Genomic DNA, 243793 nt, shown 5'->3' with positions numbered 1-243793 from the left:
TTGGAGACACTCAGGCCATCCTCTGGAAACTGGGTCCAGCAGTTTAAAGAACTAAGCCATTGGCTGCCACTTATCCCCCCCACTCCCGGGCGAATACTCCCAATGCTGCTCCCCGATCCACAGTAGAGAACAGATAAAAAGGCTTATTTAATGTGGGAAGAGCTAAGACTGGTGGTGTGATTAAGCTCTGCTTCAATTTTTTCTAATAACTCCTTTTCCTCTTCTGTCCATTCAAGTATATTAGACTCCTCCTCTAATAATTTAAGACACAACCCTTTTGTCTTCTGAGCATATGCTTCTATCAATTATCGACAATATCCCATTAACCCCAAAAACTTTCTCAGTTCTTTCTTAGTTTTGGGTAGGGGTAGCTCAACAGTTCCCTGAATCCTCTCTGGATTTATTCTTCATTTTCCCTCAGACACTAGATGGATGCCCTAAATACTTGACTTCTCTTTCCACATACTGCAATTTATTTTTTGATACTCTCAAGCCCTGTTTTCCCAGAAAGTTGAATAGCTTGTTAGTGGCTTCCTTCACAACTGTTTTCTCCTGTCCTGACAATAAAAGCTCATCTACATATTGTAACAGTAACACCCCTTCCGGCATATGGAATTGATCCAAAATCTGTCCTAGAACTTGCCCAAATAAATTCGGTGACTCTGTAAACCCCTGAGGTAATACTCTCCATCTGTATTTTTGCTTCTGCTCCATTTCAGGGTCTTCCCACTCAAAGGTGAACATATCTTTGCTCTCAGGATCTGAGGGCACCCCATTAATAACACCGATATTCCAGTCTAACAACTTACTATTCCAGTGGCCAATTTCATCATCAAATCCCTTCCAAAAAGTTAGTCCATTCCTTGGGTACATACAATAATTGCCCAGTGATCATTTTATCCCCTAGTCTCAGCTTGGTGTCCCCAAAAAGTAGCACTGTTATCCCAGTCCCTTCTACCCCCATCACCTTCAGGGCTTCATTAGTTAAATTAAGGCCTGATACTTTACGGGCCAGCAATGACCTAGCTGCCCCAGTGTATTAGGTTTATATGGCAAGGTTCTGGTAGCCGTGGGCTTGCAGCGGTGGCCTCTGTGAGAAGAATCCAGCAGCTGCCCCATGTTAGATAAGGGCCGGTTTCATCTGGGTCCAAAGCAACGCTGTTGGCATCTCTGTGAGAGCACACACAAGAAAAGCAAAACAAACAAACAAAAAAATGCTGTACAACAGCAGCTGGGAAAGTGAGGAGTGAGAAACAGCCCAGCAGAGACCAAGGTCAGTGAAGAAGGAGGGGGAGGAGGTGCTCCAGGCACCGGAGCTGAAGTTTCCCTGTGGCCTGTGGGGAGGCCCATGGTGGAGCAGGCCGTCCCCCTGCAGCCCATGGGTACAATGGTGGTGCAGATCTCCACACTGCAGCCCGTGGAGGAGCCCACGGTGGAGCAGGTGATCGGGGAGGGGGGGAATCTGCTGCCTGTGAGGGTCCTAAGCCGGAGCAACCCGCTCCTGACGGATGGACCCCACGGCACAGACCCACACCTGGAGCAGCTCTCAAAGAGCCGCTGCCTGTGGAGAAACCCACACAGGACCAGCCTAGGAAAGTCCGCAACCCGTGGGAGGGACCCCACGCCAGAGCAGGAGAGAGAGCGACCCTGAAGGAGTGGTGGAAATGAAGCACCACGGACCAACCACAGTCCCCACTCCGCCCCCCCGCCCCACTCAGGGCAGGGAAGATGTGGAAGAGAGTGGATGGGGGAAGGTGCCCTCAGCTTGTTTCTTTGTTTCTCACTGCTCCAGCCCATCAGCAGTAGGTAATAAATTTTATTAATCTTCCTATGCTAAGTCTGTTTTACCCATGACGATAATTGTAGAGTGATCTCCCTGTCCTTATCTCAACCCTTGAGACCTTTTAATTTATCAAGGGCTCTCAGTGGGACTAGCTTTCTGAGAAGCCCTGACTCCCCTATTCTGAATTTATAATAGCAAACAATTTCTCCTTCTTCTTCCACTCCGGATACTCCTGTGATACATGGAGTAATAATTCGTGTCAAGAAGATGGTTGATGTTAATAAAGAAGGGGGAGATGTGGGAGTGTGGCCATGGGGGTCGACAAGCCCATGGTTGGGGATAACATCAGACTCTTAACGATGAGGCCATCAGGAATGTAAAGAGTTTAGAGGGAACAAAGAAGGGTGATTCAGAAGACGCCATGCCGTCTCGGGTTGCTTGTTCTCCCACCGTTAAGGCGCGGAGGCTGCTGGGGGGTTGCCGGTTGCCGGGCGAAGTTGTTCGACCAATGAAGAGTGAGCGGGAAAGGACTGCTGTGGGGCGAGTGGTGTAAGAAGGGAGCCCGTCCTCAATATGGGATGTAACACATATATAATGAAGTTATGTCATTAATAAAGAAGTAGCAGTTACTGATCCTAAAAGAACCCTGGTGTCCGTGTGGTCGTTACGCCACAAATGGCACCCGAACAGGGACCTGAAGAAAACAAGAACAGGGACATGAACAACAGGAACAGGGACAGGCTAACAGAACAGGGACCAGGACAGGAACGGGGACATTGATCGCCTAATGAAGATGGGTTCGGCCAAACTCAGCAAACCGCTCAAAGGAGCTCGTATAGAAAGTCGCTGGAAATAGGCGCACCGGAGCTGGAAGGAAGCTCAAGCTGAGAGAAGCGGACCCGCGCACACAACTGCCCCTCGCTGGCCGAAGGTAAGCAGTTGCGCATTATGGGGAATCATACGTCCTTAGAAACAAAGACTGTCCTGGTAACCTTACAGCTTATTCCCTTTATTAACAATCAGACAGTTTATGATCCTGAAACATGGGACCAAACTGAGGTCAAGGTGTGGGACTCTGCTACTAAAAACGACAAGGTTGCGGTGGGATTGCTCGGCACCTGGCGAGCAATCTCTGAGGCCTTAAAGAGCCGTGTGCGACCACAATCAGAAACGTGTGGTTTGCCAGATAGTGAGGGAGCTGCGGGCTCGTCCACCGATCCTTCTGCTACACCATCGCCCCCCCCCGCCGCTACTGCCATCGCAGGCCTTTGCTGTTACGCCCCCTGGTGACCTGGACGTTCCTTTTGATCCAGGCCCTATAGGCCCTGAAAAGGAGCCGGATCTGTTTCCCTTCGATCCGGGAGGAATAGGATACATAAGGCCCGAAGGCCGAGTTGCTTAACAACTTAAAGCGAGACATATTGTTCCCACGACTAGCCCTGGAATTCTCTGGTGTTTGTAATCAAGAAAAGGAATGGAAAATGGAGACTGTTATATGATCTGAGAAAGATTAATGAAGTCACGGAAGATATGGGAGCACTTCAACCAGGATTACCAACTCCAACTATGTTCCCCCAGTCATGGACATTAATAGTAATAGACTTAAAGAAGTGTTTGTTAAACACTTGCCAGAATTCGGAAAACTTTGCCATGTTTATGTTTCAATGGATACCTTTTCTGATTGTACATATGTATAGGCGTACTCGGGTTTCTTATGAATACGTAAAAGCAATGTTCTATATATTTAGAAAGTTCGACGGTTGTGTGTGCGTGTTGGTAGTGACTTGCGGGAACTATGCTGCATGCTAGATGTCTCTGCGCGATTTACCAGCTGCCCCAGCCATGCGTACGACTTACAGGCCCTTCCTGTACTGTAAAACATACCGTTTGTCCGCAGCTTCAGGAGGTCCTTGTCTGCTCTTCGGGTGAGCGGCTGAGAGTGGAGGCTTCTCCGAGGAAAATACTAGGGGTGCACCTAGGTGCATCCGCTCCCCAGTCGATCCCGCAGCCGAGCAGAGCGTCTCCTGCCTGGCTCGCCAAACTGATGTGCGAAAAGCAAACTCCACAATCAGTAAGATTGTAAAGTAGGTATGTTTATTCAGCGCTGGGCAGCACGGGGGGGGTAGTCCCGCCAAAGTCGTGCGCGCCTGACGCGGCAACTTGCCTTGGTTATATGCAGTAAAGAGTTACATATGCATGAAGTTTCACAATACGCCTATACACATTCATAACCTGTCCCCGCTTCGTATTAAAATTAGTTCCAAGGAGTCATTTCCATAAACTCCTCCCATCTGCGCTTGCGCAGTGTATTCTGGTGGTGGTCGTCGGGGGTCGTGGGGATGAAGGTTGATGACGCTTCCTCGTCACCGCTAGTTGACCTCTTGTCTTTGCACAGACTCAGTTGCTCCTTGGCTCTTGTCCATCTGCAGGACCAGTTTCTACCAGTTTCTTAAGACAGGCTCACTCTCTTATTAGGAGACTGACCTTGGTAAGGGGCCCAAGGCTTCTTGCTTTAGTTAATTTGCACAATGCACCATAGTTAGCAAAGACACTAAGTAGCATCTTAGTTTAATGCCGTCAGCGCTCTCTACTTGATAAGATTCTCCTAACTCCCTCTCTCAGTAGAGCGTAGACTCCCTACGATCCCAGCGCTGTTTACTTGCCTTTTATAAATATTACTAAATTCAGATTGAGTTGTGTCTTCATTTATAAAACCAACAAGTTAGTCCCTGCCTCGGGTGCATACAATAATTGCCCAGTGATCATTCTATCCCTAGTCTCAGCTTGGTGTCCCCAAAAAGTGGCACTGTTATCCCAGTCCCTTCTACCCCCATCACATTTAGGGTTCCATTAGTTAATTTAAGCCTTAATACTTTACAGGCCAGTAATGACCTAGCTGCCTCAGTGTATTGGGTTCATATGGCAAGGTTCTGGTAGTGGAGGGGGCTGCAGTGGTAGCCCCTGTGAGAAGAATCCAGCAGCTGCCCCATGTTAGATAAGGGCCAGTTTCAGCTGGCTCCAAAGGGGCCCACCGCTGCCCAGAGCCAAGCCATGAGCAATGCAGTTTAAATCTCTATGAGAGCACATCCAAGAAAAGGAAAAAAAACTGCTGCACAACAGCAGCTGGGAGAGTGAGGAGTGAGAAACCTCCCTGCAGACACCAAGGTCAGTGCAGAGGAGGGGGAGTGCAGTGCATAGGTGCTCCAAGTGCCGGAGCCGAAGCCCCCCCGCGGCCCACAGAGTGGCCCCTGGTGGGGAAGGCTGACGCCCCCCCCACAGCAGAGCAGATTTCCATGCTGCAGCCCGTGGAGAGGAGCCCATGCAGGAGCAGGTGATCGGGGGGGGGGGGGGGGGGGGGGGGGGTTGGACCCCAGGGGGTCCCAAGCCAGACCAACCCGCTCCTGACGAATAGACCCGGTAGCACAGACCCACACCTGAAGCAGCTCCCAAAGACCCCGTTTTTCACTGCCCGTGGAGAAACCCACACAGGACCAGCCCAGGAAGGTCGGCACCCCACGAGAAGGACCCCACAACAGAGCAGGGGGAGGAACGATTGTGAAAGAGCAGTGGAAACAAAGCACCACGGACTGACGGCAGCCCCCGCTCCCAGCCCCCCCGCACCACTCAGGGCAGGGAAGAGGTGGAAGAGAGTGGATGGGGGAAGGCGCCCCCAGCTTGTTTCTTTGTTTCTCACCGCTCCAGCCCATCAGCAATAGGTAATAAAGTTTATTAATCTTCCTATGCTAAGTCTGTTTTGCCCGTAACAATAATTGTAGAGTGATCCCCACTGAGGTACACTTGAGGAGCCCTTGAGGTACACTTTTTCATTTACTAGGGAACTAGCTTTGTGCTGACTCCCCTATTCTGAATTTATAACAGCAATCTCTCCTCCTTCTTCCACTCCGGATATTCCTATTTGAAGTGGCTGGCCTGGCCACACTTAAAACATCTTCTCAAAGCCTGTCCCTGCTAGGATTTAGGCTGTAACACTGGTAGCTTTCCTTGCCTGCCATTCCTTCATCTCTCTTCCTCTCCTTTTGCATCCTGGGCCCAACTCCTCCCCAGAGTCCCTCTATCTCCAACCCTCTGCCTCACTACCCAGTATGCTGTGAATACCATTTGTTTCGCTCTCTTCTTTTCCTTCTCATCTCCCCTCCTGGTGTACACCTTCATACTACCTACACTGTTCACTCCATCCTCCCACCTTCTGGAGCTTTTTCTGTATATCTGGCCAGGCTTTAATAACAAAATGAACTTTAAAGAGCCTTTGGGCTACCAGGTCCTCAGGATTCATCCCCGAGTACTTTCTAATTCTGACCCCGAGTCTCATAGGATTTCTATGTTGTGGGTTGTTATTGCTTCAGTTGGATAAGCGGATATTTCTGCTCTATCAGAATTACTCTCGGTCCGGAGGGGTGTTAGTTCTTTCCCATTCTTGCATAGCTGCCTGCCGAATCATTCCCCTCCTAAACATTCTTCTCCAGTGAATAACATACTCAAGACTGACAATCCCCCCCCCCCCCCCCCCCCCCCCCCCCCGGAATCTAAATTAGGCCTTAGAAATGGATTTGACTGTTCTGCTAGGCCCTCAGTTAAAGACTTCATTTCCTTCTTAAAACTCCTAACCTCTCTGCTGGTAAGGGGGGAGTGGCACTGGCCCCGCGTCGGCCCTGCACAGCCCCGCTGAGACCCCCCCCCGCCTCCGCTCCTGCCGCTTCGCGCTCCCCGGCGCGACTTCTCCAGGGACAGCATCAACTGCAGTCCCTGTCACCCCTCCTGGAGCACCTGCCGCTGCCTCCGGTGCAATATTAGGATTATAGGGAGCATAACTTGATTCCTCCTCCTAAAACGGAACCTTATTGTTTACATATAAATTTCAAGCCTGAATTTTCATCAGACCCATATTTTGGCCAAAATACTGAAGTTCCTTTTATTAGCTTGTGGTGGTTTTACCGTGCTAGGCAGCTGAACACCACAACCGCTCTCTCACTCCCCCTCCTTAGATGAGGAGGGGAAGAAGTAAAGGAAAGAACAACTCACGGGTTGAGATAAGGATGATTTAATTAAAGGGAAGAAAAAAAATAATTATTAAGGAAAGATTATTATTAATTAAACAATTTAACTAAACAATTTAACTAAACAATTAACAATTTAACTAAAGGGGAAAAAAGGAAAAGGGAAAAGGGAGGGGGAATGGGAAACCTAAACAAAACAAGTAAAGGTTCTGTGGAAGTGCAGAGGAAAGAAATTACTCTCTACTTCCCACAAATGAGCGATGCTTGACCACGTCCTTGAAGCAGGGCCTCAACGCACGTAGCCGGTGTTCGGAAGGAGGACAGACGTTTTCACGAGAGCCCACCCCTCCCCTCTTCCTCCTTTTTCCACCTTTTATTGCTGAGTGTGACATCATATGGTATGGAATATCCCTTTGGTTGGTTTAGGTCAGCTGCCCTGGTGATGTTTCTTTTCTCACATCTTTGCCCACCCCTAGGGGGGTTAGAGAGAGTCCTGATGCTGTGCCAGCACTGCTCAGCAGCAGACACAACACTGGTGTGATACCATTGCTGTTTTAGCTACGAGTGCAGAGCACAGCACTGTATGGGCTGCTGCAGGGAAAGTTAACATCCCAGCCCGACCCAGTACATAGCTTTTTAGGCCAGACAATTACACAATATCAAACCATTTTTTAATTATATACTTTTTTAATCCTTTTCCCTAGTTTTTGGGTTGTTTTTCCAAATCCTTGTCATTCTCCCCAAAGGGCTATCTTTAGGCACAATCCCGGGGTCTCCACACACACACCGCTGACTCTTGGAACCCTTAATCCCCATCTCTTCCTGACGTGCTGCTGGGGACTTTACCACCCACAGGGTACCACACGCCTTCACCTAGGATTAGGACAGAGGTGGGGTGTACTGCCGAGCACCTCACTTCACCGTGCTCGGGGTACCGTACACCTAAGGGCCCAAACCCCCGAGACTCTCTTTCGCTCGTCTCTCTTTCGCTTCGTCCCTCTCCAGCCGAGGGGACTTCGTTCGTCCCCTCGCGGGACTACAGAACCTCGCTGATCGGGACTCCACACTCGCTTCGCACTAAAAGTGCGTCTCATTCACAGTCCACACAAGAGTCTCCCCGAACCCAACCCGAGGCAAGATACGGTAAAGTTTCCCTTACCTCGGTCCGTGCACGGCTTCCCGGTCCGGGTTATTGGCAGTAATCCCTGTGCCTGTTCCCAATCCGGGCTGGACTATGTCTGGGCTGTGTCTGTGTATGTCAGTGCTGGCCTCCCTTCTCCCCAGAGCTTCGCAGAGCCTGTCTTCAGATTAACAGTCTCGGTCCTTTGCCGGCCATACCAAGATGACTCACCACCCCCGACGGGACCGCTGAACTCAGCGGGGTGCACCTTCCTGTCTGTGGTGGCAAGAAATCTTCGGCAGGCGACAAGATCCCGGATGAGCCCCCAAATTGTGAGAAAAAAATCTCAAATAATTTTCTTCAGACAGGATCTTCTGTGAAGCTATTTTATTCGTGATTGCAATGGCGGGCATCCTGTCAATTAGGAGCGCATTATAGTAAACAAATCATAACCTTTTATTCCCTATTATCCGATGCCTGATCACCTCCCCTGTTTCCCCATTGGCTGAGTACTACAGGTTCACAAGCTACTTGACGCTCCTCTATACCATACATGTACAATTTTTCTTTTTTTTTTTCAACCCTTTAATTTCTCCTTTTTCCTTTTTTTTTCCCTTTCTTATGTTTTGAGAACTTGTGATCTTTGTTTTACTGTTCTCACACTGCTCATCCTGTTTTTCTCAAGCTTCCACCTTTTTTTGGAACAGTGAGGCCTTCCACTGTCCACTTATCTACTTAGCATTTCTCCTTATTGTGACTACACAACTACCTTAGAATACAGAAAATTAGTTCTCTACTGCAAAATAACAACTTAGTTTCTCACAGTCCCAGCACCAGGGCAGCCAGGTGACAAGGTACTCTTCTGGATGACGACTGAAATCTTTTCACATATCTCGTAGCTCACGCTGGTATAGGCCTAGGGTAGTCATTGATGCTCTTATGAGCATCATCTTCATCTTCCTGTTCCTCTGATGGCCTAGCCTCTTCGTAGTAGCCTGCCTCATCTTCTTCCTCCTCCCTAGTGCGAGTAGGAGTTCCTCTGCTTTCTAAATGTCCTGATTTTCTCATCCATTATTTCATATTAGATACAGGAGCAACTGACACTGGCACCATTTTCCTTGCCCAGCCTTGGGGCCTGCCACATGGGTTGGAGTGACCACAGTGCTTGGAGTGGCCACAGGGCCTGTTGCAGGGTTTGGAGTGTCTGCAGAGTTTGTCTCTGGGGTTATAGTGGCATTGATTGCGGATTGGTAAGCATAGGCCAAGTGGCAGCACGTTGCAGTGATTTGTGTCTCTTTAGAATTGCCAGGGTGATGACACACCTTTTTCAAGCATGCTGCCAGTTTTTTAGGATTTTGCACTTGTTCAGGGGTGAAGTTCCAAAGCATTGGAGCTGCCCACCGCTCTAGGTGCCTGCCCATATCCTCTCCATTCCCCTGTGTAAGAAAGAGAACAGGGAGGGCAGAAAACCGGGATGGTTGTGCAAGGACCTGCTGGTTAGACTGAGGAGCAAGAAGGAAAGGGCATGTGGCCTGGGAAAAGTACAGGGATGCTGTCCGGATGTGCAGGGATGGGATCAGGATAGCCAAGGCACAGATGGAACTGAGCTTGGCAAGGGATGCAAAGAATAACAAGAACGGATTCTACAGGTACATTGGACAGAAAGGAAAGGCCAAGGAGAGTGTACCCCCTCTGATGGACGAGAAGGGAGAACTGGTAACAACAGATGTGGAGAAGGCTGAGGTACTCAACAACTTCTTTGCCTCAGTCTCCACTGCCAGTCAGGCTTCCCACATCTCTCATTTCCCTGAATCTGTAGATGGAGGCTGGGGAAGCAAAGTCCCTCCCACTGTAAGCAAAGAACAGATTTGAAACCACCTGATGGAACTGAACAGGTACAAGTCTATGGGGCTCAATGACATGCATCCCAGGGTCCTGAGGGAACTGTCTGATGGCATTGCCAAAACTCTCTCCATCATATTTAAATGTCCTGGCAGTCAGGCGAAGTCCCTGGTGACTGGAAAAAGGGAAACATCACTCCCCTTTTTAAAAAGGGTAAAAAGGAGGACCCGGGGAACTACAGACCAGTGAGCCTCACCTCTGTGCCTGGGAAGATCATGGAAAAGATCCTCCTGGAAGCAATGTCAAGGCAGATGCAAGCCAAGGAGGTGATCCGAGACAGCCAGCATGGCTTCACCAAGGGCAAATTGTGTCTGACCAATCTGATGGCCTTCTTTGATGGAGTGACTGCATCAGCTGACAAAGGAAGACCGACTGATGTCATCTACCTGGACTTCTGGAAGGCCTTTGACACAGTCCCAAATGACATTCTGACCTCCAAATTGGAGAGAGATGGATTTGATAGGTGGACCATTCAGTGGATAATGAATTGGCTTGAAGGTCGCACCCAGAGAGTGGTGGTCAATGGCTGTATGTCCAGGTGGAGGCCTATTACGAGTGGTGTACTTCAGGTCTGTCCTGGGACCGGTATTGTTTAATATCTTCATCAATGACATAGACAATGGGATCAAGTGCACCCTCAGCATGTTTGCAGATGACACCAAGCTGAGTGGTGCAGTTGATACAACAGAAGGAAGGGATGCCATCCAAAGGGACCTGGACAAGCTAGAAATGTGAGCCCATGTGAACCTAATGAGGCTCAACAAGTCTAAGCGCAAGGTGCTGCACTGGGGTCGGGGCAATCCCAGACGTGAGGTGGTGAAGGTGGTGAATCCCAGACTGGGTGAAGAACTCGTTGAGAGCAGCCCAGCTGAGAAGGGAGGTGGTGGAGTCACTGTCCCTGGGGGTGTTTAAGGAAAGGTTGGACGTGGTACTTAGTGACATGGTTTAGTGGATAATATTGGTGGTAGAGGGATGGTTGGACCAGATGATCTTGGAGGTCTTTTCCAACCTTTATGATTCTATGATTCTGAAGTAAGTCTTCTGAAAAACAACAACAAAAAAGTGACCACTTTTGAATATGCAAGGTTAGTGGAATTTTCCACTGCAAAAACACAACTTTATTTCTGTTATTATTATTTTTATTTTTATTATTGTTATTGTTTTTTTATTATTTGTCTTCCCTTTCTGTCCTATTAAACTGTCTTTATCTCAACCCACAAGCTTTTTACTTTTTTTTTTTTTCCCGATTCTTTCCCCCATCCCACTGGGGTGGAGGGTGAGCGAACGTCTGTGTGGTGCTTAGCTGCCATCGAGTTTGAGACCGAGTCAAATGTTTGCCTGTTTCAGAGTCCTGCTAAGGGCTTTCACTGAGACAAAGTTAAAAGTATTTAGTAAGGTGACAGATATAATGGATTTGGAATTGCCATTGATAAATGCACTTACTGGAATAGGATTGATATATGATGATAGTGCTAGCAAAATGCTATCCCAGCTATTCCTCACCGAAGGGTGAAGGCACAGAGCTTAACAAGAAGGCTTCCCTGTCTTGGTGGAGGAGAAGGAGCACAGCCCATCGACTGCCTCTTCTAGGTTTCCCATTATTTCTTCCCCCCCCCCAGGTCTTTTTTTTTTCTTTCTTTTTTTTTTTTTTTCCCTAACACTAGCTCTTAACACTAACTCTTCTTTTATATCCTAACCTTATCTGTTGCTCCCCTTGGGTGATGTTCAGCATGATTTGAGTGGAGAGTCCTGTACTATAGTCATATATGTTTAGCATGTACTTCATTAAGCTCATTATCGTATCCAGGGGTGAACTTTAATATTCATTTTACAAGTAAGCAAAAGGTTTTGTTATGGGCACCATGGCCTTCAAGATTCTGTTCTGCTGTGAAAACAGGGCCATCCTTCTACTGCAAGACTCCCTCCTCCTTCTGCAACCTCTCACACAAAGCCTGTTGTTGTGGTTTAATCTGGCAGGCAGCTAAGCCCCATACAGCTGGTTGCTCACCCTCACCCCCCAGTAGGGTGAGGGAGAGAATCAGGAGGAAAAAAAAGTAAAAGCTCATGGGTTGAGATAAAGACAGTTTAATAGGACAGAAAAGGAAGAGAAATAATAACAATAATGATGATATTAATAATAATAATAGTAGAATGTACAAAGCAAGTGGTGCACAATGAAATTGCTCATCACCCGCTGACCAATGCCCATCCCAATCCCTGAGCAGTGGTCCCCCCACCCCAGCCAGCCAACCCTGTTTTATTGTTCATCATGACATCATATGGTAGAGAATATCCCTTTGGCCAGTTCAGGTCAGCTGTCCTGGTTCTGTCCCCTCCCAGCTTCTTCTGTACTCCCAGCCTCCTCACTGGCAGGTCAGTATGAAAAGATGAAAAGTCCTTGTCTTAGTGTAAGCACTGCTCAGCAACAACTAAAACATCAGAGTGTTATCAGCATTATTCTCATCCTAAATCCAAAACACAACACCATACCAGCTACTATGAATAAAATTAACTTTATCCCAGCCAAAACCAGGACAATATCCACCCCTTATTCTACACCATCTATGCCATGCTTATTATGGTACACCATACCAGCTACTAGGAGGAAAATTAACTCTATCCTAGCCGAAACCAGGACACCTGCGGACCACTATCTACACAGTTTGTATAAGAGAGAAACAAAAAGAAGCTGCTCAACTCCCCTTTGCCCAAGGCCAGTGTTTATCAGTGACGCTAACAAGTCTGTTCTCCAGAGTAGCTTAAATACATTATTTAAAAATAGAATTCACAATTTGTGTAATTGCCTACGTAACAGCAAAACTCATGATAATATCATCTCATCACTAAATTATTAATTCTAGCCTCAACCAGTTCCTTAAATGGCATGAAAAAATAATTTGAAGTTATCCCAGAAAAATAAGTTAGGTCTTCCCTGAGACAGGAAGAGGAGTAGAATTCCATAACTGAGGCTCTTTAAAGGAAACTGTCCTCTTGATATAGCCTTTTCTTGTTCAAATCAGTGGACTGTGGCCCAGGTGTGTTTCTTGCTAAGCAGTTACATTCATTAACTGCATACAGAGCTGGTCATTCAGATATCCAGATTCCAAACTGCTAGGTTGAAAATGCAACTTTTACAGCACAGCTTATAAAGTGATTTGCTTTCAGTACAGCAGCAGATCACTGATGTGTTTTTTGTGCAGAGCACTGCTCAATAAGGAAGTATCTTCACCTAGAGCAGAGGACACAGGTTAAAGTTAATAGTCTTTCTGACCATGTCACAGCCTTCAAGAGTATCTGAACTATTGAGTTACTTCAGTATCTTAAAATAAAAATACAATTTGTGTTTGTTGTTGGGTAATCAGACTTGCATCATCTTGAGAAATGATTGTTCTATGGAGTTGCCACCTGGAGTACTATATCCATTTCTGCCCCCTCCCAGCACAAGAAAGACCTAGACATACTAGGAAGGGTCTAACTGAGGGCTACCAAGATGATCAAGGGACTGGAGCACCATTCCTATGAGACGAGGATGAGGGAGTTGGGACTGTTCAACTTCACAGAATCACAGAATTGAAGGAGTTGGAAGGGACCTCGAGAGATCATTGGGTCCAACCCCCCTGCCAAAGCAGGTTCCTTAGAGCAGGCTGCCCAGGTAGGCGTCCAGGCAGGCCTTGAATATCTCCAGAGAAGGAGACTCCACAACCTCCCTGGGCAGCCTGTTCCAGTGCTCCGTCACCAACTTGGAGAAGAGGAGGCTCAGGGGGCATTGTATCAATGTGTATAAATATCTGAAGGAGGGTGCAAAGAAGATGGAGCCAAGCTCTTTTTAATGGTGCCCAGTGACAGGACAAGAGACAGAAACTGGAACACAAGAGGTTCCATCTAAAAAAATCAGGAAGCACTTCTTTACTGTGCGGGTGACAGAGCACTGGAAGAGGTTGCCCAGAGAGGTTGTGGAGTCTCCCTCCTTGGAGATGTTCAAAAAGCTGTCTGGACATGGTCCTGGGCAACCTGCTCTAGATGACCTTGCTTAAGCAGGGGGGTTGGACCAGATGATCTCCAGAGGTCCGTTCCAACCTTAAAAAATTCTGTGATTCTGCCACTACTTTCCAAGCACCATCCACAATCAGGTATAAATGCTTTCAGAATTAACGTGGTTAATGATGGTGCTTTGCACAGACTATGCTAGAGAGGGAACTACTTTCTCTTATATTTATCTTTCTTTCTTTCTGCACTGAGAGCAATGGCAACCTCTCCTGAACTGCATTTAGCACTGCCCTCAAACAGCCAACAGTTGTGGCATTAAAAACTCTCCAATAGATCTCACACAAAATATTTGCATTGGTACCTGAGCTGGAAATAGGTCAAAGTCACTGCTTCTGATGAGTGGTTGTTTTTTTTTTTGTCCCAAATATGTGCACTTTTGAAATCTGAAGTTTTATTCAGTCATCTGTGTAGTGTTCCTGTTTTGACCTAGTGGCCAGTTCAATAGCTTAGCCCTCTTAAGTTTATTTTCACCTTTGTAATGAGTTGTCCTTGTTTCTTCATTTTCCAACGGTAGGTTCTATTTTAGATTGTGAAGGAAGGTTCTTCAAAATGTTTTCTTTCAGTGGATCCACATTCCCTGCCTATGATTCTTTGCAGTTTTTTTGCTGGTTTCCTGATGTAGTGCAAGGAACTGAGCAGTGTCTGGGTCCAGAGTACCTTCTACCCAAAGAAAATTTATCAGAAGCTCTTGTTCTTTGAAGATATAAGTCTCTGGATTAACATTTAATCACTTTGCAAAGACAAGTTGAGGAGATTCTTTAGTTACTTGTAGGTCACACCCACCCCGTTTTTTTCTGACTGGCTTTTACATGGCAGTTACTGCTGCTTATTTTCTCTAAGAAATAGTGGCGGGGGGGGGGGGGGGGAATAGCTCTGATGAATTTGAGATGCTTTTGAGTGCTTCTAATGGTGCCTTGGAAGATTTAACATCTTAAGTTGAGAGCTCCCTCCTGGCTTTGCCCTAAAAGCACTAATTGAAGAGTGATACTCCAATGAGATTTTTTTATTTTTTAAGGAAAGGGATTACAGGTATTTGCATTCTTTCACAACTTCAGAGTAAAAAATAATTTTCTGGTATGTTATGTGAAAGCTTGTTTTCTATGCTATGTCATAAGTGTCCAAAGCCCTCATAACAGCTTACTTTATACACTTGTTTTTTTGGTGCAGATCCATCAAGGCACAGTCCCTGTCTCATACACAGTGACAACAGTGGCACAGCATGGAATTCCACTTTGTACAACCCAGCACATACCAGCCTGCAGCACACAGCAGGTCCCAGGTTGTTCTGTGGCATTCAGTGACCAGCACCTTCCTATCTGTAGTGTGCCTCCTCCAGTAAGTTTGGTTTAATTATATTGATTCTGGACTTAGGAGATGGGAAGCCCAGAGTTTCACTACCCATACAGCTTTCTCCGATGTAAAATAAAAACTATAATTTCCAGGGGTAGATTGTAATGGTCTAAGAGTGTAAGACAGAGCTAGTAAACGTATTGAGCTTTCCTGCACCCTTCATAAAGTTATACCATCTTCTCATGTTTTTTTTTGACTAAAAATGGATACTGGTTTATGATCTGGCCTCTTATCCTATCCATTAGCAGTTATACATTCAGATGCTTAGAGGAAAAGACTTTCAAAGATGATCAAATACTATCAGGAAGCTCACCTAGAGCTTTTATCTGGAAATGGTCTTATAAAATGTTAGCTTTTAAGAGTTTTTACAGGTAACAGCTCTTTATGAAAGACAAGCAAGGAAGCAGAGGGGATTGCCCTTTACATGAAGTGACAGCTCAAGCATATAGAGCTCTTTTATGGAATGGGTGACAGGCTGTTTGAGAACTTGTGTGTCAGGAAAAGAGGAGAGGCTAGTACGGGGTGATATCATGGTGGGAGCTTGTTGCAGACCACCTGATCATCGTGAAGAAGGGGACAAGGCCTTCTTTAAACAACCCAAGGGAGTTTCCAGATTACAGACCCTGGTTCTGTCCCTGGAGGACTTTAAACTCCCTGACATCTGCTGGAAGGGCAATACTGGGACAAAAACAGTCCAGGAGGCTTCTGGAGGGTGTTGCAGGGGTGATGATGATGAAAGCTTCTTAATACAGGTACTTGATGGGACAATTGGGGTGATGCTGGATCTGCTCCTTGTGAACAATGAATAACTGTTTGAGGATGTGGTAATCAGTGGCAGCCTTGACTGTAGTAGCCATGAAAAAGTGGAGCTCAAGATCCTGAGAGGAGTGAGGAAAGCAAGAAGCATAGTACAGACCTTGCATTTCAGGAAAGCAGACTTGAACTTTTTCAGGGGATTAGTGAATAGGATCTGGTGGGGAGTCAGCTCTGAAGTACATAGGAGTTTCAGAGAGCTTTCAGGTCTTCAAGGACTTCCTCCTTCAAACACAAGAACAGTCCATCTGAATACTTGTGAAAATGAATAGATGGATCTGGAGTCCATCTTGGCTAAGTAGGGAACTCATGAGTGAGCTCCAATGCAAAAAGGATGTATACAGGAGGTGGAAGCAAGGACAGGCAACAGAGGCAGAATATAGGAACATTGCCTGGCCATGTGAGGATAGGAACCAAAACTCAGGTATTGTTGATTCTTGTGATGGACATCAAGGGTAACAAGAGCTTGTACTGCTATGTTATTGGTAAAAGGGTGAACAAGGAAAATGTGGGTCCATTGCTGAATGTGGTGGTTGATTTAGTGACAGTGGAGGCAGATGAGGTTTAGATATTCAATGCTTTCTCTGCCTTGATCTTTACTAACAAGGTCTCCCAGGCCTTTGTGCCTAGAGACTTGGTTCAAGGAGGACAAGAGATACCAGTAGTGGAGGAGGATTGAGTCAGATCTCTTGAGAAATCCTTACAAGTCCATGAGATACATCTGTTTTGGTTTTAAACAAAGTGACAGTGTGTAGGCTAAATGGATTTGGATACCAAAGCACTTTAATCACAAATATATGTAATTTTACAAATTGCACAACTTCCCTGTGTCATGGAGGAGATGGTGCAGTGAGAAAGAGAAGTCAGGCAGGTCAGCATAGTGGTTTCTAACATGACCTCCTCCTTCTGCAGGAGAGGTGGTGTAGTCCTGAAGAGAGCTCAGGTAGGTCAGCATGTTGGTTCCTGTCATGCTGTGCTATAGTCCTGGCACAGAGTCATGAGGTTTCTCTAAGATCTTTTCCACTCCCTGGGTTCCTTGAAGTTGGAGAGATGGTTCTGCGTCCCAGTGTAAGGTCATGGGGCTTTCCTTCCTGGAGTCTTTTAAGAAACTCTTGGTCACTCCAGTGTTCTTGTACATCCTTAGTTATAGGACTGGGTAAAGAATACCTCATCAATTAGTCTGTCCAAATTGTGCTGTCATTTTCAGACTTGCTATCACAGTGATTGGCACTCACAATCTGCTCATTCTGGACACTTTGCACTTCTTGATGATTAACAAATTGTTTACATTAGTGTGGCTATCTATTTTCCTGAGCACACCAAAACTATTCTGTTTGTGATAGGTGGCAGATCATATTTTGTCTACTTCTACTACTGAGAAAAATCAATTAAAGTTCATGGGCTTATGCTAATAGCTATGCTAGCTAGGACTACCATGCTAACTGCTATAGCATCCAAGAATGCTGAGAGTTGGCTGATGTCACTGTGAGGCTGTTCATCATCGTTGAAACATTGTGGAAATGGTGTGTGTGTGTGTGTGTGTGTGTATGCGTGTCCCAATAATTGCAGAGCAGTTGCATCCATCTTCAAAAAGGGCAATAAGGGGGATCCAGGGAACTACAGCCTGGTCAGCTCCACTTCAGTCCCTGGGAAAATTATGGAATGTGTCTTCTTGGAATGCATTTCTGGGCACATGAAAGAGGAGGTCATTGGGAAGAGCCAGAATGGGTTTACCAAGAGTAAATCACACTTGACCAACCCGATTACCATCTATGATGAAATAACTGGCCTGGTAGACAAGGGAAGAGCAAAGGAGGTGATTTACCTTGACTTCAGAAAGGCTTTCGATGTCATCTCTCACAGCGTCCCCAAGTTGGGACATTATAGTCTAGGTGGGTGAAAATCTGACTGAATCTTCAGGCACAGAGGGTAGTAGTTAATGGCTGATGCTCTACATGGGGGACCCAGTAACAAGTAGAGTTGCCTGGGGTCTATCCTGGAACCATTTCTGTTCAATATTTTTCTCAGAGACCTGGAGGAGACAGATTGTGCCTCATCAATTTTGTGAACATTGCTGAACTAGGAGGTTCAGTTGATACAGTCAAGAGCAAGACTGCCATTAAATGGTCCAGACTGAGAAGTGGCTGGCTGGGGGAAAGCTCTGCTGAAAAGGTTCTGGGGATTCTGGTGAACTGTAAGCTAAATATGAGCCAGCAGTTTGCTCTGGAAGTGAGTCTAACAGTGTCCTGGGCTGTATCAACAGAAGTGTAACTAGTAGTCTGAGGGAAGTGATATTATTCCCTTTTAATCCGTACTTCTTAAACAGCATCTGGAATACTGTGTCCAGTTTTGGGCCTCTTAATAAAAGACATGTACAAATTGAAACAAGTCCATCAGAGAGACACCAGGTCTATGGACTGGAGCACATGCCCTATGAGGAGAAGCTGAGGGAGCTGGACTTGTTCAGCCTGGAAAAGAGAAGGCATTAAGAAGGAGAGGTGTGTAATAGCAGCCTTTCAGTAGCAAAGAAGAGGTTACTGAGGAGATGGAGCCAGGCTTGTGTTGCAGGTGAATGAGAGAAACAAGTGCTCATCATGAAGTTAATCAAAAGAATGTATTAAACAGAAATCAATAATTAAGCAGAGATAGCAGTCAAACACTCTATTATGGTTAACCAGCAGTCAAACCCTCTACTACTTACTACATGCCTACTGATTAAGCCAGCTCAATGTATATAAAGTGTCGCTTAAGCTCCATATAAAGAAATGTTGCATGCATATAGAAATGTCGCTCACCTTGCTGTAAACATCAGATGCTGGGTAAGCGATCTCTCAGCCTCGAGGAGTAACCTTGAAAGACATCCCTGCTCAAGGGGAGATCGTCATGCAGCCTGTTGCCATACAGGAGAGCTCAAAGGGCTCTGGTGGTTGCAAATATTTACAGCATAAAGTTGTTGACTTGTAGTCAAATTTCCTTTTATGGTTGTGCAGTAGGTACTGTTTTTCTCTCTTTCTCTTATCAGCAGTGTCTCAACTACATGAGCTCTGCACAGGAAATCATGTCCCTGGGCAATACAATTTACAATGTTTGTGTAACCCAGTTGGCTCCAGTTAGGCCTACTCATCAGCAGTGCCTGAAACAGGGTACTGCTAGAATGAAACTGTGTGTGTGTGTGATGCTCCTATCACAGCTTGTTACTGAGGTACATGGTGGAAGAGCAAGTGGTCATAAAGAAAAACGTGGAAGGTTCTGAATGGGTGTAAGGGGAGGGGGTGAGCATGTTTATTTTGAGGAAATTAAGCATTGAAACAGGGGCTCAGAGAGGTGGTAGTATATCTATCCTTGGAGGCTTTCAAGCCCCAGCTAGAGAAAGCCCAGAGAAATCTGGTCTGACCTTATTAGCTGACTGTTTTGAACAGGACTTTGGACTACAGACATCCTGAGACACCTTCCCTTCAATTTTTTCTTTAATAATGTTGTGTTACCACATTCTGCTAGGAGTTGGAATAAACAACTAGGTAATTTTTGCCAGTCTAGAACTTGAAAGAATGTGAATGCTTGGATGAGTCCCATGGGATGTTGTGGTTTAACCCGGTTGGCAGCTAAGCACCACACAGCCGTTTGCTCACCTTCCCCCCTCCCTCTCTGGGATGGGGGAAGAGAAACAGGAAAATGAAGCCTGTGGATTGAGATAGAGACAGTTTATTAGGACAGAAAAGAAAAGGAAAATAATAATAATAATGATAATGGTACTACTACTAATAATGTGTACAAAACAAGTGATGCACAATACAATTGCTCACCACCTGCTGACCGATGCCCAGCCTATCCCCGAGCAACCGGTTCCCCCACCCTGGCCAGCCCCCCCATATTAATTGTTCAGCATGACGTCAGATGGTATGGAATACCCCTTTGGCCAGTTTGGGTCAGCTGTCCTGGGTCTGTCCCCTCCCAGCTCCTGCTGCATCCCCAGCCTGCCCGCTGGCAGGACAGAGCGAGAAGCTGAAAAGTCCTTGGCTTGGTGTAAGCACTGCTCTGCAACAATTAAAACATCAGCGTGTTATCAACACTCTTCTCATCCTAAATCCCAAACACAGCACCCTACCAGCTACTAGGAGGAAAATTAACTCTATCCTAGCTGAAACCAGGACAGGGATAAGGCCCAGGAGGGAAGAGGGGCACAAGAAAGTTGGTTAATATTCAAGGATCACAGTATTGGGTTTGCATGGTAAGGGTTTGGTAGCAGGGGGCTGCAGGGGTGGCCTCTGTGAGACAGAAGCTGCCCCATGCTAGATAAGGGCCAGTTTCAGCTGTGTCCAAAAGGGACCAGAGCTGAGCCAATGAGAGACATTGGTTGTGAAGAAGTTTGACTCCTAGAGTCAGTCAGCCAGTGCCCAGCTCTCTTAGTCAATATCGTCTTAACCCGGTGTGGAGTAGTAACTATGAGACGACCCCCAAAGGTTAATTTCCTGCTTGCTTCCCCCAGAATAGCAGTTGCTGCTACAGCTTGGAGACACTCAGGCCATCCTCTGGAAACTGGGTCCAGCAGTTTAAAGAACTAAGCCATTGGCTGCCACTTATCCCCCCCACTCCCGGGCGAATACTCCCAATGCTGCTCCCCGATCCACAGTAGAGAACAGATAAAAAGGCTTATTTAATGTGGGAAGAGCTAAGACTGGTGGTGTGATTAAGCTCTGCTTCAATTTTTTCTAATAACTCCTTTTCCTCTTCTGTCCATTCAAGTATATTAGACTCCTCCTCTAATAATTTAAGACACAACCCTTTTGTCTTCTGAGCATATGCTTCTATCAATTATCGACAATATCCCATTAACCCCAAAAACTTTCTCAGTTCTTTCTTAGTTTTGGGTAGGGGTAGCTCAACAGTTCCCTGAATCCTCTCTGGATTTATTCTTCATTTTCCCTCAGACACTAGATGGATGCCCTAAATACTTGACTTCTCTTTCCACATACTGCAATTTATTTTTTGATACTCTCAAGCCCTGTTTTCCCAGAAAGTTGAATAGCTTGTTAGTGGCTTCCTTCACAACTGTTTTCTCCTGTCCTGACAATAAAAGCTCATCTACATATTGTAACAGTAACACCCCTTCCGGCATATGGAATTGATCCAAAATCTGTCCTAGAACTTGCCCAAATAAATTCGGTGACTCTGTAAACCCCTGAGGTAATACTCTCCATCTGTATTTTTGCTTCTGCTCCATTTCAGGGTCTTCCCACTCAAAGGTGAACATATCTTTGCTCTCAGGATCTGAGGGCACCCCATTAATAACACCGATATTCCAGTCTAACAACTTACTATTCCAGTGGCCAATTTCATCATCAAATCCCTTCCAAAAAGTTAGTCCATTCCTTGGGTACATACAATAATTGCCCAGTGATCATTTTATCCCCTAGTCTCAGCTTGGTGTCCCCAAAAAGTAGCACTGTTATCCCAGTCCCTTCTACCCCCATCACCTTCAGGGCTTCATTAGTTAAATTAAGGCCTGATACTTTACGGGCCAGCAATGACCTAGCTGCCCCAGTGTATTAGGTTTATATGGCAAGGTTCTGGTAGCCGTGGGCTTGCAGCGGTGGCCTCTGTGAGAAGAATCCAGCAGCTGCCCCATGTTAGATAAGGGCCGGTTTCATCTGGCTCCAAAGGGGCCCACTGCTGCCTTGAGCCAAGCCGTGAGCCACGCAATTTGTGCCTCTGTGAGAGCATATTTAAGAAAGGGAAAAAAACCTGCTGCACCAGAGCAGCTGGGAGGGAGAGGGGTGAGAAACAGCCCAGCAGAGACCAAGGTCAGTGAAGAAGGAGGGGGAGGAGGTGCTCCAGGCACCGGAGCTGAAGTTTCCCTGTGGCCTGTGGGGAGGCCCATGGTGGAGCAGGCCGTCCCCCTGCAGCCCATGGGTACAATGGTGGTGCAGATCTCCACACTGCAGCCCGTGGAGGAGCCCACAGGAGCAGACTGCAGGCCAGACCTGTAGCCCGTGGAGAGGAGACCACGCAGGAGCAGGTGATCTGGCAGGAGCTGCTGCCCGTGGGGACCCATGCTGGAGCAAACTGCTGCTGATGAATGGACCCTGTGGTACAGACCCATACTGGAGCAGTTCCTGAAGAGCTGCTGCCTGTGGGAAGCCCACGCAGGATCAGTTTGGGAAGGACTGTATTCCGTGGGAGGGACCCAACGTTGGAGCAGGGGAAGAAAGTGACTGAGAAGGAGCATCAGAGACAAGGCATTATAGACGGACCACAACCCCCATTCTTCATTCAGGGGGAGGATGTAGAAGACAGTGGATGAGAGGGGAAGGTGTTTTGAGTTTGCTTTTAGCTTCTCACTGTTCTAGTCTGTTAGTGATAGGCAATAAATTATATTAATCTCCCTATGCTGAGTCTTTTGCCTGTGATGGTAATTGGTGATTTATCTCCCTGACCTTATCTCAACCCTTGAGCCCTTTTCCATCGTATTTTCTCCCCCTGTTCCTTCGAGGAGGGGGAGTGAGAGAGCAACTATGGTGGAATTCAGCTGTGTAGCAGGGTAGAACCACCACAGTCGCCTCCTCCAAGCTCAAGAGCAATGCATCCCAACAAAGAGGAAGTCAGGCATAAATGCCTGCATGGATGTACAAGGAGCTCCTGGACAAATTCAAGGACAAAAAGGAAGCCTATAGAGAGTGGAAGCAAGGTTGGGTAACCTGGGAGGAATGCAGAGACATTGTCTGAGCATCTGAGCATCCAGGGTTGAAATTAGGAAAGTTAAAGCCCAAAAGGAAGCCTATAAGTACATAGGTGACAAAAGGAAGAGTAGAGTAACTGTGGGCCCACTGCTCAATGAAATGGGGGAGCTGGTTACACAAGACAGGGAAAAAGCCAGGGTACTGAATGCTTTCTTTGCCTCGGTCTTTATTAGCAAGAACGGCCTTCAGGAATCTGAGACTCCAGAGACCAGGGGGGAAGTCTGGAGCAAGGAAGATATACCTTAGGTGGAGGAGGACCAGCTCAGGGAAAATGTAAGCAAACTGGATATTCATAAGTCCACGGGCCCTAATGGGATGCACCCACAAGCACTGAGGAAGCTCATGCATCATTGCGAGGCCACTCTTGATAATCTTTGGTCAATCATGGCAACTAGAAGTACCTGAAGACTGGAGGAAAGCAAATGTCCCTCCTGTCTTCAAGAAAGGCAAGGAGGAGGACCTGGGGAACTGGCCAGTCAGTCTCACCTTGATCCCTGGGAAGGTGATGGAGCAGGTAATCCTGGAAAACAGGATTTCCAGGCACATGAAGGAGAAGAAAATCATCAGGAGCAGTCGGCATGGATTCACCAAGGGGAAGTCATGCTTGACCTACCTAATAATCTTCTACAATGAAATGACTGGCCGAGTAGATGGCACAGAGACACAAATGCACATGCATACATCTGGACATGCTCCTGTGCAACTTGCTCTATGTCGCCCTGCTTGAGCAGGTGGGGTTGGACCAGATGACATCCAGAGATCCCTTCCAACCTCAACCATTCTGTGATTCTGTGATTTTGTGAATATTTTTCCTAGGAATTTTCATGTATCAGCTGGTAGAAGATACTTTTCAGTCGTATTTTACTATACGACTTACTGTGAAAGTATCATCATTAAATGCTAACAGAGCACCAGGGCCACAAGAGTGAAGTGGGAACGCTCTGCTTCAAGAAGTTTAATTGATACAAATGGAGATTGCAAAGCAACCTTGGAAGAATCACAGCTACTTTTTTTGTTTGTTTTTGAATATAAATTAGGAGTTAATTAAACATGGTGTTCACAAGCCCAGTAACCATTTGCTTTACCAGTTATTTCTGTTGTGCGGGAATCTTTTTGTAATGAATGTAGTCTTGGATCATCCAAGTGTTTTTGTTCTTGGTACTGTCGGCTCTGTGCAGGCTGGGTTCTCATTGGTAGTATGTAACACAGCTTTTCCCATGCTACTGCTATGTTTATGTTCTCTAACCCAGAGATATGAAGAAAAAGTCTTTGACAGTGAAACAGAACTTTAGATGTGGCCACATGTTTCTGTGTGTACTGCTAATATTTTTTTTCCCTAACTGTGAAGCAGCTAAATTGAAGGGTGAGGGGCAGTACTTTGGATTCATGTTTTCCAGATGCCTTTGATTTCTCCATCAGAGATGACAGCTTCTCTCTGGCATGCTGCTTGTCAATCTGTTGATAGCATTTCCTCTTTGTTCCTTTGTTAACAAACTTGAGTCCTGTGTAAGGAGCAGAATCTTTAAAAAATCGTTCATATAATAGATTTTCATTAATGTTTTTATTTTTCCCTAAGATTGTTTCTTCCTCTCCCTTACATTTTGTATTTGGTGTTTCAGTTTAGAGACCTGAGTATTTACTGCTTGATATATTCCTGTACTCAAAGTAGTCTCAAAAGGAACTACCCACAGAGATGAAGTGATATTTGCAAAGTAAATTCAGCAGGGCAGAAATCTAACAGGTCCTAAGAAGTTCTGAGGAACAACAGAGGTAAATCTAAAAAGGTGTTTCAGGGCCTGAGGCAATGCAAACAACTGTTTGGATTATGATCCCTTCCTCTCCTTCTGGAAACTATTTAACTGATCAGTGCTATTTTAAAGTATTTAATAATTTTTTTAGTCTCTCTCTCTCTGTCTGTGTGCACATCTCTGTCTCTCGTCCTCTGTGTCTGTCTGTTCACGAGTGCATCTCTCTCTTCCTCCATATCTGTGCACACCTGTCTCTGTTGCTCTCTATTTCTCTGTGTCTATGTGCACCTGCAGCTCTATCAGTGTGTCTCTGTCCCTCTACACCTGTGTGCATGTGCGTCTCTTGGTCTCTCTTCCCCTGCATCTGTGTGTGTGCACGTGTCTCTCCCTGGCTCACTCACTCACTCTGCCTGTCTCTTTCTGCATCTGCATCTGTGTGCATCCATGTCTGTATGCACGCATCTCTCGGTTTCGCTTTCTCTGCATCTGTGTGAGCGCATTCTCTCTTCCTCAGTATCTGCACACACGTCTGTCTCTCCCTGCATCTGCACATACATATCTTGGTTTCTGTCTGCCTCTGTGTGCGTACACAAATTGCTCTCTGTGTGTGCATGTTTCTCTGTCTCTGCATCTGTGTATGTGTGCAAGTCTCTGTCTCGCTTCCTCTGAGTCTGTGCGTGCACATACATCTCACTCTACACGTGTGTGTACATCTCTCTTCCTTCTCGTCAATGTGCTGGCATGTCTCGCTGCATCTGCATACATGTATGGTGGTCTCTCCCCGCCCCCCTCTTGCCCCATGTGCACCTCTCTGGCTCTCCCACGACATTTGTGTGTGTGGTGCTCTGTCTCCTCTGCACCTGCATGTCTATCTGCCCCTTCCTCTGTGGCAGTAAGCACATGTCCCTCTCTGTATCTGCGTGCGTATTTCTCTCTCTCTCTTTCTGTGTCTCTCTGCACCTGTGTGCACACATGTGCCTCTGTTTCCTTTCCTCTGTGCCTGTTCATGTGCACCTGTCTCTCCCCCTCTGCATCTGTGTGCATCTCTGCTTCTCTCTGCATCTGTGCACGTGCGCACATCTCCTCCCACCACTCTGCATCTGTGCATGCACGCATCTGTCTCTCTCTCTGCCTGTCTCTGTCTCTTTCTGTGTATGTGCACATGCACCTCTGTCTCTTCTACTCTGCATGTGTATGCATCTCTCTACTCCTGTGTATGTTTTCAGCCATGTCACTCCAACTGTGTGTGTGTGCATGCCTGTCTCTCTCTGCATCTATGTGCACTTGTATTTCTTTGCTGTTCTTCCTCTGAACGAATCTGTGCAAGCCTCTCTTGGTTGCTCTTCCTCTGCATCTGTGTGTGCTCATGTCTGTCTCTGCACCTGCATGCATGCCCAACTGTATGTGCATGCCTCTGCCTCGCTCCCTCTGTATGTGCATGCCTCTGCCCCCCCCCCCTTGCCTGTGCACATCTCTCTCTCTCCTCCTCTGCCTCTAGCCACGTGTATGTTTCTGTCTGCACGTGCATCTCTCTTCCTCCCTGTCTCTGCAGGCATGTCTCTGCAAGCACATCTTCCCCCCATTTGAGCACATCTCTATCTTCCTCTGCATCGGTGTGTGTCTATCTCTGTGCTTGTGTGCATGCTCATTTGCATCTGTGTGCACGTGTCTGTGTGTGCATGTGAATCTGTGCATGCATGTTTCTGTGTGATCACATCTTACATCTTACTTCCTACATGTCTGTGTGCAGGCATGTTTCTCTGCATGTGTGCACATCTTTCTCTGTTCCTCCCTGCCTGTATTTGTGCATGTTTCTCTTCCTCTGCATCTCTGTCCACACATTTCTCTCTCTCTCTCCTCCTTTGCATCAGTGTGCATACATCTCTGTGTCTGTGTGCATGCATCTATGTATCTGTCTCTTGCTTCCTCTGTGCCAATGCACGTACATTCCTCTGTCTCTCAGCCTCTCTATGGCTCTATCTGCACCTGTGTGCCTACACCGCCCTGTCCCTCTTCTTCTGTGCTTGACTGCACAAACATTTATTGTTTGCTCTTCACTTGTGTGTGCGCCTATCTGTCCCTGTCTCTCTCTCTTTCTCTGTCGCTGCGTCTCTGTGTGTCTCTGCATATGCAGCTATCTCTCTTCCTCTGTGTATGTGCACATGCCTCTCTGTCTCTCGTCCTCTCTGTCTGAATCTGAGCACCTTTCTCTTTTCCTTAGCATCTGTATGCACATCTCTGCCTCTCTCTGCATTTGTGCACATGCCTGTCTTTTTCTGTGTGCACGCATCTCTTCCTCTGCATCTGTGGGCAGGTGTGTCCTGCTGCATCTTTGTGTGCCTGTCTCTGCATTTGTGTGTACCCGCCTGTCTCTCTTCCTCTGCCTCTGCACACATGCATGTGTCTGTGTGAACGTCCTCCCCCTCCTCTGTGTGCAGGTGTATCTTCCTGTGTCTGTGCGCGCGTCTCTCTCTCTCTCTCTCTCTCTCTGCCTCTTGGTGCCTGTGTACACACGTCTCTCTTTTCCTGCATGTGCATGTGCATCTCTGTCTTTTTGTCTCCCTCCACATCTGTGTGCACAGGCGTGTCCCCAGCCCCCACTTGCATGTATGTGCATGCCTGTCTCCCTGTACATGTGCACATGCATCTCTGTATCTTTCTCTTTCTCCATGTCTGCATGCCTGTTCATATCTGTCTCTTCCTCTGAACCTGTGCACACACCTGTATCTCTGCATCTCTGCACGTCTCTCTTCCCCCCCCCCCTTTGCACCTGTGTGTCTGCCTCAATGCCTCTCTTCTTCTACGTTCAAGTGCCCACGTCTCTGTATCCCTTTATCGGTGTCTGTGTGCATATCTCTGTGCACACACTCCTGTCTCAGACTCCCTGCGCTTGTGAGCATGTCGGTTTCAGTCTTGCTCTCTCTGTTATTCTCTGTGCCTGTGCACCCATGTGTCTGTCTCTCCCTCAGTGCCTCATCTCTGCCTCTCTTTTTGTGCCAATGCTCCTCTGTCTTCCTCTGCGTGCATGCACATCTCTGCCCCATTCTGTCTCTCATGCACAGTATTTGTGCATGCCTGTTTCTGTCCCTCTCTCTGTCACTGTGTGCCTGCTTGTGCCTCTTCTCTTTGTGTCTGTGCACACCTCTCTCTTCCTCTGCATCTTTGCACACGCACCTCTCTCTGCCCGTCCTCATTTGCATCTGTGCATGCACCGCTTTCTCTTCCTCTGTGCGCTGGTCTCTCTTGCTCTCTCTGTCTGTGACTGTGCACCTCTCTTTTGCTGAAACTGTACATGCGCTTTTGTTTTTTTTCCCCACACTCTGCATCTATATGCATGCACCTCTCTCTTTACCTCCCTTTGTACTTGCCTCTGTGTGTGTCTGTGTACCTCAGTCTCTTCCTCTGCGTCCATGTGTGCGTGTATCTGTGTTTATCCCTGTCTCTGTCTCTCTCAGCATCTGCGGACGTGCGTCTCACTTCCTCTGTAAACACAAGCATGCATGAGTACTGCCTGTTGTTATAAATGACTGAGTCCCAAATAGGATTGCAATCAAAGTTTACAATTTATTAATCGAATAGAGGCAAGCAAACAGCGCTGGGTGCACCGGGAGTCTCTGCTCCACCAAGACGCACACCCGTTACATAAAGCGGCTGGTTTTTATGCTCCTAGGCTAATACATATTCATTACTACTTCTAAAAGAGGTAGGGTCCCAGGCTTTGTCCTTCAGTTGTCCTTCAGCTCCTCCTTCCTCCTTAGTTGGTAACCTCTGTGCGGGATGTGCAACGTCCTGTGCAGAGTCAGCAGTTTTCTCTAAAAACCCCTTTGTTCTCTTATCACCTAGACCCGGGCCTCAATGTTAACCCTTCAAATCCCTTAGTGACACGAATTGCTGGACCATTCCTTACACTGTCTTCCTCTCTGTGCACACAACTCCCCGTGGCTCTCTTGTCCATGCTCGTCATTCTATGCCTCTCCACGCCTCCCTGCTGCTCTCTCTTTCTGCCATGCACGCCCTTTCTCGCTCTCTCTTGCCAGCCCCCTTCTGCTCCCTCTCTCTTGTGCACACTGCCTCTGTATCACCCTCCCCTGACTGCACTGAATGAGAGACAGTCTCTCATTCTTGCTCTTTCTCAGCTCCTCCCACACCCTTTCCTCAACCCTCTCTGTCTCTTCCTCGCAAGAGCTCTCACCCCCCTTCTCCCTTTCTCATCCATACTTGCCCTCTTTCTCCTTGTCTCTTGCTCTCCCTCCTCCGCTCCTGCTCTCCCCCCCTCTCCCCTTACTTATCTCCCTCTTGCTTTCACCCCTTTCTTTGCTCCTCTCTCACCCTCTCCCTGTCCCTCTCCCTGTCCCTGTCCCTCTCCCTGTCCCTCTCCCTGTCCCTGTCCCTCTCCCTCTCCCTCTCCCTCCTAATGATCTTGGTTTTTCCTTTTCATGTTTTCTTCCTCTCATTCTGTTTTTCTCATGTTTTCTCTTGCTCCCTCTGTCTCCCTTTGTGACATGGTCTGGAAAAATCAGTCTGTAAAATGAAAACTTTTCAATAAACTTCTGAAAAGATTTTCTATAATTACAATGGTTGCTTATTTTTTGTACTAGATATCAATGTACATTCTAGTTTTACATAAAAATAATGATTTTTTTTTTCAGAATATAACATAAAGTGGAGACTTGGTTGACAGGTCCTCTTATTGTAATATTGGTTGGGGAATAGATTCTGTTTCTTCGGTATTGAATAACTATGGATTAAGGCAATAGATTTGAAAGCCTGAAGGACCTTTAACATATACTCTAACCTCATGTATAACATGCATTATAGAATGTTGCTCGATAATCTTTATGCAATACCCTTAACTTATAGTTGAAACTATAATGATTTTTATTTAGTCTTGGTTTTTATATAAACTGATGAACTGTCTTTTAATATTTCCAAAAGTACCTCCTACGTGTTTTATAGAATGCTATGTTCCATTGTACCTGCATATTTATTATATATTTCAGAGGATCATTTGAGGTAAATTAGTATTTAGATCATCTGGGTGTAAAGATCAATTTGGGGTCATCACCACAGTAAATGAGGTTGGAAGTGGGGCAGTGAAGTTTAATGTTTAAAAACTGTCTAATAAACATCCTTGTTTACATAAGAGAACTGATGCTTATTTTTAAAAAGCCCATTTTGAGTTGTACTTTTAATGGTCAGAAACATAAAAGGAATGCCTGATTAAAAAGCAGTTGAAAGAATGCAAATTTGGGGTCTCGTTTCTGTATGTGTAGACCTGGAAGTGAAACTGAGTACTTTCATGAAGTCCCTACCAACACCTTGACTCCTGAGTTAAAACTTGAGTGATCCACAATATCTTTTGGATATGTAACTTCAGAAAGGAGAGAGGGTCTGCTTTTATTGGAAACTCCAGCTCTGGGTGGTGCCTTCATGAGTAAGAGGAAAGAATAGTCCTCTCAAAGCATGGAATCGAGCAGAATTTTTAAGGCTAGTTATAATTTCAGGCAATAGAGTTGTTTTAGGGCACAATCTGACATCTAAGAGTCCTTCAGTTCCAACTAGTGCTTAAAATAGTTCATGCTTGTTTTCTTGGTATGTGTCTATAAAAGTAATATATGGGAAGAATAGAAGCTACTATGGTAAGTAAACCTACTTCCCCCTTGGGAGTCTACGCCTGATAATGCAGAGTGAACACCCCCAACTCCTATTGACTTCATCTGAAGTAAAAGGCTTTTTGTATCTTAAAAGTGTAGCTGGTAGCAACACACTTTTAGACCCTGTCCTCTACTAGAGTCACTGTTCATTGAGTTTCTGAATGAATTATTGTTTGGGTTGTATTTGAAAGCCGGGGTAAGTGGTCTGCTTTCTTTTAATAATCTCCTTAATAAACAAAGAATGTTCTATAGGAATTTTCACAGTAGATGTAAAAACATTAATTTTCTTTCAGATGCTTCAGGCATGCTCAGTCCAACATCTACCAGTACCGTATGCAGCATTCCCACCTCTGATTTCTAATGATAATGATCCATTCCTTTTGCATCCTTCTCACCTCTCTCCACATCACCCATCTCATCTGACACTTCCAGGGCAATTTGTTCCCTTCCAAGCACAGCAGCCACGTTTGGTAAGTAATGCTTCTTATCGCCTCTCCTAAAAGAATTGGGTCTTGATCTGCAAATGATGCTCTTTTCCTTCTAATCAATGGCATTCTGGTTGAGAGAACAAATGGATCTGATTTAAAATAATAGGGTTTTGTAATAGTGCTACTTGAGCAAGACTTGTTTTGAAATTCATTTTGATTCTCTTAAGATTTCCTCAGCTGTTGTCCACTCAGTTTCCCTGGAGGCCTGTACTCCTGTCTGACGTAAGTTTGCTTCATGTACTACTCCTGCAAGTGGTGTTCTTCCAGGAAGTTAAAGAAAATATAGAGAAGACTGAAATGTAGTACAGCAGTAGTGTCAGAGAAAAAACTTTGTAGGGAACCCAGAAAGCACAAGGCATTATTCCTATTGCATGCTTTTATCACGTTATTCACAGTCGATCTAAAGTGACCATTATAACACCAACCAACCCAACCCAAGCCGCCACCACCACCACCACCACCCCCTCCCTGAACACCAGTGAGAAAAGTATTACTTAAACCTTCTATGGTCTATCTGGAACCTTTTTTTTCTCCCCTACTTATGCAAGTTATTGACTCTTTTCACTTAACGAAACTTGGCTGAAAAGCTAATGGCTCCATAATAGAGCATATGCAAACATAGGAGGAGATGCTATTTTGGACATGAGGGAAAAAATTACATTTTGTAATTTCTGCTTACTGATCTTCTGCCAGAGGTTACCTACACCCTTCTGCCTGTTTCTTCGGAGCTCTAGCAATATTTCATTAATATATAATTACAAAATAACTTCAGTATTAACAAATACTCCTCAGACTGATCAGTAACAAATGCTGCGTGTCAAATTTCATGTGCTGGCACTATTGCAATAATTTCATTATAGTCATTGGGGGAACAGTTCTGCGTAGTCTCTGGCAATCAGGATAAGTCTTTCCCCCAGAAAATGTCAGAGCTTCTTTCTTAACTTATATTGCTAATTTAACTTAAGGACCAGACTTCCTTTTTTAACTTTTAGCTTGATTTTTTGCTGTCAAATCTTACTAGAATTATTGCCTTAAAAATGCTGACTATGTAGTTTGTTCAGCAGAATGGGGAAACAATTTTCCTTTTCCTTTGCTTCCACAAGATGACTTTTATATCTGAATGTTTTAAAGCACGTGGAATTCAGTACCAGGAAAAGGTGAATAAGTGAAATGGTAGAGTTTATTTTTTTGTGAAAAATGATCGCCTCTCACTGAAGCGATCAGCTCCGGGCGGGTACATTCTGCAGCAAAGCGGGGGATCACGATGTACAGGGACCTTTCCTGAACCGGGGAAGCCCCAGAGGAGCGCAGAGACCCGACAGGGGCCGGCAGCTCGTGCGAGAGCGTCTGACGAGGCGTGGGCAGGGCCAGCAGTAACGACGCCCCCCCCGCCCCCCCCTCCTCCCGCGCTCCTGTATAAGCAGCCTCTACGGAGCGCGGCAAACAGAGCATGGCGCAGCAGTTAGCAGCAGTTAGCGCAGCAAATAGTGCGGGAGGGCGCACAGGGGGGCGCCCCTTTGAGGGGGGCTGTTCCACTGGCCAAGTGGGAGGTGTCGGTACACCTTGACCCCCATACCCGGATCTGTACGGGCCAAGGGCACAGCTAACAAAGGCAGCAAACAGACGCAGCAGTGTGGTGGTTTTACTCGGGTGGGCGGCCGAGCTCCACCACAACCGCTCTCTCACTCCCCCTCCTCAAAGAGGAACGGGGAGAAAATACAATGAAAAGGGCTCAAGGGTTGAGATAAGGACGAGGAGATCGCACGGTAATTATTGTGACGGGCAAAACAGACTCAGCATAGGGAGATAGTAAGATTTATTGCTAATTACTAACAAGCTGGAGAAGTGAGAAACAAAGGAAAGAAACTGAAAGCACCTTCCCCCCCATCCACCCTCTTCCACCTCCTCCCCCTGAGCGGCGCAGGGGAACGGGGGAATGGGGGTTATGGTCAGTCTATAGCGCTTCTTCGCCGCCGCTCCTTCTCAGTCACTCTTGTCCCCTGTGCTGTGGGGTCCCTCCCACGGGATGCAGTCCTTGCTGAACTGATCCGGCGTGGGCTTCCCACAGGCAGCAGCTCTTCAAGAACTGCTCCAGATATGGGTCCGTACCATGGGGTCCATCCCTCAGGAGCAAACTCCTCCAACCTGGATCCCCCACGGGCAGCAGCTCCTGCCAGGTCACCTACTCCTGCGTGGTCTCCTCTCCACGGGCTACAGGTCCAGCCCAGAATCTGCTCCGGTAGGGGTCTTCCACAGGCCGCAGTCTGCATTGGTGTAGGTCCACCTGCTCCACCGTGGTCTCCTCCACGGACTGCAGCGTGGAACCCTGCTCCACTGTGGTACTCCATGGGCTGCAGGGGGACAGCCTGCTTCACCATGGTCCTCACCACAGGCCGCAGGGGACTTCTGCTCCGACACCTGGAGCACCTCTCCCCCTCCTTCTTCACTGACCTTGGCGCCTGCAAGGCTGTTCCTCACTCCTCTCACTCTCCCAGCTGCTGTGTGGCGCAGCGTTTTTTTTCCCCTGTCTTGAATAAGCTCTCACAGAGGCGCAAAACAACATCGCTTATTGGCTCAGCTCTGGTCAGCAGAGGGGCCCTTACCAAACATGGGGCAGCTTCTAGATCCTTCTCACAGAAGCCACCCCTAGGGCCCCCTGCTACCAAAACCTTGCCTCGTAAACCCACTACAAGCAGTCTGCACAGAAGGGTGCAAGAGGGCACCTTTGTTTCCAATCCTAGTAGCATCTGCAACTTCAGAGATGGTCATGACACTGCAGAGCATATTCCCTGGTACTTGCTGGAGTCACTGCGTCAGCTATGGCAGAAGTGTCGACCCAGACAGACCCTCTGATGGCGGATGCATCTCTTCAGGTCTCAGGCTGCAGGGAGTGCTTGGTGCCCCCCCGGGAGGCCTGGGCTGACAGTCAGCTGTCCTGTAGAAGGTATGCTGTTGTCCACAAGCTGTGTCATCAGGTAAGGGAGTTACAAGAGGAAGTCAGCGGGTTGCAAAGTGTCTAAGAAGATGAGCAGGAGATAGACAGGGTGTTCATGGAGGCCATACAGCTCCAGGAGTCCCAACCCCATATAGCAGGGGAGTTGTCAGAGGACTCCGTTCCACATGAAGTGGTACATCATAACACTATAGAAGAGGGCTGGAAGCTGGTCACTTTTCATAGGAGGAGAAAGGCCGTTACTCCTCCTGAAGCCTTGCCACCAAGGAACAGGTTCAGTGCCCTCTAGGCTGAGGATGAACTGGGCAAAACTTCAGGGGAGGCAACTGGGCCTAGCAGGAACACCTGGAAGAAGCAGCGGATGATTGTTGTGGGTGACTCTCTGCTGAAAGGTACGGAGGCACCCATCTGCTGCCCTGACCTCTTGTCTAGAGAGGTTTGTTGCCTGCCAGGGGCTCGGATAAGAGACATCATGGAAAGGCTACCAAAGCTTGTCCATGAGTCAGACTATTACCCTCTGCTGCTTTTCTGTGTGGGCGCTAATGACACCAAGGGTACATTAGAAACCATCAAGAAGTACTTTAGAGCTCTGGGCATGGTGGTCAAGGGCCTGGGAGCCCAGGTCATTTTTTTCTTTAATACTTCCAGTGAGGGGGAAGGATGGGAGGAGGAGACGGATATTCCAAGTTAACGACTGGCTGCACCACTAGTGTTGGGAACAAGGATTTGGCTTCTATGACCATAGAACCCTGCTGAAGATCAAGAACTGATGGGGAGAGAAGGGATCCACCTCACTAGGAGGGGCACATGTGTCTTTGCAAACAGGTTGGCCAGCCTGGTAAGGAGGGCTTTAAACTAGGACAGATGGGGGAAGGGGAGGAATACAGATACAGGGTAGGTAGCAATAAGTGGCTGAAGTCAGGATGCCTCCAGTGGGTGCATGAAGCCGGGGAAGTGAGTGCAGGACATGACTATGAAGGATCCACGCATACTCCTCCTGGGAAGCCTATAGGCTCGATCACCTCCCTGAAATGCTTGTATAGCAATGTACGTAGCATGGGAAATAAACAGGATGAACTGGAGATCTGTGTGAGGTCGCAAGGCTATGATCTCATTGCAATTACAGAAACGTGGTGGGATAACTCAAATGACCGGAATGCTGTCATGGAGGGCTCTGTGCTTTTTTGGAAAGACAGGCCAGGAAGGTGAGGTGGTGGAGTTGCACTTTATGTGTGGGAGCAACTGGAATGCATCGAGCTCTGCCTAGAGGTGGATGAAGAGCGAGTTGAGAGCTTATGGGTAAGGATTAAAGGGCAGGCTATCATGGCTGATACTGTTGTGGGAGCTTGCTACAGGCTGCCTGATCAGGAAGAGGAGGTAGATGAAGCCTTCTACAAACAGCTGGAAGTAGCCTCACAATCACAGGCCTTGGTTCTCATGGGGGACTTCGGCCACCCTGATGTCTGCTGGGAAGACCATACAGCGAGGCACAAACAGTCCAGGAGGTTCCTGCAGAGCACTGATGATAACTTTTTGATGCAGGTGGTCGAGGAGACAACGAGGAGAGGTGTGCTGCTGCTGGACCTTGTACTTACAAACAGAGAAGGGCTGGTTGGAGATTTGAAGGTTGGGGGCAGCCTTGGCTGCAGTGACTATGAGATGGTGGAGTTCAGGATCTTACAAGGAGGAAGCAGGGCAAGAAGTAGGATCGCAACCCTGGACTTCAGGAAAGCAAACTTTGGCCTCTTCAGGGACCTACTTGGAGGAATCCCATGGGTCAGGGCCCTAGAAGGAAAGGAGGTCCAAGAGAGCTGCTCAGTATTCAAGCATCACTTCCTCCAAGCTCAAGATCTATGTATTCCTATGAGCAAAAAGGCAAGCAAAGGGGGCAGGAGACCTGCTTGGATGAGCAAGGAGCTCCTGGAAGGACTCAAATGGAAGAAGGAAGTATACGGAATGTGGAAAAGGGGACAGGCCACTTGGAAAGAATATAGGGACATTGTCAGAGGATGTAGGGATGTGACAAGGAAGGCCAAGGCCCATTTGGAATTAAATCTCGCAAGGGATGTCAAGGACAAGAAGGGCTTTTTCAAATATAGCAGTAGCAGAAGGAAGACTAAGGAATGTGAGCCCGCTGCTTAATGAGGTGGGTGCCCTGTTAACAAAGGATACAGAGAAGGCAGAGTTGCTGAATGCCTTCTTTGCCTCAGTCTTCACTGCTAAGACCAGCCCTCAGGAATCTCTGGCACTAGCAACAAGGGAGGAACAGCAAAAAGGGGTTTGGGGGGTGTGTGTGTGTCAGCACACAACAGTCACTTTCTGCCGCACCTTTTTCACACCTTTCCTCTGCTCCAGTGTGGGTTTTTCCATGGGCTGCAGTCCTACCAGGAAAATCTGCCCTGGCATGGATTCTCCACAGGCAGCAGTTCCTTCAGGAAATATCGATCTGTTCCAATATGGGTCCTCCATGGGTTGTAGGGAATATTTGCCCTGGTTCCATGGAGCACCTCCTCCCCCTCCTTGTCTAACCTTGGTGTTACCTCTGCTGATTCTCACTCTTTTTTGTTCCCTCCTACTCTCCATCCAGATTTTTTTTTCCCTTTTCTTAAATTGGTTTTCACAGAGGCTTCACTGATTGGCTCAGCTTTGGTGAATTGCCAAGCCAGCTAGAACTGGCTGTGTCTGACACAGGGCAGCTCCTGACCTCTTCCCACAGAGACTATCCCTGCAGCCACCACCACCACTAGCAAAACCTTGCCACATATACCCAATAAAACTCCACTAAAATTTCCACAACTCCTCATAACATATAATTAGATTGTGGCTTTTTGGTATTAAAAAAAGTCAATAGAACAAACCTTGTGTTTCTTTTAGCCACTTCAAAGGATAGACAATGAAGTAGAACTGTTTGGAGAACATCTTCCTATAGGAAGCTTTACCTACCCTCCATCAACTCATCCACCAACATTGACTTCCTCAGCTCCTTTCCAGTTCTTATCCCATGATCCTTTACACCAAGAAGTTTCATTTGGAGTTGTAAGTATTGCTTTTTTGTACTACATTTTCAGGCATGCTGATTTCAAGTTATTGATTTTTGCTCTAAGCTATAGTCATTTTATTAAGAAATGGTATTTTTGTAATTAAGTACTGGCTGCAGCTGTGGAAAGTCAGGGTGGTCGATTTTTAAGTTAGACTTACTTTACATATCTTGAAGCCTCAAACTTGGAAGAATGAAAACATGCTAACAAAATCTAAATGAAAACAAAAATGTAGTACTGGAGTACTACAATGGTGAACTGTCCACTGAAGGAGAAGATCTGGTTCAAGACCATCTAAGGAATGTGAAGGTGCACAAGTCCATGGGACCTGATGTGATGTTGTGGTGGTTTTACCCAGCTGGGCAGCTGAGCTCCACCAGAACCGCTCTCTCACTCCCCTTCCTCAAAGGGAAAGGGAGAGAAAATATGATGAGAAGAGCTCAAGGGTTGAGATAAGGACAGGGAGATCACTCAACAATTATCACAGGCTAAACAGACTCAGCGTAGGGAGATTAAAGAAATTTATTACCTATTACTAACAAGCTAGAAAAGTGAGAAACAAAGGAAAGAAACCAAAAGCACCTCCCCCCATCCACCCTCTTCCACCTCCTCCCCCCGAGTGGCACAAGGGAATGGGAAATGGGGGTTGTGGTCAGTCCGTAACACTTCGTCTCCACGGCTCCTTCATGGTCACTCTCTTCCCCTGCTCCAATGTGGGGTCCCTCTCATGGGATGCAGTCCTTCCCAAACTGATCTGGTGTGGGCTTCCCACAGGCAGCAGCTTTTCAAGACTGCTCCAAATATGGGTCCATACCATGGGGTCCATCTGTCAGAAGCACACTGCTCCAACATGAGTCACCCGTGGGCAGCAGCTCCTGCCAGGTCATCTGCTCCTGCGTGGTCTCCTCTCCACGGGCTACAGGTCCGGCCTGGAGCCTGATCCAGCAGGGGTTCTCCACAGGCTGGAGCCTCCTTAAGGGCAGATCTACCTGCTCCACTGTGGGCTCCTCCACAGGCTGCAGTGTGGAAATCTGCTCCACTGTGGTACACCATGGGCTGCAGGGGGACAACCTGCTTCACCATGGTCCTTTCCACAGGCCACAGGAGAACTTCTGGTCCGGCACCTGGAGCACCTCCTCCCTCTCCTTCTTCACTGACCTTGGTGTCTGCTGGGCTGTTTCTCACTCCTCTCTCCCCCAGCTGCTGTGGAGCAGCAGTTTTTTCCCCTGTCTTAAATATGCTCTCACAGAGGTGCAAACAACATCACTTATTGGCTCGTCTCTGGTCAGCAGTGGGGCCCTTTTAGATCTGGCTGGAAGAGTCTCTTCTCTAACATGGGACAGCTTCTGGATTCTTCTCACAGAGGCCACCCCTGCAGCCCCCCTGCTACCTTGCTACGTAAGCACAATAGAGCAATCCCAAGCACAAATACAGACTGGACAGAGAATGGGTTGAGAGCAGCCTTGAGGAGAGGGACCTGGGAGTACTGGTGGATGAAAAGCTCAACATGAGCTGGCAATGTGCGCTTGCAGCCCAGAAAGCTAACCGTGTCCTGGGCTGCATCAAAAGAAGTGTGGCCAGCAGGTCTAGGGAGGTGATTCTCCCTCTCTAGTCTGCTCTCGTGAGACCCCATCTGGAGTACTGTGTTCAGCTCTGGGGCCCCAGCACAAGAAGGACATAGATGTATTAGAATGAGTCCAGAGGAGGGCCACGAAGATGATCAAGGGGTTGGAGCACCTCTCCTATGAGGAGAGGCTGAGGGAATTGGGGTTGTTCAGCCTGGAGAAGAGAAGGCTCCAGGGAGACCTTATAGCAGCCTTCCAGGGGGCCTACAGGAAAGCTGTGAAGGGACTCTTTGTCAGGAAGTGTAGTGATAGGACAAGGGGGAATGGCTTTAATTACAAAAGTGTTGGATTAGACATTAGGAAGAAATTCTTTACTCTGAGGGTGGTGAGGCACTGGAACAGGTTTCCCAGAGAAGTTGTGGATGCCCCCTCCCTGGAAGTGTTCGAGGCCATGTTGGATGGGGCTTTGAGCAACCTGGTCTAGTGGGAGGTGTCCCTGCCAATGATCTAGATGATCTTTGAGGTCCCTTCAACCCAAATCATTCTATGATTCTATGAATCTTTGATCAATCCTTTTTCATAAAAGTAAATGCATCAAGGCCTCTGAATATCATTTCAGTAGTGGTGCATGAATTTTGGTTCTAAAAGTAAGCTTTTTTTTTCACTATTAAATATATATTAAAAATACAGTTTATATCTGTGTTACAATTCTTCACATGCCTCCATTTTAGCAGGCTGAGTTCTTATGTAAGTGAATTGAAGAGCTTTGCATGAAAATCAAAACATAGGAAAGTAGTGTCTTTTTCTCTTATGGAAAGAATGTGTTGAAACTTGAATGTCTATTTAGACGCTATTTAGATACACAACTTGTATTCTTTAAAATATTGAAAGGCTACAACCCCTTCTCCTGAAAGTAACTGAGCACAGCTCTGAATATGATTTATTTATTTATTCATTTCATACCTTGCTCTTTATTTAACATGAAGGTTTTGCTGTGGAGCATTCTGGCAGCACCCCCGTTGTGGTTTAACAGTGATGGGTAGCTGAGAACCGTCTTGCTGCTCTCTTACTCTCCCCCCTCAGAAGGATAGGGGGAAAAAATATGATAAAAAGTGCTCAAGAGTTGAGATAAGGACAGAGAGATCACTCACCAATTACCGTCACAGGGAAAACAGACTCAACATAGGGGAGATTAATGTAATTTATTGCCAATTAACAAGAAACTGGAGCAGTGAGAATTAAAAGCAAACTAAAAATACCTTCCCCAGCATCCACCCTCTTCTACCTCCTCCCCCTGAGCGACACAGGGAAATGGGGGTTACGGTTATTCCATAATGCTTTGTTTCTGCTGCTCCTTCATCCTCACTCTCTTCCCCAGCTCCAGAGTGGGGCACCATGGACTGCAGGGAGACAGCCTGCTCCATCATGGTCTTCTCCATGGGCTGCATGGGAACTTCTGCTTCCTCCCCCTTCTTCTTCAGTGACCTTAGTGTCTGCAGAATTATTTCTCTCAACATTTTCTCACTCTTCTCTCCCAGCTGCTGTTGTGCAGCAGTTTTTTTCCCTTTCTTAAATATGCTATCATGGAGGTGAAAACAGCATTGGCCAGTGGTGGGTCCCTTTTGGATCTGGCTGGAACTGGCTCCTCTGGACTGTTCTCACAGAGGCCACCCCTACAGCTACCAAGACCTTGCTAGATAAACCCAATCGTTGCTAAGTAAACTCAATACCGCCCCCAATGGATATTTGGCTTATACCAACAACAACAACAACAAAAAATGCTGTATATATGTTGTTTAAAAAAACTAATTCCTACACAACCAGTTACACAAGCCTGTACATAGCACCAGGTCGAAAGTCCTGGGCTCTTGATTTGCAACATGGTCATCAATTCAAGTCCTGTCTGTCCAAACCAGGCTACATATAAGCTAAGCCTTATAAAATGCTTATTAGTTAGCTTGCAAGTTTTTCTGATGAGCATTGTTACATTTTTTTCCTGCAGGATGGCATAATTGTATATTACTGATGAGATTTTCTGGTCAAAACAATTTTTCAGAGAGGCTGATGTGTTTTGGCTTGGATTTGTCTGGATTTTTTTTGGATAATGCCTTATTTAAAATGCATTTCAACATTCACATTTCATTTAATTTCATTATTAAATAAGACAAGAAAATATTGAAGTTTTTCTCCCTTTTTACAGCCTTACACACCTTTTATGCCTCGAAGACTCACAGGACGCAGTAGATACCAATCACAGCAAACAATACCACCACATCCATACCATTCCAGCCTATTACCATATGTGCTGTAAGTCCAAAGTACATTATACTTGTAGACTACTAAATAACTCTGTAAGCTAGCTGATCCCCTCAGTGTTGTTTTTTTTTTAATGTTTGGGCTCTTTCACAGAGTATAGACTGTTTAGCCAAACCCAAGGAGGAAGAAAACTTGTAGTTATATTTGAATTTTTCAGTCTATTTGAACAGCATACACACCTGAGCAAGTTAAAAACAAGTACAAGTGAAGAGCTTAAAGATAGTATAGTCTTGGGTTCTAATATGTTTCTTCTTTCTGTTGAAATCTCCTTAAAGATGTTCAATGTAGAGTGGTTACACTTGATTTTTGGCTGATCGCTATGGGTTATGCCCATAGTTACATCCTAAAGCCTATTTATGTAGGATAAAGATCTAACAGTGCTTACAAAGAAAAACAAAATAAAAACAAACAAACAAAAAACACCAAGCAAATAAATTTACTCTTAAATAATTGCTAAAACTTAATGAGGGGAACCTTCTGGGTGTGGGTGTTTTGTTTTGTTTTTTTCTTCTGAGTGACTAATCTGTTACAGCTTTTGAACTTCTGCACCTGATTAATGATTTCTGGTAAAGAAGGGATGGGAGAAGTAACATTAAGGGATTATCAGTAACCTTTTAAAGTAGATCCCATCTCCTGTAGTTTAGATGTGTGACATAGGATTTATTGTTCTTTGTAGGTTTGGTTTTTGAAATGAATACAACATGCTTGGAAAATGAGGATTTATTCTAAAGGTGGCATTGACAGGGAGATAATCCAACTTTGTCATTTGTTGTTTTGCAACAACATCTATAGTGTCTGAGTCCACAGTTTGACTTGCATCAAAATAGCACCAGGATCTATGATTCAGTGAAGTTGTTAAACGTTGCATTGTGCATTCTGACAAAGCCTGCTCTGATGTTATAGATACTTGCCTGTCTATTCAAGGACAGTGTATCACAACCATTCATGATTAATTAGATGACATTTATAGTGCTGTGGATATTTTATTTCTATGGATGCTCATTAAACTTTGACCCATATTACTATCTTGTAATGAAGATGCTTTTTTTAACAAAGGAAAAAAAAAAAAACAGAAAAATTACTCTCTTTTGCCTTTATATCTGAAGAGGTTATTCTCTGACCAAATCCATGTTATTTGGGAATTGTATACTTGGTTCTACTGTCAATGTGGAAGTTGGCCCAGCAGCATAATGTAATTATCTTCATTATGTGTATTAGAGTGCTTGAATACTTTTGTATCAGGGAGCTAGCTGAAATTGGGTTATTTATCTTTTTTATACTCTATTTAAATGAGTCAAATATAAAACAAGAAACTCTGTTCAATATTAATATTAACTCTGTGATGCAGGCTATCAAGAGATTAGTTTCTGTAATAACACTGAGCCTTATTGGAAGTATGAGTTGTCATTTCAATAAACATGCAATTTAAAAATATAATATAAGTATCAAAAAGTGGAATAATTATCTTTTTACTCCTTTTCTTTGAATTTTAATTCTTAATCGCAAGTTTAATATTGTTACTGATTCTTAGAATTTGATGATTTAAGAAGGATCAATAACATAATTCTACCTCTGCCATATGTGTGCATGCTTTCCCTCAGCAAGTTGAGTCTTACTGTTTGTTCTTCTGGCAGATCAGTGCTTCCAGTGTCACCTGCAGTTGGACCAGCTTTCAGTTTTGAGTTGGATGTGGAAGATGGAGAAGTGGAAAACTACGAGGTTGGTGTGTGAAGTAAAAATTCACGAGAAACAGAGATTAACTCAGTACATGAAGTTAAATGGCCTTTTGCTTTTCAAAGACTAACCCAGGATTAAATAAATGCAATTTTTATGGAGACAGAATCTAGAAACATAGAATATCCTGAGTTGGAAGGGACCCACAAGAATCATTGAATCCAACTCCTGGCTCCACACAGGACTACCTAAAAATTAAACTGTATGTCTGAGAGCATAGTCCAAACACTTCTTGAACTCCATCAGTCTTGCTGCTGTGACAACTTCCCTGGGGTTCACTGTTCCAGTGCCCAAAACATTCTTTTCATACTAGTTTCTAACACTAGATGTTAGAAATACTATGACTTTGTATCTATTGCCTTTCCACAGAATCTATTATTTCAGATTAGCAAAGGTAAAACTCCTCAACTTTCCATTCTAGATGCAACTCTTCTTTTTGCATTTTACTTGATTTTTAAATATCGAGCATAAATATCCTATTCTTTTGAATATATTATAACAGTGCTTTTTACGTGCCTTGCTAACTTTACAGATTAGTGTTAACATTATAGGATGAATTCAGCTGAATGTGATGTTGACAAGAATCTCTTAATACACATTTTCTTCTGACAATAAGGAGAGTACAGCAAGTGACATATTTTGAAATAAAATATCATTGGTGTCAGAAAACTGAGGGCTGATCCCAACTCTTTTTCTTGCTGCTTCTCAGGCTGTTGGATTCCCATCATATTCAGTTCAGAAAGCCTCAGCTGCCACCTACCCCTCCTCATATATCTCTTTTGCCTTGCTTCTTCTCAAAGTTGTGTATTTATGCAGTTGCATAGCATTTACAATGTAATGACAAGCTCTCCTATAATGATTCTTGTGCTAGTTAAAAGAAGCATTATCTGGTAGCTGAGATGTTGGGTTCCAGGTTTTGGGCTATTTGAGTTCTGTCTGTGATCTGTACTCTTTGCATCTTTCATCAAATATCTTAACTTATGTGTTTCAGTTCTCTATCAAATTGATAGTGATGCTTTTCTGGAGCCCCTCATGAGGGAGCAGAAATTATTTACATGAGGAGCACTTAGGTACAGTTTTCTACCTGTACAAATTAGTACAAAATTTAATCAGAAAGTGTCTCCTTTTCCATTTGATGTCATGCCCTTGTTTCCAAAGGTTCGACATAAATTCTTCATGTCTCAGTTCAGCTAGCCCAAGAAGTGGAATGGGAGTCAAAAGTTGTCCCTTTTAACTCTTGGCTTCACACATAGATCTAGGCTCATTGCATATCCCTAGAAAGCAAGTTTGGTGACATTTTCTTCTGGTTACTCACACTACTGGAGTTGGGGTGGTGGTGGGGTTCCCTTACAAAGCAAAACATGTATCAAGCTGTGAATGCAGCTGCAGTTGTATAATGGATGTTTGAAAATCCCAAAGATACTATCGTATGCAGTTCAGAATGATTTATCAATGATCAAACCTTAAAAGACATATTTCCATAGTGCTTGCAGTTGCAGAGAGAGAGAAGACTAAATATCTCCTGATGGAGAGTTGGATTGTGCTACCTGGTGGGATACTGACAAGGCAGAAGAAATCAATCCTGGTAGAGCTGGAGCTTGTTTGAGCAATGAATGTTAAAAAGCCCAATTTCCTTGGGTTTTAGGCACTGCTGAATTTGGCAGAACGTCTAGGAGAAGCCAAACCTCGAGGACTGACAAAGGCAGACATAGAACAGCTTCTATCTTACAGGTTCAATCCAAACAACCACCAATCGGAACAGACGTTGTAAGTACACCTATCTCAAATTTGCATACTTTACATGACTGTGTTTCCATTCCTTTAGGCTGCAGCCTCAACTGGATAAATACTGTAACACAAGCACTCCAAAAGCACACAAATAAAAATGATAAATTATCTTAAACCATTTTTCAAATCAGATATTGTTTTTCTTGGCTTTAAAATTCTGTACAGTCTCACTTAAATTAGATGTTCACTTTTAGTTAATTGGTATTTTTTTAAGTCTTCCAAATTTTTATTTGCCATACTAGGTATTAAAAGGGCATCATCAACATGGAATTCAACCTATATTGAAATATTTTCCAAGTGCTAAAATTTCAAGTTCTCCTGGAAGAGCTTTTGAGAGTATTTGAGGTTAACAGTTATATTCTGTTATTTTTAGGATTAATTCTGTTTAAAAGATCTACATAAAGAGAAATGAGCTATAGGTGTGAGGCATTGAAAGTGATATAGAGAGCTGTCAAATGTTTGAAATTAAACAAGATAACAGCTCTGTTAAAGTTATCTGTTAAGGTATCTGTTAAACAGTAATCTGTTAAGTTATCTGTTAAACAAGTTAACAGATAACTTAAGTTGATAATGTCCCTGGGGAAGAAATGTATTAATAAAACATGTACAACTGAATATAGATGCAATTTAAGGGAAACATTTTTCATACTAAAAATGTGAGGGAGATGTGGGGATGTTCAGCCTGAAGAAGAGAAGGCTCCAGGGTGACCTTATTGCATCTTTTCAGTACTTAAAGGGGGCTTATAAAAAGATGGAGAACAACTTTTTGCTCAGTCAGACAATGAAAGGACAAGGGGGGATGGTTTTCAACTAAAAGACGGGAGATTTAGATTAGATGTTAGGAAGAAATTCTTCACTCAGAGGGTGGTGAGGCACAGATTGCCCAGAGAAGTTGTGGATGCCTAATCCCTGAAGGTGTTCAAGACCAGGTTGGACGAGGCCTTGGGCCAACCTGATCTAGTGGGTGGCATCCCTGCCCATTGCAGGGGGAGGTTGGAACTGGATTATCTTTAAAGTCCTTTCTAACCCAAGCCTTTCTATGATTCTATGATTCGACCAACCTCGTAGCCTTCTATGATGGCATCACCAGCTGGGTAGACGGGGGGAGAGCAGTGGATGTCATCTACCTTGACTTTAGCAAGGCTTTTGATACTGTCTCCCATGACATCCTGCTAGCAAAGCTGAGAAAGTGTGGGATAGACGAGTGAACAGTAAGGTGGGTTGAGAACTGGCTGACTGGCCGAGCTCAGAGGGTGGTGATCAGCAGCGCAGAGTCCGGCTGGAGACCTCTGACTAGCGGCGTTCCCCAGGGGTCGATGCTGAGTCCGGTCTTGTTCAACATCTTCATCGACGACCTTGACGAGGGAATAGTGTTCACCCTCAGCAAGTACGCTGATGATACAAAGCTGGGAGGAGTGGCCGACACGCCAGAAGGCTGTGCTGCCATTCAGCAAGACCTGAAGAAACTAAAGAAGAAACTAAATGAGGTTTAACAAGAGCAAGTGTAGAGTCCTGAACCTGGGAAGGAACAACCGCATGTATCAGTACAGGCTGGGGGATGACCTGCTGGAGAGGAGATCTGAGGAGAAGGACCTGGGGGTCCTGGTGGACGACAGGTTGACCATGAGCCAGCAGTGTGCCCTGGTGGCCAAGAAGGCCAATGGGATCCTGGCGTGCATAAAAAAGGAGCGTGGCCAGCAGGTCAAGGGAGGTGATCCTCCCCCTCTACTCTGCCCTAGTGTGCTGGTTTTACTCGGGTGGGCGGCCGAGCTCCACCACAACCGCTCTCTCACTCCCCCTCCTCAAAGAGGAACGGGGAGAAATTACAATGAAAAGGGCTCAAGGGTTGAGATAAGGGCAGGGAGATTGCGCAGTAATTATTGTGACAGGCAAAACAGACTCAGCATAGGGAGATAGTAAGATTTATTGCTAATTACTAACAAGCTGGAGAAGTGAGAAACAAAGGAAAGAAACTGAAAGCACCTTCCCCCCCATCCACCCTCTTCCACCTCCTCCCCCTGAGCGGCGCAGGGGAACGGGGGAATGGGGGTTATGGTCAGTCTATAGCGCTTCTTCGCCGCCGCTCCTTCTCAGTCACTCTTGTCCCCTGTGCTGTGGGGTCCCTCCCACGGGATGCAGTCCTTGCTGAACTGATCCGGCGTGGGCTTCCCACAGGCAGCAGCTCTTCAAGAACTGCTCCAGATATGGGTCCGTACCATGGGGTCCATCCCTCAGGAGCAAACTCCTCCAACCTGGATCCCCCACGGGCAGCAGCTCCTGCCAGGTCACCTACTCCTGCGTGGTCTCCTCTCCACAGGCTACAGGTCCAGCCCGGAATCTGCTCCGGCAGGGGTCTTCCACAGGCCGCAGCCTCTGTCAGTACAGGTCCACCTGCTCCACCGTGGTCTCCTCCACGGGCTGGAGCGTGGAACCCTGCTCCACTGTGGTACTCCATGGGCTGCAGGGGGACAGCCTGCTTCACCATGGTCCTCACCACAGGCCGCAGGGGACTTCTGCTCCGACACCTGGAGCACCTCTCCCCCTCCTTCTTCACTGACCTTGGCGCCTGCAAGGCTGTTCCTCACTCCTCTCACTCTCCCAGCTGCTGTGTGGTGCAGCGTGTTTTTTTTTTCCCCCCTGTCTTAAATATGCTCTCACAGAGGCGCAAACAACATCGCTTATTGGCTCGGCTCTGGTCAGCAGTGGGGCCCTTACCTAACATGGGGTAGCTTCCAGATTCTTCTCACAGAAGCCACCCCTATGGCCCCCTGCTACCAAAACCTTGCCACGTAAACCCACTACACCTGGTCAGGCCTCACCTGGAGTACTGTGTCCAGTTCTGGGCTCCCCGATCCAAAAAAAGACAGGGATCTCCTGGGAAGAGTCCAGCGGAGGGCCACAAAGATGATACGGGGCCTGGAGCATCTTCCCTATGAGGAAAGGCTGAGACACCTGGGTCTGTTCAGCCTTGAGAAGAGAAGACTGAGAGGGGATCTTATTAATGTTTACAAATATCTTAATTGTGGGAGACAGAGGGATTTGGCCAACCTCTTTTCAGTGGTCTGTGGGGACAGGACAAGGGGCAGTGGCCACAAAATGGATCACAGGAAGTTCCGCACCAACATGCAAAAGAACTTCTTCATGGTGAGGGTGACAGAGCACTGGAACAGGCTGCCCAGGGAGGTTGTTGAGTCTCCTTCTCTGGAGATATTTAAGGCCCGTCTGGATGCCTACCTGGGCAACCTGCTCTAGGGAACCTGCTTTGGCAGGGGGGTTGGACCCAATGATCTCTTGAGGTCCCTTCCAACCCCTACAATTCTGTGATTCTGTGATTCTATGATTCTATGATTCTGTGATTTATTCAATTATGGCTTTGAAAAATACTCAGAACAGGTTTTCTGTTGTTTTTTAATTTTATTATTTTAATATAGCGAAAATTAAACTCAAAACTGAAACATGTTTGTAGTATATTATATTATATTAACTCCAATATTTGAATTATGGTAATACAATATATTTACTACTAGGGCCAGTGAACTCTTGTGGGTATGAGTTTGAGCCCATGACTGCTTTGGGATTTGAACCCATGGTGAACAAAACAAAAAGTAATTCTCATTTTACACTGGTATCCAAGAGCTATACCCACAAAAGTTTGCTTGCTGTAGATACTCCAGTGGTTTAAAAAAAAAAACAAAAAAAACTTTTGCAGACACACCTTATAAGTTATAGAATCATAGAATCATAGAGTCATAGAATGGTTTGGGTTGAAGGGACCTCAAAGATCATCTAGTTCTAACCCCCCTGCCATCGGCAGGGACACCTCCCACTAGACCAGGTTGCTCAAAGCCCCATCCAACATGGCCTCGAACACTTCCAGGGAGGGGGCATCCACAACTTCTCTGGGAAACCTGTTCCAGTGCCTCACCACCCTCAGAGTAAAGAATTTCTTCCTAATGTCTAATCCAACACTTTTGTAATTAAAGCCATTCCCCCTTGTCCTATCACTACACTTCCTGACAAAGAGTCCCTTCACAGCTTTCCTGTAGGCCCCCTGGAAGGCTGCTATAAGGTCTCCCTGGAGCCTTCTCTTCTCCAGGCTGAACAACCCCAATTCCCTCAGCCTCTCCTCATAGGAGAGGTGCTCCAACCCCTTGATCATCTTCGTGGCCCTCCTCTGGACTCATTCTAATACATCTATGTCCTTCTTGTGCTGGGGCCCCAGAGCTGAACACAGTACTCCAGATGGGGTCTCACGAGAGCAGACTAGAGAGGGAGAATCACCTCCCTAGACCTGCTGGCCACACTTCTTTTGATGCAGCCCAGGACACGGTTAGCTTTCTGGGCTGCAAGCGCACATTGCCAGCTCATGTTGAGCTTTTCATCCACCAGTACTCCCAGGTCCTTCTCCTCAAGGCTGCTCTCAACCCATTCTCTGTCCAGTCTGTATTTGTGCTTCGGATTGCCCTGGCCCAGATGCAGGATCTCACACTTGGCCTTATTGAAGTTCTTGAAATTCACATGGGCCCACCTCTCAAGCCTGTCAAGGTCCCTCTGCATGGCATGCCTTCCCTCCAGCATGTCAGCTGCATGACACAGCTTGGTGTCATCAGCAAACTCGCTGAGGGTGCTCTCTCCATGCATGTACTCACTATTCATGTCACCAACAAAGATGTTAAACAGTTCCAGTCCCAGTTCTGACCCCTGAGGAACACCACTCATTGATGATATCCACTTGGACCTTGAACAATTGACCGCAACTCTTTGAGTGCGACCATCCAGACAATTCCTTATCCACCAAGTGGTCCATCTATCACATCCACGTCTCTCCAATTTAGAGACAAGGATATCATGGGGGATAGTGCCAAATGCTTTGCACACGTCCAGGTAGATGATGTCTGTTGCTCTTCCCCTACTCACCAATGCTGTAACCCCACCATAGAAGGCCATCAGATTTGTCAGTCACGATCTGTCCTTAGTGAAGCCATGTTGGCTGTCACCATTCACCTCCTTATTTTCCATGTGCCTTAGCATTGTTTCCAGGAGGATCTGCTCCATAATCTTGCCAGGCACAGAGGTGAGACTGGCTGGCCTGTAGTTTCCCAGGTCTTCCTTTTTTTCCCTTTTTTAAATGGGGGTTGTTTCCCCTCTTCCAGTCAGTGGAAACTTCACCGGACTACCACAACTTCTCAAATATGATCAATAGTGGCTTAGCAAAGTTGCCTATAGAATTTAAGTTATTGTTATGAAATCAGAAAATTTAAAGATATTTGCTTTATTTTTTTTAGGTGCGTAGTGTGTATGTGTGACTTTGAGTCGAGGCAGCTACTTAGAGTCTTACCCTGTAACCACGAGTTTCATGCCAAGTGTGTTGATAAATGGCTTAAGGTAAATGAAATAAAATCTGTGTTGGATGCAATTTATAATGTCCTAGTTTGTAGTTTCTGTTTTGCTTTAATTTTATGCTGCATTTCACGTCTTGTTTCTCATTTTTAATATTTAGGCTCCATAGTAACAAAAAAGTGCAGAAGCTGAATTTATCTTCTTTTTGCTGTCTCCTTACACTATAGAAATATTATTTTTAGTGATTAACAAAAGATATTTATTTCTAATAATATTTGGAATAGGGTCATTTTTAAAGGAATTTGAGAATGATCTTCACTGGTAGAAAGCACTCCTATCAGAATCCGTCCCATCACTATGAATTTCAGTTCTTGGGGCAAGTAAAAAAATAACTGTTTTAATATGTATCATGAATGATTGAGAGTACTTACAGAAGGAAATATCATACACATTTCAGAAAAAAAAGTAAATCCTAACTATAATTTAGGGTGCACATCTTAGTTTTGATGGCTTTATAGCCAAGAAGCTTGGCTTTATAGCCAAGGTTTTGATAAACTTTTAATGACACTGTAAATCCTTTTCTTCTAAATGCGGTTCAGTTCAGCTATAAATTTTCTATTTAATATTTCTTATAATAATTTCAGTTTGTTGTGCAGCTCTGTGTTCTTATGTTACAGAAAGTTAGTTTGCCTGAAGTTGAGAGCATACACATTGCAGCATATGATGCATTATTATTATGTGTATCTTAATCATCTTTGCACCAGTTATGTTAAGATGCAAAGGGGAATTAATTTCATGAAAAAAACAAGAGCAATTAGTCGAACAGGGGTTCAGAAATTATGTGCAGTCTCCATCCTGGATATTTTCAGAACCTAACTGGAGAAAGCCCTAAGTAACCCGGTCTGACCTTACAGCTGACCCTGCTTTGAGCAGGAGGTTCTTTCCAATCTGAATTATTTCATGAATTGGTGCATTCTGAACAAGTTTTTCACTGAAGGTCTAAACTTAAACCTTTTACACAAGGCAAGCTTTGAAGCTGTTTAGTCTGGCTGTGTGTTAATAAAAACCCTCCTCTTTCCCCTCCCCTCAGCTCAGCTTTCTAGCTTTGGCCAAGCCTGCATGGTAGACTTCTGCTCTTCTACTTGGATAATGGGGTAGTGAGAGCCTAAAAAGCTGTAATTCATGACAAATAGAGCTAGTAAGACTAGTATACCTTAATATAGGACACTTTTTTCCACCTTTGTCTTGCTTCTCTGGTGGCAGTGGGTTTCTCTGCCCGCTGTATATTTCTTTTTAATAGCATAACTTTGAGTTTACAAACCTATCAGGTCATTTTCACATATTCTAAAGTAATGCAAAAAGGGCACACACAGGGTTTATCTTTTTTATTGTCCCCTTTGGGTACTCTTGATCACTTAGAGTGGCAATTTCATTTTGTTTCTGTGTTGCAGACGCAGTTACCTTAACAAGTGTATTTGTCAGTACATTAAACTTTATTTCTGGTTTTACAGGCAAATCGTACCTGCCCAATTTGTAGAGCTGATGCTTCAGAAGTGCATCGTGATTCAGAATGACTAATCTAAGAGTACAAATCTACTTTGGGTGTTCCTAGTCATGTGCATGTATGAACTGTCCATTGAACTTACCCATGTAGCTTCCAGCATTCCCTTTACAAAAAGAGTCAATGGACCTTTCTTTGCACTGTGCAACTTAATCGATTATAAAGCTTATAGTTAGTCTTCACAACTGTGGGATTGCTATACTAACCATTTGATTGGAACTCCAAAGACTTTTTTTTAGCTTAATTTTGTTTGTGCACTAACTTTTCCTGTTTTTTGTGTGATCATTCTGAGTGACGCTGCAAGAGTACAGTGGACATGATCTTTTAGCATGTGCTTTTATAAAAAGTGGTAGCTCCAAACAACATATCAGTCTACTTTCAGATACTGTGAATGGACACGAATGGTGTGTGTCTGTGTGTTTGTTTGAGTGGATGTGTGGAGTGTGCTTCTGACTGGGTGTGCTTGTGTTTGAAAACATATATACCAACATGTACTAAGAGTGTATGTATGTATTGTTATTTATGCTGCAATGTATAATCTTATGTTATTTAAACAGTATTAGTACTGTACACTGGTTTCTTTCCTCATGCTTGGAGTCACACACTGAATGCAGAGGGTGCTGCAATTATAGACATTTAATATTTCATTCCCAATGTACTTAATGGCATAAAAAGACTTTTAACTTGCTATTGAGATGTTATGTTTCCCCTTTATTGGAGGGTTTTAAGTGTACCTCTAAAGAGAGTTTGTATACAATTAAAATAACTTGTAAGAGGTTATGATTTTATTCCTGTGAACAAAATGAACAAAATAAAATTGTTAAAGTTTTCTCAGAGAAGTAGAACTTTCTATTTTTGTGCATCAAAAGAGTTGGTGGTCATTTACTGCTAAAATACAGTTGTCTTAAAGTGCTGCTTCTTAGCCTTCTGTATTTTCTGATAGGCTTGGCATGAAAAAATTTCCCATATTTCCTTTTCTGTCAAGTCTCCAAAGTGTTCCACTGTAGGAGAAGAGCAAATTGGTACACCATCCAGAACAAATAATACTGTGAAATGGGAGGTAACCTTCTCTGACTGCCTTACAAATAATGTTTTCAGTTGTGTAGTTGAATATGTTGACTTCTTTAACATCTCAGGCTGTTAGGAACTTAGATGTTTCAGTGAAATAACTGGGTCTAAACATCCCATAGTTAATCAAGGGATGCAATTTTTGCCATCAAAATGTTTACTCCTAAATTTAGTGACGGTACCTTGGTTATAATAGCACAAGTGACACAACTACCAATGTTGCTATAACTTGCTGCTGGTCTGAGCTTTGTTTGTTCTTTGTCATTTCTGATACTTTTCTATGCTGCTATGTTTGAGTATCAGTTATATTTTCAAACAATGTTATTTTTTTCTATGCTGCTTGCCCTTCTTTGAAGGCATTGCGTTAAGGGGGTGTAGCCGATTAACCATTATGGGTCTGGTCTGATTCAGGATACTGAACTATCACGGTCACAGATTCATCAATAACGTATTAACCAATGTGGGTCCGGTCAGATTCAGAATACTGAACTATCATGGTCACGGATTCACCAACAACGTAACACACCCTCACTCTACTCTCGTTCAATGAGAACTATCACGGCTAGGAACAATGCGATTAAGTGCAATTATGATGTAAAAGCAGCAGCCATAGTGAGAGCAGATATAACCTCCACTCCTACTAGAATATACTTTTTTCCACCCGATGGTTGCAATGGGCCAATATAATCAATCTGCCAGGAGTGCCACAACGTTTTCCTGTCCCAAATGTGCAAGGGGGGTGCCTTACCCGGATGGTCTTTGTTAAGCTGCAAACGACATTGGGAACAGGCAGTCACCACCAGTTCACACAATTTAACTGATATAGGCTATCCTCGGGCTATACCTTCCTGGTACAAATCAGCCCGTCCGATGTGGCTGCGCTTAACATGTAACCATTCGAGTAAACGTTCCCATTCTTGGTTATCATTGGTGACATCAATTTGTCGCAACCATGTGAGGCTGTCCGCATGCTGATTAAATTGAGCAGCTATGGAGTTTGACTGATCGTCTCCTTTCACCCATCCTAGATGTAGCGTTCGCTGTTTTCCTATCTCTAACAGTTGTTTCCAACTTTCAGTTTGCCAGACTGGAACTCCGTTCAGCTGCCAATCACTAACTGTCCAGTGGCCTATCCACTCAGTGGCTCCTTTAAAAACAGCATATGAGTCAGTATAGATATGGGTAGCACCATGTTGTGCAGCTAATAGAACTGCTCTAAGTTCCTCTACCTGTGCACTGCCTTCACCTGTTTCAATCAGTTTTTCTCCTGTTGCTACTTCCAATGCCACAGCTTTGTATTTCCACTTATTGTTCTCCCTATGGGACGAGGCATCTGTAAACCACACTCCTGGAGGTGCTTCCTGAATTGGGGATGGTTTAGTCGGTGTAGACTGGAACAAGAGGGTACTATCTATGTCCTTTTGTAGTTTAGATATTTTAGTACTACCCTCGGTGATTGATTGGCATAATCTCATTAATACCTTCCAGATAGGCATACCATTTACGAACCGTTGGTTTCTGAGCAATGCCAGCAGGTGGTGTTGTTCCTTTACGGACTATGCCCAGGAGAAGGAAAGGTCCCTGGACGAAAACATTTTGCTTTCTCCTTATCTGTTCTGCCCGTTTTACTGCTCGCACTAGGGACAATAAACCCTTCTCAAGATCCGAATATCTCCTTTCGGTGTCACTAAAAGAGTGGGAGGTAAACTTTAGTGGTCTTTCTGGTACCTCTGGCCCCCTTTGCCATAGGTTACAATGAGAGCCATGTTCACTGAACCCCCATTCCACGTAAATAGGGTCAGTCGGGTGTATGGGACCAAGCTGCTGGAACAACCTCAATTCCTTTATTAACAATTCTAATGCACTGGTATGTTGTTCAGTCCATTCCCATGATTACACAATGGGCGCACAATAATAGCAAAACCTGGGATGTGTTTGCACCAATAACTTAAAGATCCCAGTCCTTGTTGTAATTCCTTTATGCTAGAAGGCCTTTGTCCATGTTCTATTTTTTCCAGCGTGTCCTGAGGAATAGAAGCAGCTCCATTTGATTCGTGGAAGAACTCTATAACTCAAAGCAAATAAGTTATAAAGTAAGTATGTGGTTTATTTCGGCGCCGGGCGCATGTGGGATAGCTCCCAAAGGCATGCGCACCTTAATGCGGCAACTTGCTTTGGTTATATGCAGTAAAAAGTTACATATGCATGAAGTTTCCCAATACGCCTATACATATTCATAACCTATCCCCGCTTTGTATTAAAATTAGCTCCAAGAAGTCATTTCCATAAACTCCTCCCATCTGCGCCTGCGCAGTGCCTTCTGGTGGTGGTCATTCGGGGGGGGGGGTCGTGGGGATGAAGGCTGATAACTCCTCTTCATCACCACTAGTTGACCCCCTGCCTTTGTACAGACTCAGCTGCTCCTTGGCTCTTGTCCAAACCACAAGGTCGGTCTCAGCTGGTTTTTGAGACAGGTTCCCCATTTTTGTCAGGAAACATCCTCTGTGAGGGGCCCCGAGACTCCTTGTTTTGGTTAATTTGCACAGTAGTAAGCAAAGACACTCAGCAATATCTATTTTAAAGCAATTAAGCAAGCCCCCATTCTTCCATTCCTGGCTTTAATAATTACGATTGTTTTATTTAGAAATCATTAATACGATTAAGCAAGCCCCCATTTTTCTATCCCTGGCTTCACATTAACCCACCAGACCCCCAGGAATTTAACTTCCTGTGCAGGCCCCTGACATTTTGAATCAGGGATTTTTAATCCTAAATCGAGCAGTGTCCTCCGGATGCTTTCCATTGTGTCTCTTACACTTTCCCGTCTCTTTCCCCCCTATCAGGATATCAGCAATGTACTGATATATTATACTATCAGGTGAAACAGGAATCTTTGCTAAGATTTTAGCCAAAGTATTGTGGGCAATCATGGGAGAATGCTTGTATCCTTGTGTCCTGGTTTCAGTTAGGACAGAGTTAATTTTCCTCCTAGTAGCTGGCAGGGTGCTATGTTTTGGATTAGAATGAGAAGAGCGCTGATAACATGCTGATGTTTTAATTGTTGTAGAGCAGTGCTTACACCAAGCCAAGGACTTTTCAGCCTCTCTCTGTCCTGCTAGCGAGCAGGCTAGGGATGCAGCAGAAGCTGGGAGGGGACAGACCCAGGACAGCTGACCCAAACTGGCCAAAGGGGTATTCCATACCATCTGACGTCATGCTGAACAATATATAGGGGTGGCTAGCCGGGGTGGAGGGGGGGCCGGCTGCTCGGGGATAGGCTGGGCATCGGTCAACGGGTGGTGAGCAATTGCATTGTGCATCACTTATTTGGTACACATTATTACTATTAATACTATTATTATTATTATTATTGTTGTTATTCTTTTCCCTGTCTTAATAAACTGTCTTTATCTCAACTCACAGGCTTCACTTTCCCGTTTCTCTCCCCCATCCCGGAGAGGGAGGGGGGAGGGTGAGCGAACGGCTGTGTGGTGTTTGACTGCCAGCCGGGCTAAACCACAACACCTTGTGGAAGCCTGTTAAAAGTATACTGGATTCCTCTCCATGTGAAAGCAAACTGTGCTTTGTCCTGTTCAAGGAGAGGAATCATAAAAAACATATCTTTAACATCCAAAGCAGCCATCCAGGGATGGGCAGCGCCTTGTATCAATGTCACTATTTCTGCTATGTTTGGGACCGCGGCAGTTAAAGGCGCAGTGTTAGCATTTACCTGTCTGTAATCCACGGTAAAACGCCATTGCCCAGTCGGTTTCTTTACCAGCCACACTGGCGAATTATAAGGTGAATGGGTCCTTTTAATAATACCTCTTTCTTCCAATTCTGTTACCACCCTGTCAATTCCCATAAGTGCTGCTGCTGGCAATGGATATTGCCGAACATTAGTAATTTTAGAGGGGGGTAAGGGTATAGATGTTTGTAACAGATTTAGTTTCACTGTGTCCGAATCCCTTTCATGTGTTGCAAAACTCCACACAGTCCCATCTGGGAGTTTCCACATATGCCCACACAGCATGTCAAATCCTAAAATATTAGTATATGCAGCACCAACTAATACTTCTGCTCTGGTTAATTTTTGTTCTTCTGGCAGCCAGAGTGAAATTTTTGCGATGGGGCATTGTTTTTCCACACCATCGATTCCTGTGAATTTAACCCTGCGTCGACCAGGTGTTATGCCCAGGGTTTGTGCTGTCTCGTGTAATTACCAACATTTGGGCCCCGGTATCAATGAGGAAATTTACCACTATTTTTCGGGGTCCAACGGGAATGGCAATAATAGGGTCGAAGTGTTCATTAGAGATCCATTGAATTGCTAATACCCGCAGAGCAGAGTGGCTCACTGCCCTCCTCCGGGGATAGGAGTTTTTTTGCTGAGCTTCTGCCTCCTCAATTGGGCTCAGTGCAGAAGTTGCAGTTTCCTTATGGGTTGGGGGTTTTCCGGTTAGGCAATTCTCCCCAGCTGTAATATTTTTCTTACCCAGAGATCGGACTAATGTACGGAGGTCCTCCATAGAGGCACCATGCAAAATTGGACAGGGTGCACACAAAGTTAAGGCCTTACACCACAACTCAGCCTGTTCTTTATTAAGTTTGAACCTCTCTTTGAAGTTGGGGCATCTGGAATTTTGAGTGTGGATTTGGCAGACTCACCAAGAGTGATCTTGGGGCTCAATACTGGATGAACTAATCCAGCCCATTCGGCGTCCGTACTTATCTATGTCTTGTACAAATTCACTCCAGGTGGGAATGGGGGAGTTCGGATTTCGCCTACGGCCACAATCACCATCCCTACGAGCAGCTAGTATGTGATCCTGGGTATTTGCTACAAACATCTTAAGACAATCAGGGAGTCCTCGAATGAGAGGGGTTAATCAAGCTGGGTCAATAGGAGCTAACATCGGGGATTTCCTGAATTCATCTCTTTCATATATCGCCTGAATGCAGGCTGCTTTCTGTACTGCTACAGCCAGGTCAGAATAGCTTGTGGCTCTAGTTTCCAGTGGTTCTCCTCTCTCCTGGGGATCTATACCACCTGCCCAGTATGCCGCCCATGCAGTTATAAAGTAATTATGATCTCCTGGTGTGGTAGTTAAAAACACTCCAGGTCCCCAGAAGTCTCCAGCCTCTTCCTGCCTCAACATAATTCAGTCTCCTCCTTCAAGAGAAACTCGCCACACATAATCAGCTTCCGATTCTCCTGACCGCCTTGAGAACTTCTCCTGTATTTTAATCAACTCTGCTGGTGACCATGGGATTGTTCGCACAGTAGTGCGGATTTCAACAGTGGTCTCAGTTTTAACCAAAGATTTCAAGGAAATCGATTGAGGTTCAGAATCAGCAGTCTCTTTGACCTCATCATCACTGTCAAACCAAATATCACCATCCCAGTTTTCAGGGTCTGCACTACGCGTTAATCTACGAACCTGCTTAACTGGAGCAGAAGGCTGTATTCTATTTAACAGTTGATTAAACCTTTCCAGTAATTGTTTAAGATGATTATTCTCATTCACAAGTTTATCATTCTCATTCAAAAGTTTATCCACTCTGATTCCTAATGTTTTTCCTTTCTCCCTTTCAAAGACCAATGATGACTTCAACACCTCATTTTCCAATTTTAAAGCTGTATATTTGACATCAGAAATCAGTTTGGGAGCAGGAGTTTCCTTAGCTTCTTGCTCAGCACAAGACAAACAGGCACATGATACTGCACAGATTACACCTTTATCTTTTCTGACTCCAATCTTTTGAGCAGCTTGACACTGCTTAATGCTTTTTACTACTTTCTCTTGATTTTTCCAAAATTTTTGGGCCCACTCTTTCCCCACCTGGGAAGGGACACATTTGCATTTTTGCAGCAGTTTATCCATAGCAATCCTGCCAACTAGGCCAATTTCTCTGTCGTGTTAAGGGGGTGTATCCGATTAACTGTTACGGGTCGGATTCAGGATACTGAACTATCACGGTCACAGATTCACCAATAACGTATTAACCGATATGGCTCTGGTCGGATTCAGAGTACTGAACTCTCATGGTCACAGATTCACCAACAACGTAACGCCCTCACTCTAGTCGCATTCAATGAGAACTATCATGGCTAGGAACAATGTGATTAAGTGCAATTTATTACAGCAACAGGTACACAGGTTCTTTGGACTGCCGGCGATAAGTTACTGTCTGCAAAAGCAAGCTAGCATGCATGAAATACACAGGTGCACAGCCTGGAAATTAACACGTTAAAAAGGCAAAAAGACTCTATAGAGATTTCTAAGTTTCCACGGAGGCACACAGTATAACCAAATGTTCAAATCTCACCCAAAGGCGTCCCAATGGGGGGGAAGAGAGGCTCAGCCCGTTGACTGATCCCAGGAGTCAGGAGGTCCTCGTGATGGTATGTTCCCTCGTGATGGTATGTTCCCTAATGATGGTATCTTCCCTGACATCCCCTCTCTCTTAAGCCAATTTATATCATTTTCTATCTTTTAGGTGGAGCTTGAGTGACTCTAGTCAAGCATATCTTAGTTATGATTGGTGCAAAGTTTTCTCGCTTTCGTTTAAAGGTATAGGCTCTGAGAAATTCAGAGCGCGTGCTCAGTGAGGGGTGGTCGCACCTTGGAGGCGGATAGCTTTTGGGATGGAGGTGTGTTTTGGTATTATAATGATATTATAATGAGCAAAAGTTCACTAGAGTACAGCTTTTTGTCAAAAACATGACAGGTCATTGGCTCAGGGTAGCAAATGTGCAGCTTATCGGTCTCGGTGTGCACAAGAACAATCGAGTCCCCATCTTGTCACAGAGCCTAACCGTGGTGTCTCTACTCCGCTCTACACTCCGTACTGTTCCTTAGAGTCAGCACACCAGGTTCCCCTAGTGCAATAGCATCTAAGGTTGGAAGCCTAGGGAACGCTCAGGTAATGCAGCTACACTCCACTCTGAAAGCCTCTTCAGTGCTGTACATTTTCTTTAAAATGTGAATATTAGTTTAATTTTCCTAGTTACCTTAGGCAATTACTCCAGAGGGGGAGAGAATTGGACAAAAGGTAAAACTCGTGGGTTGAGATAAAGAACATTTAATAGGACAGAAAAGGAAGGGAAAATAATAAGAAGAATAAGAATACACAAAACAAGTGATGCACAACTCAATTGCTCACCACCCGCTGACCGATGCCCAGCCAGTTCCCAAGCAGCAGCAGCCCCCTGGACAACTCCCCCCCCGTTTTATTTTTCAGCATGACATTATATGGTATGGAATATTCCTTTGGCCACTTCTGGTCAGCTGTCCTGGTTCTGTCCCCTCCCAGCTTCTTGTGCACCCTCCTCGCTGGCAGGGCAGTACAAGAAGCTGAAAAGTCCCTGATTTAGTGTAAGCACTGCTTAGCAACAACTAAGACATCAGTGTGTTATCAGCATTATTCTCATCCTAAACCCAAAACACAGCACCATACCAGCTACTAGGAAGAAAATTAACTCTATCCCAGCTGAAACCAGGACAGTTAATTAATATCAAAACTTATGGGTTTTGTTAGAATCACATTTTGTCAAGCATTTTCTTTAAAATGTCACTCTATTTTGTCATTTAACATATTTAAAATGTACTATAAATATCTGTAGTGAAAGCATTTGCAAGCTTGATAATTTTTCTCAAAACTTGTACTATGAATTACTACTAATGCTTTGTACTGTAATGAATTTTTATTTTTAATCTCTGTACCCAATTTTGGAGAGAGTTGTTCAATAATAAATATATGATTCATACTTGCACCTTTTTGTCCAGTTCCTTCTTCCTAGAAAGGGATGCAGTCCTTGCCTTGAGTATTCTCCATATTTCTGTATTTCTTTACACAACTCTAGATGGAAGGGTAATATGGTTGGGCATAAGCAATCCAGGAGACTTCTGGAGTGTGTTCATGACAGTTTCTTGATGCAGGTGACTGATGAGCTGACTGGGGAAATGCACGGTGAAAGGACAAGAAGCAACAGGCCAAGTTGCAATGTAGGAAATTCTGATTAGATGTAAGGAAATTTCTTGTTGTTGTTGTTGTTTTGTTTGTTTGTTTGTTTTCCCATGAATGTGGTCAGATATAGAAACATGGGTTATAAGTGGGTTTTGAGTATCTCTAAATATGGAGATTCCACACTTGACAAGTCCTAAGCATCCTCATCTAGTGGATCAGCTGATCTGCTTTGAACAGGGGGTTGTCTATCACTTCAGAAAGGATAGACAGGGAAGAAAGAGAGGGGGTGTTGCCCTCTACATTAGGGAAGGGAGTGATTGTGAAGAGATGCCTCTGAGAAACAGCCACAGACAGGCTGAGAGCTTGTGGGTGAAAGTTAAGGACCCCACCAATAAAGGACAGCTTGTGGTTGGGGTCTACTACAGGCCGCCTGATCAAGGGGAGCCGGTGGATGAGGCATTCTTGCTTCAACTACAAGAAGCGTCACACTCACACGCTCTCATCTTGATGGGGGACCTCAACCACCCAGATGTCTGCTGGGAAAACTGCACAGCAGGCTGTAAGCAATCCAGGAGATGCCTAGAGTGCATTGCGGATAACTTCCTGGTCCAGGTATTAGACAAACCAACCAGAGGAGAAGCGTTACTGGACCTGGTGCTCACCAATGAGGAAGAGCTCATTTAAGCGTTCAAGACTGGAGGCAGTCTGGGCTGCAGTGATCACACCCTAGTTGAGTTTGTGATCTCGAGGGATACGGGCCTGGCAAAGAGCAAAGTCAGGACCCTGAACTTCCGAAGAGCAAATTTCAAGCTATTTAAAGACCTGGTGGATGGGATACCCTGGAACACTGTCCTCAGCTCTATTCAGCTCCTTTGTCCCTGGCAACTCTTTAAGGATGTTTTCCTTAGGGCACAAGAACTGTCCACCCCCCACCCTGCCTTTGATTCCAGTTCATACTGGAGTTCTAGCATGTCCGGCACTGCAGCACTCAGCGGTGGCGTGACTTCGTTCAGACCACGATAGTCCACTGTTAGCCTCCACTCACAATTAGACTTTCGCACTGGCCATATGGGACTATTAAAGGGTGAGTGACTCTTGCTGATCATTCCTTGGCTCTCCAGTTGACGAATTAGCTTATGGATGGGAATCAGGGAGTCTCGGTTGGTGCGATATTGCCGCCGGTGCACAGTTGTGGTAGCGATTGGCACTTGCTGTTCTTCAGCCCTCAGCAACCCCACAACAGAAGGGTCCTCTTGAGAGACCGGGCAAGGTAGACAACTGTTTAATGTCCTCTGTCTCTAAGGCAGCTATGCCAAAAGCCCAGCGGAACCCTTTTGGGTCCTTGAAATATCCTCTTCTAAGATAGTCTATGCCAAGGATGCACGGAGCATCCGGGCCAGTCACAATACGGTGCTTTTGCCACTCATTTCTGGTTAGACTTACTTCAGCTTCCAATACAGTTAACTGCTGGGATCCCCCTGTCACGCCATAAATACAGATGGGCTCTGGCCCTTTACAGCTTGATGGCATTAGAGTACATTGTGCACCGGTGTCTACTAAAGCCTTATACTTCTGTGCGTCAGACGTGCCAGGCCATCGAATCCACACAGTCCAATAAACTCGATTGTCCCTTTCCTCCCCCTGGCTGGAGGCAGGGCCCCTCTAGTCCTGGTCAGAATCTTCGTTTCTGTGTTTAAAAGACTGCCTGCTGGAAGTTGGAGCAGCATGCTTTTCAGAGAACCCCTTTTTCCCGATTGTTTTCTTTTGCAACTCACGTACCCGTGCCTCTAGGGTCGCGGTAGATTTTCCATCCCATTTTCTCATGTCCTCTCCATGGTCACGTAGGTAAAACCACAGGGTGGCGCGGGGTGTGTACCCACCATATTGTCTTCCTTGCACGGATGAACGCTTACCCCTAATAGCCGAGACACTGGTTTGTACAGGTGGGGAAGAAAATAAACTCTCTTTAAGTTGGTGGACCTCTTCAAAAAGTTTCTCCAAAGTATTCTCTTTTAGTTGGTGGACACTGGTTCGTTCAGGTGGGGGGGAAGATAAATTCTCTTTAAGTTGGTGGAACTCTTCAGAGAGTTTCTCCACAGCCGAGACGCAGGCCTGTAGGGAAGAGGAGAGACTTTCTTCGTACTGCCGGAGTTGTTTAGCCACTTCATCCACTGTGGGTTCCTCATCCTCTTTCCAGGCCATTATTGCCAATGAGCTGGCATATGCTGATGGTGCACTCCGTACAAACTTCCGCCACATGGGTCGTGTACACTGGACTTCATCTGGATCTGTGGATATTTGTGCGTCATCTAGGTCCTTATAAATTACCTCCTGTACGGCTAATTCCCTCAGGTACTGAATTCCCTTCTCCATGGTAGTCCACTTGCCTGGTAGACATACAAGTTCTTCCTTGTAGGGATACCTTTCCTTCACAGCTAACAGGAGACGCCTCCAGAGGCTGTGAGATCGTGCTCCATCTCCAATTGCTTTGTCAATGCCTGCGTCTCTAGCAAGGGATCCCAGCCGCCTGGCTTCCCTGCCCTCTAATTCCACACCATTGGCTCCAGTGTCCCAGCACCGGAGCAGCCAGGTGACAAGCTGCTCACCTATACAGCGACCAAAATCTTTTCGCACATCTCGTAGCTCACGCTGGTATAGGGTTCGGGTAGTTACTGTTGATTTTTCGACATCCTCATCTTCATCCTCCTGCACATTTGATGGCCCAGCCTCGTCTTCTCTATACCTAGACCTAGCAGAAGACTGTCTGTGTTCTAAACGACCTGAGTCTCTATACCATTTTTTCACCTTGTCTACAGGGGCAACTTGCACTGCTACAGCTCGCTTCTCTGACCCAGCCACAGGAGTGGGAGCGGCTGCAGAAGCTGGAGCGGCTGCAGGAGCTGGAACTGGAACGGCTGCAGGAGCTGGAGCAGCTGCGGGAGCTGGAACTGGAGTGTCTGCGGGAGCTGGAGCGGCTGCGGGAGCTGGAGCGGCTGCGGCGTCTGTCACTAGGTTGATAGTAGCATCAATTGCAGCTCGATAGGCACAAGCCAGACCCCAGCACGCCACAGTGATTTGTGTCACTTTGGAACTGCCAGAGTCATGACACCTTTTTTTCAAGCATTCTACCAGTTTTTTAGGATTTTGCAGTTGTTCAGGGGTGAATGTCCAAAACACTGGAGGTGCCCACTGCCCTAGAAACCTGCCCATATCCTCCCACACTCCCTGCCACTCGCAACTATCCCGCCTCAAGACAGATCTCCGGATGAGATTCCTAAGTAGTTGTTTAACCTTAAACAAAACCTGAAGCGCATTCAGGAGACATAACAACAAGAACATGCTGGTCTGAGTATCCCAAGGATATTCAACATCTTGGAGAACTATCGTAACTAGCTCGGGGGATAAGAGGGTGGTGAAGGAGGAAGGGAGAGTGAACAGGTAGGAAAAAATATCTTCCCCTGTCCCCTCCACAGATTGACTCCCTGATGAAAAAAGGCAATAGGTGTAATTGCTAATAGTTTCTGAGATATGGTTTCCGAAGTATAGAGTCGACAACAGTGCTGAGTACAAATACCAGGTTAGAGTCATGACCAGAAATCTCATCATTTCATAAGCCATCGTTACACCACACAGTACCATAACAATCTTAAACCAGGGCCCGGAAAGGATAAGCAGCACGACAGGGAGCACATACAGAAAGTAACGTGCTATAAAACTTAATTTGGGAAACAGGCACAGCAGACTTGAGATTAAGGCAATCAACATTGTGACTAGCAACTATTAAGCAGGTCCGATACTTATACCAATTTTAGTTTAACACACTCTGGTCAAATCTGTCGATATCTCAACCCTTCGTGCCCCACGTTGGGCGCCAAAAGGACTGTTGTGGTTTAACCCGGCTGGCAGCTAAACTCCACACAGCCGTTCGCTCACCCTCCCCCCTCCCTCTCCGGGATGGGGGAGAGAAACGGGAAAGTGAAGCCTGTGAGTTGAGATAAAGACAGTTTATTAAGACAGGAAAATAATAATAACAATAATAATAATAATAATAATAGTATTAATAGTAATAATGTGTACGAAACAAGTGATGCACAATGCAATTGCTCACCACCCGTTGACCGATGCCCAGCCTATCCCCGAGCAGCCGCCCCCCCCCCCCCCCGGCTAGCCACCCCTATATATTGTTTAGCATGACGTCAGATGGTATGGAATACCCCTTTGGCCAGTTCGGGTCAGCTGTCCTGGGTCTGTCCCCTCCCAGCTCCTGCTGCACCCCTAGCCTGCTCGCTGGCAGGACAGAGCGAGAAGCTGAAAAGTCCTTGGCTTAGCGTAAGCACTGCTCTGCAACAATTAAAACATCAGCATGTTATCAGCGCTCTTCTCATCCTAATCCAAAACATAGCACCCTACCAGCTACTAGGAGGAAAATTAACTCTGTCCTAACTGAAACCAGGACAATTATTTAATTAAAAGGCCTTGGTGTGGATTCCGACTCTGTGTGCTTATTGGCTGGGCACATCAGGCATGAACCTATGGACAACAGGGTGATGGGGGGAGTGGGGAAGGTTGTCAGGCCTTCCATTTCTCAGGAACTGGCTGGGCATCAGTCAGCTGGTAGCAATTAAATGAATTTTTGTATTATTTGTTCTTTTTTCCTTAGATTTCTTTTGCTTCCTTTTTTACTTATTAAACTGTCTTTATCTCAACCCATAAGTTTTCTCACTTTTGTTCTTCCAGTTCTCTTCCCTCATCCCAATGGGGGTGGGGGAGTGAGTGTAGTTCTACTGGGGTTAAGCCACAACAGGCATAAAGTTAAAAGAAAAGAGGTTCAGACTGGATATGCGGAAAAAGTTTTTCACCAAGACGACAGTCAAGCATCAGAACATGGGTCAAGAGAGTTTGTGGAAGATGGTTCCCCTCAATGGCTCCCGCAGTATTTGATGTAAAAACTTGGGACCAAGGGGGGGAAAAAATATGGGAAGCAGCGTCCAGTGGGGATACTAATGCTGCTGAGGCGATGACTACGTGGCGGCTGGTGACTGAGACTTTAAGATCGTGGCAGGCAGAAAAGGAAGTACAGAACGCCGCTGCCCGGGCAATAACAGCAGCCGAACCGAGATCAGGGCCTGCAAGGTCACCAGAGCGGTGCAGTTTGATAGACCTGGGGGATGACAAGGAAGAGGGCCGCGGACCACTGCCGCAGAGCCCCTCCCCGCTGACCCCCTCGGCTCCCACCTTGCCTGCCCCTGATAATGCCTCCCTGCGGGCCCGAGCTTTCGACCCGCGGGAACGATGGGAGCTAGTGCGCCGGGAAGCGCTAAAGGACGGGGACCCGGTAGGAATGGCTTTCCCGGTGCAGGTGCGACCCAACAGTCCAAATGAATATAATGCCTTCCACTGGGACCTAATTAAAGAATTAAGAAAGACTGTGACTACATATGGATTACACACACCATTTACTCAGTCACTGTTATAAATGACTGAGTCCCAAATAGGACTGCAATCAAAGTTTACAATTTATTAAACGAATAGAGGCAAGCAAACAGCTCTGGGTGCGCCGGGAGTCTCTGCTCCACCAGGACGCATACCCGTTACATAAGACGGCTGATTTTTATGCTCCTAGGCTAATACACATTCATTACTACTTCTAGAAGAGGCAAGGTTATTATAATTGGTTTCCCGAATCCGAAGTCCTCCCAGGATATAGAGGTGGTAGGTTATCCAATGACTCCCATTCATCATCTTTTTCTTTTTCCTTTTTTTTTTTTTTTTCCTTCTTCTTCAACCTTCTCGTCTGCTTTTAGTGTAAATATTGAGGCTGAAAAAGGACGTGAAGTCCTGATCCATAATCCTGCATAATCACTTTCCTCCTGACTAAAAGGTTCCTTTGAATTAACATGTATATTTAAGGCCTGGCAAACCCAGTTTGCCAGGCATCCGAAAATGGGCCAAAAGACATGTGGTCTTAAAGGCTCCTTTGGCCATTCTATCATACAATACTGGACCATTTTTAATTTACTTTTTTCCTTTTCCGGGGCCCCTATCGTTCCAATTTCTAATCATTATCCTGTCCTGGTTTCAGTTAGGACAGAGTTAATTTTCCTCCTAGTAGCTGGCAGGGTGCTATGTTTTGGATTAGAATGAGAAGAGCGCTGATAACATGCTGATGTTTTAATTTTTGTAGAGCAGTGCTTACACCAAGCCAAGGACTTTTCAGCCTCTCTCTGTCCTGCTAGCGAGCAGGCTAGGGATGCAGCAGAAGCTGGGAGGGGACAGACCCAGGACAGCTGACCCAAACTGGCCAAAGGGGTATTCCATACCATCTGACGTCATGCTAAATAATATATAGGGGTGGCTAGCCGGGGTGGGGGGCCGGCTGCTCGGGGATAGGCTGGGCATCGGTCAACGGGTGGTGAGCAATTGCATTGTGCATCACTTATTTGGTACACATTATTACTATTAATACTATTATTATTATTATTATTGTTGTTATTCTTTTCCCTGTCTTAATAAACTGTCTTTATCTCAACTCACAGGCTTCACTTTCCCGTTTCTCTCCCCCATCCCGGAGAGGGAGGGGGGAGGGTGAGCGAACGGCTGTGTGGTGTTTGACTGCCAGCCGGGCTAAACCACAACATATCCCTAATGGACTTTCTGGTGGTATATCTGGTAATTTGCTCCCTTTTCTCTGGTCCCGGGTCTTCGATTTTGTCTGACCCATCTAGGAATTTTACTGTGGCAATTCCTACAGCCCTTGGTTGCCTTAGTGAGAGTGTCTTGCAGGGGGTTTAGGACCTATCACCCACCCACGAATCCTATAGGAATCGCTTCGGTCCTTCACTGGCCAAGTCCCTCACGGGAGATTGGAACCGCGGTTAGAAGACCTCCACAATCGCTTCGGAACTACGTTCCGTCTCAGTCACACTCTCACACACACATAGGCAACCGAATCCCACCCAACCGAACGGTATACACCTTAAATACTTACGACTCCGCCGTCTTCGTTCGGATCTTCGCGCGCAGAATTACGGGCAAAATATAGTGCTGCAGCCGGCAAAGGGAGCTCATAAAAAAATCTAAATCTTTGCTTGCGCTTATTCAGGTTCAAGATGGCGTTAGTCCCGACCCGATTCGAACAGGAGCCACCAAATGGTGGGGGCGCCCCTCCTAGATCGAGTCAGAATTCAGGAACCAAGACCATCCCAGACGAGCCCCCAGTTGTTATAAATGACTGAGTCCCAAATAGGACTGCAATCAAAGTTTACAATTTATTAAACGAATAGAGGCAAGCAAACAGCGCTGGGTGCGCCGGGAGTCTCTGTTCCACCAGGATGCATACCCGTTACATAAGACGGCTGATTTTTATGCTCCTAGGCTAATACATATTCATTACTACTTCTAGAAGAGGCAGGGTTATTATAATTGGTTTCCCGAATCCGAAGTCCTCCCAGGGGCACCTGCGTATCAGTCTCTGCTGGTCTCTCAGGGGTTGCTCGGGCTGAAGGCTCATGGTCTTCCTCCTTATTTGGTAGTCTCTTGGCCGGATGTCAGAAGCTACTGCACGTCCCGTGCAGAGTCAGCAGTTTTTCTCTAAAAAATCCCTTTGTTCTCTTATCGCCTAAACCCGGGCCTCAATGTTAACCCTTCAAATCCCTTAGTGACACGAATTGCTGGACCATTCCTTACAATCCCTCACCTTCTTTTTAATATCATCAATTCGTGTCTCTTCTTCAACCTTTGTTAGTAACAACTGGATTTCATCAGTCAGTTCTCAGGGAGTCCATTTCTTAAGCATCATTATTGACACATCACCTTTTTTCTCTACCAAAGTCATCACAAATTGGGTGCTATTTATTACTCGCCGTACCAACAATGTAAAGCAAGGTATCATACAAGGTATAAACAATAATGTCATTACACCACATAGAAATAAAAATAGCATCCTTTTAACCCATGGTCCACCGGGCAACCATGAAAAGAAATCCCAATCCATACCCTTCCAAGTTTGTACTGGGACGTGGGCTAACTTCCTAATTTCCTTTGTTATCTGTTTAACCACTTTTCCATTATCATCAATCTGTAAACAACAATTAGAATCGTTCAGTTTTCCACACACTCCCCCTTCTTCTGCTAGTAAATAGTCTAAGACCATTCTATGTTGAAAGATAGCATTCCTCATCTGAGTGGATTGATCAGCCAGAAGATCCAAGGCCGTCGCTGTTTAATTGGTTACAACTTTGAGGATAGCTTGCACCCTAATTATTCGTTTCAAATTATAAATAGGTTCTCGGGCTCCTGATACCAACTCATTTGGGTTCCAGGTAGCTGGCCCATAATGCTGTATGATTCTTTCAGGAGGCCATTCATCCTTTCCCCATTTTTGGGCACTACCCCTGGCTAAGGAAGTATCAATAGATCGTTTCATTCTGTTCAGGTCATCATATAATCTTATTCCTAAATGATTTCCTTGTGTTTGTGACAATAAAAAGAACAAGGGTCTTATGTACCCCACATAGCATATTCCCAACCAGTTTCCGGGTAGCCTCTTGTAAGCATGTTTGCCACACACCCAATAATGTCCCTTTAGGGCCCACGTCCCGTTTGGAAAAGGACCATCCCATCCCTCTTTACCCTTTGGGGCGTGATAATACAGAGTGTCCTTGTTACCGAGTGGTCCTGTTACAATGTCTGCCCCATTTGTACGCGTATATGCGCACTTCCAAGCTCCCGCATCGGGTTTCCACTTACAGTCACAATTCAGTTCTCCTTGGCGGCCTGTCATATTATAAGCTGACCAGAAATGTTTAAAGAACACTCGCCTCCCATTCTCATCCTGCCATTTCCAACGATAGACCCGCACCACATGCTGTTCCTTAGTGGTGTTATCACGCTGACAGCTCAAGATTTGACCATCGAATTATCCCCCTGCTTGTGCTCTTGCCACAGTTTCACATCCGGATCCAAAAAATTCCCTATATGAGCATTTCAGCCAAGTCCCATTTCTCAGCTGAACATGTGTGGCGTTCCATTTCCCACTACGTGCCTGTACAGTTTATAGGACTACATCCAGGATTGGTACAATCATATCTGGGGGACAGAGTCCAATTGTAAATGCTTTTTCCCACCGCCACTGTTCCTGTTCTGTTCAAGCAGTATACACCCCGAGCTGACGAGTGCAACTGCCATGGGCCTCCTTCCTCTTTCCAAAATTGCATCCCATTATGAACTTCGCTCAAATTACTGACCCACCACTTGGGTTCGACCGGGCCTGCTACCCAGGGCCAACTTTCAGTTCCCCCCCGGTCCTCCACAAATCCAGCAGTTACTAAGGTTAAAGACCTTGGCCACTTCCTCCCCCAAAGTAAAAAAGTTATTCCTCCATTCCTGCCCATGGCCCAATTGCCCTTGTAAAAACAATACCAGGAAGTATAGCATTTCTTATCCTTTTGCGCCGTCCAATCTTGAGAGTGTGGGAGACGCCTTCAATCATGGGGTTGGGCCCGCTTTCAGAGCTTGTGTTACCATTCAGCCCTTCGGGGTGATCCAGCTCCTGGAAAAACTAATCACAATTTTATTATGGGTTTAAAAGGTTCTCATGTTATTTTTCTCAGGACAACCGGATCTTAGCACGGGAGAAGTCCGGTCGAGGCCCTCTCACTCGGCGGTCAATACCCATAGGAGTTGCCTCCCTCGGTAGACCATACACACCGCAGTGGAGGGTCCTACCCCGGTCTTGCCTTCTCCCTTTCCTCCCTTCAGCCTTGTCCTCTTTATCCAGTGCCCTTCATTCATGCAGAACCTCATTGCTAGGATATTAGTTCCTCTTTAGTCTCAGTTTCAGTTCCCCAGGACTGGACTCAACCCTCCAGGCTTCGGTAGTTATTGGTCCTTTTATTCTGGATGCGTGTGTCCAACCCCTTTCTGCTGTTCTCACAGCTGTTTCAGTAGTAAGTAAAACAAGGTACGGTCCCTCCCATTGGGGGTTCAATGATTCTTCTCTCCAGGTTTTTATTAAGACCTTGTCTCCTGGTTGTATCTTATGAATAGCAAATCCTAAAGGTGGTGTTTGAGTCGTCATCCCAATTTCTCTTAGCTCCTGTAATCTCCTTCCAATGGTAATTATATATTTCTGGATACTATGATCCTCAACTACATTGTTCCCTAGAGGCATCCCTTGAGAATAAGGCATACCATATAACATTTCATATGGTGATAATCCAGTCTCACTGTGTGGTTTAGTTCTTATGTTTAAAAGTGCCAATGGTAAGCATTTCATCCAGGGCAGCTGTGTCTCGATCAATAACTTAGCCAATTGTTGTTTTATTGTTTGACTCATCCTTTCTACTTTCCCTGAGCTTTGTGGGTGCCACGGAGTGTGGTATTCCCACTGAATACCTTTCAAGGGGTACATCCTTCAAATCTTTGCGGCTGGCGTATGTTCGATTATTTCCACACAATTGTGTTCCAACGGTCCTTCTTCTGGAACAGTTCCTAGAAATACTGCTGGATTTAACAGGTTAGTCGTTTTCAAGGTTACGTCATCTTGTTCAGTTAGTATTGCCTGATATTTCATCATCCGGCTGGGTGATAACCAGTGCCCCCCCCCTTTTGTTCTAAAAGGGTTGTTACCATATGTGGTCCAAAAACTTCAATATGTTTTCCCATTCGAAGGCAAATAATTTTCTACTATCTTTATCAAGAGGTATGCAGAAGAAGGCATCTGTGAGAAACACTCCGTAGTCAATAACTTAGGCTCAGGCAAGGATCTCAGTGAAGTAGTAATTTATTCGCGATTGCAATGGCGGGCGCCCCACAAGCAGGAGAGCGCACCTACTAGTTCCAAAACACAGTTTATATACTTTTTGATGACAGGACCCTCCCCTGTTTCCCCACTGGAGTGGGTAATCCAGGTTCACAATCTATCTGATGCTTCACAGACAATGCCTGGCCTTCAGTTGCCGGCCTGTTTTTGAGGTGGTAATGTTTTCTCCCCTTATCTGGCTTGACTTAACATAGTGATTTTTACCTGGTTGCTCTAAGGAGTCTGGTTGTCTGCATTTACGAGGTCACCTGCTGAGCTTTCTTATCACTGTAAGCATATCTCAATACCACATTCCTTCCTTCTAAACAATGTAACACTGCAAAAACAACATTTCTATTCCCACACATCCTTTAAATCTATCACGGTAAACCATTTATATTTCTCTCTCACAGATGTTAACAATGTGTAAGGATTAGCTACTACCAGGTGAATGTCCTTTGTTATTTCATTTATTGCTCTAAGATCTTGTACTAATCTATACTTGCCATTTGGCTTCTTTACTGGAAAAATTGGAGTATTGTATTCCGATTTACATTCTTCCAGAATCTGATATTTGAGAAATTTGTCAATAATTTTCACTATCCCCTGCCTAGCTTCTATCTTAAGTGGATATTGTTTGATTCGAACAGGTTTGGCTCCTTCCTTTAATTCCACCTTTACCGGTTGTGCCAGTTTCGACTTCCCTGGTACATCTGTTTCCCATACTGCTGGTATAACTGCATTTTCTACTTCTCTTGGAATATTAACAAAGGGTTTATCTTTGATCATTAGGATTTGTCCTACTTTGGACTCAGGTACCTTCATTATTAATTCTCCATCCTCAAAGGTTATTGTTGCATCTAAGTTGGCTAATAGATCCCGTCCCAAGAGTGGAATCGGGCATTCTGGTACATACAAAAATTCATGGGTTAGTTCCTTACCCCCAAAACGCAAATCAAGGGGTTGTAAGAATGGCCGTTCCTCCTCCTTCCCTGTGGCTCCAATTATTGTAGTTGTCTTAGATCCTAATCGTCCTTTTAAACTATTTAACACTGAATATGTTGCTCCTATTACATTTACAGACTAATTAACAGAGAGAAAGAAGCTCCCGTAACCAACAAAAAATTCAAGCCTCTGTCTTCGTTTCCTAGCTTTATTTCAACTAGTGGACCTGCTAGGGTAGATGCCCCAGGTCCCCGTCATTCCTGACTGTTGTAAGTTTGTCCTGCAGCCTAAGACAATTTCTTTCTGATATCAGGGGCCGATTGCCCTGGAAAGAGGCTAGCCAATTGCCTCTGTTTGTTTTCTGAAGCCAGGTCCATTTTTTTCTCATTGCATTTCAAAGTTGGTCCAAAAATTCAAAAATTCCATAGGGGTTTCTTTTGGACCTTGTTGGAACAGATTCTCAATTCCCAGTTTAACCAGATTTTGGTATTTACATAATTTCCGGGCTGATTAGGGTCTCAGTGGGGGCCGTCGGTCAGGGGAATGCAATCGTTGACAGTTCCCTGAGCGGTCCCATTGGCAATCTGAGCTCACACACGAACTCAGGTTGCTTTAAGAGTTAGCTGCTTTTCTGTTTCCACGACAACTCTCTCGGACCCATCACGGTCCCTCTGCCCCAGAGGGCTCACACCCGCGATTTTGAGATCTCAGCCTCGGGTTGAGGCGGAACTATTAACATTCCTACATGCTCTTTCCCTGCTCATTCAACTTCAAACAGCTCTGTTAAATACTACATGCCACACAACCTTTAACGCCTTCAACAACCCTTTTAACACTTCCTTTATCTTTCTCCAGCCTGTACTTTTCTAATGCCAACACCAAAGGCTCAGTCAGGGGCCAACTTAATCCCATACCTTTTCCCTCCACGATGCTGAAACAACATATCAGTATACAACATTTCATCCTATTTTCCTTCTCTCCTCAAAAACAACATTAATTGCAAGACACTGTTATAGTCGATTGATCCATAAAGTGGCCATTTAGTTTATATAGTGGCCACCGTTGACTGCAATACTTAGTGGAAGTCCTCTTGCTTTCTGTGCCCCCATTTCTAACAGTATTCTTCCAATGTTCCAATATGCACCCAAGGAGGCTTTTTTTTTAGGACGTCTTTGTTTTGGATTTTACCCATTTCCTTGATTTCCCATTCCCTTTTATTTATTTATATTAGTTACTGTCCCTTGTTTCAATTTCCATGCAAACCTTTTTGTTGCAGGTTTTTACTATCTTTCCCTAATCTTCTTCCCAAACGTCCCAATTCTCTGGGATTAAACTCTTCTTTCCACATACAGACTTTACTATTTCAGATTATTAATGAGCCCCGTTCCAATCATAAATCCGCAGGATTTCGGGGAAACACCTGAAGCACTCAGCCTTCCATCTTCTGGACAAACAATAACACCTTTTTCACAAAATTTACATTTCAACAGGACCGAATTTCAAGCCGAATGCTAATTTTTCTCATGCACTTTGTTAGTAAGCCCACACAAAACAAGGAATCACTTCTGTGTATCCGTCAAGATGGGGGTTTAAAAAGGTATTGAGGCCTAAATAAATTCGCTCTCCCCCTTCTTACCAAATTCCCAGGGCTCAGGCCCGAACCACCAAAGAAGTGACTCTCCATTCTACCGCTTTGATAATCAGTCAGCCCCCCCGCCCCCCATACTTGGGAAACTGACCAAACACCACCGCAGATATACCAAAACTTCTAAACTGTTACTTAGATAATGCTCCCACCTTCCTCCTTGACACGCTCAAAACATTTAAGAACAAAATAGGATTACAAGATGCACCACCGGGGGTGGATTGTTAGGATATAGAGGTGGTAGGTTATCCAATGACTCCCATTCATCATCTTTTTCTTTTTCCTTTTTTTTTTTTTTTCCTTCTTCTTCAACCTTCTCGTCTGCTTTTAGTGTAAATATTGAGGCTGAAAAAGGACGTGAAGTCCTGATCCATAATCCTGCATAATCACTTTCCTCCTGACTAAAAGGTTCCTTTGAATTAACATGTATATTTAAGGCCTGGCAAACCCAGTTTGCCAGGCATCCGAAAATGGGCCAAAAGACATGTGGTCTTAAAGGCTCCTTTGGCCATTCTATCATACAATACTGGACCATTTTTAATTTACTTTTTTCCTTTTCCGGGGCCCCTATCGTTCCAATTTCTAATCATTATCCTGTCCTGGTTTCAGTTAGGACAGAGTTAATTTTCCTCCTAGTAGCTGGCAGGGTGCTATGTTTTGGATTAGAATGAGAAGAGCGCTGATAACATGCTGATGTTTTAATTTTTGTAGAGCAGTGCTTACACCAAGCCAAGGACTTTTCAGCCTCTCTCTGTCCTGCTAGCGAGCAGGCTAGGGATGCAGCAGAAGCTGGGAGGGGACAGACCCAGGACAGCTGACCCAAACTGGCCAAAGGGGTATTCCATACCATCTGACGTCATGCTAAATAATATATAGGGGTGGCTAGCCGGGGTGGGGGGCCGGCTGCTCGGGGATAGGCTGGGCATCGGTCAACGGGTGGTGAGCAATTGCATTGTGCATCACTTATTTGGTACACATTATTACTATTAATACTATTATTATTATTATTATTGTTGTTATTCTTTTCCCTGTCTTAATAAACTGTCTTTATCTCAACTCACAGGCTTCACTTTCCCGTTTCTCTCCCCCATCCCGGAGAGGGAGGGGGGAGGGTGAGCGAACGGCTGTGTGGTGTTTGACTGCCAGCCGGGCTAAACCACAACATATCCCTAATGGACTTTCTGGTGGTATATCTGGTAATTTGCTCCCTTTTCTCTGGTCCCGGGTCTTCGATTTTGTCTGACCCATCTAGGAATTTTACTGTGGCAATTCCTACAGCCCTTGGTTGCCTTAGTGAGAGTGTCTTGCAGGGGGTTTAGGACCTATCACCCACCCACGAATCCTATAGGAATCGCTTCGGTCCTTCACTGGCCAAGTCCCTCACGGGAGATTGGAACCGCGGTTAGAAGACCTCCACAATCGCTTCGGAACTACGTTCCGTCTCAGTCACACTCTCACACACACATAGGCAACCGAATCCCACCCAACCGAACGGTATACACCTTAAATACTTACGACTCCGCCGTCTTCGTTCGGATCTTCGCGCGCAGAATTACGGGCAAAATATAGTGCTGCAGCCGGCAAAGGGAGCTCATAAAAAAATCTAAATCTTTGCTTGCGCTTATTCAGGTTCAAGATGGCGTTAGTCCCGACCCGATTCGAACAGGAGCCACCAAATGGTGGGGGCGCCCCTCCTAGATCGAGTCAGAATTCAGGAACCAAGACCATCCCAGACGAGCCCCCAGTTGTTATAAATGACTGAGTCCCAAATAGGACTGCAATCAAAGTTTACAATTTATTAAACGAATAGAGGCAAGCAAACAGCGCTGGGTGCGCCGGGAGTCTCTGTTCCACCAGGATGCATACCCGTTACATAAGACGGCTGATTTTTATGCTCCTAGGCTAATACATATTCATTACTACTTCTAGAAGAGGCAGGGTTATTATAATTGGTTTCCCGAATCCGAAGTCCTCCCAGGGGCACCTGCGTATCAGTCTCTGCTGGTCTCTCAGGGGTTGCTCGGGCTGAAGGCTCATGGTCTTCCTCCTTATTTGGTAGTCTCTTGGCCGGATGTCAGAAGCTACTGCACGTCCCGTGCAGAGTCAGCAGTTTTTCTCTAAAAAATCCCTTTGTTCTCTTATCGCCTAAACCCGGGCCTCAATGTTAACCCTTCAAATCCCTTAGTGACACGAATTGCTGGACCATTCCTTACAGTCACTGTTAGAAAATGTTATGACTGGTCAATTGTTGGTGCCATACGATTGCCGCCAGCGCCGCCACCCGCCCCGCTGTCAGCTCCGGGCACCCGCCGCCGGCTGCTGCGTTTCTCCGGTTTGGGCGCCCGCCCGCGCGCACCGGGCGCTGCCATGTTCCGCCTGCTGCTGCGCCCGGGCCCGCGGCCCCGCGGGCCCCCGCTCTGTCCGCCCTGCGAGGCCGGGCAGAGCCGCGCACAGCCCGCGCTCCGCGACAGCCCGCACGGCCGCAAGCGCCGCCGCCGCCCCCCCGCTCGTCGCCGACCGCCGCCGCTGCTGCCCCCCCCGCCCCCGCCGGGTCGGCCCCCCCCGCCTCAGCCCGCCGGCCCCTCTGCTGGCGCTGCGGGCCGCCGCCGGCAGTTCGGCCAAGGATGCGGGTGGATCCCCTGAAAAGGCAGCCACAGATCGCAGCAGTGAACACAAACTCAATAAATCCCAGCAGCTGAAAAAAGTTTTCCAAGAATATGGTGCTGTAGGGGTTTCATTCCATGTTGGAATTTCATTAGTATCTCTAGGAATCTTCTACCTGGCTGTGTCATGCGGTGTGCATATGACTGCAGTTCTCTTCAAACTTGGTTTCAGTGAATCATCGCTGCAATCTAAAGGGCTGCTGGTACAGGCACATTTCTGTTGGCATATGCTATTCCCAAATTGTTTGCTCCAGTACCAATAATTTGTGTGCCAGCGATACGGATGGAAGAGTTTAACAACAGGAAAACATTACATTGTTCCTTATCCAGCTAAATTAGTCGGCTAAGTACCTAAACATGCTTTCTCACAAACCACCCTGTCCCCTGCTCACCACCTTTGGGTTTTTCCAACTAAAACAAGAGTTGCTGTTGTAACATCACAATTTGCGTGAACAACAATCTGTGCAGCTCAAAAGATTACACTGTTTCTCTCTCTTGGGGTAGAATACTTGCATTGTGCCAAACGCTAGTAGATATTTTCATATATTTTCTACGCTCTGTGATACCTTAATATATGCAGATTTTCAGACTTGTGTCCTCTTGTGTTAGAGATAAAAACCATAAATGATGGAGAAATTACATTGTGAATGTGTCTTAGGCTGTTAAATATTTGTTTTTCAGATTTTTTTTTTACACGTATGTATTTAATTAAATTTGTTAGCATATTTTTGACAATTTATGTTCATAAATGTTTTGAAGTAATTGTTTCAGGGAAAGTATCTGTGCTGCACTCTCAATGAAAATGTGTTAAATAAAAAAAAAAAGAAAAAAAAAAGAAAAAAGGAAAAAAAAAAAGAAAAGCCTAGTCCCCTTGAATATTGTATCGGACTAGCAATATGCTGTAGGTGTTGCTCAGCGCATTGAGAGGGCACATTTGAGACATATCCCAAAGGAAAATTTGTTTCTAAAATTTAAGGAGCTGTTATTTTTGGTAGAGCAGCGAGTGCACCCATATTGTATTATTCACATGCAGAGACAACTATGTTACCTGGTATTTTTGTAGAGGGTAACGCATGCGCTGACCAGCTAACTAATGTGACCCTGACTGCCCCGGTGCCTAAGGTGCTGGAGCAAGCACGGTTATCGCATGCCTTTTTCCAGCAATCCACCAAAGTCTTGGCGAAACAATTCGCTATATCGGTCACTGATGCCAAATTGATCGTCCAAACATGTCCTGACTGTCAACAACATGTTTCGACCCCGTCTTTAATGGTAAACCTTAGAGGTCTACGGTCCTTACAGTTATGGCAGACCGATGTAACTCATATTCCAGAATTTGGTCTCTTGAAATATGTTCATGTATCGGTAGACACTTTCTCTCATGCTATTTGGGTGACAGCTGCAGCGGGTGAAACTAGTCACCACGTCCAGGCACACTTCCATGTCGCTTTCCCAGTGCTAGGCATCCCAAAGGAAATAAAAACCGACAATGGCCCCTGCTATAGTAGCCACTCCCTTGAAACCTTTTTTCAGACTTGGGGTATCCGACACATCACAGGCATTCCTCATTCCCTCACAGGTCAAGCCATTGTTGAGCGCACACATTGCACCTTGAAAGCACTGCTAAATAAACAAAAAGGGGGAGACACCCAGGAAACACCACAGAACAGGTTGGGAAAGGCACTTCACATAATGACTCACCTATCATTACCCTTTCCTCACAAAGAGGTACCGCCCATAGTAAAACATTACAAAAATATGAATTCCGCGCTGTCACAGGTGCCACAATCAGAGCAGGCCTTAGTGATGGCAAAAAATTTAAATACAGGTCTTTGGGAGGGACCCCATCCTCTAATAACTTGGGGTCGAGGGTATGCTTGTGTCTCTACAGGTCACGGACCAAGATGGGTACCAGCAAGGGGGGTAACGCCATGGTTGGCTGCCTCCTCACAATCGCCGCTGTCATCGGTTATTGCCAGCCCTGGGTCTCCATCCAACCACACCGCAACATCTGGGTCACCCTCGCCAACATGACAGGACAAGAAGCGATGTGCCTGTCCCTGGCTAGTGCTAACGACCCATTCACGACATGTTTGGTGGGGATAACAAAGATTGGACTGTCTACTTACCACAAGCGCCCCTAGAGCCACAGGAATTAGATATCCTGGGAAGTGTAACAGCAACAGCATGTGTAAGGTTCAATTACACGGGCAAAAACCAAACCATGAAACAAATGGTCAACGCCACACTCACGCCTTTTCGCAATGCATCTCTTTGGTGTAATTATACAAAACTATAATAGCATCATTCCTTGCACCAGGAGCCGCTCTGCTCAGCTGTGGGATCGACTGTGGAGCGGACGCCCCTAGGTGCACCCCGAGCATTTTCCTCGGAGGGGTCTCCACTCTCAGCCGCTCACCGCGGGAGTAGACAAGGACCTCCTGAAGCCGCAGACAAATTATTTTAAGTGATATTTTCTTGTGGTATGAATGAGAAGTGCAAGAGGCCTCTTTGCATGATTGTGTGATTGTGCTGTGCGAGTGAGATGCAGCATCGCTGCGAAGCAACATCCCTAGCGCTTAGTGGCTTGTTGACTGATGTAGATTCTAGTAGGCACACTACTTTACAATCGTAATTCTGCATGTGATTTTTCACCCTGTTGCTTATTGTACCTTGCTTATTGCAGTGTCTGCGGTGATTGATAGAAAAACCTATAGAAAGCGTTTGGTTGATTGAAAATAAAAAAGGGGGAATTGTGGGAAAGGAATTCACAGGCAGCTTTGTGCTGTTTCACACGTCCCTGAGTTAGAGATAATGAGGAAAACAGCGGTAGAACCAAAAACTTGAGCAAGGTCGAGATAAATTAACTTGGCTACAGTGTTAAAGATGAGCTTTGGGCAGTGGCCAATTGCTGGCTGGCTCAAGGCGCGTCTGAGGGTCTCTAACCAATTGTAAGACAGATTCGGGTGCATGGACAGCGCGTGGGGCTACAGGGAAAGTATATGTAGTAGTGAAAAAAGGGCAATAAACGTCTCCTGTTCAAGAGCCATCAGGAGTCCGTGTCGTGCATCCCTTCAGTTTAATCTCTTTACTCCCATATCTGCTTTATTGCTACGCATGGTGGAGTTTCAGATGCAATGTAGCATATGAAAGTAGATGGAAAACAGATAAAACTAATTTTAAGGAAAACACTAGAAAGGCAAAGAAGATGGAAAAAATAAGGCAACACACGATATGGTCAGCTGTCCTGGCTGTGTCCCTTCCCAGCTTCTTGTGCACCCCTGGCTTCCCTTCCTTCCCTGCCCTTGCTGGCAGGGCAGCGTGAGAAGAAGAAGTGCTTGACTGAGTGTAAGCACTGCTCAGCAACAACTAAAACATCGATGTGTTATCAACACTATTTTCACCCTAAATCCAAAACACAGAACCATACCAGTTACTAGGAAGAAAATTAGCTCTATCCCAGCCAAAACCAGGGAAAAAGTTAAACAGTGTTGGGACATGCCAGTATAGCGTGACTACAAGGGAAAAGGTTGGGTCAATAATTTGGCCTGTTCTAAGTTGGTCTGCATTGCGCTGCTTTGTTATATGAAGTCAGTACAGTTCATTTTATTTCTGTTTGGACAATTTTCCTCGTTTGTAGTACTTAACATTGTCCAAACAGCTCATAAGGAAGCAGAAGAAGAAAAGTCATCAGCAGGAAGGGGGATAAACATTCTCCTGTTGTGCTCTGCTTTCCAAAAATCTGATTCCAGGGATAGAGAGTCCCATTGCATTTACTTATAGCATGAAAAAGTTTCTATTCTTCTTCATATACTAGTGTAAATTTTTATTTTATGTCCCTTAGATTTTTGGGTTTTAGATTTATTTATTTATTTATTTGCAGTTTACTGATGGCTTGTATGAAAAAGGAACGGTTGAAGATGTTCACTGTAGCTCCATGAAGAGTATGCGACCTCCTCACTCTGGAATGGGCCCACCTCAGAGTCCAATGGACCAACATAATCAAGGTTTATACATATTATGCATAAAATATGATTTGGGGGTCCTTTTGTGCTACAGAAAGTCACAAGTTCCTTGGAACAAGTTTCTTGTATTTCCTCTGTGCTCTGTTTAGAAAAGATAAATTGCTCATCTGAGAGCAAAATTGTACTGAAGTATGCATTCAGAGAAAGTTTTGCTTGTAACAGATCGATCCTTAAAACGAACAGAATGTTTACTCTGAAAATGAAAAATGGTTCAATTTAAACATAACGTGCTAATACTACACGAGCATAAATTGCAAATGTTTCAATTACGGGTATTTATAAAGCATTTTCCCCTTTCACCTGCTTGCTGAGACCTGAGTCCTTGCCCTGTAAGAGCTGACAATGTTAGTAACAGCTAAGACTGACTAAAAACTGCAGCTTCCTGATCTCTTTTTGGTGCATGTCAGCATCTGCTGAAAGGGAAACAAAGAATTGTGAAATTTTATTCTAGGCGAAGCAAGCTTTTTAAAGAAAAAGCATTAAAAATATAGAATGGAATAGTTCAGTTGGATGGGACCTTCAAAGATCATCTAGTCCAAATGCCTGTCCACTTCAGGGGTAACCAGAAGTTAAAGTATATTATTGAGGGCATTATCCAAATGCCTCTTGAACAATCGCAGGCATGGAGCATCAACCACCTCTCTAGGAAGCCTCTTCCAGTGTTTGACCACCCTCACAGTAAAGAAATTTTTCCTAATGTCCAATCCAAACCTCTCCTGGTGCAGCTTCGTGCCATTCCATTGCATCCTATCACTGATTACCAGGGAGAAGAGACCGGCACCTCCTTCTCCACTTCTCCTCCTCAGGAAGTTGCAGAGAGCAATGAGGTCACCTCTTAGCCTTCTTTTCTCCAAACTAGACGACCCAAGTGTCCTTAGCCTCTCCTCATAGGATATGCCTTCCAGCCCTTTTGCGAGCTCTGTTGCCTTCCTCTTTCAAGGACCTTAATATCTTTTTTAGATTGTGGAGACCAGAACAGCAGACAATATTCAAGGTGAGGCTGCACCAATGCTAAATATAGTAGGATAATTACCTCTTTTGACTAGCTGGCCATGCTGTGGTCAATGCATCCCAAAATGCAGTTTGCCCTCTTGGCTGCCAAGGCACACTTCTTACACATATTGAGCCTGCTGTCAACCATCACCCCCAGATCCCTTTCTGCTGAGCTGCTCTCTAGCCACTTGTCTCCCAGTCTGTACCTGTGTCCAGCATTATTTTGTCCCAGGTGTAGAACCCGGCATTTTCCTTTGTTGAACTTGCTGTTGATGATTGTCCAGTGCTCCAATCAATCTAGATCTTTTTGCAATAACTCGTTCCTCCAGGGAGTCAGCAGCACCTTCCAGTTTACTATCATTGGCAAACATGCTGAGGATGCATTCCACTCCTTTATCCAGATCATTGATAAAATTGTTCAACAAGACTGGCCCGAGAATTGAGCCCTGGGGAACACAGCTAGTGACCGTTGAGTCCAGTTCATCACCCAGCGTAGCATGAACCTGTTTATCTCACAGTTAGATAATTTGTCCAGTAGGATGCTGTGAGGACAGTATCAAAGGCCTTACTAAAATTCAGAGATTATGTCTGCTGCCTTCCCTTCATCTACCAAGCAGTTGATCTTATCATAGAAGGTGATCAAATTACTAAGGCAGGCCTTTCCCTTGATGAACCCATGTTGAATATGCCTGATAATAGCTTCTTTCTTTAACTGCCTTTCAGTATCTCCCAGGACAATCTTCTCCATAACTTTTCCCAGGACTGAGGTTAGACTAACAGGTCTGTAGTACATCACTTATTACTCAGTAGAAGTTTTTACAGAAAAACGGTGAAAAAACAAGGTCTTGCTGTATTCAAAGTATTTATATACACATCTAACAGTCCAGAAGTTACTTGTCATTGACTTATTTTAAGTACCTTCATTACATATTGTCCTTTACTGCAGAAAAGCCATAAATGTATTTGGAACCCTAAAACTATTTTCATAATTAACATATTCTAAAGCATTTTATGGCAGACAGGTGCACTTGGGGGGGGCTCTCGTTATGAAAATGTCTGTCCTCCCGATCAACCGCTGCACATGTTGAGGCCCTGCTTCCCACTATGTGGCCAAACATCGCTCGTTGATGGGAAGTAGAGAATAATTGCTTTTTCTCTTTCTTTTCTTCTGGACAGTCTTTGCTTATTTTTTTCTCTTTCTTTTCCCTTTAATTAAATTATCCTTATCTCAACCCATGAGCCTTTTTCTTTCCCATCATACTTTCCTCCCCCCCCCCTTTGAGGAGGGGGAGTGAGAGCGCGATTGTGGTGTTTAGATGTCCATCAGTGTGAAACCACCACAAGTGAAGTAAATACAGCATTATCGCCAATTTACAGAATCAAGACTTCTGTGTTTGTAACAATTTCACACACAAGCATTCACTAATCTATAAGGGCAGCTTCTCAGCCTTGAACAAAATAGCATTAATATTCCTGAAATACTCCAGTCTTATAAATTTGTATTAGCATTCCCATGAGGCTATGGAGTGGAGGAGATTAAAGCAAAGTGCTAGGTAGATTGCTGCTCTGCCACCTCAGACAGGTTGTTTTGGAATGTTTATATAGGTGGCTGGACTGGCTGAACCGTTTGCCACACTTCAAACAGGCATAAGGCTTTTCTCCTGTATGCACACGAATGTGCTTCTTGCAGTCTGTTAGAGTCAAAAAAGTCTTGCAGCAGATCTTACAGGCATATTTACGAGCACCTTCTACAACCAACACATTGTGTTCAGATAAGGCCTTCTTACATTTTGAAAGAACATCGGCAGATGCCCTTGTCAACTGTGGTGGACCAGGTTGTGAAGGAAGTCCATTCTCAAAAGAAGTGGTCCCATTGATTAACAGCTGGGAACTGGAAGGGTTATCTTGTAGCTGGGAGCTCCCAACAGAGGTCACAACAGGCATTTTGGGGGCTATGCGACGATAGCCAGGAAAACCACTAGCTCCATCTCTTATGGAGCCCATCATTGTCCTTGACAAAGAGTGTAGGCCCAAGCCTGACCTTGGGAAATCAAGACCAAATTGTTCTGCAGCCCGGTACCCAGAAATCTGTACACATGGAAGACCCATCATATCCTGCATTGGTCTAACAAAATGAGAGTCTGAAGGCTCACTGAATGGATTCTTTGCATGAGAAACCATAGCAGAGGAATGACCATTAGCAGTCCTGGACTCTGAACTCAATAGGTAAGAGGCATCACTATCCATTCTGCAGTCACTTATTGTATTTGGAATGTTGTCATTGGTATTTTGACTTGCACCAAAGTTGCCACCTCTGCTTTTATTCAGAAAATTTGAGATACTGAAAGTGGAATTATGTTCCAGGTTATTTGACACTTCCATAATATGGATGTCTCCAACCCTATCAGTACTAGACTGTGGGTCAAAAAAGCTACGATCGCTGCTTTCAGGACTCAGTTCTAACTTCTCTGCAGTCACCACTCCTCCTTCCACTTCAACAGACTCACTGCCTTCTGCTTGAGAAGTGACATCACTCACTTCATCTTGAGGCTCTGGGGAACTCAAAGGTTCAGATTTAACCACCACCCCCATGTGTTCTTTTTCAGTTAGACCGACATCTGAATTTTTGCATGGGAAGTTGTTTTTCTCAGAAGTAGCTTCCCGATCAAAACAGGTTTCCACTTGTATTACCTGAGATGAGATCGATATCTGTGAAATGTTTCCTCTACTGTTGTCTGACTGGCTGGGCACTTGAGCATCTTCTTGAGCACCAGAAGACTGATCAAACATAATAGTATTATCCTCTTGTTTATCAGTAACAGCATCGGCCTTAGAATTTTCCACAATCTTCAGTGAATCTGGTGAAAGAAAATCTTCTCGTGAATGAACTACTGACTGCCTGCTCTCTGGAGTAACATCTGAAATGGACTCATCTACAGTAGGTCTGATTCGCTGTCTGGCCCGATCATCAGAAGACTGTTTACGCTTGTGGAGAGTACATTGCTCTACGTTACTTCTCATTGATGAGCTCATGGTATTTGATTGCTCCTCTGTGCTTTGAGTGGAATTCAGTGCAGAGCTCACAATGCTGAGCCCAAGCTGTTGAAACATAAAAGATCTTTGGATGCGTGCATTTTGCTCCTGAACTCTTTCACTAAGTGGAGACACTGGTAGCGTCCTGGTAGTAAGGTAGTGTTTACATGCTTTAACAACAGAGTTCAAATGCAGGTGAGAAGCAGCAAGCAAGATATCCATTACATTGCTCTCCCCAAGCATTAGTGTAGAAGTGTACATCATATCAATCAGGGCAGCAAAGGCTTCTGCTGTCACCACTTCAGTGTCCAGTTGAATCATGTTCATAGTTTGATCACCCTCTGCTACAGTAAAGAGAGCTCGGAAATGCGTGCTACATGCTGCCAGAACAGAGCGATGGGCTTTGAAATGTCTGTTTCCCACCACAATGGCACAGTCACAGAGTTGGCCATGAAGCCTCTGGTAGTTTAGCTGCTGAAAGATTTGCTTGAAGTGTCCTGGAAAATCCATGATCCTATAAAATAAAGCAGAAGCAGCTATAATGATAAAAATAGATGGAGTTCAGTTTACATCACAGTGAGAACAGTTTTTTAAAAAAAAGTGATGGCTAAGAGACAGATGACCAAAAACTTACCTTAATTTCCCACTACCATATCGATATTATACTCCTTCTGGAAACCCTGTGAAGGAACACGAAATCAGAATCAAGACAAAAATGCAAAGCAGGAATCTGTTATAGAGTTAACATGGTATAATAGCCAATACCACATCAAATGTGTCACAGGATGCTCAATTGTGAGCTGAATAATGCAACATGGTTCCGTTAATTCCTGTCCAAACTAAAACACTCTTTAGTAAAAAACTTTTAGTAAAAAACTTTTACACTATTTTAGTAAAATACTATTTTTTAGTAAACCATCCAATCCCCAACGTAAAAATTTCTACTTAAAAAGCCAATACAGTCTTTGATAAATTGTTCAGATGATTATATATCCTCATATAGTACAAACAAGGGGAAATGCTACGTCTTGAACCTAGGGAGGAACAACCCCAGGCACTAGCATATGCTAGGGGCCACCCAGCTGGAAAGCAGTTTTGCAGAAAAGGACCCGAGGATCTTGGCAGACACGAAGTTGAACACGAGCCAGCAATGTGCCCTTGCAATGAAGAAGGCCAACTGCATCCCAAGTTGCATTAGGCAGAACATTATCAGCAGGTCAAGGAAGGTGGTTATTCTCCTCTGCTCAGCACTGGTAAGACCACATCTGGAGTGCTGTGTCCAGTTCAAGGCTCCCCAGTACAAGAAAGACATGGACATACAGGAGAGAGTCCAGCAAAGGGTCACAGAGATGATGAAGGGACTGGAGCATCTGACATATCAAGAGAAAGTGAGAGAACTGGGATTGTTTAGCCTGGCTCAGGGGGATCTTATCTATGTATATAAATACCTGATGGGAGGGAGTAAAGATGGAGCTAGACTTTTCTCAGGGGTATCCAGTGAAGTATCCAGGATGAGAAGAAACGGGTACAAATCGAAACATAGGAAATTCCATCTGCACATAAAAAAAACTTTTTTTTACTGCAAGGGTAGTTAAACACTGGACCAGAATGCCCAGAGAGGTTGTGGAGTCTCTATCTTTGGAAACATTCAAAACCTGACTGGACAAGATTCTTGGGGCTATTCAAAAGCCATCTTGACATGGTCCTGTGCATGGGCCTCTAGTTGACCATGCTTTGAGCAGAGGGAGTTGTACTAGATGACCTCCAGAGGTCCCTTCCAACCTGAACTATTTTGTGTTTTTTATTAACACACATGGACAGACCCTGAAAATGTTCACGATCCTGTTTTTGAAATAATACATTTTGAATTGATATGAGTTATTCTGCCAACTGTAGGAGACCAGGTTTCATGTTAGAAAACCAGATTAATGCCTTGTGTGCCTACATCCCCTGTGCAATAACCCAATCTTCTTTCCCCCTCAGATCTCTTCCCTTTTGGAATATCTTCAATTCTCCCTTACTTGCTAACTAGAGAAAGCACCGACTGTACATGATTCTGAGATAGGTTTGCTGATCAGCCATTATCTGGCCAAAACAAACAGCAGTTGAACACATGCAAAAACCTTCCATTCAGTGGGGACACTAGGTCTCCCTCTTCTACTCATCCACCGACTATCCAAAAAGGAAAGGAACTTTATGTATTGTATCAACTGAACCAAGACAGAGAAGGGATCTCTTTCCTGAATAGCAGTACAGCAAGATACAGTGATATTAATTAGAGTAACTTTGTCAAAATGCAGTAACACTAGCAAACACACACCACCACCCATAGAGGCAGCCATGACATGAATGCCTTGCTACACTATATTTGCAGCAAATTAAAAAAAAACAAAACAACAAAAAAACCAACCCTATGCCTTAAGCTCCATATGCATCTTGACTGCAGGTACACAGAAAACACTGAGAAGTACAGTGTTCAGCAACAATTATTTCAACCTCAAGGCTTATCATCAACAAGCTACTTATAAGCATCTATCTCCTTCCAGACTCTGCGCATTACTTTATATCGTTTTGAAAGACAGAATCACAGAATCATCTAGGTTGGAAGAGACCTCCAAGATCACCAAGTCCAACCTCTGACCTAACACTAACAAGTCCTCCACTAAACCATAGCACTAAGCTCTACATCTAAACATCTTTTAAAGACCTCCAGGGATGGTGACTCAACCACTTCCCTGGGCAGCCCATTCCAATGCATAACAACCCTGTCGGTAAAGAAGCTCTTCCTAATATCCAACCTAAATCTCCCCTGGCGCAACTTTAGCCCATTCCCCCTCATCCTGTCACCAGACACGTGGGAGAACAGACCAATCCCCACCTCGCTACAGCCTCCTTTAAGGTACCTGTAGAGAGCGATAAGGTCGCCCCTGAGCCTCCTCTTCTCCAGGCTGAACAACCCCAGCTCCCTCAGCCACTCCTCGTAAGACTTGTTCTCCAGACCCCTCACCATAGTACATAGGCATAGTAAAATACATAAAATCCAAAAGGAAATGCATGGCACTGATAAAACTAATCTAAACAACTAAGGGACTAAATCTTTTTCTGAAGATGATATAATATGCTACAATCATTTCCCAGATTGAATTAAAGGAGAGACAACAGCATTGTACCCAGTGAAGACAAAGACAGTATTTCACAATAGTCAAAAGATGAAGATGGAATTCAAAAGAGAAGATGGGTTGTAGGAATGATCCAGTTATGACTAAGCTGTTCTTTTCCCCAGGAAGTGATAGGCATTTGAACCAGAGACAGTCAGGAAAATTGCTGTTTTGACCAATGGTCTGAGAAATTTGAATTCTCAAAGGATCACTAAAAAGTAATCACATCATTTGCACACCTAAATCTTGATAGTTAATTGTTAAACACAGTAAAGGCTGAAATCCCAGGCCAAAAAAAAAAAGTGACCAGGAAGGTGAGGTGGTGGTGTTGCTCTTTACATGAGTGAGCAACTGGAATCTATGCAGCTCTGCATGGGGGGGGGGGCAAAGTGCGAGTCGAGAGCCTATGGGTGAGGATTAAAGGGCAGGCCAACAGGGGTGACATTGTGGTGGGTGTTTACTACAGGTGACTGGATCAGGAAGAGGAAGTGGATGAGGCCTTCTACAGGCAGCTGCAAGTTGCCTCACGTCCGCAGGCCCTAGTTCTTATGGGGGACTTTAACCACCCTGATGTTTGCTGGGGAGACAACACAGCTCAGAGTAAACAGTCCAGGAGGTTACTGCAGAACATTGAGGATAACTTCTTGACACAGGTAGTAGGTGAGCCAACAAGGAGAGGAGCACTGCTGGACCTGGTACTAACAGAGATGGTCTAGTTGGAAACGTGAAGCTGAGGGCAGTCTCGGCTGCAATGACCACAAGATGTTGGAGTTCAAGATCTTGCAAGGAGGAAGTAGGGCAAAGTAGGACCACAACCATGGATTTCAAGAGAGCTAACTTTGACCTCTTCAGGGACCTAACTGGAGGAATCCCCTGGGTCAGGGCCCTACAGGGAAAGGGGTCCCAGGAGAGTTGCCTAATATTCAAGCACCACTTCCTCCAAGCTCAGAATCGGTGCACCCCTCAGAGAAAGAAGTCAGGCAAGGGGGGCAGGAGATCTGCGTGGATGGGCAAGGAGCTTTTGGGAAAACTTACACAGAAGAAGAAAGCATACATAATGTGGAAGAAGGGAAAAACCATTTGGGTGGAATATAGGAACATTATCAGAGAATGCAGGGATTCAATGAGGAAGGCCAAGGCCCGGTTAGAATTAAATTCAGCAAGAGATATCAAGGATAACAAGAAGGTCTTCTTCAAATACATCAGCAGCAAAAGGAAAACTAAGGAAAATGTGGGTGCACTGCTAAATGAGGTCAGTGCCTTGGTGATGGCAGATACAGACAGGGCGGAATTACTGAATGCCTTCTTTGTTTCAGTCTTCACTGCTAAGGCTAGCCCCCATGCACTACCAACCCCAGAAACAAGAGAGAATACCTGGAGAGAGGAAGACTTTCCACTGGTTGAAGAGGATTGGGTTAGAGATTATTTAGGTAGCTAGACACCCACAAATATATGAGCCCTGATGGGATGCACCCGAGGGTGCTGAGGGAGTTGGCAGATGTGATTGCTGAGCCTCTTTCCATCATCTGTCAGTGGTCATGGACATCTGGAGATGTCCCGGATGACTGGAGACTTGCTAATATGACGCCAATCTATAAGAAGGGTCGTAAGGAGGAACTGGGGAACTACAGGCCTGTCAACCTGACCTCGGTGCCAGGAAAGGTGATAGAACAGGTCATCTTGAATGCAATCACACAGTATGTGCAAGACAACCAGGGGATCAGGCTCGCTCAGCATGGGTTCATGAAAGGCAAGTCCTGCCTGACCAACCTCATCTCCTTCTATGACCGGGTGACCCTTCTGGTGGATGAGGGAAAGGCTGTTGACGTAGTCTACCTAGACTTGAGCAAGGCCTTTGACACGATCTCCCACAGTATTCTCCTGGAGAACCTGGCAGCCCATGGCTTGGACAGGTACACTCTTTGCTGGGTTAAAAACTGGCTGGGTGTCTGGGCCCAGAGACTGGTGAATGGAGTGAAATCCAGCTGGCGACTGGTCACGAGTGGTGTTCCCCAGGGGTCGGTGTTGGTGCTCATCCTCTTTAATGTCTTTATTGATGATTTGGACGAGGGAATTGAGTGCATCCTCAGTAAGTTTGCAGACGGCACCAAGTTGGGGGGAAGTGTCAATCTGCCGGAGGGTAGGAAGGCCTTGCAGAGGGACCTGGACAGGTTGGATCGATGGGCAGAGGCCAATGGGATGAGGTTCAACATGGATAAGTGCCGGGTCCTGCACTTTGGCCACAACAACCCCATGCAACGCTACAGGCTTGGGGCAGAGTGGCTGGAAAGCTGTGCAGAGGAAAAGGATCTGGGGTTGTTGGTCGATGCTCACCTGAACATGAGCCAGCAGTGTGTCCAGGTGGCCAAGAAGGCCAATGGCATCCTGGCTTGTATCAGGAATAGTGTAGCCAGCAGGACCAGGGAGGTGATCGTCCCCCTGTACTCTGTTCTGGTGAGGCTGCATCTCGAGTACTGTGTTCAGTTTTGGGCCCCTCACTACAAGAAAGACATCGAGGCCCTGGAGCATGTCCAGAGAAGGGCTACGAAGCTGGTGAAAGGTCTGGAACACAAGTCTTATGAGGAGCGGCTGAAGGACCTGGGGTTGTTTAGTCTGGAGACGAGGAGGCTCAGGGGAGACCTTATTGCTCTCTACAACTACCTGAAAGGAAGTTGTAGGGAGATGAGGGCTGGCCTCTTCTCACAAATAACCAGCGATAAGACTAGAGGGAATGGCCTCAAGTTGCGCCAGGGGAGGTTTAAGTTGGAAATTAGGAGAAATTTCTTCTCAGAAAGAGTAGTCAGACATTGGAACTGGTTGCTCAGGGAGGTGGTGGAGTCTCTGTCTTTAAGGAAAGGTTGGACGTGGTACTTAGGGACATGGTCTAGTGGGTGTTATTGGTGGTAGCGGTATGGTTGGACCAGATGAGCTTGGAGGTCTTTTCCAACCTTAATGATTCTATGATTCTGTGATTTAGCTTACAACAGAAATTATAATATATATAAATATAGATACTACCTGTTTCAAGAGATTAAAGTCATATGACAAACTCACATGTAGATAAGCCTTTAATTTGGGTTTGCTTACATAGTTGATTTACCTTTGATTTTGTTAATATGTATCTAACTATTTAAAGCTAAAATATATGAATTATAGATAGTAAGCTACTACATTAATGCTCTTGTTAAGGAACAAATCATCCTAGTCTATTCTAATTTAATACTCCGAGCAATGTTAAAATTGAGATTTTATACATGAGCATTTGAAAACTAAAAAGCTTTGTTTAGGTCAATATATATTATGTGCTAGCTACACACAACATTCATCAAAATGTACAATACTTTGGGTTATTAAATACGTGCGATGCAGTTAAGTCAATACCAAGATTATATTTTTGAAATGCTTAGTTCAATACATCGTCTGATTTTCCCTTTTTGGCTCAGTGATGCTTCACATTTCAGCAACAGCTGGCCACAAAGATTCCCTTGAAGTACTCGCAGGCTGTACATCTATATTTAGGATAAATGGCAGGGTTTTGGTAGCAGAGAGTGCAGAACAGATCTGTCCATGCATAGGCCATGAACAGCCAGCTCAGCAACTGATGAAAGCAACCCACCACATGACAAAACTTCAACCTGAGGAGCACATGAGAAATCTGTACAAAAATTTGACAACAGGTGGTAGCAGCTAGGGGCAGGAGACATGAGGACACACATGAGGAGAAATGGGAATCATAGAATCATTAAGGTTGAAAAAGACCTCCAAGATCATCTGGTCCAACCATCCCCCTACCACCAATATTACCCACTAAACCATGTCCCTAAGTACCACGTCCAACCTTTTCTTAAACACCCCCAGGGACGGTGACTCCATCACCTCCCTGGGCAACCCATTCCAATTCTTAACTACTCTTTCTGAGAAGAAATTTCTCCTGATTTCCAACCTGAACTTCCCCTGGCGCAACTTGAGGGCATTCCCTCTTGTCCTATCGCTGGTTATCTGCGAGAAGACCCCCACCTCCCCACAACTTCCTTTCAGGTAGTTGTAGAGAACAATGAAGTCTTCCCTGAGCCTTCTCTTCTCCAGAGTAAATGACCCCAGTTCCCTCAGCTGCTCCAATAAGATCAATAAGCTGCATATTTACTACCCTGGGACAACGGCCTGCCGTGTTTTTGACAAAATGCTGTCCTTTTGGTGAACTTTTCCCATTATAATATCATAACACCATAACACACCGCCATTCCAAAAGCTGTCTGCTTCTAAGGTGTAACCACGCCTCACTGAACTTGTGCTTTAAATTTTTCTAGTCTATACCTTTAAAAGCAAAGCTAGAAAATTTCACACCAATTGTAACAAAGGCATATATGACTAGAGTCACTCAAGCTCAAGATAAAAAATGATATAAATTAGCTTAAGGGAGAGCGGATGTTAGGGAAGATACCATCACGTAAGGGAAGATAGCTTCTGACTTCTGGGATCAGTTGACGGGCTGAGCCTCTCTTCCCCTCCATTTGGATGCCTTTGGGTAAGATTTGAACACTTGGTTATGCCAAGTGCCTCCCCAGGAAACTTAGAAATCTCTACAGAGTTGCTTTATATCTTTTAACGCATTTATAGCCAGGCGGTATTACTCATACTCTTAGCATTTGCACGTGTTTTGCAGACAGTGAATTTGTCACTGGCAATCCAAAGAACCTGTGTACCTGTTGCTTTAATAAATTGCACTACTCATTAATCTAGCCGTGGTAGTTCTCATTGAACATGACCAAATTCTTTAAATGTGGCCGTGGTAGTTCATGGAATGCGACTAGACTGAGGGTGTATTACATTATTTATACATCCGTAATTGTGATAGTTCACTACACTGAACTAATTCTTTCTCCTTTTTTGTTTAAAGGATCCTACAACCTTTTATGAAAGGTTGAGTGTGACTGTTCTGAGCTGAACCTAGCACAAGTAATGCGTAATTAAGTTGTACCCGTTCTTGGTCTGGTCTAATGATCTTCCTCCCAATAGGATTGTTTTGCTGAAAAAAATCTGTCCTCTCTACATCAAATTAAGCAGAAGCTTTAGTCATCCCTAAATAGTGTAATAGCTAGTAAAAGCTATCTTTCTCTGTGCATATGCGTAAGGAAGAATTTTGACATATAATGTATTTTGAGAGCAATGATGACAATGGATTTTGGATTTCACAGCTGTTGCATCTCAGTTTCTCTATTAAATGTATTCTTTAACAACAGAAGGCCAATTTTTAAGCTGACTACCTTACAAACTTGACCATCTATAGCAAAGTTGATTTTTTATCTATTCTTTTCCACACACACCCTTCCCTCTTTCTGAATCCCTACAGCACAGAGATCAAATTATATATTGTGACACACCTATCCTGCTATAATTGTTTCAGACAATACCATCAGAGACAGCTATGCAAGACCATGTCTGAGTGACATGCAGTGGTCATCTGCTGGCATAACTGTCAGAGAACAGAACGTGTGCTCTATCTTCCATGCAAATTTTCCCAATATATAAATTTGCCATAGCCTTTTCAAGACTGTTTTCCCTAACAGGAACAGTGAAGCTTATAAAATTATTCTAAGTGACATAAGTCCTTAGCTAAGCATGCAACCCTGCAAAAATGTACAGCTCAGAACAGTCACACTAAACCTTTCAAAAAAGGTTGTAGAATCCTTTAAACAAAAAAAAGGAGAAAGAAGGTTAATAGTCTTAAGACTTTTTTAAAAATCTATTATCAAAATATTAAGGAAACAAGCCTTGCTAGTGAGGATGTACTGAAACCCTTCTTTGCTGAGGGAGCAAGTTGATCAACAGCTGTAAAAGGCATCATCTCAGAGAAACTGAAAGAGCACGTCCTTGTCAGTGTTGGCTACTCTGTAAGGGTGTTGTGGTTTAACCCATCTGGCAGCTAAGCACCACACAGCCATTCACTCACCCTCCCCCCCAGTTGGATGGGGGAGAGAATTGGAAAAAAAGTGAAAGCATGTGGGTTGAGATAGAGACAGTTTATTAGGACAGAAAAGAAAGGAAAATAATGATAATAATGATCATAGTGCAAATAATAATAATGTGTACAAAACAAGCGATGCACAATGCAATTGCTCACCACCTGCTGACCAATGCCCAGCCTATCCCCGAGCAGCCGGTCCCCCCACCCTGGCCAGCCCCCCCATATTAATTGTTCAGCATGACGTCAGATAGTATGGAATACCCCTTTGGCCAGTTCGGGTCAGCTGTCCTGGGTCTGTCCTCTCCCAGCTCCTGCTGCACCCCCAGCCTGCTCACTGGCAGGACAGTGTGAGAAGCTGAAAAGCCCTTGGCTTAGTGTAAGCACTGCTCTACAACAATTAAAACATCAGCGTGATATCAACATTATTCTCATCCCAAATCCCAAACATAGCACCATACCAGCTACTAGGAGGAAAATTAACTCTATCCTAGCCAAAACTATTTATGTCATGCTCAGGTCCCTCACTTTCCAACACATTCCAATTAATCACCGCTTTTCATATATGTATATAAAATGTCCACTACGTTTGTTTAGTCTGTGACTGACTTTGGGCTCCATCTGTCACAACAATCTTTCAGGGCAGAAGAGACGGTGTGCTGTTGTGTTAAAGGTTAAAGTAACTGGGAGTGATGCCCAATTTGTCATTATAAGTCCACTCACGTTCAGTGTATAATATAAGTTTATATATATAATAATATATAATATATAATATTATATATATGGCCCAGGGTAGCAAATATGCAGCTTATCGGTTTCGAAGTACCTTCAAGTTCCCGTCTTATCACAGAGCCTGGCCACGGTGTCTCCACTCTGCTCCACCCTCCTTACAGTTCCTCTTAGAGTCAGCACAAGTTCCCCCAGTGTGGTCAACATCTAAGGTTGGAGGCCTAGGGAACTTGTATGGAATGCAGTTAAACTTCACCCTGGAAGCTTCTTCAATGCTGTACCTTTTCTTTAAAATGTGAATATAAGTTTAATTTCTAAGTCACCTCTGGCAATTCACTCACTCCCTGTCCCTGCGGTAGGATGGGGGAGGGAATTGAAAAGAAATCTCTGCCCTCTGGCCAGCCCATGATCACTTCCAGGATTCCTGGGTGACATTTCTTTTTCAGTATGAGAAGCTGAAAAGTCCTTGACTCTGTGTAAGCACTGCTCAGCAACAACTAAAACATCTGTCTTTTATCACCTCTGTTTTTATCCTAAATCAAAAACATAGCACCATACCAGCTACTATGAAGAAAATTAACTTTATCCCAGCTAAAACCAGGACAATATCCATTCCTTCATTCCTTATTCCATACCTTTTACATCATGCTCAGGTCCCACACTATCTAATACATCCTCATTAACCACTACCCTTTGATTAATACACAGATATCGTTCCCTTAGTCTATGAGCCACCCCTGTGAAATGTCCATAAAATGTCCACTGAGTTCTTTTAGTCCATGACTTCAGTTCTATCTATTATGGTGGTCACTCAGGACAGGAAAGGCAGCAGTGTGTTGTGCGGAGTTATTGGACAGCGAAGCCAGTTTAGTTTGGGTCAATACTGCACTTGCATTGCTTCTTGTGAGGCTCATCCTTTGTCAGTTTGAGTGGTTCCTGCTATAGGATAACATGCAACTCAAATCATGGGTTAGAACAGTTTAAAGGCATATCCATTATAATCTCCACACCTTGACCTTTTGGAGCAAGCGCTAGGGTTTAACATTGCAATGAACTCCTCCCCTCACCCCTGCTCCAGCCTGGGTTTGTCCAGTGGCCACAGTCCTTTGGAGGTATATCTGCTCTGGTATGCCCTTATCAGTGAGCCACAGTCCCTTCAAAAGTCTACCTAGTGTGTCATAGACTTATCCATGGTCACAGATTCTTTGGGGTGTACATGTTCCCACGTGGTCTCATCCACAGGTCACAGTCGCTCTGACTCAAGTTCAGTCTGGAGTTCCAGTCTGTCTAGAACAGCAGCACCAGAACAGCAGCAATGTTCTAGCCATCTGCCAGCCGAGGCACATGGCCATGCTGTTGTCAAAATGCTCTAAGGCACAGCAAAGTAAGATGATAAGGAGTACAGTAAATGTCAGAAGCAAAAGCAGCCCCTAACAAACACTGCGCTCTAATACACTGTAAGGCAAGCAAGCATCATGGCAAGCACCATGGCAAGCATGGGAGCATGCCAATTAGCAGTTAAACAGCTATAAAATCTATAAATTTGGTCTAGTACACTCCACACTCCAATCAAATCTGTTGTTATCTCCAACCCTTCAAGCCCTTTTGGGCACCAAAAAGGACTGCTGTGGGTTAACCCTGGCAAGCAGCTAAGCACCACACAGCCACTCCCTCCCTCCCTGCCAAAAGTAGGATGGGGGACAGAATTGGAAAGATAAAAGTGTGAGAACTCATGTTGAGATAAAGGCAGTTTACTAGGCAAAGTAAAAGCTGCACACACAAGCAAAACAAAACAAAAAATTAATTCGCTACTTCCCATTGGCAGGCAGATGTTCAGCCATTTCCAGGAAAGCAGGGCTCATCACAAATAATGTTTTTTTGGGAAGACAAATGCCGTCACGCTGAACAACCTCCCTTTTTCTTTCCCCCAGCTTTTATTGCTGAGCATGATGTCATATAGTATGGAATATCCCTTTGGTCAGTTGGGGTCAGCTGTCCTGGCTGTGTCTCCTGTGGAATAATTGCCTGAAGTGACTTGGGAAATTAAACCAATATTCTCATTTTAAAGAAAATGTACAGCACTGAAGAAGCCTTCAGGGTGGAGTGTAGCTGCACTACCTAAACGTTCACTAGGCCTCCAACCTTAGATGCTATCGCACTTGGGGAAGCTGGTGTGCTGACTCTAAGGAACAGTACAGAGCATAGAGTGGAGTGGAGACACCGCAGCTAGGCTCTGTGACAAGATGGGGACTCAATTGTTCTTGTGCACACTGAGACCGATAAGCTGCACATTTGCTACCCTGAGCCAAAGACCTGTCATGTTTTTGACAAAATGCGGTACTCTAGTGAACTTTGCTCATTATAATATCATTATAATACCTAAACATACCCAACTTCTTGTGCAGCCCCAGCCTCCTTGCTGGCAGGGTGGTATGATACCATCGTGACTTCTGGGATCGGTTGACAGGATGAGTCTCTCTTCCCCCCCCATTGGGACACCTCTCTTTAACCCTCTAAAAAAGGGTAGAGCCAGCACTGCGCATTAATATCTCAGAAATCAACTCAAAATGCACCACCTTTTTTGAGAACTGCCTACACTGGCTGGTTAGCATGGTTACATGGACGTTCTCTGAAACAATCTTGGCGCATGCCACGAGGTGCAACTGGGTTATTGGGAACAGAATTAGTTATATTAAATAGCATTGATGCCGAGGTCCTAATGAGTAGAATAACTGCTACTACAGACGACCTAAGGAAATTGGAACGACCAATCAGATCATCCTTATTGGCCTTAGGAGCAAGTCAATGGCTTCTATCAGACATCTTACCCCATTGGGAACAAATTGAAGAAAATGATCATCAATTAATTGTAAATGCCCTTGGAAAAACCCAAGGCAGTACTTCCCTTGCCTTGAGCTGCATCCAAGCACAGTTATGGATACAGTCTGTACCAGCAGCTATTATTAGAGAGGGAGAAAGAGGAATCTTACCCACTGAAATTCAAAAATTGATTTGGGATAATGCTTCAGAATTTGAAAAGGAGTTTCAAGCATGGTGGCAATTAGTCAACTTTAAAATTATTGCCTTTATACTTACCATAAGCAATGCCAAAGTATACAACATATATCCAATCATTGCATTAGGACTTAATCATAATGGAACTATACTTTATCCTAAGGAGCATAAAGTATGGCTCCATCAACAGGTAGGAAAGTGGCAAACAATTGATGTAAATGCATGTATTGTGCGTGAACAAAAAGGCTTCATTTGTGAAAGTAACATGCTCAAAGCCCAAGACATTTGTCTTGACACTGAACAAAATATTTGCCACTTTGAGATACGCCCTAATGAAACCCTTGAAACTGTACTTGTATATATTGGGAAAGGCTGTGTTTGCATGAGAACCCATTGTGATTCTATAGTCATAGATAATACTATTGTAAATACAAGTGATCACTCCAATATTTGTGTTTGTAACTTTACCAAAATTCTAGGACTCAGCTCCTGTCACCTCTTACCAACTTATTACATCCAATTACACTCTACTTCACAACCTGCTGCCTACTCCTATTGGAATGAACCTTATACTGGTGAAGAAATTACTGTTACATGAAGATTTGAAGCAGTTGATGAAACAAGTTCGAGAAAATGGACAAAAGACTCTGATTACTGTCCATCATGATATAGAAGAAATACATCGAGTGATGGAAAGGGTAGAGAAGGATGAAAACCACTGCTGGTGGGACACTGGATGATCGCCAACTGCCACAGGAATCTCCAACAAGATGCTTCACCCTGTTGTTGTTTTGTTAATACTCACTATATTATGTTTTATACTAACAATTACTTTGTATGTTAAACTTTGGATTATGATGAAACGTTTAGTATCCCTACATGATGTAAATATACTCGACAATCCTCATCACAAGGACATGTTATACACCCAATACATTCCAAATGTCGTGAAGCTTGAGTGACTACAGTCACGCGGTGGATTATGTGATATAACTGCCTGAGGTGACTTGGGAAATTAAACTGATATTCTCATTTTAAAGAAAATGTACAGCACTGAAGAGGCTTTCAGAGTGGAGTGTAGCTGCATTACCTGAGCGTTCCCTAGGCTTCCAACCTTAGATGCTATCACAGTGGGGGAACCTGGTGTGCTGACTCTAAGGAACAGTACAGAGCATAGAGTGGAGTGGAGACACCATGGTTAGGCTCTGTGACAAGATGGGGACTCGATTGTTCTTGTGCACACCGAGACCGATAAGCTGCACATTTGCTACCCTGAGCCAATGACCTGTCATGTTTTTGACAAAATGCTGTACTCTAGTGAACTTTTGCTCATTATAATATCATTATAATACCAAAACACACCTCCATCCCAAAAGCTATCCGCCTCCAAGGTGCGACCACCCCTCACTGAGCACGCGCTCTGAATTTCTTGGAGCCTATACCTTTAAATGAAAGCAAGAAAACTGCACCAATCATATCCAAGGTATGCATGACTAGAGTCACTCAAGCTCCACCTAAAAGATAGAAAATGATATAAATTGGCTTAAGAGAGAGGGGATGTTAGGGAAGATATCATTGTGACTTCTGGGATCGGATCAGTTGATGGGATGAGTCTCTCTCCCCCCCCCCCATTGGGATGCCATGGGGTAAGATTTGAACACTTTGCTATACCAGGTGTCTCTGCAGAAACTTAGAAATCTCTAGAGTCTTTTTGCCTTTTAACGCATTAATAGCCAGGCTGTGTACCTGTGTACTTCTGGCATGCTAGCGTGCTTTTGCAGACAGTGAATTTATCACCGGCAATCCAAAGAACCTGTCTACCTGTTGCTTTAATAAATTGCACTAGATTGCATTGTTCCTAGCCATGATAGTTCTCATTGAATGCGACCAAACTCTTAAAGTGTGGCTGATGTAGTTCATGGAATGTGAGTAGAGTGAGGGTGTGCTACGTTATTTGTGAATCCATGATCATGATAGTTCAGTACCCTGAACCTGACCAGACTCATAACGGCTAATTGGCTACACCTCTTAATGCGACATCCCCTCCCGACTTCTTGTGCAGCCCCAGCCTCCTTGCTGGCAGAGTGGTATGAGAAACAGAAAAGTCCTTGGCTTAGTGCAAGCACTGCTCAGCAATAGCTAAAACATGGGTATGTTGTCACCACTCTTTTCTTCCTAAATCCAAAATGCAGCATCATATGAGTCTGTTGAAAGAAAATTAACTCTGTCCCAGCCAAAACTATGACAAAGGGATGAGAAAGATTAGATGTATTTTGAATATATATTTTAAAAATATAGTAATTCCCCAAGCAATTGCAAGGATATTTTTTAGTGCTTTTATCACTATTATCTGGATTTAACCATCTACTTCAGACTTGATGGCAACTTTTTTGAGCTGTGTTATTTCTAGCGCAATGATTAAGCACAGTATTCTAATATTATTGTAAAATATAACTTAAGCTAACAGGCAATAAATTAATGTTGCTACACATCCAAGTATTGTGCTACACATCCAAGTATTGGCTATATACCAAGGATGTCAAATACACCTAAGTATACATTGTTACTGTTGGGGAAAGGGTGTTAAAGTGCTAATAATAAATTGTGCTGCATTTATCTGGTAAAGAGAAAACGTCTGATTATTTTTAGACTAAGTATAATAGTATTTGTAATGTATTTTTTTCCCCTCTTATTCTACTTAATGGAACATCTAAAACAAATACTAGATTGTTTTGTTGTGCATTGCCTTTGTTTGCAAAGAAAAAGATAAGTTACAGTGAACGTTAAGGAAACTTTTTTTTTTTTTGGGGGGGGAGGGGTATTTGAAGGCTTAATTAAGTGGATTTTTTGAAATTACACCATAATCTAAATTATTACTGTGGCCAGTAAAAAAGCATTAAGCAAAGCGTTGAATCACAATTCAGAATTATATTTCACATAACTTTTTAGTGATTATTGGGGGGGAGGGTTAATAAGTAACAAAAAGGAGGAAGGGGGCGTTCCTCTGAGTCATGGAAGCAAACCTGGGAACACTGTCGCTTTAGGAAACAACAGGGAAATACTTGTGAAGTGTCCCAAAGCAATTAGGAAGGGTTCGTCTGAAAAGATGATGTGGCCAATAGCCCAGCAGAAGTGCCTCTACACCAATGCACGCAGCATGGGAAACAAGCAGGAGGAGTTGGAAACCATGCTGCAATTAGAAAACTATGACCTGATTGCTCTCACAGAAACGTGGTGGGATGGATCACATAAATGGAACATCTGAATAGAGGGCTACAAGCTCTTCAGAAGAGACAGGCAGGGAAGGAGGGGAGGGAGTGTTGCCCTCTATGTCAGGGAATGGATTGATTGTGAAGAGATGCCTCTGAGAAACAGCCACAGACAGGCTGAGAGCTTGTGGGTGAAAGTTAAGGACCCCACCAATAAAGGACAGCTTGTGGTTGGGGTCTACTACAGGCCGCCTGATCAAGGGGATCCTGTTGATGAGGCCTTCTTGCTTCAACTACAAGAAGTGTCGCACTCACATGCTCTCATCCTGATGGGGGACTTCAACCACCCGGATGTATGCTGGAAAAGCTACACAGCAGGCTGTAAGCAATCCAGGAGACTTCTGGAGTGCATTGAGGATAACTTCCTAGTCCAGGAATTTGACAAGCCAACCAGAGGAGAAGCATTACTGGACCTGGTGCTCACCGGTGCAGACGAACTCATTAAAGAGGTTAAGACTGGAGGTAGTCTGGGCTGCAGTGATCATTCCCTAGCTGAGTTTGTGATCTCGAGGAATACAGGCCTGGCGAAACGCAAAGTCAGCACCCTGAACTTCTCAAGAGTGAACTTCCAGCTATTTAAAGACGTAGTGGATAAAATCCCCTAGAACATTGTCCTCAGGGACAAAGTTGCTGAGCAGAGTTGGCAGCTCTTTAAGGACGCTTTTCTATAGAGCACAAGAACTTTCCGTCCCCCTGTGTAAGAAAACGAACAGGGAGGGCAGAAAACCAGGATGGCTGAGCAAGGGCCTGCTGGTCAGACTAAGTACCATACCCACTCAGTACCACGCTCTTTGGCCCATATGCCTGTCCTGGTTTCAGTTAGGATAGAGTTAATTTTCTTCCTAGTAGCTGGTAGGGTGCTATGTTTTGGATTAGGATGAGAAGAGCGCTGATAACATGCTGATGTTTTAATTGTTGCAGAGCAGTGCTTACACCAAGCCAAGGACTTTTCAGCTTCTCGCTCTGTCCTGCCAGCGAGCAGGCTGGGGGTGCAGCAGGAGCTGGGAGGGGACAGACCCAGGACAGCTGACCCAAACTGGCCAAAGGGGTATTCCATACCATCTGACGTCATGCTAAACAATATATAGGGGTGGCTAGCCGGGGTGGGGGGGCCGGCTGCTCGGGGATAGGCTGAGCACCGGTCAACGGGTGGTGAGCAATTGCATTGTGCATCACTTGTTTCGTACACATTATTAGTAGTAATACTATTATCATTATTATTATTATTTTCCTGTCTTAATAAACTGTCTTTATCTCAACCCACAGGTTTCACTTTCCCATTTCTCTCCCCCATCCCAGAGAGGGAGGGGGGAGGGTGAGCAAACGGCTGTGTGGTGTTTAGCTGCCGACCGGGTTAAACCACAACAATGCCTATGAGGTTGATTTGGAAATAAGTCCCAATGTCCAACTCAATTCTTTCTGGGGTGCCATGTCACCATAGGACTTGCTTTTCAAGGCCCAGGGTAGTGCTCCAGGTGGCGGCATGGGGCACAGGACATGTTTCCAGCCATCCGGTGGTTGCTTCCACCATTGTAAGTACGTGGCACTTGCCGTTGCGGGTTTGGGGGAGTGTGATGTAATCAATCTGCCAGGCCTCTCCATATTTATATTTCAGCCATTGTCCTCCATACCAAAGAGGCTTTGACCGTTTGGCTTGTTTAATTGCAGCACGTTTCACAATCATGAATAACCTGTGCTATAGTGTCCATGGTCAGGTCCACCCCTCGATCACGAGCCCATCTGTATGTTGCATCTCTGCCTTGATGGCCTGGTGTTTTGTGGTGGTTTTACTCAGGCGGGCAGCTGAGCTCCACCACAACTGCTCTCTCACTCCCCCTTTTAGATTTAGGTCAGCTGCCCTAGTGATGTCCCCTCCCCATCTCTCGTGCACCCCCAGCCTGCTGGCTCTTGCGGTGGGGGGCAGGTAAGAGGGTGTCCTGATGCTGTGCCAGTATTGCTCAGCAACAGACAAAACACTGGTGTGATACCAATGCTGTTCTAGCTACAAGTGCAGAGCACAGCACTGTATGGGCTGCTGCAGGGAAAGTTAACTCCATCCCAGCCAGACTCAGAACAACCTCCACCCCTTATTCCATAACATTTGTGTCACAATCAGGTCCCACATGCTTTAGTATATAGGTTTTCTCATCACCACTGTTCCCTGTCCTTTAACAGATTTATAGATAGGTACTTTTCATTCTATAGGCCTCTCCCCAAAACATTCATAAGAACTTGTGGTGATTTAGGCTTCACCTACTAAAGTGGTCACTCAGGGCAGGTGGAGTAGGATTTCTGCACGCCAGCACCAGCTTAGATCAAGTTACTACTGCACTTGCTCGGCTCCTTGCAAAGTTGACATGTTATTAGTCCTGCAGTGTCTTCCTATAACACATAACTTAGATTACAGAGTACTTTTCTCCTAAGGTTAAATCTCCTTGAGGCACGCACCTGATATCCCCATTCCTTTGCATCACCCACCAGGTGAACCAAGGTCCTTGGGCGAAGACAATCCCACGAGTGGGTTTGCCTTTTCCCAAGGCAGGAGCAACCCACGCTGTCTTCCCCATCCACTTCCCTACATGCACTACAGGGACTTTAGCTTCTCCCACAGTGTGTAGGGGTTTTGTTTCAGCAGGACCAGGATGGTTATTAACTAGCCAAGTGGCTTCTGCTAAATTCACATCACAGTGTTTCCATGTCCCAGCACCCAATGCTCATAACATGGTCTTTAACAGTCCATTGTACCTCTCAACCTTCCCAGAGGCTTGTGGGTGACAGGGGATGTGATACACCCACTCAACGCCATGTCTCTTGGCCCAGGAGGTGACAAGATTGTTTCAGAAGTGACTCCCATTGTTGGACTCCATTCTCTCTGGTGTACCATGTCACCACAGCACTTGCCTTTCTAGGGCCAAGATGGGTTTTCAGGTGGTGGCATGGTTTACTGGGTATGTTTCCAGTCACCCAGTAGTTGCCTCAGCCATGGTGAGTATGTTTGCCACTTTGTGGGAGTGGTCCAATATAGTCAATTTGCCAGGCCTCACCACGTCGAAATCCTACCACCACCCCCTATTCCAGGGAGATTTTACCCTCATGGCTCGCTTGATCACAGCACAGGTCTCACACTCATGGGTGACCTGTGTGATGGCCTCAATGGTCAGGTCCACCCCTCGATCACGAGCCCCTCTGTATGTGGCATCCCTCCCCAGATGTCCAGATGTTTCATGGGCCCATCGAGCTACAAACAACTCACCCTTACGTCCCCAGTCCAGGTCCACCTGAGCCACTTCAATTTTCAAAGCTCAGTCCACCTCTTTGTTATTCTGATGCCAAGCCTCTCTCCATCATATTTGAAAAGTCCTGTCAGTCAGGTGAAGTCCCTGGTGACTGGAAAAAGGGAAACATCACTCCCCTTTTTAAAAAGGGTAGAAAGGAGGACCTGGGGAACTACAGACCGGTAAGCCTCACCTCTGTGCCTGGGAAGATCATGGAAAAGATCCTCCTGGAAGCAATGTTAAGGCACATGCAAGACAAAGAGGTGATCCAGGACAGCCAGCATGGCTTTACCAAGGGCAAATCATGCCTGACCAGTCTGGTAGCCTTCTATGATGTAGTGACTGCATCAGCTGACGATGGAAGACTGACTGATGTCATAGAGTATGGAGTCCTACACGACAAGTCACAGAAACTGCTGAATGAGAAGGTGAATTGAGCCAATTTGCAGAAGTGAAGGCCATCCAGCTGGCTTTAGATATTGCTGAACAAGAAAAGGTGCCAGTGCTCTATCTCTGTACTGACCATGGATGGTGGCAAATGCCCTGGGGTGTGGTTACAGCAATGGAAGTAAAGTAACTAGCAGCGCAGAGGCAAACCCATCTGGGTGGCCACACTGTGGTAAGATATTGCTGCCAGGGTAGAAAACCTGCTTGTAAAAGTACGTCACATATATGCTCACATACCCAAGAGTTGGGCTACTGAAAAACATCAAAACAACCATCAGTCAGTCGGATCAGGCTGCTAGGATTGAAGTGGCCCAAGTAGATCTGAACTGGCAACACAAGGATGAAATATTTATAGCTCAGTGGGCCCACAACACCGCAGGCTATCAAGGCAGAGATGCAACTCTGATGGCTCATGATTGAGGGGTGGACCTCACCATGGACACTATTTAAAGGGTTATTCATGATTGTGAAACGTGCTTGCAATCAAGCAATCCAAGCAGTTAAATCCTCTTCGGTATGGAGGACAATGACTGAAATAGAAATATGGTGAGGCTTGGCAGATTGATTATATCACATTCCTGCATACCCACCCTGGCAAGCACCGTGTGCTTACGGTGGTGAAAGCAACCACTGTATGGCTGGAAACATATCCTGTGCCCCATGCCACTGCCCAGAACACTATCCTGGGCCTTGAAAAGCAAGTCCTATGGCGACATGGCACCCCAGAAAGAATTGAGTCAGAAAATGGGACTCATTTCTGAAACAACCTCAGACACCTGAGCCAAAGAACATGGCATTGAGTGGGTATATCACATCCCCTATCTTGCATCAGCCTCCAGGAAAATCGAATGATACAATGGACTGTTAAAGACTACACTGAAGGCAAGGGGTTCTTGCCCTTCAAACATTGGGATACACATTTGGCAAAGGCCACCTGGTTAGTCACCCCTAGTTAGTTGGGGGTCTGCCAACTGAGCTGGACTTTCCCAGTCAAATCTTTTACGTAAGGTAGAAGGGGATAAAGGCCCTGTAGTGCACGTAAGAAACATGCTGGGGAAGACAGTCTGGGCTACTCCTGCCTCAGGCAAAGGCAAACCCATCTGTGGGATCGCTTTTGCTCAAGGACCTGGATGCACTTGGTGAGTAATGCAGAAGAAGGGGGAGGTCCGGTGTGTACCTCAAGGGGATTTAATACTGGGTGAGAATAGCCCATGAGTTAAATTGTATGATGTTAATTGCTATATAATATTATCTGTTATCACTGCTATGGCTACTGTATGCTGAAAGGGAAACAAGCTACTGGTATGTAAGGAACTTGAGTAGTTACTGTTTGACATTAGAAAAGTAAATTTAGGGAAGCCTTAGGCCACAGTATGAGCTCTGTGCAACCCAAACCTGGTATGTAGTGGTGATTGAGCACCTTTTAGTGGCATTGTGTTGGGGTCTGGGTGGCATGTGCTGGCCAAGGAAGGCACCAGATGAGAGCCTGCCCCGGGAAACAACAGTAGCCATCCTGCCCTGCAACAAGCAACTGCCAATCCGAAAGAACATAACACATATATTTCAAGAACTGAGTGACCTATAGCTGATGAAATGAAGATTGCATGGTTACAAGAACCCAAGGAAAGTTATGATCACGTTCCCACCTTCCAGGCACCCAGCTTGAGCTCGTATATGGGTACCATTAAATTCTTGCTGCTTTAAATAAGAATCAACACTTTGAGTGAATTCTGGATGCTGGAGAGACCCATTCTGCTAGGGGAAACAACAGAATACCCTAACAATACCATATCAACGGTATTACAACAAGTATCACCCAGATTAATGAAGAAATAATTTTGACAGAACCAGACAAACACAGAAGTGATGGAACCAGAATCGGTTTCAACATGCAACAATCCAACACCACTCACCACATCTCCTGTCCTGAAGGACTGTTATGACATATGGAGCCCAAAGCCATGGACTAAACAAACTCAATGAATATTTTAGAGGGATGACCCATAGACTAAGGGAATAATACCTGTGTGTATATATGAAAGGACAGGAAGGGTGGTGGTGATTAATTGGAATGTATTGCCAAGTGTGGGACCTGAGCATGACATAGATGATATATAATAAGGGGTATATATTGTCTTGGTTTCAGCTGGGATAGAGTTAATTTTCCTCCTAGTAGCTGGTATGGTGCTGTATTTTGGATTTAGGGTGAGAATAATGCTGATAAGACACTGATGTTTTAGTTGTTGCTGAGCAGTGCTTACACAGAGTCAAGGACTTTGCAGATCCTCAAACTGCCCTGCCAATGAGAAGGCTAGGGGTGCATCAGGAGCTGGGAGGGGACAGAACTAGGACAGCTACTCCAAACTCACCAAAGGGATATTCCATAACATATAACATCATGCTGAACAATTAAAATGGGGTGGCTGGGCATCATTCAGCAGGTGATGAGAAATTGCATTGTGCATCACTTGCTTGGAATATTCTTTTATCATTATTATTGTTTTCCTATGCAAGACAAAGAGGTATTCTGAGACAGCTAGAATGGCTTCACCAAGGGTAAATTGTGCTTGACCAATATGGTGGTCTTCTACAATGGAGTGACTGCATCAGCTGACAAGGGAAGACAGACCGTCATCTACCTGGACTTCTGCAAGGCCATTGACACAGTCCCACATGACATCCTGATCTCCAAATTGGAGAAAGATGGATTTGATAGGTGGACCATTCAGGGGATAAGGAATTGGCTTGAAGGTTGCACCCAGAGAGTGGTGGTCAATGGCTCTGTCTATGTGGAGGCTGGTGACGAGTGGTGTCCCTCGGGGGTCTGTCCTGGGACCGGTACTGTTTAATATCTTTATTAATGACATAGACAGTGGGATCAAGTGCACCCTAAGCATGTTTGCAGATGACACCAAGCTGAGTGGTGCGGTTGATACAATAGAAGAAAGGGATGCCATCCAAAGGGACCTGGACAAGCTTGAGAATTGGGTCCACGTGAACCTAATGAGGTTCAACAAGTCCAAGTGGAAGGTGCTACACCGGGGCAGGGGCAATCCTGGACATGAGTACAGACTTGGAGAAGAACTCATTGAGAACAGCCCTGCTGAGAAGGACTTGGGGGTTCTGGTGGACGAAAACCTCGACATGAGGCAACAGGGCACACTTGCAGCCCAGAAGGCCAACTGAATCCTAGACTGCATCAACAGAGGAGTGGCCAGCAGCTCAAGGGAGGTAATTGTCCCCCTCTACTCTGCACTGGTGAGGCCCCACTTGGAGTACAGCATCCAGGTTTGGAGCCCCCAGCACAAGAAGGATGTGGAGCTGTTAGAACAGGTCCAGAGGAGGGCCACAAAGATGATCAAGGGGCTGAAGCATCTCTCCTACAATGAAAGGCTGAGAGAGCTGGGGATGCTCAGCCTGCAGAAGAGAAAGCTTTGGGGTGATATCATTGCAGCCTTTCAGTACTTAAAGGGGGCTTATAAAAAGATGGAGAGCGACTCTTTGCTCAGTCAGATAATGACAGGACAAGGGAGAATGGTTTTAAACTAAAAGAGGGGAGATTTAGATTACAGGTTAGGAGGAAATTCTTTACTCAGAGGGTGGTGAGGCACTGGAACAGGTTGCCCAGAGAAGTTGTGGATGCCCCCTGCCTGGAGGTATTCAAGACCAGGTTAGATGAGGCCCTGAGCAACCTGATCTAGTGGGTGGCATCCCTGCCTATGGCAGGGGGGTTGGAACTAGATGATCTTTGAGGTCCCTTCTAACCCAAGCCCTTCTATGATATGATTCTATGATACTTTTTTGTCCTATTAAATTGTCTTTATCTCAACTCACTTTTTTTTTTTTCTCTTCATTTCTCTCCCCCCTCCTACTGGGGGTGGGGGGGGAAAGAGTGAGTAAGTGGCTGTGTGGTGCTTAGGTGCCTGTTGAGTTAAATCACACCATGGAGATGGGCAGGAGATGTATGGGAGAGCAGCAGGACAGCAGAGGGTTATACTATAGAGAAGTGGGATAGCAGAAGGGTGTAATGGAAAGTGAAGGGAGAACAGAGGAACGCGATGGAAACTGGTAGCAGACTGCAGAGATGTTACGGAGAGTGGAGGGTTCTAGTGGAGAGTGGTGGGAGAGAAAAATGGGTGTAGTGCAGCACAGCAGGAGGAGGGAGAGATGTCAAAGAAATCAACAGCAAAGGGGAGGGATGTGCTGGAGAACAGCGGGAGAGGGAAGGGTTCTATTGGAGTGTGTCAGGAAAATGCAAGAGTGTACTGCAGAGAGGAGGGAGAGCGCAGGAATGTACTGGAGAGTGGTGAGAGAACAGAGGGAAGAGATGGAGAGTGGCCAGAGAGTATAAGGACATACTGCAGAGCAGCCAGAGACCAGAGGGACATATTATAAAGTGGTGGGAGAGCAGAAGGATGTGCTATAGAGCAGCCAGAGAGCAGAGCTATGTGCCATAAAGCAGTGGGAGAGCGCAGGAATGTATCATAAAGTGGTGGGATAGTCGAGGGATGTGCCTTAAAATGATGGGATAGTGTGAAGATATGCCATGTGATGGAACACGCAAGGGATATGCCATAAAGTTTTGGGAGAGCCTAGCAATGTGGCACAAAGTGTTGGGAGAAACAAGATATATGCCATAAAGTGGTGGGAGAGCTGATGGATGTGCATTAAAGTGGAGGGAGAGCGGAGTAAATTGCCACGAAGTGCTGGGAGAGCCAAGGAATGTGCCATAAAGCAGTGAGAGAGCCCACGGATGTGGCAGAAAGCAGTGGGAGAGCATAGGGATGTGACGTAAAGCAGTACGAGAGTTGAGGGATGTGGTATAAAGTGTTGGGAGAGGCAAGGGGTGTGCCATAAAGCAGTGGGATAGTAGAGGGTTGTTTATGCTAATAAGTTTTGGGAGAGCTGAGGTATATGCCATAAAGCAGTGGGAGAGGCAAGGGATGTGCCATGAAGTGCTGGGAGAATTGAGGGATGTGCCAGAAAGTGTGGGAGAGTCAAGTGATGTGACAGAAGGCAGTGAGAGAACCAAGTAATGTGCAATAACGTGTGGGAGTGCCAAGGGTTGTACTACAAAGTTTTGGGAGAGATGAGGGATGTTCCATAAAAGCACTGGAAAAGCGGAGGGATGTGCCATAAAGTGGAGAGACAAGGGATGTGCCACAAAGTACTGTGGGAGCCGAGGGATGTGTCATAAAGTCTTGGGAGAGCTGAGGGACATGGCAGGAAGTGCCGGGACAAGCTGAGGGACGTGGCATTTATTACTAGGAGAGCCAAAGAATGTGCCATAAGGAGGCAGGAGATTTGAGCGCTGCGTCGCAATGCGGCGGGAGATCTGAATGCTGTGCTGCAATGGGCTGAGACCAAGAGATGTGCCTCAACAAGGCAGGAGAGCTGAGGGACATGATTAAATGAGCAGAGTGAGCCAAAGGGCATGCCACAACAGGCTGAGAGAGCCGAGGGGCGCACTACAATGGGACAGGAGAGTTGAGCAGTGTGCCACAACACAGTGGGATAGCCGAGGGGCATGGCACAATGGACTGAGACACCAAGAGGCATGCCACAACGCAGTGGGAGATCCAAGGGGTGTGCCACAATGGGTTGAGAGGTCCAAGGGGCGCACCGCAACATGGTGGGAGAGCCAATGGAGGTGACACGATGTACTTAGAGAGATGGGGGGCATGGCACAACACAGCGAGAAAAAATGAGGGACGTGCCACCACAGGCTGAGTGAGCTAAAGGGTGTGCCACAAGGCAGCGGCAGGAGAGCTGAGGGGCGCACCGCAACGTACTTCAACAGTCGAGGGGCATGGCCCAACACATCGGGAGACCTGAAGGGTGAGCTACAACATGGCAGGAGAGCCAAGGTGCAATCCACAGTGGGCTGAGAGATCTGAGAGGCATGCTGCAACAGAAAGCTGAGGGACACACCACATCGCGGTGAGAGAGCCAAGGGACGTGCCACATCGTACTTAAGGAACTGAGGGAACTGCCACAACGTAGTTAGAGAGCCAAGGGGTGCGCCACAATGTGGCGGGAGAGTAGGGGCACACTGCAACAGGCTGAGAGAACTTCCTCAACGCAATGGGAGAGATGAGGGACACGCAGCAATGTGGCAGGTGAGTGGAGGGGTGTGCCACACTACTGTGGGAGATCCAAGGGGCATGCCACGATGCGGAGGGAGAGATGAGGAGCACTCCATAATGTGCCTGGAGAGCCAAAGGGGACACTACAACGTACTTAGAGAGCCAAGGGAGCTGCCATAATGTGGCAGAAAAGCTGAAGGAGGTGACAGAACATAGAGAACAGAGGGGTACGCCACAACTTGGAGGGAGAGCTGAGGGGCATGCCGCATGCGACGGGATACCCGAAGGGCACACCACAACATACTTAGACAGCCAAGGGAGGGCTGTCTAAGTACACACAATGCAGCAGAAGAGCTGAGGGATGTGCTACAATGGGCTGAGCAAGCCAAGGGGTGTGCCACAAAGGGTCTGATAGAGACAAGGGGCACACTGCAATGCAGCAGGAGAGCTGAGGGGCGCGGCACAGCGAGCTGCGAGACTGAGAGACATACTTCAACATGGCAGGAGAGCCAAGGGGCACGCCACAACGTGGCGGGAGAACACAGAGAGAGGCGAGGAGCGTGCTGCAGCAGGTCTGAAAGAGCCAAGGAGTGCAACGTGATGGGGGAACACAGAGAGAGCAGAGGGGCATGCTGCAACATAGTTAGAGGGCTGAGAGAGGTGACAGAATGTAGTTGGAGAAACAAGGGGCTTGCCACAATACAGCAGGAGAGCCAAGGGATGCAGCCCAATGCAAGGAGAGCTAAGAGACATGACAACATCTTAGAGAGCTGAGTGGTACACCATAATGCAGCGGGCAATCCGAGGGGTGCTCCGCAACAGAGAGAGAGAGCTGAGGGGCATGCTGCAACGAACTTAGAGAGTCAATGGAACTACTACAACGCTGCAAAAAAGCCAAGGGAGGTGACAGAACATAGAGATCCGAGGGACATGCCACAACAGGCTGAGGGAGCCGAGGGGTGCGACACAAAGAACATAGAGTCAGGCAGGCCACAACAAACTTAGAGAGCCGAGGGGCGCTCTACAACAAAGATAGAGAGCCGATGCAAGTACCACTATGCTGCAGGAGAGTACCACAATAAACTAAGAGAGCCAAGGGAACCATTACAACACTGCAGAAGAGCTGAGGGGTGCACCACAGAGGGGCAAGAGAACGCTGAGAGAGAGCTGAGGAGCGCACCGTGCTGGCACAGGAGAGCCAAGGGGCATGCTGCATTGCAGCAAGAGAGCCAAGGGGCACAGCCCAATGCAACGAGAGCCAAGAGATGTGAAAACATCTTAGAGAGCTGAAGGGTGTGCCATAATGCAGCGGGAGATCCAAGGGGTGCTCCACAACAGAGATAGAGAGCCGAGGCAAGCACCACAATGCTGCAAGAGAGCTGAGGAGCGCACCACGTTGTGGCATGAGAGCCAAGGGGCATGCCGCAACGAACTTAGAGAGCCAAGGGAACTGCTACAATGCTGCTGAAGAGCTGAGGGAGGTGTCAGAACATAGAGAGCTGAGGGACGAGCCACAACAGGCTGATGGAGCCAGTGGGTGCAAGAGAAAGAACATAGAGGATCAAGCAAGGCGTCACAATGCGGCAGAACCAAGGGATGCGCCACAATGCAGTGGGAGAGCCGAGGGGCGCGATTAAATGGGCTAAGTGAGCCAAAAGGTGTGCCATAATGGGCTGAGAAAGTTGAAGGGCACACCACAAAGAACACAGAGAGTCAAGGGAGGTGCTACAGCTCTGCGGGAGAGCCAAGGGGTATATGCCATACTTGAGGTGCAACCTCACCAGAACAGAGTACAGGGGGATGATCACCTCCCTGGTCCTGCTGGCTACACTATTCCTGATACAAGCCAGGATGCCATTGGCCTTCTTGGCCACCTGGACACACTGCTGGCTCATGTTCAGGCGAGCATCGACCAACAACCCCAGATCCTTTTCCTCTGCACAGCTTTCCAGCCACTCTGCCCCAAGCCTGTAGCGTTGCATGGGGTTGTTGTGGCCAAAGTGCAGGACCCGGCACTTATCCATGTTGAACCTCATCCCATTGGCCTCTGCCCATCGATCCAACCTGTCCAGGTCCCTCTGCAGGGCCTTCCTACCCTCCGGCAGATTGACACTTCCCCCCAACTTGGTGCTGTCTGCAAACTTACTGAGGATGCACTCAATTCCCTCGTCCAAATCATCAATAAAGACATTAAAGAGGATGAGCACCAACACCGACCCCTGGGGAACACCACTCGTGACCAGTCAGTCACCAGCTGGATTTCACTCCATTCACCAGTCTCTGGGCCCAGACACCCAGCCAGTTTTTAACCCAGCAAAGAGTGTACCTGTCCAAGCCATGGGCTGCCAGGTTCTCCAGGAGAATACTGTGGGAGATCGTGTCAAAGGCTTTGCTCAAGTCTAGGTAGACTACGTCAACAGCCTTTCCCTCATCCACCAGAAGGGTCACCCGGTCATAGAAGGAGATGAGGTTGGTCAGGCAGGACTTGCCTTTCATGAACCCATGCTGAGCGAGCCTGATCCCCTGGTTGTCTTGCACATACTGTGTGATTGCATTCAAGATGACCTGTTCTATCACCTTTCCTGGCACCGAGGTCAGGTTGACAGGCCTGTAGTTCCCCACTTCCTCCTTACGACCCATCTTATAGACAGGCATCACATTAGCAAGTCTCCAGTCATCCAGAACCTCTCTGGATGTCCATGACCACTGACAGATGATGGAAAGAGGCTCAGCAGTCATATCCGCCAACTCCCTCAGCACCCTCGAGTGGATCCCATCTGGTCCCATGGGCTTGTGACAGTCCAGGTGGAGCAGCAGGTCTCTAACTGTTTCCACCTGAACTGTGGGGGGTTTCTTCTGCTCCCTGTCCCAGACTTCCAGGTCAGGAGGCTGAGTACCTCAAGGATAACTGGTCTGACTATTAATGACGGATGTAAAGAAGACATTGAGGATCTCAGTCTTTTCCTTATCCTCAGCAGTCATTTTCCCCCCTGCGTCCAGTAAAGCATGGTCATTCTCCTTGGCCCTCCTCTTGCCATTAATATATTTGTAAAAACATGTTTTGTTATCTTTTACCATAGTGGCCAGGTTGAGCTCACGTTGAGCTTTAGCCTTCCTGATTTTTTCCCTGCGTATGCTGGCAACTTCCTTGTACTCTCCCCGAGTTGTCTGTCCCTTCTTCCAACAAACATAAACTCTCTTTTTCTCCCAGAGACTCAGCAAAAGTTCCCTGTTCAGCCATGCCGGTCTTCTTCCCCGACGGCTCATCTTACAGCACACGGGAACAGCCTGCTCTTGCACCTTTAAGACTTCCTTCCTGAGGAGCATCCAGTCTTCCTGGACCCCTCTGCCCTTCAGGACTGACTCCCAAGGGACCCTCCCTACCAGTGTTCTGAACAGTCCAAAGTCTGCCCTCAGGAAATCCAAGGTAGCAATTTTACTGACCCCCCCCTCCTGACTCCACCAAGAATAGAGAACTCTACCATTTCATGGTCACTCTGCCCAAGACGGCTCCCGACCACCGCATCTCCCACCAGTCCTTCTCTGTTCATGAACAGCAGGTCTAGCGGGGCACCTCCTCTGGTAGGCTCACTAATGAGCTGAGTCAGGAAGCTGTCTTCCACACACTCCATTGATGGAGCAGCTAATTGCACGAAGACACATGAAGGACAAGAAAATCATCAGGAACAGTCAGCATGGATTCACCAAGGGTAGGTCATGCCTGACCAACCTGATAAGCTTGTACAATGAAATTACCAGCCTGATGGATGAGGGGAGAATAGCGGATATTCTCTACCCAGACTTCAGGAAGGCATTGGAAACTGGACCCATAAGATCCACATGGACAAGCTGTGAATGCATGAGCAAGATGAGCAGATAGTGAGGTGGACTGAAGACTGGCTGAAGGGCTGAAGCCAAAGGGTGGTGATCAGTGGCACAAAGTCTAGTTGGAGTCCAGTATCTAGTGGTGTACCCCAGGGGTCAATACTGGGTCCAAATCCTGTTCAACATCTTCATTAATTACCTTGATGATGAGGTAGAGTACACCCACAGCAAGTTTGCACATGACAAAAAACTGGAAGGAGTGGCTGATTCAACAGAGGGTCATGCTGTCATCCAGAACGGCCTGCACAGGCTGGAAAAATGGTCTAACAGGAACCTCATCAAGTTCAACAAGGGGAAGTGCAGAGTCCTGCACCTGGGAGGGAACAACTCCAGTTGTTGTACATGCTGGGGGCCACCCAGCTGAAAAGCAGCTTTTTAGAAAAGTCCCTGGGGGTCCTCGTAGACACCAAGTTGAACACGAGCTAGCAATGTAGCCTTGCAGCAAAGAAGGCTAATTGTATCCTGGGCTGCATTAGGTGAAGTATTGCCAACAGGTCAAGGTAGGTGATCCTTCCCCTCTACTCAGCTCTAGTGAGGCCACACCTGGCATCCTGTGTCCAGTTCTGGGCTCCCCAGTACAAGACATGGACATACTGGATAGAGTCCAGTGCAGGGCCATGAAAATGACTAAGGGACTGGAATCTCTCTTGTATGAGGAGAGGCTGAGAGAACTGGGGTATGTGTGTGTCTCAAAACAAAGAGTTAGATATATCAACAGCTCTAAGGGTTTATACAGACTCAGCATAAACCACAACTTCCACAAATTATTTTAACCACCATTTAACTCACTTGCTCCATCCATCCAAAAACTGAATGCATGTGTGCCACCTTCATGTTACCTACAATACTAAGCAACAGGCACTCTTGGGACTTTTATTTCACATCTGAGAAATAAAGCAAAGCAACAGCTAGTGACTTCCAGTGCTTGACACACAAGTTTGCAACAGTACTTTTGCAATATCTGCTTAATGTGGTTTTACGCATAGTTTAACATGCACAACTTTTCTCCTCAGTGTCAGAGAGAATTAGTTACCACTTGCCTAGGAATCAGAGGAAAACTACACTGCTGAATTTGCTCCTGATAGCACGAACTGTCCAATGAAGAGCAAGAGATTTCTATCTGGCTCAGGAAGCTTCCAATGTTTTATCACCATCTGGTAAGTACTGCAAATAGATACTCCAACCTGCTGTGAGACCAACTTGCTAGTAAAAAACAGCAGTACAGTCTGCTAGCCACAAAGAGCATGTTTAAGGGAATTCACAAAAAGATTTTTTTATTTTTTATTTTTTTATTAAAAGGAAACTGCTGTCTGAAGCAACCAAAGCTATCTGATATCAGGGTGCATGCCCATCCACTTACGATTTTTGTCTTCTAGATCACTTATCTCCAACCCTGTTGTGCACCACCTCTCAGTCATGGTATCACACTTGAAAGCATGACATACATTAAGAGCCTAAAACATTTAACTCCTGCATTCTGATAGGCCTTGACAATTAAGGTGTTTCCTGTTGTAACTTCAAATAGAACGTAAGACAGACACTGAACACTGGTACTTGCTAATTTTCGGCCACTACCTTTATTACTTGAGCTTCAAAATCAGTATTATAGCCTTTATATGAATTAGTCTCTAGCAAGATCCAACATGTGTTTTTCTAGTCTGTTATATGAAAGCACAATATTTGCTAGGCATTAGTAGAAAATTGGAAGTGAAGTTCTTAGATTCCATTCTTGAATTCAGGACTTCTTAAATAACAAATATCACCTGTGCCACTTGCACAGAAACTACATCAGTTTTCAACATGAGTTTTAACTTCCAAGCTGCATCCACATAATGGATTCAAACAAATAAGACTGCATTACATTTGAGACTTACCATGATTATTTGCTTTTGAACTTCTCAGAAAGTGTTCTAGTTTAACCTGACAGGCAGCTAAGCACCACACAGCCATTCACTTCACCACCACCACCCACACACAATGGGATGAGGGAAAGAAAGAGAGGGGAAAAAAGTTTTTTTAAAAATGTGTGGATTGATATAAAGACAATATAATAGGACAGAAAAGGAAGAGAAATAATAATAATGATGATGATAAAAAATTATACAAAGCAAGTAATGCACCATGTAATTGCTCACCACCTGCTGACCGATGCCCATTCCATCCCCAAGCAGCAGCCCCCACTCACCCCATCCCAGCCAGCCACCCCAGTTTTATTGTTCAGCATGAGATCATATGGTATAGAATATCCCTTTGGCCAGTTTGGGTCAGCTGTCCTGGTTGTGTCCCCTCCCAGCTTCTTGTGCACCCCCAGCCTCTTTGCTGGCAGGGTAGCACAAAAAGCTAAAAAATCTTCGACTCTGTGTAATGAAAAAAATAACTCCCTCCCAGCCAAAACCAGGACACAAACTCATTTAAATTTAAGTTAATTTCAAAAATATATCTTCTGATCATGTGACTCACTCAAAGCATTAAAAGCTTGTTACAAAATCATTATACCAATCTATTATACAGTTCCAGACATTTTAACGTGCACCAAAGAACAGAGAGATCAAACATTTTTTAAACCATGTTTTTAGCAGTTACACAAAAGCTTTAAGTTAACGTACATTCTAATAATGGAATTCCTTCTGAACTATTTTAAATAGATGAAAGGAAAAGTTAAGTGTTTTTTCCTCAGTTTGTGAGAAACAAAGTTGTGTTTTTGCAGTAGAGAACTAATTTTTGTATTCCAAGGTAGTTGTGTAGTCACAATAAGGAGAAATGCTAAGTAAATAAGTGGACAGTAGAAGGCCTCACTGTTCCAAAATAAGGTAGAAGCTTGAGAAAAACAGGATGAGCAGTGTGGGAACAGTAAAACAAAGATCACAAGTTCTCAAAACATAAGAAAGGAGAAATTAAAGGGTTGAAAAAAAGAAAAACTGTGTATATATGATATAGAGGAGCGTCAAGTAGCTTGTGAACCTGTAGTACTCAGCCGATGAGGAAACGGGAGGTGATCAGGCATCGGATAATAGGGAATAAAAGGTTATGATTTGTTTACTATAATGCGCTCCTAATTGACAGGACGCCCACCATTGCAATCGCGAATAAAATAGCTTCACAGAAGATCCTGTCTGAAGAAAATTATTTGAGATTTTTCTCACAATTTGGGGGCTCGTCCGGGATCTTGTCGCCTGCCGAAGATTTCTTGCCACCACAGACAGGAAGGTGCACCCCGCTGATTTCAGCAGTCCCGTCGGGGGTGGTGGGTTATCTCGGTATGGCCGGCAAAGGACCGAGACTGTTAATCTGAAGACAGGCTCTGCGAAGCTCTGGGGAGAAGGGAGGCCAGCACTGACATACACAGACACAGCCCAGACATAGTCCAGCCCGGATTGGGAACAGGCACAGGGATTACTGCCGATAACCCGGACCGGGAAGCCGTGCACGGACCGAGGTAAGGAAAACTTTACCGTATCTTTCCTCGGGTTGGGTTCGGGAGACTCTGGTGTGAATGAGCGTGAGCGTGAATGAGACGCGCTTTTAGTGCGAAGCGAATGTGAAGTCCCAATCCGCGAGGCTCGGTGATCCTGCGAGGGGACGAACGAAGTCCCCTCGGCTGGAGAGGGACGAAGCGAAAGAGAGAGGAGAGGAGTGAAAGAGAGTCTCGGGGGTTTGGGCCCTTAGGTGTACGGTACCCCGAGCACGGTGAAGTGAGGTGCTCGGCAGTACACCCCACCTCTGTCCTAATCCTAGGTGAAGGCGTGTGGTACCCTGTGGGTGGTAAAGTCCCCAGCAGCACGTCAGGAAGAGATGGGGATTAAGGGTTCCAAGAGTCAGCGGTGTGTGTGTGGAGACCCCGGGATTGTGCCTAAAGATAGTCCTTTGGGGAGAATGACAAGGATTTGGAAAAACAACCCAAAAACTAGGGAAATAGATTAAAAAAATATATAATTAAAAAATGGTTTGATATTGTCTAATTGTCTGGCCTAAAAAGCTAATAAAAGGAACTTCAGTATTTTGGCCAAAATACGGGTCTGATGAAAATTCAGGCTTGGAATTTATATGTAAACAATAAGGTTCCGTTTTCAGAGGAGGAATCAAGTTATGCTCCCCATAATCCTAATATTGCACCGGAGGCAGCGGCAGGTGCTCCAGGAGGGGAGACAGGGACTGCAATTGATGCTGTCCCTGGAGAAGTCGCCCCGGGGAGCGCGGAGCGGCAGGAGTGGAGGCGGGGGGGGGTGTCCCAGTGGGGCCTCGGGGCCGTGCAGGGCCAACACGGGCCCGTGCCACTCCCCCCTTACCAGCAGAGAGGTTAGGAGTTTTAAGAAGGAAATGAAGTCTTTAATTGAGGGCCTAGCAGAACAGTCAAATCCATTTCTAAGGCCTAATTTGTATTCCGGGGGGGGGGTGGGGTGGGGTGGGAAATGTCAATCTTGAGTATGTTATTCTCTGGACAAGAATGTTTAGGAGGGGAATGATTTGCCAGGCAGCTATACAAGAATGGGAAAGAACTAACATCACACCCCTCCGGACCGAGAGTAATTCCGATAGAGCAGAAATATCCGCTTATCCAACTGCGATAATAACAACCCACAACATAGAAAACCTATGAGAGACTCGGGGTCAGAATTAGAAAGTACTCGGGGATGAATCCTGAGGACCCGGTAGCCCAAGGGATCTTTAAAGTTTATTTTGTGATTAAAGCCTGGCCAGATATACAGAAAAAGCTCCAGAAGGTGGGAGGATGGAGTGAACAGTGCAGACAGTATGAAGGTGTATGCCAGGAGGGGAGATGAGAAGGAAAAGCAGAGAGTGAAACTAGTGGTATTCACAGCGTACTGGGTAGTGAGGCAGAGGGGGAGATAGAGGGCCCAGGATGGAAAGGAGAGGAAGAGAGATGGAAGAATAGCAGACAAGGAAAGCTACCTGTGCTGCAGCAGGGACAGGCTTTGAGAAGATGTTTTAAGTGTGGCCAGGCCAGCCACTTCAAATAGGAATATCCGGAGTGGAAGAAGGAGGAGAGATTGCTGTTATAAATTCAGAATAGGGGAGTCAGCACAAAGCTAGTTCCCTAGTAAATGAAAAACTGTACCTCAAGGGCTCCTCAAGTGTATCTCAGTGCGGATCACTCTACAATTATTGTTACGGGCAAAACAGACTTAGCATAGGAAGATTAATAAACTTTATTACCTATTGCTGATGGGCTGGAGCGGTGAGAAACAAAGAAACAAGCTGGGGGCGCCTTCCCCCATCCACTCTCTTCCACCTCTTCCCTGCCCTGAGTGGTGCGGGGGGGCTGGGAGCGGGGGCTGCCGTCAGTCCGTGGTGCTTTGTTTCCACTGCTCTTTCACAATCGTTCCTCCCCCTGCTCTGTTGTGGGGTCCTTCTTGTGGGGTGCCGACCTTCCTGGGCTGGTCCTGTGTGGGTTTCTCCACAGGCAGCGAAAAACGGGGTCTTTGGGAGCTGCTCCAGGTGTGGGTCTGTGCCACGGGGTTTATTCGTCAGGAGCGGGTTGGTCTGGCTTGGGACCCCCTGGGGTCCAACCCCCCCCACCGATCACCTGCTCCTGCATGGGCTCCTCTCCACGGGCTGCAGCGTGGAAATCTGCTCCGATGTAGTACATCATGGGCTGCGGGGGTCTGCCTTCCCCACCAGGGACCACTCTGTGGGCTGCGGGGGGGCTTCGGCTCCGGCACCTGGAGCACCTATGCACTGCACTCCCCCTCCTCTGCACTGACCTTGGTGTCTGCAGGGAGGTTTCTCACTCCTCACTCTCCCAGCTGCTGTTGTGCAGCAGTTTTTTTTTTCCTTTTCTTGGATGTGCTCACATAGAGATTTAAACTGCATTGCTCATGGCTTGGCTCTGGGCAGCGGTGGGCCCCTTTGGAGCCAGCTGAAACTGGCCCTTATCTAACATGGGGCAGCGTTGTGGTTGAACCCGGCCGGCAGCTAAACACCACACAGCCGTTCACTCACCCTCCCGTTGACCGATGCCCAGCCTATCCCCGAGCAGCCGGCCCCCCCACCCCGGCTAGCCACCCCTATATATTGTTTAGCATGACGTCAGATGGTATGGAATACCCCTTTGGCCAGTTTGGGTCATCTGTCCTGGGTCTGTCCCCTCCCAGCTCCTGCTGCATCCCTAGCCTGCTTGCTGGCAGGACAGAGCGAGAAGCTGAAAAGTCCTTGGCTTGGTGTAAGCACTGCTCTGCAACAATTAAAACATCAGCATGTTATCAGCGCTCTTCTCATCCTAATCCAAAACAAAGCACCCTACCAGCTACTAGGAGGAAAATTAACTCTGTCCTACCTGAAACCAGGACAGGCAGCTGCTGGGTTCTTCTCACAGGGGCTACCACTGCAGCCCCCCCTACCAGAACCTTGCCATGTGAACCCAATACACTAGGGCAGCTAAGTCATTACTGGCCTGTAAAGTATTAAGGCTTAAATTAACTAATGAAACCCTAAATGTGATGGGGGTAGAAGGGGCTGGGATAACAGTGCCACTTTTTGGGGACACCAAGCTGAAACTAGGGATAGAATGATCACTGGGCAATTATTGTATGCACCTGAGGCAGGGACTAACTTGTTGGGAAAGAATTTGATAATGAAATTGGGCATTCGAATAATAAATTGTTAGGTTGGAAAAACAGTATTATTAATGGGGTGCTTCTCAGACCCTGAGAGCAAAGATATATTTACCTTTGAGTGGAAGGACTCTGAAATGGGGCGGAAGCAGCAATACGAATGGACAATTTCACCTCAGGGGTTTACAGGGCCACCAATTTATTTGGGCAAGTTCTAGAACAACAAATTTTGGAGTAATTCCAACCTCCAGAGGAGGTGTTACTGTTACAATATGTGGATGATATTTATTGTCAGGACAGCAGAAAACAGTTGTGAAGGAAGCCACTAACAAGCTATTAAACTTTCTGGGAAAACAGGGCGTGATGGTATTGGAAAATAAATTAAAATTCATAGAAAGAGAAGTCAAGTATTTAGGGCATCTAGTATCGGAGGGGGAACGAAGAATAAATCCAGAGAGGATTCAGGGAATTGTTGAGCTACCCCTACCCAAAACTAAAAAGAACTAAAAAGTTTTAAGAGAAAGAGGTTTTTAAAGAATTAGGAGTCACGAAGTCCAAAGGAAAACAGATACTCCCTGAAGGGAGAGAAATGCTGAATAAAGTACTAATGAGGCAAATATTAACTGCTTTACATCAAGAGGGTCATTGGGGAATTCAAGCAACGTGTGACGCTGTGCTATGGAAATTATGTGTAGGAATATATATACTCTGGCTGAACGAGTATGCAGGAGTTGTGTAGCATGTCAAAAGGTAAATAGGAAAAATTTTCTGCAGTCAGCCCAAAGGGGGGCAAGAACCAGGAAGTCAACGCTTCCAAAATGTACAGGTAGATTTTACAGAACTCCTTAGAGTAGGTAGATTTAAATACTTATTAGCCTTGGTCGATCATTTGTCAGGGTGGGTGGAAGCTTTCCCTTCAGTATCTGCTACTGCGAACATAGTAACTAAAGTAATTCTAGAACAAATAATTCCCAGGTACAGAATTGTTGAAAATACTGACTCTGATCAAGGAAATCACTATATGTCAGAAATATTGCAAGGGCTAATGTGGACTCTAGGAATTAAGTGGAAATTTCACACTCCTTGGCATCCTTCCTCTTCTGGAAAGGTGGAGCGGATCAGACAGTAAGGAAGCAATTGACTAAGTTCTGGAAACTCGGCTTCCCCAAACGAAGTGCTTACCTTTGGCACTTCTCCGAATTCAAACTGCACCAAGAAAAGATGTGGGAGTTTCACCATATGAAATATTATTTGGATTGCTGTACATGGCCAAAGGGAATGAATTACCTCAAATTGAGACAAAAGATGCTTTTCTTAAGAACTGTATACTCGGGCTGTCGTCCTCTTTGTCATCTCTCAGGACCCGTGGACTGTTAGCTCAAACCCCACCCTTGGAAGCCCTGATCCATCCATTCCGAGAAGGAGATTGGGTTCTGATGCGAACATGGAGAGAATCGAAACTGCAACCTGAGTGGGACGGACTGTTCCAAGTGCTCCTGACTACTGAGACGACAGGAAGAACGGCTGAGAAAGGGTGGACTCATACCTGGGTAAAAGCATCAGTTAACCCTGATACCTGAGAGACTGCATTAACAAAGACTTTTAAGGTTAAAACTGTTAAAACTATCTATTGTAAACCTTTAACTTCTCCTTAGAAGAATTCTTAATGAATTAATGAGTAAAAGGGATTGGATTACACAGAATTGGAGTGTTTCCAGGGAACGCTCCCTGGAAGTGGGAGAAAGGGGGGTATTTAATCCCCACCAGAAGAATCCTTATTAGTATGTGATTTTTATCGTTTTTCTTAATTATTATTTCTTAATTATTATAGGGGTGTATATATACATAGAAATGATGTATTTTAAGTTTATCTTAGTAATACCTATTCTCAGTGGATTAGTGATAGGATGGAGGGAAAAATCAGCATTTCCAATTAATCCAGAACATCTCTCGAGTTCTATCTCCAAATAATTGTTGGATTTGCACCCAGATGCCTAGAAAGATTGAAAAGGCCTTGTCCCTGATTGCTATTTCCAGCAGCAACTGTGTCTGGATTCTCTAGATTTCTAAAAATGACAGATCATACTCAGTCCCAGGAAGGAATAGATTTTGAAGTTGAGCTCCCTACACACAATCCTGGCTACAATATACTATGTTATCAAAGGTGCCTTTTAAACAACACTGATAGAAACTCAGGGGGCAATATTACTGACCCTGGGTGTAGAAACATTATCCATGAAGTAGGGAATCATCCATACTGTACCGAATATGGTAGCCACGGGAATGCTAGTATACATAACGCACACCAGATACAACATGAGAATCCTGTAACCGGATGGCCTGTCCTGAATGGCAAAGAGTGGTACTGGCTATGTGGCAATAAAGCCAGGAAGGTGTTGCCCCTAGGATGGAAGGGAGCTTGCACCCTGGAGGCAATAATTCCAAAAGTAACTATTATTGAAGACCCACAAAGCCAAAGCCCCCTTGAGACCACAGGTAGAATTAAGCGGACTCCAGATAATCCTCTAGTAAAATCCTTTAGCTTTTCACAGTTTTGCAAGGTGGTTTTTACCTTGGTTAGGGGTGAGTGAATTAGAAAATGCTATTGTAAATATCTCAGCTATAATTGAAGAACCGGAAAATAAGCTTGATAAGTTTGCAAAAATAGTACTCTAGAATCAAATAGTATTAGATTTATTAATAACCTCATAAGGAGGAGCGTGCACTGTAATTAATATTAGTTGCTGTATATATGTAGATCAAATGGGAAGAATTTGACTGATCTCAAAAATATTTGGGAAAAAAAAAAACAAACACAACAAGATCCTACATAGAGTAACTCAAGATGACAATCCCTGGGGATTTAGAAACATTTGGGAGAAACTAACTTCGTGGTTACCTGAATAGAATTGGCTCAAACAACTATTTGTTGGTATTGTACTAATAATGGCATTGTATATCTGTCATCCCCCGTGACAGCCGAAGAAGAAAATTGCGCCTTAATATTGGGAAAATTCAAGAGTGGGGTATGTGAAGAGGTGCAAAAACAACAATAGGAGTAAGAAAAGAAGAGGGGGGAATTGTGAGAAACTACGTTGTGTTTTTGCAGTAGAGAACTAATTTTCTGTATTCCAAGGTAGTTGTGTAGTCACAATAAGGAGAAATGCTAAGTAGATAAGTGGACAGTAGAAGGCCTCACTGTTCCAAAATAAGGTAGAAGCTTGAGAAAAACAGGATGAGCAGTGTGGGAACAGTAAAACAAAGATCACAAGTTCTCAAAACATAAGAAAGGGAAAAAAAAAAGGAAAAGGGAGACATATATGTACATATATGGTATAGAGGAGCGTCAAGTAGCTTGTGAACCTGTAGTACTCAGCCGATGAGGAAACAGGGGAGGTGATCAGGTGTCAGGTAATAGGGAATAAAAGGTTATGATTTGTTTACTATAATGCTCCTAATTGACAGGACGCCTGCCATTGCAATCGCGAATAAAATAGCTTCACAGAAGATCCTGTCTGAAGAAAATTATTTGAGATTTTTCTCACAGCACCATACCAGCTACTAGGAGGAAAATTAACTCTATCCTAACCGAAACGAGGACAGTCTTTCAACAAGAAAAAGCACTTTTAAAGCTTGAAATAAAATTAGTGTTTCACTCCTTCCACCTTTCCCTTCAAGGAACACACATACCAATCCCACTTTGTACTGAGTCAGATTACAATGAAGTTAAATATCCAGAGCTACTATTATGTTGCTGAATGAGAAGATGTTCATGTTAAAGTTGAGCAGTAAAATGGTTGGCAAAATAGTTTGCGTAGGCTCAGTTTAAACTTGAGATTCAGAAAGTCATCCTCATCAGAAATTGGTAGCTTCTATTTAAACCTATTTAAACCTTCTATTTAAAGATAATTTAGAACCCCAAGAAATTTGGAAGTTTACTTTCTTAACCCTTTGTAGCGTTTCAAGCAAGAGAAGTAGCTTTCATTGGCCCCTTCTTGACTTTCATATTATACAATGTGCACAGTGAAAGATTTGATCACTAGGAGTGATAATAAACGTTGAAAATGACAGAGTAAGCTACTAGACCAATATATAAATATATATATATATATTAGTTTTAATTTATCTAGCTATTCCACTGTGGCTTAATTCATCCACGAGCATACAAATATTTAACTTGTTTAGAAGTACATTCAATTGCATCAAGATTTAGATGTATTCTGAGGGAACTGGGGTGGTTTAGTCTGGAGAAGAGGAGGCTCAGGGGAGACCTTATTGCTCTCTACTACTATCTGAAAGGAAGTTGTGGGGAGCTAGGGGTCGGCCTCTTCTCACAGGTAACTAGTGATAGGACTAGAGGGAATGCCCTCAAGTTGCGCCAGGGAAGGTTTAGGTTGGAAATGTGTTTAGGTTGGAAATGTGAACACTAGTGTGTTCTCCCCCTCTGACCTTTTGCTTGTGTTAAATGGTATTGAATACTTCCTTTTGGCTTTGGATTTGCAAGACAACTAACGGTTTGAACATGACAACTGCATATTGCAACAAGAACTTTGAATCTACCAAGAGGAAGCCTAAACAATAGCTCAAGCATACAGTCAAAGAGTATAAATAAAGTATCTGCTGCTTTCTAGGAATTACGTGCTAACCTTCAGTTACTTTTTACAAAAGTCACATCCTCCATTATCTAAAGAAATATTCCTACTTAATTACTATCACTTCAGCATCATTGGCTGAATGGAGAGATCTCAGTGTTGCAAGCCTCTCATTCGTATGATGCTGTCAAAATGAAATCATTTAAACTTCTCACTCCATGGCACCCAGATATTTTTCAGTGTATGTATTGCTATGCCATTATGCATGTTATACCACTTACAAAGCCGTACTAACATGGTGAAACTTAGGTGCTGCTCATGCCCAAAAACTGCCTATAAAAGGTGTGTTCATTCCCCATGCAAGTCAGACACTACAAGCATGGAAGAGAAACCTCAGAGCACTGTCCCCAGCGACCTGTCCTTTTACTTTTTCCCCCAAGAAACACACACGTGCTTATGAAAGACCGCCTACAGAGCATCACTCCCTTCCCATGCAACTACTCAGGCTGAATTTTCATTTGGGCCCAGCAGAACCGCAAGCACGAGGATGGTAACAACCCCTGTAAACACCAAATAGAAGGAATAAAGTACTACAGAAAATTGAGAAGAAAAAAAAAAAGGCAGGCTCAGTAAAGAGGACTTCACGGCTACCTGAGGGGATACAAGGTGCAAGGGGAGGATACCAGAGAGGGAGATACAACCCTACTCCCTACCCGAGACACCTCTATGTTACTTCCCAAAACACGCCCGGATTACGGGTAAAAGACACGGCCCACTCCCCCTACCGTCAGCTAGTCAAATCGACAATAAACCACCTCAGTCCACCGATACACCCACCCTCTTCACATTCACTAATTCACGCTCCGGCGCACATACGCGAGCCAGACACTCCCCCCTCAGTATAAAACAATCATCTGCCTCTGCCAGCTAATACTAGCCACCGCCCGTCTACCTCACCTGTAGTCCCCAACCCGTTTCTCTTTATATCCAGACAGAAGAAGTTCCAGAGAAAGAAAAAGGCCAAAAATAGCTATTATTTTCAACACCAACAACTCCGTCTCCAATTCATTCTGATTCTGACCCCGATGACAACCACCACTTCCAGACAGACACCCGCAGCCTCACCAACACCCGGAAATAGTATCATCATATCATGATCCACTCAGTACTGAATGGGTGGGACGAATAAAAGAAAGCGTCCAAATCTGCAGGGATAGGAAACCACCAGCCAATCATATATCTCCATTCACTGCCTCGTGGCACCTAACAGACGGGATCAGCCAATCAGTAACATCATTACTGGTACACTATTGGGGCTGCTGGAGGTTTATAAATTAGCTGTGCGCTTTTTCTTTACTTTTTGACTATGGGAAGAAAGTTTGCAATTTTCTCTTTTTGTTTTAGCTGTACCTTATTGCATTAGAAGTCTTTGAGCAAGGCAGCAACTACTAATGTAGATGTAAGGGACTTGGGGTGGGCTGTGTCTTTGGAGTCAAAGGGAGCATGTCAACAGCCAGAATAGGTCAGTCTTGCATAAAAAGGGGGACCTTACCCAGCATCAGCAGTGCTGCTTAAACCTGCCCTTCTGTGGTGGGTTTACCCTGGCTGACTGCCAGATACCCACCCCCTATCCCCAGTCACTCTTACTCCCCCTCCTCAGTAGGACGGGGGAAAAAATAAGATGGACAAGCTTGTGTGTTGAGGTAAAGGCAGTTTAATGAGAAGAAAAGAAAAAAAATTGAACATAAAAACCCCATGTTGTGGTTTAACCCTGTTAGACAGCTAATGCAACCACTTACTCCTAATGGGAATGGGGAGAGAATTGCAAAGGTAAAAGTGAGAAAACTCGTGCTGAGATAAAAACAGTTTAATAAGTAAAGTAAAAGTTATGTGCACGATAAGGAATTCATTCACTATTTCCCATCAGCAGGCAGATGTTCAGCCATTTCAAGGAAAACGGGACTCCATCAAACAACATTTTCTTGGGAAGGCAAATGCCATAACTCTGAACGTCCCACTTTCTTCCTTCTGACATATTGCCAGAACTTTCTCATGGGGTGGAATTGCCACCAGAAAGACAATCACCCTCTGTTCTACACTGGGGTGTGGGGGGTTGAGGTGAGAGAGAGATCACAGAATCACAGAATCGTCTAGGTTGGAAGAGACCTCCAAGATGACCTAGTCCAACCCCTGACCTAACACTAACAAGTACTTCACTAAGCTCTACATCTAAACGTCTTTTAAAGACCTCCAGGGATGGTGATTCAGCCACTTCCCTGGGCAGCCTATTCCAATGCCTGTCGGTAAAGAAGTTCTTCCTAATATCCAACCTAAACGTCCCCTGGCGCAACTTTAGCCCATTCCCCCTTGTCCTGTCACCAGGCACGTGGGAGAATAGACCAACTCCCACCTCGCTACAGCCTCCTTTAAGGTACCTATAGAGAGCGATAAGGTCGCCCCTGAGCCTCCTCTTCTCCAGGCTGAACAATCCCAGCTCCCTCAGCCGCTCCTCATAAGACTTGTTCTCCAGACCCCTCACCAGCTTCGTTGCCCTTCTCTGGACTCTCTCAAGCACCTCCATGTCCTTCTTGTAGCGAGGGGCCCAAAACTGAACACAGTACTCGAGGTGCGGCCTCACCAGAGCCGAGTACAGGGGGACAATCACTTCCCTAGCCCTGCTGGCCACGCTGCTTCTTATACAAGCCAGGATGCTGTTGGCCTTCTTGGCCACCTGAGCGCACTGCTGGCTCATATTCAGCCGACTATCAACCAGTACTCCCAGGTCCTTCTCTGCCAGGCAGCTTTCCAACCACTCATCTCCCAGCCTGTAGCGCTGCTTGGGGTTGTTGTGCCCCAGGTGCAGGACCCGGCACTTGGCCTTGTTGAACTTCATACAGTTGGCCTCAGCCCATCGGTCCAGCCTATCCAGATCCTCCTGCAGAGCCTTCCTACCCTCGAGCAGATCGACACACGCACCTAACTTGGTGTCGTCTGCAAACTTACTGAGGGTGCACTCGATCCCCTTGTCCAGACCACTGATAAAGATATTTAAAGAGGACTGGCCCCAGCACTGAGCCCTGGGGGACTCCACTAGTGACTGGCCTCCAACTGGATTTGACTCCATTCACCACAACTCTTTGGGCCCGGCTATCCAGCCAGTTTTTAACCTGTATGGTTAAAAGTTATGGTATGTTAACCTATATGGTTAACCTGTATGGTTAAGATGGTACAGGGATATTTCTAGATCTCAATGAGAAAGGCCTGACAACAAATGGCTTAATAAAGTGGCTGTTTTAATAATAGAGAATAAGAAAAGGAACATAAATAGTGAGTAAATCTTATGCCCCTTCAGATGCTGGGAATTCCATGTTCATGCAGTATCAGACAGAGCCTAGATAGCTTTCCCACAGCAGACTGTGCAGATTCTGTCCATGGAAGGAACCTTCTCCTCTTTGATTGAGCTATTATTTAATTTTCTTACAAGAAAACAACTCTATTCATAAAGGATGTTCACATGTGAACTTCTTGCTGCACTTTAGATAAGGGCAAGACCACACATGTGGTGTAATCACCAGTAGCAAGTGGGTGCTGCCTGCAAGTTCTTCTGTTACAATGAACTGGCTACATTTATCCTGTGACCAAGGGATATGTGCAGCATAACACAGGCCTGAAGGCCATGCTGCAGCACAGTGCAGCAGAGTGTTACCGTAAAAGTGGCAAATAAAACTCTTATAATAAACTCTTATAAATAAAGACTTATTTTGAAATCTTAGAAAGTGGGCATTATTTATTATCAAATCTGCAGCATTGGAGACACACGGGGATTGCTCCGCCAAAGTGTGTCTGCCTTATCAGCACAGACCAATCAAACTTATAATCACAAGGTTTACATATTCATTACATTCCTGGAATTATTTACAGATGTTCCTCCCATCTGTGCAGACTCAATGAATTGAGTCAATGGTCCCGGTGGGGTGGTTGTTGTGGACTCTTTATCTTTGCCTGTTGATTAGCCCTGAGCTTGGTTTTTGCTGTCTTCCTTAAATGGTGTTTCGCTGATGTGCCAACTTCAGTTGAGTTATGCAGGCTGTTTCATTTCCTTCTTATCTTCCCTTTCCTTCTTATCTCCAAGGTCAGTCGACCACATCTTTCAGTCCTTCCACTTCTCCCTTTGTTTTAGCTTATTAGCGCTTAAATAAGCAGAACATATAGTACAAAAATCCCTTACTAGGCAAGACATATAGTACAAGGTTCCTTCCATGATGATATCAATATTATTCAGGCCAAGAGATCTATCTGTATCAAGAGTACAGACTTAGGCCTACTCAGGTGAACTGTGATGTGTATCATTAACTCCTTGATGTACAATAGTCTCCTGGACAGGATCCCTATACTCCCCCTAGTCCCTTGGGTTTAGCTTTTCATTTACATTAGGGGGGGAGGGAAAGACTTACTGAATAATAAGATAGATAATAGTCATTCAAATAGTTGTTAAGTGTTAAGGATGTTATGAAAGCCCCCCAGTCCAACAGACTCCAAGACCCAGGTATTCCTCCTTCCAGGCTGCAGAAGCCCAGTCTGGTGTGCCTGTGGACCCAGATTTGTCTGTCCCAGTCTGATGGATATGGCTACTGCTGTTCCCATTTTCAGGTCTGGCCAGTAGAAAGGCTGAGCATGTATCACAGAGAATAAGAGAGAGACACAGAGAGGATGGGAGAGACAGAGACACAGTGTCTGTGACAGACAGATACAGTTGTAGAGTGTTGTGGTTTAGCCCGGCTGGCAGCCAAACACCACACAGCCGTTCGCTCACCCTCCCCCCTCCCTCTCCGGGATGGGGGAGAGAAACGGGAAAGTGAAGTCTGTGAGTTGAGATAAAGACAGTTTATTAAGACAGGGAAAAGAATAACAACAATAATAATAATAATAATAGTATTAATAGTAATAATGTGTACCAAATAAGTGATGCACAATGCAATTGCTCACCACCCGTTGACCGATGCCCAGCCTATCCCCGAGCAGCCGGCCCCCCCCTCCACCCCGGCTAGCCACCCCTATATATTGTTCAGCATGACGTCATATGGTATGGAATACCCCTTTGGCCAGTTTGGGTCAGCTGTCCTGGGTCTGTCCCCTCCCAGCTCCTGCTGCATCCCTAGCCTGCTCGCTAGCAGGACAGAGCGAGAAGCTGAAAAGTCCTTGGTTTGGTGTAAGCACTGCTCTACAACAATTAAAACATCAGCATGTTATCAGCGCTCTTCTCATTCTAATCCAAAACATAGCACCCTGCCAGCTACTAGGAGGAAAATTAACTCTGTCCTACCTGAAACCAGGACATAGAGCTATAAGCTCATTGGAATTCCACCAACATGGTGGGATAGCTCTCATGACTGGAGCATTGCAATGGAGGGATACAGGTTCTTCAGGAAGGATAGGTCAAGAATGTGATGAGGGTCTTCCTTCCTCATCCCTCCTGTAAAGGGGAGGCTTCAATGCATAGAGCTGTGCCTTTGGGGCACAAAAGAGTTGAGAGCTTGTGGATAAGGATTAGAAGCCAGAACAGCACAGCTATTGTAGTAGGTGTCTTCTACAGGCCTTCTGCTTAAGAAGAGGAGGCAGATGAAGCCTTCTTTACACAGCTAGGTAAAGCCTCACAGTCACAGGCCCTGGTATTCATAGATGATTTCAACCACCCCAGTATCTACTGGAATGGCAATATATCTGGGCATAAGCAATTCGGGATATTTCTGGAATGTATTGAAGACAATTTATTGATTCAGTTGATCAATGAATCAACTAAGGGAAATACTGTGTTGGACCTACTAGTCGCAAACAGGGAAAAACTGCTGGAAAATGTAAAGGTCAAGGGCAGCCTTGACCACAATGACCATGAGACTGTGGTTTCTAAGATCCTGATAGGAGTGAGCAAGACAAACAGCAGAATTACAACCCTGGACTTCAGAAGAGCAGACTTTAGCCTATCCAGGGACCTACTTGGGAAGATCATGAGAGAAACTGCCCTGGAGGGCAGAGGAGCCAAGTAGAGCTGGGTAATCTTCAAGGACATCTTCCTCAGAGCACAAAAATGGTCCATTCCAATGTGCAGTAAGCTGAGAAAGCATGGCAGAATGGATGAACATGAAGTTCCTGACAGAGCTCAAATACAGAAAGGAAGTACATAGAAGGTGGAAGCAAAGACAAGCTACTTGGGAGGAATACAAAGATATTGCCTACACATGTAGGAATGTAGTCAGGAAATCCAAAATTCATCTGGAATTGGAACTAGTGAGGAATGTGAAGGGCAACAAGAAGAGCTTCTATAGTACATTGGCAGCAAAAGGAATATTTAAGAGAGTGTGGGCCCATTACTCAGTGAGGCAGGGGACCTAGTGATCAAGGACATCAGAAAAGTCATTACCCAATGCATTTTTTTCTTCAGTTTTTTACAGGTGAAGTCTGCTCTCAGGTCCCTGAATCTGCTAGCACAGTTTTGGGAAATGAAATAGTAGCACAGTAGAGAGAGTTAGGGAGCACTTAAGCCAATTGGACATATACAAGTCCATGGGACCAGATGGGATGCATCTGAGGTTGCTGAAGGAGCTGGCCAATGTCACTGGGAGGCCACTGTCTATCATCTTTGAAAGGTAGTGTCAATTGGGGGAAGTTCCTGGTGGCTGGAAAAAGGCAGATGTCAGGTCTATCTTCAAGAGGGAGGATCCAGACAACTACAGGCTACTCAGCCTTACCCTCATTCCCCAGGAAGCAAATACTCTTAGAAGCCATTTCTAAAGAGATGAAAGACAAGAAAGTGATTGGGAACAGCCAACATGGGTTTAGCAAGGGCAAATCATGCCTGTCCAATCTCATTGCTTTCTGTAATGAAGTGACTGACTCTGTGGAAAAGTGGAAGGCAGTGCATGTTGTATACCTTGGCTTTTCATTAGGAAAACAAATGCCATAATTATAATTCTGAATGTGTCCTGTCGTGTCGTCCCCCCCCCCCCCCCCAACTTTTCTCCTTCTTTCCCCCCCCCTCTTTTATTACTGAGCTTTATGTCATATGGTATGGAATATCCCCTTTGGTCAGTTGGGGTTAGCTGTCCTGGCTGCATCCCCTCCCAACTTCTTGTGCATCCCTCTAAGACTAAATCTAGAAGACTTAGTCGTCTTTTAGTCTGATACTAAATACAAATGGGTCATTTGTTCCCCTTCTAGAAGAGATGTAGTGTCTGCAGCATAGTCCTTTCAATACAAGTAGGAAAGGTGCAGTTTGTTTACATGCTGTTCTGAAACCCAAAGTTGCTTGGCTTTTTGCAGGTACACATAGAGGATATGTATCCTTGCTTACCAAGCAAAAGGAACATCATAACATCCACAAGTCCCTTCTGGCACAAGGCTGCACCCAGGCAGCTCTGTGATTAGCTGAGAGGAAAAGGGAGACGGGGTGGGGCTTACTTCTCCCAGCTTCTCCTTCTCTTGGTCACGTGTAGTTGACACAAGTTGGACTTCTGTGCTGCACATCCTAGGTCATCTAGTGCACAAGGTGGTGGATATAGCATCCAGTTAGGTTGGCAGCAGTGGTGACATCTGTCTCCAAATTGAATTTCAAGGTGGCATGGAAAACACAACAGGTGAGTCACTGGGGAGAAGATGTGCTGCTGCTCGTATCTGTCTCCACTATGGTGAGGCCACCCTGTGCGGCCTCTCTCTCATCTCTCATGGTTGTCTCATAAGGGTTCCTGTTGGTAGCGAAGGTCGTGCTGAGCTGGACTGCTGCTGCCTCTGGAGCACAGGCGCCCTAGGCTGTCAGTGCAGCACTGAGGGGGAGGGGTGGGGAGCACCTGGAAGCAGCAGGAAGGGTGTATGGCAGCCGAACTGCATCAATTCGGCCTCAAATGCAAATCGTCCCCACACTCCAGACTGGGAGTGTCATCTTCGGACATGCTCCTCAGTGGGGACCACAGGAGACGTGTTCTGCTATGCTGCAGAGTAGGCAACAACTGGAGAGGAATAGAAAGAATGACGAAAGCACGTGGCAGTCTGCTGAGAGCAGCCCGGAATCCCAGCTGCTGATCCCTTGCTCCCTTTCTTTCATCCAAGCAGGCAGTGAGCTCTGCAGTACCTGCTGCTGAGGAGCTGGTGGCAGTGAAAACAGCAGAGGCTGACCCCCAGCTCCCCACAACTTCCTTTCAGGTAGTCATATAGAGAGAAAGAAAACAACGAAAAAAAAGTTCAACCCAGGGATCTTCAGTTCCTGGGAAAATCATAGAGCAAATCTTCTTGGACTACCCTTTTGGGTACATGAAGGAGAAGGTGACTGGGAACTATAAGCACACATTTACCAAGGGGCTATCATGCCTGACCAACCTACTTACCTTCTATGATAAAATGGATGGTGTCCTGGTTTCAGCTAGGATAGAGTTAATTTTCCTCCTAGTAGCTGGTAGGGTGCTGTGTTTGGGATTTAGGATGAGAATAATGTTGATATCACACTGATGTTTTAGTTGTTGCAGAGCAGTGCTTACACTAAGCCAAGGACTTTTCAGCTTCTCGCTCTGTCCTGCCAGCAAGCAGGCTAGGGGTGCAGCAGGAGCTGGGAGGGGACAGACCCAGGACAGCTGACCCAAACTGGCCAAAGGGGTATTCCATACCATCTGACGTCATGCTGAACAATTAATATGGGTGCCTGGCCAGGGTGGGGGGGCCGGCTGCTCGGGGATAGGCTGGGCATCGGTCAGTGGGTGGTGAGCAATTGCATTGTGCATCCCTTGTTTTGTACACATTATTAGTAGTAGTACTATTATTATTTTTTTCCTTTCTTTTCTGTCCTAATAAACTGTCTCTATCTCAATCCACAGGCTTTCATTTTTTTTTCTGATTCTCTCCCCCATCCCAGAGAGGGAGGGGGGGAGGGTGAGTGAATGGCTGTGTGGTGCTTAGCTGCCGGCCGGGTTAAACCACAGCAGGGGAGAGCACTGGATGTAATTTACCCTGACTTTATCAGGATTTTCAATACCATATCCCACAATATTATTGTATCCAAATTGGGATGGTATGGTCTGGATGGGTGGACAACTAGATGGGTTAAAAAAATAGTTGGGTGATTGAGCTCTAAGAGTGGTGGTTAATGGGTTGTAGACTACCTGGATGCCTGTGACAAGTGGGGTTCTGCATGGCTCTATCCTGGGACCTGTCCTTTAAAAAAGCTTTATCAAACACCTGGAGAAGGTGATGTATCTTGCTATCATCAAGTTTGCAGGAGTTGGGAGGATGAAGTAAATACACTCAAGGGCAGGGCTGCCATTCAAAGAGACCTAGACAAAGCTGGAGGAATGGGCTGACACGAACTTCATGTAATTCACTAAGGACAAATGCCAAGTCCTGCACCTAGGGAAGAAGAACCCCTGGCACCAATACCATCTGGGGACTGGCTGGGGAACAGTTCAGCTGAAAAGGACTCAGGAGTCTTGAATAACAGCAAGCTGAATATGAGCCAGCACTGTGCCCTGGCAGCGAAGGTGGTTAGCAGCATCCTGGGATGTATTACCAGGAGCATTGCCAGTAGACTGAGGGAAGTTTCCAGGTGACAAGTTTCCAGGTTTCCATGGTTTCCTCCTTAGTGCTCATTAGATCACATCTAGAATGCTGTGTCAAATTTTGGGCACCACAATACAAGGAAGTCATTGATAAAGTGGATTAAATTCAGCAGAGAGCCACTAAGATGGTCAGAGGGCTGGAGTAGTCACACTATGAGGAGAGGCTGAGGGAACTGTGCTTGTTCAGCCTAGAGGAAAGAAGGCTGTAGGAGCACCTAAGAGCAGCCCCCCCTGTACCTATGAGGACGCTATGAAGACAGAGACAGGCTCTGACAGACAAATGTCAATTTGTTTTCATTTAGTTTGTTTTTAATCAACAAAACATACATGGAGGAAAAAAATGGCTAATTTTTCATATCCTTGGATCTGGTGTAGGAAATCGTGTATTTTGCATCATCCGTCAGATGCAGCATTTGGCATACTGTTCCACTGAATTTGATGACGTTTCTTCAGGATGTAAAATATTGAGCAGTGTGCACATATGTGTGCGAGCTGAAATATCTGTCACATGCAGTTTTGTTCACATTCTTTTCTTTTTTCTTTTTTTTTTTTTGACATAGGAAAAGAGATCTAAGCTATATCTTAAGGGGCAAAAGAAAGATGGATTCACAAGATTGTGTCCCAACAAATTCAAAGCAAGATTTCAGCCATTACATAAAGGGTAGGTCTGGTATACGTTATCTTTGTGGCTGTTGTGCAGCCTTCACCAATATAGCAGTCACCTTCCCTATCCAGAAGGTCCTCTTTCGACAACAGTTGTATGGCTTGAAAACAAAGGATGCAGTACATCAGCTGTAGAAAGATGGAATTCAAAATCTCTGTCGTGGAATCCTTCCTCCATTAATGCAAAAAACGACCACCCTGGCTCTAATGTTTGGCTTGTATGAAGATTTCTCCTCCTTGCTCCACAGTCACACAAGTGCACCCAAACTCCTAACTTGTAGCATGGCAGCAGTGCTTGCAGGGACCACAGAAGCCCTTCTTACACCTTTTGAAGGAGTCCAGACTGCTTCAGGACTACAAACATCATGAGAAATTTACAAACACTTACCAGGCTTTCAAGGTACTAAAAGTCTATGGGATTAAAGAATATTATCAGGGTTTGGTGCCCATTCTGCTCCAGAATGGAAGCAGTAATGTGCTCTTCTTTGGCCTACGAGGACCTATCAAACAATGTCTGCCTGAAGCAACTTCTTATAGCACTCATTTGGTCAATGACTTTATCTGTGGAGGGCTGTTGGGTGCCATGCTGGGATTCTCATTTTTCCCAATGAACGCTGTAAAAGCTCACATGCAATCTCAAATTGGTGGTGAATTTCAGTCTTTTTCAAAAGTTTTTCTGATGATCTGGCTAGAACGTGATAGAAAATTGATGCATCTTTTCAGAGGAGCCCATCTGAATTACCATCGTTCTGTCCTGTCATGGGGCATAATCAATGCAACATATGAATTCTTGCTAAAGCTATTATAAAAAATGTTAACTTCCTTTGAAGACCCTCTATTCACTGGGGTATTAGCATATTTGAGGTCACTTAGTCTCTAGGAACAGAATAATTTATGGAACTTTTCATGAATAACACGGAGTACCATGAAGTTTGGAGAGACTTTGTAGTGGTTTTACCCAGCTGGGCAGCTGAGCTCCACCACAACCACTCTCTCACTCCCCCTTCTCAAAGGGAAAGGGGGAGAAAATACAATGGAAGGGGCTCAAGGGTTGAGATAAGGACAGGGCGATCACTCAACAATAATCGTCACGGGCAAAAAAGACTCAGCACAGGGAGATTAATAAAATTTATTACCTATTACTAACAAGCTAGAGCAGTGAGAAACAAAGGAAAAACAAACAAACAAAAAAAAAACTTTCCCCCATCCACCCTCTTCTACCTCTTCCCCCCAAGCAGCACAGGGGAATGGGGGAATGAGGGTTGTGGAATATACAGAATATACAGAGTCTTCTCCGGTGGGGGTCCTCCACAGGCCGCAGTCTCCATCGGTGCAGGTCCACCTGCTCCACCGTGGTCTCCTCCATGGGCTGCAGCATGGAAATGTGCTCCACCATAGCACACCATGGGATGCAGGGGGGTCAACCTTCTCCACCATGGTCCTCTCCACAGGCCACAGGGGAACTTCGGCTCTGGCTCCTGGAGCACATCTCCCTCTCCTTCTTCACTGACCTTGGCACCTGCAAGGATGTTTCCACTCCTCTCTCTCTCCCAGCTGCTGTTCCCAGCATTTTTTTCCCTGTCTTAAATATGCTGTCACAGAGGCTCAAACAATATCGCTTATTGGCCTGGCTCTGGCCAGCTCTGGCTCTGGCTCTGGCTGCGCACACAAGCAAAGCAAAATAAGGAATGCATTCACTACTTCCCATTGGTAGGCAGATGTTCAGCCAATTCCAGGAAAGCAGGGCTCATCACATGTAAAAGTTTTTTAGGAATATTAATGCCATTACTCCGATTTTTTCCTCCTTCTCCTTCTTTCCCCCCAGCTTTTATTGTTGAACACCACATCATATGGTAGGGGATATCCCTTTGGTCCATTTGGTCAGCTGTCCTGGCTGTGTCCCTTCCCCAGCTTCTTGTCCACCCCTGGCTTCCTTGCTGGCAGGGCAGCGTGAGAAGAAGAAAAGTGCTTGACTGAGTGTAAGCACTGCTCAGCAACAACTAAAACATCGATGTGTTATCAACACTATTTTCACCCTAAATCCAAAACACAGAACCATACCAGTTACTAGGAAGAAAATAAATTAGCTCTATCCCAGCCAAAACCGGGGAAAAAGTTAAACAGTGTTGGGACATGCCAGTATAGCGTGACTACAAGGGAAAAGGTTGGGTCAATAATTTGGCCTGTTCTAAGTTGGTCTGCATTGCGCTGCTTTGTTATATGAAGTCAGTACAGTTCATTTTATTTCTGTTTGGACAATTTTCCTCGTTTGTAGTACTTAACATTGTCCAAACAGCTCATAAGGAAGCAGAAGAAGAAAAGTCATCAGCAGGAAGGGGGATAAACATTCTCCTGTTGTGCTCTGCTTTCCAAAAATCTGATTCCAGGGATAGAGAGTCCCATTGCATTTACTTATAGCATGAAAAAGTTTCTATTCTTCTTCATATACTAGTGTAAATTTTTATTTTATGTCCCTTAGATTTTTGGGTTTTAGATTTATTTATTTATTTATTTGCAGTTTACTGATGGCTTGTATGAAAAAGGAACGGTTGAAGATGTTCACTGTAGCTCCATGAAGAGTATGCGACCTCCTCACTCTGGAATGGGCCCACCTCAGAGTCCAATGGACCAACATAATCAAGGTTTATACATATTATGCATAAAATATGATTTGGGGGTCCTTTTGTGCTACAGAAAGTCACAAGTTCCTTGGAACAAGTTTCTTGTATTTCCTCTGTGCTCTGTTTAGAAAAGATAAATTGCTCATCTGAGAGCAAAATTGTACTGAAGTATGCATTCAGAGAAAGTTTTGCTTGTAACAGATCGATCCTTAAAACGAACAGAATGTTTACTCTGAAAATGAAAAATGGTTCAATTTAAACATAACGTGCTAATACTACACGAGCATAAATTGCAAATGTTTCAATTACGGGTATTTATAAAGCATTTTCCCCTTTCACCTGCTTGCTGAGACCTGAGTCCTTGCCCTGTAAGAGCTGACAATGTTAGTAACAGCTAAGACTGACTAAAAACTGCAGCTTCCTGATCTCTTTTTGGTGCATGTCAGCATCTGCTGAAAGGGAAACAAAGAATTGTGAAATTTTATTCTAGGCGAAGCAAGCTTTTTAAAGAAAAAGCATTAAAAATATAGAATGGAATAGTTCAGTTGGATGGGACCTTCAAAGATCATCTAGTCCAAATGCCTGTCCACTTCAGGGGTAACCAGAAGTTAAAGTATATTATTGAGGGCATTATCCAAATGCCTCTTGAACAATCGCAGGCATGGAGTATCAACCACCTCTCTAGGAAGCCTCTTCCAGTGTTTGACCACCCTCACAGTAAAGAAATTTTTCCTAATGTCTGAACCTCCCCCGGTGCAGATTTCTGCTGTTCCCACACGTTCTATCATTGGTTACCACGAAGAAGAGACCGGCACCTCCTTCTCCACTTCTCCTCCTCAGGAAGTGATAGAAAGCAATAAGGTTGACTCTTAGCCTTCTTTTCTCCAAACTAGACAACCCAAGTGTCCTCAGCCTCTCCTCTCCTCATAGGACATGCCTTCCAGCCCTTTTACAAGCTTTGTTGCCCTCCTCTGGACACTTTCAAGGACCTTAACATCCTTTTTATATTGTGGAGCCCAGAACTGTACATGATATTCAAGGTGAGGCTGCACCCATGCTGAATATAGTGGGCGAATCACCTCTTTTGACCGGAAGGCTATGCTGTGCTTAATGCATCCCAAAATGCAGTTTGCCCTCTTGGCTGCCAGGGAACACTGCTGATTCATATTGAGCCTGCTGTTAACCATCACCCCCAGATCCCTTTCTGCTGAGCTGCTCTCCAGCCACTCGTCTCCTAGTCTGTACCTGTCTCTGGCATTACTCTGTCCCAGGTGCAGAACCCAGCATTTTCATTTGTTGAACTTCATGCCCTTGATTGCCCAATGCTCCAATCTATCTAGAGCCATCTGTAAGGCCTCACGTCCCTCCAGGGAGTCAGCAGCACTTCCAGTTTAGTGTCATCAGAAAACTTTCTGAGGATGCTTTCCACTCCTGCATCCAGATCATTGATAAAAATGTTGAACAGGACTGGCCCTAGAATTGAGCCCTGGGGAATACCGCTAGTGACTGGCCACCAGCTACATGTAGCCCCATTTACCACAACCCTTTGAGCTCTACCATCGAGCCAGTTTATCACCCAGCATAGCGTGAACCTGTTTATCTCACAGTTGGACAATTTGTCCAGTAGGATGCTGTGAGGGACAGTATCAAAGAAAGACCTTACTAAAATCCAGAAAGATTACATTTGCTGCCTTCCCTTCATCCACCAAGTGGGTGACCTTATCATAGAAGGAGATAAAATTACTAAGGCAGGCCGATCCCTTGATGAACCCAATTTGACTATGCCTGATGATTGCTTTGTTCTTTAACTGCCTTTTGCTCAGGACAATCTTCTCCATAATTTTTCTCAGGACTGAGGTTAGAATAACAGGTCTGTAGTTTCCTGGGTCTTCTCTCATGCCCTTTTTGTGGATGGGTATAATGTTGGCTAGCTTCCAGTCAGCAGGGACCTCCCCAGACTCCCACGATCTTTGGTAAATTGCTGAGGGAGGTCCAGCTATAATGTCTGCTAATTCCTTCAGCACTCTGGGGTGAATCTGGTCAGGTCCCATGGACTTATGAACATTGAGTTGACGCAACTGGTCCCTTACCATTTCAGTGGCCACAGATGGAAAGTCACTGCCCCCCCAGCCATGGTCCTTCAACTCTGAGGTCCGGGCAGCCCAAGACCTGTTAAATACTGAGGCAAAAAAGGCATTAAATGCCTCCGCCTTTTCCCCCTCCTTACTTGTTAGGTGACCATCTGCTTCAGGTGAAGGGGTTGATATTGTCCTGGTTTCAGCTAGGATAGAGTTAATTTTCCTCCTAGTAGCTGGTAGGGTGCTATGTTTTGGATTTAGGATGAGAATAATGTTGATATCACACTGATGTTTTAATTGTTGCAGAGCAGTGCTTACACCAAGCCAAGGACTTTTCAGCTTCTCTCTCTGTCCTGCCAGCGGGCAGGCTGGGGGTGCAGCAGGAGCTGGGAGGGGACAGACCCAGGACAGCTGACCCAAACTGGCCAAAGGGGTATTCCATACCATCTGACGTCATGCTGAACAATATATAGGGGTGGCTAGCCGGGGTGGAGGGGGGGGCTGGCTGCTCGGGGATAGGCTGGGCATCGGTCAACGGGTGGCTTGGACAGGTACACTCTTTGCTGGGTGAAAAACTGGCTGGGTGTCTGGGCCCGGAGAGTGGTGTTGAATGGAGCGAAATCCAGCTGGAAACCAAAAATCTAAGGGACATAAAATAAAAATTTACACTAGTATATGAAGAAGAATAGAAACTTTTTCATGCTACCTATTATAAGTAAATGCAATGGGACTCTCTATCCCTGGAATCAGATTTTTGGAAAGCAGAGCACAACAGGAGAATGTTTATCCCTGTCCTGGTTTCAGGTAGGACAGAGTTAATTTTCCTCCTAGTAGTTGGCAGGGTGCTATGTTTTGGATTAGAATGAGAAGAGCGCTGATAACATGCTGATGTTTTAATTGTTGTAGAACAGTGCTTGCACCAAGCCAAGGACTTTTCAGCTTCTCGCTCTGTCCTGCTAGCGAGCAGGCTAGGGATGCAGCAGGAGCTGGGAGGGGACAGACCCAGGACAGATGACCCAAACTGGCCAAAGGGGTATTCCATACCATATGACGTCATGCTGAACAATTAATATGAGGGGGCTGGCCAGGGTGGGAGAACCGGCTGCTCGGGGATAGGCTGGGCATCGGTCAACGGGTGGTGAGCAATTGCATTGTGCATCACTTATTTTGTACACGTTATTATTAGTAGTGCTATTATCATTATTATTATTTTTTTCCTTTCTTTTCTGTCCTAATAAACTGTCTCTACCTCAACCAACAGGCTTTCATTTTTTTGATTCTCTCCCCCAGTGGAAGTGGGGAGGGTGAGCAAACAGCTGTGTGGTGCTTAGCTGCTGGCGGGGTTAAACCACAACAAAGGTCATCTGGTCCATCCCCCCCCCCCCCCCCCAGTATAACCCACTAAACCATGTCCCTAAGCACCAGGTCCAAACTTTCCTTAAAAAGACCCCCAGGGATGGTGACTCCACCACCTCCCTGGGCAACCCGTTCCAATGCCTGACTACTCTTTCTGAGAAGAAATTTCTCTTAGTTTCCAACCTAAATCTCCCCTCATGCAACTGGAAGCCATTTCTTCTTCTCCTATCGCTAGTTATCTGCGAAAAGAGGCCGACCCCATCGATCCAACCTGTCCAGGTCCCTCTGCAGGGCCTTCCTACCCTCCGGCAGATCGACACTTCCCCCCAACTTGGTGCCATCTGCAAACTTACTGAGGATGCACTCAATTCCCTCGTCCAAATCATCAATAAAGACATTAAAGAGGATGAGCCCCAACACCGACCCCTGGGGAACACCACTTGTGACCGGTCGCCAGCTGGATTTCGCTCCATTCAACACCAGTCTCTGGGCCCAGACACCCAGCCAGTTTTTCACCCAGCAAAGAGTGTACCTGTCCAAGCCATGGGCTGCCAGGTTCTCCAGGAGAATACTGTGGGAGATCGTGTCAAAGGCCTTGCTGAAGTCTAGGTAGACTACGTCAACAGCCTTTCCCTCATCCACCAGAAGGGTCACCCGGTCATAGAAGGAGATGAGGTTGGTCAGGCAGGACTTGCCTTTCATGAACCCATGCTGAGCGAGCCTGATCCCCTGGTTGTCTTGCACATGCTGTGTGATTGTGTGAGAAAAATCTCAAATAATTTTCTTCAGACAGGATCTTCTGTGAAGCTATTTTATTCGCGATTGCAATGGCGGGCGCCCTGTCAATTAGGAGCGCATTATAGCAAACAAATCATAACCTTTTATTCCCTATTACCCTACACCTGATCACCTCCCCTGTTTCCTCATTGGCTGAGTACTACAGGTTCACAAGCTACTTGACGCTCCTCTATACCATATATGTACATATATGTCTCCCTTTTCCTTTTTTTTTCCCTTTCTTATGTTTTGAGAACTTGTGATCTTTGTTTTACTGTTCCCACACTGCTCATCCTGTTTTTCTCAAGCTTCTACCTTATTTTGGAACAGTGAGGCCTTCTACAGTCCACTTATCTACTTAGCATTTCTCCGTATTATGACTACACAACTACCTTGGAATACAGAAAATTAGTTCTCTACTGCAAAAACACAACGTAGTTTCTCACAAGGTCTGCTGTGCCTGTTTTCCAAACTGAGTTATATAGCACATTACTTACTGTATGTATTCCCTGTCGTGCTGCTTATCCTTTCCGGGGGCTGGTTTAAGATTATTATTTTACTGTATGATGTAACACTGGTTTATGATATGATAAAATTGCTGGTCATGAGACTAACCTGGTATTTGTACTCAGCACTGCCATCAACTGTATACTTTGGAAACCATATCTCAGAAACTATTAACAATTACACCTATTACCTTTTTTCTTCAGGGAGCCAATCTAACCCCTCTGCCCTTCAGGACTGACTCCCAAGTGACCCACCCTACCAGTGTCTTGAACAGATCAAAGTCTGCCCTCTGGAAGTCCAAGGTAACAGTCATTGCTGCACTTGCCTGGTTCCTTGCAAAGCTGAGCTGTCATTGGTTCTGCAGTGTCTTCTTACAACACATAATTTAGATTACAGATTACTTTTCTCCTAAGGTTAAATCTTCTTGAGGCACGCACCTGATATCCCCATTCTTTTGCATGACCCACCAGGTATACCCTGGTCCTTGGGCGAAGACAATCCCACGAGTGGGTTTGCCTTTTCCCGAGGCAGGAGCAACCCACACCGCCTTCCCCAGCCACTTCCCTACATGCACTACAGGGACTTTAGCTTCGCCCACAGTGTGTAGGGGTTTTGTTTCGGCAGGACCAGGATGGCTGTCAGACCCCCTGTTGTTAACTAGCCAAGTGGCCTCTGGTAGATTTATGTCCCAATGTTTCCATGTCCCACCACCCAATGCTCGTAACATAGTCTTTAACAATCCATTGTACCTCTCAATCTTCCCAGAGGCTTGTGGGTGATAAGGGATGTGATACACCCACTCAATGCCATGCCTCTTGGCCCAGGAGGTGACCAAATTGTTTTGGAAGTGACTCCCATTGTCGGACTCAATTCTCTCTGGTGTACCATGTACAGCACTTGTCTTTCCAGGCCCAAGATAGTGTTTCGGGCCGTGGCATGGTTTATGGGGTATGTTTCCAGCCACCCAGTAGTTGCTTCTACCATGGTAAGTATGTAACGTTTGCCTTGGCGAGTTTGTGGGAGTGGTCCGATGTAGTCAATCTGCCAGGCCTCACCATATCGAAATCCTACCACCACCCCCTATTCCAGGGAGACTTTACCCTCATGGCTCGTTTGATCACAGCACAGGTCTCACACTCATGGGTGACCTGTGTGATGGCCTCAATGGTCAGGTCCACCCCTCGATCACGAGCCCCTCTGTATGTGGCATCCCTCCCCAGATGTCCTGATGTTTCATGGGCCCATCGAGCTACAAACAGCTCACCCTTACATCCCCAGTCCAGGTCCACCTGAGCCACTTCAATTTTTGAAGCTCGATCCACCTCTTCGTTGTTCTGATGTTATTCGGTGGCACGATTCTTGGGCATGTGAGCATCTACATGACGTACCTTTACAGCCAGGTTTTCTTCCCGAACAGCAATATCTTGCCACAGGGTAGCAGCCCAGATAGGTTTACCTCTGCGCTGCCAGTTGCTCTGTTTCCGTTGCTGCAGCCACCCCCACAGAGCATTTGCCACCATCCATGACTCAGTGTAGATAGAGTACTGGCCATTTTTCTCTTTCGGCAGTCTCTAGGGCCAGTTGCATGGCTTTCACTTCTGCATACTGACTCGACTCACCTTCCCCTTCCATGGCCTCCACGACTCATCGTGTGGGACTCCACACAGCAGCTTTCCATGTCCGATGGCTCCCTACCACATGGCAGGATCCGTCAGTGAACAACACACGCTGCTTTCTGTCTTCTGGCAACTCATTATATGGTGGTGCCTCTTCAGCACGGGTTACCTCTTCTGTCAGTACTCCGAAATCCCTGCCCTCCGGCCAGTCCATGGTCTCCTCCAGGATTCCTGGGCGGTTGGATTTCCCCATTCGAGCCCACTGTGTAATTAACGCTACCCACTTACTCCAGGTAGCGTCGGTTGCATGGTGTGTAGTGGGGATTTTCCCTTTGAACATCCAATGTAACACAGGTAGCCATGGGGCCAAGAGGAGCTGTGCTTCTGTACCAACAACTTCTGAAGCGGCTCGAATCCCCTCATATGCTGTTAATATTTCCTTTTCAGTTGGGGTGTAATTGGCTTCTGATCCTCGATAGCCCCGGCTCCAGAACCCCAGAGGTCTGTGGGAAAGGAATTTGCAGGTGGCTTTGCGCTGTTTCACATGTCCCTGAATTAGAGATAATGAGGAAAGAAGCAGTAGAAACAAAAACGTGAGCAAGGTCGAGATAAATTAGCTTCGCTACAGTGTTAAAGATGAGCTTTGTGCAGTGGCCAATTGCTGGCTGGCTTGAGGCGTGTGCCTGAGGGTCTCTAACCAATTGTATGACCGATTCGGGTGCGTGGACAGCGCATGGGGTTACGGGGAAAGTATTTAGTGGATAAAAAGGGGCAGTAAAGGCCTTCTGTTCAAGAGCCATCAGAAGTTCGTGTCTTTCATCCCTTCAAATGGTGACCCCGACGTGATCAGAAAGAGAGCAACGCTGAGAGAAGCGTCTGAAGGGACCCCAGCCGAATGACTCAAGCTGACGGCGAGACCGTGCCTTTAATCCCGGGACATCACCTCAAGAAACAGGTGAGCAGCTGTGGCATTAACTATGGGAGCTAATCTATCGGCCAAGGAGGAGGTGATAGCTAAGGTGTTGAATCAACTCCTGGTAAAAAGAGGAGTGAAATATGACCCGCATAAAGTGAAACGATTGCTAAAGTTCTTACGAAAGAACAGGGCCCCGACAACAGCTTCGGTGGTGTTTGATGTAAAAACTTGGGAGAACGCGGGGACAACTATATGGGACGCTGTTTCGCGGGGAGATACAACAGCTGTTGCGGTGGTGACGACCTGGCACTTAGTGACTGAGACATTGAAATCATGGCAAGCGGAAAAAAGGGAACCGACAGCGGCCGCTCAGGCTACGCAGGCGGGTAAAAAAAAAAAAAAAGCGGTGACTGCGTACCGCCAGAGGAAGTAAACCTGACAGACTTGGGAACAGAGGCGGAGACAATGTCTCAGTGGCCGTCAGCACCACCGCTGCCGCAGCCCACAAGGTTAGCGGCACCACCCGCGGGGGATCCTTTTGATCCCCCGAGATCGAGATCGTTGGAAACAACTTCAGAGAGAAGCAATAAAGGAGGGGAGAGCCGTAGGGCTCGTTTTTCCAGTCCAAGTTTGGGATCGTGGGCAAAATGACTGGAACCCCTTCCAGTGGGACCTTATTAAAGAACTGCGTAAGACGGTGACCACTTATGGGTTATCGGCCCTGTTTACGCAGTCCCTTCTGGAGAATGTCATGATGGGACAGCTTTTAACCCCCTTTGACATATGACAAATGGCGACGATGATATTAACTCTGACACAAAAAATTATTATGGGAACAGAAATGGAAAGAATTGTGCGAACATGCAGTGCTCCAAAATTTAGAAAGGCAGCCGGGGGATCCGCTTTTCAGAGCCGGTATACCTCAACTGATGGGTACAGACCCGATGGTGGATCCATGCCTTCAGGTGCATCTAGATCCAGGCATCCTCCGGCTGACTGCGACCCTAGCCCTCCAGGCAATGTTAAGAATTCCAGAGACTGGAAAGCCGACCCTAGCCCTCCAGGCAATGTTAAGAATTCCAGAGACTGGAAAGCCCGCGCTGTCCTTTACAAAGGTCCAGCAAGGGGTGTCTGAACCATACATGCAGTTTATTGATCGGCTTCGCGATGCATTAGATAAGCAGATTGACGATCAGGAAGCAAAAGACGCCTTGCTACAAAGGCTAGCGGTAGAAAACGCAAATACCGACTGTAAAAAGGTGCTACAGGCTCTGCCCGTGAATGCAACAATAGTTCAGATGATAGAGGCGTGTAACCGAGTGGGTTCTAGCGAACACCATACCGAATCGCTGGCGTCCGCTTTTGCAACAGCACTAACCATCAGTCAGGACCCCAAGGGTCAGAAAAAATGCTATCGGTGGGGAGACCCGAGCCACATAGTCTCCGCATGCCCCTGGCAGGGGCGGGGGGGCGACTCGCCGGCAGTTCCGCCCACTTTGTGTCCCAAATGTGTGAGGGGACGCCACTGGGCGAGCCAATGCCGCTCTAAATACAACGCGGAAGGGCAGCCTTTGCCGCCGCGGCAGGAAAACGGGAAGAGGAGCGCGGGCCGGGGCCGCGCGACGACACAAGCATCCCCCTTCCCGGTCAAAGGAGGAACCTCCCACAAGGGAGGGCTCCAAATGTAATGCTAACGCAGGGTCCAGCGCCACCTGCTGCCCCGCTGCCACGGTTACCACCGTGGACACCCTTTCAGCAAGAACCAGAGGGAGTGCCGGAGTGGATGTCTCCACAGTAACAGACGCCACCTTGTGGGGTACTCACGTTCATAAAATTCCATTGAACGTCAAAGGACCAATTGGGAATGGCTGTAGTGCATTGCTGCTAGGACGATCAAGTACAACTTTGACCGGATTGTTTGTTTTGCCGGGGATAATTGATGCCAACTATAATGGACTAATCCAAGCTATGGCTTGGACACCGTCTCCACCATTGTCAATACCAAAGGGAACTAGAATTGCTCAACTGATTCTTTTCCGAGCAGTAGGACCAAAGGCTGTGGATGCTATCAGGGGAGCAGCAGGATTTGGGTCAACCGGGTTCCCTGAGGTGTTTTGGGCCGCCAACATAGCCCAGAATTGGCCAACTCTTACTGTTACCCTTTGGAATAACTCTGAGCACCCACCCTCCAGTCAATGCAAGATGCTGGTGGACACTGGAGCGGATGTTACCATCATTGCCATTAAAGACTGGCCCTCTGCTTGGCCCATGACAACTCCCTCAAGCAGATTGGTTGGAGTGGGAGGAATGTCAAGCACCTTTCAGAGTGCCACGATGCTTACTATAAAAAGCCAAGAAGGTACTACGTGCACAGTACGCCCTTACATTGCTAATATCCCCATCAGCCTGATGGGGCGAGATGTGATGGGACAATGCAAATTCACCATCTCCTCCCCTGAAAATTTTCGGTAGCGGCCATTGATGAGCGACCGACACTCCATCTCACATGGAAAAGGGAATCACCGGTATGGGTGGATCAATGGCCACTTACAAGAGATAAGGTCGTGGCATTGCAGGAGTTGGTTGAAGAACAACTCCAACAAGGACATATTGTTCCGACAAACAGCCTATGGAATTCACTAGTGTTTGTCATCAAGAAGAAGAGCGGGAAATGGAGATTACTGCATGATTTGCGACGAATCAACGCAGTGATCGAGGACATGGGCTCCTTGCAGCCAGGATTACCCTCACCTACAATGATACCCCGTAATTCGGACATCGTTGTTATGGACTTGAAAGACTGTTTTTTCACAATTCCTTTGCATCCTGACGACGCTCCTCGTTTTGCCTTTTCAGTACCAAAGATCAATAGGAAGGAGCTTATGGACCGATATCATTGGACCGTACTACCACAGGGCATGAAAAACTCCCCAACCATGTGCCAAACCTATGTTGCAAAAGCTATCCAACCAGTACACCAATGCTTCCCGGAGATATACATATACCACTACATGGACGATAGCCTACTAGCTGGACCATCTAGTGATAAGGTCCAAGAGGCACTGCCTGCCTTAAAACAAGCGTTACAGACAGCAGGACTCCAAATTGCACCTGAAAAGGTGCAGACCCAAGCACCTTGGAAGTATCTGGGGTGGAAGATTTTACAGCAGACCATTCAACCACAGCAGATATCCATTAATGCAGATATTAAGACACTGAACGATGTACAGAAATTACTAGGGAATATAAACTGGATTAGAGTACAGTGTGGGATAGACAATTCGATATTGGCGCCTCTCTTTGAGTTATTAAAGGGAGACACTGATATTAATGCCCTAAGGCAATGGACTGAGGAGGCTCATAAAGCATTGCAAATGGTTGATGAAAGAATCTCAGCACAGCAATGCCATCGTCATAGTGAGAACCTCCCCCTTCAATTACATATTTGTAATCAAGAACAACAACCAGTGGGTATTATTGGGCAATGGGACCCCTCCCGTAAGGACCCCTTAGTGGTCCTGGAATGGGTCTTTTTACCCCATCTACCCTCAAAAACTATTGCAACGCAAGTGGAAATGTTCGCCGCCCTAATAAAGAAAGGACGTGAGAGAATAGTTGAATTAGCGGGAGAAGAGCCCAATCTGATTATAATTCCTGTAGTAAAAGACTATTTCACCTGGTGCTTGCAGAATAGTTTAGAGCTCCAAATAGCGTTGACGAGATTCGACGGACAGGTTGATACCCACCATCCACCTCATAAAATGTTCTCCTTTTATAATAATATAAAAACTGAAGAGCGGCTGTTGTGCCAACGGCAACCAGTGGATGGGCAGATGGTCTTTACAGATGGGTCCGGAAAAACAGGCAAAGCTGTAGCAACTTGGGAAGAAGGTGGAAAGTGGCAATACCAGGCTGAGCGGATCCAAGGTTCCCCACAGATAGTTGAATTACATGCTATTATAATGGCTTTTAAGTGCTGGCCAACAGTACCTTTGAATATTGTATTGGACTCACAATATGCTGTAGGTGTCGCTCAGCACATTGAGAGGGCACATTTGAGACATATCCCAAAGGAAAATTTGTTTCTAAAATTTAAGGAGCTGTTATTTTTGGTGGAGCAGCGAGCACACCCATATCGTACTATTCACATGCGGAGCCGCACCATGTTACCCGTTATTTTTGTAGAGGGTAACGCATGCGCTGACCAGCTAACTAATGTGACCCTGACTGCCCCGGTGCCTAAGGTGCTGGAGCAAGCACGGTTATCGCATGCCTTTTTCCAGCAATCCACCAAAGTCTTGGCGAAACAATTCGCTATATCGGTCACTGATGCCAAATTGATCGTCCAAACATGTCCTGACTGTCAACAACATGTTTCGACCCCGTCTTTAATGGTAAACCCTAGAGGTCTACGGTCCTTACAGTTATGGCAGACTGATGTAACTCATATTCCAGAATTTGGTCTCTTGAAATATGTTCATGTATCGGTAGACACTTTCTCTCATGCTATTTGGGTGACAGCTGCAGCGGGTGAAACTAGTCACCACGTCCAGGCACACTTCCATGTCGCTTTCCCAGTGCTAGGCATCCCAAAGGAAATAAAAACCGACAATGGCCCCTGCTATAGTAGTCACTCCCTTGAAACCTTTTTTCAGACTTGGGGTATCCGACACATCACAGGCATTCCTCATTCCCTCACAGGTCAAGCCATTGTTGAGCGCACACATTGCACCTTGAAAGCACTGCTAAATAAACAAAAAGGGGGAGACACCCAGGAAACACCACAGAACAGGTTGGGAAAGGCACTTCACATAATGACTCACCTATCATTACCCTTTCCTCACAAAGAGGTACCGCCCATAGTAAAACATTACAAAAATATGAATTCCGCGCTGTCACAGGTGCCACAATCAGAGCAGGCCTTAGTGATGGCAAAAAATTTAAATACAGGTCTTTGGGAGGGACCCCATCCTCTAATAACTTGGGGTCGAGGGTATGCTTGTGTCTCTACAGGTCACGGACCAAGATGGGTACCAGCAAGGGGGGTAACGCCATGGTTGGCTGCCTCCTCACAATCGCCGCTGTCATCGGTTATTGCCAGCCCTGGGTCTCCATCCAACCACACCGCAACATCTGGGTCACCCTCGCCAACATGACAGGACAAGAAGCGATGTGCCTGTCCCTGGCTAGTGCTAACGACCCATTCACGACATGTTTGGTGGGGATAACAAAGATTGGACTGTCTACTTACCACAAGCGCCCCTAGAGCCACAGGAATTAGATATCCTGGGAAGTGTAACAGCAACAGCATGTGTAAGGTTCAATTACACGGGCAAAAACCAAACCATGAAACAAATGGTCAACGCCACACTCACGCCTTTTCGCAATGCATCTCTTTGGTGTAATTATACAAAACTATAATAGCATCATTCCTTGCACCAGGAGCCGCTCTGCTCAGCTGTGGGATCGACTGTGGAGCGGACGCCCCTAGGTGCACCCCGAGCATTTTCCTCGGAGGGGTCTCCACTCTCAGCCGCTCACCGCGGGAGTAGACAAGGACCTCCTGAAGCCGCAGACAAATTATTTTAAGTGATATTTTCTTGTGGTATGAATGAGAAGTGCAAGAGGCCTCTTTGCATGATTGTGTGATTGTGCTGTGCGAGTGAGATGCAGCATCGCTGCGAAGCAACATCCCTAGCGCTTAGTGGCTTGCTGACTGATGTAGATTCTAGTAGGCATGCTACTTTACAATCGTAATTCTGCTTGTGATTTTCACTCTTGTTTATTGTACCTTGCTTATTGCAATCTCTGCGGTGATTGATAGAAAAATCTATAGAAAGCATTTGGTTGGTTGAAAATAAAAAAGGGGGAATTGTGGGAAAGGAATTCACAGGCAGCTTTGCGCTGTTTCACATGTCCCTGAATTAGAGATAATGAGGAAAGAAGCAGTAGAAACAAAAACGTGAGCAAGGTCGAGATAAATTAACTTGGCTACAGTGTTAAAGATGAGCTTTGGGCAGTGGCCAATTGCTGGCTGGCTTGAGGCACGTATCTGAGGGTCTCTAACCAACTGTATGACCGCTTCGGGCACGTGGACAGCGCATGGGGTTACGGGGAATGTATATGTAGTGGAAAAAAAAAGGGCAATAAAGGCCTTCTGTTCAAGAGCCATCAGGAGTCTGTGTCTTTCATCCCTTCAGATGTCGACCTCGAGTTTCTCCTGGGGTCTTTTGCCAGAGGCTCCAGGTGAGGCCATGCTCCCCAGCTGCAATGTGAAGTACATTTTGCATAGCTGGTCCGGTACGGACAGGCCCAAGGGCTACTGCACGAGCTATTTCTTGTTTGATTTTTTTCAAAGGTCTGTTGTTGCTTGGGGCCCCACTCAAAATAGTTCCTCTTTCGAGTCACTCGATATAGAGGACTCACAAGCTGACTATAGTCTGGCACAGGCATTCTCCGAAATCCCACAAGGCCTAGGAAAGCTTGTGTTTCTTTTTTGCTAGTTGGCGGAGACATAGAAATTATTCTGTTGATCACATCTGTTGGAACGTGGTGACGTCCATCCTGCCATTTTACCCCCAAGAACTGGATTTCCTGTGCAGGTCCCTTGACCTTACTCTGTTGAATGGCAAAACCAGCTTTCAGGAGAATTTGAATTATTTTCTTCCCTTTCTCAAAAACTTCTTCTGCTGTGTCACCCCACACAATATCATCGATGTACTGCAGGTGTTCAGGAGAGTTCCCCTGTTCCAGTGTCGTCTGGATCAGTCCACGGCAAATGGTAGGGCTGTGTTTCCACCCCTGGGGCAGTCGATTCCAGGTGTACTGAATGCCCCTCCAAGTGAAAGCAAACTGTGGCCTGCATGCTGCTGCCAGAGAAAACATGCGGAGAAAAATGCATTAGCAATATCGATTGTGGCATACCACTTAGCTGCCTTTGACTCTAGTTCATACTGGAGTTCTAGCATGTCCGGCACTGCAGAACTCAGAGGTGGTGTGACTTCATTCAGGCCACAATACTCCACTGTTAGCCTCCACTCACCATTAGACTTTCGCACTGGCCATATGGGACTATTCAAGGGTGAGTGAGTCTTGCTGATCACTCCTTGGCTCTCCAGTTGACGAATTAGCTTATGGATGGGAATCAGGGAGTCTCGGTTGGTGCGATATTGCCGCTGGTGCACAGTTGTGGTAGCGATTGGCACTTGCTGTTCTTCGACCCTCATCAACCCCACAACAGAAGGGTCCTCCGAGAGACCGGGCAAGGTAGACAACTGTTTCATGTCCTCTGTCTCTAAGGCAGCTATGCCAAAAGCCCAGCGGAACCCTTTTGGGTCCTTGAAATATCCTCTCCTGAGATGCACGGAGCATCCTGCCCAGTCAAAATAGGGTGCTTTTGCCACTCATTTCTGGTTAGACTCACTTCAGCCTCCAATACAGTTAACTGCTGGGATCCCCCTGTCACGCCATAAATACAGATGGGCTCTGGCCCTTTATAGCTTGATGGCATTAGAGTACATTGTGCACCGGTGTCTACTAAAGCCTTATACTTCTGTGCGTCTGACGTGCCAGGCCATCGAATCCACACAGTCCAATAAACCCGATTGTCCCTTTCCTCCTCCTGGCTGGAGGCAGGAGGCAGGCCCCTCTAATCCTGGTCAGAATATTCATCACTGTGTCTGGGGAACTGCCTGCTGGAAATAGGAGCAGCAAGTTTCCCAGAGAACCCCCTTTTTGTGATTGTTATTGCTGCAACTCACGTACCCATGCCTCTAGGGTCAAGGTAGATTTTCCATCCCATTTTCTCATGTCCTCTCCATGGTCACGTAGGTAAAACCACAGGGTGGCGCGGGGTGTGTACCCACCATATTGTCTTCCTTGCACGGATGAACGTTTACCCCTAATAGCCGAGACACTGGTTTGTACAGGTGGGGAAGAAAATAAACTCTCTTTAAGTTGGTGGACCTCTTCAAAAAGTTTCTCCAAAGTATTCTCTTTTAGTTTGTGGCCACTGGTTCGTTCAGGTGGGGGGGAAGATAAATTCTCTTTAAGTTGGTGGAACTCTTCAGAGAGTTTCTCCACAGCCGAGACGCAGGCCTGTAGGGAAGAGGAGAGACTTTCTTCGTACTCCCGGAGTTGTTTAGCCACTTCATCCACTGTGGGTTCCTCGTTGTCTTTCCAGGCCATTACGGCCAATGACCTGGCATATGATGGTGGTGCACTCCGTACAAACTTCCGCCACATGGGTCGTGTACACTTGACTTCATCTGGATCTGTGGATATCTGTTCATTGTCTAGGTCATCATAAACCACCTCCTGTATAGCTAATTCCCTCAGGTACTGTATCCCCCTCTCCATGGTGGTCCATTTGCCTGGTTGACATACAAGATCTCCCTTGAAGGGATACCTTTCCTTCACAGGTGACAGGAGATGCCTCCAAGAGGGTGAAGATTTGTGCTCCATCTCCAATTGCTTTGTCAATGCCTGCATCCCTAGCAAGGCATCCCAGCTGCCTGGCTTCCCTGCCCTCTAATTCCAGACTATTGGCTTCGCTGTCCCAGCACCGGAGCAGCCAGGTGACAAGGTGCTCACCTGGACAACGACCGAAATCCTATCGCATATCTCATAGCTCACTCTGGGATAGGCCTCAGGTAGTTATTGATGCTTTTATGATATGTTCCTCTTCATCTTCCCGTTACGTGATGGCCCAGCCACTGTGAAGTAGACTATCTCATTGTCGTCTTCCTCCCCAGTCTGAGTAGGAGTTCCTTTGCGTTCTAAACGACCTGATTTTCTCATCCATTGTTTCGCCTTGGTTAAAGGGGCAACTTGCACTCCCCCAGTCCGTTTCCCTGACCCAGCCGCAAGGCCCGTCACAGGGGTTGGAACGACCACAGGGCCCATTACAGGGGTTGGAACGACCGCTGGGCCTGTCACAGAGCTTGGAGTGTCCGCAGGGGCTGGAGCGGCTGCAGGGTCCGTCATAGGGGTTGGAGTGGCTGCAGGGGTAGGAGTGGCCGTTGGGCTTGTCACAGGACTTGGAGTGGCCGCAGGGTCTGTCACTACGGTTATAGAGGCATAGGCCAGACCCCAGCACGTTGCAGTGATTTGCGTCTCTTTGGAATTGCCAGGGTGAGGACACCCCTTTTTCAAGCATTCTACCAGTTTTTTAGGATTTTGCAGTTGTTCAGGGGTGAATGTCCAAAACACTGGAGGTGCCCACTGCTCTAGAAGCCTGCCCATATCCTCCCACACTCCCTGCCACTCGCAACTATCCTGCCTCAGGACAGATCTCTGGATGAGATTCCTAAGAAGTTGTTTAATGTTAAACAAAACCTGAAGCACATTCAGGAGACATAACAATAAGAACATGCTGGTCTGAACATCCCAAGGATATTCAAAATCTTGAAGAGCTATCGTAACTAGCCCGGAGGAGAAGAGGGTGGTGAAGGAGAAAGGGAGAGTGAACAGGTAGGAAAAAATATCTTCCCCTGTCCCCTCCACAGATTGGCTCCCTGACGAAAAAAGGCAATAGGTGTAATTGTTAATAGTTTCTGAGATATGGTTTCCAAAGTATACAGTTGATGGCAGTGCTGAGTACAAATACCAGGTTAGTCTCATGACCAGCAATTTTATCATATCATAAACCAGTGTTACATCATACAGTAAAATAATAATCTTAAACCAGCCCCCGGAAAGGATAAGCAGCACGACAGGGAATACATACAGTAAGTAATGTGCTATATAACTCAGTTTGGAAAACAGGCACAGCAGACCTTGTGAGAAACTACGTTGTGTTTTTGCAGTAGAGAACTAATTTTCTGTATTCCAAGGTAGTTGTGTAGTCATAATACGGAGAAATGCTAAGTAGATAAGTGGACTGTAGAAGGCCTCACTGTTCCAAAATAAGGTAGAAGCTTGAGAAAAACAGGATGAGCAGTGTGGGAACAGTAAAACAAAGATCACAAGTTCTCAAAACATAAGAAAGGGAAAAAAAAAGGAAAAGGGAGACATATATGTACATATATGGTATAGAGGAGCGTCAAGTAGCTTGTGAACCTGTAGTACTCAGCCGATGAGGAAACAGGGGAGGTGATCAGGTGTCGGGTAATAGCGAATAAAAGGTTATGATTTGTTTACTATAATGCGCTCCTAATTGACAGGATGCCCGCCATTGCAATTGCGAATAAAATAGCTTCACAGAAGATCCTGTCTGAAGAAAATTATTTGAGATTTTTCTCACAATTTGGGGGCTCATCCGGGATCTTGTTGCCTGCCGAAGATTTCTTGCCACCACAGACAGGAAGGTGCACCCCGCTGATTTCAGCGGTCCCGTCGGGGGTGGTGGGTCATCTCAGTATGGCCGGCAAAGGACCGAGACTGTTAATCTGAAGACAGGCTCTGCGAAGCTCTGGGGAGAAGGGAGGCCAGCACTGACATACACAGACACAGCCCAGACATAGTCCAGCCCGGATTGGGAACAGGCACAGGGATTACTGCCGATAACCCGGACCGGGAAGCCGTGCACGGACCGAGGTAAGGGAAACTTTACCGTATCTTGCCTCGGGTTGGGTTCGGGGAGACTCTTGTGTGGACTGTGAATGAGACGCACTTTTAGTGCGAAGCGAGTGTGGAGTCCCGATCAGCGAGGTTCTGTAGTCCCGCGAGGGGACGAACGAAGTCCCCTCGGCTGGAGAGGGACGAAGCGAAAGAGAGACTAGCGAAAGAGAGTCTCGGGGCTTTGGGCCCTTAGGTGTACGGTACCCCGAGCACGGTGAAGTGAGGTGCTCGGCAGTACACCCCACCTCTGCCCTAATCCTAGGTGAAGGCGTGTGGTACCCTGTGGGTGGTAAAGTCCCCAGCAGCACGTCAGGAAGAGATGGGGATTAAGGGTTCCAAGAGTCAGCGGTGTGTGTGTGGAGACCCCGGGATTGTGCCTAAAGATAGCCCTTTGGAGAGAATGATAAGGATTTGGAAAAACAACCCAAAAACTAGGGAAATAGATTAAAAAAATATATAATTAAAAAATGGTTTGATATTGTCTAATTGTCTAGCCTAAAAAGCTAATAAAAGGAACTTCAGTATTTTGGCCAAAATACGGGTCTGATGAAAATTCAGGCTTGGAATTTATATGTAAACAATAAGGTTCCGTTTTCAGAGGAGGAATCAAGTTATGCTCCCTATAATCCTAATATTGCACCGGAGGCAGCGACAGGTGCTCCAGGAGGGGAGACAGGGACTGCAATTGATGCTGTCCCTGGAGAAGTCGCCCCGGGGAGCGCGGAGCGGCAGGAGCGGAGGCGGGGGGGGTGTCCCAGTGGGGCCTCGGGGCCGTGCAGGGCCAACACGGGCCCGTGCCACTCCCCCCTTACCAGCAGAGAGGTTAGGAGTTTTAAGAAGGAAATGAAGTCTTTAATTGAGGGCCTAGCAGAACAGTCAAATCCATTTCTAAGGCCTAATTTATATTCCTGAGGGGGAAATGTCAGTCTTCAGTATGTTATTCACTGGAGAAGAATGTTTAGGAGGGGAATGATTCGGCAGGCAGCTATGCAAGAATGGGAAAGAACTAACACCCCTCCGGACCGAGAGTAATTCCGATAGAGCAGAAATATCCGCTTATCCAGCTGCGATAATAACAACCCACAACATAGAAATCCTATGAGAGACTCGGGGTCAGAATTAGAAAGTACTCGGGGATGAATCCTGAGGACCCGGTAGCCCAAGGGCCCTTTAAAGTTTATTTTGTGATTAAAGCCTGGCCAGATATACAGAAAAAGCTCCAGAAGGTGGGAGGATGGAGTGAACAGCGTAGGTAGTATGAAAGTGTATGCCAGGAGGGGAGATGAGAAGGAAAAGCAGAGCGCGAAACAAATGGTATTCACAGCGTACTGGGTAGTGAGGCAGAGGGGGAGATAGAGGGCCCAGGATGGAAAGGAGAGGAAGAGAGATAAAGGAAGAACAGACTGTGGTGGTTTTACTCGGGTGGGCGACCGAGCTTCACCACAACCGCTCTCTCACTCCCCCTCCTCAAAGAGGAACGGGGAGAAAATACGATGAAAAGGGCTCAAGGGTTGAGATAAGGACGAGGAGATTGCGCAGCAATTATCGTGACGGGCAAAACAGACTCAGCATAGGGAGATAGTAAGATTTATTGCTTATTACTAACAAGCTAGAGAAGTGAGAAACAAAGGAAAGAAACCGAAAGCACCTTCCCCCCATCCACCCTCTTCCACCTCCTCCCCCCGAGTGGCGCAGGGGAACGGGGGAATGGGGGTTATGGTCAGTCTATAGCGCTTCTTCGCCGCCGCTCCTTCTCAGTCACTCTCGTCCCCTGTCCTGTGGGGTCCCTCCCACGGGATGCAGTCCTTGCTGAACTGATCCGGCGTGGGCTTCCCACAGGCAGCAGCTCTTCAAGAACTGCTCCAGATATGGGTCCGTACCACGGGGTCCATCCCTCAGGAGCAAACTGCTCCAACCTGGATCCCCCACGGGAAGCAGTTCCTGCCAGTTCGCCTGCTCCTGCGTGGTCTCCTCTCCACGGGCTACAGGTCCGGCCCAGAATCTGCTCCAGTGGGGGTCTTCCACAGGCCGCAGTCTCCATCGGTGCAGGTCCACCTGCTCCACCGTGGTCTCCTCCACGGGCTGCAGCGCAGAACCCTGCTCCACCGTGGTACTCCATGGGCTGCAGGGAGACAGCCTGCTTCACCATGGTCTTCACCACAGGCCTCAGGGGATTTCTGCTCCGACACCTGGAGCACCTCTCCCCCTCCTTCTTCGCTGACCTTGGCGCCTGCAAGGCTGTTCCTCACTCCTCTCACTCTCCCAGCTGCTGTGTGGCGCAGCGTTTTTTTTTTCCCCTGTTTTAAATATGCTCTCACAGAGGTGCAAAACAACATCACTTATTGGCTCAGCTCTGGTCAGCAGTGGGGCCCTTACCAAACATGAGACAGCTTCTAGATCCTTCTCACAGAAGCCACCCCTAGGGCCCCCTGTTACCAAAACCTTGCCACGTAAACCCACTACACAGACAAGGAAAGCTACCTGTGTTGCAGCCTAAATCCTAGCAGGGACAGGCTTTGAGAAGATGTTTTAAGTGTGGCCAGGCCAGCCACTTCAAATAGGAATATCCGGAGTGGAAGAAGGAGGAGAGATTGCTGTTATAAATTCAGAATAGGGGAGTCAGGGCTTCTCAGAAAGCTAGTTCCCTAGTAAATGAAAAAGTGTACCTCAAGGGTTCCTCAAGTGTACCTCAGTGGAGATCACTCTACAATTATTGTTACGGGCAAAACAGACTTAGCATAGGAAGATTAATAAACTTTATTACCTATTGCTGATGGGCTGGAGCGGTGAGAAACAAAGAAACAAGCTGGGGGCGTCTTCCCCCATCCACTCTCTTCCACCTCTTCCCTGCCCTGAGTGGTGCGGGGGGGCTGGGAGCGGGGGCTGCCGTCAGTCCGTGGTGCTTTGTTTCCACTGCTCTTTCACAGTCGTTCTACCCCCTGCTCTGTTGTGGGGTCCCTCTCGTGGGGTGCCGACCTTCCTGGGCTGGTCCTGTGTGGGTTTCTCCACAGGCAGCGAAAAACGGGGTCTTTGGGAGCTGCTCCAGGTGTGGGTCTGTGCCACGGGGTTTATTCGTCAGGAGCGGGTTGGTCTGGCTTGGGACCCCCTGGGGTCCAACCCCCCCCCCCGATCACCTGCTCCTGCATGGGCTCCTCTCCACGGGCTGCAGCGTGGAAATCTGCTCCGATGTGGTACATCATGGGCTGCGGGGGTCTGCCTTCCCCACCAGGGACCACTCTGTGGGCTGCGGGGGGGCTTCGGCTCCGGCACCTGGAGCACCTATGCACTGCACTCCCCCTCCTCTGCACTGACCTTGGTGTCTGCAGGGAGGTTTCTCACTCCTCACTCTCCCAGCTGCTGTTGTGCAGCAGTTTTTTTTTCCTTTTCTTGGATGTGCTCACATAGAGATTTAAACTGCATTGCTCATGGCTTGGCTCTGGGCAGCGGTGGGCCCCTTTGGAGCCAGCTGAAACTGGCCCTTATCTAACATGGGGCAGCGTTGTGGTTGAACCCGGCCGGCAGCTAAACACCACACAGCCGTTCACTCACCCTCCCGTTGACCGATGCCCAGCCTATCCCCGAGCAGCCGGCCCCCCCACCCCGGCTAGCCACCCCTATATATTGTTTAGCATGACGTCAGATGGTATGGAATACCCCTTTGGCCAGTTTGGGTCATCTGTCCTGGGTCTGTCCCCTCCCAGCTCCTGCTGCATCCCTAGCCTGCTTGCTGGCAGGACAGAGCGAGAAGCTGAAAAGTCCTTGGCTTGGTGTAAGCACTGCTTTGCAACAATTAAAACATCAGCATGTTATCAGCGCTCTTCTCATCCTAATCCAAAACAAAGCACCCTACCAGCTACTAGGAGGAAAATTAACTCTGTCCTACCTGAAACCAGGACAGGCAGCTGCTGGGTTCTTCTCACAGGGGCTACCACTGCAGCCCCCCCTACCAGAACCTTGCCATGTGAACCCAATACACTAGGGCAGCTAAGTCATTACTGGCCTGTAAAGTATTAAGGCTTAAATTAACTAATGAAACCCTAAATGTGATGGGGGTAGAAGGGGCTGGGATAACAGTGCCACTTTTTGGGGACACCAAGCTGAAACTAGGGATAGAATGATCACTGGGCAATTATTGTATGCACCCGAGGCAGGGACTAACTTGTTGGGAAAGGATTTGATAATGAAATTGGGCATTCAAATAGTAAATTGTTAGGCTGGAATAACGGTATTATTAATGGGGTGCTCTCAGACCCTGAGAGCAAAGATATATTTGCCTTTGAGTGGAAAGACTCTGAAATGGGGCGGAAGCAGCAATACAGATGGACAATTTTACCTCAGGGGTTTACAGGGCCACCGATTTATTTGGGCAAGTTCTAGAACAAATTTTGGAGTAATTCCAACCTCCAGAGGAGGTGTTACTGTTACAATATGTGGATGATATTTATTGTCAGGACAGCAGAAAACAGTTGTGAAGGAAGCCACTAACAAGCTATTAAACTTTCTGGGAAAACAGGGCGTGATGGTATTGGAAAATAAATTAAAATTCATAGAAAGAGAAGTCAAGTATTTAGGGCATCTAGTATCGGAGGGGGAACGAAGAATAAATCCAGAGAGGATTCAGGGAATTGTTGAGCTACCCCTACCCAAAACTAAAAAGAACTAAAAAGTTTTAAGAGAAAGAGGTTTTTAAAGAATTAGGAGTCACGAAGTCCAAAGGAAAACAGATACTCCCTGAAGGGAGAGAAATGCTGAATAAAGTACTAATGAGGCAAATATTAACTGCTTTACATCAAGAGGGTCATTGGGGAATTCAAGCAACGTGTGACGCTGTGCTATGGAAATTATGTGTAGGAATATATATACTCTGGCTGAACGAGTATGCAGGAGTTGTGTAGCATGTCAAAAGGTAAATAGGAAAAATTTTCTGCAGTCAGCCCAAAGGGGGGCAAGAACCAGGAAGTCAACGCTTCCAAAATGTACAGGTAGATTTTACAGAACTCCTTAGAGTAGGTAGATTTAAATACTTATTAGCCTTGGTCGATCATTTGTCAGGGTGGGTGGAAGCTTTCCCTTCAGTATCTGCTACTGCGAACATAGTAACTAAAGTAATTCTAGAACAAATAATTCCCAGGTACAGAATTGTTGAAAATACTGACTCTGATCAAGGAAATCACTATATGTCAGAAATATTGCAAGGGCTAATGTGGACTCTAGGAATTAAGTGGAAATTTCACACTCCTTGGCATCCTTCCTCTTCTGGAAAGGTGGAGCGGATCAGACAGTAAGGAAGCAATTGACTAAGTTCTGGAAACTCGGCTTCCCCAAACGAAGTGCTTACCTTTGGCACTTCTCCGAATTCAAACTGCACCAAGAAAAGATGTGGGAGTTTCACCATATGAAATATTATTTGGATTGCTGTACATGGCCAAAGGGAATGAATTACCTCAAATTGAGACAAAAGATGCTTTTCTTAAGAACTGTATACTCGGGCTGTCGTCCTCTTTGTCATCTCTCAGGACCCGTGGACTGTTAGCTCAAACCCCACCCTTGGAAGCCCTGATCCATCCATTCCGAGAAGGAGATTGGGTTCTGATGCGAACATGGAGAGAATCGAAACTGCAACCTGAGTGGGACGGACTGTTCCAAGTGCTCCTGACTACTGAGACGACAGGAAGAACGGCTGAGAAAGGGTGGACTCATACCTGGGTAAAAGCATCAGTTAACCCTGATACCTGAGAGACTGCATTAACAAAGACTTTTAAGGTTAAAACTGTTAAAACTATCTATTGTAAACCTTTAACTTCTCCTTAGAAGAATTCTTAATGAATTAATGAGTAAAAGGGATTGGATTACACAGAATTGGAGTGTTTCCAGGGAACGCTCCCTGGAAGTGGGAGAAAGGGGGGTATTTAATCCCCACCAGAAGAATCCTTATTAGTATGTGATTTTTATCGTTTTTCTTAATTATTATTTCTTAATTATTATAGGGGTGTATATATACATAGAAATGATGTATTTTAAGTTTATCTTAGTAATACCTATTCTCAGTGGATTAGTGATAGGATGGAGGGAAAAATCAGCATTTCCAATTAATCCAGAACATCTCTCGAGTTCTATCTCCAAATAATTGTTGGATTTGCACCCAGATGCCTAGAAAGATTGAAAAGGCCTTGTCCCTGATTGCTATTTCCAGCAGCAACTGTGTCTGGATTCTCTAGATTTCTAAAAATGACAGATCATACTCAGTCCCAGGAAGGAATAGATTTTGAAGTTGAGCTCCCTACACACAATCCTGGCTACAATATACTATGTTATCAAAGGTGCCTTTTAAACAACACTGATAGAAACTCAGGGGGCAATATTACTGACCCTGGGTGTAGAAACATTATCCATGAAGTAGGGAATCATCCATACTGTACCGAATATGGTAGCCACGGGAATGCTAGTATACATAACGCACACCAGATACAACATGAGAATCCTGTAACCGGATGGCCTGTCCTGAATGGCAAAGAGTGGTACTGGCTATGTGGCAATAAAGCCAGGAAGGTGTTGCCCCTAGGATGGAAGGGAGCTTGCACCCTGGAGGCAATAATTCCAAAAGTAACTATTATTGAAGACCCACAAAGCCAAAGCCCCCTTGAGACCACAGGTAGAATTAAGCGGACTCCAGATAATCCTCTAGTAAAATCCTTTAGCTTTTCACAGTTTTGCAAGGTGGTTTTTACCTTGGTTAGGGGTGAGTGAATTAGAAAATGCTATTGTAAATATCTCAGCTATAATTGAAGAACCGGAAAATAAGCTTGATAAGTTTGCAAAAATAGTACTCTAGAATCAAATAGTATTAGATTTATTAATAACCTCATAAGGAGGAGCGTGCACTGTAATTAATATTAGTTGCTGTATATATGTAGATCAAATGGGAAGAATTTGACTGATCTCAAAAATATTTGGGAAAAAAAAAAAACAAACACAACAAGATCCTACATAGAGTAACTCAAGATGACAATCCCTGGGGATTTAGAAACATTTGGGAGAAACTAACTTCGTGGTTACCTGAATAGAATTGGCTCAAACAACTATTTGTTGGTATTGTACTAATAATGGCATTGTATATCTGTCATCCCCCGTGACAGCCGAAGAAGAAAATTGCGCCTTAATATTGGGAAAATTCAAGAGTGGGGTATGTGAAGAGGTGCAAAAACAACAATAGGAGTAAGAAAAGAAGAGGGGGGAATTGTGAGAAACTACGTTGTGTTTTTGCAGTAGAGAACTAATTTTCTGTATTCCAAGGTAGTTGTGTAGTCACAATAAGGAGAAATGCTAAGTAGATAAGTGGACAGTAGAAGGCCTCACTGTTCCAAAATAAGGTAGAAGCTTGAGAAAAACAGGATGAGCAGTGTGGGAACAGTAAAACAAAGATCACAAGTTCTCAAAACATAAGGAAGGGAAAAAAAAAGGAAAAGGGAGACATATATGTACATATATGGTATAGAGGAGCGTCAAGTAGCTTGTGAACCTGTAGTACTCAGCCGATGAGGAAACAGGGGAGGTGATCAGGTGTCAGGTAATAGGGAATAAAAGGTTATGATTTGTTTACTATAATGCTCCTAATTGACAGGACGCCTGCCATTGCAATCGCGAATAAAATAGCTTCACAGAAGATCCTGTCTGAAGAAAATTATTTGAGATTTTTCTCACAGCACCATACCAGCTACTAGGAGGAAAATTAACTCTATCCTAACCGAAACGAGGACAGTCTTTCAACAAGAAAAAGCACTTTTAAAGCTTGAAATAAAATTAGTGTTTCACTCCTTCCACCTTTCCCTTCAAGGAACACACATACCAATCCCACTTTGTACTGAGTCAGATTACAATGAAGTTAAATATCCAGAGCTACTATTATGTTGCTGAATGAGAAGATGTTCATGTTAAAGTTGAGCAGTAAAATGGTTGGCAAAATAGTTTGCGTAGGCTCAGTTTAAACTTGAGATTCAGAAAGTCATCCTCATCAGAAATTGGTAGCTTCTATTTAAACCTATTTAAACCTTCTATTTAAAGATAATTTAGAACCCCAAGAAATTTGGAAGTTTACTTTCTTAACCCTTTGTAGCGTTTCAAGCAAGAGAAGTAGCTTTCATTGGCCCCTTCTTGACTTTCATATTATACAATGTGCACAGTGAAAGATTTGATCACTAGGAGTGATAATAAACGTTGAAAATGATAGAGTAAGCTACTAGACCAATATATAAATATATATATATATATTAGTTTTAATTTATCTAGCTATTCCACTGTGGCTAAATTCATCCACGAGCATACAAATATTTAACTTGTTTAGAAGTACATTCAATTGCATCAAGATTTAGATGTATTCTGAGGGAACTGGGGTGGTTTAGTCTGGAGAAGAGGAGGCTCAGGGGAGACCTTATTGCTCTCTACTACTATCTGAAAGGAAATTGTGGGGAGCTAGGGGTCGGCCTCTTCTCACAGGTAACTAGTGATAGGACTAGAGGGAATGCCCTCAAGTTGCACCAGGGAAGGTTTAGGTTGGAAATTAAGAGACATTTCTTCTCAGAAAGAATAGTCAGGCATTGGAATGTGTTGCCCAGCGAGGTGGTGGAGTCACTGTCCCTGGGGGTATTTAAGGAAAGGTTGGACCTGGTGCTTAGGGAGATGGTTTAGTGGGTGATATTGGGTGGTAGGGTGATGGTTGGACTAGATGATCGTGGAGGCCTTTTCCAAAATTAATGATTCTATGATTCTATGATTGACATTCACCCCATAAATACTGAAGGCTGTTAATAAGACTAATTACCTTTTACCCTAAGCAACCACTAACAGTATCACACATCTCTCTACTTAAATATAACTGCTGCTTTGAATTCTGTATTGGGTTTGTATGGCAAAGTTTTGGTAGCGAGGGGCTGCAGGGGTGACCTCTGTGAGAAGAATCCAGAAGCTGCCCCATATTAGATAAGATTCAGCTGGCTCCAAAGGGACCTGCCTCTGGACAGAGCCAAGCCAATAAGCGCTGTTGTTTACACCTCTGTGAGAGCATATTTAAGAAAGGAAAACAAACAAACAAAAACAAAAACAACAACAAAAAAACCCTGCTGTGCTACAGCAGCTGTGAGAGCAAGGAGTGAGAAACAGCCTTGCAGACACCAAGGTCAGGGAAGAAGGAGGGGGAGGAGGTGCTCCAGGAGCTAGAGCCGAAGTTCCCCTGTGGCCTGTGGAGAGGACCATGGTGGAGCAGGTTGTCCCCCTGCATCCCATGGTGTGCTACGGTGGAGCACATTTCCACACCCATGGAGGAGACCACAGTGGAGCAGGTGGATCTGACCTAAAGGAGGCTGTGGCCTCTGGAGAACCCCTGCCGGAGCATACTCTGGCCTGGACCTGTAGCTCGTGGAGAGGCGCCCATGCAGGAGTAGGTGACATGGCAGAAGCTGCTAACCGTGGGGGACCCATGTTGGAGCAGTCTGTTCCTGAAGGATGGACCCTGTGGTACATATTGGAGCAGTTCTTGAAGAGCTGCTATTTGTGGGTGTAGTGGGTTTACATGGCAAGGTTTTCGTGGTGGTGGTGGTGGGGCATAGGGGTGGCTTCTGCGAGAAGAATCCAGAAGCTGCCCCATGTTAGATAAGGGCCCTGCTGCTGGCCAGAGCCAGGCCAATAAGCGATATTGTCTGAGCCTCTGTGACAGCATATTTAAGACAGGGAAAAAAATGCTGGGAACAGCAGCTGGGAGAGAGAGAGGAGTGGAAACATCCTTGCAGGTGCCAAGGTCAGTGAAGAAGGAGAGGGAGAGGTGCTCAAGATCAAAAGTTCTCAAAACATAAGAAAGGGGAAAAAAAGGGAAAAAGGAGAAATTAAAGGGTCGAAAAAAAATTGTGCATATATGGTATAGTACATACAGTAAGTAATGTGCTATATAATTCAGTTTGGAAAACAGGCACAGCAGACCTTGTGAGAAACTACGTTGTGTTTTTGCAGTAGAGAACTAATTTTCTGTATTCCAAGGTAGTTGTGTAGTCATAATACGGAGAAATGCTAAGTAGATAAGTGGACTGTAGAAGGCCTCACTGTTCCAAAATAAGGTAGAAGCTTGAGAAAAACAGGATGAGCAGTGTGGGAACAGTAAAACAAAGATCACAAGTTCTCAAAACATAAGGAAGGGAAAAAAAAAGGAAAAGGGAGACATATATGTACATATATGGTATAGAGGAGCGTCAAGTAGCTTGTGAACCTGTAGTACTCAGCCAATGAGGAAACAGGGGAGGTGATCAGGTGTAGGGTAATAGGGAATAAAAGGTTATGATTTGTTTGCTATAATGCGCTCCTAATTGACAGGGCGCCCGCCATTGCAATTGCGAATAAAATAGCTTCACAGAAGATCCTGTCTGAAGAAAATTATTTGAGATTTTTCTCACACAATCACACAGCATGTGCAAGACAACCAGGGGATCAGGCTCGCTCAGCATGGGTTCATGAAAGGCAAGTCCTGCCTGACCAACCTCATCTCCTTCTATGACCGGGTGACCCTTCTGGTGGATGAGGGAAAGGCTGTTGACGTAGTCTACCTAGACTTCAGCAAGGCCTTTGACATGATCTCCCACAGTATTCTCCTGGAGAACCTGGCAGCCCATGGCTTGGACAGGTACACTCTTTGCTGGGTGAAAAACTGGCTGGGTGTCTGGGCCCAGAGAGTGGTGTTGAATGGAGCGAAATCCAGCTGGAAACCAAAAATCTAAGGGACATAAAATAAAAATTTACACTAGTATATGAAGAAGAATAGAAACTTTTTCATGCTACCTATTATAAGTAAATGCAATGGGACTCTCTATCCCTGGAATCAGATTTTTGGAAAGCAGAGCACAACAGGAGAATGTTTATCCCTGTCCTGGTTTCAGGTAGGACAGAGTTAATTTTCCTCCTAGTAGCTGGTAGGGTGCTATGTTTTGGATTAGAATGAGAAGAGCGCTGATAACATGCTGATGTTTTAATTGTTGTAGAGCAGTGCTTACACCAAGCCAAGGACTTTTCAGCTTCTCGCTCTGTCCTGCTAGCGAGCAGGCTAGGGATGCAGCAGGAGCTGGGAGGGGACAGACCCAGGACAGCTGACCCAAACTGGCCAAAGGGGTATTCCATACCATCTGACGTCATGCTGAACAATATATAGGGGTGGCTAGCCGGGGTGGAGGGGGGGGCCGGCTGCTCGGGGATAGGCTGGGCATCGGTCAACGGGTGGTGAGCAATTGCATTGTGCATCACTTATTTCGTACACATTATTACTATTAATACTATTATTATTATTGTTGTTGTTATTATTTTCCCTGTCTTAATAAACTGTCTTTATCTCAACTCACAGACTTCACTTTCCCGTTTCTCTCCCCCATCCCGGAGAGGGAGGGGGGAGGGTGAGCGAACGGCTGTGTGGTGTTTGGCTGCCAGCCGGGCTAAACCACAACAGTCCATTTGGCGCCCAACGTGGGGCTCGAAGGGTTGAGATATCGACAGATTTGACCAGAGTGTGTTAAACTAAAATTGGTATAAGTATTGGACCTGCTTAATAGTTGCTAGTCACAATGTTGATTGCCTTAATCTCAAGTCTGCTGTGCCTGTTTCCCAAATTGAGTTTTATAGCAAGTTACTTTCTGTATGTGCTCCCTGTCGTGCTGTTTATCCTTTCCGGGCCCTGGTTTAAGATTGTTATGGTATTGTGTGGTGTAACGATGGCTTATGAAATGATGAGATTTCTGGTCATGACTCTAACCTGGTATTTGTACTCAGCATTGTCGTCGACTCTATACTTCGGAAACCATATCTCAGAAACTATTAGCAATTACACCTATTGCCTTTTTTCATCAGGGAGTCAGTCTCTGGAGGGGACAGGGGAAGATATTTTTTCCTACCTGTTCACTCTCCCTTCCTCCTTCACCACCCTCTTATCCCCCGAGCTAGTTACGGTAGCTCTCCAAGATGTTGAATATCCTTGGGATACTCAGACCAGCATGTTCTTGTTGTTATGTCTCCTGAATGCGCTTCAGGTTTTGTTTAAGGTTAAACAACTACTTAGGAATCTCATCCGGAGATCTGTCTTGAGGCGGGATAGTTGCGAGTGGCAGGGAGTGTGGGAGGATATGGGCAGGTTTCTAGGGCAGTGGGCACCTCCAGTGTTTTGGACATTCACCCCTGAACAACTGCAAAATCCTAAAAAACTGGTAGAATGCTTGAAAAAAAGGTGTCATGACTCTGGCAGTTCCAAAGTGACACAAATCACTGTGGCGTGCTGGGGTCTGGCTTGTGCCTATCGAGCTGCAATTGATGCTACTATCAACCTAGTGACAGACCCTGCGGCCGTTCCAGTCCCGGCTCCTGCAGCCGTTCCAGCTCCAACTTCCGCAGCCGTTCCAGTTCCAGCTCCCACAGCCGTTCCAGCTCCAGCTCCCGCAGCTGTTCCAGCTCCCGCAGCCGTTCCAGCTCCAGCTCCCGCAGCCGTTCCAGTTCCAGCTCCTGCAGCTGTTCCAGCTCCAGCTCCCGCAGCCGTTCCAGCTCCAGCTCCCGCAGCTGTTCCAGCTCCCGCAGCCGTTCCAGCTCCAGCTCCCGCAGCTGTTCCAGCTCCAGCTCCTGCAGCCGTTCCAGCCCCTGCAGCTGCTCCAGCTCCTGCAGCCGCTCCCACTCCTGTGGCTGGGTCAGAGAAACGAACTGTAGCAGTGCAAGTTGCCCCTGCAGAGGGTATTCCAACCCCTGTGGCAGACCCTGTGGCTAGGTCGGAGAAACGAACTGTAGCAGTGCAAGTTGCCCCTGCAGAGGGTATTCCAACCCCTGTGGCAGACCCTGTGGCTGGGTTGGAGAAGCGAGCTGTAGCAGTGCAAGTTGCCCCTGTAGAAAAGGTGAAAAAATGGTATAGAAAGTCAGGTCGTTTAGAACGCAGACAGTCTTCTGCTAAGTCTGGGTGTGGAGAAGACGAGGCTGGGCCGTCAGGTGTGCAGGAGGATGAAGATGAGGATGAGGATGTCAGAAAATCAACAGTAACTACCCGAACCCTATACCAGCGTGAGCTACGAGATGTGCGAAAAGATTTTGGTCGCTGTATAGGTGAACAGCTTGTCACCTGGCTGCTCCGGTGCTGGGACACCGGAGCCAATGGTGTGGAATTAGAGGGCAGGGAAGCCAAGCGGTTGGGATCCCTTGCTAGAGATGCAAGCATTGACAAAGCAATTGGAGATGGAGCACGATCTCACAGCCTCTGGAGGCGTCTCCTGTCAGCTGTGAAGGAAAGGTATCCCTTCAAGGAAGAACTTGTATGTCTACCAGTCAAGTGGACCACCATGGAGAAGGGAATTCAGTACCTGAGGGAATTAGCCATACGGGAAGTAATTTATAAGGACCTAGACGACGCACAAACATCCACAGATCCAGATGAAGTCCAGTGTACTCGACACATGTGGCAGAAGTTTGTACAGAATGCACCATCATCATGGGCCAGCACATTGACAATAATAACCTGGAAAGACGGTGAAGATCCCACAGTGGGTGACATGGCTAAACAACTCCGGGAGTACGAAGGAAATCTCTCCTCTTCCCTACAGGCCTGCGTCTCGGCTGTGGGGAAACTCTCTGAAGAGTTCCACCAACTTAAAGAGAATTTATCTTCCCCCCCACCTGAACGAACCAGTGGCCACAAACTAAAAGAGAATACTTTGGAGAAACTCTTTGAAGAGGTCCACCAACTTAAAGAGAGTGTATTTTCTTCCCCACCTGTACAAACCAGTGTCTCGGCTATTAGGGGTAAACGTGCATCTGTGCAAAGAAGACAATATGGTGGGTACACACCCCGCGCCACCCTGTGGTTTTACCTACGTGACCATGGAGAGGACATGAGAAAATGGGATGGAAAATCTACCACGACCCTAGAGGCACGGGTACGTGAGTGGCAAAAGAAAACAATTGGGAGAAAGGGGTTCTCTGAGAAGTTTGCTGCTCCAACTTCTAGCAGGCAGTCTTTTAAACACAGAAACGAAGATTCTGACCAGGACTAGAGGGGCCCTGCCTCCAGCCAGGGGGAGGAAAGGGACAACCGAGTTTATTGGACTGTGTGGATTCGATGGCCTGGCACGTCTGACGCACAGAAGTATAAGGCTTTAGTAGACACCGGTGCACAATGTACTCTAATGCCATCAAGCTGTAAAGGGCCAGAGCCCATCTGTATTTATGGCGTGACAGGGGGATCCCAGCAGTTAACTGTATTGGAAGCTGAAGTGAGTCTAACCAGAAATGAGTGGCAAAAGCACCGTATTGTGACTGGCCCAGATGCTCCGTGCATCCTTGGCATAGTCTCAGAAGAGGATATTTCAAGGACCCAAAAGGGTTCCGCTGGGCTTTTGGCATAGCTGCCTTAGAGACAGAGGACATTAAACAGTTGTCTACCTTGCCCGGTCTCTCAGAGGACCCTTCTGTTGTGGGGTTGCTGAGGGTTGAAGAACAGCAAGTGCCAATCGCTACCACAACTGTGCACCGGCGGCAATATCGCACCAACCGAGACTCCCTGATTCCCATCCATAAGCTAATTCGTCAACTGGAGAGCCAAGGAGTGATCAGCAAGACCCATTCACCTTTTAATAGTCCCATATGGCCAGTGCGAAAGTCTAATGGTGAGTGGAGACTAACAGTGGACTATTGTGGCCTGAACGAAGTCACGCCACCACTGAGTGCTGCAGTGCCGGACATGCTAGAACTCCAGTACGAACTGGAATCAAAGGCAGCCAAGTGGTATGCCACAATTGATATTGCTAATGCATTTTTCTCCATCCCTCTAGCAGCAGAGTGCAGGCCACAGTTTGCTTTCACTTGGAGGGGAGTCCAATATACTTGGAATCGGCTGCCCCAGGGGTGGAAACATAGCCCTACCATTTGCCATGGACTGATCCAGTCTGCGCTGGAGCAGGGGGAGGCTCCTGAACACCTGCAGTACATCGATGACATCATTGTGTGGGGTGACACTGCAGAGGAAGTTTTCGAGAAAGGGAAGAAAATAGTTCAAATCCTTCTGAAGGCCAGTTTTGCCATAAAACAAAATAAAGTTAAAGGACCTGCACGAGAGATCCAGTTTTTAGGAATAAAATGGCAAGATGGACGTCGTCAAATCCCAATGGATGTGATCAACAAAATAACAGCTATGTCTCCACCAACTAGCAAAAAGGAAACACAGACTTTCCTAGGTGTCGTGGGGTTTTGGAGAATGCATATTCCAAATTACAGTCTGATTGTAAACCCGCTCTACCAAGTAACTCGTAAGAAGAATGCTTTCGAATGGGGCCCTGAGCAACGACAAGCCTTTGAACAAATTAAACAGGAAATAGTTCATGCAGTAGCCCTTGGGCCAGTCCGAACAGGACCAGATGTAAAGAATGTGCTCTACACCGCAGCCGGGGAGAATGGCCCCACCTGGAGCCTCTGGCAGAAAGAACCTGGGGAAACTCGAGGTCGACCCCTGGGGTTTTGGAGTCGGGGATACAGAGGATCTGAGGCCTGCTACACTCCAACCGAAAAGGAGATAGTGGCAGCATATGAAGGAGTTCGATCTGCTTCGGAAGTGGTCGGTACTGAAGCACAGCTCCTCCTGGCACCCCGACTGCTGGTACTGGGTTGGATGTTCAAAGGAAGGGTCCCCTCTACACATCATGCAACTGATGCTACATGGAGCAAGTGGGTTGCACTGATTACTCAGCGGGCTCGAATAGGAAACCCCAGTCTCCCAGGAATCTTGGAAGTGATTGTGGACTGGCCAGAAGGCAAGTACTTTGGGATATCGTCAGAGGAGGAGGTGGCCCGTGCTGAAGAAGCCCCACTGTACAACAAGCTACCAGAAAATGAGAAGAAATATGCCCTGTTCACTGATGGGTCCTGTCGTATTGTGGGAAAGCATCGGAGATGGAAAGCTGCTGTATGGAGTCCTACACGACGAGTTGCAGAAGCTGCTGAGGGAGAAGGTGAATCGAGTCAGTTTGCAGAAGTGAAAGCCATCCAGCTGGCTTTAGATATTGCTGAACGAGAAAAGTGGCCAGGTCTCTCTCACTATACTGATTCATGGATGGTAGCAAATGCCCTGTGGGAGTGGTTACAGCAATGGAAGCAGAACAACTGGGAGTGCAGGGGCAAACCCATCTGGGCTGCTGCATTGTGGCAAGATATTGCTGCCCGGGTAGAGAACCTGGTTGTAAAGGTACGCCATGTAGATGCTCATGTGCCCAAGAATCGGGCTACTGAAGAACATCAAAACAACCAGCAGGTGAATCAGGCTGCTAAGATTGAAGCGGCTCAGGTGGACCTGGACTGGCAACATAAAGGTGAATTATTTATAGCCCGATGGGCCCATCACACCTCAGGCCATCAAGATAGAGATGCAACATACAGATGGGCTCGTGATCGAGGGGTGGACCTGACCATGGACACTATAGCACAGGTTATTCATGATTGTGAAACATGTGCTGCAATTAAACAAGCCAAACGGTCAAAGCCTCTCTGGTATGGAGGACGATGGCTGAAATACAAATATGGAGAGGCCTGGCAGATTGATTACATCACACTCCCCCAAACCCGCAACGGCAAGCGCCACGTACTTACAATGGTGGAAGCAACCACCGGATGGCTGGAAACATATCCTGTGCCCCATGCCACCGCCCGGAACACTATCTTGGGCCTTGAAAAGCAAGTCCTATGGCGACATGGCACCCCAGAAAGAATTGAGTCAGACAATGGGACTCATTTCCGAAACAACCTTATAGACACTCGGGCCAAAGAACATGGTATTGAGTGGGTGTATCACATCCCTTATCATGCACCAGCCTCCGGGAAAGTTGAACGATACAATGGACTGTTAAAGACTACACTGAAAGCAATGGGTGCTGGGACATTCAAAAATTGGGAAACGCATTTGGCAAAGGCCACCTGGTTAGTCAATACTAGAGGATCTGCCAACCGAGCTGGACCTGCCCAATCAAGCCTGTTACGCACTGTAGAAGGGGATAAAGTTCCTGTAGTGCACATAAGAAACATGCTGGGTAAGACAGTCAGGGCTACTCCTGCCTCAGGAAAAGGCAAACCCATTCGTGGGATTGCTTTTGCTCAGGGACCTGGATGCACTTGGTGGGTAATGCAAAAGAATGGGGAGGTCCGGTGTGTACCTCAAGGGGACCTAATATTGGGTGAGAATAGCCCATGAGTTGAATTGTAGTATGTTAATTATCATATAACACTGTATGTCATCACTACCATGGTTGCTATATATCATAGATGAAAATGGTGATTAATTAGAAGGTATTGGAAAGAGTGTAACCTGAGCATGACATAAATGGTATGGAATAAGGGGTGGATATCTGTCCTGGTTTCAGTTAGGACAGAGTTAATTTTCCTCCTAGTAGCTGGCAGGGTGCTATGTTTTGGATTAGAATGAGAAGAGCGCTGATAACATGCTGATGTTTTAATTGTTGTAGAGCAGTGCTTACACCAAGCCAAGGACTTTTCAGCTTCTCGCTCTGTCCTGCTAGCGAGCAGGCTAGGGATGCAGCAGGAGCTGGGAGGGGACAGACCCAGGACAGCTGACCCAAACTGGCCAAAGGGGTATTCCATACCATCTGACGTCATGCTGAACAATATATAGGGGTGGCTAGCCGGGGTGGAGGGGGGGCCGGCTGCTCGGGGATAGGCTGGGCATCGGTCAACGGGTGGTGAGCAATTGCATTGTGCATCACTTATTTGGTACACATTATTACTATTAATACTATTATTATTATTATTATTATTGTTATTATTTTCCCTGTCTTAATAAACTGTCTTTATCTCAACTCACAGACTTCACTTTCCCGTTTCTCTCCCCCATCCCGGAGAGGGAGGGGGGAGGGTGAGCGAACGGCTGTGTGGTGTTTGGCTGCCAGCCGGGCTAAACCACAACAATCCCCCTTCCTGCTGATGACTTTTCTTCTTCTGCTTCCTTATGAGCTGTTTGGACAATGTTAAGTACTACAAACGAGGAAAATTGTCCAAACAGAAATAAAATGAACTGTACTGACTTCATATAACAAAGCAGTGCAATGCAGACCAACTTAGAACAGGCCAAATTATTGACCCAACCTTTTCCCTTGTAGTCACGCTATACTGGCATGTCCCAACACTGTTTAACTTTTTCCCTGGTTTTGGCTGGGATAGAGCTAATTTTCTTCCTAGTAACTGGTATGGTTCTGTGTTTTGGATTTAGGGTGAAAATAGTGTTGATAACACATCGATGTTTTAGTTGTTGCTGAGCAGTGCTTACACTCAGTCAAGCACTTTTCTTCTTCTCACGCTGCCCTGCCAGCAAGGAAGCCAGGGGTGGACAAGAAGCTGGGAAGGGACACAGCCAGGACAGCTGACCAAATGCACTAAAGGGATATCCCCTACCATATGATGTGGTGTTCAACAATAAAAGCTGGGGGGAAAGAAGGAGAAGGAGGAAAAAATCGGAGTAATGGCATTAATATTCCTAAAAAACTTTTACATGTGATGAGCCCTGCTTTCCTGGAATTGGCTGAACATCTGCCTACCAATGGGAAGTAGTGAATGCATTCCTTATTTTGCTTTGCTTGTGTGCGCAGCCTTGGTTTTACCTAGGAAACTGTCTATTGTCAGCTTTATTGAGAGCTCTATCCCCATGTCTAAGAAGTCAAGTAGGGAAGGCAGGAAACTGGGATGGCTGAGCAAGGAGCTGCTGGTCAGACTGAGGCATGAGAACGAAATGCACAGGCAGTGAAAGCAGGGACATGTGGCCTGGGAAGAATATGGGGATGCCACCCAGATGTGTAGGGATGGGATCAGGAAAGCCAATGCATAGATGGAACTGAACTTTGCAAGAGATGCAAAGAATAACAGGAAGGGATTCTATAGGTACGTTGGTCAGAAAAGGCCAAGGAGTGTACCCCCTCTGATAAATGAGAAGGGAGAACTGGTAACAACAGTCATGGAGAAGGCTGAGGTACTCAACTTCTTTGCCTCGGTCTTCACTGACAGTCAGGCTTCCCACATCTCTCGAGTCCCTGAACCTCAAAGCAGGTGTTGGGGGAGCAATGTTCCTCCCACTGTAAGCAAAGAGCAGGGTCAAGATGACCTGATGAAACTGAACAGGTACAAGTCTATGGGGCCTGATGACATGCCCAAATATGGCAGATATTAAATAAGGGTACTCCAGGTTGGCTTGACTTCTCCTCTCTTGTGATTCCTTCATCATAGGATTCAAACCAATCAAACTCTTTAATGCGCTTATGTTTACAATACTGACATAAAAAAAAAAGAAAATTATTTGTTTTATAGATGGGAAATGAAATCTATAATGGACTTCAGTCATTTGGTCAAGGTCGTACAAAGTTGCATAGGTCACAGTTTAGGAATTTACCCAAGCTGTTACATTAGCCCTTTTTTTCAGTATATGTATATATATACACCAAAAGGATATACCATACCTTTTATTGTCACACTCAGCAATAAAAGCTGCGAAATGGGAAGGAGAATGTCATCTTTATGATGACATCTACCCTCCCAAACAACCACTATGCGTAGAGTCCCTCATTCCCAGGATGTGGCCAAACATTGCTTAATGATGGGAAATAGACATTTTTTTCCTCCTCTTTGCTTCCGCATGACTTTTGCATTTTTCCCCTCTTTCTTTTCCCTTTTAATTAAATTAAATTATTAAAATTAAATTATCTCAACCCGTGAGCCTTATTTTTATCTTTTCATCATACTTTCTTCTCCCCCTCTTCTTTTGAGGAGGGGGAGTGAGAGCGGTTGTGAGTTTGGCTGCTGTTGTGGTTTAGCCCGGCTGGCAGTCAAACACCACACAGCCGTTCGCTCACCCTCCCCCCTCCCTCTCCGGGATGGGGGAGAGAAACGGGAAAGTGAAGTCTGTGAGTTGAGATAAAGACAGTTTATTAAGACAGGGAAAAGAATAACAACAATAATAATAATAATAATAGTATTAATAGTAGTAATGTGTACGAAATAAGTGATGCACAATGCAATTGCTCACCACCCGTTGACCGATGCCCAGCCTATCCCCGAGCAGCCGGCCCCCCCCTCCACCCCGGCTAGCCACCCCTATATATTGTTCAGCATGACGTCAGATGGTATGGAATACCCCTTTGGCCAGTTTGGGTCAGCTGTCCTGGGTCTGTCCCCTCCCAGCTCCTGCTGCATCCCTAGCCTGCTCGCTAGCAGGACAGAGAGAGGCTGAAAAGTCCTTGGCTTGGTGTAAGCACTGCTCTACAACAATTAAAACATCAGCATGTTATCAGCGCTCTTCTCACTCTAATCCAAAACATAGCACCCTGCCAGCTACTAGGAGGAAAATTAACTCTGTCCTAACTGAAACCAGGACAGCTGCCCAGCAGGGTAGAACCACCATAATAACTTACACTTCAAGCATTTGCAATTTGGTTAGTAATTAACAGTGTGCAGTAAAGACGGGTGTAGTTACTTGCCACATATGTAGTTGCATATTTCATTCAGCAATGAAGAAAGAGAAGGGCTTAAAAGTTTATTAGCAAACAAATAAACATGACCCCAAGTGAATACTAGAGTGAGAAAGAAAAAAAAAACACAAAGCAACAACAACAAAACATCAGCATAAATAATATTCCTCCTGGCCATGGACTTCATATGCTGACAACTCACCATAAGCTTCCTCACACACGCACCAAAATAACACCACTGACCTTAAGACCCAAAGGAGCAGTGGAAGGGTAAGCATAACACCAGGAAAAGGGTTAGAAACTAAGAAATGCGTGTGTGTTAGTTGTAACTACATCATTGTGACTTGCAGAAAAAAGACTCCACAACCTGTAAGGTTGTTAAGTAGGTATGTTTATTCAGCGCTGGGCAGCATGGGGGGTCGCTCCACCACAATCGTGCGCACCCACCACGGAAGTTCATCTTGTATTTATACAGAAGGGGTTACACAGGTAAGGAGACGCCTATACATATTCATAATCTCTCCCCGAAAGGGCGGTCTTTATTACAATGAGTTCTGAGAAATCATTTCCATTGTCTCCGCCTTTAACTCCTCCCGGCTGCGCACGCGCAATGCCTCCTGGTGGTCGCGGGCCGGGGTCTTCAGGATGAAGGCTGTACTTCCTCACTATGGACTTTTCACCTCAGCTGCAAAACTCGTCTAAACTGGTTCTTGCTTAACAGGGAATGTGCTATCTTCACGTTTTATCGCTTTTCTTGTCTTGCTAACTAGTGTTTACAATGGTCTGGGCTATAGAAATCCCTTATCTTCCAGAGCTATCCTGTCTCAGTCCTGTCCTTGTGATTAGTTTACAATATCTATAGAAATCCCTTATCCTCCAGGGTTATCCTGTCTCAGTACCTGCTATAGTTCTATAGTTAACCCTTTAGCATCTATTCCTTACTTCACCTGTATGCCGAGGACTTAAAATTCATTTGGAGGTTGGACTGGATGAGCTCAGAACTCCCTTCTAACCTCGGCCATTTGGTGAAGTGCACCTCTACGATATTTTAAATATGTGCAAAAAAATGTGAATTAAAGTTCAGAAAGCTTTATCTTGCTAATTGTGAGAAACACTCTGTAGCAAATAACATAGGCTCAGGCGAGGATCTCAGTGAAGTAGCATTTTTATTCGCGATTGCAATGGCAGGCATCCCACAAGCAGGAGCGCAGCTACTAGTCACATTGAGAGAGGGAGTTAGGAGAATCTTATCAAGTAGAGATAGAGCGCTGATGGCATTAAACTAGGATGCTACTTAGTGTCTTTGCTAACTATGGTGCATTGTGCAAATTAACTAAAGCAAGAAGCCTTGGGCCCCTTACCGAGGTCAGTCTCCTAATAAGAGAGTGAGCCTATCTTAAGAAACTGGTAGAAACTGGTCCTGCAGATGGACAAGAGCCAAGGAGCAACTGAGTCTGTGCAAAGACAAGAGGTCAGCTAGCGGTGACGAGGAAGAGTCATCAATCTTCATCCCCACGACCCCCGACGACCACCACCAGAATACACTGCGCAAGCGCAGATGGGAGGAGTTTATGGAAATGACTCCTTGGAACTAATTTTAATACGAAGCGGGGACAGGTTACGAATATGTATAGGCGTATTGTGAAACTTCATGCATATGTAACTCTTTACTGCATATAACCAAGGCAAGTTGCCGCGTCAGGCGTGCATGACTTTGGCGGGACTACCCCCCCGTGCTGCCCAGCGCTGAATAAACATACCTACTTTACAATCTTACTGATTGTGGAGTCCGTTTTCTGCAAGTCAACATAGTACAGTTTATATACTTTATTTCTCGATGACCGGGACCGTCCCCTGTTTCCCCATTGACTGGGTAATACAGGTTCACAACCTATCTGAGGCTTCACAGATAATACATGGCTTTCAGTTGCCAGCCTGTTATTTTTCAAATTTCTTTTGACTTTTTGACTCTGTGAGGTGGTAATGTTTCTTCCCTTATCTGACTTGACACTGTGATTTTTGCCTAATTGCACTAAGGAGTCCAGTTGTCTGCCTTTACAAGGTTGTCTGTTAAGCTTTCTTATCACTGCAAGCATATCTCAATACCACATTCCTTCCCTCTAAACAATGTAACTCTGTGCAAAAACAATATTTTTGTTCCCACATTATTCAGTGTTTTAAGGGCCTGATTCTGCAACCATAGGAGGTTCTGTGAGGTAAAATGGGATGTGAGCAGCCTCCAAAAGCTGCCATGGACTCAGTGCAAGGTGATCTTTATTCGGACGCATTTATATACCGCCTAAACTCCAACCAGAGGCCGGCCAAGGGGCAGCACAAATTATTGGGGGTGCTGTGCCCTGCTGTGTGTCATGTACGCGTTTTGCATGCGAGGAGGGGTTCTGTACTGCTTTGGAGCAGTGTGTCCTGCAGGCCCTGCCACTCCCAGCTCCCTGACGAAAACTACATTTCCCAGCGTGCCCCGCGCCGCGCCTGCCCCCCTCGGCGGCCCGCGCGCATGCGGGACGGTGAGGCGGTGGCGACGTGGAAGACCGAAAGCGGTGGCGGTGCGCTTGTGTGGGGGGTAGTGTTAGTGAGGGGTTGTGTTGCTGGTGGGGGTAAGTGGGGCTGGCTTGGGCTGTGGGTTCCGCTTACACACAGTTCAGTGCAGCGAGGTAGGGGGGTTCGCTGCTGCTTTTCTCGTGCTCCTAACGGCATTTCTTTTTAACGGCGGGACCGGCGGCTGCGTGGTGTTCCCTCTGCTCCTGGGGCAGCTCGGGAGTCCAAAATGTTCCTCTTCTGCAGCATGACGGGCTTTGTCGGTATTGCTCTGTTTCCTCATCGCTTTCCCCTATGGTTTCCTTACTGCTGAAGGGTGGGGTTTAGCAGGAGTGGTAAATAGTTAAATTTAAAAGAGAATGTCAAGCTTACTTTTGTTACCTTTGTGTTTTTGACTTGCATGCTTTTGTGCCACGCACTGCTTTTTGTATACAGGTATGTTTTGTGCTGGGTTCCTGATACCACGATCTGTACAGGTGTATTTTGTGCTGGGTGTAGTGGGCTCCTGACACCAAAATCTGCTTCCTTCCATTGTCTGCACTGAGTGTAAGATGCTGGGCTGCACTTCTGGCGATATGAGCTGTCTGTAGGGGTACAGTGAAGTTATTTCCTACAGTGAATGCTTCTTGAAGGCAGGGGAATGGAAAGAAGCTCCTGCTTTGCTGAGTCTCATTTCCTAATTGTAGGCCACTGTGTTATGTAATTCCTAGTTTTACCCATTTCCAAGTAAAAAGCAGCAAAGTTACTCCAACTGGGTTGAGTTAAAAATTGCCATTGTTGCTTGGATTGCAGAATGCTGAGGAAGGCCCTGCTCTGTGCTCTCCATGGGTTGTTCCCTTTTATATCCTTGCTGCTGCATCAGGGGAAGCCCCTGGCCAGCCCGGGGAATACTGGAGTCCTGCTCTGGTGTTTTACTGGCACAGCACCTCGTACTCAGTGCTCTATGATCAATTTAGGAGGAAAAAAATATATATAGCAAATGAATGCTAAACTTGGATGGCTTTGATGCTTCCAGTGATTTTATCAGATGACCAGGAAGATTCCAGGATGTTTGTAACATGCTAGTAACTGATAGTTGGGCTTGCAGGTTTATTAAGATATGAATATAAGAAGCCTTGTCCTTTTGTGTGAGGAAGATATTAAGAGTCATAAATCCTGTTTGGTGGCTGATGAACTGTTGTCAAAGAGGATGGATAAAGATGGTAATGATATTTCTTCAACATGTATTCTCTAGGGTGGAAAGCCTATTGTATCTGATAGTAACTACACAGCTTGGCAATATAGTTTCATTTGCAGTAGACCCTGGAGAGGTGATGTAAATCATGATGTGTAGGATAGTATAAGATCACATATACGTACAAAACACATTTGGCTTTCTACGTACATCTTTTATGCTGTAGGTGGATTTCTAGCTGTGGGAAACATTTAAAACAGATAGCTGTTGTAAAAATGTGCATAATGCCCAATTGCAGGAGAGTACAGATTTCAAAATAATTGTATAGCCTTTGATATATATCAGTATTAAAAAATTGCAGACCTTTTTAATGAATGTCTAAGCATCTTTCTGAAGCTTAAAAGGTAGCTGATTTTTTTTCTTTTTGAAACACTGCTGTGGTCGATAGACAAGTTTTCTTTACATCAGTGAGAAGAAAATGTTAAATATGTGCAACTGTAATCTTAATGTCTTTTTCATAAAGAAATAATAGATCATCTTGATAATTAAAGCACTGGGCAAGCACCAGCCGTATGAAATTCGACAAGAGCAACTCCTGGGTTCTGCACATGGGCCAATGCAGTCCTGGTTGTATGTGCAGACTGGGGGACAAGAAGCTGGAGACCAGCCCCACAGGGGGGGATCTGGGGGTTTAGGTTGATGGCAAGCTCAGTATAAGTGAACAACTTGCCCTGGAGGCCAAAAGGGCCAGCCGTGCCCTGGGGTGTGTTAAGCACAGTCGCTTCTTCCGACCGGCTAGCTGTGCTGTCCTGCTCTGCTTGGCGTGGCCTCATCTCGAGTGTCATGTGAAGCTTAGGGAGGGAATGGCATGGAGCTGGGACAGGGGAGGGTCAGGCTGGGTTTAAGGAAAGGTTCTGCACCCAGAGGGTGTTTGAGCACTGGGAGAGGCTCCCCAGGGCTGTGCTCACAGCACTGAGCCTGATTGAGTTCAAGGAGCATTTGGATACTGCTTTCAGACACAGGGTTTGGTTTTGGTGTGGTCCTGTGGACCACAGGAGCCTGGAGTGGACTTGATGATCCTTCCGACTCAGGATATTCAGTGATTCTGCTATGGGTCTGAAAGGGGCTATGTGTATATCTCCACCCAGTAGTTAACATTAAACTGTGAAGCGTTTGAATGTCATAGAATATAGGAAAAACTGTGTTATAGCTATGCCAAGCAAGTAGCTATTTGGATCACGAAGACATGTAGGTTTAGCATGACTTTTATGATATTGAGCCCCGTTGCCTGTTTTAATTAGGAATTCATTCAATTATTACCATATAAATTGATTTTTAAGTAGGTTCACTGAGTAGGAAAAAGGGGGGAAACAATCATCAATAATAATCAAACATTTTTGTATGGAACAAAATTTTCAGTGCTACAATCTGTTATAGCTTATCAGGTAGTTTGTGTAAACTTGTGCTTTTGAAAACTGTTGTTCTATTTGTGGTAATAAAACTCTTCAGCCACTGGAAGAATATATGGTCAGAACAGAAATATTGGTACTGATGCAGATAAGCAGTATATTCTCAAGCTAGAAAGTCTTGGTATAGGATGTGCTTGTTCTTCATATTTCTGTTTTTTAAGCTCTGTATTCCACAGTAGTCTTGTTGAAAATTAGATTTGTTCTCCGAATTTTATAGTTCCAGTACACCTCTAGTGCAAGCAGCAGGAGTCTCACTGGTGAGGGCAGTCAAAAAGAAATACCTGTCCAACATGAAGAGTAGAATTAGTATTTGAGTTTTTGGCATATATTATGTACCTGTACTTAACTGGTAGAGCAAAGCTGAGCCTTTTACACCCAGACAGAAGGTTTACTTGACCCAGCCTCTCCCTTCTAACAGTGTTTTGGTAATCAGAGTGAATAAATTATTTCTGTGTGTGTTCCAGAAAACACCTGCTGTGTTTAAGTTCAGACTTCTACTTGTGCCATAGGAGTGTAAGAGTAAGGATGAAGGTATTTTTTCTTATTGCCCCTGCACCTTCCCTATGTGGAAGGATGTAATTCTAAACCTGATGCTGTCGTTCTGCCCTCAAATTTGTAGGCGTGATTAAGTAATTATTAAATGTTACAATTGGAATTATGTAGGAGTTCAGAAGTGATCTTGATAGTCTTCAGTAGCTTTAAACTTTGTTAGTCAATGGCAAATTTTAGAGGCATTTAAACCTTCAGGGAAATTTGGCCACAAGTGCTGTACTTTAATGTGGGAGTGTAACTAGAAGTACTAAAAACTGACAAAATTAGGGAGTCCCTAACAGGTCTTGTGGAATTATGCTAATTATGCATGTTCCATTGCATGTATGTGCATTTGGTAAAGAAGGACTTAGGTCCTATAAATGCTTATTTACATGTGCAAGTTAAATGAAAGCGCTTTGAAGTTTCATCAGCTTCTTAACAGAGAGGTGTTGGTAGGATTCGTATCCTGCCAGCCTCCCTCCTTCAGGAGGCTTACCTGCTGTGGGCCTCTAATGAAACATTGTGAGCGAGGGGAGAGAGGACAAATAAGCCTAATATAAATGAGTTGTGTCACTTAGTGGGTATGTGTTAATACAAGGGCTGACACATGGATGGAAATATGATAGTTTGGATTCTTAGGTCTTGAAAACAATAGTGAAAAATTTCTGTAGCGTGTGCTGCATTAGAAGATGCATCATTTGCCACAAACATATTTCCTTATTGCCGTCCAATGCTGTAATGTAACATTAATATTTTTTTTAGAGCACTGTGTATCAGATGTCTTTGTTCTGAGAAAAAAGCTTGGAAAGAAAGAATGGCACTCGTGTCACTTTTTTTGGGGATCCAGTGTAACTTTAGAGTAAGATAGTTTGAAAGGTGGTGTTTTGTTTGATTTTTTTTTTTTTTTTTTCCTGTATGAATCAGTAGTTCCATTTCAGGAAAAGGCTGTGAAGGTGACTAGAAATTCATGTGAAACTAGTTATTTTGAGACTAGTAAAGAGGCATCTTCTTGGTGACAAAAAAAAAATAGTAAACTTGGTTGGGGGAGCAGATAAGAATAGAAGGAACTTCATTCACAGTCAGTGTCTTTACTCTTCCAGTGTGGGATTAAACCTGCAACTGAGAGCTCCCTGCTGTAGTCTGTTGTACAAATTCCTTTGGTTTTCTTTTGTTGTCATCTTCTTCCCTGATTAATTATAACTTCTTTAATGAGTTTTTCAGGTCATAAAAACAACTTCAGAAATGTGCTTCTGTCTTGTTTGCTCTGGATAATTAATGATTACTAATTGATATGTAGGTTTTGTTTTTTTTCTTCTTTTCCAAAATGTCACTCAGTGTCATTTTTCTGGTTTAGGGCTGCAGGTCCCATTGGCTGCTGCTTATATATCATTATAAAGAATGAAAGAAAATGTGATTTAGGTTCCTGAGATGGCACTGGGAAATTGCATAACCCATGCATCTCAGTTTCATTTATAGAACATATGTTTTCATTTTTCTGGCACCTTTTTCTCAGAATATTTTATTAAAAATCAGCAAGCTGTGGTATTCCCTTAGGATGAAAAGGCAAGGGTAAGGATGATTTGCAGCATCTCTCACTGAGCAGTTCGATCTTATCGCGGTGTCTGGACTCCCTTGCATTCAGTTGCCTCTGCTTGAAATATTCCTCTAACCAAAAAGGTCTTGAGCAGTCCCTCCTTTAGCTGTGAGCAGAACGACTGTCCCACAGGTGAGATGCAAAGCAAGCAGTATGTGCTCTTCAGGACTAGGCTTTTATTGAAGATTGACTCCCACAGAAAATGCATGTGGGAGAGGAACTGGAGCAGACAGCATAGTATGGTGACTAGTTTTCAGCTGCTGTTGCCTTCCCTACAAGAGCCTCCTCTACCTGCAACAAATCTCTCAAGATGCGTCACTTCTGCTACTGCTGTTCCAGGCTCTTCAGCGAGACAGGAAGGACCACAATAATGTCACATCAGTGCTACTTGGTTCAGGCTCGTGCTGCAGAAGAGGAAGGCGGTAGAACAAGTTACTGAACAGGAGGAACAGAAAAGTTGCTGTGTTTCTTTATCCAGCAGAGTAAGCAGTGGACAACTCAGATAACTTTTTCTTAAAAGTGAAGAAAACCACATCTTAAATTCTTTCTTGTAGCTGAGCATTCCACTTCATAACGGTGTTTCTTATTGCCATCCAAAATTATACCTGTCCCAAGGTGCTGAGCTTTAAAGACGTAGACCTTGTCACCTGGTGAACAGTTATAGTGTGCTGTGCTGCTGCAAAAATGAGCTAGAGAACTGCAGCTGTAGTGGACGCTTTTGTGACCCAGACAATTGCCATCAAGCTTGGTAGGGTCTGAAAAAGTGTGGGCAGGGGAGCAATGGGGCATCTGACCAGCCCCCAGGCAGCTGTGCCTGGAATTAGAAATCCTGACAGTCACCCAACAGGCAGTAGAAAAGGTGCTGGGGGAACTAGAAGCCACTCCAGTGGAAAGTAAAATGAGCAGGAACTGTTTCCTGTGAACCCAGTAACTTAAAAATGAAACACTTTTAATTTGTAGTCACGAAGAATACATTTATGCCATTTTAAAGTCTCCCTGACATTGGTTGTAAGTGACTGGTAGATAAGGGAAGGAAGGTGAAATCATAGTAATGGGTCGATTGCATTTGTTGATTGTCAGGCATCAAGTCGTGGCTAAAGTATTTTGACTTGTTAACATACTTTAAAAACAAAGATTATTTCAATGCTTTTCTCCGATTATGAATTTTCCAACTTTTAAAATTTTGCTGCATTATATTTCTGCATCACTAGTCTTGTTTAGCAGGGATTCTTGTTCAATGTAATTGGTAAAGACAAAATTCTTATGCTTTTGTGCCTGATTTTGGAGTATGTTTGGAGTCTGGGAATGATCTTTTGGTACTAGTGAAATATTTGTATTGCTTTTTGTCTTTGAAAATCAAATCTTGCTTCTTGCTTTTTTTTCAGCCTCACTAGCACCAAAACTTCCCCCAAACTATTTCCTGAGCAGTGCAGTAGAGTTGATGGTTAATGTGCCAGGCAAAGCTGCAAAACCATCCTTATTAAGGGAACTCTGTCACATTTGTCACTTGCTTTCAGATATATAAACAAACACTTTGGAGAGCTGACTTAACTGTGATTTGGGTTATAAGGTCTACTGACATGTTGGTTAGCTTGTTTTCTGGAAGTGGGCAGACAGCAACCAGCTTGTAGTAGACTGTGTAGTTGAGAGAAACTAGTTTGGCTGCTGAAATTCAAGTTTTCTGGTTTAACAGAATCTGTGTGAGTTTCTACAGTTAAGATCTGTCAGTCCTTCTCCAGTACCTTTGAAGCTTTGGGTAGGTACCCAATTGACTTTCCTCTTGAAAGTGCCTGCCTGGAAAACTGGCAGACATAGGTGCTGCTGGTAGTTCTAGCAGCAGATTAAAGGTAGCTAATATGAACATTCTGTTTTTTAGTTGTAATGGGGGAAACAGGTGATGTTGTTTCTTAAGCCATATGTTTTCCTTTGGAATGTTTCTTTCATGTCCCAGAGTGCTGCGTGGTTGTTTACAGATGAACAGAAATAACATCTCTTACATCATGAAGATTTTGCAGTCCTTGGTGCGTGCTGAAATTTGGTACGGCTTAGTGAAGCTGAGGTGCAGAAGGGTGAGGATTAAAGCAGTACATGCATGCACTTGCTCAGATCTCCTGGGACCTGTCTGATCTCCTGTCTTTGGTTTGACAGTCTGCCTTGTAGTGGGCCCAAAGACATGTTCTGTATCCCTTTTTGTGGGGCTACAGAATGTTTTGAGACACGGTGTGTGTTAAGTGGAAAATAGGAACATCACATATTTGGGAGTACGCTGTGACAGAACATTGAGACTGAGATATAAATAGGCTAGTGAGTTGCTAGAAAAAAAGTGACTTGCTGAGAGCAGAAAGTTGAGGTTCTTAATAAAGACAACAAAAGAAGCAGGGCTTCTAGTTTACTGTAACTTTCCTCTCCTAGTACATGAGGATGAAACACGTTCAGCAAATGCTTTCCAGGAGCAATCTTCAGGACTGTGCAGCTGTTTCAGACCACTAACTTTGGCATCTGCTCTGATCAACTTTCAGGCTGTTCACTGAGAAACTAGATGGTCCTGAAGGTGGAAAAAAATGTACAGTAAGGGTGAATTTGCAGATTTTGGAGATTAAACTTGATGCTTTCAGGGGACATCTGAAAGCATTAGGCTCTGATCCTGCATGTGAATATTCATCTATGAGGAGTAAATGAGGCTTAGACTGTATATTATCTATGGGTGCAATCTCTGCTCGTAAGTTTTATAGGTAAACGTTGTGTATGATGATTAGTCCACAAAGTATTTGATTGTAGGTATAAATATTAGTAACATGAAGGAGTAGAGAGAATCCAAATATGTTGTGTGGGTAGTAGAATTCAAATATTGGAACTAAATAATACCTACTGTTCATAAGTCTTCTGCTTCTGGAATGCTTTATGTTAGGATTCTGTGGGACATTTTAATGTTTCACAGGTGAAATAGGGTCTGAAATGCTCGGTTGTTGGATGCAAATAGGAATTAGACAAGTTGTGTCAGCTTCACTGGTACTCAAATATGCAGCGTTACATCTCGTGTTCTTGTCTTTACAGAGATTTTGGCTACTTTGCTTCAAAGGAAAACAATGTCCATTTGTATTAGTTGAGAAAGCAGCAAATTGTAAAGGTAAGCCAAGTGTTTATAATATGGAATTGAAATTTTGTTAGGCTTTCAAATGTGTGATAGCATCAGTTCTTAATTTATTTTCCTGAGGTTGTATTAAAGACCCAGCCAAGAGACTAGATTGTCCCAAAGTTATCTATATAACCATTTCTTACTCTTATATTATAAAGTGCTCATTTAAAAAAAAAAGTTTGTTTTGAGATATATATATATATATATATATATATATGTATTTTGATAGCTATATATTTATCCCTATCTGTGTAGATAGAGGTATTTTTCAGGTTGTCTGCAGATTCAGTCAGACAACCATAGCAAGGGCAGTTTGGGAAGGGGGAACTGCTTTGCTCTAAGACAGCTTTACTGGCTGGATTAGTAAAATATCAATGTCGGCAATGAAATTGTGAGACCAGTTGAGACTTAATATTGGAACTATAATTACTGTACTAAAATTGTTTCTACAGAAGGTGTAGCGGGCGTGACAAGCTTTTCTCTTAGTTCAACAGTACACGTACTGTACCTCAATTTGTGCTTGTAAGCTGCTGCTGTGTTGAAGCTCAAATTTTTGTGCAACAGTGTTTTTGTGCATGTGAAAGGAGAGAGGCTGGAGGCATGCGCAGAATTCTGGCTGTATTTGGTGGGTGCAATCTGACGTTTGGCCAAAGCAGCTTAAAAACCCAAAAGTAGTGAAACTACTTAGGCTTTTTAAACTGTTCAGGACTTGAGGGTTTGCAGTTGGGTGGATGTTTTGCAAGACTGTTTCACCTTCAACTCTAGCATGCATCGTCTTACAAGGAAGATTTGGTATGCACAAAGTTGTGAAGAGACATTGTATGTATTGCTGAACTGCTTTTAAGTTGAAGAGGAAAAATGATATTCTTCTAACCACTGTTAATTATTAACATTGAAGTCCTTTATAAGGTCAGTAGACACAGGATTTACGTGTACCCCTAGCTGTTGGGGATGGGGGTGGGTCCCGATGTGCAAAGCCATCTCTTGCATTCGATCTGAAGCATCTGCTTCTTGTGGTGGAGCTGAGTTCCGTGACTGAACAGATGCTGGGTGTACTACAGCATGACACAGACTAGGTTATGGTTCTTTGGAGTGTTCCCAGCTTGTTAGGAAAAAAGAGTTGTTATTGGTAGTGGTAATAATACCATATTGAACTAAATGACTTGCTAATAAATTTTCTGTATTTTTTGAGCAAACAGATTAATTGCTTTTCAAGAGAAGTGTAACTTTTTTTCAAAGAACCATGCGTTTATTTAGTGTACTAGTGTTGTGGTTTAGCCCGGCTGGCAGCTAAACATGATGTCAGATGGTATGGAATACCCCTTTGGCCAGTTTGGGTCAGCTGTCCTGGGTCTGTCCCCTCCCAGCTCCTGCTGCACCCCTAGCCTGCTCGCTAGCAGGACAGAGCGAGAAGCTGAAAAGTCCATGGCTTGGTGTAAGCACTGCTCTGCAACAATTAAAACATCAGCATGTTATCAGCGCTCTTCTCATCCTAATCCAAAACATAGCACCCTGCCAGCTACTAGGAGGAAAATTAACTCTGTCCTAACTGAAACCAGGACAGATATCCACCCCTTATTCCATACCATTTATGTCATGCTCAGGTTACACTCTTTCCAATGCATTCTAATTAATCACCATTTTCATCTATGATATATAGCAACCATGGTAGTGATGACATACAGTGTTATATGATAATTAACATACTACAATTCAACTCATGGGCTATTCTCACCCAATATTAGGTCCCCTTGAGGTACACACCGGACCTCCCCATTCTCTTGCATTACCCACCAAGTGCATCCAGGTCCCTGAGCAAAAGCAATCCCACGAATGGGCTTGCCTTTTCCTGAGGCGGGAGTAGCCCAGACTGTCTTACCCAGCATGTTTCTTACGTGCATTACAGGAACTTTATCCCCTTCTACAGTGCGTAACAGGTTTGATTGGGCAGGTCCAGCTCGGTTGGCAGATCCTCTAGTATTGACTAACCAGGTGGCCTTTGCCAAATGCGTTTCCCAATTTTTGAATGTCCCAGCACCCATTGCTTTCAGTGTAGTCTTTAACAGTCCATTGTATCGCTCGATTTTCCCGGAGGCTGGTGCATGATAGGGGATGTGATACACCCACTCAATACCATGTTCTTTGGCCCGAGTGTCTATAAGGTTGTTTCGGAAATGAGTCCCATTGTCTGACTCAATTCTTTCTGGGGTGCCATGTCGCCATAGGACTTGCTTTTCAAGGCCCAAGATAGTGTTCCGGGCGGTGGCATGGGGCACAGGATATGTTTCCAGCCATCCGGTGGTTGCTTCCACCATTGTAAGTACGTGGCGCTTGCCGTTGCGGGTTTGAGGGAGTGTGATGTAATCAATCTGCCAGGCCTCTCCATATTTGTATTTCAGCCATCGTCCTCCATACCAGAGAGGCTTTGACCGTTTGGCTTTCTTGATTGTAGCACGTGTTTCACAATCATGAATAACCTGTGCTATAGTGTCCATGGTCAGGTCCTCTCCTCGATCACGAGCCCATCTGTATGTTGCATCTCTGCCTTGATGGCCTGAGGTGTCATGGGCCCATCGGGCTATAAATAATTCACCTTTATGTTGCCAGTCCAGGTCCACCTGAGCCACTTCAATCTTAGCAGCCTGATCCACCTGCTGGTTGTTTTGATGTTCTTCAGTAGCCCGATTCTTGGGCACATGAGCATCTACATGGCGTACCTTTACAACCAGGTTCTCCACCCGGGCAGCAATATCTTGCCACAATGCAGCAGCCCGGATGGTTTTGCCTCTGTTCTGCCAGTTGTTCTGCTTCCATTGCTGTAACCACCCCCACAGGGCATTTGCTACCATCCATGAATCAGTATAGAGATAGAGAACTGGCCACTTCTCTCATTCAGCAATATCTAAGGCCAGCTGAACGGCTTTCACTTCTGCAAACTGACTCGATTCACCTTCTCCCTCAGCAGCTTCTGCAACTCGTCGTGTAGGACTCCATACAGCAGCTTTCCATCTCCGATGCTTTCCCACAATACGACAGGACCCACCAGTGAACAGGGCATATTGCTTCTCATTTTCTGGGAGCTTGTTGTACAGTGGGGCTTCTTCAGCACGGGCCACCTCCTCCTCTGACGATATCCCAAAGTACTTGCCTTCTGGCCAGTCCACAATCACTTCCAGGATTCCTGGGCGACTGGGGTTTCCTATTCGAGCCCGCTGAGTAATCAGTGCAACCCACTTGCTCCATGTAGCATCAGTTGCATGATGTGTAGAGGGGACCCTTCCTTTGAACATCCAGCCTAGTACCGGCAGTCGGGGTGCCAGGAGGAGCTGTGCTTCAGTACCGACCACTTCCGAAGCAGATCGAACTCCTTCATATGCTGCCAATATCTCCTTTTCGGTTGGAGTATAGCGGGCCTCAGATCCTCTGTATCCCCGACTCCAAAACCCCAGGGGTCGACCTCGAGTTTCCCCAGGTTCTTTCTGCCAGAGGCTCCAGGTGGGACCATTCTCCCCGGCTGTGGTGTAGAGCACATTCTTTACATCTGGTCCTGTTCGGACTGGCCCTAGGGCTACTGCATGAACTATCTCCTGCTTAATTTGTTCAAAGGCTTGTTGTTGCTCAGGGCCCCATTCAAAAGCAGTCTTCTTACGAGTTACTTGGTAGAGCGGGTTTACAATCAGACTGTAATTTGGAACATGCATTCTCCAAAACCCCACGACACCTAGGAAAGTCTGTGTTTCCTTTTTGCTAGTTGGTGGAGACATAGCTGTTATTTTGTTGATCACATCCATTGGGATTTGACGACGTCCATCTTGCCATTTTATTCCTAAAAACTGGATCTCTTGTGCAGGTCCTTTGACTTTATTTTGTCTTATGGCATAACCCGCCTTCAGAAGGATTTGAACTATTTTCTTCCCTTTCTCAAAAACTTCCTCTGCAGTGTCACCCCACACAATGATGTCATCGATGTACTGCAGGTGTTCAGGAGCTTCCCCCTCCTCCAGCGCAGACTGGATCAGGCCATGGCAAATGGTAGGGCTATGTTTCCACCCCTGGGGCAGCCGATTCCAAGTATATTGGACTCCCCTCCAAGTGAAAGCAAACTGTGGCCTGCACTCTGCTGCTAGAGGGATGGAGAAAAATGCATTAGCGATATCAATTGTGGCATACCACTTGGCTGCCTTTGATTCCAGTTCGTACTGGAGTTCTAGCATGTCCGGCACTGCAGCACTCAGTGGTGGCGTGACTTCGTTCAGGCCACGATAGTCCACTGTTAGTCTCCACTCACCATTAGACTTTCGCACTGGCCATATGGGACTATTAAAAGGTGAATGAGTCCTTCCTTGTCCCTTTCCTCCCCCTGGCTGGAGGCAGGGCCCCTCTAGTCCTGGTCAGAATCTTTGTTTCTGTGTTTAAAGGACTGCCTGCTGGAAGTTGGAGCAGCATGCTTTTCAGAGAACCCCTTTCTCCCGATGGTTTTCTTTTGCAACTCACGTACCCGTGCCTCTAGGGTCGTGGTAGATTTTCCATCCCATTTTCTCATGTCCTCTCCATGGTCACGTAGGTAAAACCACAGGGTGGCGCGGGGTGTGTACCCACCATATTGTTTTCCTTGCACGGATGAACGCTTACCCCTAATAGCTGAGACACTGGTTTGTACAGGTGGGGAGGAAAATAAAGTCTCTAAGTTGGTGGAACTCTTCAGAGAGTTTCTCCACAGCCGAGACGCAGGCCTGTAGGGAAGAGGAGAGACTTTCTTCGTACTCCCGGAGTTGTTTAGCCACTTCATCCACTGTGGGTTCCTCATCCTTTTTCCAGGTTATTATTGCCAATGAGCTGGCATATGATGGTGCACTCCATACAAACTTCTGCCACATGGGTCATGTACACTGGACTTCATCTGGATCTGTGGATGTTTGTGCGTCGTCTAGGTCCTTATAAATTACTTCCCGTACGGCTAATTCCCTCAGGTACTGAATTCCCTTCTCTATGGTGGTCCAGTTGCCTGGTAGACATACAATTTCTTCCTTGAAGGGATACCTTTCCTTCACAGCTGACAGGAGACGCCTCCAGAGGCTGTGAGATCGTGCTCCATCTCCAATTGCTTTGTCAATGCCTGCGTCTCTAGCAAGGGATCCTAGCCGCCTGGCTTCCCTGCCCTCTAATTCCATACAATTGGCTCCGGTGTCCCAGCACCGGAGCAGCCAGGTGACAAGCTGCTCAACTATGCAGCGACCAAAATCTTTTTGCACATCTCGTAGCTCACGCTGGTATAGGGTTCGGGTAGTTACTGTTGACTTACTGACATCCTCATCCTCATCTTCATCCTCCTGCACACTTGATGGCCCAGCCTCGTCTTCTCTATACCTAGACCTAGCAGAAGACTGTCTGTGTTCTAAACGACCTGAGTCTCTATACCATTTTTTCACCTTGTCTACAGGGGCAACTTGCACTGCTATAGCTCGTTTCTCTGACCCAGCCACAGGAGCTGGAGCGGCTGCGGGAGCTGGAGCGGCTGCGGGAGCTGGAGCGGCTGCGGCGTCTGTCACTAGGTTGATAGTAGCATCAATTGCAGCTCGATAGGCACAAGCCAGACCCCAGCACGCCACAGTGATTTGTGTCACTTTGGAACTGCCAGAGTCATGACACCTTTTTTTCAAGCATTCTACCAGTTTTTTAGGATTTTGCAGTTGTTCAGGGGTGAATGTCCAAAACACTGGAGGTGCCCACTGCCCTAGAAACCTGCCCATATCCTCCCACACTCCCTGCCACTCGCAACTATCCCGCCTCAAGACAGATCTCCGGATGAGATTCCTAAGTAGTTGTTTAACCTTAAACAAAACCTGAAGCGCATTCAGGAGACATAACAACAAGAACATGCTGGTCTGAGTATCCCAAGGATATTCAACATCTTGGAGAGCTACCGTAACTAGCTCGGGGGATAAGAGGGTGGTGAAGGAGGAAGGGAGAGTGAACAGGTAGGAAAAAATATCTTCCCCTGTCCCCTCCACAGATTGACTCCCTGATGAAAAAAGGCAATAGGTGTAATTGCTAATAGTTTCTGAGATATGGTTTCCGAAGTATAGAGTCGACGACAGTGCTGAGTACAAATACCAGGTTAGAGTCATGACCAGAAATCTCATCATTTCATAAGCCATCGTTACACCACACAGTACCATAACAATCTTAAACCAGGGCCCGGAAAGGATAAACAGCACGACAGGGAGCACATACAGAAAGTAACTTGCTATAAAACTCAATTTGGGAAACAGGCACAGCAGACTTGAGATTAAGGCAATCAACATTGTGACTAGCAACTATTAAGCAGGTCCAATACTTATACCAATTTTAGTTTAACACACTCTGGTCAAATCTGTCGATATCTCAACCCTTCGTGCCCCACGTTGGGCGCCAAAAGGACTGTTGTGGTTTAACCCGGCTGGCAGCTAAACTCCACGCAGCCGTTCGCTCACCCTCCCCCCTCCCTCTCCGGGATGGGGGAGAGAAACGGGAAAGTGAAGCCTGTGAGTTGAGATAAAGACAGTTTATTAAGACAGGAAAATAATAATAACAATAATAATAATAATAATAGTATTAATAGTAATAATGTGTACGAAATAAGTGATGCACAATGCAATTGCTCACCACCCGTTGACCGATGCCCAGCCTATCCCCGAGCAGCCGGCCCCCCCCACCCCGGCTAGCCACCCCTATATATTGTTTAGCATGACGTCAGATGGTATGGAATACCCCTTTGGCCAGTTCGGGTCAGCTGTCCTGGGTCTGTCCCCTCCCAGCTCCTGCTGCACCCCTAGCCTGCTCGCTGGCAGGACAGAGCGAGAAGCTGAAAAGTCCTTGGCTTGGTGTAAGCACTGCTCTGCAACAATTAAAACATCAGCATGTTATCAGCGCTCTTCTCATCCTAATCCAAAACATAGCACCCTACCAGCTACTAGGAGGAAAATTAACTCTGTCCTAACTGAAACCAGGACAATTATTTAATTAAAAGGCCTTGGTGTGGATTCCGACTCTGTGTGCTTATTGGCTGGGCACATCAGGCATGAACCTATGGACAACAGGGTGATGGGGGGAGTGGGGAAGGTTGTCAGGCCTTCCATTTCTCAGGAACTGGCTGGGCATCAGTCAGCTGGTAGCAATTAAATGAATTTTTGTATTATTTGTTCTTTTTTCCTTAGATTTCTTTTGCTTCCTTTTTTACTTATTAAACTGTCTTTATCTCAACCCATAAGTTTTCTCACTTTTGTTCTTCCAGTTCTCTTCCCTCATCCCAATGGGGGTGGGGGAGTGAGTGTAGTTCTACTGGGGTTAAGCCACAACAGGCATAAAGTTAAAAGAAAAGAGGTTCAGACTGGATATGCGGAAAAAGTTTTTCACCAAGACGACAGTCAAGCATCAGAACATGGGTCAAGAGAGTTTGTGGAAGATGGTTCCCCTCAATGGCTCCCGCAGTATTTGATGTAAAAACTTGGGACCAAGGGGGGGAAAAAATATGGGAAGCAGCGTCCAGTGGGGATACTAATGCTGCTGAGGCGATGACTACGTGGCGGCTGGTGACTGAGACTTTAAGATCGTGGCAGGCAGAAAAGGAAGTACAGAACGCCGCTGCCCGGGCAATAACAGCAGCCGAACCGAGATCAGGGCCTGCAAGGTCACCAGAGCGGTGCAGTTTGATAGACCTGGGGGATGACAAGGAAGAGGGCCGCGGACCACTGCCGCAGAGCCCCTCCCCGCTGACCCCCTCGGCTCCCACCTTGCCTGCCCCTGATAATGCCTCCCTGCGGGCCCGAGCTTTCGACCCGCGGGAACGATGGGAGCTAGTGCGCCGGGAAGCGCTAAAGGACGGGGACCCGGTAGGAATGGCTTTCCCGGTGCAGGTGCGACCCAACAGTCCAAATGAATATAATGCCTTCCACTGGGACCTAATTAAAGAATTAAGAAAGACTGTGACTACATATGGATTACACACACCATTTACTCAGTCACTGTTATAAATGACTGAGTCCCAAATAGGACTGCAATCAAAGTTTACAATTTATTAAACGAATAGAGGCAAGCAAACAGCTCTGGGTGCGCCGGGAGTCTCTGCTCCACCAGGACGCATACCCGTTACATAAGACGGCTGATTTTTATGCTCCTAGGCTAATACACATTCATTACTACTTCTAGAAGAGGCAAGGTTATTATAATTGGTTTCCCGAATCCGAAGTCCTCCCAGGGGCACCTGCGTATCAGTCTCTGCTGGTCTCTCAGGGGTTGCTCGGGCTGAAAGCTCATGGTCTTCCTCCTTATTTGGTAGTCTCTTGGCCGGATGTCAGAAGCTACTGCACGTCCCGTGCAGAGTCAGCAGTTTTTCTCTAAAAAATCCCTTTGTTCTCTTATCGCCTAAACCCGGGCCTCAATGTTAACCCTTCAAATCCCTTAGTGACACGAATTGCTGGACCATTCCTTACAATCCCTCACCTTCTTTTTAATATCATCAATTCGTGTCTCTTCTTCAACCTTTGTTAGTAACAACTGGATTTCATCAGTCAGTTCTCAGGGAGTCCATTTCTTAAGCATCATTATTGACACATCACCTTTTTTCTCTACCAAAGTCATCACAAATTGGGTGCTATTTATTACTCGCCGTACCAACAATGTAAAGCAAGGTATCATACAAGGTATAAACAATAATGTCATTACACCACATAGAAATAAAAATAGCATCCTTTTAACCCATGGTCCACCGGGCAACCATGAAAAGAAATCCCAATCCATACCCTTCCAAGTTTGTACTGGGACGTGGGCTAACTTCCTAATTTCCTTTGTTATCTGTTTAACCACTTTTCCATTATCATCAATCTGTAAACAACAATTAGAATCGTTCAGTTTTCCACACACTCCCCCTTCTTCTGCTAGTAAATAGTCTAAGACCATTCTATGTTGAAAGATAGCATTCCTCATCTGAGTGGATTGATCAGCCAGAAGATCCAAGGCCGTCGCTGTTTAATTGGTTACAACTTTGAGGATAGCTTGCACCCTAATTATTCGTTTCAAATTATAAATAGGTTCTCGGGCTCCTGATACCAACTCATTTGGGTTCCAGGTAGCTGGCCCATAATGCTGTATGATTCTTTCAGGAGGCCATTCATCCTTTCCCCATTTTTGGGCACTACCCCTGGCTAAGGAAGTATCAATAGATCGTTTCATTCTGTTCAGGTCATCATATAATCTTATTCCTAAATGATTTCCTTGTGTTTGTGACAATAAAAAGAACAAGGGTCTTATGTACCCCACATAGCATATTCCCAACCAGTTTCCGGGTAGCCTCTTGTAAGCATGTTTGCCACACACCCAATAATGTCCCTTTAGGGCCCACGTCCCGTTTGGAAAAGGACCATCCCATCCCTCTTTACCCTTTGGGGCGTGATAATACAGAGTGTCCTTGTTACCGAGTGGTCCTGTTACAATGTCTGCCCCATTTGTACGCGTATATGCGCACTTCCAAGCTCCCGCATCGGGTTTCCACTTACAGTCACAATTCAGTTCTCCTTGGCGGCCTGTCATATTATAAGCTGACCAGAAATGTTTAAAGAACACTCGCCTCCCATTCTCATCCTGCCATTTCCAACGATAGACCCGCACCACATGCTGTTCCTTAGTGGTGTTATCACGCTGACAGCTCAAGATTTGACCATCGAATTATCCCCCTGCTTGTGCTCTTGCCACAGTTTCACATCCGGATCCAAAAAATTCCCTATATGAGCATTTCAGCCAAGTCCCATTTCTCAGCTGAACATGTGTGGCGTTCCATTTCCCACTACGTGCCTGTACAGTTTATAGGACTACATCCAGGATTGGTACAATCATATCTGGGGGACAGAGTCCAATTGTAAATGCTTTTTCCCACCGCCACTGTTCCTGTTCTGTTCAAGCAGTATACACCCCGAGCTGACGAGTGCAACTGCCATGGGCCTCCTTCCTCTTTCCAAAATTGCATCCCATTATGAACTTCGCTCAAATTACTGACCCACCACTTGGGTTCGACCGGGCCTGCTACCCAGGGCCAACTTTCAGTTCCCCCCCGGTCCTCCACAAATCCAGCAGTTACTAAGGTTAAAGACCTTGGCCACTTCCTCCCCCAAAGTAAAAAAGTTATTCCTCCATTCCTGCCCATGGCCCAATTGCCCTTGTAAAAACAATACCAGGAAGTATAGCATTTCTTATCCTTTTGCGCCGTCCAATCTTGAGAGTGTGGGAGACGCCTTCAATCATGGGGTTGGGCCCGCTTTCAGAGCTTGTGTTACCATTCAGCCCTTCGGGGTGATCCAGCTCCTGGAAAAACTAATCACAATTTTATTATGGGTTTAAAAGGTTCTCATGTTATTTTTCTCAGGACAACCGGATCTTAGCACGGGAGAAGTCCGGTCGAGGCCCTCTCACTCGGCGGTCAATACCCATAGGAGTTGCCTCCCTCGGTAGACCATACACACCGCAGTGGAGGGTCCTACCCCGGTCTTGCCTTCTCCCTTTCCTCCCTTCAGCCTTGTCCTCTTTATCCAGTGCCCTTCATTCATGCAGAACCTCATTGCTAGGATATTAGTTCCTCTTTAGTCTCAGTTTCAGTTCCCCAGGACTGGACTCAACCCTCCAGGCTTCGGTAGTTATTGGTCCTTTTATTCTGGATGCGTGTGTCCAACCCCTTTCTGCTGTTCTCACAGCTGTTTCAGTAGTAAGTAAAACAAGGTACGGTCCCTCCCATTGGGGGTTCAATGATTCTTCTCTCCAGGTTTTTATTAAGACCTTGTCTCCTGGTTGTATCTTATGAATAGCAAATCCTAAAGGTGGTGTTTGAGTCGTCATCCCAATTTCTCTTAGCTCCTGTAATCTCCTTCCAATGGTAATTATATATTTCTGGATACTATGATCCTCAACTACATTGTTCCCTAGAGGCATCCCTTGAGAATAAGGCATACCATATAACATTTCATATGGTGATAATCCAGTCTCACTGTGTGGTTTAGTTCTTATGTTTAAAAGTGCCAATGGTAAGCATTTCATCCAGGGCAGCTGTGTCTCGATCAATAACTTAGCCAATTGTTGTTTTATTGTTTGACTCATCCTTTCTACTTTCCCTGAGCTTTGTGGGTGCCACGGAGTGTGGTATTCCCACTGAATACCTTTCAAGGGGTACATCCTTCAAATCTTTGCGGCTGGCGTATGTTCGATTATTTCCACACAATTGTGTTCCAACGGTCCTTCTTCTGGAACAGTTCCTAGAAATACTGCTGGATTTAACAGGTTAGTCGTTTTCAAGGTTACGTCATCTTGTTCAGTTAGTATTGCCTGATATTTCATCATCCGGCTGGGTGATAACCAGTGCCCCCCCCCTTTTGTTCTAAAAGGGTTGTTACCATATGTGGTCCAAAAACTTCAATATGTTTTCCCATTCGAAGGCAAATAATTTTCTACTATCTTTATCAAGAGGTATGCAGAAGAAGGCATCTGTGAGAAACACTCCGTAGTCAATAACTTAGGCTCAGGCAAGGATCTCAGTGAAGTAGTAATTTATTCGCGATTGCAATGGCGGGCGCCCCACAAGCAGGAGAGCGCACCTACTAGTTCCAAAACACAGTTTATATACTTTTTGATGACAGGACCCTCCCCTGTTTCCCCACTGGAGTGGGTAATCCAGGTTCACAATCTATCTGATGCTTCACAGACAATGCCTGGCCTTCAGTTGCCGGCCTGTTTTTGAGGTGGTAATGTTTTCTCCCCTTATCTGGCTTGACTTAACATAGTGATTTTTACCTGGTTGCTCTAAGGAGTCTGGTTGTCTGCATTTACGAGGTCACCTGCTGAGCTTTCTTATCACTGTAAGCATATCTCAATACCACATTCCTTCCTTCTAAACAATGTAACACTGCAAAAACAACATTTCTATTCCCACACATCCTTTAAATCTATCACGGTAAACCATTTATATTTCTCTCTCACAGATGTTAACAATGTGTAAGGATTAGCTACTACCAGGTGAATGTCCTTTGTTATTTCATTTATTGCTCTAAGATCTTGTACTAATCTATACTTGCCATTTGGCTTCTTTACTGGAAAAATTGGAGTATTGTATTCCGATTTACATTCTTCCAGAATCTGATATTTGAGAAATTTGTCAATAATTTTCACTATCCCCTGCCTAGCTTCTATCTTAAGTGGATATTGTTTGATTCGAACAGGTTTGGCTCCTTCCTTTAATTCCACCTTTACCGGTTGTGCCAGTTTCGACTTCCCTGGTACATCTGTTTCCCATACTGCTGGTATAACTGCATTTTCTACTTCTCTTGGAATATTAACAAAGGGTTTATCTTTGATCATTAGGATTTGTCCTACTTTGGACTCAGGTACCTTCATTATTAATTCTCCATCCTCAAAGGTTATTGTTGCATCTAAGTTGGCTAATAGATCCCGTCCCAAGAGTGGAATCGGGCATTCTGGTACATACAAAAATTCATGGGTTAGTTCCTTACCCCCAAAACGCAAATCAAGGGGTTGTAAGAATGGCCGTTCCTCCTCCTTCCCTGTGGCTCCAATTATTGTAGTTGTCTTAGATCCTAATCGTCCTTTTAAACTATTTAACACTGAATATGTTGCTCCTATTACATTTACAGACTAATTAACAGAGAGAAAGAAGCTCCCGTAACCAACAAAAAATTCAAGCCTCTGTCTTCGTTTCCTAGCTTTATTTCAACTAGTGGACCTGCTAGGGTAGATGCCCCAGGTCCCCGTCATTCCTGACTGTTGTAAGTTTGTCCTGCAGCCTAAGACAATTTCTTTCTGATATCAGGGGCCGATTGCCCTAGAAAGAGGCTAGCCAATTGCCTCTGTTTTTTTTTTGTTTTTTTTTTTTTTAAGCCAGGTCCATTTTTATTTTCTCATTGCATTTCAAAGTTGGTCCAAAAATTCAAAAATTCCATAGGGGTTTCTTTTGGACCTTGTTGGAACAGATTCTCAATTCCCAGTTTAACCAGATTTTGGTATTTACATAATTTCCGGGCTGATTAGGGTCTCAGTGGGGGCCGTCGGTCAGGGGAATGCAATCGTTGACAGTTCCCTGAGCGGTCCCATTGGCAATCTGAGCTCACACACGAACTCAGGTTGCTTTAAGAGTTAGCTGCTTTTCTGTTTCCACGACAACTCTCTCGGACCCATCACGGTCCCTCTGCCCCAGAGGGCTCACACCCGCGATTTTGAGATCTCAGCCTCGGGTTGAGGCGGAACTATTAACATTCCTACATGCTCTTTCCCTGCTCATTCAACTTCAAACAGCTCTGTTAAATACTACATGCCACACAACCTTTAACGCCTTCAACAACCCTTTTAACACTTCCTTTATCTTTCTCCAGCCTGTACTTTTCTAATGCCAACACCAAAGGCTCAGTCAGGGGCCAACTTAATCCCATACCTTTTCCCTCCACGATGCTGAAACAACATATCAGTATACAACATTTCATCCTATTTTCCTTCTCTCCTCAAAAACAACATTAATTGCAAGACACTGTTATAGTCGATTGATCCATAAAGTGGCCATTTAGTTTATATAGTGGCCACCGTTGACTGCAATACTTAGTGGAAGTCCTCTTGCTTTCTGTGCCCCCATTTCTAACAGTATTCTTCCAATGTTCCAATATGCACCCAAGGAGGCTTTTTTTTTAGGACGTCTTTGTTTTGGATTTTACCCATTTCCTTGATTTCCCATTCCCTTTTATTTATTTATATTAGTTACTGTCCCTTGTTTCAATTTCCATGCAAACCTTTTTGTTGCAGGTTTTTACTATCTTTCCCTAATCTTCTTCCCAAACGTCCCAATTCTCTGGGATTAAACTCTTCTTTCCACATACAGACTTTACTATTTCAGATTATTAATGAGCCCCGTTCCAATCATAAATCCGCAGGATTTCGGGGAAACACCTGAAGCACTCAGCCTTCCATCTTCTGGACAAACAATAACACCTTTTTCACAAAATTTACATTTCAACAGGACCGAATTTCAAGCCGAATGCTAATTTTTCTCATGCACTTTGTTAGTAAGCCCACACAAAACAAGGAATCACTTCTGTGTATCCGTCAAGATGGGGGTTTAAAAAGGTATTGAGGCCTAAATAAATTCGCTCTCCCCCTTCTTACCAAATTCCCAGGGCTCAGGCCCGAACCACCAAAGAAGTGACTCTCCATTCTACCGCTTTGATAATCAGTCAGCCCCCCCGCCCCCCATACTTGGGAAACTGACCAAACACCACCGCAGATATACCAAAACTTCTAAACTGTTACTTAGATAATGCTCCCACCTTCCTCCTTGACACGCTCAAAACATTTAAGTACAAAAAATAGGATTACAAGATGCACCACCGGGGGTGGATTGTTAGGATATAGAGGTGGTAGGTTATCCAATGACTCCCATTCATCATCTTTTTCTTTTTCCTTTTTTTTTTTTTTTTTTTTCCTTCTTCTTCAACCTTCTCGTCTGCTTTTAGTGTAAATATTGAGGCTGGAAAAGGACGTGAAGTCCTGATCCATAATCCTGCATAATCACTTTCCTCCTGGCTAAAAAGGTTCCTTTGAATTAACATGTATATTTAAGGCCTGGCAAACCCAGTTTTCAGAGGATCTGAAAACGGGCCAAAAGACATGTGGTGTTAAAGGCTCCTTTGGCCATTCTATCATACAATACTGGACCATTTTTAATTTACTTTTTCCTTTTCCGGGGCCCCTATCGTTCCAATTTCTAATCATTATCCCTAATGGACTTTCTGGTGGTATATCTGGTAATTTGCTCCCTTTTCTCTGGTCCTGGGTCTTCGATTTTGTCTGACCCATCTAGGAATTTTACTGTGGCAATTCCTACAGCCCTTGGTTGCCTTAGTGAGAGTGTCTTGCAGGGGGTTTAGGACCTATCACCCACCCACGAATCCTATAGGAATCGCTTCGGTCCTTCACTGGCCAAGTCCCTCACGGGAGATTGGAACCGCGGTTAGAAGACCTCCACAATCGCTTCGGAACTACGTTCCGTCTCAGTCACACTCTCACACACACATAGGCAACCGAATCCCACCCAACCGAACGGTATACACCTTAAATACTTACGACTCCGCCGTCTTAGTTCGGATCTTCGCGCGCAGAATTACGGGCAAAATATAGTGCTGCAGCCGGCAAAGGGAGCTCATAAAAAATCTAAATCTTTGCTTGCCCTTATTCAGGTTCAAGATGGCATTAGTCCCGACCCGACTCGAACAGGAGCCACCAAATGGTGGGGGCGCCCCTCCTAGATCGAGTCAGAATTCAGGAACCAAGACCATCCCAGACGAGCCCCCAGTTGTTATAAATGACTGAGTCCCAAATAGGACTGCAATCAAAGTTTACAATTTATTAAACGAATAGAGGCAAGCAAACAGCGCTGGGTGCGCCGGGAGTCTCTGTTCCACCAGGACGCACACCCGTTACATAAGACGGCTGATTTTTATGCTCCTAGGCTAATACATATTCATTACTACTTCTAGAAGAGGCAGGGTTATTATAATTGGTTTCCCAAATCCGAAGTCCTCCCAGGGGCACCTGCGTATCAGTCTCTGTTAGTCTCTCGGGGGCCGCTCGGACGGGAGGCTCATATTCTTCCTCCTTATCTAGTGGTCTCTTGGCCGGATGTCAGAAGTTACTGCACGTCCGTGCAGAGTCAGCAGTTTTTCTCTGAAGAAATCCCTTTGTTCTCTTATCACCTAAACGCGGGCCTCAATGTTAACCCTTCAAATCCCTTAGTGGCATGAATTGCTGGACCATTCCTTACACCTGTGAAGCGTTGTAAAGCTTGTAAAGAAAGGGCGGTATGCATTTGGCCCAGTGAGTGAGGGAACATTGCTTTCTCTAAGTTCTCTGAGGAAGCAAGAATTGTTTAGAGTCCACCTGTGGCTAACAAGATGGACAATATTCTAAGAAGTCACGTATTGCTGCATTGAGGCTTTTAGGGGGAAGTATAATTATATCAAAAAGCAGCAATTTCTTTCAGTTGTTCTGCTGCCCCTTCCTTCCCCATCAAAGTAAAGAAGTCTTTCATAGTTTGATTTGTAAATGTTTTTTGTGCTTATTTCATGGTGTCAGATCTGGTGCAGGATGAGTTTTTTTTTTTTTTTAAATATATATTTTTTTAAACAACCTTGATCCAAAAGCAGGTTGAAAGTTTAATTAGCTGAACACCAGATGGTGCTCTTGCCTGGCAGCTGGAAGAGATGTATTTTTAGAGACATCTTTCGTACAGCTCAATTAGAAGGAAGCTGAAACTTCCCATTAAGTTGCATTTACCTGAGAGAACCATTTGACAAATGATGTCAGACAATGTTGGCTGCACAGCATCGTCAACCATTGTCTAAATCAGATAGCCTTGCCTGCAGGAACAGAACAATAGAGGTCAATGTTCATTTTAGAGATTGAAAGCTTGTGGAATATCAAGTTAACTCTTGTTTTAAAGAGGATTGAGTGTAGGTCATACTTTCTGACAGGAGCAAGGTGCTAGTTTTTGACTGTTGTGGAAAGGAGACAGTTTTCACCTGTCAAGACAGAATTTAAAGTTTTCTACTCTTTTTGCATTCTAGTTTTACCATTAGTCTGTAGCAAAATTAGTGTGTTTATAGTAGGTGATTGTTTGCAAATGCAATAGGGAGTAATGTAAGTGCTGTGTTTTGTTTTCATGGAGGTCATTGGTGGTAACTCTAGAGTGAAAGATGTCTTATTTTCTCATCTTTTTTTGCAAAGATGAGAATGATAAAATCCCCAGGGAGAACAAAGTTATGTTCTCTGGATGCTTCTTTGGACATAGGTTTTTTTCTATATATGGCAGCGCTATAGGGGAAGAGGAGGAGAAAAACATGGAAAGAAGCTGGTAGGAAAATGCGTATTTTTTCTTGACCCTAACACTTCTTGGGTGTGCTGGGAATAGCTTTGTTTGGGATTGTCAGATTCTCCCTTTCCATGCAAAGGATTTGTCATACTTACGTTTCCATGTTACTAGTATATGGTATTCCTTGTACATAAAAGATAAATGCTTTAAGGAGTGTGGCTTTGCTCTTTCTTCTTCTTCTGTTGTTACTACTTCTGCTATTTGATATGGTAAGTATCTGCCATAATACATCCAGTAATTATTTACTTGTGGGACCTAGGAAAGAAACACAGTGCCTTAGCCACCAGTCTACCAACACTTGAAAGACAATGTCTGGAATCTCTTAGGCAGTTTTCCTTCCTATCTTTTTGTTTCTCAGTTGGCAAAACAGAGGAGGCCACAGAAAGAATGATGTGGGTTAGGGTTTATAGAAGCGTCCTCCCCCGAAGTTTAGAGGGGTGGGGGGTGTGAACAGATGGTACAGGTTTTGCTATGTGGAGTGGCAGGGCAAAATTTGCCAGGCTCTGGGGTTTTCTGCCTTTTTTTTTTTTGCTCATTTGCTGTTGGTTGTGTGTTGTGTTTTTTTTTTGTTTTTTTTTTTTAACTTTCTGGGAAATGAAGAAACAAACAAACCTTCTGCCTGAACCAGCAACATGGGACGGGATGAGGAGGGGAGGGGGAAAGTAGGGATGGGGGGTAGGTTCTTTCTTTCCACAGTGGACATGCGGCATGTTGACCTTGTCACGAAACTTTGCTTGTAGTAGGGAAGCAGTATCAGCAAGAAAGACAGGGTACTTGTGATATATTTTAGGGAGGTTTGAATTGGTGTGTAAGGTTCTTGTATTTAAACACTTTTTTGTGTATGGTTTCTCTGTAATGAGAAATACTTAAAATAATGTTTTACTTAATGGAAGCTGTTCCAAATTAGTCCAAGTACCTGCTGATTGCAGCTGCTAAAGGAAGATCTTCTGGGCTGCCATACTGAATTGGATCTTCTGAGGAATGTTAATTGTTTAATCCCCAAACTCGGAAGCTCAAGACCTGAGCTAGAGAGTTGGTGATTTATAGGGTTTCTACTCTGAGAAAGATGAAGGTGTGATATCCTATCTGATCTTTTAATGACACTGCTTGCTTTGCTCTTCTGTTGTTTTTTTTGTGCTTTGCTTGTTTCAGCACTTTGTACTCTTTTCTTTTGCTGTCATTATTTTACTTTCCTGCCTTTTCCCCCTTTCAGTTTAGTTGATTTCTTCTTTCATTCATCCATTTTTTTCATTTTCCTGCTTCTTTCTTTTGCTTTCTCTCCCCACCCCTACCTGATGGCTTAGTAAATGAGTGTTAAAGAAAAGCAAAGAAAGAGATTTACATACACAATATCTTCACTGGGTTTATATTTTTTTTCAGTTAACTTCCCAATCTGTTTTTCTGATGAACACGAGGTGCATAGTTTTGCCAAATACTGGTGCTGGTGACTTCAAAGTTGGTGTGTCTGTTGGCAATGCTGATGCAAGATACTCTTGCCCCTGCAGTAGCCCTTCCAGCATTTATGTGGGTCTGCCCCTGCTCTATCCCTTCCAATGTTTATAAGGATCTTCTGTGAGTTCAATCAGGAATTAATTTGTCTGAAAAACAGAAGAAAAAAGTTTATTTTTTTTTAAAGCCAGGTCAATTCCCTGCAGAGATTCATAGCATGGCACCATGAAGCAATTTTGGGGGTACATTGAGGGATTGGTTTTTTTTTGGGGGGGGGGGGGGGGCACAGCAGACTGTAGGGCAAAAATATGGGATTGCTTAATTCCTGTTATCCAAAAACACATGTGAAAGCAGAACTGTGTGCTGGGTGATTCGTGGAAGAACTCTACAACTCAAAGCAAATAAGTTATAAAGTAGGTATGTGGTTTATTTTGGCGCTGGGCACATGCGGGATAGCTCCCAAAGGCATGCACGCCCTAACGCGGCAACTTGCTTTGGTTATATGCAGTAAAAAGTTACATATGCATGAAGTTTCCCAATACGCCTATACATATTCATAACCTATCCCCGCTTTGTATTAAAATTAGCTCCAAGAAGTCATTTCCATAAACTCCTCCCATCTGCGCCTGCGCAGTGCTTTCTGGTGGTGGTCGTTGAGGGGTCGTGGGGATGAAGTCCGATAACTCTTCTTCATCACCACTAGTTGACCCCCTGCCTTTGTACAGACTCAGCTGCTCCTTGGCTCTTGTCCAAACCACAAGGTCGGTCTCAGCTGGTTTTTGAGACAGATTCCCCATTTTTGTCAGGAAACATCCTCTGTGAGGGGCCCTGAGACTCCTTGTTTCGGTTAATTTGCACAGTAGTAAGCAAAGACACTCAGCAATATCTATTTTAAAGCAATTAAGCAAGCCCCCATCCTTTCATTCCTGGCTTTAATAATAATGATTGTTTTATTTAGAAATCATTAATATGATTAAGCAAGCCCCCATTCTTCTATCCCTGGCTTCAGTCCCCCCTTTTCTAGAAGATTAGTAAATTATTTTACTCGCAGCAAAGGTTCCCAGCTTGGTACTGATTATTTAATGCCATACCGTGGTCGTGCGACAAGGAAGTCAGCGTGGCTATCTGGTATAACATTCTCCAGTTCCAGATTAGTATAATTACAGACAATACAAGACTTACACCAACTAAGATCAATATGACTATGATCGGTTGACACAATGTATTGAGAATGTCATTTGCCACTGGTGACCACTCAAAGAGTGTATCCCACCAGTGATGATGAGCATCTTGTTTCACCCTTTGTAGAACCTTACCTATTTCCTTGGTGTTGTGATGGACAGTAATTAATGTCTTTTTGCCATTCTCCTGAATACTTCTCAGAATACCGGCCAAATCTTGGTGTTTGGTTAATTGTCTCACCAAGATGAGGTTCATTCCAGTTGGTGTGGGTAAAAGTCCACTATACAGCGTGATATTAGATTTAATCAGCTGGTGGGATACTGCTGGCGCTAGATATAAGAAGTCACATCCAACAGCTTTAACAAAGTTACAAATACAAAAGTTAGAATGATTTTTACTAGGTAGAGTTACTTTCTTTATCTACTTCTACAGATGTACATGCAGTCCTTAAACACACACAGCCTTGACCAATATATATAAGCACAGTCTTTTGATTAGTATTTGGATGAATTTCAAAGTGGCAAACACCTTGCTCAGTGTCAAGACACACATCCTGAGCATCAATTGTGTTGCTTTCACAGATAAATCCTTGTTGTTCCCGGGTAACACATGATTCCAGATTTACAGTCTGCCATTTCCCACTCCCCATCCGTGCCCGTGTTCTATGTTCCGAAGGATAGAGCACTGTCTCCTCATGGTTTAATCCTAGTGCAATGATGGGGTGGATAACAAACTGTGGCGTTATGTATAGTAAGCACAAAGGCAGTAGCCATGTTAACAATGGGATCATAGGTAAAATTTACCAGAGTCCACCAAGATTGGAACTTCCTCTCAAAATCATTGGCATTGTCCCAAACAGCCTTTTGGACTTCAACCGGGAAAACGCCTTCACTTCCTTCCCTAATGATCCCACTGTGGTTAACCTCCAGGCTGTATGTCATGCACCGGTCCATCCAGCTCTCTACTCTGAGTTCCAGCCACATGTTTTTCTATTTCTCTAAGTTGCTTACTCAAAGCCACCATACCGGTAGTCAGTGTCTCTTCCCCAGCCTGGATAGACATTCCCTTCTGGACCTCATATGGTTTCCCATAAAGCGTTTCAAAAGGACTTAATTTTTCTTTAGTTCGGGGCTTAGTCCGAATACGCAGCAATGCTAGCGGGAGAGCTTGGGGCCAGGGCAAGTTAGCTTCTTGCCCTAACCTTCCAATTTCTTGTTTGATCAAATGGTTCATTTTCTCCACTTGACCACTCGACTGAGGGTGGTATGGAGTGTGGAGTTCCCAATCTATGCCCAAATGCCGACCAATTTGCTGCACTATTTTTGAAATAAAGTGTGGTCCCCGGTCTGAGGACATGGTGGCTGGAACTCCGAAGCATGGTATTATTTCTTGTAACAATACCTTGGTTACTTCTCGGGCTTTGGCAGTTCTAGTGGGTACTACCTCTGGCCAACCTGAAAAGGTATCCGTTAATACCAACAAATATCGATACCCCCCCTTTTCTTGGAAGTTCAGAAAAGTCAATCTGCCATTGTTGTCCAGGCCCATGGCCTTTCCCAGTTTGGCCCAATTTTGGTTTGGGGGTATTTCTGAAGTTGGTCTGGAGGCAGAGGTCACATTGTTGGGTTACTTGTGTGACAGTAGCATACACATTCCTAGCTGTAATTTTCCCAGATAGTTATATAGGAAATTTATTCCCCAGTGAATTTTCCGGTGTTCTTCCCTTACTATTGACCATAGCAAATTAGAGGGGATGACTAATTTCCCTTTCCCTTCTTCGGTAATAGCCCATCCCTCTTGGTTATACTCTCCCTTTTGACTTTCGATTAATTTTCTGTCCTTTTTGTTATATACTGGCTTACCTTCAAGGGGAATCTGCCCGTCTGGAATCAGGGCTCCCTCAGTTGCTACCTCACCTTTTGCTGCTTCTTTTGCCTCTCTGTCCGCCAGACCGTTTCCTTCCTCCAATTCTGAGCTCACCTTCTGGTGTGCCTTAATGTGCACGATTGCTACCTTTTCAGGCAGCTGAACTGCTTCCAATTATCACATTATTTCTTTTGCATGTTTGATGTTTTTCCCTTGCGAGTTCAACAGTCCTCTTTCTCTCCAGATGGCTCCATGTCCATGTACAACCCCAAATGCATATCTTGAGTCCGTATAGATGTTTATTTTCTTTCCTTTTGCTATTTCTAAGGCATGGGTCAGAGCAATTACCTCGGCCTTTTGTGCAGAGGTATCTGTTGGCAAAGGTCCAGATTCTATTACCTCATTGCAAGTGGTAACTGCATACCCAGCATGTCGTTTTCCGCTGATGACCTAGCTGCTCCCATCAGTGAACCAGATTTACACATACGGCTGGAGCAGGTAGCTTCGATGGTCTCCAGGCAGTCGTGGTGTACTGGCTCCCCTTGGTTTCCGCTGAGGAAAGAAGCTGGGTTGACAATGTTAGTTACCACTATTTCTACATCATCTACCGTGATAGCTTGGTATTTCAGGAACCTTTGTGGGGAAAGCCAGTGACCACCTTTCACTTCCAGCACTGCGGACATTGTGTGAGACACTAGCACAGTTATTTTCTGGCCCAAGGTGAACTTGCATGCTTCCTGGATATTTAGTACCACTGCTGCAACAGCTCTGAGGCATCCCGGCCATCCCTTAGTGGTGGCATCCAGCTGCTTAGAAAAATAAGCAACTGCCCTCCGATATGGGCCCAGGTCCTGTGCTAGTATTCTCAGGGCAATCCCATTTCTCATGGGAGAAGAGGAAGAATGGTTTATTCACATCTGGAAGTCCCAGAGCTGGAGCTGACATGAGAGCCTTCTTCAGTTGGTCAAAGGCTCGCGTGGCCTCCTTTGTCCATTGGAGCTCCCTGTTCCCATTTGCAATGAGCGCATATAGTGGTTTTACAAGCAGTCTGTAATTATAGATCCACAATCTGCACCACCCCGTCATTCCCAGAAAAGTTCGCAGTTCTTTTATTGTCTCAGGTTTCGGGGTTTGACATATCGCTTCTTTACAATCTTGCCCAAAGGTCCGTTGTCCGGCACTAACCTCATAACCCAGGTAGATCACCTTCTGCTTTACCACCTGAGCCTTCTTCTTCGATACCTTGTACTCCTGTAGTCCCAGAAAGTTTAGGAGGCTTACCATCCAGGCCACACATGCTTCTTCTGTCTGGGTGGCTATTAGGAGGTCATCTACGTACTGCAACAGCCTTCCTTCTCCTGGTGGGACTTCCCAGGTCTCCAAGTCCTTTGCAAGTTGTTCTCCGAACAAGGTGGGTGAGTTCTTAAAGCCCTGAGGCAACCTTGTCCATGTGAGCTGTGTTTTGCGCCCACTCTTAGGGCTTTCCCACTCAAATGCAAAGATTTTCTGGCTGGCTTCATGGAGAGGGAGGCAAAAGAAGGCATCCTTCAGACCTAAAACGATAAACCAGGTTAGCTCTGGTGTTAAGCATAGAATCACAGAATCACAGAATCGTCTAGGTTGGAAGAGACCTCCAAGATGACCTAGTCCAACCTCTGACCTAACACTAACAAGTCCTCCACTAAACCATAGCACTAAGCTCAACATCTAAATGTCTCTTAAAGACCTCCAGGTTTGGTGACTCAACCACTTCCCTGGGCAGCCTATTCCAATGCCTAACAACCCTTTCAGTAAAGAAGTTCTTCCTAATATCCAACCTAAACCTCCCCTGGCGCAACTTGAGCCCATTCCCCCTTGTCCTGTCACCAGGCACGTGGGAGAATAGACCAACCCCTACCTCGCTACAGCCTCCTTTAAGATACCTGTAGAGAGCGATAAGGTCGCCCCTGAGCCTCCTCTTCTCCAGGCTGAACAATCCCAGCTCCCTCAGCCGCTCCTCATAAGACTTGTTCTCCAGACCCCTCACCAGCCTTGTTGCCCTTCTCTGGACTCTCTCGAGCACCTTGACGTCCTTCTTGTAGCAAGGGGCCCAAAACTGAACACAGTACTCGAGGTGCGGCCTCACCAGAGCCGAGTACAGGGGGACAATCACTTCCCTAGCCCTGCTGGCCGCGCTGCTTCTTATACAAGCCAGGATGCTGTTGGCCTTCTTGGCCACCTGAGCACACTGCTGGCTCATAGTCAGCCGACTATCAACCAGTACTCCCAGGTCCTTCTCTGCCAGGCAGCTTTCCAACCACTCATCTCCCAGCCTGTAGCGCTGCTTGGGGTTGTTGTGCCCCAGGTGCAGGACCCGGCACTTGGCCTTGTTGAACTTCATACAGTTGGCCTCAGCCCATCGGTCCAGCCTATCCAGATCCTCTTGCAGAGCCTTCCTACCCTCGAGCAGATCGACACACGCACCTAACTTGGTGTCGTCTGCAAACTTACTGAGGGTGCGCTCAATCCCCTCATCCAGATCATCGATAAAGATATTGAAGAGGACCGGCCCCAGCACTGAGCCCTGGGGGACTCCACTAGTGACCGGCCTCCAACTGGATTTGACTGCATTCACCATGTTAGTAAAGTATATATATAGTATATATAGTATATATAAAGTATATATATATATATATATATATATATAAAGTATATATATAGTATATACTTAGTAAAGTATATGGGTTCGCCACCACAGGGTAAAGGTAGTGGCTGTCTCCCCTCCTTAAGTTTGATTTGTATTGGAGGAGCATTTTTGCCTTCCCTGGTACTTCAGTGGCCCATATTCCCAGGAATACCTGACTCAAGATATCTTCATTAACCTCTTCCTTCGTTTTGGGGTTTGTTGATATCATTAGGCTTAGTACCTCCACATACCTCTGGTCATCTACCTCCAGAACAATCTCCCCGTTTTAAAATGATATGGTCGCTTGTAATTTTTCCAATAGGTCCCTTCCCAGGAGTGATTCCGGAGAATTGGACATATATAAAAATTTATGAATGCCCCACTGTTTCCCAAGTTTGTACTTTAAAGGTTTACAAAAGTATGCCATTTCTGATTGGCCAGTTGCTCTTTTTACTATGACATAATCATTTCCTACAGGTACTAGTGCTTTATTTAAAATGAATAAGTTGCCCCTGTATCTACCATAAGTTCCACTTCCTTTCCCTCCTTCATTTTTATAATCAGTGGATCTGCTGGGGTAGATTTCCCAGTCTTCCCCAGTCATCTTTTGCACGCACAAACACCACCTTTTGGGCTGATGTTTGTTACCACATATCCTGTGAGGCTAAATCCCTGCCAGACAAAGCTGCTGCCATCTATATACCAATCCTCTGCATCTTCTAGGGGTGTATCCTTTAAGTCCGGTCAGCTGGAGTATACTGTGTCCATGGTCTTGATGCAGTCATGACTAAGGAAAGAGGCTGGGTTCACAGAATTAGTGCTGAAAAACTTTAGTAAGTCCATTATACCCATTCCTTTTCTTCTTCAGTAGCTATCATTTGCGCATTGCAACAGTGTCCCCTTTTCCTGAAGGGGTCTTTCAAGCGTCAAGATCACATGCTAGTTGTTTCCCAAATATGGTGGGGCTATTCTTGAACCCCTGTGGTAACACAGTCCAAGTAAGCTGAGTTTTTCGTCCTCTATTAGGATTTTCCCATTCAAAGGCAAAGAGTTTCTGGCTTTCAGTTGCCACGGGCAGGCAGAAAAAGGCATCCTTTCAATCTAGTACCATGAACCAAACTTGACTGTTTTCTAATTTTGTCAGAAGGTTATTTCCATTTTTCCTTGTTCAAAAGAAATTTTTGCATCCAGTTTTTCCAGCAAGTCCCTTCCTAACAAGGACCTTGGCAAATTGGGTAAGTGTAAAAATTGATGAATTCCAATCATTTTTCCCAATTTAAGTTTCAAGCATTGCAAATAAAAACGCCTTTTCCTGTTTCCATGACAACTCTCTCGGACCCATCACGGTCCCTCTGCCCCAGAGGGCTCACACCCGCGATTTTGAGATCTCAGCCTCGGGTTGAGGCAGAACTAGTAATATTCCTACATCCTTTCCCTGCTCATTCAACTTCAAACAGCTCTGTCAAATACTACATGCCACACCTTTAACACCTTCAACAACCCTTTTAACACTTCCTTTATCTTTCTCCAGCCTGTACCTTTCTAATGCCAACACCAAAGGCTCAGTCAGGGGCCAACTTAATCCCATACCTTTTCCCTCCACGATGCTGAAACAACATATCAGTATACAACATTTCATCCTATTTTCCTTCTCTCCTCAAAAACAACATTAATTGCAAGACACTGTTATAGTCGATTGATCCATAAAGTGGCCATTTAGTTCATATAGTGGCCACCGTTGACTGCAATACTTAGTGGAAGTCCTCTTGCTTTCTGTGCCCCCATTTCTAACAGTATTCTTCCAATGTTCCAATATGCACCCAAGGAGGCTTTTTTTTTAGGACGTCTTTGTTTTGGATTTTACCCATTTCCTTGATTTCCCATTCCCTTTTATTTATTTATTTATTACTATCCCTTATTAGTTACTGTCCCTTGTTTCAATTTCCGTGCAAACCTTTTTATTGCAGGTTTTTACTATCTTTTCCTTACTGTCTTTTCCTAATCCTCTTCTCAAATGTCCCAGTTCTCTGGGATTAAACTCTTCCTTCTACATACAGACTTTACTATTTCAGATTTTAATGAGCCCTGTTCCAATCATAAATCCACAGGGCTTCGGGGAAACACCTGAAGCACTCAGCCCTCTGTCTTCCAGACAAACAATAACACCTTTTTCACAAAATTTACATTTCAGCAGGATCGAATTTCAAGCCGAATGCCAATTTTTCTCATGCACTTTGTTAGTAAGCCCTTACAGAACAAGGAATCACTCCTACGTATCCATCAATATGGGGGTTTAAAAAGGTATTGAGGCCTGAATAAATTTACTCTCCCCCTTCTTACCAAATTCCCAGGACTCAAGCCCAAACCACCAAAGTGACTCTCCGTTCTACTGCTTTCATAATCAGTCAGCCCCCCCCCCCCCCCCCCCCCCGATACCTGGGAAACCGACCAAACACCATAGTGAATATACCAAAACTTCTGAACTGTTACTTAGATATTGCTCCCACTCCTTGTCACACTCAAAACCTTTAAGTACAAAAAATAGGATTACAAGATGCACCGCCGGGCCTGTATATTGGGCACCACCAATCAACACTGGGATAAAACAACACTTCCTTTCAGTCTGTGATGCGCTTCGTTCGTCTCCGGCCGTTCCCCTCGCGGAGAATACGGAACCGCGGATCGGAACTCCGCACTCACTTCGCAGCGATGCTGCGTCTCACTCACAACACAATCAAGCAATCGCACAAAGAGGCCCCTTGCACATCTCATTCATACCACAAGAATATATCACTTAATAAGCAAACTTGTATCATCTCTGGCCGTGTTCCTCGTGGAGTAACTCACTTTACAACAATACTTTGTCTCAAACACATACACTTACACAAATGCTTTCAACATGAGATATCCAGACATCCACAAATAAGACATACAATTATCAACACTCCAATTAATATCCCTCCAGCAGCTGCAAATATTACCCAGGTAACCTTGTCACAATTGTGAGAGGCCCGCTTACCCTTCTCCTGCTTCTTATACAGTCATTAGCAGGTCTGTCCTGGCTCCCAATACTGGGATGTAGCAGTAACCTCGGATTTCCTTGATCTGCTCCCAAGATCGCTAGCGGCTGTTACATCGGTCAGCAAATCCCCCTTGACCACTCTATCGGTCAGCCTGTAGGGTACCCTCCTCCCTTACGGGGACTATGCTGCACGGCAGACGTCTCTGTGCGATTTACCAGCTGCCCCAGCCACGCGTATGACTTACAGGCCCTTCCTGTACTGTTACACATACCGTTTGTCCACGGTCCAGCAGGTCATTGTCTGCCCCCGCAGTGAGTCACCGAGGAGCGGAGTTCCTCCAGGGAATTGTGCCCGGTGCGCGCTAGGACATCCGCGGCGCGGCCACTCCTGTGGGCAGGCAGAGAACCTCCTGGCTGGCTCGCCAAAATGATTCGTGGAAGAACTCTATAACTCAAAGCAAATAAGTTATAAAGTAGGTATGTTGTTTATTTTGGCGCTGGGCACATGTGGGATAGCTCCCAAAGGCATGCGCGCCCTAACGCGGCAACTTGCTTTGGTTATATGCAGTAAAGAGTTACATATGCATGAAGTTTCCCAATACGCCTATACATATTCATAACCTATCCCCGCTTTGTATTAAAATTAGCTCCAAGAAGTCATTTCCATAAACTCCTCCCATCTGCGCCTGCGCAGTGCCTTCTGGTGGTGGTCGTTGAGGGGTCGTGGGGATGAAGGCTGATAACTCTTCTTCATCACCACTAGTTGACCCCCTGCCTTTGTACAGACTCAGCTGCTCCTTGGCTCTTGTCCAAACCACAAGGTCGGTCTCAGCTGGTTTTTGAGACAGGTTCCCCATTTTTGTCAGGAAACATCCTCTGTGAGGGGCCCCGAGACTCCTTGTTTCGGTTAATTTGCACAGTAGTAAGCAAAGACACTCAGCAATATCTATTTTAAAGCAATTAAGCAAGCCCCCATCCTTTCATTCCTGGCTTTAATAATAATGATTGTTTTATTTAGAAATCATTAATACGATTAAGCAAGCCCCCATTCTTCTATCCCTGGCTTCATGGGAGCGTGAAGTCATACTTTGCTGGGCCACTTGTTCTTCCCAACATAATACTGATTTTTCTTAATACCTAAGTATTAAGAGGGAGTCTTAAGAAGTAGTTAGTGGGACTAATTCTGGTTTGTGTGTTCACAAATGCTTATTGTGAATCAGCCTTTAGTAATCAAAAATGACAAGCTGCAAGTGGATCCCTGCTTGCTGCCCATAACACCCCTGCATGAGTGACTGTAACAGCCAGAGCAAATCTTGGGGATTAGGCCCCAGTGGCTTTACCTGTCCAGCACAGTTTAGGAGTGGTAGAAGGTAAGTAATATATACCTAATTGATAGAAGTAGTAGAAGCTACTAGTAGTTTTGTTTAAGGTTGCTTTATGCTTTTCACTGTAAAAAGGTGCATTGTAATCTCCTCTTTGGAAAAGCTTGAACAACTGTGTAGCGGGTCATGATTACTGAGCAGGTAAAATGCCAGCTGCAAAAAATCTCCTGAGAAATTCTTGTGTCGGTACTTGGTGGTCTAACTTCGCACTCCCACCACTTCATTTTTTTTCTTCATGGTTCCTTATTTTTTGCACAGGATGAACTCACGGGCTGAGTTAAGAATGTATGAATGTATGAAACCTCTTAAATCTGCCACTTCCCCTGTTTCAAGTGGTTGATTTATAAATCCCAAATGCTTGGATACTGGAAAAAAAAGAAATGCACTCAATATTTCTGGATTTTTTTTCTGTTATTGTTATATGTAAGAGCTGTGAGGTTTAACTTGGAGTCTTAGCTCTCAAGGTAGGCAGACCATTGCATTTGGTTCTTGTACAAGTTGCTAGTGTAGCGAGTTGCTTAGCAGTGTTGTTAGTTACAATACTTTTACGATGGAAAACTTAAAACAGAGTTAACTAATGCAGAGCTTGCTGAAAATCACGTGCTTAATGTTTACTGTTCCACTTTGTTCCTTCCCTGGAGTTTTTAATGAGTGGCTGGTTAAAGAGTGCATGATTCTTTAATGGAAAGACATAAAAATGAGCAACTTTTATGTTGCCTTAATATGGTATGTTTTTAAATTGGTACAATAAATTATATGCAGCTTTTTATTCTTTGTCTTTCCTCTGAATAGTCCATTAGTCAGCATTCTCACAGTATGAATTTACTGAACGGGCTGATTCTTCTGTTTTGTATTCAATGGCAAGGAAAAAAGCTTTACTTGAGAAAAAAACTGTCAGGAAAGCTGCCCCCCTCCTTTTTTTCTTCCTCTTTCAGAGGGGGTGGCTGTCAAGTACAGTTTGGGTCTGGTAGATGTCATTGTCTGTCTAGGTGTGTTTATAATTACAGTTTGTATGCAGAGTACTTTGGCTTGCTAAATTGTTCTAAAACAGTAGTCACTGCTGCTTAAAAGCCTCTTACATTGTAATGCTTTTAAAATGAAAGCAGATAAAACCATATTCTTCGAAGATAACTGTTGGGAAGCAACTTTCACTGTCTTTTATTAATTACAGTTTTGCTGAAGTCTGTGGGACTGAGTGTTGGTAAATTTCAAGTCAAGCAACTGAAACAAATTCAGCCACTCTAAATTAATGCCACTGATTATTTTTTTTATTTTTTTCTCATTCTCTTTTGGAATTAATGTTTTTTTTTACATTTTAATTTTTTTTACACCTTTACAAAAAACTAACCTGCTGATGAACAGATGAACTTCTTGTACTCTAAGTAAATATAATTACCAACAAAATAGAAAACTTGACATAAGATCGGTTATTAAACAGTAGAAGAGCAATTTCAGCAGGACAGAATACAATGCATACTGTCTAAATACTGTTTCAGAATTATGTTTTATTTGGTCTATAATCATTGCCTATACATATGATAACTCATGATTTTTGTTTTGTATTTTAAATACACTCTTCTGAAATACAAAAGGGCAATTTTGGCATTTGTTTCTATTCCTCTATGTCCAAGGGTAAGTGCATCAAATCCCCAAATGGCATTTATATGATGATGCAGTTTTGAGGGATTGAACTTCTGTATCAGGAAGAAGTAGTTTAGTGAGCTCTAGTATCAGTATTTGAACTTGCAACTTTAAGCCTAATTTTGCTATCTTCTCTCACCTTCCTAGTATGGAGTCTTCAATAGGTGTTTTAGGTGTGCTGGTTGTCTTGTCCTCTTTCCTACAGAAGGGAGTTGCCCTTGATTACTGCTTGCTTCTATGACTGATGTGTGATACTTAGTGTTACGCAGGTGCTCCCTGTGTTAGATGGGTTTGCAGTGACAGTTTGTATGCAGAATATTCTTATTGCTTGCCATGTTTAGATGTTATAAATCAATAATCACTGCCAGTGTAAAACCTCTGATAATTTCAGAGTCATATAATCATTTAGGTTGGAAAAAACCTTCAAGATCTTCAGGTTCAACCATCAACCTCATCTACTGAGTCCCATCACTAAACCAATGTCCCTTAGTGCCACAAGTACTTTGATGCCTTTAAAATATAACAAGATAAAACCATTTTCTTTAAAGAGGTCTGTGCTATCAGGAAGCAAATTTCACTATTTTTAGTTACAGCTTTGCTGAAGTCTGGGGATATACCCTCTCTCTATCAAAAAAAATAGCTAAAATAATTTTTTGCTGTAATAAAGGACTTTGAAAATGCTGGCTACCAAATCACAAGAAAAGGCAGGAATTTCTGGGAAGCCTTAACTTTTTTTTTTCCCCCCTAAAGTGTGAGGGAAACAATCCTGCCCTTGTACATTCAGGTGGATCTAAATTAGCCAGTCAAGTATGCCTGGTTAAGTACACTTTTCTCTGAATCTTTAATGTTTTCCACCTGTGGTCACTTGTTAGACCCCCCCCTGCCCCAGATGATACCTTTTGCTCATGGCTGGGAAGATTGCAGAGCTGGTAAATGTAACTGGGACACATACTGCTTTTTCTAAACCATGTGGTTTAGGCTGGGTAGTGCCCCTTCAAATGTATGATTATGTGCACAAACTCACTTAGTGCTTGCTGTCACACCATTATTGTTGTGTTAAGCATCTGTGGCCTGATCCTGCTCTGGAGTGCCATGTGCACATGAACATCTTGCAGAGTGATGTCTCCTGTGCGGCAGGGCTTTGTGGCTGCAACTGGCGTGCCTGGGTTTTTCCCACTAATGCTCTTCACTACCATGAAGCAGAGTAAGAGTTAACTTAGTTTGCATGTTTATTGTAAGAAACTGATGATTTTTTTAAGAGAAGCTCATTGGGAATGTGTTAAGTGTTCTCATAGTCCAGGTGATATTTTACTCTTCCAACCCAAATGAATCTCTTTTATAATTGTGTTCTAGAGAATACTGTGCTTCAGAAGCTTAATTTCAGTTTTGAAAAAGTGTAATTTTATTTTCTCAGTTCTTGGAAGATAAAGTTGCAGAGTAGAAAATGTGTGGCATAGTTTCCCTTTCTTTTCTAAAAGGTCGTTCTCTTCATGCAGGATCCTTCCACAGTTACTTCATTGTCATTAAGTGTAATGTATTGAAGAAGATCAGTTTAAATGCATTTTAGATGCTTTTGTCCCAAATAGTGAGCTCCATGTAAGTACATGTTTATACACGCGCATTTGGCCACGAGGCAGTCCCTATTTGGGTGAGGGCTTTCAGAGAGAATTGGAACTTTTGTTTGGGATCAGTGCAGTGAACAAGCTTCACTCTCTCACTCTATTAATGCTTGCTCTTGCTGTTATTGCTGAAAAGCAGTTTAAATGCTGCCAGTGCCGCTCTGTGGATTAATGAAAGGAGGGATGTTTTAGTGTTAGGTTTCCAGTCTTTTATTCATTCATTAAGCAAACGTCATCTCTGCAGGGGCTATAGAGAAAAGTCAATACAATCACTGGTTACAGCATTTCTTTTGTTCCACCTTATGAATCTTGGCTCTGGCATTTTCTGCTTAAGTGTTAATATAACGTATCTTCTGTGTTCACAGCACACAAAAAATACCCAGACAGCTTTTTCCAGGTCTCTCACTTTTCTTTCCCGCCTAAGTTAATGAACACTGCTTCTAAGCTAGTGCGAAGCTTTGCCCCAGGTACCTGGAAATGGGCTGGTATTTTTTTGTGCCCTTCCCACACCCAGTATACTCCCTCCATGACTCCATCCTTGGAGGCCTAACAATTAGCAATAGTATTAATTCTGTTGGGTGTAAGGATGTTATTTTGACTCTGTGTGGATGTATGTGTTGGGGCGGTATGCTGTAGTTCCCTCTCCCTAGGTGTTTCTAATGCTTGAACTGAAACTTTGCAGATGTTGCCTGGTATTCAGGATGGCAAAATTCAGGTCTGTGTTCTTGTATGAATGAGGGAGAGTGGGGTGATTTATAAGCATTAAACTTCATTTTGGTTTTGTTAGGAAAAAGAATGGCTCAAGTGTTTAACTGTGAAGTTCTGAATTTCTTGCTTGGTTTGCCACTGTTCTTGATCTTGGCAGCTGTGTGATTTGTTTGAGGGTTGTGTGTTTTTGAATAACTTGGAGGGGAAAAAAGCAATGCTTGTAAGAATGCTGTATTTTAAAACCTAAATACTTAGAAATTAGGGAAAAATGAAATGTAATTAAAAGATTAAGGTCTATGTTTACAACTTAAATCCCAAAGCAATTACAATTACCACTCAGTCTGTATTATAGAAGTCCATAGCATCTTTGGAGAATGGGATTTGGATCAATTTTTGTTGGATTAAGATTATTCAGGACCTAAGAACTCTGTAGTGGGTTGGTGTCCAATATAACATTTGCTCGGCTTGTCAGCACTAGGGAAGGAATACATCCTGATGACAAGCGGCCAGCTGGACCAAGTAGGAGTTAAAGAATAAAAATCCTTTTCATCCAGACCTAAAAAACAGCATTGTCAGAAGTTGTTGATGAGGTGTTCTGGTTTTATACTGTTTTCTTTTGATTACTCTGCATGTTTTTAGTGCTGCAATGAGACCACCTTTGAGACTAATTTTAATGTTGTTAAAATATGTAGCCAAGTGCAAGTTTACTCTTTCTGAAACTTATGTTTTGAAACAATTTATAAAGGAGGAAAGAATGCTGAAAATGAATGAAAATATTAACAGGTAATTGGATAAAAATTTGGATACGGAAGATGTCTGATTTAGGAAGCTGAGTCACGTAGTCATTACTATAATATCTGGGAATGGAAGATGGGAAGGAGAAGAGTTGAAATGGAAGAAGTATTACAGAATTGCCGAGGTTGGAAGGGAGCTCTAGGGCTTCTCTTCCTACACTGCTTAATGCAGGGGCAGCCAGGGCAGGTTGCTCAGGACTGTGTCCAGCTGGGCTTTGTGCATCCACAGGGATGAAGACTCCACAAACTCTAAGCAACCTGTTCTGGCTTTTGGTTATCCTCAGAAGTAATACATGTTTTTTTTATGTTTAAATGGGATTGCCAGTATTTCAGTACAGGCTTATTTGTATATGTTTTAAATTAGTTTTACTTAAAGCTTTATGATAGTACATAATTTTGAGGATTAAGATGAGTATATTGAGAAGGTAGTTTCTTATATGCACGGTGTTTGTGCCCTATGGTAGGATGGAGGAAATTTTTTTTTTTCCTTCCAAAGAGGTGTCCTGTTTTGGCAGCTCTTGGAAATTTTGTGTTCATCTAGACAGGCCACAGATCTAAGCCAGAGATCCTGTGAATCTATTGAAGGCTTCCTGGGAAACCGAGAGTTGAACTAAATCTGCTAAATTTTATCATGGTCTCTTTGAATTGAGGGTGAGTGGGAGAGGAGAGTCAGCCCAAGAACTTCTGGAGAACAAATGTCCACCCCCGACTTGTTTTTTTTAGGGATTTGATTTATTCTTTTTAACATCTTTTTAACACCACCTTTTACTGAGAACATGTGGAATAATATGTAGTTACTGAACCAAGTGCACAAGCTGAGAACGTACAAAAGCATAGGACAAAATGTCTTGCAAACCAAGAAGCCCCAGGCAGATTCTTCTGTGCCTTTCTGTGGGAGCTGTAGCACATGCTGGCTGCTGGGAAATTTGGGTGGCAGATAAGGGTGAGGAGTTGGGAAGGAGCAATTCCCAAACCCTCTAAATGCTGTTCTGTGGTTTTGTTTTCTTTTTCTTCCCTCTACCTGCCTTGCTACATTGCAGTGAGCTCAAGCGAAATATTAAATGCAACTACTTGACAGTTCTGTAACGCTTCTGTTGGAGGCCTGGAAGTAGCGTACAGAATGAAGAGGAACAGTTTGTAACGCTGCTGAGGGCTGATATGTTTGCATGTGCAGATGTTTGGATCTACTTCTTAATTGCTCACTGCCAACTCTTACAGACTGGTGCTTGTTGGTAGAGTAGACAGTCCACAGCCCCAAGTTGTTTGGGATTTGGGGAAGGAGAATGATGACAATTTGCAAGAGAGAGCTGGGTGGGGAGTGGTGGAAGGGCTTGGAGGTGATGTGGCTGCGCAGTGTGAGTGCTGGGACCTTGTGGTCGTGGCCAGCATGAAAAGATGCACGGAGAGGCTTGCAGCAGACTAAGGAGGAAGGCTGAAGGCTGTCAGCACCGCTCAACTGGATGCCTGATTGTTCCCTGTATTATCTTGTAAACTGCTTTCTGCACAGCTTAATCCCATGATAACAGCATGATTCTTTCTGGTGTAGGTAAGAAATTGAAATAGTAGGTGTTTGCTTAGGCCAGAGTCATTCTGACCTTAGAAAGGATAAGCAGCTTGCTTAGAAGTGCATGAGAATTTTTTTCCCCACTGAAAGATGATTTCATTCTGACGTTTCCCTGTTTACCTACTCAGGTTCAGTTTTTCCTCTAACTGTATCTTTGACATCCAGAGGACTCTCTCTCTCTGGTAGCTCTTTTCCTTTTATTGAAGCATTGATTGAACAGTTTAAGTTTATTCAACTACTGGGCCTCATGTAATAATTTTCTGATGAAATACATCATTGCATGCATGTTTCATTGTTGCAGAAAAGTGTGTTGTTTTCTTTAGCTGTTTTGAAATGTGAGTTTGGAAACTTAACTGTAGTCAAGTTAACTTCTTAACAAGCAAACTGGCATAGGAGATACAAAGCAGTGCAGAATCGGTCAGCTTTATATTGTATTGCATATCAGTAAATTTTAGTGGCGCTTGTCATTTTGAAAGCACCAAACTTGCAAAGAAGAAACTTGGGTTCTAGCTTTTAATATGCACTGTTAAGGAAAAATGTACTTTTATTCCCGTGTATTCTTTTGTTTCACATTTGAGGATCAATTACTTTGTACTGGTAGGTCTGTAAAGATAGAAGTATATAAATATCTTTCTACATATTTGACACAGCTGGTGTTTAGTTTCAGTGGTTGTTGGCAGGTTCTGTGTTAGTGTTTCATTGCTCTTTTAAGCTGATGTTTTTCATTGAGGCATACCAACAGGCAATTAGTGAAGTTATGAAAAATTTGGTATATCCGATGTGATTCTTGCAGTAATATAATAACATTAGCTAACAGAAAGTGGTCCTTGGCATGAGGTTGAATGTCAGGGTGAGGATTCTGAATTTATGCTTTTAAAAAAAGATGTTACTTCAAGATGTTTTTTGTTTTAAAAACAAAGCAATTTCTTCTGTAGGCTGCAGTTCTATGCCTGTTTTCAGTAGCATCAAATTAAGCATGGCAACATTGAAGCCACAAAGGTAGTAGTAGTAATAAGTGATGGAGTGACATAATCTCACTGGCAGACAATTCACTTGCAAATATTAATTTCCTGTTTTAATAGCTGCTGTGCTTCTGCAGCTACAATATGTGCTTCATATTGTACTGCTCCATACCTGTGTAAATCAGCCAGTGGATGGCTAAAATGAAGTGCTCCATAGCAATGTTTACTACTATTTTGTAAGGCATTTTCAGTTTAAGTGCGGGAACTCTAATTGTTAATGTAACCTTTTTTTTCCCCTTCCCCTTAGTGCGGACTTAAAGCTCTTGGAAGAAGCCACCATCTCAGTCTGCAAGTCTTTAGGTAAGAAATTGTGACATTATCTCTTTGCCATGTAAAGGTCATGTTTTTGGTCAGTAAAATGAAGAAACATGATGTGTACATCCATGTCTTTTGTATAACTAACTCTAGCTGTATGCGTTCCACTAGTAAGATCGAAATAGTGTAAAGTGTGTTTTATGTATCCTAAACTTTCAAAAACTTAGTCTGTTGTTAACTGTTTTTGTAGAACTTAAAATGACTAATATATTTAAATAACTCCATCCCTACTATCTCTTTTTCCCTCTGCCCTCCAAGCTAATCAGGGGATGAAAGGAAGGGATAATACAAATATCATCGATGATGTTACAAGAAAGTAAAAGCTAGCTGTGAAAACCTGCACAGTTTCCCTGATAGGAAACTGCTGTGCTGTATGCAAGTCTTGGTAAGGAAGTGGTATGGGGCTTCACATTTGGAATATTTTAAATTTAGTCTGAAAAGTGCAGTTAGAGAACAATCTTGGAGTAATAAGGCACATACTGGGGAATCCTAAAAGTAAAATAACAGCTGTATGGGAAAACACATACTGTATTTGATGTGGAAATATTTAAGGTATTAAGATTTGTTTTCACTCTATTGCTTGAACTAAATTGTCTCAACTTACAAATGCTACATAGTTGTTATATCTTTGCAATTCTGTATCTAGTTGAGAAGAATCCTCGAACAGGAAACCTTGGGTCATTGATTAAAGTCTCTCTTTCTAGAAACAAAGAATTAAAAATATCAGCAGAATGTCAGAAGTAAGTATCCAGAAAAAAGCTGTGTGCCATTTTACATCTTATACCTTCCTTTTTTTGCTAGCTGTTTTGCTCTACTAGTTAACATATTTACAGACCAAACTTCTCATAAGTCATTGTTGGAAATAAGTTTTAAAAAAGTGTCTAGTACTTTATCAAGCCTAGATCATGAAGTATAATAGATGGGGGGGGGGAAGATGTTTGTGTTCTATGTGTTAAATAGGCATAATTGTGTACAGAAGTGATGTGACTTTGGGCTAACTTCTGCCTTCCCTATTGTGCAGTCCTGAGGGGTTTTTGTATTAATTTTCTCTGAGTGGACCCCACAGTAGTAAACATGCAGCACACATTCTCCATTACCAGGTTGATAGTTCAGAACTCCAACCCCTTGGAACACAAAATTTAAGAGGACTGACTAGCCTGTAATGCATGAAATTTCCTTCCTAAATGATAGGTTGTGTAACGGTTGAGATAAGAGTGTCTATTCTTTAAAGAAAATGTTGTTTTAATTTTAAGTGCTTGATTTTGAGATATTTAAAATAATCACGTGACCATCTACATAAATCTTAATTTATCAAGTTTCTCAGGAATATTTTCAAATTGGATTGGATTTGAGCATAAAAAAAAACTTCCATATAAGGACACTGCTTTCAAGTCATATCATGCAACTGCCATTGATTTTACTCAACCTTTCAGTGGGAAAAGAACAGCAAGAGGTAGTGTGTGTAGCACCGTGTAGCTTTTCCAGGAAGCCTTCTGTGATCGTTCCCTGTAGTGGGCTTATGTGGCAAGGTTTTGGTAGCAGGGGGCCATAGGGGTGGCTTCTGTGAGAAGAATCCAGAAGCTGCCCCATGTTAGATAAGGGCCCTGCTGCTTGCCAGAGCCGAGCCAATAAGCGATGTTCTTTGTGCCTCTGTGAGAGCACATTTAAGAAGGGGGGGGAACGACACAAAAACTGCTGCTACACAGCAGCTGGGAGAGTGAGAGGAGTGAGGAACAGCCTTGCAGGCGCCAAGGTCAGTGAAGAAGGAGGGGGAGAGGTGCTCCAGGTGTCGGAGCAGAAGTCCCCTGCGGCCTGTGGTGAGGACCATGGTGAAGCAGGCTGTCTCCCTGCAGCCCATGGAGTACCACGGTGGAGCAGGGTTCCACGCTGCAGCCCGTGGAGGAGACCACGGTGGAGCAGGTGGACCTGCACTGATGGAGGCTGCAGCCTGTGGAAGACCCCCGCTGGAGCAGATTCTGGGCCGGACCTGTAGCCCGTGGAGAGGAGACCACGCAGGAGCAGGTGACCTGGCAGGAGCTGCTTCCCGTGGGGGACCCAGGTTGGAGCAGTGTAATCCTGAGGGATGGACCCTGTAGTATGGACCCATATCTGGAGCAGTTCTTGAAGAGCTGCTGCCTGTGGGAAGCCCACGCCGGATCAGTTCAGCAAGGACTGCATCCCGTGGGAGGGACCCCATGGCACAGGGGACGAGAGTGACCGAGAAGGAGCGGTGGAGACGAAGTGCTATAGACTGACCATAACCCCTATTCCCCGTTCCCTTACGCTGCTCGTGGGGAGGAAGTGGAAGAAGGTAGATGGGGGAAGGCGTTTTTAGTTTCTTTCCTTTGTTTCTCACTTCTCTAGCTTGTTAGTAATAGGTAATAAATCTTACTATCTCCCTACTCTGAGCCTGCTTTGTCCGTCACGGTAATTGTTGAGTGATCTCACCATCCTTATCTCAACCCTTGAGCCCTTTTCTTTGTATTTTCTCTCTCTTTCCCTTTGAGGAGGGGGAGTGAGAGAGCGGTTGTGGTGGAACTTGGCTGCCCACCTGAGTAAAACCACCACATTCCCCTGCACCCCTACAAATGTCCAACTCTCATCAGATCTAGAGCTTCAAAAAGGAAGATCTTATTGTCTCCTTGCTCCTAGAACTGCTCTCGGCTTTCCTCCTTATGTCTGGAGGAAGATATTATTTTTGTCTGGATGGGTCCTGCTTCTTTAATCCAGAAATACCTTGACAACGTAGCTTCAAGCAAAAGCTTTACCATGTGTTGTATGGACTTTCCAGCAGTCACTTTTTGGGACTCAAGGAAATGTAATGAAACTATAGTCCCCTTGCATTCAAAAATGGCGGGGGGGGGCGGCGGGATCTGCTCCTAAAATCTGAAGATGTTTGGTTGGGAAAGGTGCTGAGATTCAGAGAGTGCCAGCGTAGCTTTCATATTGAAGCTGTAGGATACTTTCAAATGACTGGGTGGATTTGAGTCCATAGTACTAGAAAGTTTTAGAAATATGCTACGGTATCTGGTCAGCTCTTCAAAAAGAGTGGTATTTCTGGCAACTGTGATGTTCTTAACAATGCAAATTTAGGAATAAAACTATTCTCTTGGGGGTTGGGGGAGAATACTACTTTTAAATAACTACTTTTAAATACACTGCCAGTTTATGTGCTATAGCAGAGAGTCTCAGTTAATGCTTTTGAGCACTTCGGCTTTTCCTTGCTTCTGCTGTAGGAACCACCTTTGTTAATCTGTCATGTATCTTGTGATTTTTGATGCATGTTTGCAAGTTACATGTTATTGATTCCTATTTGTTTGTTTCCTTTCACCTCTTTATTTGGCAGGCTCACAATGCATTATTTATTATCTGCTGTTTGCTGAAAGTGTTCATCAGTAGAATGTCAGAAGAGGAACTGCAACTTCATTTTACTTATGAGGAAAAAACACGGGGCTCATATGGTAGGTATATGCTATTGCTAATGAAACAAATATTCCACAGGAAAGTAATGAGTTCTGATGTTTGTTTAGTGTAAGAATCCAAAACTTTGTTTGAGAAGTAGAAATGAAGTAATAATGTTACTACATACAACATCTTTCACTATTAAGGACAACCTGTGAGATTGAAAGTATATAGGCAGTAATAAAACTGGCTTCTTTCTTTGGAGTCTGAAGTAATTAGGTGTTTAACAGAAATATTTCCAGACTTCATTTGGCATTTTCTTAAATAATTATTCAAAATAGGCATTGTAGACCTACCTTAGTTATGTGATAGATGGCAAGAATGTTTGTTCATTAATTTGTGACATTGAAGGAACAAAGGGAGTTATTCAAACAGTGGCTTTTTCACAGTGGTTGTTTTTCAGAATTGTTTCCCAGAGAAGTTTCCCAAGGGACAGGATATCTCAGATCCACAGCGGAGAGAGAACATTGTGTAAATAATTGGTAACGTACTCCCCTGTCTCAAGGACTAATATAACCGAATAAGGAAGGGGGGACGGATGACTGTCTTCATCTGTGTGACCACTAGAGGGACAGAAGTGACTGGGACAAGATGACCCCCTAGCAACAGCTGACGCAGCGGAACCCGGAAGACCTGAATCAAGACGACCCCCTAGCAACAACTGACGCACCGGAACTCGGAAGACCTGAAGTATAAAAAGGGACTGCGGGGGGGGGGGGGGGAAGTTGCGCGCCGTGTGGAGGAGCATGAGTTCCCCCGGCCGCCCAGCGCTGTTTTGCTTGCTGATTGCTTACTCAATAAATTGGTTGACTTAATTCAAATTCTTCTGACTGAGAGTAATTTATAACAGTAGACCTACCTTAGTTAGAGCAATTTTGATCCAGTTAAAAATGTGGTCATGGTCCTCTTCAGAACGTGCCTCTCGGTTTTGCTTCTTTATTTTGCAAGGCATACTATTACATGGGAGTAGGGGAGTCTGTAGAGCGCTGCAGTTCTGTTAGTGACAGTGACAGAGCTTGAATGGAGGAAAGGGGATGTGGTCTTTGGTCTCTGAACAAGTGGGGAGAACAAATGAGAGTTGTAGTAACTGTTCTACCACTACTGTATGGTTGGTAATGTTGCAGTTACTTAGGAGACTGGATTCCTAGTATTTGAGGAGATGGGAAACAGTTACTTTTCTTATTTCAATGATTCACCATTTTCAGTGACATGAGGGGATTAATGCCATTTTTTCCTCCCTCGCTTGGACTTGGAAGTTGCTTTCTCTTTGTGGTTATATAAGAGAATTGCCCCTTAAGACACTGGATACACACTTCACTGCCCTGGGTCAGCTTTCTTATCTACAGAAGGAGTACTGGAAAGGGACATGTAAGAAAGATTATCTATGATCCAATGAAAAATTATTGGTCATACTATTTATAAGCAATAATAATTGGGGTTATAACAACTCTGATTAGAAGTGATCCTTTGCAAAGGCAAAAACTAAATTTTAGCTCGTGGGCAATAGTTCTTACAAAAGTACAGGAAAAGCGAATTTAAGCAGAAGCTTTAAAAAGAAAAAGTGCTTCTCTAGGAAAAAATGTTTTGCAGAAAATAGAAGATGGATGGGGGCAATGGCTGTATTTAAACAATTTCCCTGCTACCATCTGGTTAAACAAACTAAAAAATAAAAATAAAGAAAAAACCTTCTCTGTGTGTTCAATACGATTTTCACTACAGCAGAAAGAAAACTATAATGCTATTTGCTACAAATCTTTGTGTAGCACCTTATCAAGACGCTCTTACAGAACTGTCCTGGTTTCGGTTAGGACAGAGTTAATTTTCCTCCTAGTAGCTGGCAGGGTGCTATGTTTTGGATTAGAATGAGAAGAGCGCTGATAACATGCTGATGTTTTAATTGTTGTAGAACAGTGCTTGCACCAAGCCAAGGACTTTTCAGCTTCTCGCTCTGTCCTGCTAGCGAGCAGGCTAGGGATGCAGCAGGAGCTGGGAGGGGACAGACCCAGGACAGCTGACCCAAACTGGCCAAAGGGGTATTCCATACCATATGACGTCATGCTGAACAATATATAGGGGTGGCTAGCCAGGGTGGGGGGGGGGGGCCGGCTGCTCGGGGACAGGCTGGGCATCGGTCAGCGGGTGGTGAGCAATTGCATTGTGCATCACTTGTTTCATACACATTATTATTAGTAGTACTATTATCATTATTATTGTTATTTTCCTGTCCTAATAAACTGTCTTTATCTCAACCCACAGGCTTCATTTTCCTGATTCTCTCCCCCATCCCAGAGAGGGAAGGGGGAGGGTGAGCAAATGACTGTGTGGTGCTTAGCTGCTGACCGGGTTAAACCACAACACCCAGGTCTTTCAGTAGCAGTATAAAGACAATACACACAATACTCGTTCACATTAATAGATCACATACTCAGACCAAAGACACATGTAAAGCCTCAGGGAAAGTAAGTAAAGGGTGAATCTGTCCATACAAGATTAGAGCACACTTGTACAGAGCAATAATAAGCATATCTTCTGAATTATCACAGTGCAGAAGCAATTGCAAACACACAATTTTTTAAAAAGGCCTGTTATGCTGATGTACCATTTTTCACCAGCCATAGTTAAGTCCTGGAACACCAAAAGATGAATGGTCTATGTTAGAAAGACTTACTCCAGCTTCAGATCAGCATATGCCCAGTCCAATTTAGGATTTATTATTATCAGGAATTATTTAGGATTATTATTATCAGGAATTTTTTGCTTAAACTAAGACATGATTTAAGTCTCTTTAAGGATTTTCCTACAGTCAAAGTTGTGCAATATCCTCCGAAGTTATATGCAAATTCCCCAGTTACTGATGAAGTAGTAAAGGTGGTAATTCCTGGCCTAACGAACCATCTGAAAACTGCCAAAAGGATCAAACTTCTGTTAATGGTCTGACTATTCTGGAAGGAAATCAATAGTGATATAAACAGGGACTCAGTCCTGTGCAGTTTGTTCATTAGAACTTTATAATGATAGGCTACAACATAACCTTGCATTTAAAGTTTCTGCAAGGGAAAAACCCCAATAATCACCTTTTATGATACAAAAAACAGTTACAGAGCTTTCTTCTAAACTTAAATTCAGTCTAGCAGGGAAAAGCACGAAGCTGACATTCAGAAAGAGTGAAAGCAATGAACTGCAAAATCTGGGAGGTGATTCTCCCAGGTAAGACAGTTATAAAATGCTACCTAAACAATAGTGGATATGTCATATATGACAAGGCATTTCTCAGTAGTCAGTGACAGGATATTTTCCATAGATCATTACTGTCATATAAATTTCTGCCTGAAATACCAAACGTTACACAGCAGGTACTGATACTGTGACTGCAGAGTGAGCGGATCAACATGCTGACACTGCAGTTAGGCCCTCTGAGCTAACAAGTGCTATATTTAAACTCAAAGAATGGTACTAGGATACCATTTAAATCAATGGTACTAGGATAAAAAGGCTAAAATGAAAATAAAATTATGCTAATAGTTTAAACAGGAAAACAAACACCACCAAACATTTTTAAGATGAACAGTAACCCTTCTCAGAAGGCTGAGACTGAAGAGTGCATACAGAAAGTATTAATAAATCTGTATAAACTTCAGAACAAGTTCTGCTATTCTTGTTTTTAAAGACTAAGATATATACTCTAGAAAGCTACACTTAATTATGAAAATAAGAACAGAAATCATTTTATTCTGCTTAATTTAATAAGCCCTAACCAAGAGCATTTCATTACACTCTGTAAATGATACTCCACTTTTCATATAGTGAAGTATAAAAAAATACAGGAAGGCATTCACTGATACACCACACTGTATATATTTTAAAAAGCTACATGAAGGATTTGTTAGGAACAAAAAGTGATGGCTACGTAAACACAACATGCTATGAACCTCAATACCTCGAACAAGGTCATGAGAACGGTCTCCAACTGGAAACCTGAGGCACAATAAGCTGGCCTCAGCCCACAGCTGAGCACGGAGAGCTGACGAGGAACTAATTTCCTGTCTTCAATCCCCTGCTCTAACAGCAGACCACACACAATTACCCTCCTAATCAAGAACATCCAGCTAACATTCTGCTCAAAGATAATTGCTAAGTACATTTGCCATCAATATGCACAAAATTATCACTAATAAATGTCACTGAGAATTACAGTCAAGTGCTAGTAAAGATTTTATAAACATGGATCTACCCCAGTGATAACAGCCACTTTTCACACTACGCTCTTAGGAACTCCCAGTGTAAGGAATAAATATTGCTGAGGTTCAAGCTAACAAAGCATATCAACATTTGCATCTGTTTTACTGTGCTATGTTATACCACAGAAGCAGGAAGTGGGCTTTTTGTTTTTTTAAACTAGGTGTAAACCCATAAGCAGTCTGCAATGATACCTTACTCTAAGCAGGCATTACTTTCTGATGCATCAGTTAGCTGACCTCACTCTTGGAGATTACTCATCACAGTTTAAATACATTAAAGCATTTCAACATGCAGCACTTAATCTTCTGGCATCAGAAGTCAGATTTCCCCAGAGCAATGGCAGGCGCCAAGGAGTTAAACGGATTTTAATGAACAGTTTTCACTATTCAATGAGCAAGCAGCTATCAGGCATTCTGTGAACACGTGTCTTCATTGGACTGACTGTTGAGGGAAATCCACATTCAGATACTTCTGGTTACTCTTCCACTTATACAGCATTAGCATTCTGATACCAGTCCTTTTTGCCAGACCGTTTTCGGCTTCATGAAATAAACATGCAATTACAAACTCAACAGTATCTTTAAAACAAAGGGAAGGAAATCAAGGATCCTGTGCCAGCATTATCCATCATGTGTTCTTGTGGTTTAACCTGGCCGGCAGCTAAACACCACACAGCCGTTTGCTCACCGTCCCCCCTCCCTCTCTGGGATGGGGGAGAAAAACGGGAAAGTGAAGCCTGTGAGTTGAGATAAAGACAGTTTATTAAGACAGGAAAATAATAATAATAAAAATGATAATACTACTACTAATAATAATGTGTATGAAACAAGTGATGCACAATGCAATTGCTCACCACCTGCTGACCGATGCCCAGCCTATTCCTGAGCAGCCGGCCCCCACATCCCAGCTAGCCACCCCTATATATTGTTTAGCATGACGTCAGATGGTATGGACTACCCCTTTGGCCAGTTTGGGTCAGCTGTCCTGGGTCTGTCCCCTCCCAGCTCCTGCTGCATCCCTAGCCTGCTTGCTGGCAGGACAGAGCGAGAAGCTGAAAAGTCCTTGGCTTGGTGTAAGCACTGCTCTACAACAATTAAAACATCAGCATGTTATCAGCGCTCTTCTCATCCTCAGTCCAAAACATAGCACCCTGCCAGCTACTAGGAGGAAAATTAACTCTGTCCTAGCTGAAACCAGGACAGATATCCACCCCTTATTCCATACCATTTATGTCATGCTCAGGTTACACCCTTTCCAATACATTCCAACTAATCACCATTTTCATCTATGGTATATAAAATGTCCACTGAGTTTGCATATTCTGTGACTGACTTCAGGCTCCATCTGTCACAGCAGTCTTTTTAGGGCAGAAGAGATGGTGTGTGATGTTGGATTGTCATATGTTGAAGCCCATTCCACTTCCATCATATCGCTGTGCATGTACATTTCTATCAAAATTCATTCATTATCATCTGCGTGGCTGTTACTGTGATACTATTAATAGCACATGGACATATAGCAATCATGGTAGTGATGACATACAGTATTATATACTAATTAACATACTACAATTCAACTCATGGGCTATTCTCACCCAGGATTAAATCCCCTTGAGGTACACACCGGACCTCCCCATTCTTTTGCATTACCCACCAAGTGCATCCAGGTCCCTGAGCAAAAGCAATCCCACAAATGGGTTTGCCTTTTCCTGAGGCAGGAGTAGCCCAGACTGTCTTACCCAGCATGTTTCTTATGTGCACTACAGGAACTTTATCCCCTTCTACAGTGCGTAACAGGTTTGATTGGGCAGGTCCAGCTCGGTTGGCAGATCCCCTAGTATTGACTAACCAGGTGGCCTTTGCCAAATGCGTATCCCAATTTTTGAATGTCCCAGCACCCATTGCTTTCAGTGTAGTCTTTAACAGTCCATTGTATCACTCGATTTTCCCGGAGGCTGGTGCATGATAGGGGATGTGATATACCCACTCAATACCATGTTCTTTGGCCCAAGTGTCTATAAGGTTGTTTCGGAAATGATAGAGAACTGGCCACTTTTCTCATTCAGCAATATCTAAAGCCAGCTGGATGGCTTTCACTTCTGCAAACTGACTGGATTCACCTTCTCCCTCAGCAGCTTCTGCAACTCGTCGTGTAGGACTCCATACAGCAGCTTTCCATCTCCGATGCTTTCCCACAATACGACAGGACCAATCAGTGAACAGGGCATATTTCTTCTCGTTTTCTGGGAGCTTGTTGTACAGTGGGGCTTCTTCAGCACGGACCACCTCCTCCTCTGATGATATCCCAAAGTACTTGCCTTCTGGCCAGTCCACAATCACTTCCAGGATTCCTGGGCGACTGGGGTTTCCTATTCGAGCCTGCTGAGTAATCAGTGCAACCCACTTGCTCCATGTAGCATCAGTTGCATGATGTGTAGAGGGGACCCTTCCTTTGAACATCCAGCCTAGTACCGGCAGTCGGGGTGCCAGGAGGAGCTGCGCTTCAGTACCGACCACTTCCGAAGCAGATCGAACTCCCTCATATGCTGCCAATATCTCCTTTTCGGTTGGAGTATAGCGGGCCTCAGATCCTCTGTATCCCCGACTCCAAAACCCCAGGGGTCGACCTCGAGTTTCCCCAGGTTCTTTCTGCCAGAGGCTCCAGGTGGGGCCATTCTCCCCGGCTGCGGTGTAGAGCACATTCTTTACATCTGGTCCTGTTCGGACTGGCCCAAGGGCTACTGCATGAACTATTTCCTGCTTAATCTGTTCAAAGGCTTTTTGTTGCTCGGGGCCCCATTCAAAATCATTCTTCTTACGGGTTACTTGGTAGAGCGGGTTTACAATCAGACTGTAATTAGGAATATGCATTCTCCAAAACCCCATGACACCTAGGAAAAATTGTGTTTCCTTTTTGCTAGTTGGTGGAGACATAGCTGTTATTTTGTTGATCACATCCATTGGGATGTGACGACGTCCATCTTGCCATTTTATTCCTAAAAACTGGATCTCTCGTGCAGGTCCTTTGACTTCATTTTGTCTTATGGCATAACCAGCCTTCAGAAGGATTTGGACTATTTTCTTCCCTTTCTCGAAAACTTCCTCTGCAGTGTCACCCCACACAATGATGTCATCGATGTACTGCAGGTGTTCAGGAGCTTCCCCTGTTCCAGCGCAGACTGGATCAGTCCATGGCAAATGGTAGGGCTATGTTTCCACCCCTGGGGCAGTCGATTCCAGGTGTATTGGACACCCCTCCAAGTGAAAGCAAACTGTGGCCTGCACTCTGCTGCTAGAGGGATGGAGAAAAACGCATTGGCGATATCAATTGTGGCATACCACTTGGCTGCCTTTGATTCCAGTTCGTACTGGAGTTCTAGCATGTCCGGCACTGCAGCACTCAGTGGTGGCGTGACTTCGTTCAGGCCACGATAGTCCACTGTTAGTCTCCACTCACCATTAGACTTTCGCACTGGCCATATGGGACTATTAAAAGGTGAATGAGTCTTGCTGATCACTCCTTGGTTCTCCAGTTGACGAATTAGCTTATGGATGGGAATCAGGGAGTCTCAGTTGGTGCGATATTGCCGCCGGTGCACAGTTGTGGTAGCGATTGCCACCTGCTGTTCTTTGACCCCCAGCAACCCCACAACATGAGGGTCCTGTCAGGCAACTGACATCATCTACCTTGACTCATGCAAAACATTTGACACTGTCCCAGATGATATCCTTGTCTCTGAACTGGAGAGGCGTGGATTTGATGGATGGACCACTTGGCGAGTAAGGAATGGACTGGATGGCTGAATTTAAAGAGTTGTGATCAACAGCTCAGTGTGCAGGTGGAGATCATAATAAGTGGTGTTTCTTCAGGGTCAGTACTGGGACCAGTGCTGTTTAACATCTTTGTTATGTGGACAGTGGAATTGAACACACTCTCAGCAAGCTTCCCAATGACACTAAGCTGTGTGGTGCAGTTGACACACTGGATGGAAGGGATGCCATCCAAAGGGCGACCTGGACAGGCTTGAGATGTGGGCCCATGTGAATCTCATGAGGTTCAACAAGGCCACGTGCAAGGTCCTTTATACGGGCTGGGGTAATCCCAAGCACATATACAGGCTGGGCACAGAATGGATTGAGAGCAGCCCTGAAGAGAAGGACCCTGAGGGTGTTGGTGGATGAGAAACTCAACAAGAGCCAGCAATGTGTGCTTGCAGCCCAGAAAGCCAACCATATGTTGGGCTGCACCAAAAGCAGCGTAGTCAGCAGGGCGAGGGAGGTGATTCTCCCCCTCTGCTCTGCCCTCGTGAGATCCCACCTGGAGCCCTGCATTCAGCTCTGCGTCCCCCAGCACAAGAAGGACATGGACCTATTAGAATGAGTCCAGAGTAGGCCACAAAGATGATCAAGGGGCTGGAGCACCTCTCCTATGAAGACAGACTGAGGGTGTTTGGGTTGTTCAGCCTGGAGAAGAGAAGGCTTCAGGCAGAACTTATAGTGGCCTTCCAATACCTAAAGGGGGCCTACAGGACAGATGGGGAGGGACTTTTCGTCAGGGATTGATAGGACAAGGAGTAATTGTTTTAAACTAAAAAAGGGTAGGTTTAGATTAGATATTCAGAAGAAATTCTTAGAAGTTGGTGGCCAGGTTGGTTGGGGCTTTGAGCAACCTGGTCTAGTGGGAGGTGTCCCTGCCCGTGGCAGGGGGGTTGGAATTAGATTACCTTGAAGGTCCCTTCCAACCCAAACCATTCTATGAATGTTTCTGTGGATCTCCAGAGCAAAAGTGATTTGTTTACACTGCTTTTTCAATGCAACTCCTTTATTTGAGGTATGTTGATTCCGCATTTCATTGCAATGTGAGCAATGAAAGATACTTCAGTTTATTTTTTTACAGTCAATGGTATTATATGAGGGAGAAATTGCTCTGGTCTTCCAAAATAAAAATGTTTTTCCACATCTGTCCTGATTAGCTTTAATTTTTTTTTCCAAATATAAACTTTACTAAGTGTCAGCAATAGCTTTTGTGTTAAATTGCATTGTAGCGTGTGCTTAAAATGTGTTGCTGCAATTAAAGCATCACAGCTTTGAAAGAGTTTCAGATCATGTAGTATGCTATAGCATATAGCTCTGCTGATATTTTAATTTTCGTACTTCAAATTGTTCTTTGGGCTGGAAAGGTGACAAAGATGCAGTAGTCTTTGAAACATAACTCTCATTAAAGACAAACCTGTCAACAGTACACGAGGTTTGGGTAGGTAGTATGTAATGAATTCGCAATATGATTTAGTGTCATTCTGCAAAGCTGGTCAGTACTTCCTGGAACAGATGCACTTTTTGTTTGGAGCAGATTACAGGAAGTACAAAGTGGTTAAAGAACTAAGAAATGTGGGCAAATTCATAAATCCTGTAGGTTTATTTTTTATTTTTATTATTTTTTAAATTTATTTTTTGTCTGTGTAGAGTTTAGTATCAAGTGTTCTATCTCTCTGGCAGAAGAGGTTTTACAGGCATAATAGTTCTTAGCCCTTTTCAGCAATTGAACTCGTCATCATCTCTATTCTGTGTGAATGTTGTTGCTGGGAATAAAAGTACCTGTTGAAAACAGTTTGCAACATAGTGTGGTGATGATAATGATTTATTTAAAAAAAGTTACAAAGCCTATCTATAATCTTTAATGTTCATGTATATCGGGAATATATTCACTTTTCATAAGATTTTCATAAGAGGTAGATATGGAAAGATATATTTTTTGACAAATAAGTTTTCTTCTTACTTTATAATAATAGTATAGATTGTCTGGGTGGGCTACATGAAATATTCTAACTTGTCATGATTTCCATAGCGGGACTTAGGGCCACTTGCTAGAGGATGGGCAGCTTACAGTGACACTGCTAACAGAGTGCGTGTCTGTAAAGCTGATATTAAGGATGACTGTGACAGATCATTCCAATCTCCATGCTGAGCCTGTCTTTCAAGTTGAATTCAGAATAGCAAAGTTTTTGTTAGGAGCATTCAATAGTCTTAACAGAGGATTGTTACAATTAGTGTGTCCCTTGGGTTCTATAGACGCAGTTTCATGAAGCAGTACCACTGGAAGCTGCTGTCTAAATATATCGCTTTTCTGCATCCAGGTTTAACATTGTTTTTTTTTTTTGTTTTGTTTTGTTTTGTTTTTTCTCCCCTTCACTTAAATGCTAAGATTATTTTTCAAGTATGGAAGACCATCCCCATATCCAAAATGCAGGAGCAGAGGTACTTGTCTGACAGTCCTGCTAGCTTTGCTTTTGGAAACTGTTCTAAATGTAATGTCAGGTGCCTGTTGGTGGAAGTAGGTAGTGCACTGCAAAGTTACAATAATTATCCCTCCCTTCCCTTTTTATAGATAACTTCAGATGCACTGTCTTAACCTTTTTTTTCCCCAAAAAAATGTGTTACTGAAGGGTGGACAGAACTGCTGGGTGAAGCTGTGTAGATTCTGTTTGTTATGGAGTAGTGAGAAATTTATGTTGATAACATAAAGATTGTATTACTGTTCACCGAGTATCACATTAGAAAGATGTACCTTGAAGAAGACAGGATTGTTGGGAGGAGACCTTAGGATAGCTGTGGTATTTTGCAGGCAGGTGCATAACCTTAACCCATGTTCCAGACTGACCATAAGCAAACATGAGTTTGGGCTTGGCATTGGCACCACGTTCATGAAGACTCAAGTCTTTCCTGAGCATCAGCAGTCACCTCTAGTAGAGCAAGCTCAGAAGCCTTGGCAGAATGAGCTCATGTCTGCCTACAGAATAACATATAGGCGTACTTGGAAAATGCAGGTGGATGTTCTAGCTCAAGATATATTAAGGAAGGTGTGTGAGATGTGGAAGAAAACGAGTTAAGTCTCCACCTCCCTTATTATGAAATATTACTGAAAAACCAAAGTATGTTGATTTTTGTTGGGAAAGGCTGGCTTCAGAGATGTACAGCAAAGCATGTCTAGGAGGATTGTCTCAGAATTCTATACAATGAATGGAAGAAGCTGTTTCTCAAAGTTGGTTTGTATTTGGAAAGGTATGTGCACTTCATGGCAGTTGCACTCTATAGATTAAACAGTTTGTAGCAGGGACCGTGGGACTCTGCATTGTTGTGGCCTGATAGCTGAGAGTTACTAAAAGAATCTTGAATAACCCTTTTGAAAAACAGACTCTGCTGCGTTGTACAAAATGTCAATGGGAAAGGTTTCACATATTAGCATTTAATTTTAAGAAACTTTGTAGGAACTACAGCATTATTGCACTTCAGGAATTAGACTTGTGCAGTGTCTTATAACACTTGTTTTACAGTATGTCGATGTTTGATTTAGGTATGTTATGGATACTCTGCTTTTTCTTTGGTCTTGTTAATTTTAACACCCAAGAGTATACATTAATAATCAAAACTGCATAATCAGCAAAAAGACATAACTTGAGTATTTCATTGTATGAATTTTATATAGAAGCTATAGCTAACATTTTGTCGCACAATAGAGCTCCCAAAGCTTGAAATTATAAAGGTTTCTTTCAGCAGCTTGTTAAGAGCTGGTATACATAACCGAACATCTGATTGTTATCAGTACATTTTCACTTCATTAAAAACTGTAAATGCATGCGGAAGAAAAATGAAATACTGTGATCTAGTTACATCAATGTTAAGTAGCACCCTGTAGTGCCAGTAGAAGTGAGTTAATATTTCTATTACATTCCATTACTTTTTTATAGTTAAAATTTTTTTAGGCTGCAGTCTTAGTTACTTCCACGTTTAAATGTTAAATACGTTTTACTCGTTTAAGGATGCTCTCCAAATTTCCTGGCAGCTTAAAAGTAAAATGTAACAGGAAAAATGGAGCTATGATTTATTATAAAGCTCCATGGAATGATTGCTGTGTACAAACAATGCTGTTGACAGATAATGAGAAATGTTTAGGCTTTTTACCTTGCTGATTATGATCAACAAAGGGGTTAAGTACTGTTTTCTCTACTATTTCAGGAGTGTGCCTAGGTCTTTTTTGTTGTTGTTACTTTCAAAACAGTAGGTTAGAGTTCTGCTTTTTGAAAAAACTATTCAAGGAACTTTTATCACAATTGTAGTAGCTCCAGTATTTGAAGAGCTATTTGACTTGAGCATTTTTGGCAACTCTGTCTAAGCATCCAAGGGAAACTTCCATCTGTTGAAACTTACGTCGAAGTTAGCAGAAGGATTTAAACTGAAAGAGATTGGTATTACTTTGCACTGAAGATCCTCAAAGTCTTAGACTATTGTACTCTATAGGAGAGATTTGATGAGTATGAAGGCAGCTTTGCTTGCTGCTCCTTGTGGTGCAGCAGAGCAGAATGTGCATCATCCTTTAAGAACTTTTCTGTATTTTCTGTATTGTGACTGTTGGTGAGACCAGACCTGGGATGTTTCCCTTTTGCCCCTAGAATGAGTAATGAGCAAGTTTTTCTGCATGTGTGCTGTTTTATGTGACCATGAAGCATGATCTGCTGTGGGACTGTTTGCTCAACAGCATGGCAGAGTAGAAACGCCTTTAGTCAGGTGTCTTTTGTTCAGTAAATCAGTCTTTCAAGTTTTTAAAAATATTTATTTTGAAGAATTATTCATCACCCTTAGATCCTTTCTTCTGGTGGCAGATGTGTGGCCTCTTATGTGTTTAAAAGTCTTATGCAGAAGAATCTTTATCTGTCACATTCTTTTTTTGTTCTAATTTTATTCTAACTCAGTTTTTATGTTAGACTTAGATCAGTGTTTCTCTATGACCTGCCTTTTCACTAGACTAGTGTTAACTCACATTCACCTTGCAACAGAATTTCTAATCACAGGGTGCAGTATCGGAGCTCAGTGCTGTTTATCATGCGCTTTGCTGTGTAATCAAGCTCTTGATAATGTGCTTTCTGTTATGGTTTTCAGCCCTGTTTTCATGAAAGATATTGGACGCTGTAGTGGGTTTACGTGGCAAGGTTTTGGTAGCAGGGGGCCATAGGGGTGGCTTCTGTGAGAAGAATCCAGAAGATGCCCCATGTTAGATAAGGGCCCTGCTACTGACCAGAGCTGAGCCAATGAGCGATGTTGTTTGTGCCTCTGTGAGAGCATATTTAAGAAAAGGGAAAAAAAAAAACACTGCTACACAGCAGCTGGGAGAGTGAGAGGAGTGAGAAACAGCCTTGCAGGCGCCAAGGTCAGTGAAGAAGGAGGGGGAGAGGTGCTCCAGGTGTCGGAGCAGAAGTCCCCTGCGGCCTGTGGAGAGGCCCATGGTGAAGCAGGCTGTCCTCCTGCAGCCCATGGAGTACCACGGTGGAGCAGGGTTCTGCGCTGCAGCCCGTGGAGGAGACCACGGTGGAGCAGGTGGACCTGCATCGACGGAGGCTGCGGCCTGTGGAAGACCCCCACCGGAGCAGATTCTGGGCTGGACCTGTAGCCCGTGGAGAGGAGACCACGCAGGAGCAGGTGACCTGGCAGGAGCTGCTTCCCGTGGGGGACCCAGGTTGGAGGAGTTAGCTCCTGAGGGATGGACCCCGTGGTACAGACCCATATCTGGAGCAGTTCTTGAAGAGCTGCTGCCTGTGGGAAGCCCACACAGGATCAGTTTGGGAAGGACTGCATCCCATGAGAGGGACCCCATGATACAGGGGAAGAGAGTGACCAAGAAAGAGCGGTGGAGACGAAGTGCTATAGACTGACCATAACCCCCATTCACCTGTGCCACTCGGGGGAGGTGGAAGAGGGTGGATGGGGGGAAGGTGTTTTTGGTTTCTTTGTTCCTTACTTCTCTAGCTTGTTAGTAATAGGTAATAAATCTTACTATCTCCCTACTCTGAGCCTGCTTTGTCCGTCACGGTAATTGTTGAGTGATCTCACCATCCTTATCTCAACCCTTGAGCCCTTTTCTTTGTATTTTCTCTCTCTTTCCCTTTGAGGAGGGGGAGTGAGAGAGCGGTTGTGGTGGAACTCAGCTGCCCACCCGAGTAAAACCACCACAGACGCATCTTGGAAAACACCTGCTTTCTAGTACTTGGTTTGGTCTCTGGTCTGGGTAGCAAAGACACCAAGGCACTGAAGTCAAGTGTGTGTCTTTTTGGTACTTCAAGAGTTTGCAGGCTTTCAGAGCAGTGACCACTACCAGACTGACAGACATAAGCCTTTTTTCTCCATTGCATAGACAAACACTAGACCAGATTAGGTTATTGCTTATACTGAGTGCCCCTACATTAAAGTGACTCTGCCTTGAAATCAGTGACTAACATTTGAGTGAGCAAGGCTAAGGAGAAGTGGTGTGACAAGAAGCCATTCCTCCTGCCATGGAGCAGGTCTGCCTTTCATGCAGGCTACACGCTGGAACAGACAACGTATCTCATGTCATCTGGCTCTGTCTGGATTCCCATACTGTTTTGCAGTGTTTTTTTTTTGAGCACATGGGTCATCTTCTCTGCAGCTTCCTTTTCCCGTGGGGTTGAAAGCTACCTGGAACTACTCATCTGAGCTGTACATTTTTATAGATATTTAGTGTTCTTTTGTGTTGCTCAAAGGGTAAGGTCTTTCGCTGAGACTTGGTGGATATTACTTAGGAGTCTTATTAACATGAAAGATAAATACTGCAGAATATAGGTGCTATGTGCAACACTTAAAAATCCTAGACTGTTAATATTATTTTGTCTGTAGAGGAGAGAACTGAATGCCAGTAAGGTGAAAGCGTATGCAGTCACGTGGTCTCTGATAGTTCAGGAATAGATCTGGGAATAAAAGGTCTTGGATCCCACTATTGTGTTAATCCATTAGATGATCCCCTTTGAGTATTTCCACCTTCATTCGGCTGTTCTCGCAATCTTTATTCTGTCTCCCAGTAGAGAATACCTGTGGTGATGGGGAGATGTGGTAGGAAATGTCAGAGGAGCTCTGCTTTCCTCAAGCATAATTGAGCTGTAATGAATGTTATGTATTATTGGCTGCAATGGTGCATACTTGCCATCAGTGGGTGTAAAGTTAGGAGTGATTCCAAGAGGAAAGATTATGTTCATTTTGAGTTGCACTTGTATCCTGAGACTGATAACCAGATACTCTACTTGCTTTTCAGTTTTCAAAACCGATCCTGTTCTCTGTGGTGACTCCTCTTTCACCTTTCTTGTGGGCCCTTAGGAAGCAGGGAAATGAAACCTGGTTCCTGTATGATTTGAGAGTTTTTGTATGAATCAGCCCTTTTGGCAATTCTCCTAAATTAGAAAATGAGTTACCTTTTAACCTTTTAATACTCAGAGTAGACAGCTCTGGCTCGGTGAAAGTTCAGGAAAATATTTAAACAGGGAAGGGGTTTGGTACAGTGGTGTAAGCTGAAATTCAGAGTTTTGTTTCTGACTGTTCAGCCTATTTGCTCTGTAGGTGTGAAATAATTTATAAGCTCTCAGCCTCTGTTTGCTGAGGTGTCAAAATAGTTGCATTTCATTGAGGTGTTAATTAACATGTTTACAGAAGCATGTGTCTTCGGAGTAGTAATTGAAGTTCCTAGCAGATATTTTCTTGTATCTTGCCTCTGTACTTAATCTTGGTTCCTCTTTCACAGACCTCTCTCCAAGGCAGGGAACAAAGCTGAATGATGTGGTGAGCACAGAAAGCAGTTGTGAGCATTGCTTGGCATTGGAGAGAAGCTGGCAGCAGCAGGATGATGACACATAGGTTGCTGAAGTTCTTGGTAGATAATGCTGACAGAAGGTCATACACATCTACTTCTTAATTTTGAATAGGAAAAAGCAAATGCCAGGACACTTGGGAGCTGTCCTACTAGGACCATAGTTCTTCTTCTGTGGATGGCAATTGCATCATTTGGAAACTAGTTCCATTAATACAGCTCCCCTTACAGATTTAGATACGTGCGGTACTGGTGGCATCAGACTGCTGTGAATTGTGCTTGTGGCTTTTATGTCAATCTGAAGGAGCAGATGAGTATTTTGGCTTTTGTATTTTCCCATTGGCTATGACTGACAGATGATCTTTGTATTATGATCTTCATCTTTTGGTCTGCTTCAGCGTTTTCTTTGTACCTCAGAACAGATCTACCTAGGGACATGGTGTGGTATCTGTTTGTGTGGTACCATTTACTGTGAGCACTTGTCTGTGGGCGCAGGCAAGTAATGGCAAGTGCTCAAGTTGTTGCAGTACAGAGAATTGCTGCTCAAACAAGTTGCCTTAACTGGCTGCTTGTGTACCCTTTTCCTGTTTCTATCACAAAGGTGATATTTTATTTTTGTTAAAGATTGCTGTTTTGGCCATAAATTTTTTTCAAAAATTTTGAACTTTAAAATGCAGTATCAGCATTGTGGCATATTTGAAATAACTGCAAAAAATTTGCAAAAATTTGAACTGCAAAAGGGCAAGGTGAAATCATCGTACAGTTCAAGCTGACAAAACCTTTTGAGGGAATGATATGCAGCTGGATAGCCTAGTGTGGTTCTCCAGCCATAAACGCCTGAAGGTTGATAGCCCTGGCATTTACAAGTCTGCCACCAGAGTTGATTTAATCTCTTGCATCTCCTCCAAATTGTAAATGAAATAGTGACTAATTAGCTGAGAGGGAACACAGAGTTTGGAGGGGAAAAAAAGTAATGCAAAATGGCTGACTTTTATCAGAGTTCACAGAATTGGTTTCCAACAGCCTTCTGTGATCCAGACAGAGTAGAGAAAAAGGAAAATGTCTTAGGTTTCAAGTACAAATATAAAACCCGAAGCTAGTACATGTCCCCTCCCTCATCATATGCTGGCTAAGGCACAAGGAGCAGCATTGCTAATCCTCTCTCTCTGGTGCAGAGGCATGGTAGGTAATGCTTGGTAATATAAAAGGGAGAGAAAAATACTGATCTGTGGATCAGGAAATAAAAATGTATGTCCTTGATGGACAACCAGAAGTGTTATCCTTTCCAGTTTGTATCCTGGAAGAATTAGTTACTCATAATAATCAATTTCTTCTAAAACAGTACTTTTTTTTAAAATATAAATGTGGTGCTGTTATAAAACAGTTTTCCCAGGGCCATAGATCTCTCACAGGGGAACCCAGCATCTCTGCTGTCTACTTGACAGAAGGAATTAAGATGGAAAGAGTAGCTGCTGAATTCTTAGAATTTTTGTCATTTGATTTAATGAAATGTTGTCTAAAAATTGCTATAC

General features: G+C 45.0%; 3 protein-coding genes and 5 long non-coding RNA genes across 8 annotated transcripts; 2 read left to right on the top strand and 6 right to left on the bottom strand.

Annotated features, from left to right (window-relative positions):
- Positions 1-15074: 15074 nt before the first annotated feature.
- On the top strand, positions 15075-44088 carry LOC121062966 (E3 ubiquitin-protein ligase RNF38-like). Its single transcript, XM_040543273.1, has 6 exons — positions 15075-15202; positions 30463-30639; positions 36485-36646; positions 40414-40520; positions 42164-42248; positions 43909-44088. Exons 2-6 carry the CDS (start codon positions 30463-30465, stop codon positions 44032-44034), a joined length of 657 nt encoding a protein of 218 aa, XP_040399207.1. The 5' UTR covers positions 15075-15202; the 3' UTR covers positions 44035-44088.
- Positions 44089-49342: 5254 nt separating this feature from the next.
- LOC121062970 lies at positions 49343-51730 on the bottom strand. The gene is made up of 3 exons (XR_005815765.1): positions 50901-51730; positions 50264-50267; positions 49343-49430 (listed from the first exon to the last, which is right to left on the bottom strand). It is a non-coding gene; the product is annotated as an uncharacterized LOC121062970 (long non-coding RNA).
- Positions 51731-57849: 6119 nt separating this feature from the next.
- LOC121062962 lies at positions 57850-66053 on the bottom strand. The gene is made up of 4 exons (XR_005815761.1): positions 65778-66053; positions 60485-60489; positions 59191-59193; positions 57850-57863 (listed from the first exon to the last, which is right to left on the bottom strand). It is a non-coding gene; the product is annotated as an uncharacterized LOC121062962 (long non-coding RNA).
- A 3387-nt stretch (positions 66054-69440) lies between these two features.
- On the bottom strand, positions 69441-75587 carry LOC121062961. The gene is made up of 2 exons (XR_005815760.1): positions 74898-75587; positions 69441-69550 (listed from the first exon to the last, which is right to left on the bottom strand). It is a non-coding gene; the product is annotated as an uncharacterized LOC121062961 (long non-coding RNA).
- Positions 75588-82310: 6723 nt separating this feature from the next.
- LOC121062960 (zinc finger and BTB domain-containing protein 5-like) lies at positions 82311-84606 on the bottom strand. The gene has a single exon (XM_040543262.1). It carries the CDS (start codon positions 84604-84606, stop codon positions 82600-82602), a length of 2007 nt encoding a protein of 668 aa, XP_040399196.1. The 3' UTR covers positions 82311-82599.
- A 130-nt stretch (positions 84607-84736) lies between these two features.
- On the bottom strand, positions 84737-126257 carry LOC121062959. Its single transcript, XR_005815759.1, has 3 exons — positions 126044-126257; positions 85545-85649; positions 84737-84776 (listed from the first exon to the last, which is right to left on the bottom strand). It is a non-coding gene; the product is annotated as an uncharacterized LOC121062959 (long non-coding RNA).
- A 9025-nt stretch (positions 126258-135282) lies between these two features.
- On the top strand, positions 135283-136153 carry LOC121062954 (mitochondrial nicotinamide adenine dinucleotide transporter SLC25A51-like). Its single transcript, XM_040543259.1, is given in 2 exon segments — positions 135283-135689; positions 135691-136153. Coding segments are annotated over 2 exon segments (870 nt in total).
- Positions 136154-195240: 59087 nt separating this feature from the next.
- On the bottom strand, positions 195241-198242 carry LOC121062958. Its single transcript, XR_005815758.1, has 2 exons — positions 197924-198242; positions 195241-197087 (listed from the first exon to the last, which is right to left on the bottom strand). It is a non-coding gene; the product is annotated as an uncharacterized LOC121062958 (long non-coding RNA).
- Between the last annotated feature and the right edge of the window lie 45551 nt (positions 198243-243793).

This window comes from Cygnus olor (genome assembly GCF_009769625.2).
Source record: "Cygnus olor isolate bCygOlo1 chromosome W unlocalized genomic scaffold, bCygOlo1.pri.v2 SUPER_W4, whole genome shotgun sequence".
Lineage (NCBI taxonomy): Eukaryota > Metazoa > Chordata > Aves > Anseriformes > Anatidae > Cygnus > Cygnus olor.
This window is presented reverse-complemented; position numbering and strand designations above follow the sequence as displayed.

Coding starts and splice junctions, on each gene's coding strand:
- LOC121062960 (XM_040543262.1), bottom strand. CDS start 84,606: ATGGATTTTCCAGGACACTTCAAGCAAATCTTTCAGCAGCTAAACTAC.
- LOC121062966 (XM_040543273.1), top strand. CDS start 30,463: ATGCTTCAGGCATGCTCAGTCCAACATCTACCAGTACCGTATGCAGCA. Junction 30,640..36,484: donor AAGCACAGCAGCCACGTTTG/GTAAGTAATGCT, acceptor TGTTTCTTTTAG/CCACTTCAAAGGATAGACAA. Junction 40,521..42,163: donor AGCCTATTACCATATGTGCT/GTAAGTCCAAAG, acceptor TTCTTCTGGCAG/ATCAGTGCTTCCAGTGTCAC.